The sequence below is a fragment of the Cyrtonyx montezumae genome, unplaced genomic scaffold (genome assembly GCF_038088225.1).
Source record: "Cyrtonyx montezumae isolate F1298 unplaced genomic scaffold, pur_monq_1.0 scaffold_2, whole genome shotgun sequence".
In the NCBI taxonomy this organism is placed as follows: domain Eukaryota; kingdom Metazoa; phylum Chordata; class Aves; order Galliformes; family Odontophoridae; genus Cyrtonyx; species Cyrtonyx montezumae.
The window spans coordinates 9,656,534-9,944,891 of NW_027071936.1; the positions used below are offsets into that span (position 1 = coordinate 9,656,534).

Here is a 288,358-nt window from a genome sequence, read left to right on the forward strand (position 1 = left end):
TATTTTGTGTGCTGAACTAGAATTTAAGTTGCCTTAGTTGCTGTTCATCTTCATTATGTGTTTCAACATGCATTATGTTAATAGTAGATACATTTCCTTGTCACACACAGTCTTGTATTGAGCAGTACAGTAGGATAAAATGATTGAAGAAACTGCTGAAGTGGGAAATGAAAAGGTATTCATTAGCATGTTAGAGGGCTGAGGTTGCTATTACAGATACGTAATTGTAATGCTAATATAGTTTCTAAGTTCTGATCAAAAATGATGATATCCAGGATTCTTCACAAGTGTTGTGGTTTTGTGGTCTTTTCTTTGTCAGACAAAGAGCACGTCAGGTATAAAATCTCCACTGATTTATCTCCTCATGAAAAAATTGGAAATAAGGAACATACCAAAATAAATAAAAAAAGAAAACCACAAGAACAGATCTTCAAAATGAAACCTAGAGCAAAACCAGAATAACAAAGAGTAACACTCCGACTGTTCCAGATCCATCAATTATTTCCTTAACTAATTTTATAACTTCCATGAAGACCTTACCAATGCCCTTGTGTATTTATCTAAGAATGTTATTTACAGAGCACATTTTGACTTTTCTTGTTGCCAAACGTATGTGGTATTTTCCCTTTTGTGTTCCACACACACTTTACTATTGCAGTGTGTATTACTCCAAAATTTTACCTGGGGGGCTGGGGGATTTCCTTATAAAATCCATGAACATGAAGCTTCAGCCTGCCTAAGATGTAAGAAATAAAGCTGAGTTAAAGAAATAGAACAGAACGATGAGAACAAAACGTGCTCTATAACTGATGAATAAAACAAATGTGCATTTTGAAGGAAAGTGGCAATTACACCTGACATTTCCTGAACTGTATTTGATCATTCTGCAGAAAATTAGGCGGAAAGATTCTGATCTTTTTGGCTCGTATTTAGAATAATTTTGTTATAAGTTCCATGCTTCACTTCTCTTGCTGGAATTCACATCATAACCTTCTCTTCACAAAGTTTCATGAAAAACTATTTCAAAACAATTTTTTCAAGCCTCAGAAAAGCAGTCATTCTCCTTAATACAGCCTACCTGCGAAAAGGTTAATCAACATATTATCCCTGCTGTGTAATAAAAGCAGATATAGTTCATTATAGGCATGGCTTAAGAGTCTGATTCGGCACCTACATTTTACAGAAGTGCTTTACATCTGCAATTGGCAAAGCTACAACGCAGAATTTTCACAGGGTGAATCTGATCCCTGTGCTTTTGGAGGTGCCATTAGGTAGCACGACTTGAGCACTGTACTCACCGAGCCCACATTTACTTAATTTTTAGAGTGCGCTATTTGAACAGTTCAAGTGTTCAAAGAAGAAGCTTGTACAACAGTTTTCCTAATCCTGTGCTCCACTCAGATTTCCAAATTAAGATACACACAAGAAATAAAAGCAGGAGGCTATGTTATCAAAACTGCTGATGGGGAGAACGAGGTACAAAAAGATTTCTGTAGCACTGCATCTATATACTGCTCACAGTGTTAGGATTCATTGAAAGACCGGATGATTTTAATTCAGACTAACTGAAGCACATATATTTAATAGAAAGCACTTTTCATACATCTGCTTATATTTTGTAATGCCATCCTTTCCAAGAACATCAACTTAAATCTGCTTGAATAGATCACTGACAGCAATAACCGTTTTTTTGCTAATGAAAAATCAGCCATAAATACTGGATTTTTTCTTTCCAAACAGACATCTAAACCCTATTGAAACTAGCCGGGTCCTTCACTTTGGCCACAACAACCTCAGGCAATGCTACAGGCTTGGGGCAGAGTGGCTGGAAGACTGCATAGAGGAAACAGACCTGTGTTCAGTTTTGGGCCCTTTACTGCAAGAAAGACATTGAGGACCTGGAGCATGTCCAGAGAGGGGCAAGGAAGCTGGTGAGAGGTCTGGAGCACAGGGCTTATGAGGAACAGCTGAGGGAGCTGGGATTGTTCAGTCTGAAGAAGAGGAGGCTCAGTGGAGACCTTACTGCTCTCTGTAACTACCTGAAGGGAGGTTGTAGTGAGCTGGGGGTCGGCCTCATCTCTCATGGAACTAGTGATAGGACTAAAGGGAATGGCTTCAAGTTGTGCCAGGGAAGATTCAGATTGGATGTTAGGAAATACTTCTCCAAAAGAGTGGTCAAGCCACACCAGCTAAGTGGTGGAGTCACTGACCCAGGAGGCATTCAAGGAACGTTTAGACGCTGTGTTGAGGAACGTGTTTTAATGAGAACTATTGGTGATAGGTGAACAGTTGGATTGGATGATCTTGTAGGTCTTTTCCAACCTTGGTGACTCTATGATAAGGCCCATTACATAGCTTTGTGAATTTTATTTTATTTTTCCCACATTTGCCCCAAATACTCAATACACATATTGTTGCAGGTGTCCCTAAATCACTGATTACCAGAATCTAGGAGAGCTACGTGAGCAGTCTTGTCTAGCAGAAGCCCTGCTCTTACACTGTTCCCTAAGAATGGGCTCCATGTCACTGTTGGACAAGGTGAAAGCAGAACATTCGGCCCAATTCTTACATCAAATTTCTACCTATGACTCTCACAGCAGGTTCAAAGGTACAAAGATCACAAGCTAAGAAGGAGATAGAACAAGATAAGAGATCATCTCACTTAAAAGACTGAAGGCTTATGACAGCTTCCATAATTCACAGACTTGCAACCACAAACCATGAACATTTCTACCTACGATTATTAGGTCCACACAGCTCCAGGCACAGAAATGCAGCTACACTTCTCCTTGGCTGACCCACATAGAGCAATTAGTCAATTTACTGTGATTGCTAAGGCTCTATAACATCAGTAGCTCAAAGGCCTTGTCCATTTGTCTGTGGTGGTACTTAAACCCTTAGTCCACAGCCAGCCTGAAACAAGGATCCAAATGTGAATCTGTCTGCTCCAAGTTAGCAAATCCATCCTAAATACCATTACTAGTTTCCCAGCAAAAACAAAACAAGCTAACAACACTTAAAAAACTAAATGCAATCACAGCATGATCAGTAATTGAAATATTTTAAATGTTTTCTCATTGTGTAACAATTTAAACAGCATGACAACCCTAGTGCTGGAGATGTGCACCACTTATATATATCACTCTGTACCACCTCTAAGTAGCGGCCAGGCGGGAAAAGGATCCACGAGCAGGATATGAGCCCTTCTGGACACAAGTCATAGTACAACATATTTTTGTATTAGCATCACTCTAATGATGAAACAAATCCATTGACTGAGTCAAAATAGCCTCTCTTCAAAAACCGATCGCTTCATAGTAGACTCTTTCCATAGGATCTTTAACAGCCACAGTAACAGGAAGGTGCACTCAGCACCAAAACTGGTGAAAGTTACCTGCAAGCTGACTTCGCATTAGTCACTATCAGGCATGTAGTTTGCTTCATGTTTTTGAACAGAATAATTGGGAATTTTTTTTGCTTTTCTTTCTTTTTTTTTTTAAACTGTAATTTCCCTTTATGCTCTTGGTTCTTTTTTTTAATGTATGTTTATGCAGTCAGTTAATAACTTGACAGGGAGCGTAGTGCCTTATTGCTGCTAGAAGTTGTAGTATTTTCTTTTTAATGATGTCCAAACAAATTATGTCTTAAAAATAGACTGCATGGTAGCACGGTGGGACATGGAATTTAGCAAGCGCAAGATCAAAAGGAATTAAGTGCCAGAGCTCTGCCCTATGTGCTTGTAAAAATTCATTTGACTTAATAAGTTTAATGCAAAAGGGAATTGCATTCTGTGCACTGCTTTCCTGTTGACTTCTAGAAAGTGTGGGAGCACATCTTCCCTGCTGATGTCCATTAACTATGTCCATGAATACATAAATATAAATTGAGTGAAATTGGGTGCTTCACACCATTTTTTTATTTACAACAACAACAAAAAGCACCCTAATTCTTATCAGCATTTTATGGCTACCCACCCTAACTGGGTTCACACAAAAACTGCTAACGGCTCCTATTTTCCACTCCTCAGAAATGCTCACTTCTTTTTTTCCCTACTGGTATTAAAAGAAGTAAAACTCCTGAATTTCACATATGTATTTTTCTGATAACTGTTTCAACTGTTTCAAGTGTGGAGGTGATGAATCATAAGAAGCTAAAAGCAGCTATTAAAGGTCCTGTCTAATATTACTTACTGATACTTTGTAAGGTTATTTTCTTTTAATTCTTGTCTTTCCAGAGTGATAATTAGTCTGCTTTGCATCAAAAGCTCCTGGGGAACAGTAAAGAACATTTACATTACCTAATTAACCTCTAGAAGAACTTCTAATCTTTGTGAAATCCAGAGACACAATGCTCACAAAACATAGAAAAAAAACCAAAACAACATTGTCTTGATTCATTCTTGTACTCACTTCTTATCTTGTCAGTTAAGTGCTGCCTTGGTCCCTTGCTTTTGTGAGCAATGCCATTGTTTTTCTGCAACATCATTTTGCCTGTATGAGAATGTATATGCGTGGCACCTATCTGGCCAGACAGCCACCTCTTTTCAACAATCTTTGTATCCATTCAAGGACATTTTTTATATTTATGTTGACAGTTTGTCTATTTCCACTGTAGCAGCTACCTAGCTCATAAAACAAAGTATCAGAACTTCAGTAATATCTGAGGTGAGGATGAATTTAATGCAGTTTAAAATGCATAGCTTAAGTTAAGAAATGACTCTCCTTATCCAGCTAGAAATATCTTTGCTCCTTGATTTTCTTACATCTGTTTATCTGGTGTATGATTGCCACACATCCCATAACCTTAACTCAGAAATCAATCACATAAGCAGTTAGCCATAGAGCTGCCATACTTACGAGAGTCCAGGTGCCACAGCACAATATCCAGGGCTGGGCAGGAGGGTGGTCACGCTTGCTGGCTGCTCCACAATGCTGGAAAGTCACACAAGGAACAAAGTGGTAGGAAGAATGAATTTACTGAGAAGTTCCCTTTGGAATTACTGAGGCTGGGCCTGGTTGAGAGTATTGTAATATTACAAATCAGGCAGCAGAACACAGCTGCAGGAGTCCAGTCACAAGTGTGTCATACCTGAACATGAGTTTGATCTTCATCACAAAGACTGGAAACAGAAGCAGGTCAGATAACCAAATTAATGAACATCTTTCTTACACATCCTTTGTCATCGTTCCCTGATATTTTGGTCTTGCGTGAAAATTGCTAAAAGCCAAACTATGACATTTCATTAACTTGGGATTCTATAGACTTTCACTTAATACCCACTATCTCAGAGTAATTAAGTTCAAATAGTAAGTGCTCAGAATCTACGCTGACATATCCTACCCTGATTTAAGTAGCACCAGAGAAAACAAAATGTGGTAGTTAGATGATGTCCTTTCATTTGATAAGTGCCAAAACAGGATAGAAACCTATGTCTCACTATCAAACAGCTCTCAAGCCATTCATATGTATTTTAATATTTTGCTGCATACACGCCCTTATAACAGTGTCTTTCTTTTGTGCACAAGTAAATTAGCTAACTATTAATTGTAATCATTTACAGGAAACCATCAACTTTATGTGTACTGAAATGGTATTCACAGAACACAAACAACTCCTTATGAACCAATATGCAAGCATGAGAATGCTTCCTCACCCTGTCTGAAAACCTGGTCTTTGGTTTTAATTTCTCAAGTGTAGTGCTTCATTTCTGTTCCTTCTCTTGTGAATGATGACTTAAGGATCAGATCTTAAACTTTTCTCCATTTCAAAATATGTTAGGCTTTACACTGACAGAAAATCTCTAAGGAATGATATACCACCCAAAGGGTGGATTCTGCTCTGACAATCAGTGAATATGTATGACAATTCTAATTTTGTTCAAGTCAGCAGTTTAAGCACTCTTTGTCCCATAAATCACAGCAATCACAAATTATTCTTGCATGAAAAAAGGATACCCGTGGAGATTTTCTTTCTATGCTGGAGAAAGGTGAAACAGAAAGGCAGTATATCTCCCTTGATCCTCTGTGGTTACGCTCCCAGCATTGCACATGCAGCCAAGTATTACGGCACGTTTTTCCAGGCACTGATTTCCACTGACAAAATTCACTCCTTCCTTCCCCTTCTTCATCACCTTTGAGTGTACCCTTTTTTTTCTCATTAGAGGCCTCAACAACACACTTGTGGCAAAGCCTCATCACAGCCCATCAGCAGATTCCTGATCACGGCACATTACGGAGCAACAGCCAGTCGAGGCTTGAGCTCTTCCAAGCTGCTGCTGACGGGAACATCAGAGTCAGTCTGAGAAACACACCATGGGGAGGACCACTGGGGGCACCTTCCCCTCCATTTTCATCCTTCATGAAAAGTAGCTTTTACAGCTGGAATCAACACATGCATTAGGCACACTTACAGGCCCCGCTATGGCTCAAGACATAAACGTATGTGGGTAAAGCCTGCAGAACACAGTCCAGTTATTTTGTAGGACCTCAGTGTCCTTAATCACATTAACAGCAGCTGTCACGGAACGACTAAAGAGCCACAGAATACTCATCTGGAGGTGCACAACAGAGCTCTCACCAACTTGGTTAGTAAAAGCAATTGCTCAGATCATACTACTACTCAAACGTGACCCCAGATATCTTTGGAAAGGGAAACGGCGAGAATGCATTTTTACTATCATACTTATTCCACTCTCATTAGAGTTGTAGGGCTTTTTTTTCCAGCTATACTGGCACGAGAAAACAGTGCTTCTTATTTGACATAGAAGATAAAATCTGAAAGCATACAAAATAATATCAAGTTCTTTTAAAAATACTGTCGCTTTTATTAGTAGGAGACAACTTTTTTTAGGCTGAATGCTAACATCTGTTTTATAACTTACAACCATAATAACCATAGCTCCTGGTGTTTTCTAAAGGTTATCTTGCAGGTAATTAGCATCCCAAGGAATTTATCACTGTAAAACAACTGAATATACAAGCATAAATGCAGAAAGTCAATAATATAATAAGCTTCTAAACACAAAATAGACGAGGTGTACATACTTTACCATATCCCCAACAAAAAAGCTCTGCTGCATTTCAGCTAGCCATGGAGAACTTACCTATTATAGAGTAGGCTGATCACATAACAAGTCTGGATCTCAACAAAAGATCCACCTTTCCCAAGGTCTGGAACTGTCTTCACCATACCAAAAGTGCAGCCACATCAACTTTGTAATGGTCTTCATTATGAAAGATGCTGGTTCCACCTGTTCTACATTGAATAATTGTCTACACATTAGCAGTTACGTGAAAGGGATTGCTTCAGGAGTGAGTGAATGTTTCGTTTGGTTTTAATCCACCTGGTTCTGAGATGAAAATTGTAGTAACACATTAGGAATAATAGTAATAATCAATGTATGGCCATTACAAGCTTCTCAGTGCTGCACTGGAGGCTTTCAGTCACTGTGCAGTCATAGCAGTGACAAGACTACTCCAACTATTTTAGGAGGAAACACTCTTCTTTTGCCATCGTGCATAGCGTGCCCTCTGGGCAAGACCACTGTCATGAAAATGAAAAATGAGTAACAAAAAAGTCAGAAACATAAAAAATAAATATCACATTTATTTAAATAAAAATATACACACAGTGTACAATGAGCATGGCTTACAGACAGCAGTGAAACAAAAAGCTAAATTCCTGACGTATAAAAAGATCTGAATTGCTTAGTTGTGCTTTATTTCTCTGGACACACGCACACACACACACTGGACTGAAGTCCTGTTAATATTATACTGAGCCCCATGTACACGAGAGTGTGAGACATGAACGTTACAAGGAACAGTTACACCAAATGAAAACAAGTACCAAAGTAACTTGGGATTTTAGAAATTCTGAAGTCAGACACTTCACGAACAAAAAAGAATTGCTAAGAGCTTTTAAAGCACTTTGCTAGACAGATGGAAAGAGTACAGAACACTGTAGTGAGAGATCCCAATTAAAGCAGCACTGCCCCAAAATCTCACCACTCCAAACCCCAGATTCTGAGCACTCAACCTATTACACTCAGATTTCTATCATAAATCTTGTTCCCTGTTAGCGCACAAACCACATGCTTTATGCTTCTGCTCTCTGGAATATGAATACATTGGCTCACAAATTTCTTCTACTTAAATCTCTACATAATCTTCTTATTGAGCAAATCAAAAATTTTCACCTTGAATTACTGAAATTTATTGTTGTGGCATGCTACTTATTCATGTGATGCTGAGAGAAAGAAGCACTTGAATGCTGCAGAACATTCTGAACACTCTAACAACACAACAGTTCATGGGTTGGATGACTAAGGAAAAATCTCAATGTTCTAGAGACCGAAGTCTCATTTTTTGAGCTTGTTTTCAAATGCTGTTCTGAGAGTTTCTGCTTTTACAACCCCAATTTACAAGGTAAGATTGTGTTTTAAAAAACAGTAAGTCATGTTAAAGCATTCTGAATGTGAACATATCCTTTTAAGCTGTGAATAAGTGAAAAGTAAGAAGCAAATTCATATCTCATGGCATTGCCTGTACATAACATTTACTTTTTTACAGTAAAAAAGAGATGTTGTTGTTTTGATTTTATAACACGACCAACTCGCACAGTATGCATTTTAGTCTGTTAACTGATTACATACCATAAGTAATTTCACCACATAGTTTTTAATGCAGTTAAAATATTACACCTGTTATTGTTCAGTGCATTTCCTACTTTTTATAAATTGTCCATAGCATTTCCTGGAATTTGTGATAAAAACAGAGGTAAGAATAAGCTTATTTTCTGGAAGTCAAAATAGGCATAAAATACAGTGGGCTTCAAATTAATACATTCCACCTTGTACCTAAATTCTTATTGATTATTTAAAATATCATTACATTTTAATTCACCTAAAATCAGTGAATTTTAATCCAGATTGACTGTTTCAGACAAAGTGTTAATTTCCCTATTTTACCTTAAAAAATGCCAAAATTTGGACAGTAGAAAAACTAATGGAGGCAAAAGCCTCCATTAAGGCTCTTTTCCCATTAATATTTTGTTTCTTTCAGTCATCCTCTTATACAATTTGTTCCTCTTAACACATATCAGCATTTCACCAAAATGTACAGGTACACATTGATAAAATCAGATAACCAATCTTGTTTCCTAATTGCTCTATGAAAGTCAAAGTATAAGCAGTAATAAGAACATATTTAGACTTCTACAAAAGAAGACTTCAGAAGCAAAAACACCTGCCTAATAATGTCAAGCCTGTAATTTTCTGTATTAATTATAGCAATATTGTAATCGTCTACGAGGAAAAAATATTTTAAGTCAAGCTGCTACAGAACACGTCCCACACATACACTGCTAAATGAGTATGTTTCCTTAACTTCATGCAAACGAATTGTGTAGCTTTCTAATGAAGATTTACTCGCTGAATTCTACTCCTGCGTAACTCAGTGCTATACAAGGACTCATTCAAGACAGACCTCGGGATGATTCAACTCCTCTGCTGGGCATTCAAACAACAGACACGACTTTGTGTCTTCTGTACAGAGTGAACATACAATTAAACTACCAACCTGCAGCAAAGAGATCTTTGTTTCTTTACAAAAGACAAACTAGAAAATTACGAGTTGTGAATCCATGATTCATTGACAACTCCAATTTTGGTGAGACAGCCTCTGACTGAATAAAATGCTGGAGACCTGTGGCAGACAACATCGAAACAAAGAAATAGTTGAGCCTCCTTCAGTACAGAAGCAATAAAGCTCTCCTAGGACACTTGGAATTGCATAAGGTTTTAGAAGAGTCCTAGTGACCTACAAAAAGACATTCCAGTGGAAAAAACTGGCATGAAAAAGTTCAGGCATATTCAAAACAGAACCCAACCTGCTCTTCTGTAACAGCCCAAGCCCAGTGAAATTTGTTGGGTGTACCTGTTATAATAAAAAGAACAGTACTGTGTTGGGTGGTTGGTTTTTTTTTCTCCCCCCCCTCAAAAGCATGGCTTCATTGATGAAAGCATTTTAAATATAAAAGCAACATTACTGTCAAAATAACGCAGAACCCTAGTGAGAATAAATGCTGAGACAAGATCTTGAGAGAATATTTCATTAATAAAAAATAAATTTATAGAATTTCATATTTTGAACTTGACAGAAATCACCTGAGGCTGAGTTAAAGAACTGTAAAAAACGAAAGTACCCACAACTGAATATTGTCTTTGCCCAGAATTTCACAGACTGTTTCAGAAATACTGTAGGAAGACCAGCATTTCTACTCTATGTGTATCATTGGGATTATTTCCGAGGTGCCTAAGGAAGTTACCACTATTTCTCAGCTGTATATCTCATATTCCTTTAAGTTAGTAATAAAACACAGCAGAAACAAAGTGAGGTCGAGAGCGGCAGTCAGACTGACAGAACACTAATTTCCCAGGAAGACTTGGGCTCCGTAACTCTGCAAATAAAATTTTGTGTAGAAAAGCTGTAATATTTAAGTGCACACAACTTTATCTGCACATCCCCCATCCATCGAGTAGTGCCTACTGGTACATGACAGGAAAAGTCAAGGCAATGTATTATCTTCCTGTGATGCATGGCTAGCTCTTCTGGCATCTACTGCTGTTGAAATACGTTCTAGAAGAGCAAAGAAGCCATTCATGAAATAGTATTTTAATGGAGACAAAATACAAATAAGCAACAAATGCACAAAACCCCTTTTCAAACATATTAATTTACTTTGCAAAAATGTTCCAATTATGTAAATGTATTGTATAGGTGAATTCTCGGCTTCATTGAAGTCAAAGCATTGGAATGAAGATCCCTTCCTGATGTACTTCTACATGTTCCAAAGCCTCATCTTGCAAACATACAAGAGAGTTTAATTTTATTCACAACAGTTAATCTCTACGTAACCAAATAGAGCTTGCACAATCTGGTGCTTAAGCAATTATTTTTACCAGTGCAGTTACAGGTTTATACTCAGTAACAGGTCTTAATAGATGAAAAAACAAATTGTAATTCACTATGCATCAAGATTTCTTGGACTTCTGTAGAAGCAAGAAAACATTAACCACTTTATCCACAGCAACTACAACTTCCTACAGATACTCAAATTCCCAATGCAGTTTCATTTGGCATTCTTACACTCCTGCTCTAGATGTTTTTTTCTTAAAATAAATGCATCACATAAAGGTCAGTAACCAGTGGACACCTGTTTTCTGTTAACTGTATTTCTCTCAGGAGGGGCTGAAGAAAGCAATAAATAGAGACAATTAGAAAACACAAACGTTCTTCGTAAGACACATTTCAGGACTAACACAAACTGGCAAAAGCATCAACATTCATTTTTAAAGCTCATCGCTGTTCTTTATCCTGGAACATCTACATGCAGCATTACAAATTTCTTACAAATCAGCAAGCTGCAGAAGCTAACTAATCCTAATACAAGAGGTTACTGTAATTAAAACATTTCCCTCAGGCTCCGTAAAAACACGTTTTTATAGCCTAACAATATGTTAACTCCTGTGCATACAAGTCATTTTACCTCTCACTAAGGAAAGCTTGGTTTTAAGGGTTTACCATGAACAGGAACACAACAGGTTAGATACAAGTCACACTGAAGAACTCTGATTTCAATGTGATTTATGCGCAAGATTAAGCGAAATAAGTGGTACTTGACTTAGGTACAGAAAGCCATACATCCAAATGAACTGCAACAAACCAGAATGGAATTACTGAAATTACAGGCAGTAATTACTAAAAATAAATCGTCAAATTAACACGTTCACGTAAAGAAAACAAACGTTAATGACCAAAATTGTATTTACCCTAGGTATTAAGACTTGCAACTTTCATGAAAAATTCCGTGGAGGATTAAATTATTACTGATCACGACCTCAGAGCTTTGCTAGTACCAGAAAACACCATTTCTGGCAGGAAGAGATCCTTCAATTCAAATCTCAGGCTTTGGATCAGAGTCAGAATGCTCCCTTCCAGACTGATAACATCAGTTCCTATTGCAAATGACATTTCCCTTTTTAATCACCCATCAAGCTGCCCCAAGACCCAATATCCAATTTGGTTGATGAATCATGCTAAGCTTCAACTTCACAAAGATTAGTTGAACGTACTTGGTTTTGAGAATATTTATATCACCAATATTTTATTTAATGATGACTAACTGCTGTTACTTTTAAAATGTTAAACCTCATGAAATAACACCTCAACTGGATACACATTCCAAATGATTAAGTCATAAACAGCATTTTTTATATTCACTAATTAGCATGGTATATGTTCCTGATTACATTTTTTTTTGTGAAACTTAGGTGTCAGCTTTTCCATATGTCCCTTCTGGAGGTCTGTAGTACTTTGGGAAAGCCATCAGCTGTATCATGTTGAATGCATACTTTCTGCATTTGACATTCTTCAGTACATTCTCTATGCGGCATCCTTCTCTAGTGAAAGGGGGGAAAAAGTACAACTTCATGAAACACAAAATAAATAAATATGCTTTATTTGTTCATTGCAGAGTTTCAGCAGCAGTTGAAGTAAAAATAACAAAGATTCAACTCTACATTTTTGTTTTCCACAAGTGATGATACATCTTACAAAATTAAATCTAAGGCCAGGCCCAGTACAGTTATTGCCCTCAGAAATAGGTGATAACATTTTTTTCCCCCTAATATATTTACCCTTGAGGTTTAAAGTTTAGTTAAAAAAAATAAAAAATTAAATAATGATACATTTCATTCTAATTCCAGAAATATATTTGCCTTTTAAACATTATACTTTTTTTTTCAGATTGTTTACTATATATGTGAGATTACAAGTTGCCATAAAAATGCGTATTCTAGGAATAAGGCATTTTATTAAGTCTGGCCCTATAGATTTCTGATGGAAAGTTTCATCTCTGCATCATTTCCCCTATGTTCAGCTTTGCAATGAAAAAAAGAGAGAATGGCTTTTCAAAGAGCCCAATCCAACTCTCTGCTTTATAAAGGAAGGATGTTTGTTCACATACAGTACAAAAGTCACAAGTGCCAAAGTGGTGCATCAAGACATAAACCAGACTTTTTAAAAAAGAATATAAAAGAGTTTCCAAAGCAAATGCAACTAAAGCAACAATAACAAACAGGTTAATCTAATTACAAAACAGAACTAACTATATTCCACTTAGTTACTTGACAGAAAAAGGTTAGTTGTAGCAAAGAAAAAATCATTTCTTGAACAAATAAGATCCGATCAGCTAATATCAATGAAAATAACACAATGAAAGCAAGTCTTACAAACCACCACCCTGTAAAATTTGTCTGGGAGGGGGTCAGTCTGTATTGTGCAAATCCATTTTTAATTCTGACAGACTAGTTACTCTGGAAAAAGGGGATTCAAGCATTCAGGATTCCACATCTTTTGTATACACAGTGACAGCATCGTAAGTGGGCTTTCTTTGAGCTAATTACAGTGGGAAAGCTTTACCATGAACAGAAAGAGCAAATCAATTCACTCAATGCATAGTATACTTCTTAAGAGTTCAGAAAAATTAATGAAAACATTGTACATTTCAGACATTTGTATCTTGAAGATGATTCCTTAAGGTCTGAAACTGTAGAAATAATACAGCATAATTTACTTTGTCTAAAGTAGTTGCTGTTTGTAGAAAAAGAAAGGAACACAGGTGAAGTTTATTGATATTTGGCTAATAGCAAAGCAAGACTTAAAATAAGCCACACAACCAGCAAGTGTGAGCTGACAAGCAGCAAGGCGACAGGATAGAAGTGTCGAGAAGTTGGCTTGTTATCAGTTAGACAGCCTGTTTCGGGATCATCCGATTCATTCAGTGCTCCCTGGGTTTGTCTGCTGTTAAATAGGGGAAGTTAGGAACAAATAGAACAGCATTTAAACAGCAAAGAAAGCCAACAAGTAGGCATTTATTTTGACAACAAAGCGAAACTACATAGCCATTCTGATGACACTGATTTATGCCAAGCACTTGCATATACTTAGTAGTTCTGCAGCTGACAAGGGAAGCACAATGACTAGCATCCATTTTGGCCTCCTAAGTGCCTACTACCTCAGGGCACTATTCACCAGTTAACACCACGTAACTTACAAGATGAACTATACTACCATTACAACCAACACACACACTGAAACAGAAATGAAATAACGAAGTAAAAAAACAGCTAAGGAAACAAAGAAAAAAGATCACAAATGTCACAGCGTGGCATTGACAAAATAATGTCTCCATGGTTTTCACAGGTTTTTCAGTCCTGCTTTACTAGTGAGTAAGAAATATACAGGCAAAAACATGCTCCTTTTTGAAACAACTGCAACTACTCAAAAATAATTAGAGTTGATGGCAAATTGACTTCTTTAAAAAATTCATCAGTGAAGTCAACAGCATTTATTTTTATTTAAAGGCTCACACCTGCATTCCCCTAAGAAATTTACCTCGTACCTCGTTCAGTCGGCCCAGCTAGGAACTGGTCTGCTTACAGTGAAGCTCTACTCTGCCAGTTGCACAGCTTCTTTCCTACTAGAGCAGCAGGGATACTTTCAAGTCACTCCCACTCTTTTCTACTGTAGCCTGACAAAGTTCTGCACAAGTAGAATTATAGCATCACCTCTTCAGCCCCTCTGAACTTATCTCTGTTTGCAAGTGCTCAGGATTCCTGCTCGTGGACTTCCTTTGGGCAGTAAAAATAATGAGATTTCTATTTACTATGAATATTCCAGGATGAAATGATAGCTTTTTTTTCCTCCTTATGTGGACTTCAAAATACATCAGACTGTAACACAGTCCTTTTTCAGAAGTGTAAGTCCCAGGTATGCCGCCAAGAAAGAAGAAACTAGCAGACAATCAAGAGACAACAGGCCAGTAAAGGTAGTATTGCACAACCCCATGAAAATGAGAAGCAAAACAGAAGTGGTTACCCTCACCTTAGACAGCCAGCCTGACTCGCATGTTTAAAAGCCACACTGAGCATGTAGAGCTAGGATAGTAAAAGAGGTATAGGAACTGCACCTGGAGATGGGTTCCTGGGGAATGGGCTGATCAAAACCATTCCTTACATGTTTTTCTGTTTTGAAAAGTCTCTGAATATAAGCTATTCATTTATTTCTTAGCTTTGAATTTTCAATCTGTATATTACTCTAAACCTCCTACTGTTTGAATAGTGTCTAGGCAATGACTGGTGTCAGCACATCTGCTGCTTTTACTCTATGTTCTCAAGAATTCATCAGTCCAACTTGGATAGAATTCACACAATATTTTAGAGCAAATCCTCCCTGAAACTGTTGAGGAGCAAAGCTATACTTCTGCTGATTCCTCAGTATCATGGCTTACATTGAAAGAAATAATTGTTCTGTATCAGACCACTCCAGTTAACGCTTTTCTCTTAGAGTCCACCCCTCAGCACTTCCTTCCCCTTCTGCTCACAACGATAACGTTATCGCTTATGATTAGCCATGAGGACTCGGTGTATTTCTCCTCACTATCTTTCTGAGTCACCATGTATTTTTATGCACTTCTAAAAACACGCTCTTGGCTATTTTTCCTTTTCCTTTCTTAACCTCTACAGGATTCCTCCAAGTTTGTTTCTTGAACCGTTAACTGCTCTTTCTCCTCCTTTCTCCAACTGTGAGGTGAGCCTCCTGGTTTAAGCTTTAGCTCAGCACACAGACTCGCTGATTCCTTCCCAGTCTCATATTCTTGGTGCTTCTGGACTGTTCTCTTGGATGTCTCCCATCACAAATATCAGGTGTGCTTATGGCAGAGCTGACACAGAGACTCAACTCCCTTTTCTCTGAGTCCATCTGGGCAGCAGCACAGCTCAGTGTTCAGCAAGTTTGCACATCCATGGCATTTGCAACTGCTTAGGCACTACCTTCTGGAGAGTACTAGTTTTGCATGCTGACAGTTTATTCTAAGCAGGCTGAGCTAGATGCTTGCAGGGTGCCCCTTTGGGGACGCAATCCTCCTGCTTCGGTAGAGCGTCCTGCTCAGTTTTACTCCATATCTCACTGACAGCATGACTGTCTTTTATCTATGCTTCTAAAACTCCCATTAGCATCAGTGCAATTTATGCAGTTATAATGACGGAAATTCAGACAAAAGCCATTTGTTCTATTTTTTTTTCTTTTAGTAGAAAAACCCTACAGTACATTTGCTCTTTGATATGCTAAAAAGAATAATCAGTGTCTTTCAACGCAGTAAGTCCTTACCCCCAGGAAAACCACTGTGAACAGCTGACGCACAGGGACTTCCGTGCTACAAATCAGTCACATCATTCTATGCATGATTTGACAAGACATCCTCAAAATAGAGCAAGGGGATTCAACTCCATTATTAGCTACCTAAGAACAAGGCTGAAAGGAATACCTAAACATGTTATTAATTTAAGAAGAATACTTCAACACAAACAGGTGACTTGCTAAGCACTGCGAGTACTTACTTCTCAAGGCACTGCAGCAACATCTAGCAAACCCTGAAGTGTTCTCTACAGTGACTGAAATATCTCAAGTGCAGGAGTCAAGTCAATGACGGTAGACTCTTTTTGGTGATGAGCAACAGTAGAACAAAGAGCAATGCGCAGAAACCAAACACAGGAAATTCTGTACTAACAGAAGGAAGAATTTCACTGTCGCAGGAGCAACTGTGATGGAGCCCTGCAACAACCTGTCCAGACAGGTTGTGCAATCTCCTTCTCTGGAGATATTCAAGACCTGCCTGGATGCCTACCTCTGTGACCTTCTGGAGGGAACCTGCTTTAGCAGGAGTGGTGATCTCAACAGATCCCTTCCAGCTCCTGCAATTCAGTGATTCTGTAAAGAAAAACAAAGACAGACCTACACTAGACTGTAGGGGGTCCACGCTACTACCCCTGGCCAACCAAAATCTGGCCTAAGTTTTACTGCACCAAAAAGCACGCATCCACTTGGTGCTACGTCAGCTGGATTTCTTCAGCTTCTGATTGACATAACACAACCAGAGCAGAGCTGTATCCGACTACTGTGTTGTGAAGGTACAGCCAATAGCTTTAGATGGCCTCTCCATCACAAAACATACTTTAAGAGCTCTGAAGTTACACCAAAGCACCAGAAGAAGGCTTCAAAAATATTGTTTGTATTGCACACCCCCACGCCCCCCTTCATTTTAAGAGAAATAGTGAAAACTTCTAAATCCACAATATTTGGGGTCAATGAACACCTCTCTAACCTAAAGTACAATTTATATTCATTACTTTCAAAATTGTTTGAGTCTTACAGCAAAGCACAAATAACATCAATGACAGCCGAGGGTGCTCTAAGTTTAATGATGATATAACCATTTCAATCTGCCTTCTTTCTCAGCTGTTGTTTTATCATCTTTGACTCCTACTGGGATAACACTGCATGCCTGTCAAATGAGATAGAGCAAAATAGCAGTATTTCGTACTGTCTTTAAATTCAGATGATAAATCGAAGCTGCAAGCAGTTTGAGTCAATGAAAATTGTGCAAGTTAAAAAAGAAGCCTCTGAACATACGAGGGCACACTCCAGTTCTTCATTACCAATCGCAGTGCTTGGCCATCCCTGCGCAGTGTTTTTGGACGAGACATATGAATACTTTTCAGCTTTGCTTCTCCTGGTAGGACTTCTCCACCTCCAGCTGTTAATGATACTAATGATGCTAAATTTTCCTAAAGCTGTCCTTCAGTTAAAATGCCTATGTAGCTTTCTATCAATGCAAGGATTCCCACATGTACTAGAAGTGACTTCAGTATGAATTCATGCCATATAGCACTAATACTTTTGGGAATTTGCCTTTTCTTTTTTTTTGAACAGACTGAAGCAAGCAGTTTCTTGGCCTTCTGGGTTTTTCTTGTCAAACGTCAGTGCTGACTTAGAAAAATGGCAAAAGTGAGATGCTTCTTTTCAATCCCTTCCAACAATAGCAGCAAAGACATTTCTTCAAATAGAACTGACTGCTAGCAGTTCTCAATCTTACACAATTCCGCTAACTTACCTCCTCCTCTTAAGACTATCACAATTCAGAACTTTAAAGGAGCTTCAATTACGAGTTTTTCAAACCCCTCTCAAGATTTTTAAACAGAACACTATCCACTTTATTTTTCCTTTAATTTTCTACATAAGAAGTTGGAGTAAAAGCTCCTTAATTTCTGCATTATTTGTGTTACTGTGGTTCACTGAAATCCTCCAGTTGTATTAAGAAAAAGATCAGCCCTTTCCACATACAGCACAGCACTACAGTTCTTTCTCAAAGGGGAAGATGAGACCCTTGCTAACATCTCTTGGTTACAATCAAGATACTGCACCACAACATCTGAAATAATAAAATGCGATTGAGAAGGAAATAAATTGATCTGAGCCCTGTTCAAGAGGATTGCTGAATCAGCAAAACTCACGTACAACAGGTAAAGGAATACTGGGCAAAAACCTCTCCATGTTGAGAGATATAATCGATATATACAACCTCCAACATTCTGTCAAGGAATAAAGGATGTTTCTGAATCATTTTAAATGGAAAATGTAGGAAGGAAAGTAGCAGAAACATTTTCTGCATCAACAATCTTTTCAATAACTATTTTCCTTGTCAATAACTTAAATATTCCACAAACTAAAATGTCATTAAATAAAGTGAAAAATGCGAGATTTTTGACACTTAGGTGATACTACAGTCACGACTCAGATTTAAAACAACTGGCAATACTGAAACTGAATGGTATTCCCATATATAAGAACACTGACAAATTCCATCAGTGATTCAGAGACAGATGTTTTACTAATTATACAGCAGCAGTATCTCCTACTATGTGCATCAACTCGTCACACTAAACCTCCCTCATCTTGCACTACCTTCCCTAAAAAAAAAAAACCAGAACAGAATAAGTAAGCTGGAAGGGACATATGAAGACCATCTAGTCCAACTGGGTGACAACTGCAGGGCCAAAGAAAAGTGAAAGCATACTGCCCGGGGCACTGTCCAACTGCTTCCTGACTGCTGACAGGCGTGGGGCACGAGCCACTGCTTTACAAAGTCAACTCCAGTACTTGACCTCCTTCACAGTAATTTTTCTTAACGCGCAGTTTGAATCTTCCCTGGCACAGCTTTGTGTCATTCTGTACTGCGACTTCTTTACAAAGTCTAATAATCTCTTTTGCCAAGGTCCTCTATTTCCTTAATACGTTCATCCTTCCCTTGTTTAATATATTTTATTATATTACAGTAATTATACTGTTTACATATCAAAATATTTATTTTACAATTTTATTACATTCATGACAATTATATTACGCTCTCCTTCCCCTTCTTATTTCCTAAATAACATGAGGCTTGTCCACTGAATTTGATGAGGTAGCAGAATCATTTTGTTGTCATAACAACATGATACTTAGATCTTTAAAAATACAGTTAATGCATGGCAGTTTGTTGGTTTTGCACTCAGACCTCTAGACTTATGGTTACTTAGTCATTCCAGAGAGAAAGATTCAATTCTGAGGTGCTTGTCAGAACCACTAGACTACTGAAAGTTCAGCTGTGGTCACAGACCTTAAACAGCACTGCAGACAGGCCATGATGATTCAATAAGAAGCAACAGGTTGATCAGCACACTGTCTTGTGTTAATAAGAGGTCAGAAAATGCTTGGTTTCCATGCAAACAACCACATCCCATCACAACCACATCACATTATTACCTGACATCATCTCTAAATTAAGACAAGTTAATTTTGATATAAATCTCGGAAAAATACATATACTTTAAAAAAAAAAGTCTACTCTCATTTATTCTTTGCTAGTGTGCATCAAAGTACCATTTGTTGGTTCACATGACTACACTTTAATATCAAAACCAATTCCTGAGGAAGTAATTTCGTCACTCGTAGAGATACAACACTTTAAACCTGCCCTTGGCAGTTCCATGCCACTAAAGCTGAATGGCAAAACCAAGTTCACTTGAAATTGCCTATGTTCCCTTCCCTGACAAATGAGATCACAGACCACTACCCGTTACGTGGGAACCATCGGTTTCCTGGTTGTGCCAACCCCAAAACTGCCTATGAGAAGGCTGGTCTCAGTTGTCCAGAATTGTGCCAAGAGATATTTAATAACTTTACTGCATAAAGTAAGAAAGATCAGGTCCTGCAGATATACACCAGTGGTTTGTAATTTGTAGGTATGAACAAAGGCTTCAAGTACTGCACAGCCATGCTGGTACCTTGTGAGAGGTTACTTTCAGAAACAAAACAGTTTACAGGAGAGGTTCTTTACCTGCCAAGACAGCTGATTGATTTTTGAAACATGATTTTCACCTATTATTAGACTTAAAGTAGAGGATTTGCTATTTGATCCTACTATTTACCAATATTGATGTGCAGTAATACACATAAATTCTACAGAAGTTTATCTTTTTATCCCCTCCCAAAATATGATACTAATAATCTTCCCAGACACTCTTCTATCCAGCATTAGGATTACTTACAAGCAAAATCCTCAGGATAAAATTTCTAAGTCTTTTCTGAGGAATTTCTCTCACAAAGTTTGAAATTCAATCCAATGTTCAAATAATATTAAAGCAAACACTATCTATATATCCTAGTGCAGGAACAAAGCAAACAAAGATGAACAAAAAGCCAACCAAAACCATCACAACCAACCCACAAATCAAATCCCAGGTTTCATAGTGACCTGAGAATGTGGGAAGCGATGATGATGATGACATCCTTCAAGTAAGTTTTGAATACACAGATGTTTCCCCTCCCAAAAAGTTATGGCACTGGTATAATTGGCTACTGAGTCACAGTTATTTCCAGTATGTTTATGTCATAGTTAAAAGAACTCTACTAAGGATGTAATTATACATCTAGCTCAAAGAACACTGTGATACATAAACCTGTGATCAATCTTCTCTCACAAACGACTAAATTGGGTCTTAAATACCTCTCGTTGATAACGAAAAATCTTCATGAATCACCCCTAATCTTTCGGCAAAGATTTTTGGGTCTTTTTTTTCCCCTGCGGTGAAGGAAGTGGCAAAGCTAGTTTAAGAGACAGAAGAGGCATGCTGGACAACTGAACAGCCATTCAACGAACAATGGAGCTAAAATCAGACACTAATTTAGATTCAGACCTACAGGTAGGGTAACGAAATTCAGGTCAGAGAGAATCATTGGTGTAAGATAAATCATAGGAAAGATCTGACAACTGCTTTTCCAACTCAAGCTAACAGCAGAAGGTACCAACAGCACCACATGCAGCAAAAAAAAATCCCACCATAAACTGGCTACGCCACAATGCAAAGGCTAGGATGCAGACTCTAGTGATTTGGAGATGCCACCCCAACCACCCTACCAAATAAGTCACCTTCTCTTTTCTTTAACAGGCTGATTTTAAGAGTTTTGTAAAACACAAGCAACACACTATCTGAATGCTAAGTGCAAAAGTTCTTTGGTCTGCTTGCTTCAGAAGAAACAACAGGGCTGGACTGAAAGTAAGAACTGATAAGTGTTTGTTATTCTTTCCAGTAATATGCAAGGTATAAAGAGTTTTAAAAGAAAACTTTTCTGCTGGAAATTTGGAAAGTTGATAAGACTTTTCTGCTTTTGATTTTTGCTTTTTTAACTTCGCTTAGAGGACTGCGAAGATCTTCTGGAGCCCTCTTCTGAGAAGGAACTACATTTCTTTCCAGCTAGCAAGGAAGAGATTGAATTTGAAATCTTTTAAATAATCTATTCACATATATTTCAGAAGCCATTTCTTTGTTTGTTGCCACTACTCACATCCTTGTGAGAAAAATTTCATGAAGAGTACTGCTGCAGCTTTCCCAGTGCATTTCAAAGCTCTTTTAGCTAAATTCATCCTCATATCAGCAAGTTAGCATTAGCACAGACCACCATTTTCAAAGCAAAAATAACACTGTACTGATGGGGAGAGTGAAGAAATGAAAACCCACACAGTTTTGCTTCTATAATTTCCAGGAAAAAATGACCTTTTAAAAATTTCTTATAACAATAGTGAAAAGTGAAAAGAAGCAGTGTATTTCATGCTTGTTCTCTTAAGCCTTTGCTAGCAGCAGGCAGTAAATAAATCAATTATAAGACAAGGGCAAATGTCCTCCTCTTTACAATAATGCTGCCTTTCCTTACTGTTACAATGGTCAATCCAGGACATGGTTGGGCTCACTGCAGCCACAGTAATTCACAGTTGCCAAAGATCAAAGATGCAGCCCTCAGCGTATGCTCTACAAACTACATTCAGGACTTCCTGAAGGAAAAAGAACAGTTAAGTTACCCTGGAAGCATCACTTAATTTTGAGGTAAGTCACTGACAGACTGAAATAAAATCAAGTAGTCAGTTTTCATCTTGACCTGGATTAAACTATCAAATATTTGTTTTTTAGTTCATACTGCAGGTTGTATTCTCCCAACCACACAACCAGATTTAAGGTTAAACTCCCACCCAGTTGTCACTACAATGCCTTGGGAACCACAGCTTGTGAAACACTGCAGAAATCTGGCAGTTCCTGCAACTGTGGGGTCTCTGATAGAGATATGCAGAGAATGCGTGTTCCCCAGTATGTCTGCAGCAAGCTGCATGTGGAAGAGTGCAAAGCAGTACAGCAGCGAAATATTCCTGCTAATTTTGATGATTGCCATCACTTACAAACAAGCAGGATACGTGCTATTTTAAAAATACATATAATGAGGGAAAAAAAAAAAAACTATTTTAGTAAGAAAATTCTAAAGCACATAAAAGCATGATCATCCAAAATTTTCTAGCAAACTTATCCATCTATCACGTAAGACTACTTTATTATGAAGAAGCAGCTCGAACAGTATTTCTGTCTTGCATTTCCTCCTTTCCTCCCCAGGAAGGAAAAAGTAAGCTAGTGGAAGATATAAAACTTCCCTCCCTGAGATGGTGCATAGTTCTCTCTAGTTTCCAGTGCATTTTTCCACTGTTGCATAAGCTGGTTATTTTGTAAGCTGGAAGGAAAACAGTTTAAGAAACATTTCAGTGAGACATCATCTCATGATGCTCACTGTTTAGATAAACACTACACCAATTTTCCAGATAAACTCTGTCATTTGAAATATCTTGTGCTCCTAAAGCCCAGCACTGTGTGAGATTGTGCTGGAGGCAATTCCAGCATCCCCTGGGTTACACTCAGGTTATGTGAATGCAGTTCCCATCTTACTCAGGTCTGAGAGACATTAACTCAAGTACTGCCTGTGTTTCTGACAGCGGTATTCAAGTATCTGCCCTGAATAATTGTGAGCCACAAGTGAGGCTCGCAATTTTAAACAAAAACCTGCACTGCAGACAAAAAGTGGGTTACTAATTAGAAGCACTTGATTTCCCTAAATGCACATTACAAAGGCAGGCCTTAAGAAATTCTGCTTCCCTTTTAATGTATAATAAATACTAACGCTCTTCAGACTTCTTAGAGCATGACCAACATGAACCTTCCTGGAAGCACCAGGTCCTTCCTGAGCTCTGAGGGCTGTGCCAGGCCTTGCAGGTGCCTGCTAATGGTCACAGAACCAAGGAAAATTACAGCCCTGCTCTGCTTGAGCAGGATGCTGCTCTCCTTGTCTTTGGGTTGTACCTGTGTCTGCCTCACAGCACTTACAAGCTTCTGGTAACTGACCAAACCCCATCTACAGCATGCATCCATTGCACTGTTGAGAACACAGCAAGAGACCAAGACTTTTACACTGCTTAAATCACCTTCTGCTATGAACACATAAATATCGACACATACACCAGGGTCTTCAAAAACATATATAATAATCCAAACTATTCCACAGTTTTACTCTCAATTAACCTTCACTGAACACTGAATCAGCTTCCTACTATCTTACCAGAATGCAGATGACGTGGAAAGTGTGCTGGAATCGCACTCGTTTTATTAGTATTTCATTCTACATTAATTAAAAATAAATTCTGCAATATGCTATTAGTGCGCTGCTACTGACAGCTTAAATAGAGTCGATAAAGCACAAAAGCTGCAATTAAACAATAAAAGAAATTTTTAGGAATTATTGCTGACTAGCTACAGGCATCTCTTGTTATCACTAATATACACAGGGGCAGGGTCGGCTCTTGCACTGTTTATTTACCGCTAGATTAATGATATCCTTCTTACTCCGTTATAGCATGATTAAAGCAAGCAATTAGCAAAAACGTTCTAACCTGTTTTTGCATGAATATTTAAGGGCAACAGATAGATGATACAAAGAAAGCAAGCGAGTGCAGGCCAGCTATTGTACTTGTCAGACAAGGCCGTATATCAACGCAAAATGTTTTGCTGCATAAAATAGTAAATGACACTTTCCCAAGTTTAGTTATTAGAAATGAAATACGTGCAGAACACTAAAAAATTTTAAACACGATAATCTACGCGAAAATGAAATTATTCTCATCTTATGGAAATCTCAGTGGAAAAAATGACAGTTTTCAATTGGCTCTATAATGTTCTCTTACATTCAGGATAATTAACAATTGAAGAAGTAACAGACAACCCAAGGGCAAGGGATGAGTAAGTCACCAAACATTTGTTTCCCTAATGAAGAGATGCTTTATCCACAAAGCTCTCTCCTTCTCTCTTTCCTTCAAATGATCAGTTGCATATTTTTTCTAATAGTAGCTATAACACTTTTAAAAGTAAACATGCCAAACAACCTTAGCAGGAAAATCAGAATATCACTCACTGAAACTCTGAATAATGTTTTGAAAAATAAGTACTTATGTTAAAATACGTAAGCGTTTGCAAGAATTTATAGTGCTCCAAAGATGATTTAAGCTACAGTAACTTTACGTCTGGGAGAGCTCCCAACATGTACGAGGAACAATTTAGGATAAGAGTATTTTAAGTTCATTGCTGTCTGTATAAACAAGGAAACTTAAAAGAAGAAAAAAAAAACATAAAAGGAAACAAAATGAAAAAAAGGGGGGACCTTTACCCCCAAAATAGCAAAGCATGAAATGTGTTTTATCATAGGAAATAAGTAGAAAAACAGAGGAAGCAGCCTGAATAGTGCAGTTGGTGCAAGTTAAACAGCAATTTAAAAAACAACAAAAAAAAGGGCACCACCAAAGTAACTTTCCTGTGTTCCCTGAGCCCACAACAAAAACGTTGGTATCTCATGCTAGATATGTATTTAAACCACAATGGGTAGAGTGCCAGAACAAATTCTCCTATTTTTTTGCTCCCCTCATTCTGTTTTACTTTCAGTTGGTTTACAGGATGACTACACCACGCACTGAAGCAAATCCTTTAAAAAGCAGCATACCGCATACTCCCTGGTCCGCAATATCAAGTGCTTAGATGCCAGACTTAGCAGCCCAGGCTTCCCATATGTGTACAGAGCATCCCGAGGATGAGACAGACTTCCTAGGTGAGGTGGTTACCTGTTCTCCAAGGTGCGCACCGGAGACCTAGATATTCATATGCTAGTTACCTGTTTTACAGTAGTAACAACTGGATTATGAGTGCTTTCAGAGTTCAAGTTGCTTTGGAAAAGATTTCTCCAATGGCAAATTGCCCACTTAGCCACTCCCCACCTCGACAGAGCTTTTGTATCTCTATGCATAGGGCTACTACTGCAAAACTCACAAAAGGAATGAAAGAAGCCTCAGAATTCCTCTTCAGCACCATAAATTGTGTTGAACATCATACCTAACAGTGTAGCTTTCAAGCTCACTTTAAAGGAGAGTAAACATCTTCTGTAGTGTGAATAGAAGAAAAAAATACTTATGAGCAAGCAACCAACTACTTGGGCTTTGCTTGGGCCATGTTACAATGTGGTGCAGATCATTAAGCTCTGCAACAAAACTATTTCTCTTTTAGCATTTTACAGCTAATGAAGTATGGATAAACAAGTTTAAAGTTCTCATTTTTGCTATAAAAGACCATTTGACTTTTCCACTCCATAGCAATACATATTTCATTTAATAAACTCCATAATAAAAAATTACTAAAACCACTGCTCTATTCAAGGATTACAATTCAGATGGGGTTCATTTACTTCCATTAGTTTTAGCATCTGTGTTTCAAGTTGCTGATTACTTCAAAAGTAGCTATTGAGGTGATACACTGCATCATTTACAAAGGAAATTGGATGCTTAATGCATTTTGTAGTGCAACGAGAACAAAGTGAATGAGGAAGCCCACTGTAATACCAGGTTTTAATCTTGTTTGGGAAAAGATTTCTGACTTCTTATGAACCAGTGTGGACTCTTTATTCCACCTGGCTAGGAAATGCCACATAGTTGAAGGCCAAATTTGGGAAGAGTTCATACCCCTTCTGTGAAAAGCTAAATGCACAGAGAAGGGACGCTTTTTCAGTTTAACTAATTGCACAAACCACTTGTGAAGAACAGACTTGCCCAGGAGGTCCGATCACAGCATTATGAACGCCTGCATTCCCTTCTGCTCCTGTGGTATGGTCAGCACTGTTGCTTGGAGATAGGATAGCCCAGCAGAGACCTTGCCTTGATGATCTACTTGTAGCCAACATTTATTAGCAGTGTTCCTTGGACTTTGCTAGAGCTACGTCAGGTTATTTCAGGTGGAAGTTGTGTGTCAATAAGTACATGATGTGTGTGGCACGAGTGAGTACTTCAGAAAAGGCACTCATGACCAAATGCAAATAATTTGAAGAAAACCCCTCAGGGGTCAGTGTTGGGTCCACTTCTATTTAACAACTTCATCAATGACCTTGATGAGAAGACCGAGTCCATCCTAAGCAAGTCTGATGATGATACAAAGCTGGGAGGAATGGCTGACATACTGGAAGGCTGTGCTGCCATTCAGTGAGACCTAGACAGGCTGGAGAGTTGGGCAGAAGGAAACCAGATGAGACTGAACAAGAGCAAGAGTATAGTTTTGCATCTAGGGAATAATAACTGCATGTACCAGTACAGGTTGGAGGACAATCTGTTGGAGAGGAGCTCCGAGGAGAGGGACCTGGGTGTCCTGGTGGTTGACAGGTTGACCCATGAGTCAGCAGCGTGCCCTGGTGGCCAAGAAGGACAACGGGATCCTGGGGTGCATTAAGAAGAGTGTGGCCAGCAGGTCAAGGGACGTGATCCTCCCCCTCTACTCTGCCCTGGACAGGCCTCACCTGGAGTACTGTGTCCAGTTCTGGGCTCCCCGGTACAAAAAAGACAGGATCTTCTGGAAAGAGTCCAGCAGAGGGGCCACAAAGGTGGATAAAGGGCCTGGAGCACCTCTCTTATAAGAAAACACTGAGAGAGCCGGGTTTATCCAGCCTTGACAAAAGACTCAGAGGGGATCTGATCCACATCTGTAAATATCTAAGGAGTAGGAGGGAGGCAAAGGGATGAGGCTGGACTCTTCTCAGCAGTTTGTGGTGATAGGACGAGGGAAAATGGCCACAAACTGATGCATAGGAAGTTCTGCACAAACGTGCGTGGGAACTTCTTCACAGTGCGGTGACGGAGCAGTGGCACAGCTGCACAGAGAGGTGGTGGAGTCTCCTTCTCTGGAGACGTTCAAGACCTGCCTTGATGCCTACCTGTGCAACTTCAAGTTTTACCTTGGAATTAGACTTAAATCAAGACTAAAATGAATTTTGTTATCCCAGTTGTGCTGCACAGACAGTGATTCCTTCTGACAGCAGAAAGAATGATTGCCTTTGGGACTGAAAACAGTATTTCAGGTATAACTGTCACGGAGTTATTTAAAAAAAAAAATCAGCTAAGTCTACGAATATCATTACAGACTGCTGTTTGCTCAGCACACTTACAACCAAATACCTGTTGTCTGAAAGTGAGAGAAACTTCTGAGTTAAAGATGTATATGCAAATTTCATTATTTTCTTGGTGTTTCAACATCAAGAACAATAGCTACATCTCATCATAGTATGAAGAGACTGAATTTTCCCTGCACTTCTACTTCAGCAAAACCTTCATCTACAGACAAGCATTTGCACCTGAAGATGTTGAAGTTTTGCAGACACACAACACAAAGTCTGTTAGCTAAGTTTTAATTGTCACATAAGGCATGCAAATCAGAAATCACAGTGACAGGAAAAAAAGCTCTCAAAAAATTGTTTCTTGAGCATACTAATATTTGTAAAGTTTGTAAGTTGTGTTTGAAAATAGTCACATAACGATGCAGCAAATTGCGACAAAAAAAATGCACTGCTTCCTACATTTTCTTTGAATAACTGGGTATCTGTTGCATGCTGTACTGTACAGACTGCTGTATTTAGAAAGCAAAACTCTGCTGTATGCAGCATTAACTTAAGCACCATGAAAAGGTGATTTCAATACTCTTCAACCAAAAAAACGTATCCATTTTTAATCTATCTTGCCACACTAACAATAGCTAAATGATTGAAGCAATCTGGTAAGAATAAGGCATTAGGAAGTGTCACTCATCCTTCAGGAAACAAACTTAAATGACACCTTTTAAGTTTTAAACTCTAAAACTAAAGAGAAGAAATTTTAGATATATCTATCAACACTAACAAGTATAAAAAGGAAGTAGTATAAAGCATATTCTAAGTGCATTCTGATCACAAGAAAACGTGGCACAGCAAGCACTGAACACGTCACAGACTTTAAAAACCTCCCAAATAAGTATTTAAAACTGTTATAACCAACTTAATGAAAACAATCTCTCCTAGAATTCCAGAATCAATTCATGGATTGCTGAGACTGAACTGTTATGGTAGTAGTTCATTTTTAAATGCACTGTGATGCTACTTTGACTATTTCAAGCCAACTAGAGATGATACTGACATAGTGTCAGTTTATCTGCTTTTGTCAGTCTTCAATGTAATTGCCATTTTTTTACATGAAGTAAACTTGGAAAACAGATCATGTCATTCTTGATTAAATAAGTGTATAACAACAGCAACGACAAGCAAACAATACAACCCCAAACCAACCCAGGCTAAAAGCACTGGTTTTAATTTCCTGTCTGAAATGCATTAAAACTGCACAGCCTGCAACTGTGGATATTTGGACACTGCCATGTTAATCTTGATGGAACAAGAGAAGGCAGCGAGCTGCAAGTTGCACAGCAAACCTTTCCGTTGCTGATTACTTCATATTCTGTAGACGTTCCACTGTCAACAGTTACAAACGAGATACAAATGGATTTAAATAAAAATCAACAACTTGAAGCAGGGATTTTTTGTAAACCCATATGAAGCACGTGATCTTGACGTGAATTATATATTTCCATTGGACCTGCCAGCTAATCCCAACAAACTGGTCATCAGATGATATTAAGACAAGGTCTTTCTTGTAGATGTGTGACAATACTGCTCCTTAATCCATTTTTTTTAAAGAATCTAAACAAGTTCTTCACATCTGACTGCTGACTGTGGAGGGCTTGCGGCTGATCAGAAGATGTACTTAAAAACAAAACAAGGTGTAGGTTGCTGTTTTGCTGCTGGTAATAATTAACTGCTGCCTTTTTAGACTCTGTTGCTAGAGAAGCAAAGGTCACATTTTGGTGCTTTGTGCGAGGGGAAGGATTGCAGCTGCCTTTGGGCATGCTGACTGAGGTCAGATGAAGTCACAGAAGGGATAAGAAACCTCAAAGCTGATTACGTTCTCACCACTGTTAGAAACAGGCAGTTCTCACCAGTGTCTCACAGCAAAGTTGCAGAGACAGTGTCAAACGGGTAGGCTGTAGCACCAGTTTGAAACTGCTTGTGAATCTCAAAACCCCTCTGATGAATGAGAAGAGCTCCTCACAAATGTGGCAAAGCCACAGTTGGGCCCCAGATGCTTTTTCCCCAAGGAAGTCAGTAAACCATGACAAAAAAAAAATACAGAAAACTAACCCTCCTAGCAAGAAATAGAAATCAGATCCCATATTCATTTGCTGTACCATACCGCAAGCTTGATTGAGTCCTGCCTATAATGAATGCCAATTATAGTAAAATCACAGATGTTGGTAATAATTCCAAAGTTCACACATGTGGAAGTACTTTGATATTTTACTCAAAAGACTCCAAATAACTGATTCAAAAAAGTATAGTAATACTCCTCATACCATAAAAAATGAAATATTTTCTACAAACACAAGTGAAGCTTTGGAGTACCACAGACAGGTGGACCTCCTTCCTGCCTCATCAACAGTATTCTATCTAACCTGTTGGGTCCTGTGCCCTAAATAGTTCCCCCCTCGTTGCAGGGAGCAGTGGCCTCCTTCTTACCCTCTGACCTCCCCCAGTCTTCCTATTCCTACAGATTGTAGCTGACATTTAGGCCATAAAGAATGCAAGTTCACTTATTTGTCTCCCAGATTTATCTCTGAAAGATCCTGAACACAAAATAGCAATATAACACTGCTGGCTCTGTTATTTGACTCTGTTTCAGTCAACTACTGAGAACATCATGGAAATAGGAAATCCCTAGGCAAATATAGTCCAAATGAGAACTAACTGCTTTGGTCATTCCAGTGCCAACAGTTACTGGGACCTCTGCTGCAGTGAAACACTGAGTGACTTGCTGCTGCTAGGTCTTTCAGTGGCTGCTGTGATTACAGCTTGCTCACAAAAAGCCACTCAGTAACTCACAGCTGCTACAGAAAGTAATAAGAAACCACAACTAAAGCTCACTCCTAAACCGAGTATGGCTACAATCAGAGGAGACAGATAAATCCCATTAATGTGAGAGTACTAGAGGAAAAAAAAACCCACAAAAACAATGAAGTACAGCAAAGACCAAAGGAAAAAAAAAAGCAGGAAGCTTACGGAAGAAAACTGAAACAGAGATGCTGGATGAGACAGGCAATTATCTGAGTGGGGAGTATTCCTAGAGAAACTAAGTCGGAAATGGCATTAAGGAGAGTAAAAATAGACCTAAATATGTTTGTTAACTACTTTCTACGTAAGCCAGATAGAGTTGCACTGCATCATCTTTCTCCCAAAGAAAAGCAGTCCTCTCTTACAAAGCATCCTTCCTAGAACAGCAGCTAGTCACTGCTCTTTTCTGCATCTCCTCCAACTCCTCCACAGTCTGAGCTGGCTAGCGCTGCAGGAAGTTACCAGCTCACCCTGCCCATATAATTCTGAGAAGAACACAGTCTCAGAGACTGATAAATTCTTGAAGAGATTGGATTCGTGATAATTTTAACCAACTATTTTATGCTATTACTACCCACTTAGCCTCCTCATTTCCTGCTCCTTTCTTATCTGAATTTTGAGCTTGGCAGTGCTGATTTTCCTGAGAGCTTTTACTGTACATGGTCAAAGCTAGGGTAATTCAGCTGCTGCCCACGGAGATTTAACAGGTAATAAATATGCATGCAGGATTTCTCCAATGCAATCCCTTTGAAAATCTCATCAGAAATTATATATAATAGGAAAAAAAATCTGAAAGACCAAGTCTTTCACAGAACTTCCAAATAAGAAATAGCATAAGCACTAAAGCACAGTACTAAATGAGAAAGCAAGTTTTTGGGATACGGCTTTCTAAACTTTTTTTTTTTTTTTAATTGAAAATTGAGTCATCAGAGTGTGCACTTGGTAATTGTGCACCTTCTCCACCATTTGTGCTGAGTAAGTAAAATATTCTCTCAGAGAGAAGGCATAGCTCAATTCCTCACACGCTCATTTGGGTCAATATATGGTAAGTACTAATACTGGCTAGGTAAGAGAACATTTACTGTGTCAATATCTCAGTGTAAAAAAAAGTACAAATTGGAGCAGGACAACAAAAAGTAGGTTGAGTTTTGATTGAAATTCCATTAAATCTTTAGAGAAAGGCACCATGTGCATGCTTAGTCAGGGGCCAAAGACTTCCACAGTGCAAAAAACCAAACACATTCAAACATTTTCAATAGAAAAATAACTACTTTTTTTTTTTAACCTGTAACATACTGCAATTGAAAAATTCATTTGTTTTGCTACTTGATAGCTAAAATATACTTTCAGGTTCTGAGTCTTCCTGAAGTAACTCACCCTTCCCTCATGTTATCAGTAAAGTATATGCATCTCAGCGACTCACCCAACTACCTCTGATTGTCAAAATGTGTGTTGTTTTGGGTACAATCTTCTCTCCCTGATCCTGACAGGAAAATGAAGCATTTACTTGAGAAATTCTTGTTCACTTCCTACTGGAAATGGTAGCGCATCAGTCAAGCAGCCTGGGTTAAATCTCTAAATAGCTCTTGGAAATTGTGGCAAAGGTTTTCACTGTTGCCCCTTAACCACTTACTCAGCCCCTGTGAATATTTCAAGATATTAACACAAGTTTAGGGTAAGAGCACCTATAATTATTGCTACACAGTGCTCTCCATTAAAGATTACACTTTTATCTGTTAGTTCCTTTTGAATGGTGAAAATTCAAGCTCACAGTGTCATTTAAAGAAGAAAAAAATATGCTTCCTTCTGAGATGATCACTACAGTGGGATTGATATTCTGCACCAAGGTAACAAAGGTGCGAGACACCTAACCATTTTAAGACCCTGCTTGCACAAGAATCTCACCTCCTCTTAACAAGGACTTAAAAGGTACACGCTTAGAGGATTCAATCTATGCTAAATATCTCTCGTGTTAGGGGTAAGACAACTCGTCCTTTCGTTCCTTTCCCAGGCAAACAGTGACCACCACAACAGGAAGCCAAGACAATGAGGCAGGGGCACTGTGTTCGCTGTTCTTCATGTTGTTACCGCAGAGTGTCCACACATTGAAGAGGAGAAAGACAATGACAGCCACATACACCACAGTGAAGAACAAGGAGAAAAAAAATAATGAAGTGACAGTGAAAAGGAGGAAAGGAGCTGAGAAAATCCCTACAAAAGAGTCCTCAGGACTCTGACTGGTGCGTTCATCAGAAATGCTGAAATTAGCATTGGCAAGAAGCTAGAGAAATAAAGTAGAAGAGAAATCAAACTTCTGTGCTCAGTTAGAGAATATTCCCCTGCAAAATGTGGACTTGAACATCTAGCTCTCATCTTCGAAATACATTACAAAACCAAACACCAATTATACTTTCATTTGCCCATTAGAAGATATCAACGAAATTTTTCCTGAACCTGTTATGATGTGAGTAAGCAGTATCAAGAGTTACTTTTTTTTTCTTGCCATTTTTTTCCTCATGTCTTCAAAAATAGGTAGTTGTTTTAAGGATATATTATCAATAGGAATTTTGTGAAATTTAGTACTTATATTAGAAAGCTTCAGAATTAATGCAGCCTGTTCAAGGCACAGTTTGATATCCTGAAAAAGTTGTGTGAAATTCTCTTCCTCCTTCCAGGAAGACCTCGAGAACAGAACTTTATTCTTAAAAAGTCCTAGACTATGCTGAATGCTTTGATTCTTTTTACATCTTATTGCCTTCACACTCATGTTTTCATTCCTCTTACATGCAACACACACTGTTGGCCATTAAATAAATAGTGATTTGGTTTTGGAAAACAATATTGACAGTTGACCCTATGCATCGAATTGGACCGTGCTGTTACTTTACACATTTCAATACATTTGATAGTGTAAATCTTTCCATCTGAAGTTTGTACCTTATAATAAAAATATTACATTTCTCAAGAACCACGGATGAACGAGAAAACTTCTGTTGTAAACCAAGCTCTCCCTCTCAAGTTTTGATCACAAAACTTGAGACGAGACTCTCAAAGAAAAACAACAAACAAATATGGGGAAGATCTGACAGGTACAGAATGAAAAAGTAACCGCTGTGCAACCACTCACATGCTCCATCTACAACTGCAAGCTCACAGGTACAGAGTGAAGGCCAGGAAACAAGAAAAAAGCCAAAAAAGATCTGCATATGGATGCCAGCTTCTCACTCTGTCACGCTGCTCCTGCTTCCTAGGCTGTAGGAATCTTGTTTGGTATAGGCCTATTCATCGGAGAGATCCTTCAGCTTGGACTTCCATCTATATCATCTTAGGGTGATTAAAGTGCTACATCTATAGTGCTAAAACCATCCCTCCTCAACTCGCACATCTTTAAAATGATCTTTAAGAAAAGATGCCCTCAAACATTTGTTTCACCAGAAGCTTTCATGCTTCATAATTAAGCCATCAAAAGTCCTTGCCTTGCTCAGACCATTCATACTTTGTACTACCACTTCAGTTAGATTTTTGATAGGAAATTTATCCACAATCATCTAAAATAGCCTTAACTGGTGTTTCAGTTGAAAACTGCATCTTAAGTTGAGAGAAATTTTGTATTCAGAGTCTGAAGTATCTGACAGGTATTGTGCCCTACTAAGAATGATGACAAGGCTGAAAGCCTAGATGCTTCACTGTACATAGTGGGTTTGCCAAATCATTTGCTTATTTTTGAGGCTTTATTGGAAATGTTCAAAAAGCAGAAGATTCTGAGGTTACATACTGCCTAAGAACTCCAAAAGAGGACCTGCCATTGAAACATTTAAATTTAATAGGTTCAGAAAAGAAAATCAGAAAAGCTTAATAAAACTGCTTTATAGTGTGCTGCCTATCTGTGTCCGAGGTCCCTTTAGCAGTGACCGGCTTTGAGGAATAAAAGTGCTCAGGTAAATCAGTTTTGTCTCCTTGCTCTGTCTTGGAATACAACTGATGATGAAAATGCACTATTGAACACAAGTGTATGAAAACAATACCAACTGCAAAAAATGGTGATTTGAAAGTGGCAGCAATACTGGAAAAATTATTTCAACATTATGAGAATTACAAGCTCTTGATAAAGAAGAGATAATGCATTCTCCTCACTCTTCACTACAACTATCACTAAGATAAATGGAATTCACAACAAACATCTACCAAGTAAACTATAGGATGCAGACCTATTTATGGAATAGCCACTCTTGCTTTTACAGACACTGTAGCTGCAGCATCATAATGGCTAGAATTGCACACAGAAGACAAAGCTACGTATTAAGTTTTGTGACAGAGTCTGAATTCCTAGCGTGATTTCACATTTTTCATAAGCTGAAGGGACAACTAATGGATTTACGCACAGCTTTAAACTTCATGCTGTTATCAGTATAAGACACTAAATATGCTAATTAATTAATTTGCTAAATAATAGCTTAATAGCTATTGGCTGTGTTTTTCAGAACAGCATCGTACAATGTACACAAAAGCAAACAAAGAACATCTGAAATTGCTTCTGATTTACTCAAAATTCAAAGGCCTGCAGGCATATCAGCAAAGCCAAAACACAGCAGCACATGAGCCCAGCATCACAAAAATTCCCCTGAAGGCACGAGTACACAAACCCATGGGCCCACGCTCGCTTTTTTACAACAGCTACCAAAGCTGCATCAGCAATGGCAGGAAAAATAAAAGCTTTAGAGATACACAGAGAGCCGTTCTAGTTTTTGTGGCTCCGACTTACGGCTGCTTTTGAATCTCCACCTGCTTTTACAACTCCCTTTGTTTCACAATACTGTACCTCTCCCACTGTTAATCCTTGAAAGACGCCTTTCAATAATCAATTCGGTCTCTTAAGATTTTGGATGCAAAAACTGAATTTTTCTTGCCTACTTGTTGTTCTGAAAGGCTCACAAGTGATTTGTGGCAATCAAGCGCAAATTTGTTAGGCAAGGTTTAACAAAGTTATCTAGAGGGGATTCATTGGGGAAAACTCCATAAATTATAAATTAAAAGGTGACCACAGCTTTTCCACCCTCTCCTCTAAAAACAAAATGCATTCTTCCGGATGTGAAAAATCTGCCTAAAAGCTCCTAACAAGTAGTCAATAGGAGGCTTAAAAACACAGTTTTTACTAACGTTCTATAACAGCCATCATAAGAAAGGAAAGGTGGAATAGGCAAGCATTGCAACAAGTGATGAACAAGCTGCTGACCTTAATCACACGAACCCTGGAAACATAGCTGCCAAAGTCTTCTCAAATAAAATACTGGAGATTTAGCTGAAATGCCATTATGTATCTTTGTGTGAAAATTATGGCTTTTTTCTCCCTCCCATTTGCCTTGCTGTTCTTTCCTTCCAGTTTGCTCTCACAAATTGTGTTCCCCCACAGTTCACCTTTGTTCACCTTCCTTCAACAAGAGACCGCAGCTGGAGCCTTGCTGAGTCTCTGGTCAGCAGAGAGGTAGAAACGGAAGAAAAAGACAGTGCAACCTCTAGAGCTGCTCCATCAGCATCTCTGGCAACAGAGGAGCAGTGGGAAAGCAGAAGGAGCCCTGCTGAAAGTACAAGTTAGAGCATTCCTTAAATATTTGTCTAAAAAGAATAAAAATGACAAAGAATGCCCCTAGAACTGTTTGACCAATAAACAGTAATGTGAAAAAGTTAAATATTCTGTAACTCCATTTGATGTTCTTATGCTTGTTTTGAATTTTGAGCTTTACTTTACTAGCTCAGAGGGAAAAAGTGGTTGCAGCTCTTCTTTCTTTTAACCAATGGTTGTGTCCATAGTGCAATGCAGACAAGCCAGCATAGACAACAGATTTACTTATTTGCCTTCCTGATGGTATAGGCTAAATTTATGTTACTGTCACTACTTTCAAGGGCCTTGCCTCAAATCTCAGGCACTCCTAGCACCCAAGTCAAAGTTATTGCCTTTGACTATAAGCAACATACTGCAACTACTTCAGTTCAAGGCTGTTTCAAACTCATTTGCCAGATTTTAAACTCATTGCTAAACTCATTTGCCAGGAAAAAGCTTTTATCTGCTTAAAACTATAGGAAAAACATAGAATTCACATTGTTGATGTTGCTTCAGCCCCGTGTATATCCATCTACTCATTTACTTGGTAAGTCTTCTCCAGATTTTCTGGCTTTTTGCCATTCTTTTGTGATACTCATTAACTGTTATGTGCAAATATAGCTAATGTGTTAATTATCTCAGTTTTCAAATCAGTTATAATACAAAAGCATGTGAAGTCCCTTAATTTCAGTCTGCAAAATCCTTCTATACTTCAATTCTACATTAAAAATCTGGTTTATATAAATGTCAGTCTTTTTTTTTTTATTCTTAATCAGGTTTGTATCTGTGAATTTTTTCCAGTGCACCTCACAGTAGTATTCTACCTAACAATTTCATATATCTAGTTTGTTTGTATCTGACAGCGTACTCAGACTTACGCTCTACCATTTTTATCGGAGACATTTAAAAAAACATATCTGAAATGCCAACACAAATGGAACTTAACACAGAAAACTCAAAATTTTCAGTAATGATAAAACATGTAGTTATGAGAGGCTGCACACAGGGGTCATTCATTCACTGAAGTACTGCAGAGACTAAGGGACATATGCAAGCTAATGATACATACAAAATGATACCTCAGTTTAATACATCACACTGCACTAGCAACTTGCAAACCAACTATACATTCATGACGTTTCAGCACTCTGCTCAATTACTTGTTGTAAAATTATATACTTTTCTTTAGAATATTTACCTTTGCTAAAAAACCAAATGACCTTGCATGTGTAAATCAAAACTTAACACAGCTCATCTAATAATACCAAACACTGAGGACAAGAATGTTCAATTACAGACATTAAAACACAACTATTGCTCAGACAATATTTGCAAATCCGACACACAATCGTATTGTATTACGTGTTTCACAGAAGTGCAAGATAAAATTCAGTCACTTCTTTGCAGGCTGAACAGAATAATTTCTATTAAACTTGCAGGGACGTTTGTTGGATGCAACTTGAGTAAACACATACAAAATACACAACGCTGCACTCATTAATGCCAGTAATGAAACAGTTTCGTTAGAGAAGATAGCACATGGATTCATTCTGTGATTGAAACTTGTTTGCTCAGTGGTCTTCTTTTCAATTACAAGATTCAGATAATCAGAAATCTTTACATCTTTTAATTACACATTCCTGACTACATCAGCCTTAACTTCTGCATGGCTGAATTTAGAATGAAAGAAACGTGGGTTTTTTTTTTGTTTGTTTGCTTTCCACAGCTAAGATTTTTATCAAATATCAGTGGTAACCACCATCAGTCAAAAACTGCTTTTTTTCTTTTATTTTTAATAACATGATATAAATAAAAATTACAGATGTTGTACTGAGCATATAAATCTTTAAGAAATATTCTAAAAACAAAAAATAACTTTTTTTTTTTTTAATACAGTCATAGAACATTGTTAAGATTGTAAGCCTAAGGCACTGTTAAATTGATGGCTCTTTACCCTGCTCGAATTCTTCAAGTCAGTGGAGTGGCACTATGCAGTTTCACATATAAATCTCAGAAACTGTTCATTAGTGCTAAAATACAGTCCTTGCATGCAGAAGTGAATCACAGCTGGCACAGTGCTAAATCAGGACAGGGGCCTATCATGCATTTGCAACTGGCTTTGACCAGTTCTGCAGTTCCTGGTTCAGCTCAAAAAGCAGCGAGTATACAATAATCTTCACATACCTTCTCATACAATCCAGGGCCCGAATAAAGAAGTCTTTGTGAAGCTGATGCTCGTCCCTCAAGATGGAGCACTGCTCCAAAGTCACCGACATGGACGTCCGGTCTTTGGCACTTTTGCAACAGGTGAAGCGGACTCCATTCAGCTTACGGCAAATCTGAAACATGGGAAGATGTCAGAGGGTATCTTTTGTCTTTTATTTCAGTAGAAGGTCCTGCCTTCTGTTTTATCATTACGAGTCAACGATGACAGCACTGTGACACACAAACCATGTTTTATATTTGGACTGACGAGGAACAGGCTTTGTACAAAGCAGGGAGACGTGCAAGGTCCGAGTGGTGCAGCTAAGATACAAAATAATTCAAAGTATGTCCCCATTCTCTAATAAAAGGGGATCAATCAAGTCTCTCCACATCCCAGCCGTAGTGAAGTAGGAAACTGATGAGTCGTCTATTCTCAGTCCGTAGCACATTAAACAAGTTACTAAAATCTAGACCTGTTAAAGGTGAGCAAAACATCGCATCCAAATTCCTGAAAAAGGGATTAATATGGGCTATAAAGGGAAAAGTTACTTCATTTAATCTCTCTTTCTGTGACAATGATCCTATTCAATTAAAGTTTAATTATCTGAATCAATGAATTTTCAAGAATGAAAACCTTTGACAAGATACTCTTAAATCAGACTCATGAACAGAGAGGACTTATTTCTCATGAGTGTATCAATTCACACACACCTATATTTTTTTTACAGAATTTAAGCCATTCCACATGTGACCCAGCACAATGAAAGCTTAATGTAAGCAAATGCCATAGATTGCTTACTTTCACCAAATATTTACACAAAATTTGAAGTGAGCTGACGTGCCCAAGGATGGGTCTACTCTTCCCAGTTCCACTTGCCCTGCCAAAGGTTAACACCCTCTCTACCAAACTTCTGTCCGTGGATAGTCATAGTAAGACGATATCAAAAATTTATGTCAAGAGAGTAAGGCAAGGCTAGCAAGGCTATAAATCATTTAGGGCCAAACCCAAACAACATTTCAGCTTAGCTACAGAGTGTTTACTTGGCATCAGGATGAAAGTGGATCTTCAGTTCCAAAATGTCTAGATCTTCAGAACCTCGTTTCAGTAAATAAGCACGCTTTATTCACAGTAACGACATACCAGAAATTCTGTTAGCATCAATGGCTTAGACGGTCTTTAAGGTCTCTGTAGCACTATGGTGAGAGACATCTCAAAAGCTGAGTCCCGGAAATTAAATCATTTAATCCAACTTTGAAACCCAAGAAATACAGGTTAGTTAAATAGAATCTGTGTGAGCGTTTCTTTCTTCGTATACATTTAGATTTTAAAACTTATATCTGTTTAGAGATGTGGGAAGTGCCATTGGGATTTAAATAATGTATTAAAAAACGATTCTTATTTTGAGAAAGTATCAAATATGGTTGATAATTCTGAGAAGCATATAACTGCTTAACTGGAAAGATTAATTCTCTTTACACTTTTTTTATTGAAGTTCATGAGTCATCATGACTATTTGAAGTGAATGAGTCATGAGCAAAAAGCAGGTAATTATTCTGGATGGGTGATGACCTCCGGTGCAGGGAGAGGAGGCTAACTTCCAAATCCAAGCTGACAGCATCTGACTGATGTGCTGGCAACAGTGTCAGTTTTGTAATGAGAATTATTTCAGGGAAAACAAATAAACACGTAACCACAAAGAGGAGGGCTTATTTTGCCCTTAAGTTCAGTAGAAATTGCCTTATTATGTTAAACTGGCTTATATGGAAAACAATCCATTAAATAAACAAAAAATCCTTAGCTAACGATCTGAGAGAAATCTAGGTCAACCTGGCAGGCTGGCACAAATTAATCCTCAGAATAATTCAGTTCACTAAATAGCAGCAGCAAAAGTAAGTAATTAAAATGGGCAAACAACGATCAGATGGTCAAGAAATCTAGTGAGATACAATACCAAATAACATGATATCGGAATCAACAGCTTACAATATGCATCCAGCTTGACTTCTATCCTTACTTTTGCTCACTTCATTCCCAAAATATACTGGGAGATTTAGAACATGTATATATCTTCTAAAGGACCTCTAAGAAGTCTTCCACAGAAATACAGATTTAAATGATTAGAACTGTGCTTAATTTTAAAGAGGATGTAAACCAGTGAAAAAGCATATAAAACAGTGGAGAAAAAGCATATATAAAACAAGGAAAAATCATCATTCCTATTATTTCCTCCTGCAACAAGACAGGAGATTAATGGTACTGCTTAGGAAGTAAAAATACATAACATTTAAATCTCTTCTGCTGTATTCAGAGTACGAAATACCCATTTCAGAACCTTACAGTAAAGTAACTTGAGAGAACTATAATACTCTGAAGGAAAAAAAAATTGAAAGCTTTTTCTTAAATGTCGGAAGAATTTTTTACCCATGACATAATTTTCAGGAAATCCTGCATAGATAGAAGACGACAACTTTCTATATCCAAAGATGAAATAAATTCCATCATACTCTTTGTAGCTCATTTTACATTATCCTGTACTGATATAATTTATCTTTGCAAAGCAGTGTTTCATAGTAATTGCAGAAATGATACTGGAAAAAAGGCTTACATTTTTACTTACAAAAGATTGAAACTTGAACAGCATGTGATAATACTTATTAACCAAAATGACAATTTTATTAGCAATATAAAAAATAATGCTGGTATTGTTAAAATAGAAATAATATCTTTCGTGCTCCTTGTGTTAATGAAAATTTGTACAAAATTTTATCAGTATTTTGTATCAAATATTTATCTACCACAAGGCATATGTATTTGAAAGTTTCCCAAAACACTCTCAATGGATAGCAAAGGCTCAAGACTGTTGGCAAAGGTACTTTTCTACTTCTGAGGCAATTATCTAATTGATTTTCACACTTCTTGTAAGCCTGAGTGATTCGTAAAGATCTATTTACTTGAGTCTGTTTTTAACATACATGCGCAAAACGTACGCTGGAGAAGAGAAGGCTGAGAGGGAATCTCTAGACTGTATAATCATCTTATGTGCGTGAGTCAAGAGAATGGGGCCAGGCTATCCTCGCTGGTGCTCAGCAACAGGATGGGGCAGTGGGCACAAACTGGAACACAAGAACCTCCCTCAACTTGTTGGCCGTGCTTCTTTAGATGCAACTCAGGATAGGGTTGGCTTTCTATGCTGAGGGTACATTGCTGGCTCATGTCCAGCTTGCCATCCACCAGTACTCTTAGGTCTTCTCTGGCAGGGCTGCATTCAATCCTTTCATCCCCAAGCATGTACTGGTAACAGGGGGTGCCTAGACCCACTTGCAAGACCTTGCATTTGGATGTGTTGAACCTGATGAGAATCACCTGGGCCCACTGATCAGCCTGTCTAGGTCTCTCCAGATGGCACCCTATCCCTCTGGTGTGTCAACCACACCCCACAGCTTGGTGTCATCAGCAAACTTGCTGAGAATATGCCTGATCCCAGTGTCAGTGACACTGATGAAGATATTAAACAGCATCCGGTCCCAGCACTGACTCTTGGAGGACCTCAATTGTGACTTATCTCCCTAAAGACACGGAGCCATTGTCCACCACTCTCTGGACTCAATCCCGAAACCAGTTCTTTGTTCACTGAACAGTCTGCACATCTCTGCCTTGGAGAGAAGGATATGCTGTGGGGTACCAAGTCAAAGACCTGCAATGCATCTCACTGAGAAAAATGCAAAATCCTGAATTGGGGCAAAACAGCCCCATCCAGCTGCACTGGCCAGGGACTGCTTGCCTAGGAGAAGCTGCTCAGGAAAGGATCTAGGAGATGCTGGCAATAATGTGACCAAGATCACCTTTGCCATTGAATTCAGGGTAGCTCTTACAGTTTGGAAAAGAGAGAAAAGAATACATCTGCAATGTAAATGTAGGAAGGAGAGAGATATTCATGAGCGGGATGAGAACAGAACAGAACAGTTAAAGAACCATTTCAGCTACCCAGTTTAATCACTGAGTTTTCCAACCAGACTCCTGAAATATCAAAAAGCACGTGAAAATTAATACATCATGAGAATGCATTTGCAACAAAAGATCTCACCGTTGCAGCCAGCCACATGATTTCTACATTCTTTCTCTTTTTGGCCTGGATATTTTGATGAAGATTGTCTAGTAATCCCTTTAAATCATTTTGTTCTTGAAGATGTGGTAGACCTGAAAAAAAAAGAATAAAAACAAAAGCAGCATAGGGTTTATCATCATGGCAAGGAAGCAAGGTTGATGATAGCGTTGTGTTGACTAAATGAAGTTATTATTAAATAAGAGATCTAACATATGCAGCCTTTTCTGAGAAAAGCAGGCTAAACTCTCAGAGAATAAAAATAAATCTTATTTCTGTGTATTAGGTCGTCCTACCTAAGGGCTTCACAGAGGAAAACTAAAAACTCTGCAACTTCCATCTTACAAAAGGAAAGTGAAAAGATTCAAATATTTGCTGTAGGTCTGTTCATCAGCTACAAACATTCATGGGAAATGAGTAGAGAAATAGAGTGCTATTTAGAGCTGCTTTGATGTGATGATTATTTTGAGGTCAAAATATTTAGTTTTGTTTTCCAAAGGATATAATTCAGTTTTGTTTTTAAAATGGCACATTAGTTCCTAATATAGCATAACTTTACAGGCAGGTTAACCAACGTTAAACATCCCCCAAAATCTAACAAAGGGTATTAATCAGTCTATGGTGAAATTGACTTGGATTTTCAAGTACAAAATAATTTCAGGTTTACTTTAGATTTAGTCTTACTGACTTGCCCTGATTAAGATAGAAAGGCTGAAGTTTTATTAACTGTATACAACCAGAGGGAATTCAGAAAGACAATTCAATTTCCTCTTGAGTTTTGTGAACAAAAGGATTTTTAATCTTACTTTTATCTTAATTAGTTTTGAAAACAATGGAACTTTTTTTTCTAAATGATTTCTTCTGACAGGGAAGCAGAAAAAACATCTCCAAAATAAGTCTTAAAAGCAGTTGAAACAATATTTAAACTAAATCTATTAAAACAGTCTTTTTCTGCAGATAGATACACTGACTCTTCATTTTTATCCTCAGTCAAGGAAAGGAAAAAAAGGATGATCCATCCAAGAGAAAAAAGAAAAAAAAACCCTAAAAATTTATATTCTAGTGAGTAAAAATGATGCAACTACTATAACACAGGTCAAAATCCATTCTCCTAAGCTATTCATAGCTGGAAGGATACCTCTTTTCACTTGGCTTTTACAGAGTCACAGAACTGTAGGGGTTGGAAGAGACCTCTAGAGCTCCTCGAGTCCAACCCCCTGCCAAAGCAGCTCCCTAGCCCAGGTTGCACAGGTAGGTGTCCAGGTGAGTCTTGAATGTCTCTAGAGAAGAAGACTTCACCACCTCTCTGTGCAGCCTGTGCCAGTGCTCCGTCACTGCACTGGGAAGAAGACTTGATCTCCAATAAATACCATCCTTCTTTATCCACGATTCACAGTATGAAATAATTTAAAATAAACACAAATTTGTTCTAGACCATATAAAGTTATATATATAGCCTAACACCCCACCTCCCTGCCACACTCCCCCCTCCTCCCCATAAATAAATAAAAAAACCAACGAAACACCACATAGGAAAAATACATTAAAACCTGCTTGCTAATAGTGTTATTGAGGATTGTGTGACCTGAGCATTAGAATTCCTGACCACCAAACTAGGTAATGCAGAGCATATAAACATACATGAAAACCTTCTAGACTATTATACTTATCCTGCATCTGCTCCTTGAAAATAGATAGCACACAGACAGCATTCTAAAAAGATGCTTCCAGATTATGAGAATATATCACTAGGTAAACATCTTATTGTATGAAAATAGTTCTTCTTTGGCTCACAGCAGAAAATCCATCATCTCAGAGAGATGACTTCACAATTGGTAAACCAATATTACCCTAATTTATAATATTGCCAACTGACTTGTATCTTGACTGAATGTGACTGATAGCTTAAATTCCTCGTATCACAAAGCAGTATTAAACTGTCAAATCACTCTTGTAGATTATAAGGGGGAGATGCCTAGAAGTGCTGAACAGACTCATAGACAGCATGTTCACATACACAGTAGTACTACAGACGTTATGATGCTACAGAAGGAAATCTTTATTTACTTCCAGGATTTTAAAACTTTGCTGAGTACCTTTTCACACACGGGATGTATCTCACAACAACGATGTTGCTAGGTAGCAAATAAGCAATACCAAATACCTTTTGCGACCCACCTTTATCTTATTTTACACTCTTAGCTGCTTAATTGACTTCTAAGGCACTCTTTTCAGTTACATATGTACTACTAAACAACAAACATATTTCTGTAGTCTACCGTGAACTTTTCTGCTAAAGCTATTCTGGTGCCAAAAACAATTGGAATTGGTTGGCATTTCTGGCAGGGATCTTTCTTGGGGCGCACTCTAACTTATTGGCTTTGCAATTTCCTGTTGGGAGGGAATTCAAGTGATTAGGGAACAGAAGACTGACAGAACACACTCATCGAAAGTTAGGTAAAAAGTCTATGTTTGGTATATGCAAGCACTAATGATTAAAATTTTTTAATAATTAGGAATAGAGAGAAGGCTTGAACATACAATTTAGAGTTCTGCAGTGAGAGAAATGACAATACCACCATGGGAGTGCAAAGCTTTATTCTTTGACATGAATTATATGAAGTGAGGCTGCTTAAGGATAGGGGATGCAACTGCCTGTCAACAGGACTGTGAGTCCTCAAAATTGGGTCTGGTTTAACGAGTACAATTTGTAACTAACAGCTTTGTGAAATGGGTCAAGCATTAATTTCATAGCACAGGTTTGGCACTATAGGAAACTATTTGGAAAGACGTGACAAAGCCACCAGTGCTGAATGGCTCTCACTTGGCTCCACAGCCAGAGCTGCTGCCAGCTTGCACAGAGATGTATTTTCCTAAGGGTACAGAGGTGGAGGAAAGGGGAAAGAAGTAAAGTACTCCTCCGGCTGAAAATCTTGGAGAGCCCCAGTCCCCCTTTTTTCTCTATCCTAAGAAAAAAAATAAAAATAAACAAACGGAGATATGGGGATAACCTCGAAAAGGGCTGGCTTAAAAGGCACCTTCTTCCTGAAAGAGTGATACTGTTAAGCTGCTAGTAGTGTTCACTGATGGATACCTCTGCCCTGCAATTTATTTCGATAACAAAGAACTGTACAGCTTCAGTACCATCTAACTGTACAGAGCAACCAGTAAGGGCAGCGGAACCAGAAGGTACTTTGTGTTATGTAAAAACTGGGACAACAGGCAGATTCGGCTCTCAGCAGCACAGAAAATGCAGGAAGGCAATAATAACCAGAAAAGACAGGATGAGCTAGACAAGCTCAGTTCTTACAAGTCTGCACAGTCTGGAAGAAGTCCAGGAAGACTGTGCAGCACACTAATAATCCTTCTATAAGAAGGCAGTACAAGGTTAGCTCTTGTCAATGAAAAGGAGCAAATACTATTTGCACGTAAATTTTTGCTTTTACATAATCAGATTCATTTATAAAGTAAGAGATATACTTTAGACCTAATTCCAGATGAGGTTAGATTTTTGGCAGCCTTTCTGGCAAGATTCTCCCAAATAATTTGCTTACTTATTACATCAGACATTTGGTAGAATACTTAGAAATATTAGAGATGTGAGTGGATCAATGGCCATACTGCACATCCCTTAGGAACACAGCTTACATTTCTATCAAAATCATTAAACTAAATTTACTCTGAGATGAAAAAAGCATGTATACATATACAGCACCACATCTGATAGAACTACGAGTACATACACGCATAGAAATAAGCAAAAATAATGAACACCATCTGTAAGAGAGCACAAGCTTTGCATAGTACTCACCACAAGGAACTACAAATGGCCTCTAGGACAACAGAACTTGAGTCATTGCTAGTTACCAAAGAATAAGGGGCAGAGACCTAAATCCAAGCTACTTAAATTTAAAATGTACAATTTTCAACTTAGGGGAATATAATTTAGCCATTAAGACTGCTTTAAGAGGATTATATCGATGCAAATGGTCCTCGCAGTGCTTGCTTTCAGCCATGTAACAGAGGTGTATGTTTATAATACCACACATCCATAATGTTTGAACATAGGGCCTATTCTAACAAAATCATGCTATTAATATCAACGACACTGTGATTTAACTCATTGCTTATTTCTGTAGATTTCTCAATAGTTTGCCATACCTTAATATGAGGGCTGCTCCGGAAGTAAGGCCTCCTATTTTATTATGCTGGCCTACAGCATCAGAGGTGGATGTTGGTGGTAAGGTAGTAGAGCTTGAACCTTCCCACCAATATTCCATTACATGTTGTTGCTGTGCAACAGACAGCAGCAGAGGGGCACTCTGACAAAATGGCATCTGAATGAAAGTGAGCATGAAGCAAAGGTGTGTCAGTGAATTTCCTCCATGTGGAAGAAACGGCACCCACTGACATTCATCAACACATACTCATGAAGACCTAACAGGAGATAAGAGCACAGTGAAGTGGTGGGTGGCACATTTCAGTATTACCCACAGTATCAGTGGGTCATCTTCACCCACATAGGTTTTTACAAGAGCAGCATGCAGGCTCGTGTTCATTGCTGGTGAAAATACATAGTTAATGGTGGCAACTACATTGGAAAACAGTATTTTGTAGCTGAGAATTTGCTCTACCAAGCAACACTATTGTGCTGATATCTCTTGTCATTTACATAGAAATAGGAGGCATTACTTCTGGAGTGACCTATGCACATACTCAGAAAGAGAAGGAGAGGGAATAAATAAAACAGATGAAAATTCCCAGAGAGTACCTCTGAACAAATATAGTAAGTACGGACTGTCCTCCATTTAAATTATTAAAGAGCATATCATATTAATAATTTAAAGGAGCTGTTTGGTTCACCACTACTGCATTTCACTCTCCCTGTCATTTCTGCTATGGCTTTGGGCTCCAACAGGCTCCAAGCACTTAATTTTATGCAACAAATTACAGAACTGAGGCCTAAATCTAAATTCTGCATATTAATGCTGCGTAAAAATTACTACCTTGTAAATTTTCATCTATAAAACCTTTTAAAAGCCATTTGGATACCATATTATGTTATACTCACAATCAGGAGGCATTTTTTCCGTAAACAGGTTGTAATATTCTCTTAGAAGTTCCAAGTTTTCTTGGTTAATGTTTTCTTGCAAAGTGGTATCTCCAAACCTATAAAATCATAGTAAAATGATGAAAAAACTAGAATACATAGTGAAGTCATCCTTCAGAATGTTTAAATTGTAGGAAGAACATTAATTTCGCATCTTTCAAGTGATTTAGAAGTAATATTTGGGAATGAGGTAACCACCCACAGAAAATTCTTCCAAATTACATGCACGGAGTAATTGATTTCCAGACAATGATTTCCCATTTTCCTTCACAAATTCTGAACAAATGCTAGGGCACTCTATAGGAATTTCAAATGGTAGCACGAGCACTAAATCTCTTACCGCTGCTGTTGCTCAGATCTGGATGATATTGAAACAACACACAATGAAGAGAGATGAGTGACAGGATGGCTTAAAGGTAGAAGAGACCTCAAGGATGAACAAGTTCCATCCTCCTTGCCACAGGCAAGGTTGCCAGCCACTACATCAAGCACCAGATTGCCCAGGGTCCCATCCAGTCCAGCCTTAAACATCTCCAGGAATGGGGCATCCACAGCCTCTCTGAGCAACCTGTTTTCAAGTACCTCATCAACTCTCTCTTTTCCCCCAACATCAAATCTAAGTCTTCCCTCCTTTAGTTTAAAACCATTCCCCACAGTTCCATCATTACCTATTTGTGTAAAAAGTTGATTTCTCTCACATTTACAAACTCCCTCTAAATATTGGAAGGCTGTAATGAGGTGCCCCAGCAGCCTTCTTTTCCAGGCTGAGCAAGCCTTCTTCCACCTGTCTTCACAGGAGAGGTGCTCCAGCCCACAGATCATCTTTACGACTCTCCTCTGGACCCTTCTCCAACACTTCCACATCTTTCCTATGTTGGGGGCCCCAGACTTGGATGCAGTACTCCAGCTGGGACTTCACAAGGGCAGAGTAGAGGGGGACAGTCACCTCCTTCTCTCTGCTGGCCACCCCCTTTCCTGACGGAACCCAGACCCTCAGTGGGTTCACAAAGGTCCACCTTCTGAGTTTATCAAACATTTCTTTTAAAACAGATGCATCCTCAGTTGTGCTTTGTTGAAAGTAAACATGTTTACATCTAATCAAGCACTGCTTTGTAACAGTTCATCACAAGAAGTTATTTCTGTTCTTCTGGTCATCCTCCCACTAAGAACACCTTTTAACAGAAAGCATGTGCAGCAAAGATGAATGTGCAGCTTCAAGAGTTGAGCAGTTATTTTGAACTAAGTCTTATGTCGGCACACGTAACTGCATGCAGAAAGCACGTTTCTGCATGGAATAATCCAATTTAATTTGTCTTAACAGATACTTAAGTTTTTCATTTATGGCTTTCTTTTCTTTTGGGTAAAATATAAAATCACCACTGAGAACAATATTACCACACATCCTGTTAATCCACATGCAAGCCAGATGACATCTTTTCTGACTTACTCCTTGACAACTCTACAGATTCAGGCTGTTTCTTAATCTTGTCAACTTTTTCTTCATGACATTGGCAAGAAAGACCCTCCCGCCTGTCCCACCCTCAAACTGTCACAAACCTGCCTCTCGGTTACCTCATGCTCCTTTTCTCTCATTTGGAAAAATGTGAAGCATCCTACACACAATTATCACAGCTGATTTTGATGTTTGTACGTCATCACTCTAGCTGTGTTACTCATCCCATGAAATCACTTTTCCCTTCTTTTACGGCATAAAAATCTCTTTCTATTTTCAAGGATGTTTCAAGCTCTCTAACGAATTTCACACTTTTTTTCTCTAGTAAACATAAACTTATACCTCCATTTTCTGATTCATCCTTGATCTCCCATTCCAAATTTATACCTATGCTTTCCAGCACATTACTACTCAAAATTCAGAAGGCCCCTATAAATATCCACAACACTATATGATGGCATTCCTTAGAAGACTTCCATAAATCCCCTCCCTCATATTCTGCTGCCTAAACAGAACATGATGTCAAACTCTTGCAGTGCTCGGTTTCTTGCCTATTGTCCACAGGCTAACAGTTTTTCACTCTCTCCATGTATTTGCTCAACTACACTTAGATTGCTTTAGGTTTTGAGTTTGTACTGAATGCAACCTGAAGGAACATATTTCATCCCCCTCAAATTCTGTAAATGAATCTAGTATAAGAAAAAAAGTACTTGCCTTCTTATATACAGTATAAAATTGCAAGGTGAACATATACACTTAGTAATTTAACGTGACCAATAAATAACCTTCTCAAGAGAAAAATCTTAAGATGAGAAAACCTTGACCAAGATTGTACTGATAAATTACTTTCCAGCAATCCCTTCAAAGGACTAATATTAACACATTATAATTTTATCATCGGCCTTCATGTTTCTACTATAAGTATACTCTATATTAACAATTAACACTTCTTAATACTGTTAAAAATAATCTAACCTAAGAAATTGAGAAAAAGGTTCTCTTCATGGTTTGATTTTTCTAGTACTTTTAACTCCACTTTAAGATACTAAGAATTTAGAATTTTTAAACTTCAGTTGACTTAAATGCCAAAGCACTACACACCAAGTTCTACAAGTATAAACTATAAATACATTATATATATATATCTCCAAGGAAAACCTGGTGCTGGCTTTGTGAAATAAAAGCACAATGAAGTCCTGCATACGATAACCTCTTCACTTTGCATTTCATATTAATTTGCAGTTTCTCTTTTCATTGCTTGTACTTACATCCTTTAATACTGAGATGGTCCAAGAGCAAATAACAAAAAATGATTTGCAATCCTGTGACAGATGTCTCACACAGAATACTCAAAGTAAGAAAAATATTTCTGTCAGTGTCTTCTTACCTCTCTGCAAGTGTTTGCTGTTCATTGATTCCAACATTGAAGAGCACTGGATACATGCGAAGTAGCTTTCCTTCTTTAATCTCTTGTGGTAGCAACTCGAACATCTTTGCTGGAAGCTGGACCTCTATGACATAATGTTCACTATAAAAATAAAAGGAAGAATAGGAACATTGCTTAGTTTGTTTGAAATTATAGTTTTCCTAAAGTCATAGAGAACATTTAAACATACAGGCTAGTTTGCTTTTTTCCTCTTAACTGTGTTAAAACAAAATGTTAACGATCAGTTTGCCTCTTTTAGGAGTACTACAAGCTTATTTGGAAATAGGCAAGTATGTACAGTTACATGCACTCGATCATCACTTCATTACTGAAGTGAAAATAAGACTAAAAGTGAAACTAGGAGAAAAGTCTTCTAGTACCAAAGCATCAATGAGAACACCCACACCCCAACTTTTAAAACGCATCTTGTTGAATTACAAAAATAACTTCCTTCTGGAAGCTACAACCTGAGTTCCTTCTGCCACTCAAAATGTCATAATGGTCTGTAAACAGCAAAACCCTTCATAAACACCCCATGCAAAATTACCATTTTCTTCAGTGTCTGGATTTTCACTCTGAGGTTAGAAAGCATCATGAACAACAAAACAGATTCCATGCAAATAATAAAAGAATATTGATTTCTGAAACATGGATCATATTTCAGGAGAAGGATGTGATACAGTATTTTTGGTTTTATACTTGGTTTGGTTGGACTTTATTAAAAATAGGTTACTTTGAATGCCAGTTCAGTTTCTTATGTCCTTCACTATGAAGCCCTCACACTGAATTTCACCTGTCTTTGAGGACTGATGTCTGACTTGACATGGCACAAACAATAGTATGCAGTTAGCTTGCTTCTTATTAGCTTACTTTCTATAATTAGAGCAAATAGGTTAATAAAAAAGAATATACTAGAAGCAGATTCATTTGTCTTCAGCACTTGGCAATTTTAATCATTCAAAGATGGCCAACTGATACCAAAGAGTTTTCCCTACAGAGCTCACTTCGGTATGGCATCAAGAAAGAAAAATATTACAGCAGTAGTGAAGCAGGATCTGCATTCCAGCTAAAAAAAAAGAAAAACAGGCCTAGGATCTCACATGATGCATGCATGCAAACTTAAGATGGATTCTATTCTTTTGACTTAATTTAGAAAAAAAGAACTAAATACCATTTGCTTCTGCTGAAACAATTAATCTTTATGTCTCTCAATCAATCAATCCTATTTGCTAAAAAAGGTCAAATCCAATATTTCATGTTCCTATACGTAGAACTTGGAGGGAGCCAGGCAAGGCAGAAAACTTTCAAGAAAAATGGCAAGCGGGATAAATGAGTGCAGCAATCTCAGAGCAGGTGCCCTGCCCACATACCTGAGAACAAATAAACTGGGCTTACTACAGATTTATGATTGAAAGAGTTACACATGGAAATGGCAACAGCACATGCTTCAGTACGGTCTACACATACTGTGGAATCTTAGAGCAAAAGAGAGATGCTCCATACTGAGGAGACTGTCAGAATGGAAGATACATCATTCAGAGGTTTTATATTTTATTTAGGTAATTCATCCATATGAAGAAAATACAGAGTTAGCAAGCATGACAGTAAACACAATGCTAACCTTTATACAGCAGCATTCATTCTCAGCCTGCATACTAGCACTCCTAGCTGCTATGAAGTTACAACAACCTCTTCCTGTGATGTAGTGGCTTCACGAGGTTGAAAAGAAATACTGGTTTAGTCTAATTTAAAGAATGTATGTTACTGAACCAAAAACATCATCAAACTTCTGTATTACTACATTTCAAATCCTCAAAATTGCTTTACACCTTTCAGTGTGTGAAATAGCATTGACCTTTAGGCATGGTAAATTAACACTGGTGTCATTTAAGAGCCTCCTCTTACCTTCAATTAAATAAATGACACAGTATTTTCAAGTCTTAGAGACAATCCCTGGTAAATTTAAAAGCTCTTTAACCACTTGCAAAATTAGAACAATCCTTTTTTCATCATTTTAGAAAAAGCCTATTTAACTACAAGTTAACTCATCGTTAACTCCAGAAATGGTTCTGAAGTCAGGTAGAAAAGAGAAATAAAACAAAACCAAACTACTGAAAACTGGAGGCCTTAACATTCATTTACCAACATTTTTCAAGTACTACAATTCTACTTATATCAGAAAAAGCTCTAAAGCAACATGTTTTATTGTTGCTTAGTTTCTCTCTTTATGGCTAGTTTCAGTGCAAAAGTATTAAGCAGTTTTGACATGAGAAGGATAATAAGGACACCTCGTCTTCCAATATGAAGGTGAAATCCGTCCCCCCAAAAATCAGTAAATGGTTTTAACATTTAATGGTCTCACACGGAGAAAAAGAAACAAAACAATACAAACAACAGAGAAACCCTGCACATTTAAAAGGGTAAATAGCACATTATCATTTAATTGTAGAAATTTAGATATCCTATATTTTCCTCACTTAAACATGATTGCCTAAGAGCACCCTCTCTGACTTAATTCATCTTATTCTCTTACATTTGCCATTATAACACAGAATAAATATATACTTGCAGACTTGGTAAGAAGCTTCTAACAATTAACCCCATGCAGGTGAGGGCCACGGACTGCAGCTATTTGCAGTCAGCTGCACACACAGCTCAATGCCATAAGCACTGAACAAGTCATTTATATGCATCTCTGCTTTGCAACAGAAAAAAAATAAAGGCAAACAGCCTCTGTAACTCAGCAGGGAGGTGCTTTATCCAGCCAAGAGACATCTTTTTAGATCAATTCAATGTGTCTGCAAGTGCCAGTCTTATCACGTGCTTAGCTGAAAGCTTTTTTTTTTTTTTTATCAAAACCTGCAATGCCTCAATGTGCTCAAATACATTCTATCAGAGCATTTTGTAAATATGTTAACTAGTTTTGACCATAAAAAAAGCACATGAGTACCTGAACCTTGCTGCACCTGAAAGGCTGGAGTCAGCCACCCATGCTGGCCTGCAAACACTACTCAATGCCATACTCTCTGGATCATTTTGGTTTTACATGTAGAATCTCAGTCTTCAGAAGTTCCCTCGAAAACCAAATATAAGTGAATACTCTGACTCTGCAAATTAAGAACTGGTACCTTCACGCTCCGCCTTGCATTTCTAACACTTAATGCAGTATTAACTGTAGAAATGCAAAATATAGCTTTGTTTTATTAAGCTACACCATATAAAATTCATCTTCAAAAAACAAGCACCGAAGCAATTTAAAAATTGTTGATTCTTTTCAACAGTCATTAACACAGTCAGTTTTTCCACTGTCTTCTCGTTTTATGATCAGCTTCCAAATACTGTTTGATAGGAGCTGTCTCATTACAGCTCTAAGAAAAACAGGGCTCCATACAAGTCTTATATGCTGGTTTCTTTTTCAGTCTGATATCAATTCCATTGTGTTAACTCTTGAGTGTATGTACAATATGACAACCATAGGCAGTAACTTGAGGCAGCTTGAGTCGTGCAAAACAATCTCCTGGTATGACACTTCAAGTGCACTGCAGCAAGGCAGTAAATGTAGCAGCTATTCTTTCCACGATGTGTGCCTGGTGTGATTTACATAGGATGAATTTCTTTCATTTATCTGTACACCACAATTACTCTCCACTATTCCCAATGTGTTGCCCATCATACCGTGGCCTTCCTGCTATTTATTCTGATCTCTTCCGGGTAGGTCCATACGATAAGAATTAATCATCCAGAATAATTAAGTTAATCAGTTGTGACAACCTAGAAAAAATATTTCCTCTGAAGGAGAAGTTGCTGCTTTTAGCGGAGTTCAATTTACTGTCAACTTAAAAATGACAATACTATTAAGGAAGTGATATCTGCAGACGTAAAAACATCTGTAGCTTCTGCCTAGAATAATAACGAAGATTAAAATCCCATTCCTCGTGTGTGAACATCTTTTTAACCCTTTTCAATCCAAAATTTATCAAGCGTTTCAGTTTGTGGCCCAATATTCAGCACAGCTTATGTGAGATGCACGATGCATGATGGGTTAATGGCAAGGACTTCTGATGTTGCCTGTGTTCAGAATGATCTTCAGCAAATACGATGGGCTTCATTTTTCAAAACTGACCATTTTTGTGATAGTTTTTGGCACGTGAGTTTTTCAGTTTCCATCTTAAGCCAATCAAGATCTAGCTCCTCAAAATATGATTTCATTTGTCACACTGGAAAATAAGTTCTGATCACCTTCAAATATTCAAATCAAGAGGCACTTCTGTCAACACTGACCTTTCACTTTTTTTTTTGTGTCTGGGTATGAAAAATACAACGCAGATTTGACACACAGTTCAGACAATTACAGTTACAATTAATTTGCACTTATATTTGGAACTTTTAGGTCCTCATCAAGAAAGCAACCCAACACCCATATTAGTGATAGCTTTATGAATCCCTACTACCTTATCACATCTCCATTTGACTCATGAAAAATGAAACTATTGTACTTTCCATTTAATAGAACCCTGCAACAAACCATAGCCTGTGTTTTCACGTGCTACCAGTTAAAACTACCTGCCATGTGCATCTTACCGCCTTCCAGTTATAATAGGCAAAAAGTCTTCTGATTTGGCTTCAATGACTTTAAACATCACTTTCTGCAAATCTGAAATTCCCACAGCCATGTCTTCAAGCATCCCTGCTTCTTCACCTATATGGTAAGATTACACAACTTATTTAACAGAGTAGACAGATCAGTCACTGAATAGGTTATAGTAAGGCAAAGCAGGGATTATATTTTCCAGTCTGTACATCTAAAAGTCACAGACCCAAATCCACATTAAAGTAACCCACATAAAAGCAGGCTGATTTTAAGAACTGCTGACAATTCTCTGTGGCCTAGATGATAACGAGCGTTAAGCATCTCTGAAAATCAACCTGTTCCACATGTGCATAGAATAACCTCAGAAAAGCCATTTTTTGACCGTTCTAAAAATGTTTTTGAAGACCACCCTGCTGATGGAGGACAAAGGTTTTAAGAATAACAGTGAATATCATGTAAAAGGATAGCAATCCCCAATTATGGAGATGCAATTGCCTACACAGCAAAAAAAAAAAACCTGTATAATCTCTAAATCTAAATCCCTCTACTTACTTCCCCCAAAATAAGAGATTTAAGATTCTTCCAATACATCTAGTTCAAACCATTTTGAAACAAGCTACAATTTCTCTCTCTAAATATCTTTTAAATAGATACCAAATGACAACCTATAACAAGCTAGGCATTAAACAATTATCAAGGTATCTTCACATCACCAATACTGACACAGCCAGGGCACAGGAGACAGTCAGTCATCATACATATTTTGTTTGAGTTAGCTTTATAAACCTATTTTGGGCCAAGTCAAATGCCTTTGCAGAGTATTTATCAAAGTCAAGAGATCCCCTAGCTGTACTAATGAAGTTAACCTCCTGTATGTAAGGGAACTGCAGCTCAGCACTCTGCAGCTGTTGTTCTCTGAGTGAGTGAAAATAAATTAAGAGATCTGTGATATATTGAATTGATGTTTCAATGGCTTCAACTGAGCTATGATACGGAAGCCTATGTTCTCTTCAAGGTAATATTTCTTGATACAGTGAGCCACAATTCTGAAAACAGAATCAAGGTTAAAATCAGAAACTCTTGGGTAAACATCTGGTCTGCATGCATAAGGAATTTTGTCCAAGAACTACACTTACTATATGTGCTTAGGAGTCCTTCATATTGCACAAGTAATCCAACAGTATGAAGCTGTTGTAAAAATCCTTGATCGTGTAAACCTGTGTGCAGCTTAATTATAAACCCACAGACCAATCCAGCAAGCTATAAAGAGAAAAAATGTGAAATCACATTAGCAATATTTAGCTATTTGAGAAAATAATTTCGGTATTTCTACTTAGTGACTATGCACATTATTTCATATTAGTGTACTGTTGATTTATACTTTGTGGTATAAAACTAAGTAAAATACTCTCTTTATTAATATTGCAGAAACTTTTTTTTTTTGAGGTTGTATTATTTACAGTGGCATAAATGAGACTAGAACCTTCCTTAACAGAATATAAACAGAAAAGGATGTGAATTATGATACATTTCAATGCAGTTTGGCACCTAATGTAAACACTTCCTTGCTCATCACACCCTAACTCCTTAATTACATTAGGAGAAATACACAACTTGAGGGAGAAATTAGGCAATTCATTTAGAGGCAAGCTATCTGGAAGACACCATCTACAGGAGAGGATGAAAAGAAATTCAGCTATTTACCAAGAGAAGGCTAGTTTGAGAGGAGATGTGTTGACAGTCTTCAGACACACAAAATACTGATTCATACTGAAAACAAATGATGTATTATTCATTTCCAATGTAACCAGGAGAAAAATTTCTAGCTTGAATAGCAGCAAGGAATATTCAGGACAGAGTTGAGATCCTTACAGGTAAAGATTCCAGCATACATAATGTGGGAAGACTGTGTAAATAGCCTTATGGATTCTTCTTCGTGCAAAGGGGAGAGATTATGTAAGATACACTAGTTTACTGCAGATATATTTCTGTGACTTGGTAATTCAGTTACTATGGATTTCTATTTACTATTGATTTCTCTAACATTATAAAATATTCAGGTAGATGTAGTGGAAAATACATGAAAAAGTTGGTTTAAACATGAAAAAGTGAGGAAAAATAAAACAACAAACCAACATACACAGACATAGTATGTTCAATTACAGCGAAACTATCAACATCACCACAAACAGTCACCACAGTAGCACATAAGTGACACAAAATAACCTACTGCTTGGCTAAAGACAATGTCTCTCCTTAGGGTCAGCATCAAACACTGCGGCAAACCACAGGCAAGTTCCTGGAGCAGAACAAATGCCATGGACTGCTTCGCCCTAGTGACCACCTCTCCCATGCAATCCTTCAGCGTAATCACCAGAGGATAAAGCTGCTCATACCAGTCACCTAGAAAAAGACAGATCATTAGTTCCAAAACAGAAAAGCTGTAGAAAAAAAAAATCAGCTTCCAGATTGGAGTCTTCTAGTGTTGCACAAAGCATTTTGGGGTAAGAGCGAAAACTCTCAACATGACATAAATATGATGGAGAATCTCATGTACTATCTAGCACTGACAACTCAGATCTAAGCAAATGAAATGCAGTCAAAAAATAATCAGGAAGAACATACATTCAAGAAAGAGTGGGGGCTGGAAGGCAAAACAGAAGAAGAAATAGTTATCTGGGAAGGATACTACCTATTTAATGTATAGGCTGGAATGACACTAACCTTCAGATCACATTCATTTTTCTTTTTAGTTTGTCTGTATTCTCTTTAAATAGAGATACTGAACTCATTTTAGTCACTCTGAGCAGAGAGATTTCAAACAAGTCTATAAAACGGTTCTATACAGTTAAAATGTATGTTAGGAACATCTGAAAAAAAAAGGCTAGTGAAACATGAAAAAAATGGGACCATCATTAGAAATGATAGAAAGTGAAAACGAGGAATGGAGAAAACTAGAATAGCTTACCCAAACTTGCACAATTACTTGAACCGTTCCTAAAATGGTCTAGATTTAATAAAAGCAGACCAGCACTGTAGTTATCTAGGGTTTTGCCTACCCTTCTACAATGAGCAAATAATAAAAAGTCCTCTTCCAGAATCTGCCTCTTGCTTTCATTGTTGTAGTTTCAAAAGAAAGAAACCTACACTCTAAAAAAAATCTATATAAAAATAGGAAGCGTAACTGACTTAATACTGTTCATCAAGACATTTTTTCCTGTAGATTGGTGTAATTAAGAATCAATGATAATGAAAAATCTGTTCTATTTAAACTTAAATTAGGTGGAAGATAACGACGCATTTTTTCAGGTAACAAAATCTGAATCAGGTCATCGAGAGACTCATTAGAGCTAAAGAAGTTCCTTAAACAAAAACACGTAGCTGCCCGCTGCAAGTTAATTTAGCTATGCTGCAGAATAATATGGAAATGGATAAAACTGTAGCCAAGACAACGGAGAGAACTTGGAAGGCTAGGAGGAACTGCAAAAAATTAAGCAGCAGGAAAGAAGAAACAGGAACTAAGACAGAGTGGTCAGACAGAATAACTTGGATTGCTTTGCAAACAGCACCTACGTGCTGAGACACTGTGTTTTAACAGTGGCATACATATTTCAGTGGAATAAAAAGACTGAAAAGCCATTCCCTGGAAAAGAGCAGTTATCACATTACAGCCATCATGAACCAAACTTAAGCACCTCGAGTTGCATGCTGCAGCAAGGAGTTGATTTTATACGAAAATATTGATAACAATGCATGCCAAGATCTGGTTTACACAGAATGAACGAGAGCTTGCAGAAGAGAGCTACCATGATTTAGGGTTTAATCTTAAGCCTATAAAAAAGATGAAGCGGTAACTTGATTTTTCTTCTTTATGAAGAAAAAATGAAAAGAACTAAAGGGGATTCATATTCCAGGGAATAAAAGCAAAAGAATCAAAGGCTGAAAACCGCTGTGACACATTCAAATCTATTAATATGGCAAACTAGAAGTCAGACTAGGTTGACCAGGCCATCTGAATTCTTTTTCCTAGTCTTAAATTATACTGATTTATTAAATTAATCAATAAATAACTGCCATGGAAAGCAGAATGACATTAAAACATAACATACACTAAATCAGAGAGCAGGGCCATAACTGATAAAAATGGAATTTCTAGTCTGCTTCTCTCTTGAGCAAATAATTAGATGCAATCCCTGGGTATTCCCTGGTTTTCTCACAAACAGCAGCAGATCCTTAGTTGTAAAAGCATGTCCACTTAAGGGTGGAAAAGTAGACCGAAAGGCAGAGCCATGTGACGTCTACTCCAAAGCAGAGTTGGACAGACAGCCAAGTACACTGATACTGCGAGCAAGAGAGGAAAAAAAGATGCATTTGTAAACCTAGACACATTTTGTTTGCACGCTTTTACAGCTTAGGTTATGTGGAGGACACTAAGCAGATTCACCAACTCTCCATCACAGAAGAGAAGGTCACATACCAACCACATAAGTCAAGTAACGCTGAGATCTTATTCTATCAAGTTGCCCCTTAATCAGACAATCCACAGAGTATTTGTGCTTCTTCAGGAACATAACTTAGTACTTGTCCTCAGTGAACTGCATTCTAGTACCTCAGTGCTCCATTTCATCAACATCCTTTCTAGTGCTACTCCATGGTGCTTAAAACGTCTCCCAGCTATAATCATCTGCACATTTTATGAGAATCGTCTATACCTCATAAGCCAAGTCAGTAATGAAAATATTGAATACTGGACTGAGAACTAATCTAAGTGGATTCTACTTAATACAGCTTTCCAAGATGCCAGTGAATAACTGATAACGAATTGTCTGAATTGTGTCATGTTCCTCATGCTACGTAGCTTCACAAACATTTTCTCAGAAGAATTTTTAAGACTGTTTGGAAAGTAATTCTTATGAAGATAAAAATCAGAAATATTTTGTCATATTACTAGCACAAGTAATGTCAGAATTTGTCAGTTTGTCTTGCGCTAAGAAGAAATTCAATGATTTTGACTACTCAAGGCCATTTTTCCATTGAAGGACGGTCAAGCTAACTATATTAAAAATAGAACCTACCAAATACTAATGTCCTAAAGAAAACAATGCCATAATGTTACTCTTCAGAAAGCTTCACTTCCATACGGACCTAGCTTCGTAGAAAACAATGAACACCCTAAATTTGTAGGATTACCTGATATGAATGGCTAAATGAGAGATTACTGTACTGTAGAGCATAAAATAGATTTATACTTGACAACTGCAGAAAAGAAAATACAATACCCCATGTCATAAAGCGATCTAAAACAATCACTCCTATAGTGAAGATTCCTGTTTACCTTTAATGAGGTGTCCAATCCCCAGAAGGTGGAGCTAGCTTGCAAATCAAAAAAGGGATTACACTGGTACTTGAGAATAGAATATTTATGAGTAGACAGGTATCCTTCAGGTTTGTCCTTTTATTTTAAAGCAAAGTTAGTGTCTTAAGATAAAAAAAAAGTACACCGCAAACTAATCCTTTGATGGGATAGCTATAGAAAAACATATTCATAGATGCTCCATCTTTCATCTGTGTTGAAATCTCCACATGTCCATTCTTACACTGGATATCCAGTGGCAAATACCCCAATGAGGATATAAAACAAGGTTGTTCATTAACAATGCCCAGGTCTCTGAGTATCACAAACACAACAAATTGTGCAGCTTCGAATTGCTCCTTAAAACTGAGAAGCACATTTATTAAAAAACAACGAAAAAAGCACTGTATTCTGAGGCCTGTTAAATGTAATAGACTTTGGAAAAGTCTCTTAGTACTTATATGCAAAGGTTAGCATGAAGCACTAATACAATTTGTGAAAATACATGTAAAAAGAGCATTAAAATCCTGATCTAAATTCATGTTTAGATGATCCTGATTTACCTCAGCACAACGTGACTCACGTCTGATGGTACTGCTTGAAGTCATTGCTTCCGTGTGCAAAAGAGTTTGGATGCCCACAACTCTTTCTTCATGAGAAAACCTGCACTCAGCTCAGGATCAGCTGTTGCTGAAAGAAGATGCTGACAGGATAACCACAGCTCAGGACCTCTGATCCTGCACAGACTGAAAACAGCCTTGTAGAATCATGTAAGGAAAGCATTGCTTTTTAACACATCCAAGCACTTACACAAACACTGACATCTCAGATATCAAATTACCCTAAAACTGAATTTGCAAGATATACATCCTCAAGAAAGTGTAAAAGAAGTCTTCCAAAAGACCAAAGAATTAACTGAATGAATAAACATATCAGAAAGGACATTAAGATCAAGAACATAAACTACAGGATGACTATCACGGTGCTAACGTGACAAGGGCAGTCTGTCTGGTTTGAAATACTTAGCATCAAAACAAAGGTGCCGAAGTCTAGTGATAAGGCAAGGAAACTCAATTCAGAAATCATGTTAGCCTTTGGATGTAAAACTAAAACAAGGTGTGTAAAAGCCAGACACATTAAAATGGAAAATGGAAGGATGAAACTCAAAGAATTTATATCTATGACCACTACACAGTTAGCAAGAGATTAAAACAAGAGGAAAGCAGTACAAGTGCAGTACTCTACTTTCATTGCTAACAGAGTGTTGTAGAAGTTCAGTTTGGGATGGAATTCTTTAGACTCTTTCTCTAAACTTGCCTGCACAGGCAAACAGCCTGCTCAGCTCCCAAGTAGTCATTCTACACGCTGATACTCAACTTGCAATATGTTAAATTACATGTGAAATTTGATAAAGTTTGGCAGAAAAGTGAGCTCCTGCTCTTTTCATAATTAAGCCCACTGAACTGCTCATTAAAATGTTCTGATGATCAAATAGGAAGAGCCTAAGGCTGTGTAATAGCACTCCCTATGTCATTTTACCCTGGCAACAGAGGAAAAAAGCCAATCCTATCATTTCTGCTGCATGACCTAAAAAACAGTGGATATCATTGATGGCTTTAATTCACCACAGAATTTAAATGGTATGAAGCTAAAAAACTAAAAACATAATTAAAGCAGAATGCACAACATCTGCCTTTTAAAGGAACAGATAACCCTAGAAACTTCTGGTTACAAACTTAACAACAGTTACTGAAGACTTGAATTTTTACTACTGCTAAACATTCCCATAATAAATATATACAAACAAATATATACAAAGCCCACGATTTCAACCACGGGGTTGAAATAACAAGACAGATAATGCAAATGCACTGACATCACCAATTGAACATGTTAGACAAAACCTAGCAGATTAAGGAAAAAGGGCAGCAAAACAAATAAACCCAAAACTGAAACTATCTCCTCACAAACAGCTAGTGCCAACACAGTAATTAAGCCCAATGGTCCGAATTTACTCTTCCAGAACAGGACCATGCTCCCTATTTTCTTTGCTTTTCTGCTCAGTTCTTGGAGCTATTTAATTCAAGGATGAGGGCTCAGCTCTTTGAGAAGGGATGAGGTTTTGTCCTTGTAATTCTGCAGTATTTCTCACTTCTCACTAAAACATCACAAAACTAAGTCTTCCAGGTATTTCTGCAGTTAATGTAACAATAGCCTACTTTGATTGCATAGTTCTGGTGCCAAAGGGAACAACTTTAATATCTTGGAGATTATCACTCCATTCTAATCATCTGAGATTTTCTGTACTGTCAGAAGGATTAAGAAAAAAAGTTGAAACCAACTAATCATATATATATTAGTGTCTCAGAAACTTTGATCTCGCTGAAAACAGGAAAAGAAGGTGATGACAATGACAAAGTCAAAACTAATGTAAAATACTGAAGATATAGAAGTAATGTAGAAACCTCTCTCCAGGAGTGTTACACAACAAATATTCTGATGCCTTGTTGAAGAAAACAGTTTGTTCCTTTCCCTTATTTATTTCTGAGCTTCTGGCAACAGCTGAATTATTGACAGCAAGTACTGCTGTAGTGGTTGTCTTATATTCTGGGCTACGCACGGACCAGCTAAAGAACTTCCCAAAAAGAGAAGGAAGACTGCAAAATTAGAGGGAAAAGAAAGTGGAGAAATATGTTACCTTTTGGAAAAAGGAGCTGATGCACAAGAAGGAAAGATTTGAGGAGAAGTAGTGGAAGAATAAGTTTTTCAGAATTGCCTGTTTACTCAAATAGCACTTGCTAATTGAGGAACAGACAAAAGGGAGAATTTTTCATCTTCCCAACTAAATGATCATTTTAAGTAAAAGCCATTCTTCTGAAGATGCAAACAAAACCACACTACTTTATTTCACATTTCTATTGGCAATTGCATTTGGATGGATGCAGTTCCCTAGGGCACTGAAGGACAGAATTATTTAATATAGATTTAGAGTCCTCATCAGGTATCAGATTATTCAAAAAAAATTAACATACGTAGTCTGAAGCAATGTGGCCATGAACAGATGTTTTCTTTCATTTGAGCTATGAAATATAGCACCATTCTCCAAGCATTCTTCATAACTTACACTGAAAGCTACCCTTGACCAATTCATCTGCCCAGCAGCTTGGCTTCTCAGTATTTCACTCCAGGCAAAATCCAGGTGCAATCACAATGTCAGTTCAAATTCTTTGAGATAGCGTGGTTGATTCCGTAGGTAGCAGATTAGGAAGTACTTGCACAGAGCCAATGGGAGAGAACTTGATAGTTCTGAGGAAGGGGTACTAGGAGCAGCTGGGAATTACAGGCTCTCATACCACCATAGATAAACACAGACACCTGAATAAATCAAAGAACTAACCATTGCATTTAACTGGCATCTCTAATTCTCCAGAATATTCTTTCAAACTCTGAGTCCGATGAAAAATAAGACAAAAATAAAGAGAATTCAACACTGTCAAGTAATTCTCCAAAGCAAACCAGTCTTGACTTAAAAAAAAAAAGGTAAAAAGCTCTATTTTAAAATCTATTTACTCTTCTTGAGTTATCCTGCAGAGAAATCATATTCCTGCAAGTAATGAAACCACAGCATGTTACCTTGGTAAGTGATAACTCAAATTCAGTCTTAGGAATACACTCAAAAGTCAGACTGCATGAAAAGTTAGGCTAAGGAAGGTATAACTTGTGTTGAAAGCCAAGTACAAAAAATAGTGACCACAAACATTTCTGATTAAAAAGATACCATACTACAAATACAGCCATGTTGGGAAACAAGACAGAGATCCTTCAATGTCAATATTGAGACTGCAAATAAAAGCCTGTATTCACAAACCACAAACGTGTAACAATAACATGTGCAGTTAGAGGAATATGCTATTGCTCAAGAAAAAAAATCAAATTACCTTCACCACTTTTTCTACCATCTAAAATGAACGTGTGATGTATTCCCAGCACTCTTCTTCACTGACATAGAGAGTAGTAACAGAGTCATGCTTCCATGCAGAAGTCAAGCATGAAAAATTCCCCCACAAACCTCCTACAGTATGCCCACATTCTAGTGTTGCAGAGCACTCAGCACAACTCAATATATGCACCAACACCACTTTCACAGAAGAGCACTTGTACTAAGTCAAGTGACAATAGAGAAGACCCTGAAACGTGGGATACATTTATTAGAGAAATGTACCCCAGTACAATAGGCTTCTCATCTCCAGAAAACAACTTTTCAGTTGAACAAAACAATATAATTTTCTAACCATTACAATCATTATTGCTTACCAAGAGGCATTCCTCATTCTTTTTGATAAATTATTATAATACTTAAAAGGAAATGTAAGATTTTGGATTTCATAAGCTAAAAATTCTAATGAATTTTTAATTCACCTGAGTAGGGTTTGAGCCTGAATCAAAGCTGAGAATATATATATTTTTTAAACTACTATAGCAAAACTCTGGTTCAATACATTTTGTGGCTTATACTGAAAAACAGATGAGATTTTAAGGGAGTTGAATAAAGTGAAGGAAAACACACAAACTTCTATGCTGTTTTTGCTTGTATGAACAGAAGGCATAAAAAAATGAAGAATAATCCTAAATTATAATTTTTCAGGACTGGATTAAGATAATAACACCAATCTCAAATTTTGTTCCTTAACGAAAAGTACTTTTAACAACTGGAGTACAGATAATAAAACAGCACACGTGACTCTCAGTACAAATGTACTGCAGTAATGAAAAGTTTCTGTAAAAGCATACTACTGCTTTATCTGGAAAACGACATTAGTAGGCATCCTGAATTCCAGCTAATAGTAGAAAAACTAGTTAGCACCAAGAAGAGAACGGAGTTGGGCACAAGAATAATGAATTTTGTTCTTTTGAACAAACTCAACATGGTTGAGTTCATTTTCTAAGGATTGTTTCAAGCTGACAATCGCATCTACCTCACTGTTAAGATTTCAATATATTCTTATCTAAAGGTCTGAAGAAAGTTCTTCTAAAAAGTTGATAAATAAATAGTTATGTTGATAAAGGGTTGCACCTGCAATTTGATAAACCAGACTACCATCACAGAAAGCTATGACTATGCAAAACTTTTTTTATCAGCACTCTCAAAGACACTATTGACTTTGTTATCTCAATTTTCTTTTTTTTTCCATTCATATTTACATTTGTCAACGGTTATAAAATAAGGGAAAAAAAGACCAACAAAAAAAGCCACATCAAAAGGTTACTTACTGTCTGCACGCTCGCAATCTACTGCTGAAGAGTCAATTTCACCTTCTTTAATGTTGCCACTATTTTCTTTTTCAAGCAGTTTGTCCACCATGGCAATGACACAGTTTAAGCTCTTTCCCACATTGGCCCACACCCTGTCCTGAAAAGAGCATAATATTATCACGGCACATTACTGAAGAAGGATAAAGAGACAAAACCAACTTCTTATCAACACATTAAAATGTTTTAACAAATTACACAAATAGTAGGCATCAGCACATTACATTATTCTCGTTCTACAGGCAGTTTAATCCTTTTTCATGGACTAAATGACAACTGTAATCACGTTCCTTTTTTTTTTGTAACGTTAAAAGAAACAATTTCAATTCTACATGAAAATGCACACAAAGTTATCTGTTTTAGGTTCAATCATAGGGAACTGAGCTTGATTGTTTTACACCATACACAAAGGGTGTAGTCACATACAATCTTGACAAATCAAATCCTGTGTGCAACCAGACATTCTGCCATGGTACTTGACCTCTTTTTAATAATTTAAAATATCATCTATTTTATCACGACATAGTCTGTTAGTACAGATGTAAAATTAAAAGATAAAACTTAACAATTTGCTGTCATGACACATTTCAACTAACATCCGAGGTAATTTCAGTTTTGTCCTGCACCTCTCACAAAGGCTGCAACCATGAGTTTATAATAAACTGAGTTTATAATAAACGTAAGAACTACAGAAATGAGTGTTGCATAAGAAAATCTGTACAAGCAGAAAAAAATTAAAAGAAAATGGAGGAGAGAAATAGTATAGAATAGATACAGGTACGGTCCATCATGTGCTGGATGGTGCAGAAATCAAAGCTCTTGCACATATTCTTGAGGGGCAGAACAAATAAAAAGGACACAACCAAGTCATATAAGAAATGAAGTTGCATGCAAGACTAGGATTCAAAGAGTAGAAAAAATACCAAAACAACACACGTACATGCTTTAATACCAAGTCATTCTGACGTTAATACAGAGCAATCAGAGTTTGCTTAAAGGTTAAAAATGGAAAGATGTGATCATCGATGATCTTTTCTTCTTTACAATAACCAAAAGTTTAAGGTAAACATCAAGCTTCAAGGCATAATAACAGAGCTGCAAAAAGATAGCATGAGAGAAGGGCAAGGAAATCTACTGAAAACTCAAAAATATATCACCATTCCATTTAAGTGGTATCACTTGGAAGTTGGGTGAGAGCAAAGGAAGAACTACTACTAAGGCAAACTTACTCAAAACATGATCTGCTTTCAATTACAGGTCACAGTTCTTAGGCCAGTCTCCTGACACAAGCAGAGGGATCTCAACTTTCTACATTCCCTCCACTTGAGGGCACACCCTGCGGCAAATGGGCATTCTGTCTTGAGAGACATGACACAGATCTATAGACAGAAGCATCTACTTGCAGGAAACACAGGGCAACACAGATCCTCCCGCTTCAGCTCAGAACAGTTAAGAAAACTCGGAAGAAATTTGTAGGGCTGCTGTGAGGGCGAGTGAGCTGATGTACAAATGTCAATAAACTGCTTATTCTTGCACAGAACTGTATTTAATCCACAAATACATTTTTGAAAAGCACTTCATGTACAACGCAACAAGCAGAAATATCTTCACTTGTACACATGAAATAAGCTCTTAAATAGATGACTATCTGAAATTCAAATGCATAAACAAAATTAAAAGCCAAAAACAGAGGACAGGTGCAGGTTTCTTCATAAATTTAATCCTCATGCATGTACCTCAAATATTCCTGAAAAAAGTTCAGACAATGAAATGATTGCCTTCCAGCCCACACCAGCATAAGTTTTGGGAAAACAATTAGGTGAAGAGTAAGAAAGTGTTGCAAACAGTCCAAGCTCAAAAGAGCTGCAAGTTTTACTGGAGAGTGGCAGAGAACATCAGTCTAATTACTGAAGTTGCTAAGGTTTGTGAACTCAAGTTATTCAGAACGGCTGCAGGAATATAATTTCCTTTTCCTCCCTTTGCTGGGGCAGTTCAATCCCAACACAAACAGTGTTAAGATCTTAACGAGCATCTGGAGTTATTCCACAAGCAACACATATAAGAGCTGTAATTCATTTAGGAACGAACACTTCTCCTTGTAAAACAAACTTTTAACCTAGCATTAAGATGATGTCTATAGGATATGCACACAAACATTCCCTGAGGGTTTAGAAGCAAGATTCATAAACATCTGTTGACATAAAACTCGCTTTGATATCATACATCTGTCCGTTTTACATAAGAGCAAGTGAGACAAAGGGAACAAAAGCTTACTGTCCCAGAGCTCTTTTTCTCTAGATACATGGTTCTTAGGATTCTAAGTTAGCACTACATGCAGACACAAGAAGTAGATAAGTCTACCATTTGTGGTCATGTTATGCTGTCTACATCAAAGACGACCTCACTGTAAAAAAAAACATAGTAAAGAGTAAAATTGCTCTTTGCTATCAATGAAAATAAGTGACTCCCTGTTCTTTTACATGAAAGAGAATACATAAATGTCACTTTCCTTCTTCTCCCTTGCCTTTCACGTGCCTTCTTGTAGCCTGCCTAGCATGCCTTCCACTCACCTTGCATGTTCTAAAGCAATTCATTTTCCATTTGTCTACAAAACATCACAAATGATCATTTTGCAGCACATGTCAGATTAAAGTACAAAATACAAAAAAATTTTTAAGTCTTCTGTCTGAAGTGAAGGTGGAGAAGAAAATAAGTGTTATTTCTTCATACATCTAAGTGCTGAGACCCTAGGTTCTTCAACAGGATGCATCTTCCCTGATAGCAGTTTTCTCACCAGTACTCACTGGGCTAACTGAGCGTTAAATTTACTCCTGTGGTATGAAAGAACCAAGATAAAGAAGGTTTCCGGCTCATTCATTACTGCTTCTTTAAACTCAAAAGTCAAACTAACGCCAAGGAAAAATGCGTAACAAGACTCGACTGGTAATGCAGAATGGGATAAGTCAATGGCACACTGACCACTCCTACACTGATGCGTGCCCTTTCACATACACCGTTAGCATAGCATACTTGGCACAGTCTGACAGAGCAACTACATCACTCAGCTACAGAGACACCGTGTCTCCTTTGAGATGCAATGTGTGGGTCCGTTTCCATATATTAAAGTCCTTTAGATGTATGCTCGTAGATAAAGAGTTTTTCATGATTAAAATCCTGTTGTGACGTGACAGGGTTTTTGGAATGGGAAGTATCATACATGGGTCAGTCCTTCAGAATGATGACTGAACGCCATGCCAATACACTTGTAAATAATTTATTGGATATGACATTCTATGGCCTTTGTAACTCCAATCACGTTAAGTAGTCAGTCAGAAACGTAGAGCAGAAACAGCTCCAAAGGGCAATGTGCCTGCCTTTTCTTGTCTAATGCATAACATGCTCTGTTCTCTCCTAGGTTCTAGGACAGTAGAAGCAGCTGGCAAGAGAAGAGGGGAACAACTGTCCAGAGGCAACCCAATACTCTCAAGTTAAATATTTTCCCTTCAACAGCACTGTTGTACTACTCCCTACATACAGCACACCAATATAAACACAGCTCAATCCATACTGCTGTCAGCTCCACTGGGATCAATATCTGTACTTGATATCAAAGCAGAGGTACAGTACAGCATTGCTATAGAGAAGAGGAAGGCTTCCTGGGAAACACTGCTCACACAATGAAAGGGCACTGTGCATAATTAAACTGGGAGCTATTCCCTACGATAAACTTGGATGCCAAGGAAGGAGGGCATCTTGACAAGTTGTTTTAACATTGTGCCTTGAATTCACTTCTGAGATGTTTGTAGGGTAACACAGTCTTTAAAAGTAGATGGAACAGGGTCAGCTCAAAGAGCTGTTGGACACGATCGATTTAGATTTTGGATAACAGTAGAATAGAACACTGAGTTACAGAAACAGCTCTTGATAATAACGGGGAGAAAAAGCAACAAAGGAGAACATAGTGCCCCACATACATATAATTTTTTTCTCCTTTCATAGTTGGCTTTCAGGGTAGATAAAGTATTTTTTCACATCTCATACATGATTATTCTTACTATTTCCTAAACAATAATGTCAGCTTGATCATTTAAACATTATTCATTACCCAAGTTTTAATAAAGAAATGAAAATCTATGAAAGCCTAATGCCTAATCTTCCAATTTAAGAGAAATTGTCTTTTTTCTTAGGTTTATAGAGCCTGAAGTTTGATATTGACTCGGACTCAGTTTATTGACTTGGAAAATATCTAGGGATGTACTTAAATTTAACCAAGCAGGTAATTTTACTAATTCAGCAAGAAAAAAAAATCCCAACACTGTAAACTAAAGCATTTCCGTGACTTAGTAATTAGATGCAACTTTCTGGCAGAAATATATCAATAAAATAAAACAATAATAAAATACAGTACAGCTGGCTTCTCTGCAACAGCAGAATTAGTACATTAAAACACAATTTGCACAAAAATTTCCATTCTCCCTTCTGTCAGATCTATTGTGATACTTATTCTACTGAATGCCTCAGCAGCTGCAATCAAACAGTCTGGTTTCAATTTCAAGTAAAGAGAGACCGTTCTAGCAGCCAGACTGTGGAAAAAAAAAAACACGGAAAATGAATTTTTCATGACAGACAAATAAAAGAATGAGTTATTTACTGTTTTAACTCTCATGACTTGTAATGTATGGGCATGGAGATAATTGTCTTTTCTCCTCAAGTCATATTCTTCTTCTCTTATTTATGGTATGGATAAAAGTTACCGTACTGGTGTAGGTACTACAGCTCACAGATATTAATTATTTACAACACAGATTAATATGTCTGAATCCTTCATATTTATGAGAACACATTGATGAACCGAATACAGGATGAACCTGAACTGAATAAAAATAACTTGAGTTCAAGGTATGTATAACAAAAGCAGATCTTTTGTGAACACATCTACCAAACGTTTCGTTTACGAAGTCTCAGCCACAACTAATATACATCTTTGCAAGACATACCAATAACATTAAAATCTAAAACCCGTGTTCCATTTGTTTTAAGCAATCTCAGATATCTTCTAGGAACACAATCTATGGGAAAACAGCTCTGTTTTGTTAAGACTTAGTTTACGTATGTTTAAACTATATATGCTGTGTCTTGGATAAAAAAAATCCCGACATCAGTGTAGGCCTTTTCAACCTCCTTAAATCTGCCTAATCAAGAAAAAGAACTCAAGAGTAAATAATACTTACACTCCTGTTTAGACAAGAAGATATTCATCATCCTCACTATTATATGCTCCTCTAAGCTGTTGCACGGAAGCACACTATAGTTAGGAAAGTCTTTTACATTCGTTTTAGGAAAGTTTATTATTTCTAAGTAGTAGTAAGTCAAGATATACCTTAAAATATTATTTATTGATTATGAATTACCTCCTTCCCCTAAAAACAGTGATAATGATACTAGGGCTTCCACTTGTTTATGCTCATTTTTAGTTTTTGGGACTCAGTTTCAACGAAAAGTATTCCAGCTACTTACCCACTCCTCCTCATCATACTCAGAATGATGGGGTATAGAGTCCTGTCTTTTAACCTGAGATGGATGATCACGACGCTTTAGGTCATCCCCCTCTTCCGCACTGTTTCTAGGCACAGCTGGTTTCTTGAGGACACAGCCAGGTCGGGCCGTATACAGTGCTAGAAGGGCACTTCTGACCAGCTGATCCTTAAATGCATGCACAAACAACTCTGTCTGGAGATAAACAAAACAAGAATGAATACAAGGTAAAAATAAAGAATTTAATAGCATATTAAAGCTATTACAACAGTGAATTATGCTTAGATAGGGATGTTTGTTTTTTTGGTCAGCCCAAGGAGCAGAAAGCAATGTAAAACAGCAAAGCCTAGGAAACAACTCCAGAATTTTTATGACATGGCATTCGACAATCTTATCACTCTAAGAATTAATAACACAAAACTAAACTGAGTCAGAGATTATCAACTTCTCATACAATCCTCTTTGAGTTTCAAATTTTGCCTGCAGCAACAAGCCTCAACAAAGATTAGTTCTAAGAGTATCCAACCACTTCTCCATCATTTACAGATGTCAGGTAAAACCTGATTAACAAATACTGAGATTGCCTTAAATAAAAACACTCCACTCTATACTTCTGAAATTCAAGTATCTGCAAAAGCAGTGCTTCCAAGTACAAGCTGAAACCTAAAGTACCTAAAGTATCAGTCCAGATATCTGAAGGAAGGAATCCTTGAAGCAATTTTTCCAGACTCTCTAGAGATAATTATTGGCATTCACTATCATTTTTAAGTCCTCCTTTCTGACTCTGACACCTTGAAGTTTATTTTTTTTAAATACTTATAGTCTCCCTGCATTATTTCCTTCTACCACAATAATAAAAATAAAAATGACCCTCCTTTCTGCATATAGCCTTCAGCATCTCCAGCCTCAGACTCTACCTAACAGCATAAACCACTCAACTGTTATTTTCATTCTCAATTTACAAACAAGTTGCAGTACAAAGTGTGATATCTCAGACAGATTAATTCAGCGATATGAATATGTTAGCATTTCACATTTCACTAGTTCTTCTAAAATGCAAAAGACTTGGAGACCCCATAATAATAAAAATATTAAGAGAGGGTTGCAGATCATGAAGGGGGGTCTACAGGAAAGCTGGGGAGGGATTTTTTAGAAAGGCAACAGGACAAGGGGATATGGTTTTAAACTGGAAGAGGGTGGACTTAGACTAGATATTAGGAAGAAATCATAAACCATGACAACCCCACAACCTTTCTGAGCAGCTTGAGTGCTCCATCACTCAGAGTTGAGAAGTTCTTCCTTGTGTTAGTAAGGAACTTCCTGTGTTTCCGTTTCTCCCCATTTCCCTCATTTTATTGTTACATGCCACTGAAGAGTCCATCCCCATCAACTGACTTCTGCATTTTTAGACAGTTTTGAGATCCCCTCTGCGCCTTCTCTAGAATAAAATGTCACAGTTCCCTGAGCCTTTGGTCATTAATGTCTGAACAGAGAAAGCCTGAAAATTTGCTGCAACTAAAACTCAAAAGGTTTTAAAAGAACAACCTCAGAAATGTGACGTTAAGCCATGACTTTTTAAGTTACATCAGGACTTCTTCTGGACTTAATTTGAGATTCCTCCATGATTAGGCATGATCAATACTATTTAACTCGCAGGCAATTTTATCAGACACATTTTGCCTCTTCACTAATTTAGTACCTGAGGGAAAGGCTACTTAAATAGACAATTTTCTTATTTGCTGTCCTTCAGGACTGCCTCACGGTAGTGTGAATTGAACTGTAATACAACTTTGTTTTTCTATACTTCCAGCCTCCAAACAGTGCACACTTAGAGAACACTGTTTGGGTACTAGCGCTACAAAACCGTATCAACCTCTTCGAAAAAGGAGGCAAAGTTAGGATTACAGAAATGTCTTTTCTCAACGCAGTAACAGTAGAGCTACTTCTCATGGCTATTCTACAGCTGCTGTCAAAATAGCCCAAGCTACTTGCCCGTCATTAGAAATGACAATACCATAGTTTTGCTGAGGTCTTGTGTCAAGCAGATTGTGAGGGGGAAGAGAGATGCATCATATCAGGTTTCCACATCAGGAATGGTAAATTCAAAGAAAAGCTTTGAGTTTCAGAAAGTTATAAGCATTGGACAAATTTTATGTCAGGAATGCCTTCCTATAACTGTGATATACATTAGGTAACTCTGAAAAGTTCAAGTAACTTAATTTCACTGTAAATACTTTGTAGGGAAGAACACGTTTCAGGAAAGTAAGTTGGTGTGGAAGTGTTTTTCATATAGAACATAAAATTCTACCATTATTAAATTCTATTCAAAGATTCCATTGGTTTAACAACTATCAACATTTAACTGTATTTTCTTACAGTTAAACACAGCTAAATTTGCAGAACATCACTATTTATAGAATTTTACTGAAGCCACAAAACTAGTATATACAAAGAAATGCAAACTTTGCAAGTTCTTTTAGATACTTGACTAAAGAGTATTTCTGTAAATAAAGATAGGCATAGCTGGAAAATGAATTTATCAAGCCTTCTGCAAGCTGCAAATGCTGATACACTTGTCAGCAGCTAATGGCTTTTTAAATCAATTAACAGAAAGTGTTGATAAAAGATTAGTCTCAGAAAACTGTATAGTAAATTCCAAATCATATACATAGAGGTAAAACCACGCCAGAAATATTAGAAATTAAGTTTAATTAAAAAAACACGCAGCACTGGAATTTTTATCCACTTCCAATGCATGCAGCAAGTCCTTCTACTTCTAACAAAATTACTTGGCTGTAACTCACATTTTACTGCTACCTAAACATTTTGGAAGTAGTCATTCTGTATAAATAGTTTGATACAGCCTTTGGTTGAAAATGCCACTTTTTAATAAATTTGAGAAGCATTCATTACCAGGCATATATTTGTTCCCAACTTCTTCAAACAGCTGCTTAACTTCTAAATTGGTATCAATGTAAGTAATAGAAAATTTCTTTCTTACGTGTCAAAGGCACATAAAAAAGCGTGACAAAATGAAATCTCTCCCTTTTATTTTCAGGCAAATTCTACCTTCCTATATACCCCTGACATTTGCTCCACTGCTCTAAAGTTACCGTGGATTTATACATCTATAACCAAGAGCAACATTTGTCACCCCTGTGGCTCCGGTGCAATGCCATCACAGTATGTGCCTGAACTCAATATTGAGATTTGAAACTCTCACAGTGAACAACACACTGCTGGGATAATGGCACAACAGACCACAGGGGTTGCCACTTCCCAATAGTGGAAGATACACTGAAATGATTATTCATCATGCTATTAAGTCATACTGAGATCACTTTACAGAAGGTAGGGCCCATGAAGCAATAGGAAACTTTTTAAAACCCCTTTGGTTATAGCTATAGCACTTAATATTTTTTGTAGAGTAACATACGCTTAAAAGTACTTTTCAGACTTGAGCTAATCTCCAAAATCCCCCTGTGAGACAGGTAGAAAAATATTATCCTCCCTAATTTAGAGCTAAAGTACCTAAAATGAGGAAGTGCCCACAGCTAAGGAATTAAGTAATATGAGGAACAGGATTAAAATCTGGGACCACCTACTTCCAACTCATCCTTCCAAACTGCACTGTCATTTCTGGTCACGCTATTATTCTCACCTTTGAGCACTAGCTTGAGTTACCTCCCATAGGCAGTTGAAGTATCATAAAGAGAGAAATAAAATCACAGTTAATCATCCCACAGAATTATTTACAGTAATCTATTCTTGTTAAACCCTATTATGTGGCCCACTAGAGGATAAGAAAGAAATTAAATCAATTATATTTTCAAATAATGCCAACTCTTATAAATTTAATTAACTTTCTACACGGAATAACTCCAGAAATGCACAATATTTTTCTCCTTTCTTTTGACAACTGCATTTTGAAGCTTATGTAATGTTTCTTGATGCAATGGAAAACAATTCATGCTGGAAAAAAAGCCCCAGCAGCTACAGACTTGATTATTTCATTTTCCATTGCAGCAAAGATTTGAATCTTACTTTTTCTGAAAGCATCTTTAAAGAGTTCTTCAAGCTGTCTGGAGAATGCTGGCTTGCAGAATTAAGCAGGAGGTCTGCATGGCTTGATATGAGAGGCTGTAGATGATTGATGTTGCTGAGAACTTCTTTTGCCTTTGCTGTGTTTTCAGGTGAATAATAAATACACTGGTATCCAGTACTGTAACAACACAAAGATGCACATCAAAATGAGTTATGCTATTATCAGCATTAACATACAAAGAAATTTTAACAGATATTGTAAGAATGGCTGATACCAAAAATTTACTGTTATCATTGAAACTCTCCTCCCCTTAAAGGTAAAGACAAGTCTGCATTTGAACATCAGAGGACAATGCAGACCACCGAACACCTAAGCAGTACTGTACAACAGCATACAAGACCTGGGTGCACACTGTATTTTATTCCTAATTTATTCATGCTTTCGAAAGATTTTATTTGATTATTTGCTCAGTGGAGAGCTCAAGGAAGAGGTGTAACAGGACCTAATGACTTCTTGGATATAAAAAGAAGCATATGTCAGGCCATTCCAACAGCCCATATGCAAAACGCCTAGTTGGCTACATGTTACAATCATTAATATATATTTAATTACATCACCAAGCAACTCCTGGAACATAATTAAGGACAGAGCATCCCCAGCTGCCTCAGTACACAGCTCCCTTTTTTTATTCTTGTGTCTTTTCTTTACTCATCCTTACTTTTCTTCCACACCCCTATGTCCCACCCAGTTTCAGTTCCTTTCTTCACCAATCAAGACCTGAATTATTGACACTCATATAGTTTTTCAAATTGTTGCTTTTCTTTCAGTCCTCTTTCAGAGCATTTCACTGTCATTTTCCCTTCAGTATCCCCTCTAGTTCTCCCTTGTTAGCTTTCTATAAATAAAATTTAATTAAATAATGGAAATGCACACAAATTCAAATGAAGCAACTTCCACAAAATCTAGAGCACAAGCCATTTTGCAAATAAGAATAGATTAAAATAGTCTCAAAAATAAGCATCTTGCTTAGATACGTTACTGAGTTACTGTCCTAAAATACACAATGCTAAATTCACAGTCCATTGAACCAGTTACTGACTACCAAGTGCAGAGAGCAGAATTTTCCACAGCTCGACAAAATGCACTGTAGAAACCATCTTAGTTTTGCAAGAAAAAAAAAATCCTTTGTGAGTACTAAAGAAATGGTCACAGCTCTGCCTTAAAGGAGACAACGCTGTCAGTCACATCAGGGCCACTGATGCATCCACTGCAACACTCAAGAACAACTGTCCACATTAATTGTCTTCAAAGTCTTGATAATTCACAGCACTGAATCACCTCAGAACTCCCCTTCTGACTCCCTCTCTTTATCAAACTGCCTTTTTGCAGGCTGAATTTGGCTAACATTTACCAAGTTTACTATATACATATTCCATACTGGGATTCCCCTCAGCCCTTAATTACCGTATCTTTCCCACTGACCTCCCAGCCCTAAGCCTCCAGTGGATACTGCAGCAGAAAAGCTACAAGCCCAGAGAAACAGAGCCATTATTTTATATATACAACACATTTAGCAATGTCTGAAGTTTCTAACTGAACAAAATGTGTTTCCTTTTAAATAAATATTACTAAAACTTATGTGCCAGGCTGTCTGTACAATATTTGGTTCTTAGAACAGCTGTAAAAGTAGACAAAAGAAATAACAAGAAGAAACTTCCGCATTAGGGCAAAGATCACATAGGTAGGTTGAGTGCAAGAAATCAGCAGCAATACAAAAATCTGTCCTTGAAATATTAAGTAACATATTGGACAATTACCTTTTGAAAGCCTGTAATAATGTATTGCGGCTTAAGATTCAAAGCCTTCACTTAGCATATAAAGTATATTACATATGGCACACATCACTATGTACACACAACTTTCAGTGGTCATTTCAGTTCTCAAAACTGTTTTAATGACAACGTCATGTAATTTGAATTAAGAATATGTCAACTAAATCCACAATTTTAACTTGAAGCTAACAAAGTTCTTACCTGAAAATAAATACGACAATATGCTAAATGTCTAATTCATTTTTTTTTTAAACAGTCAGGGTAACTTCATATTCCTACTGTTAACTGAGTTGTCTGTGCGACTACGTTAAACTGCCACCATCTGTGACTGGGTTAAAATCTTCTAGCAACGAACATTTGATTTCACATTCTTCAAAACATAAGTCGCAGAAAATGACTTCCAGAATACAGTTAAAAAATACACAACAAAAACAACTCCTACTATTTAAACTCAAGCTTACCTGCACATATGTTACAGAAGCTACCAGTGCAGAGGTTTGTTTTAAAGCATCACATGTATGCTATCTAAAGCTATGGTCATAGAATGGCTTGGGTTGGATCCATTTTTATTTATCAAGTCTGAATTTCTATGAATCCTTTCCTTGAAGCAATGAACGAGGCTGTATGCAAAGGGCTTCTCTTGCTGCTCCTACCATTACCTCTTAAATCCTCTTTAAGTAACAATGAATAACCGCCTTCAATCAATAATGGGACACACATTTCAGTGAAAACAGAAGCCAAAATGCCCTTCATCAGCCCTCCAACTGACCTAAGCAGAACTCATGCTCAGATAAAGTGAATCTTTCTAGGAAGATACTCAGGGAAGCATGACTATCTAGGAATGGCCTTCAGTAGTTCTTAAATTGTTTTTTGGGTATCTTTGTGCTAACAAAGATATAATCATTTCTAACACAGGGGAGAACCTCATCCAGGGTAAATGAGCTACAATTTTAGCAGAAGACAGAAACTATAATACTTCTTCACAAAACTGAGAGCAAATGACACCTTTCAGCACAGTCTTTTCCTGGCAGCCTACTGAGGTACATATTACACCCAGAAGACAGCACTTGAGATCTGTTGCCCTCCTTTTCCATTCTACAGAGAAAGAATGACGAAGTCATGAGAGTCTGCTCTCTTCCCATCACTCCTGCAGCCCAAATATAGCTCCTTGCTCTCCAAGGACAACCCATTCTAATCTTCATACGTGAAGAATCTCTAAACCCCTCCTCTTCTTCATTTTCCTGTCCGCATTACCTTTCTTTCAGGCCTCCTTAGGGAAATGCATCAGGTAATTCTGTTCAGAGAGACTAGTGGCTGAATGATGTTCTGATGAAATGTTTATACCAATGAATAGCAATATGAACTGTGGCACTTACTCTGTAACGCTTCCATCAAACTTAATACATATGTTTGGTGACGTTCATCTCCTTGATGAAAGGAGATGTATACATAAGAAAAGAGAAAATAAGCAAAGAATATCACTGTGAAAAGTACTGTACATTACAAGTTGTGATTTCCCTTGAGGATCAAGGTTAAAATTGGACCAAATACAAATCATCATTATTTCAACATCTCTGGGCTTTCCTATGAAACGATATTATTTCAGATTTCTCAGAGAATAGAAATAGACGAAGGTTATGAAACCCACATGTAGGAACCCTGAAGATCTCAGCTTTAATAAAATCTGTTGGCAAGTAAGTTAGTAAAAAGTTAGCAAAGTCACTTACCAAAGATCTAGATCTTGACAAACAAGAAAGAATCTTATCAGACAGTCAAACTCAAAATAATTATGGTAAAAAAAACAACAACAACCCAAAGCAAAAAATTTTCATTACTCCCTTAAGTTTGTGCTAATAGAATGAGGGATCATTTATGAAGATTTTGCAAGAAACTATATAAAAAAAATCAGTGAGTTTCAACATCCAGTGCAGCTGGGACACTTCTGATTATCTTGATCCTTAGTACTTGGGCCTTAAAATACTTAATTTCTTAGACTTCTGATCACAAGAAAAAAAGCCCTTCACGTACCTTGGAAGTGATTTATGAACCCTTAAAACAGAGAGGCATAATATGGGTATAACTTACAGAACACCTGCCTTCACTGCTCCTGCACAACTGAGCTCTCTAAGTAATAATTTGCTGTGCCATCTAAACCAATTATAAAACAAGTCCTTCCATTTGTTGGAAGGAGAAGTATTTATCAGGTTGACAGAAGACTGAATCCGAACAACCATTTTACTTTCTCTTTTTGCTAGAAAGAAAGAGAAAAATGTCAAAAGAACCAGTCATGAAAAAACCCTAAGATAAATGTGTATCATACACAGATAATAAATCACTGCAAAGCAGTCAATTAAGCATACCTTAATCAGCACATTTCAGTTATTTGAATTTAAATGGTCTCATACCTTAATATGATTAAAAACTATCTCTTGTTCTTAGTTACAAAGTTCTTACGAAGTCCACTGATACAACCAAAAGGACAGACAACCTACAGACTTGCATTGAAGGCATGCTAAATTTTTACATTGCTGAAGCCATTTATCTGCAACTTTGCTGCAGATACAGAATTGTACAGATCATGGATGGGTTATAAAGCAACACGTCTGACTTCAGATCACTTATGATTAATGTAATTTCATCTTGTAAAGGGTGATATGACCTTGCTTGCAGTTAACGCTTCCTGTGGTTAATTCCACAAGCCCAGTTTTGAGTAAGGAATATTTTGTGATATGCTGACGATGTTGAATATTTCAACACACTGTTCTACTAATCAGCCTGAAGGTCAAAGACATGCAAGACACTCCATCACATGCACTGACAATGATGTCTTGAAAGCTACCAGGAGCGGATTGAGGAATCATCTCTTCCCTCATCTTTCCTCGGGTCTTCTGCTCACTTAGCCTAAAGGAAAAGGCAGCAGTTTTTTTTCCTGCTCATTTTATATTCTGACTGACATCTCAAGGTGTCACTTCTTTCTTCTCTCATAGATTTCAGGAAAGCTGCTTCAAATGTAAAACAGGAGATATTTAAATTGTAAAGTCTGCCCCCCCCCCCCCCCCCCCCCCCCGGAAACACTAAGCACCCTCAAAGCATCCCAGTGTAGCTAAAAAAACAGGCACATACAAAAGCTACTACTGCCACAGCCAAAGAATTTTCTCCATGTTAAGAATGACAACAGCCCTTACAGTAACTACTTAAAGCACTCCCAATTTTAAATTTTCAGATAAGCAAAATCACATTCAGAATTTGCTTCCACTCAGGACACATATTAGAGAATGTCTAAGCACTTTGAAATAGGTACAAAATGCCTTGATAAAACCTACTCAAAGCTTGACCCATGGCTCCTGAACACAATCCTCTACAAACTAAGAGGCCTACACATCCAAGTCAGTGAGATAAGGATAAATGAAATCGAGAAGAGGTTGTGCTGTGTTGAGTACTCTTCTCCATCTTAGCTTTCTGACACTTAACACTGGATAGGTGCAAAGGTCCAGCCCATCTTCTCTCTTGTTACAGGTGATCATGAGTCTAGCACACTGGCAATTCATTCCTATGAGATAACTGCTATGTGTGATTTCCCAGGGAGACCTCAAAAAAAAAAAAAAAAAAAAGACTGTGTCTCTCTCTCCCCTGGGAGAGATTTTCTGTTTTCTCTCCAATTAGTAGAAATCACAGATAATCATTTCAAGTTTACTCGCAGCTATCCCACAGTTCAGGAAATCATATTCTGTCAATGTGAATACACTGCTGGACTGTGGAAGTGAGAAACAGAATAAACTGCAAATCTCATCAAATCACTGAGAGGGGTTCTGATCAATATCTATAAATATTTAAAGGGAGGTGGAAAGCAAATGGATGAGTCCAGGCTCTTAGTGGTATGTAGCAACAGAATAATGAGTAATAGCCTAAAATTTGAACATAGGGAGTTCCATACTAAGACGTAGAAGAAATTCTTTACAGGGTGATTGATCACTGGAACAGGGTGCCCAGAGGTTGTGGAGTCTTCTTCTATGGAGATATTCAAGACTCAACTGGATGACCACTAGTGTGAACTACTGTAGGGCACCCTACTTCAGCAGGGGGTTGGACTTGACCTCGTGAGGTCCCTTCCGATGCTGTAATTCTGTAATATTTCACTGACAAATTTTGTCAACAGAGCTGAACACAAAGATAAAAGATCTAGTGAGCCTTTTGTGCCTGTCCAGCATAAAACAAACAAAAAAACTTTAAATTGACAGCTTTCACAGCAAATGCATCTCCTAGTCTTTGTTTCATTTTCTTTTTTACGTTAATGCCAGCTTCTAGTTGGCTTAGAAGTCAACAGCAGATTTTTATAATTTCTCTTTTTATTCCTTAGGATGTTGGATCTAAGAAACATCTGGGAGTATTGAAAACAAACCAAATTCATTTTCTGTGTAGAAGCGCCATGATTTAGATGAGCATACACACAAAACTTCCTGCATTCTCTTTCAATGCTGTGCCACTGACTACACAGGATTCGTACAATTAGTTTTGAGTGTTGAGCAGCCTCAACTGGGTGCTGCCACTGAGAGCTGTGCCTGCTCAAAACATAACAGCTGCAGCAACAAACATACACGGCTAATACTTCGTTAGGAAGACATTTAACTAACACTTCTGCACGTGCTTAGGGTTTAACTTAAAGCAAATGGATATCCTAGTTCAGGTCTTTACGTTTGCATAGTGGCTTAGTGATTTTATGAAGAAAAACAATACGTTCTGATTTACTTCAGAGGGGTGCTGGAAAGTTTTTTGGTTCGCATACCCAAGACTGTCAGAAATGAAGACAGTACCACAAGCTACTGTTTCCTTATTGAAAAGTTGTCTAAAGCTGTTTTCTACTTGGGCTTGAGTACTACAGAAGAGATGCCTCACTCCGAACAGCGTGTTTTTTGGCACAAGTATTCCTCAGGTTACCTGACACATGAGAAGAAGCCTTCAAAGCTTAGCATTTGTATCCAAAATAAATCTTGGCACTGCAGGTAAATTGTGCTTCAGTTTGGCAGTCTAATAAGCAGGGAATAAAAATAAGAACTGTTTTATGAATGAATGTTTGCCCAGTTGTACTAGATTTTAATTTTTCATGCATCCAGCAGGGGGAAACTGTTTTGTATCTCAGTGAGTGCCTAACATTAGGATACAGATTTAACAATACTCGCTTAGTCATTACAGAAATACTTACTTTCGTCTTTCTGCCTCAAATTTACTCAACAGTTTTCGGAGACCACCATTCTTAAACCCCTGGAAATGTGCTGCTGGGGCTCCCACAGTGATTACATCATACAAAGCATCTGGAACACAAAGAGACAAGCAGAGATTTGCGTGATCCTATGTCCAAAGTACAGCAACATAACCTCCCTTACAATACAGCAGGAGAGTAAGTCTATTGTTTTCGAGGAATAATCAAGAATCTGTGTCTCAAGAAGGCCCAGGAGATAATCAGTCTTTCTACACACTCACCTGCACACGCTAGAAAGTTTACCTGATTTATTACTATATCTAAATTATATGCCACAATATAGAAAAATACTCTAGTCCTGCAGTTTACAGAGCTACAAAGTAAATTGGTCCTCTCTGTATTTCACTTCATTACATCTTCCATTATATAAATTGCAATCATGTTGAAATGCACAGATTCATGCATTTTAGAGTCAGGAGAGTACTGTGATGGAATAATCTGACTTCCTAATACAGGTTAGAGAATTAAAGCTTATGATTAGTGCATCAAAGTAACACCATGATGGTCAAATAAAAACTTTTTATTACTATTTTTCATATAATTTTGATTTCAAGACTTCAAGTGACAATGTATTTTTATTTCTAGTAAGTTCCTCCAATGATTACTCAACCTGACCAGTAAAAATTTCCACTCTGCTTCTAGTTTGAACTTGTTTAGCTTCTACTTTTAGATGTAACTACCTTCTTGATGCTACATTTAAGACTCATTTTCAATCGATTTTATTAACTTTTTATATATACCTATAAACACAATAATTTTTTCAGCTGAGAAGTTACCAAGATGCAAAGTAAATATGCTACTGGAGTTCCCACTAATGTGACAAACTGTTGTTACTGTGTGTAATGATATGCACAATGTTTGTTGGTTTTTTTTCCTATGGATGTACGCTTACAGAACTGGAGATGCTACGCCTTTTTAAAAATAGCCTCTCATTTGGAGCTCGTGATGGCAAGGATGGAGATGAGGACTGTTCTATCCACAGTCACTCTCAGAAAGTTTGAATTTCCATTTGCACCGAGCAAATGCCACACTCGTTGGAGGTATAAAAATACAGGCCAGATTAATGTGTTTTTATAGCATTCTTCTAAAGGAAAAATTTATTTTATTTTTGTTTTAATTTTATTTTGTGAACTGTTTTATTCATCAAGGAAGCTTTCAATGTAAATTAAAATCTCATCCTCTCCCAAAATAGAACTTCTCTTGCATTCTGATGATAAATATTGCTAGAAGGAAGAACACTGTACAAATGACTCAGAGTTAATGAACTATGTTTTACTTTCAGAGCTGACTCTCAAAACATTCACTCAAATTGATTCCAACTCTAATGAATTGGTGGCTCATCAACTCTTTCTTAAAAGGAGAAGTAACATAATATCATTAGCCTCAGGTGAGCTTCAAGATTATTTAATAGCCGTTCTTTCAGATCTTCAGGGGCATTTATCAGTAACACAACCTTGGGCTATTAGAGTTCCACAGTTGACAATAGATCTATTGCTTAAACAACACGGGCTTGAAAACAAAGTGAGAGATGAACTCACTGGGTTAACTGCATAACAACTTCTGAATACGTTTTCAGAAAACTCAAAACAATAGAAAAATATATTGAAGTCTGCGCCCTAGTGCGTTTGCTGAGTGCTTTTAATAACAGTGATTACACCTACCTGAGGGGATTTGCCCTGGGGGCAGCTTTCATTTAGACTGTGGCCTCTTAGCACATGTCAAGAAGCAACTCATTCAGATGCAAACACATGAGCTGAGCCACCTCCCACATGCAAAAAAACATCCGAGACTAAGGTCAGAAAAGAAAACATCTATGACACCTGATGATGGGCGTGGGGTGTTCTACCTCTCACCTCCCAGAGCATACTAAATTGGAAAGTGGGGCATACTTGGGAAAAAATCCTGGTGATGTGCTCCATTTCCACATCAGTGCAGCCTGTCATGAAAGGTATGCACTTTCAGCAAAACTGTGCCAGTACAGGAATGTTCCAGTGACACTAAACCATCACCCATGTCAAGAACAGGCAAACGTTGATAACATTCCACAGTGGAGACAAAGCTTAAAATGTCACTGAGAGTGATAGGAACTGTCACATTGTCAACATGCTCCAGAAAAATTAACAATTAACAGCTATTGGGAAGCAAGAGACAGAAAGGGAAAAGAGCTTTCCCTCAAATAATTAGTTCAGAATTTGAAGGGGGGAAAAACACACCAAAACAAAAGTAAATTTGGCATAAAATATTTCACTCTAATTATTGTGACTGAAAGTTACATTCATCTGCTCCGTCTTAAGCCTTTTGCTTGTGTACACTTGCCAAAGCACAACTCCCCCGCCACGCAAATGTGTAAGCTACCTCCTCATCACTACTTCCTGAATAAAACAGGTGCACAACCACAGCAATACAGTTCCACAAACCTCAGCTTTAGCAGGCCAATTTAAAGAGCTGAGAGATTGCTATGACAAGCACAGCTCGATGTAGAACTAGGAACAACGCTCTTGGCTTTACAGGAGGCAGCCACGGTCTTGAACTGGACACAGAAGCAATGTTCTACCAAATTCATTAAAAACAAGCACACTTTCTGAATAAACAGAGACTAAAGTAAAGCTAAATGTAAGCTTAAGTTCCATGGTGTGATGAACAGAGCAAAAAGTTGTGCTTAACAGATAGACAGGGGTACAAATACGATTGTTACATAGTAAAACAGTATTTTTTCTCAAAGATGCAAAGTTAAACGTACAAGTGTATTTTATTCCACATCAGTACTGTATAATAACCTAAATCAAAGGCCAGTAAAAGCAACACTGTTATTGGATGTATTGAACAAAACATTATGTATCCCTATGCATACATATGACATATGTTTAAGACCTACCTTGCACTCCCTGACTGTTGATATCTGAAAGCCTAGCAGTTAATGATTGCTTTGTGGCTCATTTGCTTGTGTGAATGGTTACACACTCCCTGTGGTACTCTGGCTGCCCTTTGACACATGACAAGCAAAGCACACGAGCAGAAGGATCAACTTGATGTCTAAGTGCTGCTTATCCCACAAGGAGCAGCAATTGTTACACACTGTTCAAAAATATCACCATATATCTAAAAGGAGACACTGCTCTTCAGTGCTCATAAAATGAAACTTATTTCAGTAAACCAAACAGATGGGATGTTGAGTAATAGATACAAAAATCATTTATCCAATGAAAGGCAAGTATAATCACCTTCAATTATCTTCTGTCATAGTTATAATATAGTGCTACCAAAACATCCTGAACATATTGATGAATTCATTTAGCATAAAGAGAAATAAAAAGATCCTCATAAATGAGGCATCAGCCTTACAGAGATAAGCACATACATGCATCTCCTGATTTTAACACAAGTTCTCATCTTTATCAATGTTTCTTTCATCACTACAAACAGGTGGAAGTAAGAAGGAGTCAAACCCAGACTATATGTTGGGTGTGGTAGGACAACACAGCCAAGATGGGCAACGTGCTCCATGGTCTTCAAACAGCTATGGGACCCAGCATTCTTGTACTGCAAGAGAAAGGTTGTCTTCTTCTCTGGCTTGGCTCTGGAAGTTCCAGCTTTCAGCTTATTCGGCATGGCAACATGCAGGTCAGAGTTGAGGTTTTCTCTGTATTTCAGGAAAGCCAGAACAATCATCCCTTTCCTATCCCAAGAAACAGTGCCCATCATTCTACTTGCTGAGGGCTGCACCTTGAAATTTTCTTCCCTGGGAATTCACATCTCGCCACTCCATGGACTTCTGTTTTGACTCTGGTTCACAGCGGTATCACCACATCTCATCTCTGGAAACGATACAATCCAGGGAAGAGTGACCTTCAGCCTCACACTGATTCAGTGTTATTTCTGTTCCCAAGTGAGCATTTGTGTGACCCATCTGGTGCGAACTGTGATATTCCAATGCTGCCACCATCACTGCCAATGCAATGAAGCCAATATCCAGCTGCATACAGAGTTCCCTGGTCACAATCTGCCATTCTGTACGGATGTGTCAGTCAAGATCCTCTTAGTTTTGTGGTGTGACAGCTGCGTGTGGCCATCAGGAAACACAGACCATCTTTCATGTCACTGTCACCAGTGCTGAAACACACTGCCCACAGCCTCACTGAGCTCACATCCACTCTTCAGTCTCCATAAACATTCAGCTATCATCAAAGAATGTCAGTGGATGCCATGTTTTCAACACAGAGCTGAGTTCAGTGACGTGCTGAACTCATATGCTTCATATGCACTTCCATGTCAAAGAGCATTTTATCAGTGTTTCTCTGCTACCATATGTCACGTTGCAACTAAATGTAACGGAATAGTGTGAGAAAGGTTCAGCCTCTGCTGCTATACCACCAAAATCTACCTCTGCCATTGGGGGCCAAAATAGTAACACAGAAGGCAATACTTTCAGAGCAGCCCTAATATTTTATTATCTACTTAGAGGATGAGTGTAAGGCAAAACCCTCACAGAGTGTCATCTAGACATTTGTAGAGACCCACTTTCCAGAAGGTATAAATACTTCCTTTTCAAGCACAATCTATGAGACAACTACATTGAAGACTAAGCAAACGCTTACATAGCACAGAAGAACACAGAAAGAGCTCATTCAAATATGAGCAGATCTGGGTTCAGTAAGGTTTCCTAGGAAGTAGGAGAGGTTAAGTTCAAAAATAGCATTTTTCCTCGTGGCTACTTACATAACCTACACCAGTGAGACTGCCCTACAATCGGTGGGAAGAAATTTAGCATACTCTACCACTATCTCCAGTGCCTCAGTAAAAAAAAACATCCCAGAAACAAGACAAGTAAGACTGGCGTTTACACCACCACTGGCATTACAGATCGTAAGGAAAAATTCAGTCAATGCCCTAGAAACACGTGAATCCTACTGAATACTGTGCAGCATTGTCAGTATGAAACAACACAGTATCAGTTCTGTCCTAGTACAATTGAATATTTTTAAACACCAAGTCACAGGCACAAAAAAAGCATGAAACTCATGAAATTCTTTTACAAAATACTTGGAAAGAAATTTCATTAAGAACTCCATGGTTTTCTCCAAGATCTCTGGTCAGTACCAAATGCTTGTGGCTTCAGATGACAAGGCAGATAAATCTCTTGCTCAGCTTTAACACTGGATGTGATTTCTGAGTTTCAGAACAGACTCATAGCTTTCATTAGTCTCAGCAGTAGCTGGCCATTTCTATGTTCTCATGATCTACATAAGAGTTGTTCTCTAGGGACTATATATTTTCAGTTGCTCTTGAAATATCCCTATCAACTTTTACATATTTGCAAGTACACGAACAATCCTGAGAGAATGAAATACAACCACGCAGGAAAGCAGGCAGGTTTCATATTTGACATAAAACAAAGACTGGAAATGTCCACACAGTATCTAGGGACCATTAAACAGAGTGAAAAATTAAATCACTCTACAGCAATACAAGTTTTTAAATAATGAATTCATAAAAATAATCTTATTAGAAAGGCTGAAAGATCTGAGGCTGTTCAGCCTGGAGAAGAGAAGGTTTTGGGAAGACCAGATAGCAACCTTTGAGTACCTAATGGGGAGCTGTAAGAAAGAAGGGGACAGAATCTTTTGCAGGGTCTGTACTGATAGGACAAGGGGAAATATTTTCAAAAATAAAGAGGGGAGATTTAGATTGAAGATTTTTATGTCAATGGTGATGAGGCACTGGTACATGTTTGTCCAAAGAGGTGCCAGAAGCCCCATCCCTGGAGACATGCAAGGTCAGGCTGGATGGGACTCTGAGCACCCTGATGTAGCTGTAGCTGCCCGTGTTCATTGCAGGGCAGCTGGACTAGATGAACTTTAAAGGTCCCTTCAAAATCTATGATTCAATGAAAACAAAAAACAGAAGGGCAATAGAGAATAGTCACACAATGGATCTGGACTGTGCCAGACTGCTTACACCTTACACAAACTGGTACAGTACAAACTTCAGCAGACTGCAAAATAAAAACCGCATGAAATTAATCTCAAAATTTCCTTGAAAAGTCACTGTATATCCTGTGCAATTACTTCTTCCACATATTATTCCAAATCGCAGATGAATTTACTGAAGAATCAATTTACTAATAAAACTTCCTGTGCCTTTTTTTCTGAAGCATCTTTACATTACATTTAAGCAGTTTAACACCATTGCTGGTATACTCAGTTAAGTGAAAAACTACCAAGATTCATCTCACTAAACAGACTACCTTTTTGACCTACTGTGGTGGTAAAGTTTCATCAGAAAGTTTTATGTTCACCTGATGTTGACTCTTGAAACTGGATATACAAATTAACATTTTCACATCTTAAAAAAGGCTAAAATGAAAGCCATCTCAGCTATAAGTTTAACTGTAATTCTAAGTATACTTTGTCATACTTAAGAGACTTCTCTGCAAGCTATGCTTTACCTTTCAATCGAGGACTATGTACATGCATTCTCTGCAGATGGAGATTTATTGGGATGAACTCTAATGTTTTTTCTCCTTTGCTACAGCTTGATTTGAAGGAAGAACCTGAAAAAAAAAAAGAAAACTTAAGAATCGTTATCTTAAGCACCCCACAGATGTTTTGTCTTCTTTTTAATGTGAGGACAATACTTGTACCCTTCCTTAATTTACTTTTAATGTGTAACTGTGCATTAGGAGAAGAATGGTTCAGTAACTGAGTCTCAGCATGTATCCATATTGCAAGCAATAAAACAGCTTTTAATTCACAGAACAATCAAATTTTTTTTTCTAGGTGGTAGGCATTTTTTTCCTGCTGCTTGGAACAGGTCTGCAGTCTGCTGGAAATAACACCATAGTTAATAGGCATTATGTTTTTTCTGTTTGAAAAACAGTGGCACAGAACTATGATGGCACTACATTTTCACCGGAGTTTTTTTTTTAATTAAAAGAAAAATATTACATTGAGCTATGTATTCTTCCTTGAAAGTTCCAATTAAAGAAGCTATGGCTTGAGAAAAGCTATAAATTTTTTATTAAAAAAATAATCCAGTATCAAGAAAAAGCACACTGCTCTCTCTCAAAAAAAAAACAAAAAAAAAACAACCTGGCTATACGCTTCAGAAGTATGAGATTATGAGCAACTCTATTGTGGTATAAAGGAATATAATTAAAGCTTAATGGTAATAAATGTGATTTACCTGGAGATATTTAATAGGGCATACGTACAAAGCCAAAGGTCAAGGGTTAGTAAAAGAGGTGATCCTACATTCTCACTCGGGGTGCACTACTTAGATGTTTTTGTCAGCATCCTGCTGTCTTGCCTGTTGGTAGTTTCAACTAACATTTCTCTGATATTAGCTCTGATTTCTCATCCCTCCCCCACAAAAGTATCTGAGAAGGCTCAATCCTTTCTCGTGTGGGGGGAGAATGAAACATCTATGAAATTCTTTACTTGCTCAGTCAAAATTTCCTAGAGGTTATCTGTTTGAAGAGGCATACATTCCAAGGCAGCTTAGCATGCTTTAGCCTCCCCAAGCAAATCGTAGTGCCAAATGGCATACATGACACCACAAAGTCAGGCTGCAGAGGCACTAGCAAATGAGCACACCAAGCCAGGAAAAAGTATTTCATATGTATCAGTTGTGAACCTGCAGAGGCTGCTACCAAAGCTCAACAACTAAAAAAATAATAACGATTTGAGCAAAGATTCAGAGCAAATGTAGTGAAAAGCAATTGTTAGCTACTGTCTGAATCAGGAGTAACTTATTCAGATTTGATATAAGGTATATAGTATACATAAAAACATTACAACTTTGTAGTACTCTGAAGGAACAGTTACTGCCCGGAGGATTTATCATCTCACTTAATTTGTGATTTAATAAGAATAAATATGCTGCAGGATTTAAAGTAAATATTGTGTTCTTTAGAATTACCATACTATTAATTAGTTTTACAACGTTCACATGTATTACTGAGCTTCCTAACGTTAACACAAATTTACACTCACCAAAAAAATAACATTTTTCACTAATATAAATTATTTTACCAACAGCTCATTACTGGGGAAAAAAGAAGAGCTGATCAAGACAAGAGATTTAGTTAAGTCCCTCGGGGTTGACCTCCAAATTAAGTACTCCTCATTTATCTTAAATCTTCAGTACAATTATTAGGTTGTTTAGTATTGAAAATAACGTTCCTACTTCATGTGTTGGTTCTATCCTCTTCCATATTGGGTTCCTCAGTGCAGTTAGAATCACAGATCATCAAGATCATCTCTTGGCTCCATACATAACCACCCAAAAATCAAATGATATTTTTGAGTGCTTCGGTCAAACCCTAGCAGCCTGGTACTGTGACCATTTCCCAGAGGAACAAACCCATGCCAACCCCAGTATCCTGTTACTGTTGCCAGGGAAGACACGAATACCTCCTGCCCCTCCACTCTCTACCTGAAGAAGCCACTATGAGACCTCTCTTCTCAGCCTCCTCTTCTCTGGGCTGATTTTGGCCTCTTGCCATACACTTTGTCCTTTAAATCCCTACACCACCTTTGTAGCTCTCCTTTGGATGCTCTCTAATAGATCCTCTTTACACTGTGGTGCCCAAAACTGTACAGTACTCGTGGTGAGGCTATCCTACCTGATCCATCAGCCAATTGCTCACCCATCACATTATGATCTCATCTAGCTATTTGCTGGACATTTTGACCATAAGAATACTCTGAAAAACAATATTGAAGGCTTTGCTGAAATTCAAAAAGATTACATTAACTGGTTTCCCTTGGTCAACCAGGTACATAATCTTGTCATAACAGAAGATTAAGTTTAATAAGATTTCCCCTTTGTGAACCAATGTTGGCTATGATCAATGACTGCATTGTCTTTCAGGTATTTTTCATTCAGGCAAGTCACTTAATATCATCAGCCCTTTTCAAATGCACTTGTCACAATGAAGGCCTTGCACCATTTATATTTAGTAAGTTACACACTCTTGTTTTATTTTTTAAATCCCAAGAGGTCATTTTAATATTTTCTTCAAAGAGTTAATTAATATTCCGATTCCTTTCACCATCTGTGTCTATTTCCTTGCATATGATATTTTTGGAACGCTTTCAGAATCTAACAAAGCATAAAAAAAAGTGTATTAGTTAAAATACTGAAACGTCGTTCCAAAAATCAGAAAAATCCAAAATCAGTCTGTCAAAATCAGAATTTGAATATTCTGATGATGATAAACAATCATAAATACAAGAAATTACAGTTGTGCAACCAAAATGCAATTGATTATACAACATTCAGTAAAACAGATGAGCTTCCTCCCCCGCTACTGCCAAAACACTTCAGTTTCAGTTAAGGGCTTTTTTTTGTTCATGAACTAAAACAGGATTTCTCTTTTCCCATGACCAAAAAAGATATCTCTGAACAATCTGAGGTGACAAATACCATGCTCAGTTTTCTGTTAAAAGGTGATGGTTAACAGATAACCTTACAGTTTTAATGATTATTTTGGAAAAGAAAGATTTGTGTCTCACCTACTAAATGCAGTAGATTAATTATAAAAAACAATCTCAATTCTGTGAGAGAAAAAAAAATAGTCTCTGAAGCCACTTAGTTGTATATTGAACTAAATGAAGTTCTCAGTATATTTAAAATAAGAGTTGGCTGGTTTGGTTTATACAACTATGGAAAGCTAGAAATGGTAAAGAAAATAATGCAAGTTAACCCTTGTAATCATCTGATATTTCAAAAGATTCTGTATACGTAAACACAACGCACAAAGACCTGTTAAACTCTGGTAAGCTTATGCCTACACAAAGTCATGTAGCTAATAAGAAGAAAATAAAGTGAAGCATCATATCCAATAACGCCAGCACACAAAGAGAAAACGCATAATGAGAAGGTGATCATGAGGATCACTAGCAAGAAAGCAGCAACAAGGCCTCTGTAGTCACTCAGAACACACGTATCCGTTTCCTTCCAGAAAAATCTCAAAAGCAATAGTGGTTGGAGATGAAAGGCATGTTTATTAACAGAAAGGAATTACTGTAAGTTCTTTAGATGATTTCTGATCAAAAGAAAAATCATTCAAAAGCATAAATATTTTGTTGTTCTGTCTTTTCTTGAAATTCCACAGGAGAAAAAGACCAGCTGCCTCTATACATTTGTCACTGATGCAGCCTATATTCAACTTGTGTGGACGCTGCAATATATTACAAGTCCACAAGATCCTGACAAATATTAACTGAACAAACACCTCACATGCATCAGGCCACTATATGTGAAAAAAAGCAGAAGTACTACACACTGCTACTTCCAGGCTGAGGACAGACTGTGCATCCTACAAAAACAATGTGCTTTTCTGACACAGTCTGGTCAGTGACAGATGAACTGAGGATATGTGAAACATGCTACAATTATTCTCTACACTGTTAAATACAACTCATATTTCAAGGAAAACCTGACAGAACTACCTGTCCACGACTCTTCTCAGCTGTCAGATGGTACTCAATATTACTAGAGCAGTACATTCAAGGGAATTTTCAGTTAAAACAGGAACACCCACTTTTTCAATTTTCTGGTTGCTGTATAACCATGTGCTACGTTAATTGTGAAAACATGCTGGAATGCATGGGAAAAAAAAGAAAACAAGAAACAGGGAACCTCTTGGTATCGCAAATAAAGTGATTATAAATATTTTGGTTTTGTGTGTTCCATATCTGCTGAATAATTTAGTATATTTTAAGTGTTGACTAGGTTGACAGTTAAGTTGCCCAGCCAAGGGGAGGCAACTTCCATACCTGTATGCTTTCCAAGCTCTGCAAGAGTATCCTGATACATGCTCAACATCTGATCACAGTGAGCAATAACACTTTTACGCATATTGTCCCAGTGAGGTGCAAGTTCTCCCAAGTCTTTAAGTTCCTGATTCCTATATCAAAAGGCAAAAAAAAGATAGCTTTAATTCATTAATCCGTTAACACTCATCCAAATGAATCCAATTAATCCAAGACAGCTTACTAGGAAACATCAAAAGTCCTTCCTAATTGAAATAATTTTATCATCTCAGGTCTGTTTTCATGCCACTTATAAAGTTTGTTGATTTCAGCTCTACTTTTCAACCATGCAATAAAGAATGTGTAATACAATAATTCAACAATCAAAACTCATCTGGTACAAATTCAACAGCCTGCAAAGAGAAATACTGTTTCTTCCCTGCAGGCAAGAAAGCTTTCAGGCTCCAAAGAACTGTGTTCACAGTAAGAAACATTTTGTGAAGAAACTCTTTGGATACTCTCATACACACCACTGTTGCAGTATTCCTACAAATGTTCATTTACCCAACACAATAGCCTTCTCATGTACCCCCATGCCAGCTTTGTTCCCTCCCCCACAGTTCTTTATTCTAAAAAAGAAGAACAGAACAAAACAAAAAGTGACAATTTCCCTAAAATGTAATCTTCAGCCTTACAGCTGTATTCATCAGGTCAAAACAGCAATATTATGGTAACCACACACGTCACTAAAATGCAAAAGGAAATCCTTTAGCAAGTTATCAGTCTTCCTGTACACTCCATTGAGAGCCGACAGGAGCAAAATAGAGATCACTAGCTTCCTGGACTAATAAGCACAGTTACTTAACTGCTCATTGTGCAGTTTGCCTTCTCCACCTACAAAGTAAACTCAGTTCCAGAGCTACCTACATACACATCACCTTTTTTTTTCTAAATGCAGTAATCAAACCAAGATACTTTGAATTTGGACACGATTTGTGTATTGCAAGCTCTTACAATTTGTAATAATGCTGTTGCTGACTCAGTGCAACTCTTATCTCAGTCGTGTCTAAAAACAGAATGATCTTTACTGCAATTAAGTTCCATTAACACTACTTCACAGTGCCAAGCTTTATTAGTACTGCTAGGAACCTCTCCCCCTAGGTAAATGAATAGATCACAGAAACAAAGTACTTTAGAAATTATGAAATTCATAGACCATAGTAATACCTCAAGATATTCTATCTCAAAAGAAAATATATATCTTTGTTGTGCTTTAATAATGTGACAGTTCCTTATGTCAGAACTTATTTCTCTGAATAACTTAAAAAAAATTTCAAACAGTAAACGTAAAATAAAAATTGTGAAATTGATGTAAATCCGTAATTTTAGCATATTTTAGTCCTCCCAAAGGACAAATTGGTAACTAACACTTACAATTCAAGCACAGAATTTTAAATAATTTATTAACACAGAAGTAAGCTCAGAGCAACGTCAGTATTGTATGAGGGCTTCTCCAAAAGTAATGCCTCCTATTTTATTAGGATGGCCCATAATGTCAGAAGTAGATTTGGATGGGATAGCAACAGAGGCTGAAAATTCCTGCCAATACTGAAGAACAGTGCTTTGTGAATTTACTCTGTCAAATAGCGTTACTGTGCTTTCAGTATCTTTTGTAGTTTCCAAGGAAATAAATAGAAAGCCATTACTTCTACAGTAACCTACACAGAATACAGCTATTTATCATTTTCTTCATCCATTCCAAATCCTCTCTACAAATCTTTTTCAGGTAATTTCATTCATCATGACGCATCTTGTGCTCAGCATCATCTTCCACTCTTCTTACAGATTCAAACTCAAGCTTCCCAAATTCTGCTGCCACACTCCACAAACTGCTTACGAAAGTCTTTTCTGGCCCTACTGTCTTAGTTTCAGCAGAGATAATAGTTTTTCTTCTCTGTGACTAGCATAACACTATGTTTGGGTTCTGAAAGAAAAAACAAAGTTAATAAAATACTGGTGTTTACAGAAACTAAGTACAGAGGCAAGGCCATTCCAGTTTCTCATTTCATATTAAAGAATGACTGTGAGGGGATAGAATTAGGACAGCCGCCTTAAACTGGCCAAAGGGATATTCCATACCATATCACAGCCACAGGACAAGGGGAAATGGTTTTATGCAGGAAGACGGCATATTTAGACTAGATACTAAGAAAAATTTCTTCACTGTGAGGCTGCTTAGTCACAGGAACAGGATACCCAGAGAGATTGCAAATACCCCCACACTGGAAGCATTTAAGGCCAGGCTGGTTGAGACTGAGCAATCTGCTTTAGTGGGAGATGCTCTTACCTATAGCAAGGGGGTTGAGGGGGTTGGAACTAGATGAGCTTAGAAGTCTCTTCCAACCAAAACCTTTCTATAATTCTATGACATCATGCAGAAGAAGAGTTTTGAAGTGGGTGGGAGTTCACATCTCTTTTCTGCTGTCCGAGGGTCTAGCCGATGCCAGCAAGTGGTGAGCAATTAATTGCTTGTGCATCATGTTATATGCATTCACATATATATACACAAGTCAAATTTTATCTTTTTCCTTTTCTCTTTTTAAATAGTTTTATCTCAACACTTGAATTCTACTTGGCTTTTTCTCCCCTTTCGATTCTCCCCTCCATCCCACTGGGAAAAAGGGCAAAGAGCAAATGACTGTACGGTGCTTAGCCACCTGCCTGGTCAAACCACAATAAATGCACATAATGTTTTGTTGAAATTAGCTGGTTGATCATTAGTACAAAGATTAACAGATCACTGACGTAAACAATTTTAAAGAGATGAAGATTTTCAAGAATTAACTATGAAACTCCTTGGGATCCCCTCAGCACTGTTAGAAACTCCTGAAGCCTTCATTTAAGTCTCCTATCTAAAGCCCAGAACTGCTTTTAGTCTCAATATGATGATGATTTACAATCCATAGACTCCTCACTCTTTCGGAGTCTTGAGCTTTACTTATCTTTCGCTTGATGATGGAAAGAACAGTCATGCAGCACATTATTCTGATAAGTAAGGAGGATTGGTGTGTGGATAGAAACATCCATGCTTCTCTTTACGAACTACATCAGGGCAAAAAGAAATCTTTAAAGACTGCAAGACTGAATACTGTTGCCATTGGACTCCTTACTTAAAACCAGATGCAATTTATTACTTCCAAGAAAATATTATCTAATTCGATTATCAAATGATGGCCTATCAACCAGGGCTCAGATTAATATTGTACCATTTGATTTACTAACTCATGCTTCTGTTCAGTTAATGACACCTTAGATATATAATTGTAGTAAACTATTCAAAGTACCTGAAAAGTATAACAAGACTTCATTGTATTATTTACAATGATAGTTTCAACTTAACCAGGCATTGTTTTACATCAGGTGGTTCAATGATCAAAGAAACAGAAAAAATCACTTTCTTATCATACTGGATATAAGGGTATAGGAACAGGATAAAGGTAATGAATATTCTGAACTTAGTCAAACGAGCTCTGGAGTAAACATGAGCCATAAACTTTAAGGTATGAGTCAAGCACTTGTAGAGAGCATAGCTGAAATTTGGCTTGCAGAGAAAGGCCACAGGGACCAGCTGCAGTTGATCAAGCAGTAAATGGATGTTACAATTATTGCAACTCAAGCAGAAACATGATGAGGTACCCTCCAATCACAAATTAGGGCAGGATAACCTTGCTGCAACATGAAGGGTGTAGGGGTAAGGATTAAGGAAGCAGGGACCAATGAAACTTCTGCATAACCGTAAGAATAAACAATGAAACTTTTGCTCAATTATATCACTAACCTATTAGGAGCTCAGATTTTGCAATATATATGAACTTCATTACCACTAACATAAATGTATGCAGCCTTCTGATTAAAGTTGAGACCTACTGATCTAACTGGTCGTGTGTTTGTCTCCTGCCGACTTCGTTGAAGCTCCGACAATTCTCTGTCGAACTCCGACAATAACTCATACATAACAGGAGCTTAAAAGTTTACTCCTAAAGAAAGGAGCACAGGGCTTATTTTTCCTAAATAATTTTACTTTGAGGAGCACACGTTCATGAGAAGCCATTACGTCTTACAGTAGAATAGAAGCACATAAAATTACTTGTGTATTTCATTATAACAAGTAGTGGACCCTGTGACACGTAGGCAATCATCCATCAAAACAATAGAACATCATTTTTAGAAATAAAAAAATCATAGCCTCTTTACTATATTGTTAATAAAGCACATAATTACTAAGAAAGATTTAATCCCTACTGGGGAAACCACAATAATTGTGTTTTTCTGTAATTCCTCATGTTTTTAATTTAGAATCTCTTGAAAACAGAAGTTATTTTTCTCCTACAAAATTTCTAAGAACTGTTTCAGTTTCTGATAATACCAACCTGAGAGGCAACAAAAAACTTAAAGGCGGACTATGTTTATCTGAAATATATGTCCTCAAAATAAACATAGGCAAATAAAATACAGTTAAGAAAATTATTTAAAACACATCCTGCTCATATATAGAAAATCGACCAGGATTTGCTGTCTTGAACATATTTTGTATTGTTCCTGAAGTTGGAATTTTAAAGGTTATTTTGCATTTCTGTCCACCATCACCTCTTTCCTATTATCCAAAACTGTAAGCAACAACCAAGTTAAACTAACGCTTTTTCTTTCCCCTTGTCTTAAAACTGCTGTCCTTCCTGGCGTATTTATCTACGTTTATCCCTAAAATACTAAAATCTACAACATGAGTATTTGAGGTTAAGTTTACAACTCACTCTTGATATCAAAAGAATAATTTTCCTGGATCATGTGATTTACATAACTCTTAAATTCATTAGTACTCAGAATGGCAACTGTGGAATTCACACCATTTTGTCCTAAATTCTATTTTCAGTAATTAGCAATAGCTTCTAGGACTGTTTGCTCTTCTTGTTTGTTTTTACATTTTCCTGTTTCATCAGGGTACAGCGGAAACAGCTTGAGTCAAGCTTTTAAGACAATGCTTTTACAATTGAAGCAACATTTACCTCTGAGAGTTTCTTTTCATAACAGAATTTCTTTCAGACTGGAGTCGTACATGATGAAAGATTATTAATTGTATGATTACTAAAGCATCTAAATTCTTTTGTGGGTGTTCTCTTTTCTCCAATTTATTGATCAGAACTCCATAGAGTGCTAATCTTTATGACAGGAGTAACAGTAACACGCACAACGTTTAAAATCACGTTTACACTAATGCCTCTAACTTATATTCTCTGCACCAAGTGGCATGAAATGGCAAAATTACTCCCAGCGTAGCACTATCAGAACACAACCACACGTATTATTTACATACTACCTATATCCACGCAATAATTTTGCCATACCATTGTTAAAAACAAAGTAATCTAAAAAGTAGTGTGCAAAGGTCCAGAAGATCAATGAACTCCAATAATTTTTGTATTAAAAACAACAGCAAGGCACACATCTTCCAAAAAACTCATTTTTTTTCCTCGTTCTGGAGCACTGCGTGAAAGAATTCACAGACTGTGAAATCTGCATTGTACTGACCACAGCAGTGACAGCACAGGCAGAGCCTACTGAGTTGAGACAGGTCAGCCATCCCTGATGCAGCACGGAAGTATGAATATGCCAGTTCAAGTTCGAAAGACACGTATGGGAGTTTCTACTTCAATTCCATAATTCTCTCGCTATGCTGATTTAGTGCAACACAAGCTTCTTCTACAAGGTTAGATTATACAAACTGACAAACTTTTCCTGAACTAGTTATTGTAAACTACTAGCCTTTTTCATAATCATCATGTTTGAAGAACTACTTGGCTAATCTTCCATGATGGATCTAAAATATCTAGAGAAATCTGTGTAAAGAAATACTAAGAACAAGGAAAAGTACTCACTGGAGAGCCTTGAGAAGAAAAGTTTTTTAATTAAAAAAAGCAAAGAGAACTAAAAAACCCTTTTGAGAACAAGAATGACCACACACCTTCTTCCAAGTAGCTTCCAAGTAGCTCTGAACAGTAGTAACTCAAAAGCAAGAATATCTTTAAAAGCATTACACTAAAATCCTCAGAGGTTACGTATTTCAGAATATCAGGTTAAAAAATGAACATGTTTGGTTAACAATGAACACTAGTTTAACCAAGTGATAAACAACCTTAAGACCTATGAAAAAAAAAAGAACTACAATTCTGAATAGGTTTATCATCACAATTGGATATTTGTTAAAAGCAACTGCTTCAGACCTGATAATATTGAAGCAATGAAATGAAATACGCTGAGCATAGTAACAAGTGGGCTGAGATAAAAATATTTATTCTTTTATATTAACCAGGGGAAAGAAAAAAAAACAAAACAGAAGAATAATTCAGAAAGAACAGCCTTAAGAACAATAGTCTAAGTTTGGTAAGAGTTCAAGAACTAGCATAACAGTTTACTCCTTACATTAACTTACTGCTTTCCAAATGCAAGGAGTGTGTAAGAGCATATCTTCACAATTATTTCAGACAGCAAAGCATGTACAAAGCTGGAGTTCCACCCTAAGTGCTTACATAGGGGTCAGCGACACAGATGTCCCTAACTCCACCCCATCTGCTAATATCCTAACAGAAGTTCTTGCTTCTCTTGATTTTACCTCCTCCTTCAGACTGAGGCAACCCATTTGTCTCTCTCACTGTCACACCCACACTTCTACCAGGCTTCACAGCTACCCACACTGGCAGCCAGGAAGATCAGAAGCATGTGCTTCAATCTTTAAGCCACATTTACATATGTTTCTTCCCCAGAGTATTTCTTTGTTACAGGGGGGTATTGGATGATAACAAAATGGAGCAATAAAACTATGAGTTGCTCTGAAAAGATGAATGCTATAACACGAAATAACAGCAAGTACTGATATCTGCACTATGGCTTTGGAGATGATGCATAAGGTTAAAGTAATTCTCTTTAGTAACACTTAAATGGCATCTACGTACTGGGCAAATAAAAATTTGGGAAGTAGATGAGTTGTAAGCAGTAAGAATTGATCATGCTGAGTGTACTAAAAAACCCTTACACATTAGTATTCTCAAACAAGATCTGACCATAAACACCTAAACATGGTGCTAATGAAAACAAAGTAACATAGCGATTCATATATGGATTTTATAACCCATCATCACTATATTTAAGCACGTACCAGTCCGTTATTTACTAAATGCAAGACTGTGGACTGTCACATACACATTGACACACACACAAAACAATCACACAGATGCAGTTGAAGCCTTTTGCCCAGCTGTACCAGCAGAACTTACAGCTGTAAGTAAGGGCAAGTTGCAGTTTTAGCATATGCAGTGTGAATTTGAGTATACGAAGGGCTTAAGGCCAGTGATGCTCCCTCTTTTTCCCAGGCCATTCACACTGCATCGATCTTAAGATGTGTTTCCTGACTTAAAAGGACCAACAAGAGCTAAGGCTACAAAATTACATTGTTATTTTTTCCTCATATCAATTAAATTAAATTAGCTATACTTACAGCTAATCACGAACTAGAAAGATTTACCTTCTCATTGCTTCTTCACTAACTACAAACACATTACTTGCCTTGGCTTGCATAACATTTATCTGTGACATAAGCACTGCTAACAAAACACTACAATACAGTTCACACCCTCACCATGTTTCTTCTTCATATAATGTTAGCTTTTCAGAAAATGTATGCTAACCAAGTGTTGATTGTTACACATTTAAGTCATGACTGTGCTCTAGAACAGTTCATTGCTCAGAACTTAAGAAGTCATGCAGTCTTAAGAAGATTCTAAGCAACCAATTTGGTTGTTTACCTACAGCTGTGAAGTCTTAAGAGCCCAAAGAATGCTACACTTAGATAATTTTATAGTTCAAATTTATATATATATATATATATATTTACTTTATCATATAGTTTGTTTTTACAAAGGAAAAAATGTACCACTTACTACTGCTAATCCCTCATCCTTACCTTCTCATATCCTCCTTTATGTGCAGATTGATCAGTTCTTTAGGAACGTGGAAAGAGAGGATGGTCTCAGCCATCTGTTCCCGGATCCGCATCCACTTGTTGTCAGAGGTGGGAAATCTGTACAACTTACAGATGGGATTTTTTAGCACTGCAGAGAAGAAAAATGGTATTGTTACTTCCCTGCAGTTACATGACTGAAAATTTATGAGAACAAAAAATCTAAAAATAATTCATTCTTGCCTCCCATTGCTTGTAGAATTACCTTTAAAGCCATTAAAAATCTATTAAGTACATTAGTATTTTATTACAGCAGCATGCAGAGGACCAAGAAGTGTTGCTAATAGAGTAGATAAATCACAGCAGGTATTCTGTGAATTTAGTAATTCAGCGTAGTAGAAAAGTTATGTTCTCTATTCTTACACTTAAGATACACTTAGGGAAAATGAAATGCACAAGAAAACAATGAACTTGACACAGCCAATGCTATCACCTGCTATCTGCTAGAATTACTCACAAGCATAATAAATTTCAGTGGACAACCAAAGCGTGACTTGCAGTTTAGCAGTATGTGATGCTTCTTCTCCGTGGTATGTACACAGAGGAGTCGTTAACATAAACTGATGATGCATTTCTAACATTAATGTAAACTTTACCACTGATACAATCAAGAAATTGGTACTTCATAGAAATTAAGATAACAGTTCTGTAAACCCATTACACACACTGTTCCCATGTCACTATTGTTACTTGTAGCTAGGCACAGAAAAAATCAAGATATTTAGGAAAACCAAGATACCTCATGTCTTGGAAGTTTATCCTTAAAACCCACAATGTTGGGTTTTTTATTTTGTTTGTTTTGTTTTTACCTTAAAGCTCTTGCATGTTGGCAATATTCTGCTCTGAACTAACAATGGTGCTCCGTAATATAGACGGGCAATTTGTGCTCTCCTTTCTTCCCTACACTGACCTCACTCTTAAATGTTGGGGAAAAAGCTGAGAACGGAAAGTAACATTTGACTACGCAGATAAGCTCTGTGGGACACGAATAACTGTCATTAAACATATGCATCTGGAGCTTCCAAATGCAAAATGACTTTCTGGATAGCCATCCAAAACCTCCAAAACTACTTTTCTACTACCAGCCTTCTGGAAAAAAGTTGTCCCAGACCAGATTCCCATTGGTCTGCCACTAAACAATCTGTAATTCAACCAAACATCTCCCATGTGTGCTGAGAGGTAACTTCTTGTCAATATGACTTATACTAGTGTCATGGTTTCATGGTTTTTCATTGGTATTCCACATCATAATATCAAGCAGTACACTGGGAGTTAAAGAGTTCATTCATCTCCTCTGAGGAACTGCAGTCCTTTAATTCCCAGGGTCAACTGTGTGGCAACTGTGACAACTAGTAAAAATTTCAGCTTTTTACAACTCATTGCCACCAGTATTGCCTATGTAAGCTGATTTATAGAGAATGAAAAACAGACAAAGTTATTAAATTTACACAAGTAATCTTGTAGATCTAATAACAAAAAACCTCCAAGAAAAGCCTGAAACAAGACCAGAAAATCTAAGGTATCTATAATAAAAGAAACTGTTGACAACTTGTAAAAAAGGAATGTTGCAAATATTCAGGCTCATTTTCTGTTTCCATCATTTCATTGAAATCTCTTTAACTAGTCTGATGATAAATCTAATCTTTTTGCCTTTATGATTGATCTTATTAAAAAAAAAAACAAACTAGGGTTATTTAAAAAAAAACATTTTACAGCTTAAGAATCCTCAAGAAAGAAAAGTCTTCAAGCCCTGAACTTACGACCAACTTGCAGCCTGTGTCTGGGCTTTACTCTATTATTTCACTAAACTGTGCTGTCACGTTTTCCTATTTTCCTTCTCTTCCACTGAGATTCTTTCAAGTTAATAAAATTATATTTCTGATAATGTTGACAGCCTATAAATCCATAAAGCAGATAAAAGGCACCAATCATCATCCATTAACAAGATGCAGCATGACCATCTTTAGAAGTCAAAGGGAGTTCAATAAATTTGGTTAAGTCAGGCCTGTCATGAAATAAAAATCAGCCACAACAGGTCACTTTTAATTTTTCATTTATTCACTTAATTTGTAGCACCACCTGTTCATTAGGAAGCAGGCCAGTAACATTTACCATGAGATTTCAAACCATGATGACCTAGATGCAAAAGACTTTTTGTTACTTCTTTTATTTCTTTCCAATAAGCTTTCAAAGCAAGTTTTTCCAAGAACAGTGCTTGAATCTGCACTCAGAATAAATTACATCGACAAAATTCTTATTTGCCTGTGAGAACCTAATGCACAGACACAAAATGGTTAGCTGAGTAGTGTATGCTTCACAGTCTCTTCCCTCTGCATCTCTCATCATCACCACCAGCAAAACAAAACAACATCCGAGAACCAACTGAAAAAAGCCACAGAAGACCGTACTGCAGCATAACAGCAGGAAGTCTAAGGATCCGTGTTTACAAGTGATGCAAGTTGTTTCTTTCATCATTTTCAGATCTATCAAGTCATTCTTTAGATACTACTTAAAGGTAGTATCTCTGCTACCGAAATTTCAGACTGAAGGCTATTTTCAGTTCTTTGTTAAAAAAAAGGAAAAGAAAAAGTAAGAAAAAAGACTGGGAGGAAACCAAATAGTGAGTTCAAAAGTAAGAACTGCACAATATTTTGTTTTCCCGTGAAGAGAAACACTGAAATGTTAATATAAATCCACAAAATTTAGATGCGTTTTTCTTCCTAATTTCACCAAATGGCCGAAAAAAAGAAATCGAGAAGGTTTTTAGCACCCAAACAGTAAGAACGGTAAAAATTTAATTAGATTTTATAAGCAGTAGTTATTAGAATGAGAGAAAGTTCCATAAATTTAATCCTTCCTGTATTTAGACAGTGATCATGAAGGGAACTGGAAAAAGCAATTTCAGATGAACTTTGATGGTTTTAAAATAGGAACAATTTATTTTAAAGTCACACCTTTATAGCACAAAGCTTTGAAGCCAATCCCATATATTTGACTATCCGCACTTTTGCGCATACTCATTTTTAAAGACCTCTGTGCTTTTTACTCCATGCAATGTACTTCTTACTGCTTCCCCTATAAATATAATTAAAAATTAATAAAAGATCCAATGCTCAGTTTTCATTCTTGTTCTTGATCCAACACACATCAAAGCACACTGCTGCTATACACTAATTTACTTTTAGCGTTGCTATTTTTATCTTTCATTATAGGATAGATGTATTATGATAGGGTAATTTTCAGCTTCCTTAATTTTTCCTTAATTTCAATTACTTTAATTCATTTTGTAATTGCAAAGGGCAATAGACTTGCTGGCAAGCAACTGGCAAGCATTCCTGTAGTAGAAACAAATAACTGAATTTTGAGACACAGATTCAACCCTTGGGGATACAATGGAACGATAATAGGTATCTGTGAAATATACTCATTCCACTGACTCATTAACTGCCTCACGGCTCAAGGACTCTGAGTTCTACATATGAAGTTTTAAGTTTCAGAAGACTGCCAGTAGGCTTCATGATAAATATAGGTGTTGTTTTTTTTCAGTTTCATAGTACTGAAGGACTGATAAACAACATGAGAAAAATGTCTAGAATAGCATACACATGTTATAAACATCTATGTTTGTGAAATGTATGATTATTGCAGTTCTGTATGTACACAGCAGAGAGTAGGGCAGGCAATGCACACTGCAAGCAGGCTGATATCCTCACCTTCTTTCACATTTTCTCTTCCTTTCTTTTCATTCCTTGCATCTGATTTTTTCACACTAAATTTTGCCTGACTTAAACAGAATTATTATTTTTTTTAGACGTTTCCAGCTAAAATGGTCTAGCTGTTCAGAGAGTGAGGCTAGAAAATACAGGAAGACCTACAAAGTTAGAATTACGGGACTGGCAGTGTATAGTTTTGTTCTTTATGAACTTGAATTCTGACAGTGAGTCTTCTAATTCCCATATCCATAGCAGCCCACCCAGATCTGACAGTGATTTAAGCCTAAGGAAAGAAATCTTACTGCATAAGAAATCAAAACAGACAGACTTGAGCTGAACACCTTATACATGCATGCAATGGGAGGTAATTTCTGTTGAAAATGCGTTATTTCTCGTTTCTAATACGAACAAAACTGTAGATGTGCCATTCCTAAATTCACCTAAAGGAGGCAACGAACTGAAAGAATCTGTTTGCCATCAGTAACACTTCGTCTGATTAAAAACTGCTTCGAGACTTACTATGTGAATGATACACAGAACTGGAATCACTATTGACCAAATCATTCAACCTCATCTCCAAGAAAAGCCATAAATTGATGCCTACATGCTCTCCTTGCCTCCAGCTATTTCCAGTTCAGCAATTTCTGGAACCAGATGCTGTTCCTGTCCATTTAGTAATTGCCAATGAATTCCTTTTTCACAAACACTTCTAGCCTCACACTGAATCAGTAAAAAGAAATGGCATTTCTAAAAAGGTTTCCCATTTCTGATCTAGTCTCAGGAAATCACAGGAAAAAATATAGCTTTTGTACATGCACAGGAAGACTACTCTGGTACATTACTAGTACTTACATCAGACTGAAAAGTTGGGACTGCTATATCTCCTGCCCTACCAGTGAAGTAATAAGAAAAAGTTTTGGTAAATGTTTTAAAATTTTTTAAAACTTCAGTAACATTTCTCTTCAACTGCCTGCAGCTAAGGCACAGAATACTTGACAGTACTGTGGTTTCATATACCATATATAACTTTGTGACATCGTTACTGTAGAGCAACAGAGATTCATAAATGGCTAGTCAAACTTTTATGGTGCAGCATATCAACATGTAATATTTTCAGTATACTGAAAGAAAACTCCAGTTTGGTAAAGTACAGACAAGGCCAGAGCAGAGCTAGAATAGAGAATGCCTTGCCCACCTTTTCCTCAGTTTGAGGATATACAGCTTTCAGATTGAACTGAAACTGCCATGCCATCGACTATGAGAAAGACCAATTCTCCTCGGTATTCAATTGCAAATAGGATGTAATTTAAATAAATTTAAATAACAGGATGTCATGCAACCACTGACAAAAACTTAGGAGGTTAATTCCTGCCCACTGAAGTTACTGACAGTCTGGAAAAATCACTGAATTCTAAAGACGCTGGAATGGGAAATTTCAGCAGTATTTCAGAAAGCACTAATGTCTGAAAGCTTTCTTCACACTTGTTAGAAAAATGACACTATCAAAAATACAGAAAATATTAATAAATCTCTGCATGCTGTAAGAGTCATTAAAAGAGATCTGCTTCTAATCTTTATGATTTCTTCAAGACCAGATAACTTCAAGACCAGATAATCAACTCTTACAGAAGTTAAGATACTCACCTGCATTTAATGAAGGCAAGTTGTCTTTACTGTTTATGCCTTCAGGTGCTGTACACTCATGAACCAATGCACACTACAAAAGAAGCACAAATTCATATGTAGTACATTGTGGTGTGACAGAGACTTTAGAAGTGCTATAAAAGCAGTTCATAAGTAGAAGACTAAAAAAAACAGTGATAACTTCCCAACCCTACCATTGATTACCCATTTACATTTCTCTCCCTATATGCTCCAATATATGGCAACACAGTCAGAAATACTACAGAGACAGCAACAAAATATGGTCAGCTATTCCATAATAAAACAAAGATTTCCTGCCAATACAATGGCACAGACTAAAATAACTTTTGACAGGTCCTGTGGTTTCAGAGGGATTTCTTTCAGTGAGGCAGTTTTTAAATACACAGTGTCAGAAAGCAACTCAATTTTCAAACAAGGCAGAAGTAGGAGCCACAAGAAATCTTTAATCACAAACCACAACCACGTGTTAAAGTCATCTGTTATACAAGTGAATTGGAAGATGTTTCTTTTGATAAAGATAGCATATAAAGTAATAGTATCAAAAGTTAATGGAAAAATCAACTGGTATAAATACACTTTCAAATGTGCTAGCATTAGTATCTTACATATTCTTCCCTCAGTCAGAAAAAAAGGTTTCTGAAGATGACATGAAACAGTTACCATGGCTTTTTCTAGATTTTCTGCTGCCCAGCTTGAAGCAAAGAGCAAGACGCAATGTACTCCGTACCACTTGACATCTCAGGTAGAGTAGTTCATACCAGCTTACTCCTCCATGAATAATTACTTGAGTATAATCTATCCAGTGAGTTAGCAAATTTAATTCAGAACATATTTCTTCGAAGTAATACAACATCTCTACATTCTCACCATTGTTACTCGGGAATATACACCTAAATTGTGTCCCCATTTTGAATATACAAACTAAGACTCCATGATGCAACACCATGACACAACTAATCATTGAAAATAAGGACTTGTGTCACCGGTTTGCAGGACAGTTTGACCCGGTACTGTGACAATTGAGGCAGTGGACCCACGGGCCAACACCCCGGGGAAGGGGAAAAGGGAAAAAGGAGAAGGGAGATGGGCCTAGGAACAAAACAGCGGCAACGATCTGAGGAGGAAAGCTAATTTACTAAATAGATATCGGAAAGGAAAATAACACAATATAATATAATTGGAATTGAGGCAAATGGATCAAATAAAATGAGCAAGAGAGAGTGTCCGATAAACCGAAGGCCTTACGCTAACGCTGAAGGCGGACGGCTGCAACAAACACCCACTGCCGAGCTCGGTCCCGAAGGGAAGAGAGAGTCCCGTGACCACAGACAGTTTTTATCTTTCCCTCTGGGTGGAAATATGTAAAAATGCAAAGCATTGCAAAGTCCTCTGGGGAATGTAGTTCTACTCTTCTGAGACAGGTACACCCAGAACTATCGACGATCCACAGAGCTGGAGCATTAACTACTTAACTCCTAATACACCACATGATGTTATGATGTGTAATATCAATAATAAAACAAATTATAAAACCGTAACAACTTGTATGAAGATCACAAGTTGTACAGCTGTCACAAGGTTGCTCTTGAAGAATTACAACCCCTTAGAGTCTAATTAAAAGACTTTTTGCTTCCACAAGTCAGACACAAGTCAAACAATTGTGTCAAGACTCATTCAACACTTTGAAACAATAAAAATATAAAAGAGAAGGTTTGGGAAACAGTTCTACGTGTCTTGTAGACATTACACAGAATGAAACAAGAAATATTTCACAGCATTTGTTGGCTGTTTTGTATTTGGTCTCAGTAGTCTCAGTAATTTTAAATGCTACCACTGTAGCATTTTCTCAAATTTGTTGATTTTTTCCCCCTCCATGAAGAGTAAAGGAAGTACATTCATAGTATTAGGGTTGCAATAATTCAGTGAGAATGAGGCTGCATAGACAGAGCTATATGGTGGCAGTGACTGTTTCAGGTATGTCAGTTGTCATCAGACTAGAGACTCAGTGAAATTCTTTTTATTTAACTGAAAACCATTCAAACCCCAATTTCATCACTCAGAGTGGTTGTTTCTGAATCTTGTCCTAGCCCAAGCCTCTTGTCATCCATCCTTTCTACCCCTCCTTTGGTTTTCCTATTCCTTCCAAATCCATTCCTGCAGTATCAGCTCCAGTTTGAATCTCCACCACTTCTGGCTACAAGACTAAGGAGAGCACATCTGCCCATTCCAACCCCCTTCTGCTCTTCCTCTTGCATCTCACCATGTTTTCCTCAATTCAAAATCCTTACATACACCCTTCTGCTCAACACTGCCCTACTCTAGTATTGAAGTACCACCCACTACCCCAGTAGATTTTCCCCACCAATCTATGCTCCCGTGTAATGCAGCTGAATCTGTCCTTTTTCAAGGGGATTCACCTCTTCTTTGGCTTGCCTGTCTGCCATTCTTTCCGTGTTTTCAGTATTGTGGGTACTGGTTGCACTTAAAAATCCACGTGAACAGGACTTCAATGGCAGAAAACAGAGCAACTGTCCAAGGAAAAAAATAATCAGGTTTATGGTGTCCTTACAGACAGGTGCTGATCAGGAGTGATCAAAGAGATCAGATGAAAACGACTCTTTTGTTTCTAAAAAAGGAGAGGAACTAGGAAATCAATAACAGAGCATAATTCTGCACATTTTCATAAAATTTGTTTTTATTTTTGAGCATGTGAACAGTACTTCATAGGTTGTTTTTTTTTAATAACTGGTTAACACAATGTGATATGAGTAATTTAGTTATTTGGTGCAGTTAATAATTCTAATTAATTTTGTACAATCAACTGAGTCATTACCTTTTGATCCTGTGCATCTGTTGTTATGTGGCCTGGTTCCCCATCTTCTAGCTCTCCCATCTTCACAAGATTGACTTCAATTGTACCAACTGTCTTTCCACCATCAGAAGTTCTGGAAATAAGAAAAATCCCATGACATTAGGTCACGTGCAGCATCTTATTCCAACAATAAAGTATTTTCAGTAAACATTCCGTTCCCTCTCCTGCATAGCTCTGCTGATCTGTATTTAATTTATTATTTACACCTATAAAGCAAATGATTAACAGAATAGCTTATTATATTCTCTACATACTGTTTGTAACATGGCATGTTTTCATAAAATTGAGGACTGGAAGCTGCTATAAACGGTGGAAGAATCCACACACGTTGCCAAGTTTTCATTCTAGATGGCATTCTGTCTGTGGACTGCAGTGGAAAAGGGCTGTTACCTGTTGTGCCAATAGCTCACTTATTACCAGCAGTCTCACTGCACAGTATGATGCTTTGTTTCCTAACAACCTGCAAAGAACACACTCAGCAGGTTAATATATTCGTTGCTAAATCACAAGAGTGAAACAAATCTGGATCTCACTTTTCTTTTTTAGTATCTCTGTATAGTAATTACACAGAATCAGCTCAATTTCTTTAAATGGGGGAGGACAATGTAATTCCTGGTGAATACCTATATCACTATTTCTGTAAATAGTTTCAGGATTAAATAAGAAGTAATTCCAATTAAACATGGAAACAGAAGAATACTGCACACTACCTTAAAGCCTTATTTCTGCTCTGAAAACTCTAAAATGATTCAATAATTTTTGCCTTTCACTAGCAGCAACACCTACCAGGCAGAAATTAGCAATGATGATAATAAGTTCAGCAAAACTGGAAAGCACAGAGTAGAAGAACAAAAACAAATGGATTTGGGGCAATGTCATATACAATCTCTGAAATAAAGATGCAAAGTGGTAGAACAGCACAAAGGAAATATACACAAGAAATACTAAACAGATATTTCTAATAAAAACCTCCACGTTCCTGGGGAAACTTATTCCAAAACAAACTTAAGATTCGTGCGGACACTCTAACAGATCTTAAAAAAAACCAACACCATCACATAACATATTAGTAAAGGATGGATAAAAATACCAACCACTGTTCTCAGAATTTTCCCTATCAGGATAGAGCCAATAGCCAAGCATTTGCCCTGTGGTACATCACCAGTATAGTGCAGCATCACAACTCTGAGCAGGCAGGCAAAATCAAGTCCACTACATTTTGGGTCACTAGAGCCCCTGAATGGCACAGTGCCAACGCACGTAGGCCCTGCACCAGGCCCATGTTGGCTCAGCCTTCCTGCCACATGCAATGCTTGGTCTTTTACAGGTTATTTGTTAAAATACAGGCTGTACTACCCTGGCTACCTCGCGTTTACACAATCTTTAGTTTTGCATGCTGCTTCAAGTCTTAATTAGGTCAGAAGAAGTTGAGATTTTGGAGTGATTGAAGTTAAGCACCTACATCAAGCTTTTCACGCATGATTACTTATTTATCATGCTAAACCAAAACTTCTTTACATACATAAATTTTACATATATACATTTATAAATATAGCTACTTTGAGCTTCCAATTTAAATAATTTTTTGTTAGAAGCCATTATACCCTTAAAGTGTGATTGAATAGAATACACTCATCTTGCAGCTACACGAATCAAATGGTTTTATATAAAGCCCTTTCAAAATACACATAATTCTCCATATTTTACATGTCATTACTTCAGTTGCTCTAAGACAAATTCATTACTGGATAATAATAAAAAGGAACAATTAAAAACGAACCAATTCTAGATAGCCATGCAACCAAAGAAGTACACGTTAATTAACGAAGTACAAAGAAGAAAAATTACCAGGTAGAAAGGTCCAATGTCCAAAGGGTATTTAGGAGCAAAACTTTATAATAGTTTGGAAATATATTAAAAACAATGTAAGTTCCTTCTGAAATTAGAACACTCAGTTATTACAGCATAATAGTTCGACTTGTTTTCTTCTTCCTAGATAACAACCAGCGTGTGAACTAGGTTACTCCAACAAAGGGACAACAGCATTTCCAAGGAAAAAGGGAATACACAAGACATTAGCATACCATTTATAACTTTATAAATTGGAGCCAATGTGTCGCTACAAGGCTGACAATTTTTCCAACAGCTTAGTTGTTGCCTTGATCAATGTGTCAAAGAGACAAACCCATTAGCAGACTGACTTCAACATGCAACAGCACTTGGCTGTTATCCTGGTCATTCACTTGACTATCACAAGAAAAATCCCACCCTTCCATTTTTTAGGAAACGTGATTTCTAAGGTCAGAGACCTGCAAGCATGACACTGACAAAATATATCTGATTTAAAATTACATAAAGTCAAAGAAAGAGCATAACTGCAAATTGAATAAAAAGGAGCTCCATTTGCAAATGAACTGATAAAAGCCAATGAAGTAGATTGCACAGATAAAACAAAACTAAAAATTTAGGTTTTTTAAAACAAAACTAAGTGTACTGACTGCACCATTAGCCTGCACAAGTGGCAACAGAAGCATCGAAGCTTTTTAGTGCTCATTAGTGCTACATACATAGCCATTGTTCAGTTTACCAAGTCAAATCCAGATATTTTTGAAATTGTCTTGAAATTAGATCAGGTTTAAAACTACAATTGCTTACATATGCTTCTAATATTACCGGAAAGTTTCTTAAATATATACATTTGCTTACCACCTCAAGTCCTTGAAGACCACCAAGCAAATATCAATTCCATCAAAGAGGAGAAAAAGAGCTGCCTAACCCTGTCCTGAGCAACAGAAACATCTACCTCAACACCTCTTGTGATAAAAAGTTGACACAAACATCCAGAAGGAAGGAGGTAATAAGTTAGCATTGAAAAAGCAAGTGAGCTAGATGGACTGAGAACAGTAGTCACTTGCTTCCAGTGCTCTTCTCATCGAGTCTCATAGCTGCATGGTGAATATGCAAATTCAGGCCTGCTAATTGGTTCCCATGGCTATACCCTTCTTCCACAAAAAATGGCTTAAGAACAGAAAGAAACAGAAAAACAGACTGTGTATTTGCATAACAGTGTTAATTATAAATGACAAAGCTACTGACTGCCTGAGAAACAAATGGCATGATTTCCAGTCAAGCGGGCAGCCCCATTCTCCAGTGCATAATACACAACAAATGCACTTAGTATAGGCTAACATACTAACTACCATAAAATTCATTCTCTCCACAGATGCAATACATCCTGAAACAGGTAAGCCCAAAGCTACTAGTACTTGTATAGGAATCTTGCTGCCTTCTGTTTATTCTGTGGAACAGCAGTGGAGTCTATCTCAATCAATATGGATTTTAAACAAGGTCACTGATAAACAACGTTTTATAAAATTGCAGTATAAATACATGAAGTTCGGTGATGTTCAATCCATTCTGTTTTCATTATTTCACTGTAAAGTCACTTAAGGTTCACATCAAAACAAGTTTTCCCACAACTATCTGGGAGATTCACCTGGCTGTTGTTTATCTACCTCTCATGGTAGATGACAATGACACGAAGCACCAAGAAATCATTCCAGGACGGAGTCCTGGTAAAACTAGCTGTAGGGAGATTCACACTAACTTCTAATGGGAAAAAGTAACTAAATACGTAGCATTTTATAGCAATTATTCAATAAGGAAGTCATAGAAACACAGGTCACATATACTTAAACCACTGCAAAAATGACAGTGCCACTTTGAAATCCTGCTTCATTAATTAAACATGCTGAATGTAACTTCTACTCAAGCATAGCTGCACGTCTTATGGCCCACCGAGCTACGTGATGTTTGGAGAACTGTGTTGTGGCTTTATTTACTTATTTATTTTTAAGGATAAATCAGGGTTTTTGTTTGTTTATTTTTACTTAAAAAAAAAAACCTAATAACTTATTTTCTTTATGGAAAGGTAATAGGTTTGGATCTATTTGGATCTATTTGGATCTGCCCAAGATTAATGAAAATATGGCAGTTAAAAAGCAGACCAACAGACAAATATATATCATCTAAGAAGTCCAAATAACACAGAAAAAAAAATAATCATACCAATGACCTGAGAAGCCACACTATAACCAGAAAAGATTTCTGGATAAACAAGATGATGAGATATTTCTATGCATCTACTGAATCAATTTAATGAATTTTATTAATTCAACCTAAATCTCAGATGCCTGGATATACTTCACCCTAGTTCTTGCTTTTACATGGTTAAGTTCCTGCTTACAGGAGACAAAGGATTACCCCCCAGTTTCACAGTGAAGTAGTCTAGTTCTACTTTCATACTGCCTACTATCAGGAGCATCTCAGACAGATGGACCTTAATTTTATAAAACAAACAAAAAAGCACAAAACTCCTTTGCCAAGCTTGCTCCTTCTTACATGTTAACATATTGGAAATCATACCAAAATCAGCTCAGCTTAAAATGACCTCCCTGGAAATAGTGCGACCTATCACCATGGGGGAAACAGCTAATTGGATGTACTAATTGCTAGCCCTATACAAAAGGCTACAGATCCAAGCCAAGAAAAAAAGCCAAACCACCCAACCTACAAAACCAAAACAAAAAAATCATGATGCAGCGTATCTCTTGTTTACAAAGGGAAAAGGCATTTTTTAATTGGATGTGTTGCAACGTGTAAATATTACAACACAGTCTGATATTTCATGTGGCTTTTCTTTTATTCAATACCCATTTCACCACGCTCATTATCATAATGCCGTGAGGAAGCTGCAGCCAAGAGGTATTTTATTATCACTGCAAAATGAACAGGTCCAATCTATAGAAGGCATTTCTCTTTTTACAGGTTTCATATTGGAAACAGCAAACCCAGACCTCTAGTAAGTGAACTCCTCTGTTGACATCGGTTGTACACGCTGTCAACATTGAAGCAACTCCAGAAACTGACCTGTTCATGTATTGAGGATTAAATAAAGTGTGCAGGTCTACAATAATCACTACATCACTTTAGGGCACCCTGTGGAGAAGAAAGGAAAACCAAAATAGGAGACCTCCAGAAAAGAAGTTTTTCCGTCCTTAATCACTGTTCGTGTACAGTAGTTGGAAGAGGGAAAAAGGAGAGCATCATCTGTCAAGAGCAAGAGATTACAGATCTGTGCCTGCCCCCTAAGAAAAGCCACCATAAAATAGCTGAGACAAGAATATTCATTTAAAAACATTTCTATATTGTTCACATAGTACCTCATGAAAACAAAAAACTCAATCAATGAATAAAATGTAAACAGCTTCTCCAATTAAACAAATATTTACACGAGACGCTACAGACTTATTTCCTGATCTGTAAAGGTCTATTCCAGATCTAGCAAAGGAGCAACCCTAAATCACAAGCACTCCATGGCAAGCACCCATCCAACCCATCTCAATCAGAAACTAAACAAAATTGCATACTCGGGCAAGACCCTTTGTATCCACTGTCCAGCGAGTGGATGGTTATATAACAAGGCAATGGGAGAAAAGCAAGTTGAGGTTAATAGACTGCTCTGGTTTAAGTGCCTTTAAGGAGAGGTAGATAATTCTTTTTTTTTTTTTGTGCTGCTAAACAGTCAAACTCAGGAAATAATCCCACATTTGAAAGGTTAGGAACTTTTCCCTTAAGATAAAGAAATTAATTACTCTGAAGAAAGACTGTCACATAACGTATTTGCAAATCAGCTTGAACTGGTGCAATATTTAACTGTCAGCTTCACAAAGAGGATGCGTAAGACCAAAAAATTTAATTTAAAGCTAACCTTTAAAGTTTTAGAGGTTCAACTGCAACAAATTTGGCAAGCTGTCATTTACTGCTCATTAATTATCTGAAGTTTTGGTTCACACACTAGTTTCTCAAGAATTAAATATGTTTCCCAAAATGTCACAATCATTTGACTTCACAGTCAGTTATTACAACCTCTGCTGAAGGCATTCTTTCAGGTCAAGGTTTCAATATGCCAATTGCAGAAGCAAGCAAAATCAGTTCCAAAAAACCTTGAAAATTTGAAAACCTCTAAGAATTGCCTTGTACAAACATTAACCTGGTATTTATTTAACCAAACGTTTCCATACAAGGTAGTCAGTTCACATTTTACCCAATTCTGTTCTCTTTGTCAGAAAATAAAATTATCCTCTTGGTATAAGTGGCATTTTCTATATTTGGGTGAAAGTGAAATCAAGGTATTTTAACCTCTCCCTGCAATTAAACATGCAATGATTACTGCTACATTAGGTAGGCTGGTACAGTAACAGAAAAAAATATTTCAAGAGGTTTCCTTTCAAAAAAGGCAGACACTTGGACATGATGAATTATGACAATGTCAATGAACACTGGACTTGGAACAATGAACTCAAGCTGGCTTCACGCTCAACTCATATAGGATGAAGTACGTAATGCAGCTTTTCTACAGCACCCAGGTGTAATACCCCAGCAGCATATATATACCAGATTTATAAAATCTTCTACCATGTGTCTCAGCTATTTTAGCTGCAACTTGTTTCCCCTAATCTTAAAAAGGTTTTCATTTACATCTTAATGTATCTTATAACAGCAGGTCAGTATCAAAGGTGAAAACTGTTTTCTTAAGTGCAGAGGTTTAATAATAGCTATTCAGTACAACCCTTGTTTTCAAACACTAGTCATGGCTCTCCCACAGATGTGCATTGTGTCTCTGAATAGTGCTGTACATCAACCCCCACTGACATTTGGCTGCACGCAATGATGAGGTTAGGATACTGCACTAATTTCACACTTGAGATTAGACTTAATTCATTACGTCCATCATCTTTAAACATGGCTAGTAACCAAACAAGCTAACTCCACAATGCTTATTCCTTTAATACATGCATATGAAATCAAACTGAGAACCTCACTCTCCTTTCTAATGGAAACTTGGAAACAAAATCCTCAACTTTAAGACCCCTGAAATTCTTCCATACGTTTACGTCAAAGAATTATAACCTTCTCTAATCAACTTAAATAACTTATTCCATTTTGACTTTGTGTATGGTATAAACAAGCATCTCATGCTGATATCTACCACAAGAAAAGGAATATGGATTTGCAAACAGTGAAGCAGGAATCATCAAATGCCATGGATTAACTTGATCTAGTTTACTACTTTTACCTGAGGGTAAGGGTCAACTGTTGTTCCTTTGACTTCACCAGGTCTCCTACAGTAAAAGTTGTACACCCAAGGAAGCTTCGCTACAAAATGAAGCAAAAAGAAAAGAGAAAAATAAGTTTTGACTGTTACTTTTTTGGGTTTTAAATCTTTATCCGGTACCTAAAAACACTCCAGCACACTAGTTGAACACATCATATGGTAGAAATTCGTTATTCAACCACAACACAATTATCAAAAAGTTGTTAAGTACTGGCTTAATGGGCAAGAACCTCTGTCACAAAAACCAGTCAAATCTGGATGTATTTACTTTGCTATGTATTTGCTAAGAAATGAGTTCAGTAAATATTATTAATATAAATGTTGTATTACCCTAGTTTATAGCAGTATTTGTAAATACTTGTTTCCACTGTAAGGTGAAACTACTCTCATTGCAGCACACATACAGAGAAATGTGTTAATAATAGCACATTATCTTAAGATACATTAATCTACTACACTGTATCTATACCTTGCTTGAAAATCACATTTATACAAAATCTGGAAAAGAAAAGTGTGCAAAAACGAAAACACACATCTTCCTTTGCTTTTCATTACTTTTCACCCCCTGCTCAAACTCGACTACCTACTGCTACAATCTCATTTAGTGAAGTCGACCAGTGTTGGACTCGCCCTAAGAACAAAGGCAGAGAAAACTGTCAGAGAGAAAACCATCTACAATCAGCTTCCATTCATTTATTTAAGATATGTGACTAAATATTACTTGTGGATAATTTATAGCTAGATTTTGCATTGTTGCAGGAATTAAGAGAAACACAATGTTTGCATTCATTACTCTACCCCGATTTCACTCTACTGTTGCAATCAAAATAAAATACCGTGGAAAACGATATAGAGTCTTGGATCTCCAAATCCAAGAATAATCAAGTTGCTCTTACACGAAATCAAGACACAACATGCAGAAAACTGCTAACCTGGGGGAAAAATCAAGACCTGTTCCTGCTGAGAAAACAACTTCCTTTGGTTAAAAAAAATGACTAAAATCAACAAAAACAAACAAACAAACAAACAAAAACCCCTGCAGTCTGCTTTTGTTCCAAGAAGGCCCAGCTGGATATTGAACACTTACATACAGCAGTATATAAATCTATATTTAGATATTATATATAGTAATATCTATACTAAGATCTATATTTATAGTAATTATTTATACATATACACATTACTATACCTATACTAAGATAAGTTTTCATGCACAGTTTAAACCACAATCCTCAATTCAGGTAACCCACAACACCACACTTAACTTGGTAAGCTAGATCAACAGTTACAAATTATTCCTATCAAAAATACAGGCTAAAAATAGGTAATAATTCATTTCCTATGTTTTGGTTGGCACTTAACTAAAAGAGAAAAAAGACAGAAGCTGAGAGTCTAGGGAAGGCTGGAAAAGCAGTGAATCTGGGAAGTGATGGAACGGCAAGAAGCAAAAAGAAAATAGTACATACAAAATAACTAGAGAAAAAGCAGTCACACACAAGACCATGGTTAGTTTTCACTGCTAACTGAAACATATACTTGTTAGAAATATGTCCAGGTGTGATGCCTTGCTAGAGTGGACACAGACATACCCACCTTCCTATGTATCAGTCATGACAACATCTTTCCCATTAAAATCCTATGGTGGCATGATTAGCTCCAATGACTCATCTTAAAAGAGCACGTCCTTCTCTGTCCAATGAGAATACATTCTGCAGCACAACTCCTACACAGCAGCCTTTAATTGGTATTTTATGGCAACTGAATTTTTATAACAGCAACCTTACCACTTAGAAAGAGGAAGAGAGAGATCTAAAGAAAACTAATGCAAGATTGGTCCTTCTTTTTGCAGTACAACAGAACTGTAAACCCATTTCAGAACCCAAAGTAGGAATCCTCATATGATTGAGGTTAAGAGATGATTAGTCCTCTCATTGAATCTAAGAGCTTTGGGCACTATATCCACTAACCATCGCTGAGTGTTTCATCTAGCTCTCCAGGATCGTAACGTTAAAGTTGAATAACTTTATGGGGTTAAAAAGCAATGAATCCGCTTACTTGCTTGACTCATTCTTATGAATATTTATAATAAAGCTTCCTTTACCTGGCAATGCAATTAAGAATTATTAGCAAACTTAACTACAGTTGTAAATAATTCCATGACCTAAAAATGCAGAGAGTTCAAGGGGTCTAATTTCAAACAGTGCCAGAGACTACTTTTTCCAAACTGATTCAGAGATAAATAGTGTACCCTGGGGGCCTAAAACTGGCAGCCTACAAACCAATCAAACTTTGCACTTTAAAATTAGACTTTAAACAGAACAGCTGCTGTAAGTCTAATTACAGAGCAATATTCTGACATAATTTTGCTAGTGGAGTACTTATGGTTATAAATCTGAAAATACAAGTCTTGACTAGTTTGATGAATTATCCCACCTAGCCAAAGAGAAAAGTTAGTGTAATAGTTACATAAAAAGATGAAACACATCGATTATTTCACTAAGCCTGGAAGTGCTGCCAAATTACAGGTTTTCTGAACACTAACTGAAGAGCTGGAAACTAAGCCAAGAAAGACCTGATAAAGCAGGAAACTCAGCACCTTAGAAAGTAAAAATCTCCCAGGTCCTGTTCAGTCTTTTATTCAGCTGTAGCAGAACTAACACTATCCTACCCCCCCAAGACCTGCAGATCATCTGGGAGACTCCAGCCTTCACAATACCAGAAAAGAAATACCAACACCTTTGCCAAAAATAGATGAGACTGCCAGGGGTATTCATATTCTGCGCTGTTTATACTCTGCATGTGAAAATGAGAAAGCAACTGGCAATGCTCATTCAGATAATGCAATTCTATGCTCTCAATCCAGATGGCTTGTATAGCAGTAGCAAGAAGTCTAGGTAGCTGTGCTTGCCTCAGGATAATTTCAGCTGAGAACAATTAGTGAATGGGATGACATCAATCACCAAGCCCGTTGCTCCTCCCTCGATTCTTTATTCACTTAACGCAACTTTTTCTAAAAACACACAACAAAAAAACCAACCAAGCTTGCCAGCTCCTGTTTAGCAGTTTGGCCAAATGCCATTTCTCATTGATGTCTGTCTGCTAATGAAAAAAAAACATTAAACAAAAATTGCTTACTCCAACATCGGCTCTTGGCTCCTTGTGATCAGGTAAGACAGTGGTATGGACCTGAGAAGAGGAAAATAATAAGGCAAGTCAAACATTACATTTTTGTTGTTACTTTCCAAAAATGAGATAAGTACTCATACACTCAAACACTTCATGTTTTCTTTATATATTCTATATGCATAACAGGTAATTTTAAAGAGATATATGCACGTAAACTGCTCTGAAAGTAATGTGTCCTATTTCATTATGCTGGCCCAAAAAAAAATAAGAAGTGGTACAGCAGCAGAGGCTGAACCTTCTGCTGTCACTGTGCTGTGGCAGGGGCAGTCTGACATGGAAGCACATATGAAGCAAAGGTGTCTCAGTGAATACTTACATGTTGAAAAACAGCAATCAGTGACATCCACTGATTCTTGCTGAACACTTATAGACACCAAACAAGACACTAATGCAGTGACAGCTGCACTATGTGGAGAGCGTTTACAACAGTGACACCATCACAGCATTTGGGAAACAGTAGATTCCTTCAGCTGGTGTAGATCTTTATTTATTTAACCAGAGTGGCTTATAGGCTCTTCTACATAACTGGTGAAAATGCGTAGCTATTTGTGCTGACTGTCTTGAAAAATAGTGATTTAAACCTGAGAATTTTCTCTATCCAACAGACTGATTGTGCTTTTTGTAGTCATTGTTTTCACAGAAATAAATAGAAGGTATTACTTTTGGAGTGAGCTATGTAATATCACTTTCCAACCAGCAGTCTGACAGCCAGATTTAGATGAATACTGTATTTCACGACACTGGTATTTGACTAAGCCACTTAAAGTATCAAAAATACCTCCGCTGATGGGAAATTGGATTCTGATCTAAGATCGTGTGGTGGTTATTTTTATTATTTTTTAACTGTTTTTTGTTTGGTTTATTTTGCGAAGTATGTTTTAAAATATTCATTAAAAACAGAAGTCATGTATGGGAATTATAGCTTGGACCCTTTCATGTTACCTATTGGCACAGCTCCCCAGACATATTTAATTGCTCAAAATACTACAACTACCAAAGTACCTTTCGAGGTACCTGCAGCACAGACCTAAGCACACATCACTAGAAACACAAAGGCAGACAAAGTCATCCCTCAGCTCAAACTCAATACACAAAATGCAAGGTAAAACAGAAAAATGAGAAGAATTCCTAAAAGCAAGCATTCTTCCTCATACAGAACCTGATTAAACAAGCTGCTGGTTTTGGTTTGGTTTTTTTTTTAAAGCTTGTCATAAGCCAACTTCCCTTCATGCCCCCAGTAGTGTTCTAAAACTACAAAATAGAAATACAAAGGTAGACTTCAATCTCAGACACTCGTTATTCTAATATAAAATTCTGTTTTCTCATTACGTGCTCTAGATTTTCCTAAGCAAAATGCGAACCCTTGAACAGTGAGATTATTCAGAAGTGGAGGAAGATTCACCTTCCCTGGAATAACATATGCTCCTTGTGAGATGAGAGATGTACGAAGAGGTCAAAAAAGTAAATAAGAAATACAGCTTATAACCTAGGTCAAATACAAAACGATTACAATGAATGTTCATACCAGAACTTGATAAAATAGTATAAATGTTCTTTGTGTGCAGCACAGTTTGTATCACAAAGAAAAACACTGGGGCATGAGAGTAGATATCCGCTGTATGTTTCCATATTTTCAAAAGATATACGGAACAATGGAGCATCTAACCTGTACTTTCTAGTACACAGATCAGATATCTAAGTGTCAAATTTCTGTAGATATAGATGTTAAATTCAGCTCTAATTACCTGTCTTTTTTTATTATGTAAAGCTGCCTTTTCTAAGGAACATTTCTTTTGGTCATTCACAGCAGTAAGCCACATCCAGACATAACATCAAAAGCTTAAAAGACAGAATAATTATTATTTGTATAACTTTTGTGTCTTCCCTTAATTCAAGTCTTTGTGTTTCGGTTTGTGATTGAAGGCCAAGTTCAAGGCACTTAAGCTCTAAAAAACAAATAACATTACAGATGGACTACATTTCTTCATAACTCGTTACAGAAGTTGTAGCTTAACATATATATGCTGGAAGAAATGAAAATGCTAAAAACACTGCTAGCTTCTGAAGTAATGTCAATGGGCTTGTATAATACAGATACCATTCCAACCACTGAAAACTTTTTAAAAAAAGTTAGATGAGACACTACACACATCCACTTCCATCAAATAGATCAGCAGTTTGCTAAATAGTTCAGTCAAAACAGAAGTCGAACACTTCCATCAATATCTTGTCAAATTTTATCGAGTACATTATGTGAATTCCTCAACCTTTGTTACATAACTATTTCTAAAAGTCACTGTAAAGTGAAGAAGAAAATATTTTCCCAATAGGCATGCATCCAGTACTGCAAGGATACAGTCCCAGTAGAATAGATACTACGCAGAGAGTTTAACAAACGTTAAAATTAAACTATAACACACAAAAAAGAAGGAACAGCAATTGTAATAACCTTAATGCAGTTCTTATGCAGTGGCATAAAACACACTTTCCTAAACTATTTGCATGTCTCTACTACCTACTGTATAAGAAATGACAGTTTCAGCTGTTATTTACCTGAAAGGGTCAAGCAGAAAGACTGATGTACTTGCATACATGAGTACTTTCCACAGATAACGTGAGATTACTGTGCAGGGTGCTGTGCAGCAGCGAGACTGGGTAATGCCTCCAGTAGTAGTATCCTCATGTTCTTCCTTAACAAGGAAGAATATAAGGATAGTAGAAAATGCGAATATTCTAATCCTTAAGATTCATCGTAAACTGCTTTTCTACCCAGCTTCTCTGCAACCAAGTGTCCCCCCAACTCCTCTGTGTAGGCTGCTTTCTAGAGAAGTGTAGGTGTACTTCATTTGTCAACACATGGTACAAAACAAGCATCAGCTTATGTAAGTGCAGAACTGAGTGTATTTGTAGCAAGCAGAAATTAGATATTTGATTTACGTTTTTCTAAATCTTCATTTACTTAATGCTTGGGCACACGACCAAATACGTCTCCAAAAAAATTGAAATCCACAGTTCAGAGGTAACATATTACTTAGGAACTCTCCTCTCCTTACAGTGAGTATATGTCAACAGACACGCCAGTTCTGCAGCATACGAGTGCAAGGAGGTAGACTGTGATAAGGGACAGTAAAATGTGTATTTCTGAGTGATTTGAAATGATTCTCTGTATCATGTCCAAGACCCAACAAGACTTATTGACTCAGTGTAATTGTCAGTCACTCTGAAGCTATACAGTCTTGTGCTGTGCCCTGGTAAAAATGATGCAAGCCATATCTAAATAATGGTCCACTGCACTTCAGCTTAGCACTTGGCAGGTTTTGGGTCTAGGGCCAAACTCAGCATGGTTCACAGCTTCAGCTCCTGCCTAGTCTAGAAGTTACCACACAGCCAACTAGAGACATGGCTGCACTGAACATACTCTCTTCTCCCACAGAGTTCATCACACGTGCCCCAAAACTGAAATACAAAAGTGAAAAATCTCACTTTTGAATCACAGTTATAACAACCTTACAATATCTAGGTCTATTCCAGAACAATTCATATGATAAATAGCTAGCCCTTGAAGGCAAAATCCCACATTTGATTTATCTCTTGGAGACAAGGTAAATATGAAAAATCTGTATGAAAAGCTGTAATATCTAGCCATATAAATCTAAATAATCTTAGTGTGTTTTCACTGTATACAATGAAAAATGAAAGGAGGAAACTGTTTATTTACCTTGTTAATATAGTATATAGAATGAACACCAGATTCATTTTCCTAGCCTACTTCAAACAACTTCCTTTTCCTGAAAGATCTGTCAACTGTAAGGACATGCAAGAGATTAGAAGTGACAAAAACAGTCTTTAAAAATTAGAGACAATTAACATTTGAGTCCTGGCATCACTAAAAATAGAATCTCTACCGCTACTAGTAATTAATTTGCTCTTTATTGAGATTTAGAGCACAGACACTCAGGCAGTATCGGTTTCTGTTGTACATTGTTTTCAAGGGAGAAGAAAAAGTCACATACTGCTGCACTTAGTTGACTCTCACCAAAGAGTTAAAGCAGACCAATGCTGCAAGGAATTCCTGTTGGGCATGATGAAATCATCATCAGGTGCTTGTAAACAGCTGCTAACAAATAAAGACCTCTGCACTGTGGTTTCAGCGCACAGTTTGCATGCACAAAGAAACAACTACAAGTAATGGTTCACCTGTTGCAGCAGTCTGCAATAATGCAGAGATTTCAGCTGCAACACATCCAGCTATGATGGGGCAGCAACAAAGCACTGATCCACCACAACTATTAAGAGTATATTAATAACATAATTATGCAGTAAAGAATTCAATATAATGACCACACACTAACCATATGCATTTCTTCCATCTCTCAGCTTTTTTTTAAACATAGCCTAATCATTTGAAAAAAAGCCTCCTTTCGTTTTATGTAAGCACAGGACATTCTAAGGATTTAATAAGTTATTATCTTAATATAAAGGAACATCATCCGTGAAGTAGTTAGTCATCATAATCAGGCAGTAAGACCCTTTATTCTCCATGATGACTTCAGGGAACCACATCACATTCAAGTTTTTAAATTCTACTACATACTGGGACCAATATGCAAAAATCCAAGGAATAATAAACCTCCATTCAGGATGCCTGTGATGCACTTTTTTCCCCCCTCTATGTTTTCACTATGAAAAAAATCACAGCAGGCACATTCTATCTGCAAGCTACTGATGAAGCATCGCTAAGCATTTTCGGCTCCTCATTTATATGGGCCAGCCAACAAGGAGCTGCTACTCGCTCAAGTCTAAATACCTCAGGCAGTTTATTACAGTTGGCACTATCCAAAATCACCAAACAGACTCCACAATAAAAAAAACAGCAGTTAACTGTAACAGCTGGCTTTCCCTGGCTAAAGAAATGCATCTCTAAGAATGCTCACAGCAGCATAATAATAAAAATAGGACATGAAGAGGAAAAAAAAGAAAAAGCATTATAGGTACTTCCTTTTTTTCTTCAGCAAGCTGTACTTGAGCAAGATCTGTCTTGCTCAGTCTGTCTCATTGTTTGAGCATCTTACTTCCTTGAAGCTGCAGACTGTAACTCGAGTGCTCAGGCTGGAATTTCTGGAAAAACACCTTCCTAAAATGAAAGTATTCAGCAGTGCTCACAGAGCCCAAGGCAGTTGGATATTAAACAACAAAACAAAACTGACCTCCAAAAGAGTCAGATAACCTGTGCCAAAAAGCTGTGCTGGAGAGCCAAGGAAAGAATATGTAATCCAAACACTTCTCAGGGGACACTTGAGAGAATACAAGCCAAGGATGGTGAGAAGCATATACTGGGTGCATGATCAACAGCCAACCAAGTACTTTACTTCAGTACACAATTCACTACAAAAATGAAGGCAAATAATGCTGGACTGATCAAGCGATTAGCTTTGTGGCATGATAATATTATAACAACGTGAAGTTCAGCATCAGAACAGGTAAAAAGTGCACTGTGATTCTGGATACCTTGACGAAGTTGAACACTTTCTTTCTCTGCTCAAGAAACAGTCCATTTTTGAGTGAGCTAAAGACTGCATTTCATAATCCATATCTATTTCCTTAAAAAATCACATTTAGTTCTTCAGAAAGTTCTTCAGAAATCAGAGATGAAATTAAACGTCACACTATTTGCAGTAATGAACCAGTTCTAAGGACATAGTACTTAAAGTTTCTGTTGCTGGAGGAGTCATACCTCCAGTACACACCCTACCTATGGTCCCACAAGAAGAGGCTAAACACTCTGTCAGCACCTGGGGGGTATTTGTTTCAGTATTTTATAATTGTACACAACATACAATAGCAACTCCTTCAGCAATTCCTGCATTACAGCTTCAAATTCTTTCCATTTCTGTTCCCACTCCTCTGACTGGAAGGTCAGAAGGTCATTTAAGATGTTGATTGCTATAACAGTTCTGAGTCATTTTCTAATTTGCAGCTAAGCATTACTCATGGAGACCATATATTCATTTGCTCTTCTGCCAGTATGGTCTTAGAGCTAAGTAATTATTTTCTCTTCTTCACACTGGTCTCCTGATCTACTCACAAGAAAGAAATCATACGCTCTCTTATACATCATTTGATTAGGATAATAAGCCAAGCTTCTCCAACATAAGATACAATAGGCTTCCATTCCCCAGATCATCTTATCTCTCCCAGTCCTAACTCATCTTCTTGAACAAAAATGATCACATTACTCAAAGGTTTGACAAAAAGCCTAACTTCTATAACTTGAAGGTAGTTCCCTTGACACATCTGGGAACCTTTCTTGCCTCTCTCTGCTGTATTACATTTGCTGCGCTGTTACACTGTAATAAACTCATTATGTGCACTGTACTTAATTGTTTAAAATGCTCAAAATCAAGTTCTGATAGCAGAAAATGTACGGTCTTGTACTTGGACCCTACTTTAATTCATCCTGTTCCTGTTATCCCTGACTCCAAGCTCCTCAAGGCTGATTTGTGGGTAGTTTCGTTAACTGACACTGACATCTCTTCTTCAGAAGGGGAAGAATCTATTTCACATGCCAAACTTTGATCTAACATGCGGATGACCCTTTACGTGTACTTCCACAAAAGCAGAGAACAAAGTCTTTATCAATTAGGATTGTTATTTTATAATATTTGATGATAATATTTAAGATACAATGGGGAAACTAAGGTCTGGTACCTAGATTACCTAGTGGATGGTAATTCAGTTCTGATTCAGGAAACTCACTAAAATTTCTCATCAGATTTACTGTGCTAGAAAGCATAAACACAAGTTAGACAGGCAGGAGTAAATACCTTAAGTATTTTTTTTTCAAGCTTGTTTGCTTTGCATTTGGGCACAGGTTAGATCTATCGATAAAAGTCAATTTTTGCAAACCTATAGCTATACTTCCCTAGATGATGTCCCTTCAAGTCTGAATTACTCCAGTTCTGATAAGCAACTTAATATTTTGTCCAGGGCTCCCTGATGCTTCCTCTGCATTGCTAATAACCCACACTCGAGGGGAGAAAAGAATTTTCTCACAAGAACTTCTGGGAGCTCATGGGAAAAGACTGCAGATGTTTGTGTTTGTAGACAGCTTCTGATATTTCAGAACAGACATTTCCAGCTACCCAAATAGAAACACTTCCAAAACTGTCTACTAAGAAAAATACACAAATGTAGTTTTTCATGTGAGAAATTATTTTGTTCCTGAATTGAATTCCAGTTATGCAGCTAAACCTGCATAACTGGAATTAAACTTCTAAATATATAAACACTCAGACTACTTACCAGCCATCATTAAACAAACAATCTTTGATGATGCTTTGACTGTGATACAAACCTCTCTCTTTTCTGAAGGAGAAACCAAAATGTTTATTTCTTTATTAAATACAGAAATTCACTGCTGACTTCAGAAGTGATTACAGGATGGAAGTCTCATCCCCCACATAAGCTATGCTTTCTGCTTTGCAGGCAGGAAGCAGGTGTCACTGTGGTCCTATTTGACCTTTCACAGCAAACATAAGCCTATTTTATTTTTTTACCTAAACTCATGGCAAAAGCAGACATCTCATGGTTCCTCTTCTTCTCAGCACTAAGTTGTAAGAGATTTTTTTAATATTCTACTGTTTTCTAATCAATGAAACTATATTCAGTCACTTCCATCCATACAAAAAGTATAACTTTGATCTCAAACATTTTGCAGATAACCATCTCACTCACCTGTATGTGTAAATTATTTAAGAGAACAGACACTCCCTATGTGATGCTTTCTGATGTTTCAAAGTCAAGCCATCTCCATTCTTGCCCAACAGACATTTTCTGGCAGGTATCTAGCTGACAGCCACAACACTACAGCTTATTAAGTCGCCACAACCAGAAGATGGGAAGTTACAGCACAAACTCCCGTGACAGCTTTTCCTCCCCACTCTTTCATATTTCGTGCACTGCTCCTTCACCTCTGATGCACAGAATCATTTTTCACAATTGCTTTCTTCGCTGCTTCCAACTGTGCTCTGCTAAGATGATAGCAGTTGCTGATTCACCCTTTACTTCTTCAGCAAGTAACATGAAATGCCGTAGGATGGAGAATCTCAAGTCAGTATGGTATCTCAAGGTACACAAAACTTGACACTAAAAGAAGAAATCAAATTCTGAAAAGTGCCTAAAAGAAAGTGCTGCCAAAGAAAAATTCCATTTCCTAAAGAAATACTGTCAGTAAGTTTCTGTAGCTAGTCTGCTCCCAACATGAGTCGGCTCATTAAAAAACAAGGAGGTTTGAGCCTCCTTGAACTAATTCCACTGAACTTAGGCCCACATCTAGGTAAACTGGCTCATAGAACCTATTGTAATTCAAGGCAGTAACAGTCCTCAGATCAAAGTAAGTGTAACAAATAGTAAGCTTAGAATAGCAGAGAATTAAAGCACGTTTTAGCAGTAACGTAGATGGAAAAGACAGATTTGTTTTTCCCTAAAACTGCTCTCCTATAGATAATGGTAATTTGCCAAGTTGTTAATGGCTGACAAGAGACACTAAGGTGTCCTGAAAATGACTTTTGAAAGCAACTAAGAGATTCTACTTAATATACTGCACATAGGTTAAACTTGCAAAAACGTGGTAGTAGTCTTGAGAATCAAAATCATTTGTTAACTTCTCAGGAATAGCATTGGTTACACTCAAGAAAAGAAACACAGCATGGTTTAGCAAATACTGGCTTCAGTTCAGTGGTGTTCATCTACACTTCACCCAAGTACGCAGGGGCCTTCAGTTTCTCCACCTTTCTTCTCCCACACAAAGAACACTCTTATCCCTTGGCATAATGAGAAATTATTTGCAGAGGAAAAGGACTTAAATACAAGATGAGTTTTATGTATCATAGTTATGTCAACATATGGAAATCTCTTCAGCCTGAAGACAGGTCGTGATGGAATGCCTTGAACAGCACAGTATCTTGTAGGCTGACAGGATGATAGCAGCTCCAGAAACCTCATATTCAGAGATTTCCCTCTTACAACTCACATATCTCAAAGTGAAAAAGACATATGCAACAAAGAATAACTTATATGTAAAACAAATGGTATTTATATGGAGTTTCTTCCTACACACACGGTAAGTTGTGTATAAATAATTACAAATGCTCTGCCTCTACCATGATTATTACAGTACCTGCCTGAAGCCATCTTGCAGATGGACCTTTTAACTAACACTAGGAGCAACACAAAACCACTCTGGATAAAGTGCATGAATCTTGATCTAATTTTAGTACACATTTCAAGATGCATTCACTTAGCATGAATGTAAAGGCTCATGTGCCCAGTGTTTTAATAAACTACATGAGATTTCCAATGTCAGAAAAGGCCACATTCAACAGCTCAATGGCAGAACGTCATTCAAAAGCAAGCCACAAAAAAATACAAGAGAAAAGAAACCCACACCCAAATGGGGACCCTAATAGGGATTTTTAGTTCTTAAGCTACAGTTAGTCAGGATGGTTATTTAGAGCAGTAACAGCCACACTTACAAATGACAAAAAGATTAGAATGTAATGAATACTAGAAGTATTTGAATGAACTCTACTTAATGCCAGTAATTTATTCCCCCTAAGAATGGAACAAACGAAAAGAGGATAAAATAGCTGACAAGAAAGTAGGTGCACAGAAAATGGATTCAGAATCAGTCGGGTTAGAGCAGTTTTAAGTATCACACATACTCCCCTAGCAGCATCAGCTGGACATGAGCATATGCACCTATAGCACTAGCTTATTTTGCTATTACAAATTGAGCCAGCCACATCAAATGATTCATACTTTTTAGTACTACTTGATCTTGTGTATTGTTCTCATTTCAGGTCATTTTAAGCTACTAATAAAATACATACCTAGGTTACAAGGATTACGTTATACACTGTACCAGTCAGTGGCTTTTACCAGCAACACCCAAAACAATCATTAACTGAAGATCACAAAGAAATCTGGTTATGAGCTAGGTGGAATTATCAGAAAAATGAGCTACAAAAAGCTATTTGTATTCCAAACTCAGGTTCAGGATGATGAGAAATGAGATAAGGAGGAGAGAATGGTCTTGACTCAGGAAAGCAGTCTAGATTTATGCATCATTTAAACTGCTTTCTAAATGTCATTGCTCTCCCACATGATTAGAAACTGCCTAAAACAGATTACTACATCTTTCCAACAAGTGAAAAACCCTCTATTCACATACAGTCACTGAACTTGATGATGGTATTAGTGCTGTGTGGAAATAACAGGTATTCATTTTAAGCAAATATTGAAATCTGCCCCCCCACCAAACTTAAAACTCTGCCCAAAGCATGCCTACATTTATTCTATTGTTTGTATGCAATTATAAATTAAAGGAACAAAACAATCAGAATGCTTTTCGGAGTTTTCATTAACAAAACTATATTAAGGAAAAAATTCATTTAAAATATTGGATTAATAATTTAGCTACCAAGAGATAATTGAACAAATTCCCTGGTGCATTTACTACAATTCCTTCAATTTGCACGTAAATGTCCGGAGCATAAGAAATGGTTTTTACTCAGAGGTATAAGAACAAAAATGGGAAATTAATACAAGTAAATAAATTGCTTATTTATACACTCTCAGCAGAAGCAGTCTAGAAGAGAATGGTTTCCTTCTATTGCATCCTACCATTCAGTGAAGTCATTCTGCTCAGCATCAAGCATGAAAAGACCTTAAAACAATACATATTTTAATACTACTGCAAGAAATTTAAACTCGTCAGCATAAGCATCAATGCAGTCTCAGAATTAGCACGAAGAACACTATAAAATTCAATTTCTCTTGCTTTTGAAACAATGTGATTGCAATAAAACCAATGATCACGTTCCTTGGTACATAACTCCCTACAAAAAGTTAAACAGCTGAATTTATTTTCTAGTCCACATTTGAAAACATCAGCTGAACATTCATTTTAAAACATTCCAATTCAAACTGCATGTGAAACTTCAGCTCAAGATAATATTTGGATTAATAAAATATTCATGCAGGTCTGATTTAAACACTGAGGCTTGAAATTCTCATCCTCCTACACAGAGATCGTGGCACAGAAAGGCAGTGAATTATGTACCACTCTACACAACACAACTGCTTTGCAGACCTGCGAGCAGTTCACAGTCGCATATACTTCAAGAAGGACAGTTTATGAAGGTCCCCCAAAATTCTAAGAGATAGTTTGTTTTACTTTAAACCCTTGTCCTCCTCTCTGTTCATAAGAGAAGAATCATAAAAGAAAGCAAGACCCACTGAACAAATTTCAAGAATCTGTGAACGCAAAAAGGACAACTTTTAGACCTCTGGGTGGAGAGGAGAAGCTTAATCAATGCAAGAAATAAGAAGTACAAAATGTAAAAGCCTTTTATCTGTGATATTACAGAAACCGTTTTATGAGATATCTTAATCTTTGGAATGGTATCACCTAATGTACTGTCTAGAACAGACCATCTAACACCAACTTAAAGCAAAATACCCCTGCCCTCCAGAACTGAGTGCCTCAGCTATCAGGTTCAACACTCTGCTCTGCCTGCCCTTGCATTTCTATCACTATCATTTTTGATCCTATCATCACAGTTGCATTTTGCTGTTAACTTTTTCCCCCGATTTGCATCTTTGTTCTTCACAAATGTCAATTTCTTCCCATTAAAACTGTGTATGGGAAACATCACTGTGGTGAAGCACTGAGTTCCCATATCTCACTTAATAGACCACTATCTCTCTCTAGAAGACACGAGGAATGGTATTTTCAGCCTCTACAATAAATAAGTGATTTAGATTACAAAGCACCCACAAAACCTAAACTATACTTTTCTTCAAAACTCATGCCAACTGCAGCGTACCTACTTCCAAGAGAAGATAATCATTTTGCTTCCCTCACCAAATAGATTAATGAAGAGTGCTGCAAGGCCCTGCCGAGGGAAGTTGATATTTACATCTCATCCTTGGCAGCACTAGGCAGGGTCACACAGCAGAAGCAATTTTCCAGGATTTATCTGCTTCCTCAGAGAGTTTCCTGAGTTGCTACGCCAAACTTCCACTCTTTCCAATTCTTCATTACCAAGAATTTAACACTGAAGTTTGTAGCACTTTTCATTATTTCATTTTTTTAACAACTAACATGCAAATCTGAAGTGCAGCATACACAGAATAAGTAAAGAAACCCTATTATTATAAAAAATGCATATTATTTCCTTTTTTGTGATTTTATTTTTTAACACAGCTGTTAGAAGTCTTTAAGACCCACTGCTGAAGGACATTCATCGGGACTTTTTTTGTACATGAGTTTTGCCACTTTCATGGACCTTCACGCACTTCACTTTTAACTTCAGATAGGTTGTGAAAATGCTTGTATTGCACAATTTACATTTAAATACTTATTCTCAAGACAAAATTTGTGATATTTCCCTGTAAAGATAAGCCAAGGAACCCAGTGGATGGCTTTAAGACAAGCACATGTCCTGAGCAGAGGCTCCGTGCGTTTCCAGCAGAGCTTCCATACAGCAGGGCAACAACAAAAGCCACTTCCAGTTATGCATTTTAATTGTATTAGCAGCAATTTTTCCTCTCACTTTTTTCTCCCCTGAATTTCTCACATCCTCTGCTGCTAACAAACAGTTCCAATACGTTCTTCGTAACTCCTACTCCATTGGCAGCCCATAGGTCATTCAGGAAATTAATTTCTCTTGCATGGAGGGCAGAGCTAAAGGCTGTCCCATGTCACAGGGCCAATACAGCAGATATGCTTGCTCCCAAGACACCAGGAAAAAGCACAGCTTTGCTGAACCTACTCTCAGAAAACAATTACACACCTGTCTATATTTATGCATTTTTGCTTCTTTCCCTGGAAATGTGAAATCAGAGGAGGCTCTGTGCTTGGTTTGCATTAGAGAGCTCTTGATCATGAAGTTCAGGTGACAAAGCAAAGTCCCCTCTTTTTCTGAGTTTACGCATCTGCAGCCTCTCTTTATTATCACCTTTGTAAACCAGACCTTCAGGCTTTCAAATTGAAAATGATAACAGGTCATAATTAGGCCCTTCATCTCCCTTTTAATACCAGGCACAGCACATGGTGAAACATACTGCTGGACATTATGTACCAGCCTCTGCAGTATGATTTCATACCAATTCTTTGCTGTACAAATAACTGATGTACTTATACTCTGTACTCCATTTTCCTGGAAAGTGCACACACCAACCTGAATTCAATGACTGTTCAGTAACTGAAGTCAGTAATCCAGTCCTTACTTTCCTGCTTGTTATACACAGAAAATAAGTTCTCTTCTCTGCGTGTACAAAGAACATAAGCACAAAAATGGCTTCAAATTCCAGCAAATTACAAGAATTCCTGTACACATCAGAAGAGACTGATAGCCACATTTCATGTTTAAAGAACCAATAAAAGCCAACAACCACACCAAAAATCATATCCATGTGTTGGTATGTTTACACACAATAACAACACACACAAACTGTACGAACAGGCTGCAGTAACTGAACAATCAAGGTCCCCCCAAGGGGCAATGGACAACAAAACAGGACAAAATATTGTGTTGGAGGTTATTCACAGGAACATTTAAATTAAAAGGTAGCTATTACATGATGGCAGCTCAAACCACGTTCCTTTTCTCATCATCCATAGTAACAGCCAGTGGAATTTGCACCTTGAAATATTTCTTTGTATAGCAAATGGGTAATAGATCCAGAATCCACAGCAGTGCTTGAGGTGCCAATTCTGTGGCATATCCCAGTTCACTGCAGGATAAGCTCTGGCCACAAGATCACTAGAAGAAACATTCTCCCTCACCTACTTTTATTAATATGTGCTTCTCTTCTATCATATACCCCGAGACCAGCAACAGTAGAACAAATTATTTGCAGGAATTTAGCCACAGTAAACAAAAATACTCCTCTGTGACTGATCTGTTCACAAGAAACACTGACAGTATCATTTCAACATACTGCAATGGTCAATTTAGTGAGAAAGTCTCTCCTGGCTGTACTATTCATTCTGATTCTCTCTAAAAAAGTGAACTAAGTATACCTGGTCAAGCAAAAGTAACTAGGATAAGATCTCCATTTTAACGTCACTGGTAGCCCACTAGCATCATAACTGAGGAAGAAAGAAGCATTTCATTTTCCTACTCTGTTAGAATGCCTAGTCTGAATACCCGAGTAGCTATCATCATTTTCCAAAAGCAGGGATCTTCTTCAACCATGAACAAAGGACTCAAGTTGAAGCTTTCAGAAACATTCTCTGCAGCAACAAAACAAGAGAGAAATCAGTTTGCTGAATACCCTGAATTACTTTCAGCTTCTTGGTGGTTTCGTATAAAGTCATTAGTGTCAATAAAAATAACAGAATTTTGTCAGATAAGAGAACTTCCTTGCAACCAAGTATTGTTAGAAAAGGAATATGAGTGCACAGAAAGAAGAAAATTGATTTTTTTAATATTATCTTCTATTAAAAGGAAATATTAAGTACATAACATCTTAAGTCTCAGTACTGTACACAGATTCTGGCAATGCACACCAGCGTTTTTCTTCTTGTGCACTAGGAGTAATTCCATATAATTCAAAGCCTCTTCAGAAAAGAAAGAAAATGTTTGTGACTTGCCTTTGATATCACAGTAGGTTTGTGGCAGAATTAAGAACACAGGCTCACAACTCCCATTTCACATACCACAGTATTACTCAGCTTCCTTCCTCTGTTTACAGCTAAGGGTATCCCCCTAAGAAACTCATTTATGTATTCCAAACACTGCGCCACTAAAATACCTCTTCAAAGCCCAAGACCAAATTGAAACCATCCCCCAATAACACATCTCAGCCATACAACCCAGCTGGGCCAAGCTACATTAAAAGTCAGGCCATTGAGAGACTTCTGATTTGCAACTCCTCCACTTTATCACTCATTCAACACTGTGATTACAGTGACTGAGCTCTGCAGAGGATTTAGAAAATTGGTTTGTATCACACAATGAGCCTCACAAACCTAGAAAGAATTTGGGTGCTGGTTTAAAAGACAGCAAATAGACATTGTAGGGTGAATAACCCGAAAGAATAGTACCCACAGAAAATAATGGAGGTGGACGGTATATTTTGTATGGCTTAACCAGATGGAATAAAGACAACCAGTAAGTAAGGAAAGGCTCACCTGTTGCTGATAGTCAAGGCTCACCCAGGAATCCACAGAGGAGGGAACTCCAAAAAGAGATCCTTCCCAGCGGTGGTCAGCCTTTAAATGGGGTCTGGGAGAGGTGGAGCCAAGCTCCGTCCCTTCAGGTCACACAGGTGAACTGCCTTCACCTGTGCTCCTGCAGCTGACTCGGGGCTCACCTCAGGTGATCAATCAGTGGTTCAGGCTGTGATTCAACAGTTCCCATACAGATGTATATAAAACACTGTCACAGTGTTATCCGTGACAGTGAACCAAGGGAAACCGAGAAGGGAGAGAGAAAAGAAAAAACTGCAGTGGCCACGCGGCCGCCCGAGCAGAGCTGCGCTCTGGGGGGAGGGGAAACAGCGGGAAGAGATGGGTCTACAAGAAAACAACGGCACGATCTGAGAAGGAACGGTAACTTTACGAAATCTAATAAAATTGAACGATTGAGAAAAATGAAGTTTCCAAACCAAAAGCTGTGAGCTTACGTTAAGGAGGAACGGCAGGGGAAGCACACGTGCTGAAGCTCCACAGCAGCCCAGAGGAGTGCGCCCAGGCAGAGCGCCGCCTGGCATCCAGTGCGGAGCTCTGCCCCTCTGCTGCGTGGTGCTCTGATGTGGAATACCGGCATCAAAACCACAACAAACATGTATTTCTATAATACATATTGCAGTATGGGACACACCAAGCTACACAACGTATACAGGAAATGGTGACGAAAGAGAAAAGAACAAGACACCTCCAGGTACTCCTGTTCTACTTATGGCATGCAGTACGGAATAGACACAAAATTAATACCTGTCCACCATCAGGCATAATCACATTACAATTAATAAAGCACCTCAGAGCCGTAAATACAACCTATAGACAACTACTATATGATTTATATTAGTTCTCTGAACTACATTTCCCCTGCATTGAGTCTATTGCTAGAGGTGAAGCTCTGTTTCACTATACACACCCTCGTGACAGCCTGATTGATGAGATCAGAAACAGAATTGCAGAGTTTGGAAGGGACCTCAAGAGACCGTTCAAGTCCAACCCTCCTGATAAAGCAGGTACCCCTACAGCAGGCCACATAGGTAGGCATCCAGATGGGTCTAGTGCATCTCCTGAGAAGGAGACTCCACTAACCCTCTGGGCAGCCTGTTCCAGTGCTCTGTCACCTGCACTGTGAAGAATAAACAACTGCTGAGTGGTAATTCTGCTTTTTATTACTGAGTCTGAAATATCTGAAAGAAAAAAGTCTTTCAGCTCTTTGCAAAATTAAATAGCCCTAGAAGGATTTTGTGCAATGCACACATTCCAACAGGTCTGATTTCCTATCAGATAATAGATAGAACTACAAATGGTCGAGCTGAACTCAAAACCGAACCTATTAAACAACAAAAGGTACATAAGTTTTCAAATTAGAAAAAGAAACACTGAAATTATAAAAGAAAATTCACGTAGCAGCACTAGGCCACATGAGCAGAACTAAAATTCCAAAACCACAATGAATGCAATGAATGTTCTGCCACGATTCTCACTATGCATTTATTTAAAATAGAAAGGGAATATGGAGCAGAGAATAGAAAGCCAAAAGGATATAGCTCTTCTGAGAGCTGAACACCAGATTTCTTGCTTTCTGTTGTGAGAGCGCAGAAACAGAGACCAACCCTAAACAACACAGACCATCTCTAAACAGCAAATCTGCAAAAAGCCAATCACATTATCACTTTTTCTTTCACAATGGAAATAGAATCCTAGATTCACAGCTTCAGCTTCTATGAATAAAATGAATGAAAGACACTATATTAAATGAATTACAAGAAAATGCTGCTGGGTCCAAAAGCATACCTATTGTTCGTAGCTATCACCTGAATGAACATATGGTATTGGCCCTTCCTAGAAATTTGCCTTGTCAAATATCATTTTGAGGTATTTAATTTCAACATCATAGTTAACTTCAGCTTCCTAGAGAAAAAGTTTAGTAAATAAACATTTAAGAAACACTAACATGAAAGCACTGGAATCTGCTTAATAATTATCAAACTTTTTAGAAAAATACACATTAAATAAATTTTTATTAAGCTGGGCTGACTTCGGTTTTTTCCTACAGGAACAGAACCATCTAGTCAAAAGAAATACATTAGCTCTTAACTTATGGACTTAATTTTTGAAAAGGCACTCTGTCAAATGCTTTATTAGTCAGCTGAAAAGAAATTAGAGAGATTAGCATACTGGCTAATCAGGAGGTGGAAGGCTTCAAACATGAAGGAGAGACCCAGCCACAAGGTTAATTTTACTTAATATTTTCACTGAACACTATGGGAAAAACTGTATTACCACGAATTTACAAAGTCAGAACCTACAAGGAGCAAAGCCTCAGTGTCATACAGACAGAATTACACACGGAGGATCTGAGTAACAGAAACATAACCACATTTAAGCACCGGGCAATGCATTCAATTAGTAACAGCCAGCACTTCCTCTAAGCTAGAAGTTCATGAGCTCAAAAAATGCAGCAGCAAAAAAGACCTAGCTGTATCATTAATAAGCAGGCTGAGCCTGAGACATAACTACTAAAAAGGAAATAAGCTTTAAGAATACATCAGGAATGGTATTTCTATTTTACCAGTAATATAATGTAAGTATTATACAATTGCCGTTCATATTCAAAAAAAAGTTGTACTGAATGGCAAACCTATTTTACGTAATAAAGCTAAAGTAGCTCTATTTATTTAGCATCAGAAAACAAAAGCTAAACCAGAGATAATTATTCCAAATGAATGCATTAACATCAAAGGAAGGCAAAGAATATTCAAACCAAGACAATATTCCCCAGACTGGAAAACCAGGGCTGTTAGAAAATAAGAAAGGCAACAGAGCTTCAAGATACACATTCTCACATTTGACAAGAAACACTGTCAGCGTACGCAGATGAAGTTGCTAAAAGTCATAATCTGGACACAGGATAATAAAAACACTCAACAGATCACCTTGTGACTCAGCATAATCTTTCTCTTTTTCAGAAAAAGAGCCATTTTTAACTACAGTGAATTTCCCTCTGAAAGACTCTATTTGAGCTTAGAGCATTACTCCTTTAGAATTGTTTGCAGTACTGCCTGACTGCAGTAATGCTTGCACTGCCCGAGGGCTACAACCGCCCTTATGTATCAGAGCAGATACCCTGCTACAAAAAGCTTGCATCATTTTTAACCACGTAGCTTATGTAGATCCGGTTTTCTGTGGGACGCAGGCTAACAGTTTTAGCTAAATCCCAATTTCAGCTGGGTCTTGACGTATATGAGTGAGTACCGCCACGCTTTTAATAGTTATAATATTGTTGTGCTAATTACATGCATCCATATGAGCACAGGATCAGTACTTTACACCGCCTCCTCTCCCCAGATTTTCCCCATGCCCTCTTTAAATCCTACTCTCCATCCCTACTTATTTGAAATCAAAATGAATTAAAAAAAAAAAAAAGAAAGACAAAGAAACCACTCAACAAAACAGAAAAACCCTCCACAAACTGGAGTACCTAAAAGTGCATACTTATTTTTATTCACTATGATGCTGTGACATATATTCGTAGTAAAAGATTTCTGCACCAGAAACACGATATATATGTAAGAGTTTTGTCTTTCAATATTTAGCCTGAAGCACATTATTTTGCCCCAGCTTACAAAGCTCCAGGAGAAGGACATTCTCCATATCAGGGACATTCTGACAGACCCAAACTGTATTCAACACAATCTCCTTTCTAGAGGTTACATGTAACGAAGACTTAGAAGCACAGGATCAAGGCCTTCACAGATTTTCTCATGGCTAAGAACAGGAATAATGAGGATATTATTTGTATCTCAGTTCAGAAGTTAAAACTGATAAGTTGCTCACTAAAAACAAAAATGTACTAATTGTCATAATTTTTTTTATTTAATATCTCCCTTTGTCACATATCAACTATCGCTTCACTTCTTTTAAAATACCTTTTTCAAAGAATGAAAACTGCTCAGATCCTCATTCTAAATGGCCAGTTACCTTCTATGATAGTTTTAGCCACTTAAATAACCAATATTAATCTGCATTCCCTCTAGATAATATATGTAAACATAGCATGGATCAACAAGTTTAACAGCATAGTAAAACAAAACAGAGCAGCAACAACAAAGCAGACTTCAGAACTGAACAGACTGTTCAGAAGACACAGAAGACATTACATAATTGTGAAACGAAATCTAATTCAACAAAACACCTCTCAATACATAAAACAAAGACTATGCCATAGCCACACAGCCATCTGTGTGTTGAAATACACAAAGCAAAACAACATCAGAATTACTGAGGCTAGACAGAGAAAGACCTACTCAGCTTTGCAACAGAAAAGTGAATTAAGCTGGATAATTATATTAAGTATAATGTAAGTATTCTATTAGTAATATTATAAAGTATATTAATTATAATAGTAATATTACTTATAAGTAATATTAATTATAGTATATTAATCATAAGTAATAATTTGGAACTTAGTCCAAAAGGATTCAGTGGAAATAGTCTGATGTGCTGAATTACTCCAGTACAATCAGACTAACTTCGTTTTGTTTTTCTGAAGAATTTATCTCGACGACATGTTGCTGATTGCCTGTAAGTCGGCCTGATATCTGGATTATCTTCCACCCTCGCAGTATTTGTCTCAGTCTACCCAGCACAACTACATTACAACCTGGCTTCCTATTCTTCTCTTCAGGACATATAAATCACCCAACAGAACATCCTAAACTCCTTACATTTTAAGAGTCACCAACCTGGCAGTGGTTGGGAAGGCTGCCATACTGTCATGGTTTTATGATTTTTGGTACTGGTATTTCACATCGTAACATCATGTAGTGCATTTAGAGTTAAAGAGTTAATGCTCCAGCTCCGTGGATCATCGATAGTTCCAGGTATACCTGTCTCAGAAGAGAAGAAGAACTCCATTCCCCAGAGGACTTTGCGATGCTTTGCGTTCTTACGTGTTTACGCTCAGAGGGAAAGATAAAAACTGTCAGTGGTCACGGGACACTCTCTTGGAGAGACTCAGCAGTGGGTGCTCACTGCCGTCCGCCTTCAGCATTAGAGTAAGGCCTTCGGTTTATCGGACACTCTCTCTTGCTCATTTTATTTGATTTATTAGCTTCAATTCCGATTATATTGTATTATATTGTGTTATTTTGCTTTCCGATATCTATTTAGTAAATTAGCTTTCCTCCTCAGATCGTTGCCGCTGTTTTGTTCCTAGGCCCATCTCCCTTTTCCCTTTCCCCCTTCCGCCTTCCTGGGGTGTGGGTCCCCCGCACCAATCGTCACGGAACCGGCCCAAACCTGCCCATAAACCTTTGACACACACCTTCCAGCTGGGCCACATCTTATCACTGATGCAGCAGATCAACGCAAAAAACTGTCCCCAAAGTCTCTTGAAACATTCACCAGGGCCCAACTTGGCGTATACCCCCACATCACCTTGTAGAGGAGCCATAATTCATCATCTTCCCATAAATTACAGAAGTCAGAAGCAGCTCTGAGGAGCTACACGATGGCTATGAATGTGCTTTGGACCACATACCTCCCTCTTGAAATTTTGTAAAGCTTAATGCTTTTTGCACTGGGATGCCACAGCGGATGTCAATCTGAAGATAATAGAGCTGCTTTTCTCAGCCATACTTAAGAGTTTGAAAAAGGTGCTGGCAGATTTTTTTTAGGCATCTTTAAAAGTGTCTAAGTAGGTAGAAGATATCTAAAAATACCTGAAATAGCTTAAAATAAATAAATAAATGAAAATGAAATATAAAAAGGAAAACTGGATGTCTAATCCAATTGCAATCCATACAGCAGCCCACTGGCATCTTTAGTTGTCTGAACAGCTCAGATCTAATTGACTTCATAAATTTCAGCCCATATTACTTAACATCATCCTAAGTAAAATGGAAGTTGCAAAACTGAATAGACAAGGAAAAATAAAAAACAAAAGCCAAACAAGTTCATGTTTTATTCTTCCAAAACACCATCATCAATCCATTACTGTTACAGACCTTGACGTTTTTTTCAAGTCCAGTGCATAAACTATCATTTCCTCAATGACTGTTGTAATATGAGTAGCAACAGTCTGAATATATGCTTTAGATTCTCTACCCATTAAGGGAATATCATGGAAAAAAACCATTCTCCTGATATCTCTCGCTCTCTTTTACACTGATGTGGTATATCTATGCTAAGCCATACACAAAGTGTAACAAAGAGACACAAAGCAAAACCTGTCACAGAGCTAACTGAAAAAGTGAACAAAAAAATAGACAAGAACCAACTCCTTTCAACCATTGCACTTGCCAACTGAAAAAAAACCATTCAGGAAAATCCACCCCAAAACTTTCTCTCTTTAATTCAATGTAACAGGTCTCATGTAGCGGGAAAGAAAAAAAAAATGTCATAAACTAGAAAGTCAGAGGCGAAACACAATTACTGTTTTTAAAGCACTTTCTGAATCAAGACATTTGCCAGCAGACAAGATTAAACTCCTTTTGTTAAGTTTTGAGCTTCTCTGTCCAAGTCATTAGAGGTGTTACTTGTGTATTTCCTTCTTCTTGCCCTGCTGGCTGCCCAAAGCAGGGCATTTTCATCATATGGGACCCCGACACCACACACAGGTGGCTAGGCAGGCCATGGCAAATCACACTGACCTATCTCTATAATTACTCAAATTGATAGATTGAAATATAATTGGCAAACAACATGAGTGAATCAAAAGGTCACGGAGTAATTCATAATTCCCGTGAAGACCCTCCTCCTTCCTTTATGCTATACTGCAGTGCACACATATCTTCAGCTGGAGACCTGTCAATGTACCGAAGATGCTATTTCAGTTTCCAAAATGCTTCTTCGAGATTACTTAAAAATAGTAAGCACTGCACATAAACCAAACTTACTAATGCACATCCAGTTGCATCTAGGTCCCTCCAACATAAATTCCAGTGGATGCACCTGCTTCTCACAGAGTCAGCTCACCACTCAAAGACACACTTACCCAAGCTCTCAAGCTGTCCAAAGAGATCAAGTAGAGATTACAGGAAAAAGTACTACAGCCTTTTCTCCAACGGCCCTCACAATGAACAACTGTGAAGCACAGATGTTCTGACACTGAGTTAGAGCTTGATTGAAAAAAAGCATTGTAGGCGAGAGCTAAAGGGACATGAAAATCTGCAGCTGAGTATCTTTAAATTTACTCTGAAGAACTTTCAACTCTGTTACAGACTACACACTACAGATAGGGATTCATACAAAAGTGAGTACAGATGGTTTGCACTAAGATGGCAGATTTAGTAAAACTCTGCAAGTTTCAACAAGACAAAATGTAAGAAGAACAAGTAACCGCAATTACAAGTAACTAAAATTTGGTTATATTTTCCAACATCAAAATAATTACTTGCTGCCATGAGGCTTAATTTTAAAAATAAGTGGCCATAGATTTTGAATTCTGTGCATGCTAACAGGGCAGTCATTGTTCTTCCCAGCACAAATATTTTCCAGTGAATAAATTCCTTTGAGTAAATAGTCAGCATCAAAATACACTGAACACTTCAAGAAAATCTCAGAGGACAAGTGGGAACACTCAGTATGTGCTGCAAAAAACCTTCTGTGGTTGAACTATCATCACCTCAGTCAGATATTCAGACACACATCACCCCCTGCTTTCAGACATAGACACCAGAGAAAAAGAATTACTAACACAACTGCTGAAACTCACTCTGGATTTCTAACTAACCACATAGAGCAATGAAAACTCTGCTTCTTCAATTTCCTTTATAAAAACAGAACTAATGAGAACTAGTCAACAGCAGTTACCAAAAAATAAAAACTAATCATAGATTTGGAGATAGAAAAAAAGCAGTACCAAATAAATAAAGATAGCGTGTGAAAGCCTAAGTTCACATTTTTAAAGATTAACTATACCTTGATGAGTGGCATCTATTCCAAGGCTCTTTATGACTAAGTACATGTATCCAAGTTCTTCCTACATACACAGAAACTATTCTAACATGTAATATATTTTCCCGTCTATTCATAATTTCAGTACAGATCTTTCACTTTCCTTGAGATTTCTTTTTTACCACTTATTCTACTAAAAAAAACCCACAGAGCAAAGTCAGAACACTAAACAACATACGCTGCTCTTCTAAGACCGTGTGGGATAAACTAATTTTTTCACTCAGCCTATAAAGCGAGCCACTGAAATCTTCACAGTGATGTGAAAAGTGGGGGCAGGAGAAGAGATGAAAAGGAAAAAACGTAGTCCTCATCTTCAAGAGGATTAGCAAAACTTGACACAAATACATACACCTTTCAGAACTTCAGCTTTCCTTCGTGAAAGATTTGGTTGGATACTAACCTCTATTTCCAGCTGCAAGCAACAACCTGCCCTCAGATTCTCTGGCAGCTTCCACTCCAGCAATTATGCCACACAATTTTTGACTCAATCAATTAATGCTACAAACTTGCCAGGTCCGGCAGGCCAAGGATCTAACTACAGATAGCCACTTTCCCTCAGGCCAAGGATCTTACCACGGAGAGCCACTTTCCTTCCCACTCCTGCCCCTGAAAGCAATCCACAATGACCAGACCCGCAAACAAACATGAGAGGACCCAGATACTAGGGGAACATTCTTGGGATAGGTTTATCGAATACTTGCAGGCTGCTTTGTCTACTAACACCTTCTGAAATAGGTTTCACTACACAGAAGAAAAATGAACTGGCTAGGGGAGAGTGGGAAAAAAAAAAGCCAACAAAACCAAGACAAGTAGTTGCTTTACCAGACTAGGTGAAGCACTTCTTGTTACTGTCTCTCTCATACAAGAGATAGCTCACGCGTTTGCACAGATGAGATAATTCATGCAGAGTTTAATGCAGCTGGAGCTTATAGGCTTTCTATCTTCATGTTGAATGCACTGCTGATTGTGATATTTTATGAATCCATAAACAGAAATGGAAACATTAAGCCTACTGATCTTTTCCATGGGAGATTTCTCTTGGGCCTGACGCACAACTACCTCAGGAATACTCTAAGGAAGGAACAGGGTAAAGGAATCCACCGTTGCATCCCTACGAAATGGTCTGTACTATGGCCAACTCTGTCAACACAGATTTATCTGTCAGGTGAGGATTGTTACTGAGACTAAGGCTCTCGACAGATATTCAGGCTTTGGATGAAAGACTCATACACTGTGTTACCTACATAGAAAAAGACTTTTAGGATGCTTCTCAGTTGAAACGGTATATGTAATCATCCCCTAATTTATACTGCAAGGACAATCTTTATTCTGACATACCCAAGCCTGAAAACCATTTGGGCACAGTAAATTATTCAGAAACCTCCTTGTCACAGGGGTGATATTATTTCAGAACAGGGTAGTAATAATTGGGCCGTAAATGTCCAGAGCTTCCACATTCAAAGATAATTTCTTGAGTGAGAGCCTTGCAATTACTTCTTTTTGAAAAGCTGCCAAGTTATTCCCCAGGAACAGAGGCAATGGAGGATCTATAGCTGTAACAAATCAAGGACCTCCTCGCTCAATTTCACTAAGGGCATTCTGCATCAAAATCCAACCCTTCCGAGCATCCCAAAGACATAGTGACTACTGCCTTCCAAAGGAAATAAATCATATCTAGTACAGTTGTATCTTTTGTTTTTTGTTTTGGTTTTTCTTTTTTTGTTGGTTGTGGTCTTTTTTTTGTAAGAGAGAAAACAATCATGTCTGAAGTGATCTTAGAGAAAGAGTTTTTTCCCCATCTTCAATTTACATTTTAAGACAAAATGAACTGCTGCTTCAACCAAATGAAATAGCTTTTATCTCTTCATGCTTACAGAGGAGGAGAAGTGCTACTGACTGCTGCTATTCTAGTCAGACTGCGGGCAAGTAAAGCAGAAGACAAAACTGAGGAGCTGAGATCCAGTGACGCTTCTAAGTTCTGCTCCTATATTTTCCTGGAACAAGTGCAGGCATAAACTTGCTAGGAAGTAACACCCAAATAAATTTGTTCTAACAGATACAGAGAAAATCCTGTGCTACATTTTGCCATGCTGCACTGCTCCATAGAAATAGTAGTTTTATTTGCAGTCACCTAAGAACAGTTCAGTGATGGATGTCCACACTCCTACTATGCAACCAAATACAAGAAACGCAGGCAAATATACATGAGATACACAAAGTACACTTCCTCCTCCACCAGAAACAATTGTGTTATACATCTATCCTTACGTATATATATATTTTTTCCCCACACAGGAATGTGTAACACCAGAGCTGGTACAGACATACAGCTCTTTGGTGTGTATGACAACATGCCTGCTAGTAGAAAACACACATCCTCATTTCTCCCTTCTGAGAGACCTCTGAATTTGATCTGCAGAGAATTGCAGGTACAAGTTTTATCATCAGAAGAGACAGGGCACTATTTGGTAATTGATATATTAGGTTTTAGTCTAAACTAAGTTACTGTGATAGCTTTAAGAGCTACTACAGCAGTTATGCTTAAAATGCTGTGCCTAACCTAAGCTACGGCCTGAGGAGAAAGCTGGTATTAAAAAGCAGAACGAGGGTAAAGAACTATATCTTCATATCCTTTAACACGCAGGGCTGTGGGGTGGGAGGGAAGTGGGAGGAAGAGAGGGAAAAGCCAAGAGGGCAGGGGAAGGGGGAAGAAAGGGGCAAAAGGAGTTGGAAAGGGAGGGGGGAAAGGTGAGAGAGAGAGAGAGAGAGAGAGAGAGAGAGAGAGAGAGAGAAAATGTAAGAATAATATGATTGCCAGAATAAACATCAACAGCTGCATAATACTATAGTATTACAGTAACAAGTAATCCAGAAGGGGGGAAAATAAGATAAAACCCTCCAATTCTCAACACCCCAGAATGCTGAAATAGAACACCAAAAGGACAAAATATCATCGCACCTAAAATCCCAACGTCAGGAAAATGTATTGACTCCCACTTATACAAACAGAAAAAGATATGACTGTTTGCTTACATGGGGTTTTTCTTGTACTTACTGTTCCACATGCCGGAACGAAATCTGACATACGCTTTTCCTCAGTCATTTGTTTTTAACGCATGGCATGAAGTCACTATGATTCCTGTACCTTACAAATCGAGGGCCACTTAAATTTTCCTTGATTTGACTTGAGCACCATACAGTGTGGATGAGTCTAATGCATTCCAAAAGGGCTGCACCACCACTTTACTAAAGGCTTGCTCAACTCTGGAGCATGTTCTTCACAGTGTACATATTTGCGTTTTTCCCACCAGGATATACAAAGTAAGTATAACTACATATTAAGAGGAAAGCAAAAGGACTGAAGAAGAAATTACCAGCGTCATATTACTATGCCGTAATTATTTTAAAGCAGTATTTTAGAACTGTTTTATAGATGCCATTCTGTTCTGAACCCCAGTTATAGAAAAAGTAAACTGATTTCAGGGATAATAGAATGGCTTGGGTTGGAAGAAACCTTAGAAAAGGTCCAGTTCCAAATCTGCTGCCATGGGCAGGGAAGCCTCCCACGAGATCAAGCTGCCCAGGGTCCCACCCAACCTGGCCTGGAGCACCTCCAGGGGTGGGGCATACAGTGCTTCTCTGTGCAGTCTATTCCAGTGCTTCGCCACTCACTGAGTAAAGATTTTCCTCCTAATATTTAACCTATATCTCCCCTCTCTTTTTTAAAACCATTCTCCCTTGCCCTAGAACTGTCAAGACCATGTAAAAAAGCTGGTCTTCCTCCTGTTTATAACCTCCCTTTCAAGTACTGGAACGCTGCAATAAGGTCTCCCTGGAATTTTCTGTTCCTGAGGATGAAGAAACCCAACTCCCTCAGTCTATCTTTGTAGAAGAGGTGTTCCCATTCTCTAATCGTCTCCTTGTAGCCCCCTGGAGATTACACCCATCCTCCTGCTTTGTTGCTCTAGGCTATAGGAGTACTCCACAGGGGTTCAAATATAGCTATTGGGCAATAGCTTCTCAGTGACTAGATTTGACATTTTTGGAAGCTTTTTAAACACAGAACTACATCACCCAGAGGAAAGCAATTATCATGAGCCAGTGACTCCTTGGTAACGATCCATGATCTTACCAAGTAAGAAATTCAAAGTGAGGAAATTTAGCTGACTTCTCAGTGAAAAGAAATCAACCCCATAGAAGTCCATTAACACCATGAAACAGCCAATATTCTTTTCAATGCAGGAACTGCTAAACACACTCAAACATCAAGCTCAATTGCTGATGTTCATTCAGATGTATAGTGTCAAGCTTTTCAAATATCCACCATCAAGAATTGGAGTCAGGCAGATGCTATAAGAAGAAGTGAACACACTAAACTTCAACTATGCTACAGGCCGTTTGTCCTTCTCGTAGCTTTCTAGCCATCACTACATCAACTGCACATAGCTTTTTTTTAAAAAACAGCAGATCACAGGTACCAAGTTTGAGGCTTTTTTTTGCTCCTTTTGTGATCACACGGTCCATGGTAAGCAGGATAAAAAATTGAAAAAAAAATCTCATTTCTGGCACAAAGAAAACCAAGCATGGACAATTTCAGCCACAGGAGAACTTGTTTCTGTAATATACTGCATAATGATTATATAATGACACTTTGGATTCCTGTAAAACTCAATGATACATGCATTTCTAAAGACACTGAAATTCTTAAATTATTACAGAAGCCTTTCATGTTTACTCATCAAATATTTAAAATACATCAGAATACGAAACATTCAACTAATTCACTGAGAGCTATTTATGATTCTCTTCTAACAAATTTTCTCAAGAAAGTATCACATTACAACCAATGCATATAATACTTATTTTTTAAATAAAACAGAAGTACTTGCTTGGCTTTGTAAGTACAAAATTGCAAATGCAATCATACAACGTTTCTAGCGTATCCTTAACTAACCCATAAAGCACATCTTTGTTAGGCACACTGTGGAAGGGAAATCTGAGCTAATAGATAGTTCCTAAACTTTGAAATGTAGGATTATTTCCTGATTGTGACTGTTCACCAGCACACACACAAAAAAAATAGAAATTACCACAGAATCACAGAATTGTAGGGGCTGGAAGGGACCTCTAGGGACCATCGAGTCCAGCCACCCTGACAATGCAGCTCAGTTCTACAGGGAAAGGTTATCACATGTCGTATGTTTCCCTACATTTAAAATGAGCAATATCCAAGGCATCTTTTTATCTACTCGGCAAATACAGTTGGTCTCATCACAGTTATACAATTTTTCCAAAGAATCAGCTCTTAAAGTGAGCGTTTGCCTGATGAGAGGTAGAAGTAGCATTTGATTGACAAAAGGAGGTTAAAAAATGAAAATGGAAAATTAGAAAACAGCAGATCACAACTTCCCTTGAAAGCACAGCAATGGGGAAGGAGTTTGCTTCAATTAAATGCATATATGTATGCAATATATACATAAAATAGAATAAAGGAAAAAGTGAAGTGGGATGCTTTCAAAGAGACAGACTTTTGCAAAATCAAAGCCCTCCCACTGGATTTTCAAGGCACAAAGACCAGGTAAGGTTACAAATGGACTAATGTTAAGCATATATGCAACTTTTGTAGTCTTGACAATTACCTTCCATTCCTTTAGAGATCCCTAAGATCTAAGCAACTTTCCTCCTTACACTCTTAGCCACTTAAAAGATTTTATTTCCATCTAAAGCCAAATCTAAGCAAGCAGTTTGAATTTCCCTTTTTGTTTCTAGACTTCTAAGAAATACAGAGAAAGACCGACAATAACTCTTAAGGTGTGCTCCACTAACATATGCCCAGAAGAAAAACAAATTACCCTCCACTATAACTCCAATAATGGCGTTTGGTAAGAATATTAAGTTTGAAGCAGAAGAAAAATTGAAGCATATATTCATGAAAAAATTACCACATTAATTTGAAAAGAAACATGAATAAAGCATTATTACAAGTATTTCTGTGGTTAGTGCAGTGACACTGAGCAGTAATGCTCTATTAAAAAGAATGAGATAAGAGTTTCTAATTTAAGGCAATATTTCTGTACAAATCCTGCAGAGATGACAGTGAACAGAACTGAGAAAAGGAAGAATTTGAAGAGCTTTTTCCTTCAACAAAGAAAAGCACTTTTAAGACTACTTTGGTTTTAAAGAAAAAATACCTTCAGAAGCTTCAGCATTCAAAAGAGTAAAGCATTAAGAGCACTCTGGTACAGACAGCATGCAGGTAGGTGATGTTCAAGCTTTCACATTTATCCCTGCCAATGTATGTCATATACCACTCTGCAGGGTTACTGACATTCATGCCATGGGCCTCCTCAGCACCAAGCAGTGTGGCCATTCTGTCATCCAAATGAATGCCCACAAGGGATCCTGGTAGGCTATCACTTCAGATTTGGCTTCAAATTCATCTTGAAGTGCCTCTTTTGTTAAAGTCTTCATTTCCCACTTAACCCGATGCCACTGAGTTTTAAAAAGGATGCTTGCAATACCAAGAAACAATAAAATTCAACATAAAGCTTTTGTGAATTTTCATTCATAGTGAACAAGTCTAGTAGAAGATTCAAAACGGAACAGTAAGAGACAAGTAGCTTGAAGCCTAAATAATCTAGAACTGTAACTTCATAGCGCATGTTCCCATATCCAAAATAACAGCATTAGATATGCTGCTCATATATGGAATATCCCATTAATTCCAGTAATTCTGACTACCCAAAGGAGACTGCATCTACCTGCTGGTATCGCCTGCTAAGTCTTTATAGCCTTAGCTGTGCACAGAATTGTATATAACACCTTTGATGCTTATTCTCAAGCTATTGGATTCTACCTCCTCCTGAAGAAAAACAACCTGCAAGAAGTGCTGCACAGACTAGATACACAAAGTTGTAACAGGGCTCCTGTCTTCCACTTCCAACAAGAGGAGGCAGCCCGACTCACTGCACATCACACCAGAACACTGCATCAGTACATAACTTGAGACCTCACTGCATTTAAATCAACACAATTCCGACATAAGTCGAGAAATTCTTCAAATCCACTTTGAAGTCTGTATATTAAGACATTAAGCTGTGCCTGCATTCAATTAAATCAGATCAAATAAAATCAGACAGATGTGGAAACATTAGAATCAACCCATAAGAAAAACAAGCAAATGAAAAGCTCATCATGGATTACTGTTACAGCACTTGCCTAGAAGTACCGTGTTCTATACAAGAGAGTTCAGAACACTTGCAAGACCCTTATTAATAGCTTTCCATTGCTCTGACAGGAAATAGTCAGACAATTCAATCTGGATATATATGGGAAAATTTCTTTCCAGAAAGAGTAGTCCAGTGTTGGAATAAGCTGCCCAGGACAGCGGTGGAGTCACCGACCCTGAAGGTGTTCAAACTCGTACACGTGCTGCTTAGGGATGTGGTCAGTGGACACTGCGGTGATGGGTTGATGTTTCAACTAGATTATTTTAGAGGCCTTTTCCAACCTTACCAATTCTGTGGTTCTATAATACACAAATGTACGTATTTTCAGTACAGAACAAAGACTGCCACCTCCCAAATCAGTCACCAGGCTCTCTCTCCTCTTAATAAAAAATAAAATCATCTATGTTTTTATATTCTGCCGTTCCACCACGCAGCAGTGTTACCTGTCTTGTGCTATGCAGCATTTTTAAAGAGAACAAATCCTGCTCAGCATTACAACTTCATTGATTGAACCAACCAAACATGCATGCTTAAAGAAAAGCTAAGAATAGCATGCCTGTGCAACAGTCATACAATAGTGGTATTTCAAACAGCATATGAACCTCTAATTCCAGTTTTCCTGGACAATGGTTTAAACACTTGGGCTGCACCTGTTCTTAAGACAAAGGTCAACTATCAAATTCTTGAAGACAGCACAACTCAAGCCAGTGAGACAATCTTGCTCATGGCAATATGGAGATCAAGTCTTTCTGATGTAAAAACAGATGCCACTGTACATTTTTCAGAACATGACACTGCCCGCTGTTTAGTATGCTTGGCTTTACTGGATGTATTTAAATTATACTTTATGAATACTATCAACTTTTTCATTCCAGCTAAATCAAACTGAAGGATAGCATAATCTCTATTAGAGGTTTCTATTCACATGACAATTTATAGCAACCAATCACCCTTACCTAGGAAGGTTGGCCAAAATAATAATTGAAAAGAACACTAACTTTGGAGAGTTACAACTACAGAAAACCTGATACAGCCAAGATATAATTATGAACAACATCAGACAGACATGCATAAAATGCAAAAACGCAGCTACAACATCCTGTGTGTCAAGCACAGCGAATACGATACCAGCTGCACAGTACTTAAACATAATTAAACCACTCTTATCATAGAAATGAGAGTTGAATGACAGACAAGAAAATAGGTTATTTTAGACTCTTTTTTAGAAGGCCAGCATAAACAGCTTATCAGCACTGCCAAAAAATCCTGGTTGTTTCTCACTGGGGAACATCCCCTTTTACATTATCATTATAACCTGCATGCACAAGTTGAGCAGCATCCAATTATTTCCACTTTGCAGTAAAGATTTAATTGCTTTAAAAGTAAGATCGAGTCCTAACTATCCTGTATTTGGAGCAGTAAAATCCTGCTCAAAGTTTTATTCGTGCTCAAAATTAACTTCTTAGCGATGAGTGATAGCAACTTCTTTGAAATGGTTAACTAAAATACTAGGAGTAAAGAGCCTTCATGTTGTGAGACTCTTTTTACTGTGGCTTTTTGCCCCAACTCCTGCAACATATTCAACAGTCAAAACCAAGGTTTATTATGCCATAAATGGATAGCATTTGATGAGCTGGCAGCAGATCTGTCTAGTCTGGAAGCAAAACCTAGCATAGCACAGAACACTCAAAAGCCATGGTTTCCCCTTCATCCTACACGGATTACTTGTGCTCGTGGCAGGGATACATGTTGAAGTCATAAGCTGTGATGACAGCTTTTACAGGCCACAGAAGCCATCTATATGGTAGCCTGGATAACCACAGCAGTAAAGCCACAGCTCTTGAAACAGCTCACTGATAGTGAAACAAGCATTTACGTATGTCCTGCTGTAGCTGCTGGTAATGGTATCGAGCTACTCAACAACATCGCTTGAACTAACTGAAAAGTATGATAGCTTCAAATTATAGCAAAGGCTATACATGGCTCCACTTTTATCCTGGCTGATATTCTAGGAACTTAATAAAGGAATTCACAAAGTATCAATCTGGATGGCCCACAGTCATTCACATATGCTATATGCAACATGCCTCAAATTCAGTCTTGCATCTAATCTAAATTTTTCTTATCTACAGACAGTTTAAAAAGGGTAGAATATTAAGAGGTAGTGCATAGGCCTTCAACAAGATCTTTCCAGAAGAAAATTAGAGGGATAGGTATACAAATCAAGTTCACTTTTCTCTCCTTACAGACAGGATATTTTTATCTATCATTCTGTCAGTCACGATAGCTTAGAAATTGGAAGGGATTGTATCTGGAACAATTTTATTTAAAAAAAGTGGATATCATTTTAAGCCCAGTATCCTAAATGATAAAAAATTTAAGCATACTTATACTAAAAAAAAGCACACATTCCCCTTCCCAGTTACTTTTTAAGAAACAAAAATCTCTTACTATAAGCTGAAAGAAATCCGTATTCTACAAAGTTACTCCACAAATTCCCATTAGAGAGCACAGTGGGGAGACAATCTACTGATGAATGAGGAACTAGAATTTCAACCTTTAAATAAATAAAAGTCCTCTAAACATAACTTTACTTGTGTAAGTAGTTCTAAGACAGTCAGAAATTGCATGTTATAGCTTTAATTTCCTTATTACGGGTAATGAATGCATGCACAATCATGACATGGGCTTCTATGGTCTTTAATCACATAGGGGTCCAATTATAGATACATAAAGAGCAATAGGGCTAATTAAATATAGATTTCAAGGACTGTTTCCAATGCCTAAGTGAAACGTATCCACCGTATAAAAAAAACACATTTCCCACAGTATACATTTCCCACTTCTCTGCATAACTTACAGCTCTTTATGACTGTCCTAGATCACCTGGAGTACATAAAATGGCATTCAAGGCCTTTATCTGACACAAATCACTCAAATATTCGGAGTGATCTCCATACATCTTCTGAAGTAACTATTTATCAGTGTAAGAATCTGCCTCTGTATCTTAAAACGTACAACACTGGAACCCAAACAATTCACCCTGTGACATAGCTGATCTTGGACTCTTAAAAATGAGCAGAAGCCACAGATGAGGAGCAGGCAGGAATTGAAAAGAAAAATGTGACAATTACTCTCTACATCCCACCTCTTTTCAGCATAAAATATGACTAGAAATGTATTCCTGAGAACTTATTCATGTTGTTATGCCAATTTATTCCCTACGTTCTCTGCTTTCAAAAAGTAGATGAGAGTAACCTTTCATTTTCTAGAAATGCCTGAACTGATTCACATAACCAACTAAACAATAGCAAAGGGTCCATCTTCACTGCGTGGTTCTCTTTCACCACCTTGTAATATGCTAACTGAAATAAAGTATTTTGGGTAAGAGCAACGCCAATTCTACACAATCTCATTTTCCCAAGCTGCAAGCCTGCACCATGGTGGAAATTTAATCCTAAACAAGACTTCTACATAAAAAAATGCTCACCGTGTCTTGAGATTTATCTTTGACATCATAGACTGTGAGTTTTATTTTAGTCTCTTCATAGATGGGGTATTCCGGTGGGAATGTCACACCAGTCAGAAACAGTGGATCTCTTGTTCCCTGTGAAACTCAAGTAAATATTCAGTAAGATAACAGCTGTGCAACACGCAGCACATCAGTACTGATGCATGTACAGAAACCATGGTCTCTTTAACAGAACTTAGCTGTTTACATCTCTCTGCTGTATAAACCTCAGTGCTACATGAAATGAGTATCAAACTGAACAACTTTAAAACTCTGTTACACTGGAAAAGAATGTAAGTGCTTCTGAGACAGCCTTTAAACATACAATCAAACAGTTCAGTCTGCAGGCATCAGTATCCTGGCTACTGGTCTGTCATAAAAAAAATCTCCTGTGATACTTTTGTGAAGTACTTAGTTTCACATTACTTTAGAGTACCTAAGAACATAGCCAAAAACAGTGAGATATCTTAAATAAATGAAAATAAAAAGTCTTCAGAAATGCTATGGAAACCCTTCATATTACGTTAAGGATACTGACTTGTTATATTAATTTTTATTTTTTTGTAAGGATTATAGTTCCTCTCTTTAGACAGTAGTGGAGTAAGTCCTCGTTTCTGTGCTTTGTAATTCATTAACTCATAATTAAAAACACCACCACAATTCCCAAATTTACCAGGATAGTATCCTTAAATTCTGTTGTGATTTATATGATAAATATAATGGCGCTTGCTAAAAATAACTTTCCTTTGCCTTTAACACCTCCTCCACCAAAGCTTGACTATAATGGAAGCTGAGAGCCTTGACAATTTCATAGATCTATTCATGCCCTCAAATGTGTCCTATATCAAGACACTGCCTTAGGAAATGCACACTACCATTAAAAAAGGAAAAATCTATTTCATGTTCTACACAATACTGTTCCAGACAGTCTGCAGTGAAACATTCTGAACAGATACAAGATATCTGAAGAAAGCAGTTTCAGGATGGTTAGTAGTTGAAACCACTATTTAATTTAGTAGTTGGGCAAAACTGTAAGATCACAAAGAGCTCACGAAACATTCTCAGTGCATTTAGCAGTCAAAACAAGCCTTTGGTAAAGTAAATTCAGGTGTGTATTTACATTAAGAGTTTTCTGTTCTTACTGAATCGCTCCAGTAAATAAATAAGCTTTTTATATAACCCACACTGTCTGCTCAAACTTAAATAATTTTGTATTTAATTGATTTTTGTTGTTTCTGACACTAATACTTGCAGTGCAAAATTAAAATGAGCAAAGCAGCCTCAGACAAATTTTGCTCCAATACATGATGCAAGTTACTACTATTGTATACGATCTCACAGATATAACTTTCACACACTTTTTCCTAATCATAAAGTAGGCTAATATTTTTCACACTGCCAAAATACCAACTTTCCACTGGAAAAAATAAACCCAAAAGCAGAAAATGTAACTGACTATATAATGCTCCTCTGTTCTTCTGTAACTCAAAAATACTTTTCAAACTCACTGCTCTCTTAGTTTACCTTTATTTTACACAGCCTCGCTCTTTCATGAGAGCAACTATTCACTGTTTCAGTCTAGGCTGACATCTGAAGAACTGGAGTATTCTGTAAGTCTCTGCTTGGAAAAACAGAGCTTTCATGAAAAGGCAAGTTCATTACTAACTGTTTGTCCTGGTTAAATGCCAAGAGCTCTCTTAGGTATGCTTTTCTAACAGCCTTGTGCTTCCTTACCTAAGACTGCACACGCTTGTTTCATTTCTCACTCACTTTCTAAGGAAAAAAAAGATCAATTAATTAACACGTTAATTGAATAAGAAAGACACTCACCTCCACGATTTCAGTACTTGAATACCTCGTCAAAATGTGCTCTGCTGGATGTACCACTGAGACTTGTATAAATGTATTCAGCTTCCGATCACGGGTAGCAGCCACTAGATCCTTGCATGCTGGAGACAGTACAAAAGAAAAATAAAATACTCAAATGAAAACTCTGGGAAAACTCTGCCACTGGCACAGGACAAAGCAGACTACTCTCCAGCTCCAGCTCAAATCTCCAGAGACAAGCCGATTTAACAGAGGAAGTCTCTTGGAAGTAACTTACAGAAATAGGAAGTCACATGCTGCAGAACTGAACTGAGATTTCGTTTCCACTAAAAATACTTGCAGCTTCTGCAAAGCTCTCTACCAGAGGCTCATCAGCTCCAGAATAAAAACGTGCGCACGCATACCCTCACACTTGCACACACACCAGAACGTGGGTAATTTTACATAAGCATTCATTTAATTTGCCATGAAATCTGTCTTAGCAGCCTAACTTGATCGTTTCTTTTGACAGTTTTCCAGCATACAACCACTTCAAAGACATTCTAAACTAGTTAAGCACTCCAAGCGATCAGATTGGTTCATACCGTCTGAGGCCACATTACAAACTTTTCAGTATATCTCATAATAAAAATCTACATAACTAAAAGCAGACAGCAAAACAATTACTTTGTCACTGGCCGGCATGCACACGAGAAGAATAATTTGATTTCTGGCTACTTCAGATCATTATAAAAACTCATTTTAGTCAAAAAATATCAAGAATTCGGGTCTTGCTTAATACTTCATTTTTAACCTGGACTTATAGCAATTTTGAGACTAAAATACCTCAAGCTTTCTGACATAAAGCAAAAGGCAACAAGATGACAACAACAGAAAAAGGAGCAGGAGTGAAATAAAAATCACGATCGGCTGCACTGCAGAGAGGACATGTGCTGACACGGCAGACAATGGCTCAAAGTTAAAAGCCATCCACCTTACATTCAATAGGGAACAATGAAAACTGAGATAGGATCTGTCCAGTGCTTTCTGCAGTTCAGTGAGCAACACCAGAATCCTAAAACCCCAGGGCAGGAAAAGAAAAGCCTACTGTTTTGGAGAGGCTAATTGTGAAGAAAGAGCTGAGGACATTTTATGGGAGTCGCTGCCAACCAGGGGCTTCCTCAAGTGCAGCTGACCTTTAACTTTTTAAAGGTGAGTCAGATTATCCTCTCAGTAAGCAAACCTGGTCTTATGAGAAAGAAAGAAGAACTCTGATAGGCACAAAAGGCCAAGTCAGACTGGTTTATACCTGCCATTTGAGGATTAAAGAAAAAAAACAAATGAACCAAACAAAAATAAACACCTCTCCAGTCTTTTGTTAGTACTTTTCCATAATGGTTAAGAGAACAAGGAAATAATTAAATGGAATACCTCGAATTTTCCTCTTACGCCCAAATTTCCAATGAAATTGTTTCTGTAAATTCTCAAACTGACCTTACCATCATTTGGTGGTAAAAGTAGGATAACAATAAAGGTTTGTGCATGATGGAGTCTTTATGAACAAGCATCAGGCTTCAACAGCAGGTTTACTCTAAATGTCTGATAGCACTGGAAGAATTGTTTCATTGCATTTACAGAAAAGCACTTAACTAAACACAGCAGGTTGGGCAGACAAGTCTATTTGAACTATATAATCCCTGCAGCTGGTCACAAAACTCTGAAATAAAGTAACGGCAACCACAACTGACATAAGAAAGCAATATCAGGTCATCAGAATTTCCAGATACAGCCATTTTCACCTGAAATCCTAATCTTACACCATCACACAGCCCTTAAAATGCCTCTTCTCTATGATTCCATTTCTAGAATACAGCATGCTTAAAAATGCTGTTTTAAGGGAATTACGAATGTAGGCGTTTCTCTTCCAGAATCTGAAAACTAACCATCAAATTTTTCCACAACCATCACAAAAGAAGGCTGGTGAGCTCACAATTCAATGGATCGCCAAAGATGACAGGAAAAGAGACAAATTCTGGAAAAATAAAAGAAATGTAAAAAAAAAACAACTAAAATTTAATTTAAATATGCAGCTTCTGGCAAGAATCCTACAGCTCAACTCTTGTAAAAAGTATTACCTCATTCCAAATGGAGGTAAATCCCCCAATTAGTAACAGCTTTATGTACATATGGGACAAATCAAATACATTAACCAGATATGACAAATTCTTCAGTCAGCCAATATCACAGATTTTTATCCTATTGATAAATCTCAAGCAACAGTAAGGAGACTGCACTAAGTAGTAAATGTCTTGGTGAGCACAGGAGACCTCTGATATTTTAGTAGTAAGAAAACCCAATCAGTAGATCGTTTTCTTGTAAAAAGGCAGCCTAGCAAGATGAACTTGAATTCTGCAGGGTGAAGTTAACAGAAAATAACTGATCTGCATAAATCCAATTCAGGAGGATCACCACAAAGTATCAGAAGACTCTGGGAGCCCCCGCAGCAGAAGGATGAAAGAAATATCCTGAAAAACGCATCTATTTGATGACAAAGTTAGTTGTGCTTACTGTGACACTGGGTCACTGCCATTCATATCTATCCTTCAGTCAGTGAAGATACTGAATAAGATTGTCACTAGCAGAGAAGAGTTGCAGTGGCCTGGAATTTGCCAGTCCAGGACAGAGCACATCATCATCGTGCCCCTTGTTGAACATGGCCCAACTAACACATTTAAGTAATTTTTCACAAAATAATGGGACAAGATTATTTTTATATATATATATATATATATATCCTAACCACAGCCCAGCACTGAATTACTGCCCTTTCAACTACCAAAATCTCTGACAATGTTAGGACTTCCAGAGAAAGAGGCCACACTCTTTGGACAATGCAAAACATTAAATAGATATGCAATGAGGTACAGGATGCATACTCTATTTAAATAGATCTGTAGAGTATCTCTGACATGTTAATTAAAAACTGACAAAAATGCAAACGTGACACGAATAATAAGGCTGTTATCTTAGGACAGCAAAAGCAGATAACACTACATGAATATATTTCACATCACAACCTACCATCCAAGCAGAACGTGTACGCAGGTCACAATGCTTCTCAATATTTTACTATGTTAGAATTAATTTTGCAAAAGCTCTACATCAAAATTCAGTGAACTGAAGTGACAGCACGTATTTACATGCCTCAATCATATGAATCTACTCATTGTGACTGCTGACTCAGTGTGTAAATGCCTGAATCATCCACTGCTTTGGTGATCCCATCTCTGCTAAGTCTACAAGTGTACAGTGAATGTTTCCGGAAGAACTGCACCAGGAATAATTTACGCTTTTAGATCAACGAAGAAAAACTTAAGATGACAGTAAGAAACCATTCCTCCACGCAGTAAGCAAAGAGAAAGAAGGAAAGAAAGGTAAAGGAGCCACAACCTGGGGAGCAAGATAAAAAGCTGAAAAGAAGAAATGTTGTAGAAAACATTTTCAAGTACATAGTTATGTATTTTGAAAAATGATGTGGCCTACATATAAACTGTCTTACCATTTACAATGCCTTAAATCAAGAAATACCTTAATAGTTATCATTTAACATAATTCTTAAGGAATAAAAGCAAAGAACTGTTTCATTTTCATTGTTGTAGCTGTTCTGCAGTTACACTACAATATTATTCATGAATCACAGTAAATAAATACTTCTCCAGTTGTGCCTATTCATTGCCCCACACATTCCAGTACCACTACTAAGCATATAAGCTCCATGTACAGTAAGCATAAGCTGCATAAGTAGATGCTTGATTCTTGAGTTCTGCTATATGCAGTGTCTCAATGTTCTCTGAACTGCACACACATGTTGCCCGTGGTCTTCATCTTTCTCTGCGTACACACGCACACAAAGACAGCAGAAGAGAATGACTGGCTACTCTTTGCTCTTAACTGAGCTGTAGAACAGTAGCAACTCGACCTGTGTTTTCAGTAAAGAGTCACAGAAGAAAAAACAGTCTGGAAATTCTTCACCCACAGTTCTGACCAGCTGCTCAACACTGCTCCAAGCACTGAAACCAATGGACCCGGAAGAAGTTAATCTGGTAGAGTAACAGGGAAAATGCAGCATCTCTCTGAACTTAAAAAGCTCCAGTATCTGGAATAAACTAGGCAAGAAGAAAGGACAAACGATATTCTCTGCTCTAAGTAGACAGAGTTGTAAAGAAGGAAGCCAAGGACTACCAAAAATAGGAAAATGGCACTGACAGTGCCATGTTTGTTCATTTCCATTAGGAGAGGAAATAACAGAACATTGGTAAACACCTTATCAGCGTAGGGATCCACTGTTTATTTACCTACGTGGTAATTTCAGAATTAGCTTTTTTCCTAACCACTGACAGAAACAATACAAATCCCCATAACTTCTTTCCTTCAAATTTTCTAAACCTAGTCAGATTATAAGGGGCCAGCAAGGGACACGAATTCAATGAAACAATACCCTATTCTCACCAGAGCATGCTATTTTGTAAACATTCCCAATAGAAAAACAGAGGTACGTGAAGAAAAGGGACATGGAAGAAGCTCATCTCTTGCATAAACATACATTTGCATGAACATACTGTTGAGGTTTTTTTTTTTTCCATTGGAATTACAGCAGCATTGTTATCCCAAAGCAACAAAGTTGATCAATAATAACCTACAGCCTCTCTTGACAGAACTGAGGTACAGATATTCCTTAGTGGGCAAAAGGGCATTAAATAAGAGAACACTACATTCAGACCTGTGCTGCCTGCCTACCTGTGCTATATACAAAGCCACTGCTTCTGCCTCCACTGGATACTGCTAACCAAGACTGCTAAGAAGATGATCTTCAGCCAGGAACATGAAGCCCTAGGAATAATCCAACTTCAGAACACACATGAAAACTTAGGGCACGTGCTTGATTTAGGAGCATAAAGGCAACCGACAGACAGAACAGGAGAGAGATGTGTCCCCTGTGTGGCAAAAGATGCCTGAAAGCAACCAAGGAAAGTATTGGAGGACTGGTATTAGCCCAGAATGGTGTTAATGAGCAGCATCCCAGCTAGAGTCTTATAGTATTAACTGGTTCCTATCATAAATACTGCTATCATGTTATGACCCATTAATGGGTCAGCAGCAGCACTTCCATTGCAAGCGAGTAAAGAACATAACTACCTAGCAATTATAAAGGACAGACTCCTACACTGAAGTTTCTTTCACAGCAGTTTCCAGTAGTAAACTCACGGTAAAATTCACAGTACAACACTGAGTACCAAGAATGTGTATAGAATGGAAGACTGTATTTAGATTATGTATGCAGGTAGGTGAAAAACAGTGGAGCTCAACTTAAGAAAAGCTCTAAGATCACAGCTCCCATCTCTGGGGATGAGAGATTTGTATAAAAACGTCTCTCTTCTCTGGAACGTACAGCACGTTGCCAAAGTATCCTAGTTGTATCACAAGGAAATGCACATACATAATACAGTTAAGCATCCCTCAGGGATGTTTGTAATTAACAGTGGGAAGAAATTTATTTATTTAACCAACCATCCAAGAAAAAAAAAGAGTTGAGCAAGTTGTATTAGACAAAGACCTCTACCACATTTCCACAAACACAGGTTTGGAAAAAAAAAAAAATCAATGTTAGTGATAGTCACTACAACTGATATAGCAGCACACTGAACAAAAAAACATTGATCATTATCCACCTAATTTGCAGACAAAATCGTACAGCTATTTAGTAAACACTGAAAGAGGACAGAAGCACTGTCTGCTGGTTAGAAAATGCTGTATGCCAGTGGAGAGAAGGGATAAGTGATCACACCCAGCAGTTGAGAAGCCAGCCATGCTCAAATTCATCTGTACAGGAAATGTTAAATCTGGTTGTAATTACCACCACGAAATATCAGTAGCACTGATGTTCAAAACGAGCTCTGCTGGGTCTAGGTTCTGGAGTGTTAGAGAAGTTTCAGTTTGCTGTGTATTTTGTTTTATCCAAAGCCTGATGCTGGGACTAGAGCATTAAGAATAGGACTTTTAAACAGAATTCTTCCTTCCCCAGTAAAGTAACACAAATGCAAGGTTTAAAGCATAACTTTGCACTGCCATTTCCAGGAGCAATAAAAGGCATTTCCTGAGTGTGGGTTTCATTTTTTTGAATACGTGAGAGCAGATCTTTCTCATACTGCTTCCTTGCCATTCAGCCTCAACAACTCCAGTTATTTATAGAGCTTTAGTATGATAAATGCAGGAGAGTCAGAAAACTGGCTGACTGGATCATGCAGATCACAGGCATTGTATTTTCAGGGCTTAAACGGCAGCAGTACTTGTGTTAACCCTCATTCCGTGCAACTGACATTTGAGCAGTGCAGTTAACCCATGACTAACTTGTTAGACAATTTGCTCCTGCATGCTCATCACACTACAGTTTTACTTACAGTTGTGTAACAGAAGTCTGCCACCACTGTGTTCTCATAACTTTAGCTACACAGTGACATCAAGGTCACGGATATTTCTGGCATAAAGTCATGAAACAGATAAGACGTTATGGAACAGTATTTTAAAAATTCTTTAACTTTTGAAACTCAGTATTTCTATCATATCGTACCACGTTCAGTTATAAGAATGTAATCCTTCCCTAAATTATTAGGTTTCCTTACAGAGCACACTGCGCATAATAGCACAGAAAACCATTCTTTTATAATCCATAGCAGTTGCAGGACAGCAAAAAACAGCTCTTGCTGTTTTAGATTTTCAGTTATTGCCTTTAACTTATATCCAAAATGATCATGGCACAACCTATTAATGGTATTTATGCCTTGCCCTGAAGGCGTCTTCATTCTCTGGAGAGAGGAATGGATAAAGAAAAGAAAAAATGCCAAGTGGCCTAAAAAAAAACCTGCTATGAATATATTTTGGAACGTGTTATATATATCAAAGTATGTTTTGATATGAATCTGCTGTTGTTCTAAGGATGTAATTTATTTTGGCATTGTTGGCATTTAAGAATGCCACAGAAAGGTTCAAATGTCATGGAAACAGAACTAAATATCACTTCTCCCTTCACCTATTCCTAATATTGTCATTGCAAGTTTCTAATAAAGAAAATTCACAGTAATTTCCATTTTCCTGCCATCCTATAAACAGACTGGCTACAGGTTTAAGCTTCAGCTCAAGAATTAGTGGAGTAGCAAACAGTACAGAGACTTCTTTTAACACTGCATTACTTTTTATTACACGCTTCCAACAAGTATATATTTTATTTATAGAATCTGTTATGTTCTATATACTGCTCATTTCCAACTTCTTCCATCTTTGCAGAAATAATTCTACAGAAAACAACAGCAACATCACCTGAGTACAAGAAGAAATAAGTGCCAAGTCTCTCACGCTGAAAGCTTCCAGTCTGACACATCCTGTGTTGTAGCAGCATACAGTGCTTACTTGGACCTAAGTACCAACTCTGTGGCCATAGACCCGCTGCTAGTAAACACCACTACTAATTTCTTCTTCAAAAGATAATTTACAAAGTAACATTAGTGAAAGGCTAAAACAGATCTTCATTTATCTCCGTAGAATAATCTCAGTGGATTTGAGATTTACATGCAGAATGAAGGATGTACTGCTTTTATTAATCTCAACAGGAGCAGATTCAGATCTCAGTTGAGAACACTGCTAGTTTAAAACCAGTTCACTTGCCATCTTCACAGCCAAAAATCTTTATCTTATCAGGTATTAAGAGCCCCGGTCTTTAAAGAAATGCTAAGACCAAATTACTCCAAATTCATCAAAACTAAATTCTGTACTCATCCAATCCCTGCAAAATTTATCTTAAATGCAAAACAAAGGATTTTAGATAATGTTGAGAGTTGCAACAATTGTTTTGAGCAGGTAAACAATATTCCACAAGATATTCAAGCTTTTTGTTGCTGTTCTATTTTACTTCAGCTTTATATTCCACACAGCTGGAAAGAACTACACTAAAAAGATGATTAACCACACAAACTGAAGTGTTCGTAGCAGTATGAAAAACTTCATTATCAACAGAAGGCGTGGGCAAAATAATGAACAAAAAATAACTTAGTTTGTTTTCAAAGTCTCACCGAGAACCTCAGATACGTGAGACTGCTTGTAATGCCCACAGCACCATCCCGCATCCAGTATCACAGAATCGTATAGCGCTTCAAATACAATTCCCTTCATTCAGGGCCTGCACACGAGCTTCATTTAGAAGTCAAACCTCACTGTAGGATTTGTATCCAAAAATAAGAACATCTATAACTAATGCGCACAAAAAGAGAGGATGACTTTAGTCTATTCATTAGATGTTTTTATAGAACTTCTGCTCCCTCGTACAAGGATTGAAAAAGGATAATTGAGAGATGTTTTATGACATGAAAGTATTACTGCAATTATTTCTATAGGCATACTTAGGGATGTATTTAACAACAGTCTTTTTAGAGACAAACATTTGGTAAACACAGTGCATTACTTTTAAATACCTAAAAAGAGAGATTATGCTTTGAACTACTTCACAGCATTTCTGTTAATATACTATTGGCCTAGCAAAACAAAGTCATTTCAAACAGGCATGAATTACATAATTATGGTAAACCAAGTTATTTTCTTGCTTTTTGTCTCTCAAATTATCTAAGCTTTTTTGGAATTAAGGTAACTAACTTCCAGGAGAAAAACAGACAAGGAAAGAGATATCAGAAAATCCCCAGAAAACTTTATTAAATGTTCTGCAGACCAGGCTAGAAGACAACTTCAAGAAATGCCAGCAAGAAGTCAAGCGTCATCTCACAAAAAGGCAGGTTCCCACAACTGGATTTTAAGCAGAATACTCTAAGTTTTCACACAGTATCTAGCTCTGAATTCTTGAAATGTCTCCAGGTATTTACACTTTCAGCTGCAAGAGAACCTCACAAACAAGCAGGTCAACTTCTGACTACACCCCAGTCACCCTTGCTTGGACAATGCCGAGAAGCAATGTCTCTATCTCAGGCCCTGTCAAGATTTGCAAACCACACACCTGTCTCCACAGCTCCAGGGTGGCAGGAGGTGACAGGGCAAAGCTGCTCATCCATGCTGTGCAAAAAAACATCAGTGCTTATTTCCTTCACAATAGACTCAGCGGGAAGGCTGAAGGAGAAATGATGCCAGTACCCCCTTTGAATTCAGTTAAGCACTGGACCAGAAAGGTCAGATGTGGTTGGATCCAGGTTTATCATTCTGCTCACCTCTAACTAAGCAGCTACAAACCACAGCAAGTCACTAAGTGCAGACAAGTAGACTCTTGAAATCATCCCACCTTGATTAAGCACCAAAAAGAAACCTCTTCACCCTAAAAAACGTGAAGAGTTACGAGCAGCAGTGATAGGGGGCCAAATTAAGAATATGAGAAGTAATTTATATATTTCAGACTCAAATTATCACTGAAATTAGATCAAGAATACAGTCACCATCCTTTGAAGAGACTTCAGAACTCAAGCCCACCCACTTGGTAGAGGGGAATAATTATTAAACAGTCATTCTCAGCTTGTCTTTCAATCAAGTTTCAACTTTGGATAGAAAAAGTCCATTTGAATTTTACTCCTGGCCAACATGCTATAAAATACACATTCAGTAGTAATCTGCTGCTCTACGTTTAAATTTCACAAGCACCTGTGCTAATAAAGTCCCCTCTAGGAATATACAGAAATAAATAAACCTTCACATGCAAACATGCAAAAAAAACCAAACACCCAAGCAATAGAGCATGCACTAATCAGGTATTATCCCAGACACTCAAAACTTTAATTTCAGTTTTGCTCAACTCTCTCTGCTTCCAACTTCTGCCTTGTCCAAGAAACAATTCATGCCAATATAGCATGCTTACCTGAAGCATGCTAAACACACCACGAAACACTTAATATGAGAAGTCCCAAATCTGCTCTACTTCAGACAGATAGCAACAATCAAATGTTATTTTTTGCTTCCTAAATGATTTCAATTATTCAAAAACACAATCTTTCTCACACCTGCCCAGCAGACCTCCCAGAACCATACAAGGCACTGGACTACTAAAACAAAAAAGAAAAAAATAATGAGAATGACTCCAGTAATCCTTGCAATTTCAACATAACAGATATGACCTGATGGCCTTGTGCTTATAAGGGCTGTACCTGCAGCTGTGTTGGTCACGTAAAAGGAGAATGGACTGAATGCCAGCCTCACCTAGGAAGATGTTGTCACAAAAGTTCTTTCTCTAGAGAACTTGCTAGGTAAGGTACATCATGATCATCCCCCCTCTTCCAACTCAGTCAACAAATAATACACATTTCCCACCTATGCAATTCCTATACTCCTAACTCTGGCACCCTAAAGATTAATGGTGTAATAGGTCACACACATGCAAACCCCATCCTCCAAAATCAAGGCTCAATCCATGTAGACCTCTTACATCTCATTGAAGTCATTCTTGGAAATCTAAAGAGTCACTTGAGAGAATGGGGTTCAAAAACTAAACTGAAAATAGAACAGAGATAGGCAAGAAAAACAGAAGGAAATATACCAAGTAGGCGATGTATTTTTGAGAAAAAGCAGGAAGATAAAAATGAGCAAAAAAGAGCAACAGCGTGTGCCAAGAATAACTTACTTTTAGTTTAATGATCCTTAATCCTACATTCCAATGAACTACTTTAAAAAGACCCTGAAAACACAAGTTTTCAGCTAAGTCAGAATAACTTAAAAGTTTATGCCATATTCACTGGAACACCTAGTATTTAAGAAAGCAAGCATTAAGCATGTAAAACTACTATGTAATGAATTAAGGTAGCTCCTGAAATGTTAATTTGTTATTTAGCTATTAAAAAGCACCTCACACACACAATTTTGACGTAATCAAATGTCTACATGTGTCAGTAAGTTCTTGATTAACTCTGGAACTCTTTTCCTAAGTAACTCTCAGAAGTCTTGTAAGTTACCATAACAGTTTCTGATTGCTTTGAGTAGTCTAGCTCAGGGTCTGGAAGCAATTCAGACAAAGCAGGGTGAGTACCCACATCAGTAAGAATTAGGATAGATTAAGCCATGCTTACACTGATCTGCTGTGGTTATTCTGCTTCCAGTACTCTGCCTCATCAAGGTCTGAGCTTGTACTCAACCTCCCAGAAAACTTCACATCTTTCAACAGATAACACAAACCCCATCCCTTTGATATTTTAGATAGAAAAGACTCTGAAAACAACAGCAATCAACATTTATGAAGCCTAGAGGAAAAGTGTGAGGTAAACAAAAATTACCTTTTCCAGTATATAGAAGAAATAGTTTACTGAGAAGATTAACAATTTTACTTAAGATTTGAAAAAGGATGGTTAGCTTCCTTTCTCCACTGCCACACAAATGAACTGATTGGATACGTTTCAGAATTGGTACATTTCTAACAAAATTTAATCGTATTATCCACTGCATCAGTTGAGAAATAAGTTGATAAAACCCTGTCTCAGCATTCCATAATACCTTTCAATTGTTAAATAGCTTTTCAAATTCGGTTATCTACAAATTCCTCTCCAACTACAGCTATTCAGAAGATCTCTAGATGCATTTATATCAAAAAATGAGTTACAATCTATATTCTATTAGATTTAATAGAAAATATTTTCCTTAGTCACAAGCCCTGAATGGTGTACATTTGTATTTACATGATCACCATCCCTGGTAGATCGAGGAAAAAAAAAAACAATGCTTAACAGCAGAAGTATACAGAAAGATCTAAGTTGCATATTGCTGAAGAATAGTGCCTGAAACATTCTTGTTCTATACATGACTCATGTTAGGAAGTTGACTGTTTCCATCATACTGGAACATATGCTGCATCATCATGATCTACTCAATATTTCTGGTTCATCACATACTCTGATCCACTTCAAAGCAAGCCAACATCACTGCACTTAAGCTCACCATGTAATTGCTACGTAGCAAGGTACTATACTGAACTAGAATCTTTATAACCTGCACAGAAATTAAATTTACACAAGGCCAGATGCTTACTGAACATCATTAAGAAGGCACGCCAACAAGTTCCAAGCACCTCCATGACCACTTCTATGAAGAATAAACTCTTACAAACACAAAAACTAAGTAGATAACAGCAAAAATGAGTCATGCTATACTCGATATATAATGGTTTGTCAAGCACTGTACATTGTCATATACAGAATAAATTTCTCTATGTATACATCTTTATTTATATACTACATATATCTCTATATATTGCAGATGTTGATAATATGTACAAAAATAAGGCAAAAATTATGAAATATTATGTATATAATAAATGAAAGCAGTTGTTCCCTGTACATACTTGATGTAATACAAATATCATACAAGCAGAAACTTTCGAATTGCATGAAACAGCCAGAACACTACTTGAATAGCTTACCAAGTTTCACTATTGGGCATTTTTAGAGTCTTGAATATTCAGTGATACAACTAGCACAGACTGGTATTTAAAGATGATGAGAGAACACTGCAATGCGAACTCCTACCTCACAAGGATAGAGGTATGAATTGATTTTAAGATGTTTTTTGCTTTGTTTTTTGAAAGAATACACGCTTAAAAGATGAAATAATATAGTGAATACTGTAGGTTTGCAAGCCAAGGTGGCATAATGCGTTACGTGAGGGTGGGAGGGAGGGGTGAAATGATAGAATACAAAAGATGAATAGAGAATGTTGGAACTGACAAGTGGAATGGGACAATGTTATACATATCTTCAGTTATTTCAGTGAATTAAGGATATAGATACAAGGCACTGAAGGCATGCACAGGCAGATCTGTCTATATCAAATACAGTTTCCTTTAATTTTTCAACAGGGAATATGTAATATTATGTAACATTACATACACAAACTCCTCACGCATGCAGTCACTGCAATTCCAAGACAAAACACTATCTTACCAAGACTGAACTCCAGCTTTGGCTCATTTGAAATTCTCTGAATACCTTTTGAAGTGAAGAAAAAGTGAAAAACAGTTAGAAATAATTCGACTTTAACTGGTTGGTGTTGTTTCTCGTGTGTGTATGCACAATTTTTTGTCAGTCTATAAAAGTTTAACATGTCTAACACATACCACACCGAGTATCTACCATGATGGGTGGAGTAACACTTAGTATTAAAAACCCTCTGCAATAAATCTTTGCATGATGCATTCGTCCATAAAATGGAAAGAAAAAAAGATAACATCTTTGTAAAAGTAGCTTCTCAAGGCTGAGAAAGAAAACTAAGAAAAAACGTGGATGGGTAGGCAACATTTCAATCAAGATTTTATATTTTTTCAGTCAAATAGAATGTTGTGTTTTGTTTTTTAAGTGACTTTACCATTACATTACAAATGGAAACGAAAAGTATTTCTCGTCAAAGTATAAAAAAGATGTTAATCTAGAAAATTATACTACTGTTTTATCTACATATACAGAAATAGTAAAACAAAACTCCACTCTTTAATACAAATGCCACTACATTTTTTCATATGCTGAGGATGAGAAAAGTATTTTAGTTCCTCTCATTTTGGAATTCTAGTGCATATTTAACAGGAAACTAGTGCATATTTAACAGGAAAGGGCTAGAGATGATAAAGGAGTGAACCACAGAACCATAACAAAGAAAACACAGGAAGGATGGCTAAATAATATTGGGTTATTCACTCTCTGCAGGAAATAATTGGATTATGACTACAGTATTGATTAAACTTGTAGAAAAGAAACTGCCTACACTAACATTCATTTACTGTCTCCAGTGATCCTCCTCATCAAATACTTGCAAACACTGAACAAACTGGTCAGATTTGGAAGAACCAGGACAGTACATAAAATGGAAGATAAAAATCTTAGTGCAACTTTGAAAGTAATATAGTTGCTTGTGCTCCATGAAAACAATGATGTAGAATAGGCCTAGTGCCACACTTAACACTATTGTAAATAATCATTCACATCTATGCAGGAAAAATTACAGCTGTCAACCTTAGGAAGGCCTTGGTCAGTAAGAAATAACAAATAAGTTCCTTTATTTGTTTTAAAATACAGTTAAAAAATTTCTGATAAATTCCTCAGAGTTCAACTTCATCACTAGCACACCCAGCATATTGGAACATTGTTATGAGTATGTTTGATACAGAATTGATCAATAGATCAAACAACTGAAATCCACTGCATAGCAAATACAGCGCGGTTCAGGCCCATGTGCATCAAACCCCTGTGCATCAAAATACAGCTGGATGCTTTCAAACCCCAAAGTGCTTTCATATCACAAAGTACAATTCTGTGACACTGAGTATCACTGAAGCCTACTTAACAAATTTATCAAAATTAACAGATTATGTCTTAAGTCCACGTGCTCACGTAGGAAAAAAGAAAGAATGGGATATTGAAGTTTCAGGAAGAAAAGAGTACTTGAAGCATCGTTACCAAGTATTTGTTTCCCTGAAGATTATCTGATTAACAGAAAATGTAACAGGCAATAATATTTAAAGATGTCTTCATCAGTTTACTCCATCTACAGCTGCACCTTGTCAAGCAGCAAATTGAACAGCATTATATACACTGTTTGAGACATCTGTACCAATACAAATTCTGATACATTTCTATTGTAATGCTCGATAAAATGAGCATATGCACTTACTTGTAAGCTGTGGCTCTCCTAGGCTGTCTACTTGCGACGAAGGGAGAAACTGTTGCGCTTCATCTGATGCTCTCTCCTCTTTGATCTCCATGATCAACCTCCAGAGCGGATGAATTTTATTCCTCAGACTTTGAGTTTGCCTCTCCCAGTGCCACAGCCCAAGATTCACAGTCTGCTTTTGATGCAGCTTCAGGGTAAAGATCTGGTTCCCCACTCTGAAATTCAACTACCAGAAAACATCAACACTGTTTTAGCAAGTCTTTCTCAGACAAGGAATCACAACAAAATTGGTATTACGCACCACTAAAACCATTACATGTTTCTTCTGTCACAATCGTGCACCACGTTTAACTCTTGAATCAAACTCTTATTCTTACATACCCAGTGCAGTACAAAGCTTATCCAGAGTGCTTCCAAAAGCAATTAGTATATTGCCAAATGAGGTGGCAGAACCCAATTGAAATGGAAGCTCTTTTACAGTACAGATTCTGCAGCTCAGCAGGTACCTATCAGAACTGCTAACTTAAAGCAGAATTTGATTTAGCAGGGGCAGCAGACAGACAGAGGCAGTGGGATTTAACAGAACGCGTTCATCAGCTCTTCTATTAGAGTTGACCTTTACGCTCAGTGTTTTATTCATCCTTGGCAGAGCACAGCTCATCAATACACAGAGATAATTTAGCATGACATAGTTCCTCTGAAAAGACCCAAGAAGTTGTGCATGATGGTTTCTGCCATCATTACCATCTAAGTCTTTTGCCGTTCTACCTCAAGTCTAATTGTTTAATGATCAGGTTTTCCAAGGACAAAAGAAAATTGGAATTCAAGTTGAAGCTTCCTAAGAAATGCAGGTAAGTAGCAAGGGTCAGTCATTTTATTAGAATTAGCACAGAAAGCATAAACACCTCTGAGGCATTTAAAATTCAGTGACGCAGGCAACTTCACAAAGTCACAAATCCCATGTTTTCCCATCACATTTTCTGCAATACACACAATTAAGAATAAACTGGGTAAGAAACAAAAATTAACACTTCTTAAAAAGATGTTACTGTTTGACTCAGAAGCACAAGACTCTATCAAGTACCACTGTTACCATATTAATTAGCATTTAATTCAATCAAAATCATTTCTACCTAAACGAACCACAGGTAATACCGCTGGATGAAACAGAACATTAATGTGCTTTCATAATTAGCTCAATACCAAACAACACAAAGAACTCTTCCATACACAAAGTGAACTTATTTCCCTTTTCCTAACTTGAGCATCTAACCTTGGGCACTTACCCACATATGTTATTCTAAACCTATTTGCACTTCATAAACTGAGCATCTGTCACTTACAATTAACTATGCTTTTATTGTTATGGAGGACAAAAGATGCAAGCCTCCAGTCTGCAAGTCTCTGAAAACGGTGTTGGCACAAATCCCAGCAGAGGTGGAACAAGTTTTATTTTTGTCTGGAACTGGATCTAAGGAAATGTAAAATATGTGGCTGCAGTCGCTGATAAGAACTCTAGACAAGATTTCACAGATCAGTAGGACTAACAATTCGCAAGGCACAAGAGTCAAGAGGAGCAGGAAGGGGTGAAACGTCCTTCTGGCTTCACAGGTAATTTAAGAAGCGCTAATAAGAACTCAAATACTTTCCTCTGGCCCCAGAGAGCCTGTGAAACCATGTATTTGGTTCTTGTGACAAGAATATTCAAAATCTGGGAGAGATGCAGATGTTCATCTGAACCCTGTTTACACCCAATATGTACATGCTTTGAGTGACCAAACCTGAACAAGCTAATGTTCTCTGTGAAAGATGAGCTTAGACACAGAAGTGTCATCTATAGTATCAAACATGATTTGCCAAGATATCTGAGACAAACTAATCAAAATTAACCAGCAGACACTCTAATAATATACATTTACAGGCATTCAAAACACCATTCAGCCTTTAAAATCCCACACACTTGCTAATGGAAGTGGTTTGGATATCCAACACGCCTTAGCTACAACTGTTGAACAAACAAACGAATGCTTTACAGCCAAAATTCAGATACTCCAAGGTGTTCTTTGCTCTCTGCTCTTTATTTTCAAATGTAAACAGGAGCAGTGATTTTGCCTCAAAACATTCTGCCACTAGCTAAATAAAAAAACATCTGCTTCAGGGGGAAATCAATGTTTTGCAATTGAAATGATGCTATTTATATATCTCTCTCACAGCAGTGGAAATCAGACTGCCAACCACAAAAAGCACGCTGATTCATACTTAATATGCATGTAACCAGAAATTGATAGTGAAATGCAGTGGGAACGGACATATTTCAGCATATTCTGACCTAACAGGTGCCAATTTTGAGATCAGGAAATCCATCCTAAGCTAATCACTTCAAAACACGACAGCCTGATATATTTAGGTCTCTGAAATACTCAGAACCAAGTTAAATGCTGAGAAGCACAAGAAACTACCCCCAAAATATTCATTTCTGCAAATGCAGGAAGTTTTATCCTGCAGAACAAATAGCTGCTACGAAACAGTTCATACACACAAATACAGACTCTGTCTTCATAATTTTCAAAACATATACTGGCAAAGAAGTCTGTTGGAATAAGGAGAACAGGTTTACTCATGTAACAAAGCACACAGTTGACTATTATTTCAAATTATATGTAGAGAATTTTTGCTTAGATACCTAACGCCATGTTGCAGCAGGAAAGTAAAAGTTAGCTGCAGTGAGTTTTCCTGAAAAACAAACTGTATGTTAACAAATCTTCACATCTAGTGAAGGACTCAAGGAGGTAGTGGACATATGGGTAGAATTCTGTTTGTACTGAGACATCCAACACCAGAGGATTTCATAGGTGAGCAAAAAAAACAAAACCAAAAAAACCCAAAAGAAACATTATACTTAACTATGGGTTTTCTAAAGAAAATAGAAAATAATCTTGTTTTATGCTCCATCACTGTTGACATCAGTTAGCATGAGTTAGTTCGGGGGGGGGGGGGGGGAAGAAGTTTCTGAAAGTGTTTATCACCGACTTCAATGAGGCCAGTTCTTTATCTGGTATGCATTCCTACTTTTACTGTTAGGACATAAGTTTTAAATGTAAGATTTAGGGAGGCAATACTACTATCCTACTATCAATATTTCCCATCTAGTTGGGAATCTCCAGTAGCGGAATGGTTATCTTCATCTCAGTGCTGGACATCCCTGAGATGTCTTAAGTTCAGTGGCATAAACCCAAGAAAAATCTTCATTGCAAATGAACACAATGGTTTTCTTTCAGAACTCCCTTTTCTTTGGTGAAACAAATGAGTAACCCTTCAGAACAAGCACTTAACAGCACACAGTTTAAATGAAAATTATATACATGACTACCTTCACATTTTTCTTCTTGAACAAAGAAAGGTCTACAGAACTACAGGAACCGACATCAGTCCCTTGGAAAGCTTGCATAAACTCACAACATAAACGAACAGTCGTTCTGTCCCAGACACTGACATAACCTACAGCAATCTGGCAGTAATCATATTATTGGTAGAACCATACAGTAATCATTGAAACCATTGTATAAATTGGCACTATACAAAGCTCCGTCCTCAGCATTTCCCAGGATGTCTCATTTGTTTCACAGAAACTAGCAGAGCACTTGAATGCAAGTTAACTGCTAATATACTATATTAACATAAGTGTAAATCTAGAAGCATGTCAAGTCAGGTATATTGTTCATATTTGCCATTAAACTCTAGACCACAGCTGCAATAAATAACTGAATATCAAACTGATTCTTCTCACATTTATACTCTGTCAAATTGAGGTGGTCAGTTGAAAATCAATTAACCAGCCCCAGGGTAAAAAGGGAGGAAAGGAGGAAGCATCACTAATTCTACTGCATGGCACTGATGCCAGTACCTGGGTGCCACTTGTGGCATCTGCTGCACACACATTATCAAAGTTTTGTAGTCCAGAAACATCCCAGCTTCTACTAAGTATAAGAGCCTTCACACTTCTCTTGACTTCCTGTCCCTCAATACAAAGAATGGTCAGAAAGAGAGATGCTGCATACACTGATGTTATGGAAAGATAATCTGGTCCTGTGGCTATACTGCTTCTCTTCCTTATTTCACCAACAGAGATCCCTGCTAGGGCCAGGAAGCAGACAGGAAAAAAAAACAGCCTGTTAAGACAGCCTTTTCAGATCTAGACTCCATGCACCAATAACTATTCCTGAAGCTTGACCTCAGCAGAGCTTCTCCAGATGAAGCCAGTATATAAAGTTTCAGTCCCTTAAGACTCCTGCAGCACAAATAAAGAATTCAACCTCTCTGCTCAAACAGAACTTCTGTCAAATAACAAAATACACAACACACAGAAAAGCAGAAATATCCCAAAGTACTGAATTCCCTTCTTTTCAACTATCTGAAGTCAGAAGGATAGTTCAGTATTAGTTTCATCATTCTGCAATAACTTTTTGAATGATTATATTCACTTAATTTAAATCAAATTTCCCCAAGTTTTCAGTTTAACAGTAGCAACTGTCTCTTTCCTACACAAATACGTGGAAACATTCATTTATTTTAAAGAAAAATTTTGTCAAGTGTCTTACTGTTTTTTCATTTGTACTTCATGGTTATTTTTATTATTATTTGATAACTATTTTATTATTCTATTATTATTTGTTATTTATTTTATAATCAAAACCCTCAATCAGAAACCTAGGTTTCTCGGAAAACTGAAACAACTGAGTCCCCCTGAAAAAATGATACACATTTACTAGGAATGGATCCCTGTCTTTCAGAAGGCAAGTTTTTTAATAAGTCTTTAGCAGACTTAAAAATAAAGTAGAATACTCTAAGGAGGGGGAAAACACTATTCACTACTCTGATTGAGTTTCAGGTTTTTTTCCTGAAGAAGGCTGTACCGTTTTATTTTACCAAATACATAAAAGTATCACAAAGACTTACATGCTATGGCTTGCTTTATTTCCATTAAGAAGAATTATAAGTATACTTATACGCATAAAATTACACCAGACAGAACAAAAATTACTGTCAGTATTTGAATTACAACATGTACAAAGCAACTGACCAGTGTCTGTGACAACATCCCCTCCTTTTCTAGAGGATAATTTTTTTCCCCCCATCTCTGCCAATATGTGATGTGGAGTACTTGAAGAAGGTGAAAGGTTCCCTCTCCCCATTCCCCCCACAACAAAATGTGTGTTCTCAGCAGTGAGAAATGGTTGGGAATATCAGTGAACCACTGTCACTCTAAAAGACAAAGCACTAATCACAGCTAACCAGCATATGCTGTAATAAAAGCAGAACGAAGCTTTGATACGTAGATTATATCTGCAGGATATTTCTAATACAGACATCAGAGGCTTTTAATTCACAAAGCTGGCTGAATTCTATACGTTGATGCATTTCACGTTCAAATTAATACTGATGAAATCATCCCATGGTTACTCATGACACTATGCTAACCTTCCTTTGAAAGTTAAATTCTCAATCAAAGATAAGGAATTTAATTAAGAATTTTATCTCCCATGGTTGGGCTTTTGTTTTTCTCTTATTTTATTTTGCAGTTCTGAAATAAACTTCTGGGAATTACCATTATCATCTGCAATTAACTCCCCACAGAAGCTCACATAAAGGACTAAAGAATTAGAAATAAATATGGTGTGATACAAAATTTTGTCTCCCTAGGTTGTCTACTGCACTATCATAATTTGTTTCTTTTAACACCAGCAGCTTTAAAACATGCCCTGACCTTTCATTACCTAAGAGCATGCATACATAGACCACGCCAGTATTTAAGTACCACAATGAAAACCACTGAACAGAAGTAATGCAGCATCCACTGCATTCACTGAAGGCTAAATATAGCCTTTGCACAGAAATGGGCTCCTTTTGCAGAAAGAAAGTATATCACCCCCCTCGCCCCCCGAACCATCACTACTTCAGATGAGGCAAAATTCAGCAATCTCAATCCTCTACTCAATTCTGGAAGAGCAACCTTGTTGCACGCCTCAGTTATTTCAAATAAGGGAAATGATACTGACCTGACTTTGCAAACCACTAGCATTTAAGGACACAAAACATTCCACACGGCTTACATGCCACTTGTAAATGGAAAAAAGGAATGCTTGCCATCTTCAGGGTATTCCTACACATAAGGCCTTTTGCCTGACACTCTTCAAGACTTGCCAGCTAACTATAACACTGCATCAGAAACCCTGTAGTCATCCCATCTTCCCTCACCCTTCCCAAGCCCTACCTGGGTGTCAGAGCTCTTTGTTTTTTACTTCCTACTGAGAAACTACATGCAATAATACAAGTAATACAATCCCGAAAACCTGAGAAGATTTGCACATTCTGTTACGTCCAAATTGACTTCCACGTGCCTGTGTCTCTCGAGTTCATTCCCAAATTCTCTGTTGTTCAACACCACAGCGAGGAAAGCAGGCACTGTTTTTGTTCATAATTACTCTATAAACAAAAGCTTCCTTCACATCGCTCTTCAGATAGGTTTCCATGGAACAAGGTGGCAAGAGCTGCGTGGCTAGATGTTATAACCTAAGCAAGACCTACAACTACCAACATTTTCCCTGCAGCAGCCTGGCCCCTCCACAGGCTGGAGGGAAACACCTGTTTCAGTACCTGGTGCAACTCCTCTATCTCTGACCTTGGTGCTTGAAGGCTGTTCCTCTTTGTTCTTTATCTCTCCCCTTGTGAAATGCATTTTCACAGAGGTACCACCACTTGGATGCTGATGCTAGACCTCAGAGAGGTGGCACTGGAGCTGCCCTCCCCTCCAATGCTAGTACCATACCACATAAGCCACACCCCTGATCGGACTTGTAAGCTCCAGAGGAAGAGAGATGTAATGATGTCAAAGAGGAGTCTCTTTTCAAGAGACTACGATGCTTGCCTGTACTGCAAAGTTCAACTACTACGGCTATTCAGGAGGAGAATTGGAGCTCAGGAAGTTGATGCTGCATTGCACAAACATCTTAGTGCACAACAGTGCTTTCCAGGTCTAAGATCTCTCCAGACAAAATAGTTGAAATACTCTCCTCATCACTCCTTTCTGTTCAGGACTGAATCACACACACTTGAACCCTTGTAAGAGCATTCAATCAGATCCATCTCACACCAGCGTCTGACCTGCCCTTTTAACAGCATCTAGTTAATATTACAAGGGCATACAATAAAGCAGCATGACGTTTCACTGAACAAATCTGTTTCCTTTCATGTTCTGCTTTGACATGCTTTGAGCTAGACAGTTTTGAAAGAGCTATGCTTAAAGCACTTACAGATGTACGCACCACAACTTCTGATCTCTTCCTCATTCCTCTTAGATTTCAGCATCCACAACATTGAAGCAATCTGCCCCATAACACAGTCAGTACTGCATGAAAACTTGTCTTTTTCTCTCCATGGTTACTCCACTGTCCTAGATCATCTTCTCCTAAGTATCCCATTAAGTACCCATTTCTCACTGTCTAGAGAAAACTCGGCCCACTATTCAAAGAAAAGTAGAGACAGTCAGCCAGAAACTCATTCTGAAAATCTCCTTAAATTTCCAAGCCTGAACATGAACCACTTGCTGATTCTCTTGACCTTGCTACCTGTCTCTTTCCCACCATACTGTAAGTGAAACTCCATGGATCAGTTGTGTTTTGACAGTGACCCAGGAGACTTGTGAACATGTACATCCTCTACCCTGCCTTCACCTGAACATATTAAAGCTCTCTAAAGCACCTTACAGCCTTTTCTTTTTCCCTTTCTCTTCAGGCTCCCAAAATACAATGGATATCTCACTGACCATCTAGTGACAATGTAACCAGTCCTCCATTAGAAAAGCCCTCACAGGCTAAGTACTCCAATTCATTCTCAAGGTCCTTTTTTCACCTCTTTTGTCATCTGAACTGTATTTATTCCTAGAGTTCGCTGCATATTATTTCACTTCTTTCAGTATTTTATCCTTACTCAGTACAGAGTACACCAGCATTATTCTTCTCCATATTTGTTGTAATGTCTCGTAATAGTCCGGGGTCTGCTTCCTCTATTCCCATCCCATAAATCATATGCCAACCTCTTGCCCTTGTTCTCCAGCACAGGAAGACTGCCAAGTTTGAAATCCATTTCTCCTCCACCTATCTTCTGCTGTATTCCTTTGCTCACTCTCCAGGTATTCATCATCGCTTGACGGCTCTGCATACCTCAAGTTTTCTGCTCTGTTTCCTCTTTTTTCCTGTAACACTTTTTTTTTTTCTTTAAAAAAACCAGTCAGACATCTCACCCGTATTTTTACCTGCACTACTAAACTTCAAACTCTGTCTTTTAGAAGATTTGTCTCTCAAGTAACAACTTCTGCTCCTAACTATGAGTGTACATTTCTTTTTCCATACTAACTGCCAGTCGCTTTTTCTCCACATGCAGCCTGAAGTGCTTACTCAGTGCTCACTGTTGTCTGATTCTCCAGTCTTTGGACTAAAAAACTGCCAACCTCACTGTCCCAGGAGCTGTCCTGTTTGCACACTTCAAAGTCAACTGAAAAACTGTGGCAGCAATTGTAACCAAGTTCTTGCTATGGCAGCATTGTAAAAGAAGTGCCAGAAGGGAACTGGAATGACTGTATTTATATCCAAACTCAACATCTCCACCTCATAAAGCCAATGATTTCAATTAATGGAGTAGAATCAATAAAGGCATGATTAGAAAAGACTCAATTTGAGAGTCAGTGGTGATCATTCAGCTATAATATCACAGTTACACGAAGTAGTGCTTTGAAATCCAGAAAGAAGTCCTTTTTAATGGAACATAATGTGAAACACGAGATGTAAGATTTAATTCTATTAAATGCAAGATTGGACCTATTCCTCAAAATACTGCTCAGAAAAGGAAAAAAAATCCACAATGAGAACATTTTAAGTCTCAGCCTTCTCAAACGCAACCGAACACTGAATCACTTCAAGGAAGTGAGGACAGAAGTTAATGTAATTAATGCAACATTTTTGTTTAAGGGAACTGGAGATTTTGGAGCGTATGGAAACAGGGAAGGCAAGGACTTCAGCTAAAAGCAGGCTAGCAGATCTACAAATGCAGCATAAGCTTTTTTTCCCCTTATGGCCAGTTGCTAACCCACCAGCACTACTCTCAGGCTAGCATGATCCTACCCCGTAGAACAGATGCGTCCAGCTCTTAGCTAGAGCATCTACTTTGAACAATCATACTTGGATATCCCACAAATACATGAAATGCATTTTTCAGTTTCACGCATGCAATTCATATTCTACATTTTGAAGCAAGGCACTCCAAAAATGAAACAAATGTAAGAATTCCTCCCTTATCAGACTCATTTTACTGCAAGTCTGGAAATTAGTAAAAAACTGAGAGCATACTGGACAGAATAAAAATACACAATGAAATCTTCACTTCCTTGTACTGAGATAGGCAGAATTTAACTGTTACCTAAACCTCTCAGACCATTAAAACAATTGGAAAGTTGCATCCTGACCAAAATAATTCAAACCTCTGCGATAGTAACTGAAGGAGTCTACTCCACTAAAAAAAGATTCACAGAATGGTTGAGTTGTCTCTGCAGAGAAAACTCTATGACTGCATTTTCCCAAATGCAAGTTTTCACACTAAAATAGTGGTTCTGATTTCTGTGAAACCCTTCTTTTAATTTTTTTTAAGCATACAAAAAAAAAAAATCCAGTGAATGAAAAATTGATAGAAGGCAGGCAAAAATAAAGCCCTAATTTAAGAGGGATGTTGGCAGTGATTAATTATTTAGGAGTCAAATTAACTAGGTACGCATCAACACATCCTGTACTCTACATAGTACTTAATAAACCAGAGCATCAAACTTCCTGCCAGAAGAAGATACTAGATTTTAGAAAAATGAAACCTATGGCTTTTAGGGTCTGTTTGTCAGCTGCATTCAGAAAGAAGGAACATCTAGACGTGTGCCTCATTAACTGAGGAAATAACACATTTTAGCTAAGTTTATGGCAAAGTTCCAAAGTACTGGTGATTGCATTTTTGTTCTTTGTTGACTGAAATTTAACATTCACACCAAACATACTGAGTCGTGTCTTACTTACCGAGAGTTATTGAAACATCTGTTTTACTCTTGAACTCCACAACCCAGCACCGCTCCAGGATTACCACTTCAGAGGCTTCAGAACTCTGTGAGACATAAAGATGACAAAACATTAGGATCTGAATCCTGACAAGGAAGTCCTTCTGTTTGGAGGTTCACAGCCAGCACAGCGTGCAGCCAGAAAGACACAAAGCATAATAGTCAGTAGGCAGATGGATAAAGGCATTCTTTAATTACCATAATGTGCTACCCTACTTCAGCTCAATGGAAATGAACTCTTTGAAAATGCCACAAATGAAAATAAGAAGGAAAACAACTCAATAGCTTTTTCATAGCATAAGTTTGGGTACCATTTCATTTTTAAGCAAATCAGGTAAGCCCATCTCATTCCAACTTCCACATTTACTACTAACGCTGAATGAAAATGCAGAGAGCATTTCCAGCTGAACAAAACGTGCAATCTTGCAATACACACTTCTACTTAATTTTCATTTTAAAAGGATTTCTTTATCATAAATTGAAACTTCAAATGTTGTCTCCGGTCATGCAATTCAAATAGCATTAAGTGATATGGACTTATGGCAAAGCGTAATATGATACAAGTTACCAGTATCATTTCCTTGAGAGCGCTACACAGAGATGAAGCTGCCTCTTTTAGATCAGTAAGTCTGACTCATTTTTCAAACAGCGAGGCAATCAATCACACCCACGGAATCAATCTTTTTCTCTTTAAAACTCTTTTTACCCATTTTTTATCCTTAACATCTAATAAGTACTGGTATATGCATCCATACACTTCCTCACTGCAGGATCCCAACTTATCAGAGAGCTCATTCTCATACTTCAGTGAAATTCTAATTTAAACTATTCCTTTAACATTACTTTTGCAAATACTTCTTCAATCCAAGTACTCCTAACAATTAAATTCTGCCAGAAGACGGAATTTAGGTTCTACACATTTGATGTTGTGTATGACTTTGTAAAACAGGCGAACATTCATCTCTCATAAAAGCTTCCTTTTCTACTTATTTGCTACATCTATACCATGTTAGTTGGCCCGCTAGAAACAGACGAAAGTTTTTTTGACAGTTTCCTGCTCATTTTTTTAAATAGATGGCTCGATTCTGCACTTTCTATAAACAATTCCCCTCGCTTACCTACCACTACCATGGCCTTTCATGGCACTGATGATCTTTCATTAACAAAAGAAGTAAGAGAAAATTTAATTCAGTTCTTACATTCAGAGTAAACAGTTCTGAATCACAAGTAACAAACAAGAGACACTTCAGAAAGTCTGCCAAGGGTTTCATACAGTCACAGAATAGCTTGGCTTGGAAGGGACCTTGAAGCCCACGATGCTTAAGTAGTCCTGTGTGCAGGATTGCCAGCCACTAAAATCCCATCCAACCTGGCCTTCAGTGCTGCCAGAGATAGAGAACCCACAGCTTCACTGGGAAGCCTGCTGCAGTGCCTCAACAGCCTCAGAGTGAACCATCTTCTCCTGATATTTAACCTCAATCTCCCCTCTTTTAGTTTAAAGAAATCGTCCCTTGTTCTGTCACCATCAGACCATATACAAAGCGAGTTCCCCTCCTGATAAGCTCCCATTAGGTACTGGAAGGCTACACATTGAGGTCTCCCTGGAGCCTTCTCTTCTCCAGGATGAACCAGCCAAGGACCCTCAACTTTTCTTAGTATGAGATGTGCTTCAGCCCTCTGATCACGTTTGTAACCTACTCAGTTTCAAGTCCAACAGCTCCACACCTTTCTTGTGTTGGATGCCCCAGGCTTGGACTAAGTACTCCAGATGGGACCTTGTGAGAGCAGAGAAATAATCACCTCCCTGTCCCCACTGACCACCTCTCTATTGATGCAGCCCAGCATACAGGATTTGCTACAGAAAATCTGCATATATCCCCTTCCCTCCTTACTCTAGAACTGGTTGTCAAAGCACAGATCAATATCCACAGCTGACAAAAGATTAGAAAACAACAGGAGAGAAGAAAAAAATAGCACACTTAGCTTGAAATATGCTGTAACACAGAAGATCTAATGGACTATGATAAAGCAGACTTACTTAGAAACCACCTGTATATTGATTTAATCAAAACAGTATTTGGGCTAGTCTAAAAAAAAGTATACTATGGGCTGAAGAACAGATAATGTATCATCTAACAGAAAAAGAAAAAACAATTAAACTGTGCAGTAAGTCTAGAAGATATACAAGAAGTGCAATAGGGGACTGTAACCCAGATAGGATTTTTAAATGCTATTAACATGAGGTATTTTTTGAGACTCGGGGAAAGCAAAACTTCAGAACTACACCTTGAAGTCAAAAAAAAACCTAGCTAAAAGTCAGCTTAGGAAAACAGACAATAGTACTTCAAAAACTCAAGGGTTTAACTAGCATTATCTCTCCACAGTAACAATGTTAATGTCAATGTTAATGTCAATGTTAACGTCTTCCTCCACACCACAGATGGTCAGAAAACAGAAGCCTGCCACTATATAAAGAGAAGTGACTTCCTGGGGCATGGCTTTCAGAGAAGTCGGGTACACAAAAAGGCCAGAAATGAGTAAGCAGAGTCTCCTAGTTTGCTCTAGTTGCTACAACTTAAAGGCTACACGTTCACGTTTATAAAAGAAAACATACATGTAATACAAACAGCATACGGCTAGACAGAACAGCTATCATTAAGAATGAGAACTGGATTACCAATGCTTGTCTCAAATCCAGTGTGGATGGCTCAGTTGACATGCAGCAAGAGCTACAAACACGAGAGAGGAAGGTTCAAGAGTACTTGGAGTTTCCCGTATTGTGGACTGGTGGATACCAGAGCACAAAAGCCTCCTCAGGGAATAACTATTCCACGCTCTACACCAATGCAAGCTGCAAGGAGGTAGCACTTCAAATGAATCTGTATGCTCCTCCAAGATGCACAACCAAGTACCACGATGAAAAGATGTGCAAGTTACTTTTTCCACATACATGAGGGAACAAGGTAGGAAACAAGAAGATGAAAGCGTAAGACTGCCACAAGAAAAAATACGTATTGCTGTGAAATAGTTCCAGATCCTGACACACAACTGAAAAAAGATCTTCAGAATTAACACTAGAACAGACTTCTAGTCACGTAGATGAGCTGCACTTTATCTGGCACACAAATATCTAATAAGAAATTTATGAATGAAATAAAATCGTATTGAAGGGATACATTACTCATCTCTGATGGAGATCAGCTTTGTTCAGTATCTAAAGGAAATCTACATTTATCTCGAGTTACATATGTAAGTACACAATATGACGTTATTTGGACTAGCTGTTGATTCTTTTCTCTAAAAATCCATGCAAAGTCTATAGTCAGTAGAAAAAAATTACGCAACTGTTTTAAAACACTGATCTGAAGATGAAATAAACTGATTCATAAACGTAACTGAAATATTCTAGTAATACTGATATATTAGAGCAGCTGAATTAGCTGAAACCTCATCATCTTACTCACTTTGCCGAAACATTGGACAAGATTTGTTACCATGCTGCTGCAAATTCTGAGTAACAGCACTACCATCAACTGTAACTGCTGTGATATCTCAGACAAGTGAAGATACTCCAGTTTCTGTGGAGTCTGTGGTCTGGAGCTGAAATAAAAAGCCATTCTAGAACATGTGAGCAAGTGTCTGCTAACTGCATATCATACCTATAGTACCGTTATAGTTAGAAAGCACAAACATGAAAACTTACTCTTGAAGCAGCAAGGACAGAGTAGCCCAAACTACAATAGTACAGATCCAGCTGCTTCTATCTGCACTGAAGTTGCAGCTTACATCACAGTGTCATTTATCTGCAGAGTAAGGTGGTAAGAAAAAAAAGCTGTCCAAGAAATGAAAGCACTGAGAGAAATACAGCTGTCAAATAATGGCTAGGCTAGGCTATTTCTAGATTCCTGCAGATTTGTCTTAATATACCATTGAGAAGGAAGGTGGGAAGTGTACTGATATTAAAGGTTTATACAAGAGCAGATTGGACAATGTGGAGAAAGAAAACTTATAATAATGAACAGAAAACCACACCGACATATTCATTAGAAATATTACAAGCATTTATCTGTGTTAAAACATCAAGTAGAAAAGTTAACACTACAACAAAACAAGAAAAAACAAGTACTACAGGAAGGAAAATCCCCTTTCAGTAAAACATACTAAACAACTTCTGCCAATCAGCTTTGTTTACATCCGAATTTGGGGTTTTTTTTAAAAAGCTTAATTTTGTACAATTAAAAACTAAGAACTTGAAGGGTAGAAATTATATATACACACACCCGCGGACGCGCACGCGGACCAGCGAGCGCACCCGCACACACACACCCATATATGTACACACACACACCAACAACAGACAACATTAGGGACAAAAACCCCTTACACCTAAAAAGGATTACATCAAGAATTGTTAACAGATCTTACTTGCTACTTAAGAAAATGTTTGCAGAAGACACCCACTGAACGCTGGCTTTCCAGGAGGGGAGCTAGAAGATAGTTAACCAAGCACGGTGACATAGCCGATGTCTCCAAGCAGCCTGCAGCACACTGAAGGCCCAACTGCAACACGTACCAACATTCATAACCCCACGTTCACCAAAAGAGCCTGACAGCAATAGCAGCAAAGTGGCAGGATAGTTAAAAATAGCATGAGCTGTTTAAGTTTTAAACTTGCCTATGTTTTTAAGGTTTTTCAGTTTCAGTGTTGGTGAGTGAACTAGTCAGATTAATAATTGCTCAGCACTGTACATATGCACTCAGGTCATGCTTGTGGCTAAACACTGCAGCCTACATTTGCTGTTTAAGTGGCAGCGCAGATGAGGTTTATTGTTCTGCAGTAAAAGCACTGCTTACATAATTGAAATAAAAAATAATACTACTAAAGCTACAAGTTTTATCACTGCAACTTCATTCATAAAAGGACAAGCTAATAATCTTAAAATATGGACAATTCTTTTCCACAGCAATATATCCATTACAAGAAAGACCAACAAACAATTCTATCATTAAGATATGTTATGCAGTCACTTTTTAATAAGTATACAATTTATGCATCCAAAAGTGTCACTTTAAATGCTAGCAAGGATTATTCAGTGCAATTTCAACTATCTCCAGCTATTGTCAAGCACATATTCCCAGCTTATTAAGTACTGCAAAGCCTATGAACCAAGCAGTGCGATAAGGAAGGTAAAGCACAGCCACCTTTACAAACTGCCAGCTCACTGAAACACACTAAAGTCATCACCTTCAAAAAACACCTTTCCTACTAAGATTAATCTGTCACATAATGCCACTGGATGCCAACTTCTTGCTGACAATAATACCACTGATTTACATTCACTGTGGAGAACGCTGTTGACTTGCATCGCTGAATAAATCCTGCAGAACAGACAAATGCTTTTAATGAACTATTAGCTTTAACAAATGTGAATATTTAACCAATATTCTCTAAGTTTTAAAACACTTTTAATAATCATGTGAAAACATTTTAATTCACACCCTATATTACATCAGTTTATTATGCATAAATATAATTAGAAAATAGTTCAACAACCTACAGGCACCCTGAAAAGACATCGAATTACCCTTCTTACCTATAGTTCATTGAGCAAAGTTCACATACAAATCAGTTAAGTTACGTTTTGTGCACAACTCGAGTGCCATATCACAACATATACTTCAGATACCATAATTTGAAAAACATTTACATTTTTTGTCTTCTTAGAGAGAGGAAAAAAACCTTGCATTATTAATCACTAGCTCAGTTCCCAATATACTGCCTTCAAAATCACCTAGAAAAAAGAATTGAATGTTAACCATACTTTAAAATAAAGCACTGGCAGCTTGATTACAGTTTTTACTAGTTTTAGCAGCACACCAAAATGTTATCACTACAGGCATTGTGCATTTGTAAAACACATTATCTTTGCATACTTAAAGGCTGACAATGAAGGATGTTTCTCTCCACGTCTGCCAGTTCTCATCATTTTATTGCAACTCTCACAACATCTGGCATAATTTTTAGTAATTCCCAATTGCTGAAGCTACAACATCACAAGCTTTTATCATAAATTTCAGCCTTCCTGCAGAAAGGGGGTTTAAGCAGGGCATCTAAGCACTCAAAGCCACCAGAATCCCAAAGCATATTTCTATCTTTGTTGCTTGGGAAAAAAAAAAAAAAACACAGGGCATGATTTTAAGCTTAACTTCTAATTTTAAAGGGCCATATAGCTACTTAAATCTTGAGATGGTAATACTTCATGTGCAAAGAAGATCCAACAAAAATTTCCTTGCTGAGCTCAATTTGAATCACAACAGCTTACATTCCCTACTATCAAAAAAATAAGGATCAGCTGTGACAGCCAAAGAGAGAAATCACCTCCTTCCTTCAGGAAGCCCAATGAGTGAGAATGGTGGGAAGGACAACACCCATCCTTGGGGACAGATCCTCTGCCAACTTCTATTGTTCTTCATGATGCAGAGAGGTACACACAGCTCTACTCAAGCTTTCCCCTCCATTCTTTATTTCCTCTCTTTTCTGCAGTTAAAGAAACAGCAACCCTCTGGCTCCTTCTCAAGCTCAGAGCAATGTGAGCAGGTTTGCTGGAGTACCAGCCTGCCCCTGGTCTCTGTGCCAACAGCCAGGCATACCTGATCTCTTCCCCGGAGGAGCAAAATCAGGCCCCTGTTATTTCATATACACAAAAGGCAATGTGAGCAACTCTTATGTGAGCACTCAGACAGCAAACCATTTAGGTCATAAGCACTCAATTTGGAAAGCTCTTATATCACACACCATAAAATGAGAGCTTTTATAACCTTATCAACTTCAAAAGGAAGAAAAAAATTGCCTTATACATTGATTAACAAGGTTACTGTAGTTGAAACAATACTGACTTCATGATCTTCAGGGTAATGTCTTAGGAAGCCTCTCACTGTACTGATAGACAAGTCTCACCAAGTAACAATAACTTCTGTTAAATATCAAACGGTGGCTAACTAAGCATTTGAGAATATCTCAATTCAAAAAAAGCTTCTAGCTTTATTTGAACATCACCTATCCACACTTTGGAGTTGAAAGAGTAACTACATCTTTAAAAGGAAGTACATTCATATGAACAATTAACTTGGAGCAAAAGAAGTCTGATATCAGTAGAAAGACACTACTCAGAAAACGGTGGCTTGATCTCTCAGGCTATCCACAATGGAAACCAGCAAACCACTTCCCAAACGCAAGCTTTGGAACGGAGGCTGCAGTTTCACAGGTAAACTGACATTAACAGCTAAAATTCATAACTGTGCTAGGTACCAAATACATCTAACGATGGGCTGTAAAATAAAAATTACGTGCTCGGTATGATTTCCTCCTCCACGGCCAACTCTCCACATTCCACCAGCCACAAACAGCCTCGTTCCCTTCAGAGGTAGCTGCTTTCTCTCATCTCTTCACACTATGAAGAACACCCCTTCTATTCTTTCTCTTCCTGCCCCTCCTCCTAGAGATCACACTTCTGTTCTGAGATGCTAAATTTGATCTAATTGATGCAAGCAACTGCCTTCACCTTCTACTTCGCTTTGAATACTGCTGGTGTGATTTGAGACCTTAAAGTCCCTTGATTTGTAATCAATAGTTTGTCACTTCTCAGCTGCAGATGTCAGCCTAATGGATGACATAGCCTCTGACTATTGATCCTATTCTCACACCACCGCAGATGAAGAGAGAGAAAATGGCAGCAATGACCCCACAGACATAAGATTTCACAAAGGCATTTTTAACAGGTAGCAAAGAAAGGTTAACAGGTAAATATGTGCAAGCAAGAAGCATACTGACTTATCAGAGCAGGTACATCACAGCACATTGAAACACAAACTGAATTCAGTGACTTGATGTGCAATGCCAATGAAGTTTTCAAGATATGCATCTCGAAGGTGTCATTTTCATGCAACAAAAAGTCCATACATCAGTGCAAACTAATCTGTTCTTAGATCTAGCCACTCTCTTATCTGTAAATAAAACTTTTCTGTCTACACTACACAGAAATCCAAGTACAAATAACAAAACAACAAAGTTCAGTCATGGCCCATGGCTGCAGGCTACAGCTCAGCAATCGTTCTTCAAAGCCAAAGGCACAAGAAGAGAAAGGGTCACCCACACAGGCTAGTATCAGTAAGCCTTCCAGAGTCTCAGACATGTTTTTTACGTGCAAAGCAAGTACAAAAGCAGAGGCATTTTAAGATTCGTTAACTGAATTGTAATTATCTAGAAATCACCTACTGATCACAGAATCGTCAGGCACTAAATATTTCTGTATTTACATCTAAATGCTATTTCAATACCTTTTATGTGTCTCAGTATAGTCATCAAATTAGAGTCGAGAATATAACATGCTGCTATAAACAGCAAGCACCAAACGGACCGTTTAAATTAATGGTAAGCAACAAACTCCACTGTGCCTTAAAACAAATATTCTTGGAATCAGAACACAAATATTCAAACCACTGACTCAATGCATAGGTATTCACTCAAATCATGGCTTCTCTCTTTTTAAAGCATTCACTTTTAAGCATGCAAGCTTTATTCAAAGTGATCTACTACTTGAAGTAATTCCTGTTTTGATATTTACTGCAAAAAAACAGCTAAGCAATGAGTAAATTCAGTACATTTACTTCCAACAGATACACTTAAGTTTGTGATGTTATTAACGACTTCATAAGAAGGCTGAGAAAAAGCTCTCACGTAAAGTTATCTGGTAGCTCTTCTTTAGTGACACAAAGTTATGCTTCCAGTTGCAAAGAACTACTGCATTTCCTAAACTAGCATCATAACTCTACGTGTAATATTAAGGAAAAACAGCAGAGCTTACAGAGAGCAAAACAAAAACACAATCCATGCACACAAACATCTCACCACTGTAGAACAACTAAGCTTGGTTGAAAAAAAAAACAGGAAAGGGAAAGAGGAATAGGAGAAAAGGTTAAGTCTTCCAGAAAACCTTGTAGATCAAGTAGTTCAACTCAAGAATTTCTCACATGTTAAGTTACTGAAGTACCAGCTCATTTCCAACTGTATATCAAACTAAAAATGGCATTACAGATGTTCAGGAGGTTCCCTTAAGGATTATAGTACTATTAAAAGGAAGTTTTAAAAGCACTTGAAATGAGAGGGAAAAAGAAGAAAAGACCAACATGGTGTCACTTGTCCAGTGTAAGCTTCAAAAACACGCACAACTGCTCACTGCCCTGGTCATCTCACTTGAAACATAAACGTAACAGTCGAGAACAGGCTGTCCTGCCCATAAAGAAAAAACAGCATCAGTCTTCTCAGCATCTTATTTACTGCCTAAAGTCAACTACCATTGCACATTCTTAAACAGAAGTATCCAATGGAGATGGAAAGTTTTACCCATTGAAGGACACAGGAAACAAACAAAAAATAATGGAAAAGTGTAATGGAGGTAGAAGCTTAGAATCATAGAATCACAAGATCACCAAGGCTGAAAAAGACTTAGATCATCCAGTTCAACCATCCACATAACAATCACCAGTATTTCCCACTAAACCATGTCCCACAGTGCAACATCTGAATGATTCTTGAACACAACAAGTTGAAACCAACCCAAAAGACAGAGACATTTATTTTCAAGAAGTAGAGTGGGACTTCAAGAATTTAGCATTTTAAAAAGTTCAAGCATTTAAAAAGTTTTAAACTCAAAGAACAAAAATCTGGCTATTTTGCCATGTTAGCTTCATCCAGTTACTATTTATGAAATTATCAGAATTGTATCACTGAATTACCTCAAATTTCTCTTGCTATTTGTTCAAATTGTGCATGCAGTGGAATACATACCCTAGTAAAGAAAGAAAACAGAAATAAAACAGGTATTCCAGGCAAATAGTTAAGGCCGCACCCCTAGAGGTGTTCAAGGCCAGGCTGGACAAGACCTTGGGCAGCCTGACCCGACAGGTGGCAGCCCTGCCCTTGACAGGAGGTTGGAAACAGAAGAAAGGAAACTAAAACAACTTTGTCCCCCTGGCATCACCTTTGATTTTATTTAGATGAAAAAAAAAAAAAAACCCTCCTTACAATAGCAATTCTACTTTGCTGGATGCTCGCAACTACCAAAGAAGAATCGAAGTGAAAGACCCCACAAAACGGTTTGAAGACACGTAGAACATATACAAGTTATTTTTGATGTATACAAGACGACAGTGTGAATGATGGAAGGGTTCATACAGCTGAGCTAGACATGCCCTTCATTTTCACTGAAAATTTGAGGTTGGAGATAAATGGTAAAAGTACCCATTGCAATAATTATTTCTAGGGAATGTTTTTACCTAGCAAATATGTCAAAGGTTTATGCAGCACAGCCATAGCCAGAGAGACCTCTTCTAACAGACTTCACAGCAGATCATCCTTACAGAAAATTTAGCTTGGTTTACAACATATCTCAAAGGAATGTGCACATTTTAATAGTTCAAATATGTAGCCTGCTTATAAAATGATAAATGTACATGTGCACACAAACACAAACTGAGTATATTAAATACTATGCAAAGTTAAATTGAATGTACATTAACACAAATGAGTAGCATTTTCCAATTAGAACAAGAATGAATGTTTTTCCTGTGAAAAAGTAACAAAACAAAAACAACTGCATAGCAAAGAGTTGCTAAAGAGGTACAAAGAAATTTGCTTCAGTTGTTGCGGGCTTTTTTGCTGTTGGCTTTTTTCATTGTTTATATTGGACTTGTAAGCCTTCACCTAGAACATTCTAAAAGCTTACTGGCATCCCACAATGATTTTACTGCATGCTTACTGAGTATGCAGAAGATACAACCGCCTTTATCTCGTCCTTTTGCAGTTTCATTCTTGTTTGGTCATAAAATGACAGGTTCAAGATTCTGAAACAATTCTTTCAAATACTCAATTACAGATAACAGTAATTAAGTTTGCCAAAAGTGGTTACGGAACAAAATTAAAATACATTCATGTTTCTTATTAAAAGGAAGGTGCAGCTGAAAGCACTGAATTAATGATGATGAAACTACATAGTGTTCTGGAAATGTCAATGCTTATTGTAACATAACAGCTTTGAAATAATTTTCAGAGGAACGTTCAATCTTCATTCTGTCTTCACATCCTGACTTGAAGCTGTAATTACTAGTCTCAATAAGACGGGAAAAAGAAATCCATAGATGACATAGTTTAGCACCAATCATAAAGAGCAAACCAAAAGCATTCCAATATACATAACAAATGCTTAAGTGCAATTGCAGCCATGGTATCCTCCGGAAATATGAGAGAGCCATGTTCATTTTAGCATTACAGACACTGAAATAAGCAGTAACTCCCTTTCAATAACTATTTCCAATTTGTCTCCACCATGTTTTCAAATGTGCAATAACACAAGTAAACCTGTCTACCGTATACACACACATGCAAAGCACCCACCTGCATATATATGTACGTGCAAAGCTAATACGTACTATAATGCATTCAATTCTTTTCAAAATTAATAAGCTTCCATACTGTTTAATTCTTCGCAACAGAGCATCAGCAGCAACCCACGGGCAGAGCAGAAAGCGAACAAGCAACAGAAAGAAGCAGTTTCAGTGTGCAATAAGTTTATGGTGGCTTTTCATGTTTCCAACTACTTGCTTTATTCTCTACCGAGAGCGAAACAAAAAAACAAAAAGCCTTCCCTAGCACACTTGGACATACATTCCTTTCTCAGCAGGTCTCATCACCACTTTGGCATTTCATCACCAAAGCCATTTATGACTTCATATGTCATCTCACTATAATTGCAGTACCTTAAACACTGAGTGTACAATTCAGTACTCCCCAGGAAACTGATCAAAATGAGAAGGGCAACCAACAGTCCAGGGTATAATAAAGTAAGAGCACATTAAAGAAAGACTATTACACATAGTTGCACAGGAAACTTTGTGAATCCATTTACATCACTGACTTCAGTACCCAGCACACCCATCATCATTACTATTACTGTAAGTGTCAAAGCAGCTAACAGAGACTCAAAAGTATTTCAGAAGGTGCCTGTTCATTATATCAACATACTGTAGTCACATGTACACCATTAATAAAGCCATTCAAGTTAGTTTTCTTCTCATTCACAGCAGTACTTGAGCGCCTCATGAGGTTGCAAACAACCTGGTGAAATATAGTACATGCATAACACTGCTGCATGCACACTTGCATTTATCTCTGTTGAACAATGCTAAAAGCTTATCAAGCAGTACCCAGAGATGAGTGCTTTTGCATTTGTAGTAGCAGAAGAGAGAAATGCAACTCCCAGCTATGGCCTGATTTCCTTCCCCAGAACTAAGCTTGGAACAAGAATGCAAGCTATTTCCCAATTCAGGGATTTTAAGAAAATAAGAAAACTACTTTTCACCCCTTTCTGTAACATCTATAGATGCCTTATTAATTCTTACTGAATGCAAAGCCTACAGTGCTCGCTCGCTCTCACTCTGCTTCCCAGATATCCTCACAGGCATCTTGAGATGAACAAAAAAAAATCCCACGTGCCAAACTAAATTGCAGAAGACAAGATTATTTAAAAGATCTGTAATGTGATTTCCAGAGACAAAATAGTACTTCTGAAAGCCTTGTATTTTTTTTTAAGAAACGAATCAATAAGCCAATTAAAAGATAAATTGAGAGTTCTAAGTATTTTTGACCTCATAGCTGTTTCTGAGGATTCAAAATAAATGCAATAAACTCTAAGAAATTGGAAAAATAAATTGGACTAATTTCACCTAATCTTTCTCCTAACCATTGCCAGGGATACACAAGATACATCTTTGTTAATTCTTTACCACAGAATATCTTGAGAAAAAGGTTCAGACAAGTAAGAAGTCCTCAAGAGAAGCAGCAGCTTTCAATAACACGTTATCCTATGCAATATATTAAAGATGAGAACTAGGGCTAACATTCCAATTATGCTCGTTTTAAATTGACACACACTGAGCACATTATTAAAATGCAACCAAGAATTTAATTCAACAGCTAGAAATATTAAGTAGTAGTATCAACACTAGTATCACATCCACTACTTGAAACATTCTGCTAGCAATTGCTGACCATGCTATTATTACCTCAGATGTGTTGATCCCAAATTATACTATTAGTGCCAATTTAAAGCTTCTTGCATCATGTTTTGAATATAAATTACCTGTGATTACAACACCAGACTATATTTTGATTGTTTAAGTATTTTTTGTTGCTCTGTTTTAAAAAGATAAGCTTCTGAGAACTTTGTTTTTTGCTGTCACAACAGAGTGCCTTACAGAAGCATTACTAAAACGTTTTATTTATCCTGAAGCACTACCAACCATCATGCCTTTAAATATTATCCTGTCAGAGATTACAGCAAAGAGCATCTAGAGTAGAGAATGGCAATGATGTAAAAGCCAGCCTGCAGGAGATCTGCTAGCCACACGCCCTCACATCACCAGACCATCTTACATTTTAACTCAAAGTTGTCACGAAAACCGTAACAGATTTTATAAATGAGGCTCTACACAAGTATAGTGATAGAACATGGGGGAATGGTTTTGAACTAAGACAGGAGATTTAGGTTACGTGTTAGGAGGAAGTTTTTAACTCAGAGGGTGGTGACGCACTGGAACAGGTTGCCCAAGGAGGTTGTAGAAGCCCCATCCCTGGAGGGACTCAAGGCAAGGCTGGATGTGGCTCTGGGCAGCCTGCTCTAGTGGACGGTGACTGCCCACAGCAGAGGGGTTAAAACTTCATCTTTGAGGTCCTCTTCAACCCAGGCCATTCTATAATTCTATGATTCACTAACATTATGTAATCTAGTATGGTATTGCATTAACATTATGAAGAAAGCTGGATTCAGTCCTTAGCTGTCTTGCTCTATTTAATTTATTCCATGCATTTTCATCACCTGAAAACCATACTACATAATGAAGAAATATATGGAAATTACACAATAATTATAACTGAATGAGTTCTCCCAGCAAGAACACTGTAGTAGACAGAAATTTTGCAGGTTAGATTTCTTTTGCGGGTGTTTATTTCCCCACAGTGATCTAGACTTTTACAATTCATAATGCAATTTCAGTACCTGTGGTCCCCTGAAGGAAACACTTGTAAAGGCCACAGTGAAAGGGAACATAACAGAATGAGCTTGCGAGATGATACTGCTTCTTAACACTTCCCATATGCAGACACATTGCAGCATCCCCCTCTCCATGGGCTGCTTTCAATACTGGAGCAGCAGAAAGCCTGATGGTTGACATTCCCAGCAGCTGCTAAGATTGGGAATAGTACCACTCAGTGTTAACGCTACTTTCATTTCTGCCAGAAAATCCTGCCATGCATCAAGCTGAAGAAAAAAATCTAGTTAATTAACACACAATACACAGAAAGTAGTTCATTTGGGCTCTCTTTATCAACCACAAGTAACAGTTGTTTTACTTGCCCTATTTGGCCCTAACATAAAATGTTTAATGTAGAATATAATACCATCTTGCCATTTGTGAAGGCATCAGGATTGCTCGAGAAGCTTACTTAACTAAAAATACAGTGGATCACATGAAATGACATTTCTCTAAGAAGGTCATCAAGAAAACACAGCCATCCATGTTTTCCATTTGAAATTAAAGCATTTTTTACACAAATACATGAGGGTGAAGGCTAGAGGCAAGCATTTTTCCTCTCTAAGCTGCTTTAGGAGATACTTGTTTTCATGCTGCACAACAAAGGCAACACATTACTCTTGGCCACAGATGAAGAAAATCTCAAGACAGGCAACCACAGGAGAGCAGCTACTCAAGTCAAAGAAACTTTGCAGTACAACACGTTAGCATCACAACCACAAAACACCAGGACGGGGACATCCCTGCCTGCACCTCTGCAGAAGTACAGCAGTATGAGCAGAGCTGTTCTGGGCAGATGGGGAAAGGCATGCTACCTGTGCCCAGCAGGCAGCAAGTGCAGCAGCAGAGTCAGTATGGGAAGTAGAGGACAGATTTAGAGGAGTTGATAACAGGGCATGGGGCATGGCCCTAGGGAGATGTTTTCACTTGAAGACGCACATTACAGACGCAGCCTGAAAACAAGAACTCACGCTGCAGATTACCAGCTGAAGTTACCTGACTTAAGCACATTCTCTCTAGCTTACCATGGCAATTTTATGGCCTATCAAGGTTAGAGCATGTACAGAGCATTCATAAAACCAGTATAATTAAGGGGGCAATTAACACTCAGAGGGCAGGAATTAGTACCAGCAGCATCCCTAAGGTGTAAGAAGTACACGGAACTGCACCCCTTAATGCAAAGGAAGGCAGAAAATACAGTATTAAGATAAAATCCTTCAGTTCTCCTCTGAATTAGGGTCATCCTTCAGATAAAGCTCAGGAGCAGCACAGAAGCATCACTGACTTGGATGAAGGCACAGAGTGAACCTTCAGCAACTTTGCTGATAATAAACTGGGTGGAACAGCAGCTACACCAGAAGACTGTCAGAGCGGAGAGACAGGCAGAGAAAAATGTCATGAAACTCAGATGTGTAAGTGCAGAGTACTATACCTTGGAGAAGTAACTGCATGCATCAGTACAGGCTGGGAGCTGACCTGCTGTAAAGAATGCCTGCTGAGAAGGACGTGGAAGTCCTGGCACACAGCAGGCTGACCTTAAGCAAGGGGTGCTTATTTATGGCCAAGAAGGCCAACTGCACCCTGGGGTGCATCAGGATGAACATCGCTAGCAGGTTGAGGGAGGTACAAATACCTTAAGGGATCGTATTAACAGGTTAGGGTGGCTGTTTTTAGTGGTGCCTGGCAATAAAACAAGAGGCAACAGGCTCAAACTGGCAGTTCTGCCTGTGCACAAAAAAAAGCTTACTCACTGCAAGAGTGACTGAGCATGGAAACAAGTTGCCCAGAGACAAAGTCTCCTCTGGATATAATCTTACGCTATGTGGTCTACATGACCCCTAATGAAGCAGCAGGGTTGGACGAGATGATCCTAAGGCGCTCCTCTAAATCTCAACCATTCTGCAGTTCTGGGATTACTGACAGTTAAATGTAACAAGAAGTACATGTGCTACTGTTTTCCGTTGTAATTACATGCCAGCATGTCAACACAGAATGCCTGCAATTCTCCCCTGATTTAGATCACCTACATATCTCAAGTTTCCCAAATTGTCCCTGGACAGAACTTTGCACCACAGCTGCAAGCCAGCTGTCACCCCAGACCCAAGCAACTGCAGGCAGCTGTGCCAGCCTCCTCCAGCTGCTTCCCTGTCTCCACAGAAAATGCCTTCACTGATCCACTGCACCCAAATTTCAAGAGGTCATTCCTTGCTCATTCTTACAGTGTACCAGAATTTCAGCCTTAAGTCATGCTGACCTTCATAAATCCCACACTTCGGCATCATGGATGTAAATTACTTGATATGCAGATGAAACTCAATACTTTTTGTTATGCCAGGAAAAACTGTCATGTTATACAGAGTAAGTACACTGGAGAACCATATTTCTCCATTACGTAACAGTCCAAAACACGACTGCTATTATACAAAACAGTAGTATAAGGTACTAGTACAAGAAAGGGGTAAGAAGATAGACTACAGCAATCATGTGTTATACACCTTCTGTAACTTTAACATACCAGTAAGAAGTTGTTAGGAAAAAAAAAAATCTAAAAATGCTTGATAGAATTTGCTACTGCTAATAGCAGTAGCAATTAGTGAAAGCAATTATTGAAGGCAGACTAGGTGAAAAGTTTAGAAAGGTAAATGAAAGGTCCAATATGGTCTCTTATTTCCAATATTGAAACCTGATGTGACTTGGCAAACAAAAATGTTCTGCTGCATTGAGGTCACTCTGCTTCAGCATCACTAGCTACAAACTGTTAAGCCTTCAGGCTTCTTCTGTTCTAGGTATTAATTATGACACAGATCTATCCACATTAAATATCAACTTCCAAGCACCTTTTCCAGTGAAGAAAAATACGTATGAGATAAAAAAAATAAGCTCACTATTTTCAGATTAGTAAGAAAACAGCCACGCTGCCTTTCAATCCAGCATTGTGACATGAACATTTCTAGGATGAACCTCTGCTTCCACACGTGCTTTGAAGAAGTTTGGTTATTCTGTGATCTACTCTTCATTGGATGTTCTGTCTTCATATTTCCTCAAAGCTTTCATTGTTAAACCAGCACAACCCACACACCATCAAACTAGGGAAGCCAGGCATTTATCTGCCATGAAGAATTCCTGTGGCACAAATCCCACAAAATATAGAGTGAAGGAAGCAACATAGTAGGTGCAATTCATCTGTGTTGCACAGCTTTACCCACAGATTCAAACCATCAGTTAAAAGGACCTGGTGACATTGCTAATCACTGTAATTTCAACATTATTGTAGGGTTAGAAAAAAGTTACTGACGTTCTCTGCTCATACACCAAAGACCCTTAGGTCTCTTTGTTTTTAAACACAATTTTAATTTGTTTTTAAACACAAGCCCCGGAACACAGTCTTTCAGCAGGGTAAAAAGGTGACGACAACTCCTTAATCCTCATAGAGGATTTTAAATTTAATTTATATCGGAACTTAACTCTGAATTTATCCCATTAAAATTTCAATTTTGTATTCCAGTAAACTGCCTTTTCAACTTAGATACGATAGGCTTTAAAGCTATGCATTTCAAGTCCAGTAAAGATTAAAAGAAGACCACCATCAATTAACTGATGCCCTTGAAGTAACTTGAACAAATTTTTATCGGCCAACAAATTAAAAAATAAATAGATATGAGAAACATCAAGCAGAACAGAAGCCTAGTAACAAACACTCAACCAACTTGTGCTCCCGTGGCTGGAATAGCCACTGCCCCTGCTCCCCTACAGCTGCCAGCATTTCCTGAATACACAAAACAGTCAGCTGCTTCAGTGACATTAGAGGCCCTGCAAAAAAAACAAACACACTTAATCCTGATCACTGGGAGATGACACAGTAAACCCAAAGAACATCTGCCTCACCACTAGCTGAACAGATATATGGTTTCATCTTGTAAGGTAATGTGAGCTGCAATCTGCTTTTGACTTCACCTTTTTCTCTTCTGGAAATAATTACTGTATTAATACCGTAGGTTGCCAAAATATTTGCATAAAACCACAGTTAGCTTTATGAGAACATGCATGCTAGAGCTAAACTTGACAATTACATGGTTCTACAGTGTTGCAGTGATAAGACTTCTGTTAAGACATCAAAAAGACACGTATGATTAAAGATGAAGATCACAAGGTTGAAATGCTAACAAGTGAAGCTCTTAATTGATTTTTATAATGATTAAATATGATTATTAAAGCAATATTTGCAATGACAACTCTCCACATCCCTCCCAGCACTAACTCGCTTTACTCTCACTTAGGGTTTGATTTTGTGGGGAATTTCTAAGTTCATCTGTTTTGTAGCCCAAAACAGATTTTATTTCACTTCATCTGTAGATGGCAGAAGAAAGCCACTATGGTCACACAGGAAAAACACAATGTTTTAAATTGTATAATCAATAGAGAGCATCCAAGTCTAAGCTCAGCCAAAGAATACACTGCTAATTGTAAGCTCATTTCAGTTGACAGATTACTCTCTGGAACTGTGCCCGTGCAACTGGCAATGTCCAAGAATAAAGAAGCAGCCTAACCTCCTGGAATTGTACCATGTTCCCTTATCCAAACCAGTACAGAAAGAACAGAGGCTAACTTGCCATTTCATGAAGACTTCTACTCAGATTATGAAGAGCTAGGGGTCTTCATAATCTCTAGGGTCTTAAATGGGGTTAATTCAGTGCTCTAAGAGAACGGGTTCAGCAGCAAGACTATATTTTTACTACATAACCAGTTATAGAAACTGACTAATTGCCAAAATATCTTCAAGTTGTCATTTTTTAATACCTGCCAACTTGAACCAGACCACAATCATTACAGGAAATTCAACCATCACAGTTCAGGGTAGGTGACTAACTAGTAACAGTAACGTTTCAGCACAGCAGATGCTATAAAGATGCTTCAGACCCCACCTACACATTTCACTGAACATGCACAAGCAGGTTCAGGCCACAGCTGCACATGGAGGTTGTCAGCAGAACAGAACTCAGCTCTGCCTAAAAACGGAGGCACCTTTCCTAATGTTTTCCACAAAGCTCATCACAAATGATGTCCTCCATCTAAAAGGGGCACTGCCATAATTTTACAACTACATACTAACAACCAGATACAGCTTCATTAAGAATCTTGTGTTTTGCACTTAAATTGCAGACTTGTAGGTTGCAGTCACACAGATTTCCCTTACTACTTATCTCTCTGTTAGTTCAGAGATATTGCAAGTCTGCATTTACTTCCCCTAAAAACCTCATTCCTTCTTCAATGCAAGACTAAGAAAGCTTTATCTGCATTATAAACTTCCACTGTTATGTAATGAGGCGAGAGGCAAATAAACATTTGTTTTCTGTCACTGAACTGAACCTGCCACTAGCTGGGAAGAGATCAAATACTTAACACAATCACAAAGTGACAGGAGTGGGAGGGAACCTCCAAAAATCATCTAGTTCCAACACCATTGCAGCAGGCAGGGTTGCTGGTTGCTCTCAAGCAGGTTGAGATCAGGTTGCCCAGGGTCCCATCTATCTTGGACTTAATGGGCCTTCCACAACTTCTCTGGGCAGCTTGTTGGGGTACATCATTACTCTGTGAGAAACTCCATTAAGCAAGATTCATAATTCAAACCCAACTAAGGAAACAACTTTCCTAGAACTACTAATCAGTATTAGGCCTTGTTCTTGCTAAACTGGTAGATTCTCCTTAGCAAAATCCCCATTCTATGATAACTCAAGCAGTACTTGTCTAAAAGATGTCATACAGCTATTCTAAGCCCACTTCTTACTATCATCTTAAATAAGGCCCTACATTTTCTAAGACAAAGATGACTTGAGTAAAAACCCCAAGATCAGTACTCATGCGGTTTTTTGAATTGTAACATCTAAACAAAACAGAAACCACAATACCATATTTGACATTTTCCATGAATTGAGGTTAACTGCTGTATCCTCTAATCCTATTTACTGCATTCTGTCAGATTAGTCCTTTACGTAAATAATTTTGCCCCTGCCACCTGTACATTAATAGCTACTTCCCTCTACTCCGCCACCACTCCAGCATACACTTCTTCTCAAAACGCTACTGTTGCTTTGCTACGTGATCATCCTGAACTTTAAGGTAAACGTAATAGCTTTTTCACTTGATGATGTGTGGTGTGTAAAGGTACTGAATTATGGAGCAGGGGTAAAAGCCAAAAATAACTACAAGTCTTTTTTTCTAAAATATCATCTTGAAAAAGAACTAAGCTGTATACATACAAATTAAACACAACTAGAACAATTAAGTATAGAAACATCTGTTATTTATAAAATCACATGTGGGAAAAATTTTCCATATACAACTCAAGTTCAAAGCAGAATGCAGCATTTTGAAAAACAGCACTGCATTTTAGAATTCAGAAAGCAGAACTTATTTGAAAAATCCATCAAGTGCTTCCAACTGAAAAATAGTTTTCATTTTCCAGATACACACTCTTCAGTCCCAAGCAACCACATCTAATTTTCCCACAAACTAGTCCATCTTTTCTGCAAAAGAGGATACAAGTCTGCAAAACTTGCACGCTTATCAAAATTCATGAAGCACCTTTACAAAGGGAGCACTCAAATACAGAATATTTGAATGAAAGTAGCCAACAGTAGCCCACAAAAAACACAAGAAATCAGAACTGAATAACTGCAGGCACCTTACTAGCTGCTATCTCCTCAGGGCAGGCTGCTGCGCAAAACTAAGGGCATTTTTGTTTCTGAATGAAAAGCACACAAAAGACAACTCATCTGTGATAAACAAATGAAGTAGAAAAAAAACAAAACACACTCCTGCTCTACTTTATTCTCAGCTTTTCAAATATCTGCAACTGATACCTGTGTGAATTCTAGCAAAAATCTCCGCATGAACTTACTGAAGAGAGAAAATCCTTTCCCAGTTTCATTTTCCGCCAACAGGAAGCATACGGAAGCTCACAGTAATGCTACTAGCCAGATGCCACTGTTGAAACAGAAATTATGACCTACTTCTGTAAATAAATATTAAATGCTTTCCTATGTTCCAGTTTAACAACTCGGTACATTGTTTTCGCGTTCAGCATAGTATCAATTGAAAGGCTTCTCCAGAATTTTTATAGTCCCTTACGAAACGCACAAAGCCCACCAACCTGAGTTTTCTATTTACTAGGAAACAGAACATTTCCCAGATTAATAAGGAACTTTGAAAAAGGAAGTACACGGTCACATGCTGCAATTCAAAATTTAAGTTGAACCTGAGCAAAACTGACTGTGAAAACATGTCCAGACTGAGCTATCTGGCTAAGATATCTGCTCTGTCACAGAGATTTAGCCAACTTGATTGACTGCTTTGTTCAGCTTTGCAATTCCTAGTCAAGAATTCTGCTTTTATTCATAGGTTTGTAAAATTGGAAAGGACCTACAAGATCATCTAGTCCAACCATCCTCCTATCATCATCCTTACCCACTGGACTACTAAATCCTTAGCACCTCATCTAAACGCTTCTTGGACAGCGCTAGGGACGGTGCCTCACCCACCTCCCTAGGCAGGCCATTCCAGTGCCTGACCACTCTTTCAGAGAAAAAATGTTTCCTCAGGTCTAATCTAAATCTTCCCCGGCGCAACTTGTGGCCATTCCCTCTCGTCCTGTCGTTATTTATCAGGGAGAAGAGGCCCACCCCCTCCTCACCACAACCCCCCTTCAGGAAGTGGTAGAGTGCAATAAGGTCTCCTCTGAGCCTCCTCTTCTCCAGACTAAACAATCCCAGCTCCCTCAGCCGCTCCTCATAAGACTTGTGCTCCAGGCCCCTCACCAGTTTTGTTGCCCTTCTCTGAACACGCTCCAGGGCCTCAATGTCCTTCTTGTAGCGAGGGGCCCAAAACTGAACACAGTACTCGAGGTGCGGCCGCACCAGAGCTGAGTACAGGGGGATGATCACCTCCATGCTCCTGCTGGCTACAATATTTCTAATACGGGCCAGGATGCCGTTGGCCTTCTTGGCCACCTGGGCACACTGCCGGCTCATGTTGAGCCGAGCATCAACCGACACCCCCAGGTCCTTTTCCTCTCCACATTCTTCAAGCCATTCTGCCCCAAGCCTATAGCATTGCATGGGGTTATTGTGGCCAAAGTGCAGGACCCGGCACTTGGCCTTATTGAACCTCATCCCATTGAGCTCAGCTCAGCTGTTCAGCCTATCCAAATCCCTCTGAAGGGCCTCCCTACCCTCAGGCAGTTTGACACATCCTCCCAACTTGGTGTCATCTGCAAACTTACTGAAATTTACTCAGTCCCCTCGTCTAGGTCATCAATAAAGATATTAAACAAGATGGGTCCCAAAACTGACCCTTGGGGGACACCACTCGTAACAGGACGCCAGCTGGACTTAACTCCATTAACCACTACCCTCTGGGCACGGCCCTCCAGCCAGTTCTCCACCCGGAGAAAAGTGAACCTGTCCACGCCACGGGCTGCCAGTTTCCTCACGAGAATACTGTGGGAGACCGTGTCGAAGGCCTTGCTGAAGTCCAGGTAGACTACATCAACAGCCTTTCTCTCATCTACCTGTCTGGTCACCCAGTCATAGAAGGAGATGAGGTTGGACAAGCACGACCTGCCCTTGGTGAACCCGTGCTGGCTGGGTCTGATCCCCTGGTTGCCATGCACGTGTCGTGTGATCTCCCTCGAGATCATCTGCTCCATAACTTTCCCTGATACCGAGGTCAGGCTGACAGGCCTGTAGCTCCCCGGGTCTTCCTTACGGCCTTTCTTGTAGATGGGAGTCACATCGGCAAGCCTCCAATCCTGTGGGACCTCTCCAGATAACCAGGAATTCTGATAGATGGCAGAAAGCGGCTCGGCAATCACCTCTGCCAGCTCCCTCAGCACCCTTGGGTGGATCCCATCTGGTCCCATGGACTTGTGGCAGTTCAGATGGAGGAGATCTCTGACCGTCTCTGCTTGGATCACAGGGGGTACATTATGCGCCCCGTCCCGGACTTCCAGGTCAGGGCAAGTACCCTGCGGACAACTGCTCTGTCTATTAAAGACAGATGCGAAGAAGGCATTGAGAACCTCAGCCTTTTCCTTATCCTCTGTGGTTACATTCCCTGCCTCATCAAATAAAGGAGAGAAATTCTCCTTAGTTTTCTCTTGCTGTTAATATATTTGTAAAAGGATTTCCTGTTCTCCTTTACAGCAGTAGCCAGTCTAAGTTCAAGCTGGGCTTTTGCATTTTTAACTTTCTGCCTGCAAACCTAGGCCAGTGCTCTGTAGTCTCCCCAAGTAGCCTGTCCCATCTTCCAGAGGACACAGACTCTCTTTTTCTCTCGGAGTCTCAACAAAAGTTCCCGGTTCATCCACACTGGTCTTTTTCCCCTCTGGCTCGACTTACAGGACTCCGGGACTGCCTGCTCCTGTGCCTTTAAGATTTCCATCCTGAGGAGCATCCAGGCTTCCTGGACCCCTTACCCCTCAGGAGCGAGTCCCAAGGGACCCTTGCAACAAGCGTCCTGAACAGGTCAAAGTCTGCCCTCCGGAAGTCCAAGGTAGCAGTTGTGCTAGTCACCCTCTTGACATCACCTAGAATAGCAAACTCCACCATTTCATGGTCACTCTGGCCAAGACAATCCCCACCTTCACATCTCCTACTAGTCCTCCCCTGTTAGTGAAGAGCAGGTCTAGCAAGGCACCTCCCCTGGTAGGCTCTTGCACCAGCTGTGTCAGGAAGCAATCATCCACACATTCTAGAAATCTCATGGACTGCTTCCTCTGTGCAGTATTATATTTCCAGCATATGTCAGGGAAGTTGAAGTCCCCCATGAGAACAAGAGTTCTTCACAGAGCAACTGACAAAAAGTAGTCAAGACTCAAACAATTAACAGTTTTAACTATTAAAAATATGAATGGATAAGTGTACCAATTTATCTAAAATACAAACAAGCTAGCTTCACATCTTACTACTAATACACTCACCTCATTCTTAAGACCATCTGAACTCTTGCCTTTGTTTTGTCGTCGCAACTTTGGTTAGTTTTTTTTTACTCTTTCTTCCACTGCCTGTTTCATTAGAAAAAAATACAACTTATACCAGTTAGACATCTTAACCCAAAATCCATTATAATTCTCCAATGTGCAAAAAGTACATGAGAACATCCTTCCATTGTTGTCAACTTCCTCCAGATTCATTTTCAGTAAGCTTTTTTTAGGCTAGTGGGAGGCTTGCTGAAGAATTTAAGTAGTTACATTTAACATAATTCATACTTTTCTGTGATAACTAGCCAAATTTATTCGTCTCACAAAAGAATCTGACCAAGAATAAAACCAGCATGAACTTACTCATAGTTTTGAGAAAAGTATGAACTCAAGGTAGACCTATGATTTAAAGAAACTCATCAGTGACTCAGTTGAGTATGTATAACATATAAGAATTAATCCAATAGCTAGCAAATCCATTCCAACAGCATATGAAAATCACTTATTACTTATGCAAGCAAATATTAACACATCCTGCCAGTTTCTTCTTCTTCAACTTGATCATGATAACTGACATACACAAACACACTAAAATCACTGTTCTAGCATTTTCCTGGATCAAACTGTGGGTACACAGATGAAACAGGTGAAATGCAGAACTACTACTCTATCTTAAATGAAACATTCAAATATCAAATGCACTGTGATGGGGTTTTGTTATTAATATTTATTTTCTACACCAGAGGCCAAATGTATTCCATCCCACATGTATGTGATGCCTCAAACAATCAAGCTCTGGAAACTTGACCTAATTTCACCACTAGCCCGTCGTGACACTGAGGCCGCTCATATCCTACGTACCTTGCCAAGATGAAGATTATTATTGCACTCCACTAAATTGAGGCTTGTGCCCTTTCACAAACACAATGCAGGGAGTTTACACCTTCTGTACTTCTGCAACTAAAAATATTTCAGATCTGCATTACGATCACTGTTGCAATTGGGCATGTGCCACGTTTTATCTATTTATTTCTAAGATAATATATTTAAACTTGAAATTTAAATTATAGCAGAGGCCCTGCTATGCTCTGCTCCTCAGTGGAACGCTCCCTCATATTGCTCCTGTCGGACTGAAGAAGCAATATTATTCCCTTGTGTGGAAATTATCTATTACCCATACAGTACTGGGTCACACAGATTTGCTAAGTAGATGATTACTATCTTCATACATGGATACAGGCTTAGAAGCTGTTAATATTCTATTAGCTCCTTCAGTGAAAAGAACAGTGAAAAGACTACACACTAAACACTCCAAGAACGATGCAGCCCTTGCTCAAGAGTTAGAAGATGCTGAGTGTGTAACAGCTTTTCCTTGTATTCCAGTCCTCTAGAACAGCACTACACTTAACAAAGGAAAACAACATAATACTTGTTCACTGTACCTACAGTGGCATCACGCTTCATATATATTTAAAACTGTGTTCCACTTGTTCTTTCCTTTACTTTTCTCCATTGTTAACATTTAGCCTCTAAACATTTTTAACATTTCAGGTTAATTTCTTCTTAAAATTGAGATGCTTATCTTCAAATACAAAGATAATAATGGGACTTGCAAAGATTTCAGCTCTGAATTGAAAAAGCTGTGACACACCTCACAGAAATAATTTTTCCATTCATGCCTATAAGAAAGCTAATACTGAATGCTAGTGGGAGTACTATTACCAATGTAAGAGTCTGAGAACAAGATCAGTTTAATTTAAAAGGATAAAATGCATGGACCTCAAAATAAAATCCAGTTCAAACAAAATGCAAGAAAACTTGCCTGTGAGAAAAGAGCACAAACTATTAATGTACCTCATAAGAATTGTTGTTGAAATATTATGAAGAATGACAGAAATTCAAATAAAACTATTAAGTGCCCTGTGTGATTTTGGAAGCTGAATGGTTTCCACAATAGATAAATGGGCTATTTGAGTGACTTCGAGGCTGTAAGAACAGTAAAACTCTACTTACATGTCCCTTAAAACAGCTCTCTACCCTGAAGAAATTATTTTCAACCCTTCATAAAATGTTTGGTTTTATTCCTTTTACTACTCTTCTACTATTCAACAGAATCTTTTCACTTCATCTCCCTCTTCTCTGGGCCAAAATATATATTTCTTTCCCTCAAGAGATACATGCTTTCCCTTAAAATATTGTCAGCCCGACAGTAGTGAGACAGGAATTAATTCCAACAAACTATCATGACCTTTGGTAATAAGACAGCAAGGGAGTGCAGAACTTCCATGAATAAATCGTAGGCAATAATGCAGTGACTCACATGAGTATGATCAGGCAAAAAAAAATTAAAACAACATGGAAGTCACCCTCCTTCTGAAGTGTTTGAAGTTTAAGAACAGCTACTTAACCTAAGGAAAAAAATATTACGATTATACTCAAACATCTCATACAGAATTATTTGATAAATTAGAGAGAAATGATCTGAAGAATACACGTAACACACCTTTGAGCTATTCTTTACTTTTTCCCAGCCATCTTCACAGATTCACCACTTTACGTGATGAATTAAGTCCTTTATGCCTTTTATGCCTTAATTTTTTTTCCAATACTAAAAGGAAGTGAGGATCTAAACATAAAAAGCATTCAAAACGAAGTGATATTGGACACTATGAGATCCTTGGTATCACAGAGGTATCATATAATATTTATTGCAATACCAAGCACGTTTTCTTTTCTGAAGATAAAATTGGAAAAGCAGCCCTAAGTTCCAGGTAAGCTAGCTTCACCCTCCCACAAAGAGAAAAATGAAGCACATGGAGATGAGATATACTGCATAAAACTTTAAGAAAATCAAATGCAAGATAAAATTCTGGTGCTAAAAATCACTCGGCACTCATACTGAAGAATCTAAAGCTTAAGAACATGAAAGATGGAAAAAATGTATCTGACTTGAGGTTTGTAATTCGCTCTCTCTTCAAAAAGGTTTCTGCATGCAGAAGTACTATACGGCAAAGAAAATGGCTCTAGCAGCACAGTTCACACAGCACAATGCCAAATACCTTCAGCTTTCAGGAGCCGTACCACTATTCTCACATTGTTGCAGAACTGGTTCTTATACAGCAGTTATTTAAAAGAGCAGAAAACCTTTGAAAACTAGCAAGATCATTTCTAAAAGTAACACTGCCTGTTTTTCTATGGAAATTACAGAAGATACAAAGAACATGAATAGAGCAAATTTTCAGATACAGAATGCTATTTCTTAACAGAGCCACCACCATTAGCTATGTGCATTTTTACCAACGATGAACAAGGGTCTGCATGCCGCTCTCAGAAACACACGCACAGCTGTCTGGTACACCTCCTTGTCTTGCACATTGCCATCATAGCTGCTGAAACATCACCTGCCACCTCAGTGTGTTCACATCCAACGTTTGGCAAGCACCAGCAAACACAATGTCAATGGATGCCATTTTCTCCACACAGGGGAACTCAATGCCATACCTTTGCTTCATGTGCACTAATGTGTCAGACACCATTTTGAAACCCTGCCCCTCTGCTGCATCATGTTACACAGCAACAAACTGGAACTGGGGTATTGGTGGAAAGGTTCAGCCTTTACTGCAATACCAGCAACATCTGCCTCTGACATAGTGGGCCAACATAATAAAATAGGCAGTATTACTTTAAGAGCAGTCCTTGTATTAATGCTAAAGAGAACCAGCTACAGCTGAATGTCATCTTGAAATGTTCCTCACTTTTCTTAGGATGGTATTATCCTGCCATTAACCACAGCTTTTTGATTTCTCTAGGTTGAAATGATACCCATTAAAAAACAATTATTTTGAAGAACAAGCCAAAAATGAGAAGTTTCAAGATGGTTATTTCACATCTTTTCCAGATACCTGTAATTCTGGCAAGCCTGCACACCTGTTTCTCTAGGAAAATGCAATGGTTGCACTCCTATACAAGTGTGTCTAATCAGCAAAACAAGAAAACTAGTTGTTTTTTAAAGCTTATCTTTGTCACTACAAATAACATCTGCAGTCCTACTGCTTATAAAACCAACAATTAAGCGATAACAGAGCTAGACCTAATTTTACATTGAAACAATGCACTGAAGCTGCTAAGAGTTCCAAAAGGGATGCATTAAAAAAATACACTCATTACCATACGCTAAAAAACGCAATTATTTTCTTCAAGCTGGCCAGGTATTTTAACGATGATTCCATACTCAGTTTTGTCACAAGATACCATTATATAGGATTAAAACAGCTGTGGGTCAAATACATCCCCTGCATTTTTCCAATGACTTGAGAACTGCACCAAGGATGAAACTGATTTCAAGATTTCAGTCTGAAACATTTTTCAGCCCATGCATTCAGTAGAATCACTGTCAAAGCACAGGCTGTTGTTTTATTATAGAAATTGTTCTACAATGAAGATAGACAAGACTAACTTATAATGCTGTTTGTTTTCAGTGTTGTAAGGTGTAAAATAACTATCTTCATTTTACAGTTTGTGACAGACATAGAACAATAACTATCAGCAGAGCCCTCTCCAGCCTACAAATATCTCATTTTGTGAAAACAGGAAGGCTACGACATCTAGTTTTACCCATCAAAATTGATTTAACCTCTTAAACTTGCACGTGAAGCTATTAAATACTGAAAATATTAATTGTGCTCTGGTGCTCAAATAAAGCATTCACCTCCAACTCTAAGGTTTTGACTTAGTAGTACCAAAAACCATGGCAAAAATAAATGACTGAGGATAAAAAATGTTGAACTGTGATTTGGCCAATCAAAAACTCTGGCTCTATGTGAGCTGACTACAAAATAAAATAGAACAATTGCTTAAAAAGGTAACATCCCTGTTCTTTCAAAATACCATTTAAAATGCAACAAGCATAATGGATAAGAACCAAGCCATAATTCCTTCAAAGGTTAAAAAGAGCAGTTCAGGTAAGATGTGCAGTTTAAGTTCTATTTAGGTTTGAAGTTGTAGCCAAAGCAAAGAAATCTGACTGCACAATATGGGCTGGCACCACAATAAAGTCCACTTCTATGGGCTGAACCAACAACCTTCAAGTCAAGTTCTTTGTTTAGGACAGAAGGGGGCTAATAAGAGAAATTTTAGCCAAATTACTATATCAGAAACAGATCGCTACTAGCACATGATTTTCCAGTGGGTAGTTTAGAAGAAGTCTTATAAATCTATCTGAACCCCTGCAGCCTAATTAAAAACAGCAGTCAAATCAAAAAGGCTATCTGACACATCCTGGCTTGCTTTAAGTCTCCCAGTTCCAAAATTTAAGCTTAAATACTAGTAAGGTGAGGAGAATGGGAGTAACCCCACATGAACCTGCAGGTTTTAATCTCCATACTGCCATGCTTACTGTGCTCAGTCCTGAAGGGAATACAAGGCTCCATTGCTTTAATTCCCAATGGAAGTAACAAAATATATCAGAACCAAAGCAACAAGCAGTAGGACCATAAAACACAGCCTTCGTGATGTTTCCATTTCTCCAAGCTGGCCATAGATTTGTGTGTTTTGCATACTTCTTACTCAATACCAGCCCAATCCAGTTTTCAGAATTACAAAACCATACACAACCATCTGAAAAAAAAACCAAACGTCAAAGATATCATGGGGCTCAAGCATATGCCACACCTTGCAGAAAAGGAGAAAAACTCCATAGCAAACAATATTTTCATTTTAAATGAACTCTTATTTTCCAGGCCTTCAGACAGCTGAAGATCTATACTGTAATCTATCCCATAAACCTGATCTGGTGACTCAATCATCACACAAATGTAGCTCTACAAACTACCAAAGAAATAACTTACACCAATTTCAGTCATTTTGTTTGTATTTTTTTGTAAGTTGAAGTTTGTTTTCTGTTGTTGATTTTTTTTTTTACCAACTCTAAATTACAAGGAAACTGATATTACCAAGTACTTCATGTTCTGATATTTTCTATGTAGAAATTCTAATTTCCACTTGCGTTATTTTGTTCCCATCACAGTCTAAGCTTTGAAGAGTCAAAACAGCAAATATCAGTGTGTGGTATCAGGGGTTTACTGTTGAGTTCACAGATAGTCACATCTAAAAACCCAAAAATAATAATTAAAAGGTATTAGGCAGCAACATATTTACTTAACCACCAGAGGTTGAAAACCAAGACTTACTTTCAGTAAAGCAACTCCAAATACTGACTTTGGAAATCACAAAATCCTACTCTAATTTTAATCAAAATTAAAAACAACCGCAAACTAAAAGTCTACTATCTATTACTTGTCTTAAAATCCCAACACACACAAACTGAATACAATCAGAAGAGTTTCAGCAGTTCCTGCTCTCATCAGCCAGCTGTATACCATTCCAAACTGTCTGCAATCTTTAGCTTAGATGTACTACACACCACTCTAACATCAAATTAACATGGAGAAAGTACTTAAACATTCGCAGAAATAATTCAAAATGAACCTGAAATCATCTACTTTGCTTGGACTCCCCTTAAGGCCTGACTCAGTGATGCTGAGCAATGAATGTACCTTCCCAATTTTCCTTCCTTACATAAGGGGTGATTTAGGGAAAAATCTCATCTGAAAGAGGTTGTCTTCATGCCATGCCCACCTGTCCCTCTTCTTAAGACTATTTTACTCATAAGGCACCAACTCTGCTTGTGCTCAAAGACGAGTACTACCATCTTATTCAAACTTCTTCTCAGAAAGAGAAACACAAAACGAATCTCTGATCAAAGACACAGATTAATATTTCGATTCCTTAGTTCTCAGACATATCTCAGCCCACAAAACAAGTACCGCACAAATTTTGATTGTTATTTCACTACAATGAAAATTATAAACCATTAATACACCATACGAACAGTCTCCAGAAATTGCATTCCTCAGCAAGCTACTCACACAAATCAGGAAAAATTCCATACTCCTCATGCAACAAGTCAGAACTGCAGTTGTACAAACATAAACTACCCATGGTGACACCAGTAGGTAAGGAATCTTAGAACAGGCCTGCACATTGTATCATCTCGGAGCAAAAAATGAATAATGTCTTACAGCTACACATTCCTAGACAGCTAGGAGTCAGAGAGATTAAACGTTTCCTCTCACCTGCTCTGCTAAATTTGAGCTTCGGGTCTACTCAATCAACTCTTTCTGTACTCTTTCAGCTTGGAAAAAGTCATACTCTAATCTCACAGCTACATACATCATGTTTCCATGGGAAACTGAAAAGTAAAAAAAAAATCAGTTTATTTCACATTTAGGAAATCCTCATTTAACCAATGTGACCATGTCAAATGCAAGCCAGATCACCACTTTTCCCTTCCAAGTAAGATTTGTGATAGATTTGTGATAGAAGTTAAAAAATCAACAAAAACCATTACTGAAACTTCCGTGGCTCAAAACTTCAGCTCAAGCATAATTCACACCACCCTCAGACAAGTCATTTTCTATCACATTTTTTTTCCTACCACTGGTTTTTGTTCTACTCAAATAAGGTCAAGTACATAATAGACGGTCAAGAGCATTCCTAAATTACTGCGCATGGTGGTCACTTGGTGGGAGCTTCTCAGAAAGGTTTGTGCCATTGCACATTTTCATTACATTTGAAATTACAAGTCTGGCTCAGCCAAAAAAAAAAAAGGAAAAAAGGGGCAAAGCAGTGCCAGGTTGTGCAGCTCAGCCGCACTGAGGAGTGCAAAGAAAGGAAGAAGGGCTGCTGCGGGGCACACACTTGGGCAGAAATCTTTTCTCCATGCCAGGACTTGTTGGTTTATTATTAAATGTGAAATAATTGGCCCTGAGATCAGTATTGTATTTCTGAATTCCAGTGTATTATTTGATTTGCAAATGTAGATTCCCAGAGTGATTGCTCAACTGTACTCAAGGACGATGGTAGCCATTTTTCCTCACTATGTCTGTAGCGCAGAAATTCAAATTCAGACATCTAAATGAGACAGCTGACTCCTAGCAATAGCTATATTCTGTTATCTTTTTGCAAAGAAGAAAGATCTTATTACATACTAGATAAATACCTTACTGCTGGAATTTTCTCTTTTTTTTAACTTTTTAAAAACATTATCATCTCTTTGTCACACAAAAAAAAACACATCAACACTTGTAATTATTCAATATTCATTTAGAATATGCTAGGAAAACAAAGCTTGCTTGCACATTCCGAGCTTGACTAAAACAAATTGAAGTAGGTCGGTCCTCCTTCAATATTCTGGCATTTTCTTGAAATCTGAAGAATTGCAATCCCTCTGGAAACGTATCACAATAACTAACACATGCCTGGGATACTGTCTGGGTGATTTTTTTCATTATCTGATCAGCTTTAGAACCTCCCTTTAAGTCTGAAACCATTCTTCCCCCTAAAAAATTACAAGGATGAAACAAAACCTAAGAAATCCCATTTGAAAATAAAAGTCAGGTAAAGTTTACCAGGCTAACCTGAAAGCCTAGTAACTTTGAACGTGTTTGCTATTACTTGCCTATTTTACAGACCAGCGAACACTATAGACAACATAGATGCACATGGACATATTCGCAGGATCCTTAACTACCTCCTCTCAATCATTTCCACAGCCCTCACCAACAGGCTGATTTTTCACTCCATTATTTTTTCTCTTCTGTTCACCCACTGTACTGTAGGAAAGAGGATAACATTCTGGAAAAACGTGGGATTCCATCACCTCACATAGGAATTTTATGGCGAAATCCATTAGATTCACCTAACTCACAGAAAATAATAGTGATTCTGTGTGAGTACAGCACCAAAAATAGTGCAAGAACACCTGGCATTTCCACTGATCAGTCGGTAGAGCAGAGAACTGGTAGCACCTTCGTAATCCGAGCTCCACAGAAAGCTAAACGCTGATATATGATGTGGTACAGAGGAAGGCTGGTGGGAGCAGAGCCCCTACCCTTGACACCAATCACCCCTTTACTCCCCCGTACACTGCCAGTTACCTGAAGGAGGAATGGCTGGCACAGGTTTGGTGGCCATTTTCTTTGGGATGAATCAATTTGATAACCAGAAGGATTTTCCTCAGCCCAATTCCAACACCACTGCTGTCATTGAGCCATAACTCTCATGTCCTCTCTCAATGAGATAAAGCACAACAAGGAAAACGAATTATTTCAGTACACAATTACTGCAACAGTACGCTCCTCTGTTATTCAGCATGACTCAAAGCATTCAGATGTTTTGTTTAAACAAGTACTTCAGATAGCTTTGTAGAGGAAAACATTCAAGTGAAAATGAGCCCTTGGCAGCATACGTTTAATTTCAAAATCTCAGGCAACTTCCAGAGAAGCAACAGGATAACTATTAAGGTTAAAGCAATTAACTTTGCCAGTAGATTACGAGGAGGTACCAAGAAATAGGGCAAACTAAAAATGCTAAAGAACGTATCTTGAAAAATATTCAGTTATTTGACCTCAGTCACTTATAAAAAATAGATTTAAGAACACTCTCTAAGCAGCTCTGAGCATCACCATTAGAAGCCACAGCAGAAGAACAGAATCCCATATTTCAAGATGCCCTGAGAACATGATCAACTGCACAGCACTTTCAAGAATGCACAGAATTCATTTTTTAGATACCATACCGGAGCACAGAAAAGTTTGCAGCTTGTAGCATATGTTAACATCCTTGACCTTAATCGGATTATTTTTTTAGGCTATTTATGATCTTGTAATGAAGAAAAGCAGTACAATACTTCTTAGAACACGTTTTGAAAAAGGTTAGAATGTTGTCTGGTATCAGATAATGCTGGGTTTGCATGCTTTGCAGCTTTCCCCTTGAGATCACATGCTAGATGCCCATTCTGTTGCTCAGAGACGAAACAGTAACTGAGGAACCCTGAGGCACTTCTTGCATAGGCCTACAGAGAAGAATAGAAACACCACTATGCTACAGGCAGTGAGCTACGTATGTTACCCTACAGCAGTATCACTTACAGTCATTCCAGAAACACGTGTGTTCAGTTCGTGATGTCCTAAGTGACCAGCCCTACATCCTTGCTATCACTTACTTTCTTACACAGACACATACAAAGAATTCAAATATCTGACTTGAAAAAAGCAAGACATTGGAGTGCCACATCTATTTTTGCAGGCAATCACATATAAATGTAAAGCAGCCTGTTTCATGCTTGCAGAACCTCCTGCACTAGTTGATCTAGGCAAAATGACCTCAAATCACTTGGAGCCAACATAATGATTGTCTTGCTAATGTAATCAGCATGTTCCCTAGAGCACAAATTTTATGTGTTACTTGAAGTAAAACAGGAAAATCTGATCCAGAGTAGTACATACCCAAGTCATCTTCTCAATTTAAAAGAAAGATTTTCTAAAGAAAATGACCAATCTCCATGAAAATAAATCCAAATAAGGGATTCTTTTTTAGGTTACTGGGATGGTTGAGACTGATTTTCCCATTTAGAAAATCCAGTTACTGCACATAGTAAACCTACGTTCATTTGATTATACCAGAAGTACAAGATATTAAGTTGGTTTAAGTAGATATTTTAAGTAGATATGTAGTGATTTTCCATGCTTTCAATTTCTAGATCTTCCTTATTTGCAAATGATGGCATGCAAAACCTGTGCAGAACAACAGTCTATTATTCTATCTAACTATTAGTCTATCTAATTATTTAAGGTTATAAATCAGCAGGTACGACACGGACCAGAATGAAGGCTGTGCTAAACTGTAAGCATAGTCTGACATGCTCACAAGTCTAAGGATATTGCAAGTGATTTTATGAAAATTACTTTCATCGCCTTATCTTACACAAAACATTTGCCTACCAATTGCAGAGAGAATGAGTTCAAGAAGTCCTCGAACAAGACAGACACCAGATTTTTGTCTTTTCTCTTGTACAACTTCTGCATTCAAAATGTGTCAGTAAGTTTCAAGTCAGAGAGATGGGAAAGTCATCCACAGATTAGAAAATAAAAGGAGCAAGAGCTGACACAGTTTCTCATCAGTTTACCGGGACTTGACATCTTACAGTTATAGCATCAATGACCTTTGCCTACTATGCCAGAGCCTTAAGTGGCATTAACAGATGTAGATCTGCCTGCTGAAGTCAGACTGACCTAATTTAAAACCAGACAAGGTTCAGTTGTCTTTTTGTCTCCGTGACCTTTTTTGAGCTTTTAAGCTTCTCACACAATGGTGCTTAAAACAACATGGAGCATCATTCAACTACTGATAAGTCCAGAAAACGGCCAAATGAAAAACAATGGAATCCATGAAAAATTACATAAAACTATTTGTTTAAAACAGTATAATTAGTGACCATTTCATCTGATTGAGCAAGTAATTTTCACCTGGAATAGCAGTTGACCTTCAAGAACAAACTAACCTGTCATAACCTGTATTTGTGTAAACCTGAGACTTAACGTCAACTACTACTGGCAACATCATCCTTCTTGCTTGAAACTTCCACCATTATTTTCCCATAGAGAGCATACTAAATCAGAAAACAGCATCTTAATGATCAAAGATGGCTCATTTGCTTTTATTTATCAGTCACACAACACACATCTACATGGACGGATTAGCGTATGAATTCTGCTTCCCACAGCGATTTCCCAAATCACTTGATACGTCAAATTCAGCAACAAAAACCTAAAATCAGCACAAACAGATTGAAGATAGACTTGCAATAATTGCTGAACTTTGTTGCCAGTTGTTCCATATTATGAACAACAAATACTTTTGCCTTAGATGGATTGAAGTCAAGAAGGTATTTTATAAATTCGCCACGACAAACAAAAGGGGAAATTTTGTTACTAACACGTGCAAGAACATTTTTCCATTCATTGAGTTTCTACAGTTTCTCTGAGCAGAATTTCAGAGGGGAAGTGAGTGTGCTGCGTTTGTTTGTGGTTTTTTTTTTTTTTTGGCCCTGGAGTTACTTTCCCAACAAATAGCTCAGCAGTGGAAGCTTTGGTTGTTACCCTTCTAGCTATGGGAAGCTACTTACGTGCTGTCTGCCACAGCCCAACATAAACAATATGTGGTCCTGGAACCCCATGACTGCTTTCATTCCACTTATTCACATCTTTTACATTCATGCTCCTCTGAGCACAGTAATTCTTGAAACCGAAATAATTCTGATTGTTATTTTTGTGAATAGTTCTCACTGGTTTGGAGGTTTTTCTATTATTATTGATTTCTTTTTTTTTTATTATTTCAGTGACCCTGACATGAATACACATTGTAGGTGATTCACATCATACTATTTCTAACATTTAGCTGAAGACTGATTTATTTCAACTCCTTCAAGGAGTACTGAAAAGGAACTGATGAAGAAACTACATTTTCAGCAGACAAATAAGCCCTGGAGAGGACAGGTTACTCTCAGCATCATCTCTGAAAAAGGGATAGCACAGTGCTTTCACAGAACTATGAGACGGGTGCCCCATGTGCTTCCCAGTACAGGAAGAACATCTCCAGAGGGAGGCTGAGGAGGGCTATTGAGGCCAAGATCTCCTCCCCTCTGCACTGGGCACATTCAGCCTCACTGTGGACTCAAGGGAAGGTCTCAAAGTAAACACTTAACATCCCTCCAAAGAGCAGAAGTGGAACAGTTCCTGCCCAGCACTGCCTGTAAATACCTTTCAGATCACATTTCTCAAACTCTTAATTATGGAACTAAATGAAAAAAAAAATGCATAGTATCAGATTTGTTCACTTGGTGAGCTATGAAAAAGCAACAACACACTTGTGCTCTATAACCTCTTCTGCAATTTTAATCAGGCCTCTAAAGAACTGAAACAAATGAGCACAACACAATAGCACAGTGAAGAAAGCTTTGGCATCCTTAGTTTTGTGAGTAGCATGAATGGAAATACCATGTGCTGAATTTCGTATTGAAACGGCAACAGCTTTACCTTTTTGAATAACAAATTTCCTTCATTAAAAATGGAATTTCGACACTCACTACATTTTAAGTCTGTCAGCATTTCAATTATTAAGTACAAATACACACCTGTGTTCCAAGGTTCCCAGCCCGGCACGGCCTTGTCCCGCTCAGCCCAGCCCCCACCACCCGCTGATGCCCCTGCTCTTCCCATAGTTTTTTTACTCCCAATACACCACATGATGTTATGATGTGGAATATCAGTAATACAACAAAAATCATAAAACCATAACACAACTACAGCCCAAGATATTTTCAATTACGGGTATTAAGAAATGCTCTACTTCAGAGGTGAAAAATTGATTAGCATTATAAGTCAGGCTACTGATTTAGCCAGTTTACTGAAAAATAATTAGGCTCAATAGGTTGAATAGATGTTAAATCAGTAAACTGAAAAGCAATGGCAGTTTATTGACTGAACCATTTAAACATTTTGTATTCTTACAGCATCATTTGCAACCTACTTAAAATATTGCTCAAAGTAGATTATCCTGTGGCAAAGAATGAGTTCATTAAATTAGTTATTCTTTGTCTTGATTAACAGTACTTTATAATAATTAAACTTAACAATAGTAAGATTCACAAATGATATCAAGTTCAGTGGCTGCTTAAAAAGAATTGCTAAGTCCAGTAACACTGCAATATATAGGCTATGAAACATAGATTACATGAAATGAAAAAAGTTAGTGTGAGAAGGGAATACTGCTAATCCAGAAAAGGATGCTGGCATGGAAGGAAAAAAATAAGATGCACAAAATAAGAAGATGAAAGAGCTAAAGGGGAAATCAAAACTAATAGTCAGATGGAGAAACGTGGATTTCACACATAGTTGGAAGAAATAATAGCCTTATAGGGAATGAGAGGAAGATTATGTAAGTGGAAGACAAAAAAAGCACCTAAAAAACCATATCAAGACCAAGGTAAGAATAAGATAAAAGAAACAGCTGAATCAGATAATACCTACACTAGTATTTGACAAACAGGAAGACAAAGGAAGTCTAAGGAAGTCCCTAAGTAATTTCATTACCAGGGTAGAAAAACACAGTTTGAAGCACTCAGGAAACAAATGACACTGCATCTGAAGAAAGGGCCATCAGTCCTACACTGCATACATTGCCAAGCGATAGCCCTGTAAAATGCATCTACTGTTAGAAGTTCCTTTAGGCTTACTAAGGGGCCACCTGAATGCTACAACAACTGCAATGAAGCATTAATTGCAGCAGTCATTTTACTGAAGGCCTGATGGCACTGCATTTTAGACAGCAGGATTTAAGTAGTACAGAAAGTACAACCCATTGATCAAACCAGACATAACTCATTGCAGTATTTCCTTCAGAAAGATCAACTTACTCCTGGGAAAAAGTCAGTACACAAGAGACAGCAGTACGCTCCTTCAATCAGTTATCACTGGTAGACAAAGTACAGAAAACTAAAACAATGTACTGCTGACAAAGTCACGAAACAAAACCAGTACATTTTCTTCCATATAGAAATTCAACTAATGACGTAAAATGGCATGTACTGTACTACAGAGCTTTCATCTTAAATCAGAACGTAGGCAATCACGTGCACAATAACAGAGTGGTGGATGAATCTTTAGACCCCCCAAACTATTCCTCTATGTCATTCATTTTGGCTTTGCTGAGAGATATTAAGACACATCTTAACCAAAAGATAATGTTAAAAAAATAACCAAAAGCCAAAAGCACACGATGCAGTCATCTGTATCAACGTGAAGGAAAGCTGTTTCATGGTGCCAAAAACATTACAAATAAAGTTCATGGGCTATGTTTGCTTAACTTAATACCCATTCGGTTCCACATTTTAAAGGTACATAAACACTTATTAATAAATTGCGAAGAAAAAGCCTTAATTGACATTGATTGCAAGATCAAGACAACTATACTATGCTTTTGGAAAGCTCTGCTTAGATATAAGTGGTTGTTTGATGGAAACTCAACAACTTGTAAAATTAAGAGAGTTGGTTTTAACTAATTATAAAATGCTTTTTTATTGTTGTTTCTGTTTGTTGCTTTTTGTTTTACTTGGAAAAGATTAAGTCCTTTCTGAAATGTACCAAAAGGTACTTCTTGAAAGAAAATTCACCAACGGAGATCTGCTAGAGACAAACCCTTTCATTCAAGGCTTCACAGTAAGGGAGAAGCAGATGGGTAAGGAGACCTGCCTCCAGATCCTAGTATCCAGTGGCATCAGCAAGACTAAGAATCTGGGGGCTTTGCATTGCAAAAATTTAAGATGTCTGCACATTACAATTATAAATATGATCTAATTCTAATAAAGAAAGAGGATTTGAGAAAAGGTAGAGAAGGAACACTTGCTTATTAATAAGTTTTAACTAATTTGAAATAAAGCAAATAGTTAAAAATCCAGATTTACTTCAGAGCAATCTCAGGCAATTCAGTGCCATTGTCTCAAGCAGAGAATTACAGAATAATCCGACCTGGTAAAAAATTTAAATGCCATTAGATTATCTAATATTCTGTATCTGAAAATTCTCATCAAGGAAATGTGAACTGTCTGATGTTCAATTGATGCAATCAGCACTCAGGGCTTGGCCACAGCTAGCAAAATAAAGCAATTTAATACCACTTCTTTTTCAGCACTATTAGCTAAAGTCCCATCTGATACTGCTTTGCAAGCACAAGAAAAATGTCACTTGAGAATTCATCTCAGCCATCCAATTTCTATCACACATTTGCGTAGTTGCAGGCAACTATGCACTAAGATGGCCACCAGACTGCTCAGTTCCTACACTGCTATGCTCAACACATTGAAATCTGTTAGAAAACTGTTTACTTTCATCCTGTTCCAGAAGCATCAGATCATAGTTCTGGTTAGTTCTGGTTAGCTCTGCTGAACTAAGGCTTTGTTATGATCTGCCAACCTGAAGGAAAACAACACCAACTCATGAACACAGTTCAGCAAGTTCTAGCTGCTACCCACAACTTCCCACAAATGACCCCCAGCAGGTACAGCAAGCCATACCTACAGCCTTAAGGTCTCACAGGCTAGCTGTCACATGAAATGAAGCGCCCAAGGAGTCAGAGAACCAAACAATATATTACGCCCTTCTGTTACTGGTTACATGCACACTCCACAAAGAAACAGAGAATTGTAGAAGAGAAATGTGCTAGAAGGGACCTCTAGAGCTCATCGAGTCCAACCCTCCTGACAAAGCAGCTCCCTAGCCCAGGGTAGACATGAGGCAGGTCTTGAAAGTCTCCAGAGAAGGAGACTCCAGTTCCATGAAGGACTTCAGCCTCTAAAAAAATACTATGCCCTTATCTGTAAATGTTTGCTTGCTGCTTACTTATTGGACTAAGAAATATTACTTATTTCTGGTGTGAGACGAGTAAAAGAAGCAGCTTTGCTTCTCTAATTTGCATTTATTTTATTTAAATTTGAAATGGAAAAGGTCATTCACAACACAGAATGCCAGGGATACATTAAGGGAAGGAAACGAATCAAAGTGGGAACACCTGACTCTGAACATTTTTCAAGTTTATTTACTCTAAACCACTGACAAAAGTAACATTTTTTTTTTTTACCTTGACATTATCTTCTGATTCACACTTAAGAGTGTCTTTTATAATTCTGAAAGGCGTAACAGCCAACAATACATCATAAAATGAAAGCTGCAGTTTCAAATACTCCATTTCCCTATTTCACGTGCTACGACTACGTTACTTTATAGGCATGAACACGCTTCCTTCAGCAGTCTCCAGCTCGCTTAGGATAGGAAAATATATAACCCTTTAAAAGTAGAACATCAGAGTACTCACTGTTTCAGAACTCCTTCATGACTGGAAAGCAAGGAAAAGGAGCCAGCAAAGTCAGCAACGATTGGAACAATGCTTGGAGGAGACACTACACACCATTCCATATTTCACTACTTGTTCTCAAGAGAAAAAAATCTCACTTAAAGTTATAAACAATAAGAGACACTTAATGGGTTTGTAGTTCTTTTTCTTTCAACTACACAGCTTTAAAAATTACAACCAAGTTTAACAAGACATTTTTTTTAAATGGGCACTTTGAAAGGAGAAGGCAATAGTTTGAGTTTTCCTACAGAAATAAAAAGTTACACAGAAAGGCACACTTAGGGAAATCTAACATCACGAGATATCAATCAAAGAGTAATTTGATGTTTCCGGCAGGTTTTAGCACGTGTCTACAGGACACAGCACGTTCTCCAAGAAAGCAACACATGATTTAGGTAGCTCCGCACATTAACACCAGTAAAAACCTCTTTAGGGTATGGGAACTTTCTACCAACAAGCAAAAAGTAGGTAAGTAGAAAAAAGACCTTAAAGGGGAGAAATACAGAATTAAGTACATAACCAACTTCTCTTTAGTGACTCTTTCCACGAAGCAGGGAGACAACAGAGGTGCATGAAGCCATAAGCCTTTTATAGCAGGGTCACCTAGACAATCCTGACTCACAATGAGCACAGAGAGATGAAGTAATGACGAGAGAAAATCTACCAAAAGATCATGGAAGCATGCCTCATTTACCCTCAATCAAAATTTCTAGAACACAGAAGATCATCTCTGATACTAAAAGATTCTACCCCGCAACGTTTACACATTAATCACATTACTTTACCTGTAAAAAAGCAAGACCTCATTTTCAGGTTCCATTTTTCTACTTAGCAGGAGGGACTGTTTTGAACATACCATCACAAATGTCTGTTTGAGGAATACAGCTCAAGAGATTCTCTCAACTTTGAGCTTCCTTTTACAAGGTCTATCAGTTTGAATGTGGAGAATAAAGCATGTAATTAAAAAAAAGCAATGCAATTATGAAATCAACTAAATTAATTACAGTTCAATCTCATCCTCAGTTTATCTAATTTGTAGATTATGCACTCAAAACCTCATTCGCATGAGAATTAAAATAAAGCTCCATTCAACAAAAGAAAGCATTTATCTGTAGGATACTGTGGAATGGGACTGACAACATTCAAGTTAGCTTGTATGTCTGCAAAGATGACTTAAATCACCTGTTATTTAAAAGCAACAGATGGAAAAACAAAACCAACAGCTAACTGAGTTTCAGAGAAGATAAAATTGTTAGCACTACCAGTTCAGACATTTCCAACTGACTCACAGCAAACAAAAACAATCAGAAGGCATTTCTCTCCCAGTAACTAACTAAACAAGGTTTTCAAGTAAAAAAAAAAGTGAAAACTGAGGCTAAAAGCCAAGTCTGCAGATTTACACAAAATATAATTGCATCTACACTAGCTATTGGGGTAGGCAGGGGAGGGAAGACATAAAACACGATCATCAGGATCTCTGTGACTGAAAGTTTGCTTTTACTCCAAGCTGTTCTACAGACAGAACAAGGACATATTACTGAAAACAAAGAAGCCTTAATGGCGCCAACCAAGTAGTTCAGAATGTCTCAGGTGTGAGCTTACTTAAAAAGCCAATATATGAAAAAGCAGAAGAAGCCTGAGTAAAACTATCAGTAAGGAAAGAAATGACGAGCCAGTGGACCAGTATCAGAACAGCTGAAATTACAGTGCACCTCCAGAGAATAAACACAGTCTGGCTGTTGCCGTACCCTGAAAGCTTGTCTGAATTCAAAATGCAGCCAAGCTGTATAAACTATGAGCTGTGGAACACCAGTCCTCATCTTTTTGAGTTACTTTATACAATCTTTCTAAAGTTTACCAGCAAATAAACATATAAAATAGCCTGAAATAAATCAACAGGTTGGCATATACCCATATGAGGTCAAGGGATATTTGCTTGGGTGAGAAATACAGCCATCAGTCTTAGAGAAACACTGAAAACTTTTCTCAAAGAAAAGATGACAGACAACTGCACTTTTCCACTAACGTAGAAGGATTAGAAATTTCTAACCAGAATTATATTTTTGCACCTGTGACATTATTAAAATATATTTGGTGACATTTTAAAGGCACTGGCCTCAGTTCAATAATTTTGATGCACTACTTGTGGTTTAGAGAACTGAGAATACCTCAAAAGCTTCACCTGTCATTAGCAAGAGAAGGTGAGAAGTCGCATTTCCTTCCTGGCTTAAGAAATGCTAGATAAAATTTACTGTATTTATTTGTATTACCTTCCCTAAGAATAATCCTTCCTTCTCTATAGAGATTAGTTTACCACAAATTTTATTTCAGATCTAAGCAACATGTCAAACAAAAGCAAAGAAAAAAATATATTCCTTCTCCCCAGGCCACAGACTGAATAAATTTTGTAGCCGAGGCTATCAAGCTTTCTTGGAAAGGTCAGACTTCAGTGATATTTAAACACTCTGATTATTATTAATAGCCTATGACTTATCCCATGGTGCCCTCTCCATGATGTACTAGCCTGTCACAGCAAGAGCACAGAGCACCACGCACCCAAACTGCGCTCGAGTGTGCACTTGGGAGCTGAAGGCCTAAGCTGCCAGCGTGCCACCTCACTGCATTTACATTCACACATCTCAGAAATGCGTCCCCAACGTAGATTAAAGCTAAACAAGTCTATTTCGCTCACAGGAGAGGTGTTCCAGCTCTTAGACCATTTTAGTGGCCTTCCTCTGGACCTGTTCCAAGGAGACTTCAATTCAGACTTGTCTCCTAACTCCTTAAAGCCTGTTTAGGCTTTCTCAAAAGTAAATAGTAAGACAAGGCCAATGAAGAGGATGCATACACAGAAGAACGTATGCCACTGTAATGCTTCCTCCTCTGCTTTTTAATCCCTTCAGTCATTTTCACTTAAAACGAAAAAAAAGATTCCAGTACTACAAGTTACAAAATTCATCCACTTGTTAATTATCTTCGGGGTTGGTTGGAAAAGCCATACGTGGCTACTAAATCAAGGTTGAGCAGAGTAGAATCTATCAAAGCATTAAAATGCAGCCCAAGTACCAAGCAACTGATAAACTAGTCTTGCTCCTCACAGGAAGTCCTATTCCTACAAGCCAATTGTATACTGCATTTATTTCTCTAAAACACCGCACACATTGGTCTCTTACTGTAGCCCACAGTGTCCTTAGATTGCATTAAAATTAATCCTCAAGATGCCCCATTAGAGTTTAAAGTTGTTTACTTAACCTTGCCACCTATCTGGGGGATAACCATAAAAAGTTAAGAGTGGGTCAGCTAAAAACAGTTCCACATACTGATTTTGAAACGACACTAGTGTCACCAGCTATTTTCAGAGAAGGTTTTCAATTGTTTGCTTTATCTTTTTAAAGGAACAATCTAACTGGGCTTCTTTCAACTCAGCTCCGCAGAACAACAAGCCACTATCATCAAAATAACTCCTGCAAAAAAAAAAAAAGACAGTGAACAGCTGCTACTGGTAATCTTCATGATAACCAGTAAATCCACTGAACAGAACAGCATCCCATAACCCCCATTCCAAAGAAATCAAGCCACCTGATACTGGTAGAAGATGGGATTGTCACTTAGGTACCACGCTGTGGTAGTATCTGCAGTGCACTTAGCAGAAATAGAATTAATTGTCTTCCTCTGAAGAAACGATCCATTAGCATTAGAGTGTAATGCTGTGATAAAAAGCAGGCAGTGCCAGCAACACTAAGGCTTATCATCTCTCATAGAAATAATTCAGAATGTTCTTATATTTAGGAGAGCTTCTCTACCCTTCTGAAACAGTGCAGAGATATCCATTTTCTGCTTCACAAGCTTGCATGTTCCACATCTGTTTTATTCTCCACAAATATTGCTCTAAAGGAAAAGGTCATTGGCAAAAGTCTACAAATACATTCAACATCAAGCAGACATTTCGAACAGTAAAGATGACAAAACCTGAGAACTTGAGAAAGCCAAGAACAAACAAGGCCAGATACACGTGATTAAGCAATACATATCCAAGGTGTTTGGTGTATACTCTACATTAATAGATGTTCAGGAATAAAGATGCGCATGGTAGGATGGTAACACTTGCTACTGCAACAGAAGAGACCCAAACCTAAAAATGAAGACAGGCTCACAGGATCTCACTAGCTTCAGAAACCAAGTGAAAAAATACAAAAAGTTCAGTGCAGGTAAGACTGCGCACATATGGAGAATCCCAAACCACTTGCATAATGTCAGACTTACTATTAACTACCATTACCCAGGAAATAAAAAAAAGAAGGAAGCGGTTGTGGTTAGTAAAGATAGTGAAGGAAATCCTCTCAAAGCATGGCTACGTTTTGCTGTTTAGCTGACCTTCTCTTTCACTCCCCTCTGAGCCAAATCCCCTTAAAAACTTTTAGCCCTGGACCTTGACCTCTCTGCATTCGTCCCAATGCTCATACCAAGACAAATATCCTTTCACCCCCACTGAAGCAAAGCTGTGGCAGCTGGGTTACAAAAGACAAAGATGGTCCCTCATCTGAATGGTTTCTCAGCAGCCACAGCACACCTTAACTCAGCCCAGCTCAGTAGCATAGGTCAGGCTGCTCTCAAACTTCAGAGCTGATGAAGTTACTAAATTCAATAAAAGCTTAAAATCATTTGCGATGCTATTTAAAGACCAGCACCTTGGTGGATGGATATTCACACAGCTCTCTTCTCCCTTCTGCTAAATACAGCCTTCACTAATGATTACATGATGCAGCAAGTACTGACTAACTTGAAGACCACTACTGACAGTAGAAGTAAAGGGCACCTACCGACTAGTTCCTTGGACTGGCTGGTATCAATCACAAGAGCATCACAAGCATCCCTGGCTTTACTACTCTCATAATCTTGATTAAAATCTAAACGAAGGTTACTCAGCAACCTCTGGCTTCAAATCTCTTGTTTTAAAGCAAAAAGTAAAAGCAATTTCTGGCCTCGGTGAATTAGTTTAGTAGAGTGCATTTACTTGGTTATCTTTAGTGTAAGACTTAGCTGGTAAGCTAAAACTTGTTTCAAGAGATTGCTGCTGCCATCTATTGACAGCTTATAAACAAAAGTACACAGTAACATAAGCAGTGGTTACATTCCAGAAAGGAGACGAAGTGATACAATGGAAAAGAGCAGCACACACAAAGTGGCAGCCAGGCTATGGTACTCGTTTTTGCAAGGCAATGAATCATGAACAACATTCCCCGTCAGGAAGAGGCTCTTTTCAGTGAAGGAGTGGTTTAGCAACAGTATCCTCATCTGGATCTTGGTTTACAGGCTTGAAGATCAGAACTCATTCAATCCATTGTTTTGGGGTATGTTTTCATTGTGGTTTTTTTTTTAATTAAACAAAAAAAAGGGGGATGGGTTGCTGCTCTTTTCACTACCACACATCCAACACTAAAAAAAGTTAAGTAACTTCAAAGATCACTAACTTCTACTTTTAGAAGTAATATCTCAGTTTTGACGAACATTTAAGTGCAATAATCAAGTACTAACATTTAGTTTTACCTTCCTACCACCACTTTAACTGCAACTGCTAAGCGAAACGGAGCCAAGCAGCTCTTCCATTTATATTCAATACTAAGAAAAAGAGAACATGTAATTCAAAACAAAAGAAAATCATTTTCCTAATTTTCTTCAGTGTGGATTAATGCACTGTAGCACTTTCCACATAGTGTAGTAAGCCAATCCACCAATGTTTAGTCTTTTTTCCTTCCCTAAGTTACTTTCATGTGTTTAGAACTAATTCAGTCGGATAACAGCAAACTATTTCAGCTGCAACAAACACGTACTGAGATCGAGGCTGCAACACATACACACTCACCACTTGCACGCCTTCAAAGCCTTTCTTTCTTCTTTCCAATAATGTACTGATCAGGTTTCTCTAACCAAAACCAGACAGCTGTTCAGAGTTTTTAAAGAACTGCAGCTTGCATTATGAAGATTGTCATCCAAGATGCACAGAACAGCTAAGAAAAGCTGACCCTGCAAGCTTATCACAGAGGTGAAGCCCCAGGCAGCTGAACACAAAGCTGCCCAACACTTGCAAGTTCCATGCTTCAATCACTATGACATGGTTCACCACAGCATCAGATACAGTACATCAATGAACCAAGACAGAACCGCAGAGGGATACACTGTAGTCTGTTACTAAACATATTTATTTATATCATTACCTGTTCTAAACAAGGTTGGTGTTCCATTACTGCCAAATATGTATTTCTAACACATTGAATTCCATGTAATATTTTATTTTAACACACCAGTTGCTACAGAAATAATGAATAACTACTGAAAAAAATTCTATTAGATAACACTCACAAACCCAGCAATTTCCTCAGATTAAATGATTATATAGCACTAGAGCATTTACAGATGCAGATGAAGGACCACTGTGCTCTTAATAACATCCACTGTATGGACACAGATGCAGTTCAAAAGTATGAAAGGAAGCTAAGGACAACTTAAGAAACCAGCACAGCCACACAAGTCAACATCAAATCACACAATAAACAACGATTATCAGAACACAGGAGTGACGTGGATCTGTTGAAGCACATCCAGAGGAAGACCATTTAAACAGCTCAGGGGATGGCGCACCTTCCCTATGAGGACAAGCTGAAAGAGTTGGGACTGTTCAGCCTGGAGAAGACAAGGCTCCAGGGAGTCCTGATGGCAGCCTTTCACAGTACCTAAAAGGGGGCTATAAGAAAGAAGGGGACAGACTACTCAGCACCATCTCACGATAGGACAAAACAAAACACTTTCAAACTAACATAGGGGAGACAGACTGGTTATCAGAAAAAAACCTTTACTATGTTAAGTGAAGCACAGGAACAGGTTGCTCACAGAGGTGGTAGATGTCCCATCCTTGGAGACATCCGAGGCTGGGCTCGATGGAGCTCTGAGCAACCTGATCTAGTGATATCCCTGTTCATTGCAGGGGAGTTGGACTAGATGACCTTTAATGATCCCTTCCAACTGAAAGGAAGTTATGATTCTAAAAAAGATGGCACTACCATTGTCAATTCCTGTAAACATCACAGCAAAGACTTCTGAAGACAGCTTTAAGATAATTCATTACTCTCTTTACTATGTGTCTTGTTTTAGCACTTCCTTGATTTCAGAGGCTTATGAAAGACTGCACAGTACGCTGGACAACTGAGATTAAGACCTAAAAAATAAGAACAGGTATAGAAGAAAACAGAAAATAATAAGAGGCTAAGCAAAACCTTGAAGTTTAATAGAAAAAAGCATAATGTAAGAGTAATAAAAAAAAGCCTAGGTAAGTTATTTTCACAAGAGTTCTAACTAGTATGACCAAATGTTATCCACCCTAAGATTAGGAGAAGGAACTTCCTGTAACTGAAAAAAGCAGCAAAATGAATGCACGTGAGAGTTTTAGGTAACAGAAAGATAGAAAATGTTCCATCTTAAGTATCTGCAAAATACAGACAGACAAAGCACAAATACAGTATTCATACATTACATTCCACTGAAAGCGATGCTAAAGTCAATGGTAAAAATAGCAGGAAGGGAAGTAATATTTGCTTCAGCCATCAAAAGCAATAGGAGGAAGAACTTGACAGGAAAGATAAAGCAGCTGTTTGATTCACAATGAAATAGAATCCACGGCTAAATGCACCAGAAGAACTCACTGAAAGGCAAGATGCAAGCACAGTTTGGGCAAACTGGCACTGAAGCAGATCCATATGCAATTCAGCACTTAAGAATATGCAATTTTAAGTACGCATACTTCAACTCTGGATGTAGCAACCCCCAAATTCCCAAAGGAAACATAGTTGAAGACAGTAGTTGACAGCAACCAAGAAAAAGTAGGGTAATAGAAATCAGATATTAAGCTGGTATTGGAAGTTGCAAACAGGCAGGACGGATAGACAGCAAGATAAACAACAGAATCAAGGCTAAAAGGCAGTAAGTCTTGCCAGCATCTTATTAATCTGGGAGGGCAGGGAAGGGAAGGCCTTATAACTAATAGGAAAAATAGGAGTAAATAATTACTCTCATAACTCAGTAGTTATAAGCTGCATTTCTGATTATTATTGGAAAGAAGAGCTCAACAATAGCCAGCACATACACACAAGTAGCGCTGCACAGCCTCTCAGTAATACAGCTTAGTGAGCCCTGGCTACACCAAGAAGATCTGGAGTTCAGGTGCTACGGGGATGCAGAGGTCTCCAGGAGTGTTACCATACGTGGGTCTGAACGAGCACTGCAACAGCTTCAGAGCAACAACTGAAAAAACCAAGGTTTATGCTCATCCCCTTGCTGTTCTGGCCTAGTTGTTCCAGACAACTTCATGACCCCTACATGATTTATCTCTTCACGAGCAGCATGAATACAGCAGCTTCCTCCCTCCAAGCACTATAGCAGCATTACCTCCATTGTGCTCCACAATACTTTACATAGCAACAAGGGCATCACAACTGTCACCATTATACTTAAAAGCTACTATTCTAATTAAGGCATGAAAACTTTCTCAAGTGACTTCACAGTATGATATCAGGGGCCACACAAATGTAAGTAAACACGTAAATAATAGGCCCTACTTAACTAAGGAAATTAAAACATAAAAAGGTAACACTTACTTGCACAATTCCTTCAACATCTTACTAAGATGCTTAGTTTAAGCACCACGCTATATGTATGCAGTACCTTACTAAGGCAGAACATCAAAGATTACATGGAAACATCCCTTCTCTCAATATAATCACGAGTTCTTAACTGAACACTGACTGATATTTAACTTCAGTATACACAAATGTTTTTTATATACATATAAAAGCCTTATTCCAGTAGGATGGTGACAAACCACGTCTCAAAGTTCAGGCAGAAATGCACAGAAAGATGGGTCTGAGAACAAAAACACACAAAAGCTTTTAAGCCATGTAAGGGGTGAAGCAGCTTCTAGATCTATGACACAGTTCTGCTATCTTCTTTTTCTTACTATAAATCAAAGCCTTGCCAGCATAATCACATTTAGCTAAAACTTACTGAAGGATTATATTAGACAAATTCATTTACCTGCTTCTAATCTTACAGATGTCTTACAGATGTCTCAAAACATGGCCATTACCAGTATCATACATGCAGTATTCACCCAAAAAAAACCCACAAAAACATTCAAAGCAAAGCTACACAGTGCAGCAATGATGACTCTGGCTGCTCAGACCATAACACTTCAACTGATACAGAGCATGCTCTTAAAAATTGAAGCTGCTGCTGAAAAATGGTTTGTAAGAATTACATCCTTGGCCAGAAGAGACACTTCTATTTCAATATGCCCTGGAGAGATCACTGACTTACAGAATCCTAAACCGCATGGAAACGCTTGCACATACCACTCCACAGTTCAATAAAACAGAAAAGACTGCACAGCTTCAATACAAATACAACCTCACTCCGTAAGAGTATTTAGATATTAAATGGGAAAAGACAATACTGAAGCTGTATGCCTTACTGAAATGCTGGGAACATTGTTAATACCTGTCCGAACTCAGAAAATTTTCACTGATACAGTCTCACAAGTCCACGATCTCCGAATTATGTCATTGTTCTATTATTTCCATTCCATGGTTCCCCGGTCATTGATTCCTGAGCCAACAGGCAAACTTACTTTGAAGCTTTTCTGCCATTTGTTAATAATACATCAGAGTTACGATAAAAGCTGTAACAATATAATTTATGTTAAGCTTTCACAAACATCACAAGCGAGCTTGTGATTATCAATAGTATAGTCATTTAGATTTACTCATTCTTCTCATCTGCAAAATCTTAAGCCTAACAATGCATCCAGTTCAAGGAAAGGCAATTTGTTAGAACACCAGTCTCAACATATTCACTACTGTTTATTTAATGCTTTCAGACATCATATAGCATTCTAGTTTACACCTGTGAAGTTAAATCTGCCTTTTCTTCAGTATAAATCCTGGGTTAGGAAATAAGCAATAGATTCACTACAACGTGAATATGTTGCAGTAGCCAACTTATGACATCTTTCGGATTAGAAAGACACATCTGTAATTACATAAAGAAAGTCCAATTAAAAGGTGTTAGAGTGCTACTTCCAACACTCTAACACCTTTTATTTTAAGCATGGTACTCCATATAATTAAGCTTCTTCCCTTCTAAGTGTTATTTTTTCCCCTTACATTTATATATCCCAAGTCTTAAAATGAAAACTCCCACACAAAATATGTCTGAAGTACTCAAAAAAAGTAGCATGACTTAATTGAGCCAGCACACGTCCTAACAGACTGGAATGGTCACCTCTACACAATCTTAACTTGCAACTAAGATTTACACAATAGACATAAATGAATTTCCTAGAGAATCCACTAGAGTGCTGATACTATAACACTTCCACATTCCGAAATATATATTTAAAAATAAGCAGCAGTGTCAAAATGTTTATGCATTAGAACAAAACGGACCCTCTAGAGAATTACTGAGAAGCAAAAACAATTGTACTTTTCAGTATATCTTTTTATGCATAGATTGCAAAGTAATTTACAAACCCACCTAAGTATTAGCACTCCATTTGGGAATATCAATATATGGGAAAATGAAACATAGCATGATTTGGGTAGGCTTTTTTCCTTCATCTCAGTAGCAATCACTCCAAATTCATGCATGTTTAGCAAGTAGTTTGTTGTTGTGGGTTTTTTTTTTTGGGGGGGGGGGGATAAGATATCTCAGGTGTGAGAGGAAAAAAAGAGCACTGAACTGAAAAAACTGAGAAAGGCTTTAAGAATCTACTTGCTTCCTTAGAAAAACAATGTTATTCTGAAGGTCCTATTGACAGAAAAGAGCAAGGAAACGACAAGAGCACGAAATTAAGAAACAAATTGCAGTCTTCTTGAGAATGTACGTATACAAAAATTCTTACAAATTCTAATCTCCAATTAAAAACAAACAATACATAACACTGCAATGCTCAGAAACACTCGAAACTTCAAGTTAGACGTCCTCGGTGTAATTGTTTAATAAATATTGTAGCTTTTTCATTAACAACTAGCACCCTTCCTGTTTCCTGCTCATAAGGCATCTGGAAGAAAGTGTCTCTCAGGTACAACCACAGCACAGCCTTTCAGTGAGGCACATAAGGCACATTGCTTTCTAGTTCTAACTCCCAGCTAACAACCCTGAATCCCACCGCTAATCTCAAGAATTTGGACTGGGATCTGTATGAACTGCGTCAAGGTTAGCAAGATGCCCAGCTTCCAGTGATGATTACTGCCTTTAAAGTAGCATGACTGACTGAGCTAGACATTACAATGGCAAACACCCGCCCCTTTCCGGGAAGTACACAAAGCCCCCACACATAAACTCAGTTTTAGGACTTCACACATATTCAGAACATACAAATCTCACATGGTTTTCTGAAGTAGAGAGACGCTGGCAGGCTATCTGGTGCCCACTCAGTTACTCTCTCACTCCCTCTCCTCAGAAGAACTAGGAGGAGAAAATGCAATTGAAATCCTTGTGGGTCAAGATGAAAACAAGAAAATGACTCTCCAATTACTATCACAGGTAAAACAGACTCGACTCAGGAAACATTAATTCAGCTTATTTCTATTTAAAATACATATAGGAGGTGAGAAACAATACTAAAACCTTTCACCTCACTCCCTTTTTCCCCACGCTCAGCATTACTCCTTCATTCTCCACTCCTCTACCTTCTAAATAGCACAAAGAATTAGGAAGAGGATCGTGGACAGTACATAATAGTTCTTCTGCTATGGTCTCATCCTCACACTGCTCTAGAATCAAGTAATTTCTTCTTGCACTCCATGAGCACGTGTCCTCTCCACAATGGGTCCATTGCAGAGCCCTAGGATTTCTCCTACACATCACTCCTGAAGCCCCATCATTATCATAACCTTGCCACCTGCACTCCAGTCAGTATTGTAGGGATAAATAAAACAATGCCAACAACCACAATTCTAAGTCCACAGAAAAGTCCAAAGGAAAATGTTACGCTAACACTAGCGGATGCTGGATCCTGGCTCACATGTACAAGCAGGTCTACTTCCCAGCCCACTCACAGTCAAAATAACCCAGTGCTTTGCTAGACAGTGGAAAATAAATTTCCTTAACATGCCTAATAGGTTACTCTCTACAGCATTGAAATATGTTAAAGTGAAAGAATAAACAACGTTTTCTTCCCCCTGGATTGAAAACGTACTACCACACTACTAAAGATTTACAACACCCAGAAGTCAGGAGGCATCCTTGGCAATTTTATAGTGAATATTCTTTTTCTGCAAGTAGTATAATTTATGTACATTTGAACTAGAATGAAAGACTGTCATTAAACTATGAGTATTTGTCTATGCAGACACACACGTGCCTCTGACAGCAATTGATGAACAGCAGCAAATCAGTCTTCATTTCACAACAGTGACTTCTGAAATTAGCTGTTCAGTATTCTGATGAGCTTCCAAAACAGTTACTTTTCTTCCAAGTCAAGCCTTAAGAAACCAAGTCAGGTTCTAGTAACAAAAATACGAGCACAGTTTCAACAGCACTCTTCTGGACACTTTTTTTTTTATACACCACATTCCCTGAATTCACAGAGGTTTCCATCAAATATTAAAAAGCACAAAGCTATCAGCTATGCCTATTATTTAAAACATTTACATTTTATGACAGTACTATTTTCAATTGCTTATTATACTGGCAGCTGAACTTCCAAAAATCAAATTATGATTTCTTATGTCAAACACCTTCATCAGATGGGATCCCTCTTTCCTAGATTCAGATAAGCAAGATGGAAATACAGGAGATGCTTCAATCTGTTCCTACAACACATATTTATTTTGTATGGCTACAAATTACATCCTATTGAGCAGGAATTTGAAATTTAACAGAAATGTGTCTTTGTAGAAGCAGCTATCCTTTATAGGACTCAACCTTAGCTTCTAAAAATGGTTATTCCATAAACTCTTAGAAGTTAAGTCTCCTAGCACATGCTACGTCATCCTCTTTGATCTATTTTAAGTCACTGGCCTTTAATCACTGAGTTACCTGTGTACTAAATCCAGTAAATAGCAACATTTTTAAACTGAACATCCACTCTCTCTCTTCATATTTAGTTTAAACATTCAATCATCCTGAAACCATTTTACAAAATGCCAGAGGCTCCATAAAATACAAACACTTGAAGGAAAATGCGTAAGCAAGTAGGCAAACTCAAAATCCCCTGCTGATATTAGTTTCTTCAAGATACACGGCACAATAATAACACACTGAAGAGTGTGACATAGGGGGTAAATGCTTTCACCTACAAAAGAATATGTCCTTCCACCACCCAAGGGAATGCAGCCATAAGATGATCAAGGCAGAGAAACCAGTATCACGCTGCTTGCATATGGCACAGAATTTCATCCAACACACACTCCTAAATCGTCCTTTGTAAGCAAATAGTCCTTTGAAATTCTGTCATACATACACATTTATCTATATATTAATAAAAGCTACCACATCACATTCAAAGTCTTTCAGATAAGGAACAACCTGTTAAACAGTACTAACATTTCTACTCAACTACTGGTCCACGCGGTACAGAAATACCTTAAGAGCCAACTATTAAGTACTTCATTAACAACAATGAAACATCCCAAGCTTCACACTATTCCTGAAATCTATTGCCATCCACCCAAGTGCAGAAAGAGTATTTGTAATGCCAGATAAAGATTTTAAAAAAGCAAACCCACTCTCAGAGCTTGTTCCTTCCAGAGGATGGGTGGCCTCAACTCCTGTTCAGTCCAAAGTCAAATGAGAGCACTTAGCATCTCCTGCAAGACTTAGATTATGCATCAGGGTCAGACCCTATTTTAGAGGCCTTTCATTCTAGGCATAAGCGCTCTTTACATCAGAGAAAAGTACTTGTGCATAAAGGAGAAAGGAACAAGAAAACACAAAACAATCTACTACATAGTAGATTTAATTAGAAATGAACACTAAAAGATTTACTGGGGTTTCAAATTCCATCCTGAACATTAGAACAATACCTCAGTCAAGCAGTAAAATATTGGCTGTAGTTATCCCAGTACACGCAAAAGAAAAAAACAAACTAGATTTGAATCTGTGAACAAAATCTGACCAAAGACTACTCACAATTCAGCTGCAGAATGTTGATATCATGAAGAATATTAGCATTATATTAGACAGACAGTGGATTTTTCTTTTCTACCATTCTAAAAATACTTTTCCCCCCTAAAAGTACAATGCCACTAGCCATCACTGAAAAGGAATACTCAAGTTCATACAGATTAGAGTAACAGACGAAGAAAAGCAGTAGGAAGATGAGTTACCTTATTTTTCATTAAGAAAGAGCAGATCTCCTTTCCGTCAGCACCATCCCTCTCTTGTATCTGCATGCAAAGAAATAAGAGATTAATAAAAACAACCTTTTGTCTTCGCACATTAAACACTTCTTAAAGAAAATGCATTAGTAATAAAGGTCAGGAAAAAAATATTAACAAGCAAAAAAAAGGAAGCCAGCTTCACTCAGCATCTGCCTATGTACAACATGCTGTTAAATGTCAAATAACTTCCCAGAAGGTTTCTTCTACTCTGCAGCTGAGAGAATTGGTGACTGCAGCAGACGCTCCACTGTTCTCTGTTTCCCTGCTTCTTCCTCACACGGGAGCAGGAACAACCACTTTAGCATGCTACAGCTTTCACTCCCATTATTTCAAAAGGAAATAGAACCCTTTTGAAGACAAAGACATCAACTATTTTACTTAGATTTTCACATGCTCATCTGGATTTGCCGTTTTCAGGAGATAGGGAGGAAATGAGACATCTATTCAGTGTTATTATTTTACTACACTTAAAAAAGCAACTAACAAATGAAAACAGCATTGTGTTTGTGTTTATATTAAACAGATAAACGCAAGCTTTTAAGACAAGAAAATGTTTTAGAAATCTAGGGTGGATGAGTGGATGGAAATGCTTTTCTTCCTGAACTAGCTTTTTTTTTTATTGCATCATTTTTGCTTAAAAAGAAAGCACTTCTGTATCTGTGGGCATAGACAGCAAGGTATTTTACATACCAATGTAACCTTGTCTTTTTTTTTTTTGAGATAACAAGAAACACCACATATCTAAACAGCAGCCCAACTTTAATTGCTAGGGAGCCAAAAAAGCTCTGTCATGGTTATCCCACAGCTGCCTCTAAGGAATTTTTGTACTTCCCTCAATGCTGGACCACCAGCAGAGTCATAGCATAAACTGAAGGAAGTCTTGTTAGAGTAAATAAATACAGTTGCTTTTCTTCTTGATAACTTCAATTCAGATGTTTCAACAGAAAACATTTGCAAATCAGAAAAGATCTCTCCCACAGGTGAAAGTTTCAACTGTTGTCATTATGACATAGAATAGCTGATATCAGTTATACATGAGGTTTGGGGATTATTTCTCTTAGTTCTGAGTTGCTGTTGCAGGGAGAAGCTGAATTATTTTTTTCCCCCTTGGTTTGACTTTTTGGGTTTTTTTGTCATGATTTCATTGATTTGTTTTTGATTGTTTCTGGATACTTCCAAACCTTCTAAAGGAATAGAACAGCATCAAAATAGTGTAAATTGATGTACATCCAACAACTAAAACCTAAGCAAAGTTTCCAAAGCTAAGATGATATTTAAAAGCAAAAACTCACAACTCTGCTTAGCCTACATTTCACCCTCAGAGCCCTACATCAGCAGAAGGAATCCTACCAAAAGGTAGATTTTAACAAATAAGTAAAACACTACCTCAAGCAGCATAAAAAGTAAATCCGAAGATTAGGCATTTAATGATGACAAGCCTCTCAACGGATAGAAAGGTTGCATTTATATTATTGTATATACTATCACGAGGTCATAGTCTGATTGCTGTGGGCCAGAAGGATTTACTAAGCAAAAGGAACATTCCATGTATGCGTAGTTTTTGGAGTATTTTCCTAAAAATCAGCCAACACTGACCACACTAGAGATAGGATAGCAGGCTGCATGGATGTTTGATCTCTGGTCAATAAAAGGATTTTTGAAGGAATGCTAGCACTAAATGCATCACTGGAAGCAGAAAAACATTCCACATCCTCCAAACATCATTACTTAATTGGACAGGGCCTGATGTGCTGCTTATGATTATTAGAACTTAATATCCTACTTAATGTCTTTATTGATGACATAAACAACAGGATTGAGCTCACCTTCAGTGAGTTTGCAGATGACACCAAGCCTTGAAGAATTGTCGGTCTGCCTGGGGATAGGAAGGCCCTTCAGAGGGATATGGACAGGCTGCATCACTGAGCTGAGGCTATTGGGATGAAGGTTAACAAGAACAAGTGCCAGGTCCCATAGTTTGGCCCCAACAACCACATGCTATGCTACAAGCTTGAGGAAGAGTGAGAATAACGTGTACAAGACACGTGCCTAGAGGTGTTGGTCAAAGCTCAGCTAAGCAGTGAGGCAGCAGCATGCACAGGTAGCCAAGAAGGCCAACAGTATCTTGGTTTCTATCGGAAACAGTGCTGCCAGAAAAACAGAGAGAGATTATCCATCTTTACTAAGCCCTGGTGTGGCCACACCTGGAATACCTCAATACACAGAAGACATTAAGCACCTGGAGCGTGTTCAGACAAGAGCAACAAAGCTATGAGGTGTCTGGAGCACAAGTCTCACAGGGAGCACCTGGGAGAACTAGGATTACCAAGTCTGGAGAAAAGGAGATTCAGGGGAAACCTCATAACTCTCAACAATGACCTGAAAAGAGGTTGTGCTGAAGTCAGAGTCAGCCTCCTCTCTCAGCTAACTACAATAGGATGAGAGGCAATGGCCTCAAGTTGCAACTAAGGTTGGTTAAGGTTGGGCATTAAGAAAAATTTCTTCTCCATAGGAGTCAGATGTTCAAACAGGCTGCCCAGGGAGTTGGTTGAGTCACCATCTCCGTAGGCGCTTAAGGTACATTGGTTTAGTGGGGAAATAATGGTGACTGGTGGACAGTTGGACTAGATAATCTCACATCTTTTCCAATCTCAGTGATTCTATAAAGACTGGGACAGAACCCAATCGAGAAACCCTAAAGCAGCCAGAAGTGTATGTTCACTAATACTCTGCCCAGAAGGTTTGCTGCATCCTCCACAAGAAGCTACAGCTACTCAACTCACTGTTAAACAGCACAGAATATTCTGAAAGTGTAGCACATTTTTTCAGCCTCTTAACATAATCAAGTCTGAGCCATATTTTTATCCTAATAAAATCAAAATAAATGCATCTTAATGAAGATCAGTTGGGACAAGTGAAAATAAAACAACCACTGCTGCTGAAATGACTGTATTCAAAATGATTCTACAGCTAAATAGTTCCTATTTCCTAACAGCTACCTAGGGAACAGACATTTGTTCAAGCTTATTTTAAATGTCTTTCAATTTCCAGTAAGATCATAAAAGCCAGAGGAAACCTGCAGAGAAGGTGGCAAAGTGAGCCGTAAAAAACTTATGACAAAAGAGATAACAATTTTGGGGGAGTTAGGCTTGAGAAACAAGATAACAACACTTCAGACATGGAAACTAACAGGTGACTTGCGGCTAACAAGTCAAAAAAGGGGAGAAGAAAAAAAATCTTTTAAAGTCTTGGCTACTGTTTCCTCGAGGATATAACAAAGGACACTTGAAAAACTCAAGAGCTTGTTTTAAACTTCCTGGGTTAGGAAAGTATTTTGCACCACTCAAGCATCAGTAATTAAGATAACTGAAGACAATGAGATGCAGGTCATCAGTGAAACCGTAAGCTGACATCTGCAGCAAACACACACATCAACCATGAGTAATTTTCAAAGCAAATAATAGTAATTTATTGAATTTTCATCTCCTGAGCACTCGACAAATCTTCAGCTTTCCTTCCTTGCCAAAACGACCTGATGGTCACTTGACTAGATTTTTGGCGTTTATTCTCACCAAGTTGCCAGGAAGATGAAGGTAAATAAGTGATTGAGGACAACTATGACACTAGTTAGTTAGTTGAAGCAGAGCATAATTTAAGCAACAGATACGAAGGTCAACTAAAATACCGAAAACAAATAGAATAGTTTCTGTTGCTGTTATCTCCTTTGAGTTATATACTCCAAACACATTATTTCTAAGTATGGAAGCAGCACAAAAAAAGAAAGAAAAATCCAAGGTTGTAAATGCAAGCAATCTTTTCCCCCATACAATGATTAAAAAAAAAAAAAAGTTGAGCTTTCCAAGAGTCTCTAGAATCTCATGCTGAAGTTGTAGACTGATGCACTATTTCCACAGTTTAATAATACTGCTAATGTTTTGGCTATAGGCATATAAATAAATAAAAACCTCAAATATGTGTTCACGTGGCAGCTTAAGGGGGAAAAAAATCGCCTTGTTCTTCGATCTCCTCCACAAGAACAATAACTCTAAGAGCATACGATGTGCAAACACTTAGTTTCATAATTTACTCAAGTACTGATATTTTGTTATGCCATGACTTTTGATTAACTCTTATTTCCTCTTTATTCATGATATATTTCAACAGTTTTAAATTAGTTGGGAAAATTTCTACTCAGGAAAATAATTAGTCTAAGTACCTTCATTAGAAATGTAACCTAAAGGAAAAAAATTACACTGGATACTTACACAAGATCTTTAATTCCCTCAGACCACTTCTGTTTATGTGAAATAACTCAAGGGTTAGGTTCAGTAGCTACAATTTTAGAAGCTAGAAGTTAGATGAAGAACATATCTGTTCAAACTGCAGTTACTACAGCATCATTTCACGTTGCATCAAGAGGGATAAAATAAGGATATCAATAGTTTTAAGCAGATGTTTTTACACCCCAGAATACTACATGCTCTTAATAACCAAACAGAAGTTCTTGATGGCGTAAGGATGATTCCGACCAATTGAAGTTTCTCAGGTGACTTTTAATACACCTGTAACACTTCTTAAAACAGAACCCTTCCCATGAGCAGACTTCAGAGGCCACTGTCCATCACTAAGTCAGAAGCCTTTTTTCTTCCAATGACATCTTTCACAGCAAGAGAACTACAGCTCTCACCAACTCCTGAGCAAGTTCTTCCTCAGCTGTTGAGATGAAGAACAAGTTACACAATTCACAGCGTACTTTTATGTGGGCCCTTTTACTCCTGATTTTCCAACTTGATGCTGTTTTTATTTTTTAACCCTCACAATTGATGACTTTTACTATCTCCTATTCCCAATCAAACCACAGCCAACTCCAATAGCACTATAAGACCCGAAGCAGGCCATACTCAAGTACTACTCTGTACATTATGAGATATGACAAATCATAAATGATGGCCAGAAGACAAATCCAATAGTAAAATTTTTACTAAGCATTAGAAAGCTGCAGCTTCCCTTTTCTCCAACCTTTATTCCCCCTCTTTTGTTTTCTCTTTAGCATCCACAACTATTCTTATTTCTCTTTAAGTCGATCTTCATGACTTAGACTCCATTTCATAGTACTTTTGAAATCATCACTTCCTAACCTCACAGTCATCATAAAGCTGACCTGCTGTTTACAACATACAAGCATGCTACAGTGATCAAAATGAGCTGCTGACTCCAAATGAGGCTCCATGAAGGTGTGGCTGCTGGTATGTGTTCTATAAATTAATGACCTAAAAATGTGGAAAGATGAGTCAGAACTTACAAAAAGGATATTTACCAAAACCGTAGTCTAATACTATAAACATACTCAGTGTTGAAGATCCAAGCTATTAGAGATGAAGGGGATGGGAAAAGAGTATGAAAAAAGAAGATGCTGAGCTGGCCAACATGACAAAAGCAAGCTATAATGCTCCTTGCGTATAATCTACAGGGACCTCAGGACTGACTGTCTGCATATTCCCAGGAGGCCCTGCATACAAAGTTGAGTTACGTGACAGTTTATGGACACAAAATGTACTTTCACAACAGTACTGCACACAGTGCTTGCAATAGAAGAGATTTGCTTTAAATTGAAAACACAACAAAAAGGTCTGTATACAGGCCTTGTAAATCCACCCTAAGCAGTACCTTCAGCTATACAGTTCCTTGACATTGCTTCAACATCATCAAATAGCATGGAAGAAACCAGATCCTAGTAGTCTAGTCCCAGATGGAAGGAGACGTTGAAAACCATCAATAACTGAGTAAAATTATGCTATGAAAGCAATGAAGGTTACTGGCTAAACTCTAATTATGCTTAAATGTAGTAATTACTGTAAAGCACCGACATCTGCACTCCACAGAGAACTGCAAAGTCCAAGGGGAGAAACAACTTGAAAACTGCTATTCAAAAAAGCTTTTGCTTCCCAGCAATAGAGAAAACAGAGCCAGATACCCAAAAAATTATTCTGTTTATCTGGAAAGGCTATTAGAAAGGGGGAGACATGTATATTGATTTTCTTATTCTTCCCCCCAAGGGAAATGGTACACCTCTTGCACTGATCTATCAGTAAAGCATTAACTGCCTAGAAAATTCTCAGTACATCTGTGGATCACTTGCCCCAAATAGAAACCATAACACATAAATCACGTAGGACAGGAAGACTAGTACACAGCAGTTAAAACCCTCAAGACAGCATGCTTGGATATATACAAGTCAGCACCAGCCTTGAAACGCAAGGCAGCTGGGCCTGCAGTTCTACAGGGCAGTAACAACCAAGGTGCCCATTCCCCAGAAGTTTGACAGAGAAGCTAAACCCATCTGACAAGACCTGTAAGATTTTCAGACTTAAGGCATATGAGATCATGGAACTTGAACTTGATTTTCATGTATTAACTCGATCACCCTTGATTATCTTGGCTAATATTGCGACAGGTAAAAACCACGACAGAAGCGTCTGCCTTCAGCTGCAACATTGGTTTTCCTTGGAGGAGCAGAAACACTCATTAACTCTAAACAACTTCCCTTCTGGCTCCATTTCAGAATACAGCTGTCAGTCAGGGAGACTGCTTACTCATACAGTGCCTTTAAGTGTTCTTCTGGCTAATCTCTTTCCTCAGAACTCAGCTAGATAAGATACCATCTTCAGTTACTTAATGCTGATGGTTTGAGAGACGGGCATTATTTAATACTAGTTTAGAGAGACAGCCACACTGAATCCAGAGTTTCAGTCCACATTTTCTCCCCCAGACGATTATCCAAACCTGAATTTATTGCGAAACCAGAACAGTCAAGCACTTAGGCATATCTTGCTTCCATTTTCTTCTGGCCACTAACAGCTACTAAAGCATTTCCTCACCTCAGGATAACCACCGAGCTGCAGACGATCAAAGCAGTAACAGCAGTAGGTCATCAGTGTCAACAAGACACAGAGAAACCATCTTCACAATGCACATGCTATCCTGAAAAACTTCCAAGACTGCCTTTCAGGTTCCAAGTTGCCTTGGAAAAAGAACAACCACAAGATCAAGTCAGTCTTCCAAAACTAATCCCAAAAGTGACTTCAATGAATGTTTAAGACACAAGCTTCACTCCAATGACCTGCCCAGTAGGAGTCCAGCCATGCCTACTACAACATGGTTTCAGAGTATGCCCCAGTTGAATGTTTGACTTCGATTCCCTATTTTTTTCAAATTTACACAGTAGAATCCTTTCTGCAGTCTCCAGGAATCTAAGCACAGAACCTACCACTTCAAATAAAACAAAAAAATGCAGCAAAAAAAAACGACCAGTGAGTATAGGACTGCAGCTGATGTAGAGCTCCTCTTACCTTTCAAGCCACCAACTTGACCCAAAGGAGGCAGGATGCAAGGACCAGTGACCTACCAGCTCTCTACGGCCTGGAGAGGGACATACAGCAACCAGCTCCAAAGAGCGCAATACGTTAAAAATGGCAGCGTGCTCCACCTTATATGATGTGGTATTCCAACAGGACAGTGAAATACCTTTATGAACTATGTTCCCTATTCAAGTACATCTCTCCTGGCAGATCACAAATAACTAGGTACCTACACTCCTGATTCAGAAAAACACAGTTTCAGCTCAGAACACTGAACAAATAAATGTAGGAAACCGAGTTAATGTTATTATGTTAAGGAAGAGCAATATAGCATTTTAACCGTGTCGCAGTAGTAACAATTCAGTGTTAATATCCCATGAAATCCTCAACTCAGCAGAAATTGTGTCATCTGGGAAAAGGAATATTCAGGTAGACATACAGAACAGACATTTAGCAGGGGATGGGGGCGAAAGAAATGAACACAAAAACGACCGAGGACATTGCTGCTGTATGCCCATCTGACAACCACAATAACAGCATATCCCAACCTTAAGTAAACTTGGATCTCCTATTTTCAAATAGGAGTCACTGCTCTACACATCTTCATTAAGACACCAATTTTTACTAGCTGAAAACACAAAGAAATTTTAAAAGTCCTGGAAAATAAATTATTTTATCAAGTAAAGTGTTAACTGACTAATACAGACATGTTTAATTGGATTTTTGCATAATTCTCTTTAGCATATGCCATTCTAATCTCTTCAGCTACCAGGAATCACAAGAAAACATCTTGCAAAACTTAAACAACTTTAGTCTACAAATTTAGAACTGAGAAGTAGCCCAGCTAGATTAAAAAAAAAAAAATGCACTTTCTTCAGATACAGAGCCTCACACAAAGATGAAATACTACACAGCAGTAACAAAGAAAAAAATGTTTTCACAGCTCCATCCAAACAGGATTGTGCTGCTTAGGTACAGAATTACTTAGAGTAAGGCTCCCATGTCTTCAGTGGCACAATGCAAGTTAGAGAAACAAGGTATGACAATTAAATGAATTATTTCGTACGAAAAATGAAACTATTTTAACTAGAGGCAGTCCATTTTGCTTGGGATGAGCACGTCTGTGATGAAAATCAAAGCTACCTCAATCCAAATCTCATGGCACAGAGATTATACTGCTGCAGGATGTGAACCGATGCTAGCAGCCTTCCTTCCATCCCTACTGAAACTGCACCTCATTGAGCAGCTTTTCTAGGCTGTGCAGCACCAAACTAGAAGTTTCTCTTAGATATAATTGCACCTACATACTTTGAAGGATTCTCAGCCTCTCAAACTCCTCCTGAGCACAAGTAAATGGGGAAACCAGCCTAAAGCACAGAAACAGAACTTCAGGGACCAACAAATCTGAAACACGCAAAACAAAACTCCAAGAAGTACTAAAAGAAAAGCTATACCCCTAAAAACATCAGTTTTCAAAGCTCAGCAGTGTAGGAAACATTATAGGCAAGTTCCTGGCATTATGAACAGGCTGTTCCTTGTCATACCAGCATTCTTTACTGTCTTGTCATCCTATCACAGGAGCAAAGCACAACCCCAGCCCTTCTCACCAACCTAAGTTAGCCTTCAACTCCCACTCGCAGCGCATACCAATGCAGCAGTATCTCAAAACCCAATGAAAGGGGCTTCAAACAACAGCCTCAGGAAGATATCTTCCAAGTTAAAAGTGCGGCAGGACCACACTCAGTCCCAGTCAGCACAGAAGTAGTCGCCAATGATTACTGCTGACAGAGTCAGATTATGGGAAAGGATATTAACAACATACCATAGAGTTCACGTGACTAGGAAATAATTACTTAAATACCAAATTAAATATGAATAATATCATCACAAATGATGCATTGTTCTAACACTGCAGATGCTGCTTGCATTTATTTTGATCTTAATTGAATTCCCCATGCTTTAAAGGGCATGAATCTCTGAAGATGTAAATATGTCAGAATTAGCGCTTGATTTTGTATTAAATAATAACAGTAGGCAACCTGTGAAATTGAAGTGTTTCTTCAGAAAGCAGAGTAATGGCATTTTCTAAAGACAAGCCATTCAAGGATATACTTTTCAAAGTATCAAGTGATACTGACTTCATAGAAAGTTCCCCACAGCACATGAGGCTACCGGAGAGCACCAGCTCAGCTGGGGATACAACAAAGAGACTGGATGTGCGGGAACAAAAAGAGGAGCAAAAGTCTTCAGCGGTGACAAGAGGAAACTATCAAGGCTGATTTTTAGAGCTCACTGACTGGGTCCAGCCTGTGAGCAGGGAAGTAATCAGAGTTGGTGGGAGAACAGAGAGAACATGGAGAGGAACGCAGAAGAGCAGCCCGACATGGGAGCTGCTGGCAGATCAAGAAGGATAACAGGTAGGTAAGGAGGCAGCACACCCACACCTCAGGATCCAGGACAGAAGAGTGAGTTTTGTGATGATCCCACCGCTCCTTCCAGTGATCTGAACAAACCTAGGTTCCTCTGTAGGCCAGCAGCTCTGCAGCAACTGCTGCCGAGTTGGGGTACTTTCCACAGTCAACATGAAATAGCCAGAAAAGTCATTATTTGAAGTAGAACATCAGTTAAAGTTTTTTTCCTCTCCTTGTTGATGAATCTTCAGACATTAGACTTAACTATTTGGGAACTGAGGTTATTTCACCCACATTCTTCAAGGCAGAAACGTAACTCGTACAGGAAATTAGACAAAGAAAGTTAAGAAATTTAAATTCTGTTAGTTAACACACACAATATAAACATTTAGAAAAAAATCCTATTCCATTTACCCAGTAGAGGTTGTTGCTCTACCTCTATCAACTCATTATGATATATCAGCACCTCACAAGAGTGGCAAAAAAAAAATCCATAAATGGCTCTAAATCTGACTTCTTGATTTCTTCAAGTCAGTCAGGCAATTAGGATGTTAGCTGGAAGGTATAAACAGTGGCAAGTTGCTCTCACTGTCTGACACAAACTTAACTCTCAACTGCCCTTCCTAGCATAGAGATCTTAGAATAGAAGGGGAAAGAAAGACATCTCGCATATGCCAGACCTGCAATTGGATCGGATGCAATCCAATTTGCATTGCTTGTAAACCCATGAAGTTCTTTTTACCTTCATGGTAAACATTACCAAGGCTTTATCTTCTGGCTAATAGCTCCCTTTGGTTTGGAAATTGTCTCTTTTCTTTTTCACTTCCGTTAAGCAGTAGCACAGACCCACAAGACTTCTTTACTAAGTAACTTATTGTTAATTTACTCCCTCCACAGCAACACTTGACTAAATTTGTTTTGTCTATGAACGGTTCAACAGATTACTACTGCTGTATCAAAACAGCAAAATATTAATTTAAAATCACTGTGAAGACTCTAATCTGGATGGTAACTCCCCTGCCATTAGCACAGGCACCAGCAGCAGACAGATTTCTACAGCTGTAATGACTGCTGGGGCAGGTTGGAGGAGATTAGCATTGCCTTTTTTGTGCTGGTCTTAAAATGTTCAAGAATAAAGCATTACTTCCTTATATCAGCTGCCAAGAACAAATAATTATCAAGGGTCAGAGTCATGTCAGCTATAGGAACATCCATTTAAAACGCCTAAAGTCCTATAAGACATTTCTCTTGACAACAAAACGAAAGATTCAGAGCAACTCTCACTAAGTGTTTCAGTGGCATTTCAACTTGATTGGGTTTAATCCTCAAAAGAAAAATCTAAGAAGTTACTCCTCCTAAAGCTTGTGGATGTAATTCAAAGAAAAGCTGCTGCAACCGCTGCCTTATAGTTTGTACCAATCAATGGAACTTGAAGAGCTGAACAAACAGGGTCCAACCACACAAAAAAACAGAACAGAATTGACTCTGACTTATCAAAAACAACTATCAAAGGCAATAACTGAATCCAATCCCTTTCACAACATAAATTATTGAGCTCATAACTAAAAGCAGCTAGACAGCTTTATCTCCAAAGGAATGCTGTTCTAACACTTGTATGCTTTTGCAGCAAGAGCTTCCTTTATGATTTCCAAGTGAAATCACTTAATCTCCCAATTATCCACATTATTATGCCGCCACTGACCCTCAACCTACATTTACATTTTCTCTCTTGCCATACTGGAAGACTCAAAGCTAGCCAAGTGGTTTATTTATTTTAAAAGATTTGAACATCGGTTGGTCCTGCATGGAGCCAGGGGTTAGACCTGATGAACCTTGTGGGTGTCTTCCAACTTGGAATACTCAATGTTTCCATGATTCCTTATATACTGAATGCTTTCCAGTCCTGGATCAAGTCATTTTCACCTTGGTACCAAGTTTCCACTCCCCATACTACAGAAATCAAGCAATACCCAATACCACTTCTCACTAAGTTACCATCTCCCTAGCAGCTTCTGTTCCGCTTTGATTGTCTCTTAATTATGAGAGTAACGCATAATGCATTGCAGTGCTATGCAATGCTATGCAATAACCTGTATTTCTAGCTTTCTTAAAAAGATCACATCCTTCAAAAGGCATACTCTGTTGTGATTGTTAAGCTGCAATCTTATGGCCACAATAACCACTTTATATTCCATAATTCAAATTACCATTTTATGCCATGAGCTTCTGGCACTCACAGAAGTCCTTCTGCTCAGCACTTCAGTCAACAAATACCTAACTGCACTCAACGCTGACATAGGTAATACAATTAGCCGTTACAGCTAAGCATTGTTTTCAGAAATACTTACTGCACTTAGCTTTAATTCAAATAATTATCAGTTGTTCTACACTGCTACCCCAATTTATTCACGTGTTCTATTGGATTGTCTACTTGTTTTTAATACAGGCTTGCAAGAGAAAAAAAACATAAGAATTACACAAATCTGTCCCATTTCACATTATGAGGTTCTTCAGTAATGGCACGAAGTCTCAGTGTCAGCAAGCCGCTTCTCCAGGAATGACACTTTGAGCTCAACTTTCAAAAGACCTCTATTTCAGCAGATGTGCTGAAATGGTCAACACAAAAGTCAACGCTTCCAAATAATTCCTGTAGGATTCACTCTTAAGACTCTGTTCAGTGCCAAGGGAGTCTTCACAGGTCAGCAGGCTTGGAAAGAAGGCTCACTGGAACTCATTGCTGCTTTCACCTTCTCTGCACAGAAATAAAGTAGGCCATTATCCTCACCACCATGCATGAGGTGGAATTCTCAGTGAATGGTTTTCTAACCATAAGCAACAAGAAAAATCTCACTAGAGAATGGAGAGCAGATTTAATATCCAATAAGAAACCTAGGTTAAGCATTCAAACTAGAAACGGAGTTTAGTCACTGAGAAGTGTTATCTTTTAGTGGCGTATTCACAGCAAAACAACACAACTTCCAGAACTGCAAGGGTACTACCTAAGTAAGAAAGCTCTGAATTTCAAATGGTAACTTGCCACTTTTCTTAAGCAACAATGAAGAAAATGAAGACAAAGTGTGAAAGCAGCAGCCACAGCTCTATACTTCCACACTCACACGCAAAATGGCGTCAGAAGCAATTTAGAATGAGAAACAATAGCTAACTACCTCTGTCACTAGGAGATGTTGATACTGAGAGAAAACCAAGCCCTACTTAAAGAGAACGTGAAATGGGCAAACGTGAAGAGAATAAGCAAAGATAGAAGGTTACTGTTACATACAGCACGGAACAAAAGTTAATGCAAGTAGACATTGTTCAGTATATTTGGCATAGACTCCTAAGCATTTCATACAATGCTTTAAATTGAGATTAAGCTACCTGAAAGATGCCTTGATTAAGGTGCAGAACATTTTGATAGAACACTAATCTTAGTTTTACTTTTATCTTTTTTTTTCTTATGAGAAAAAATGAGAAATGCATTTTCTGAAGATATTTATGCTTCATATTTTCCTTAGGAGTAATAAATGTTGGTCGCACATTTGCATAAATATGAATATTCTCCCTTATTTTACACGTGTTTCCCACAACCTCACAAGTACTTTTCTTTATATCGACAGGATACACTAAAGAGGCATCTCTCCTTAGAGTCTTATCCTTCTAACTCCTGCCTGTGTTATCAGCAGGGGAAAAGAGACAAAGAGTGGTTGGAATAGTTTTCTTCTTTACACTACTATATGACTTACTAAAACCAAGGGGGAGGGTAGGTAAAGAAATGGTAGCACAGAATCACAGCTGTACATAGTCTGTTTTATCAGCAGTTGACATTATACAAAGAGCAGATGTGAATGGGTATCAAAACACTATGTTGATTCAGTATCAAAATACATTCGGTAATGTACAGACTAGACTCCACTGATATTCAATTACTTGATGGTTTTCTCAGTTCAGGCCTCATTTTTACTGCAAAGTTAAATATATGTAGACAGTTTTACCACAAAGCTCCCGAACAGGCTATTTAAAACAGTGAGCCTGGTCTCTGGATCCAGACTATCACAAGAAGATAAGACAGTAAAACCAAAGGTACAGATTTCTTCTTTCTTAAGTGAAAAGAAAAACAAAGAAACAACCATGACGTTATAAATTTCAAGTGAAATACTGTCACCTCTCCATTTGGCACTGAAGAGATGCTATATTGGCCGCAAATGCAAGGAGGGATAAGAGCTTCTGCCACACCTGCTGAAAAGATACAACCTGAATTCTCCTAGGACCCTTCACTGCCATCAACTGAACACCTTCAATGAAGCCCTACTGTAAGTAGTAACCTAAACCCCTCTTCTTGCCTATTCAACCTCACTTCTGCACAGTTTTAATTAAAGTCTATTACAAACTCAAGACATAGCTATTTCTCCTTGACACAGTCTGAACACCTCACCTATAACACAGATGTGTTGTACTATACTTATTAAACTAAAACAATAAGTCTAAAGTAAGTTATCTACATTTGTTTTCAGAGTTACTTTAGAGGAAATGACAGCCTGGTTAGCTTCACAACATCTCTTTGAATGCATATGTATGCCCACTTCCCATGCAACTTAATACAACCTTAACTCTTGTCATTTTTAAGCAGCTTGTTTGACACATACCAGCTATAATTTTAATACACAAGCCAAAAAACTACTGGCCAGGATGATCTTCATTATTATTGATGCATTTTTATTAATTTATTAGTTAAATTAATCTCAGTTTTACAACTACGTTGTCTACAAGGCTGGTACCCTGTATTTTACAAAAACGAAACAGCAATGGAAGTTGCTTTAAAGAGTTCTACCCAGACATTCACTTCAAACTGCTAGTAACTCTAACCTGTTAAGTTCTCAAATTTAATTCACTGATACAGATACAGGACAGTCAGCACAGAAGTTGCATGTGTGAATTCATAGGGTTAAAAGATCTACCAAAAACCTGAAGTAGGTTTGATCATATAAAGGATTAGCAGTATATATAAACAATATAAATTAATCCACCTGGGATTAAAGACCAATTCCCTGGTAGGACTTCTAGGTATTAGATAAATGACTAAAAAAAATCATTCTGGATTTAGCCCAGGATTAGAAAGCAGGTAATTTCACATATATGCCTGATAACATCTGAATTTATTTAGACATAAGAACCTAAGAACCTACTGATACCAACCCACAAATTTGCTTTGTATTAATTTCACACATGTTTAAAAGCACAGACAGAAAAAAAACCTAATCAAATGGCACTTGTGCCAAAGAAATGAGTCTGGAGAGTAGCCACGTACTTAAATGGAAGCTAAAAAGGATTATTCATAAAAGCTTCTTTTTTCCTAGTGGCTTTACCAGGATTTTTTTTTTGTTTGATTATATATTAAAAAAATGATGTTAAGTATAGACGATGTTTATACATAAACATGTATTCTATATTCATACACAAAATATCTATATACATATGCACTTTCTACCACAGCCTACAGAGAAAGAAAGGCGCGTTTACAATAAAGGAGAGGAAATAGTAAGGCATCAAGTTCAGCTCCTGAAGAAGAGAAGGAAAAAAAAGCTTGTCCTAGAATAAAATCAGTAAGAGAAATACCAGTTCAGTGCCCTTATAATGACATATGACCAGACAGCTACCAGGAAAAACAAAGAAACAGATAAGGAAGCAATAACTGGCAAATACCTGAATTTCTACTGCTTTTTCATATTTCTCTCTACTGAGCAAAGCAACAAGGATCTCAGGATGTTCAGTAATAGAAGTTGGCTTTTCATACCTAAATTGCTCACTTAAACACAAATGAATAATAATCCCTGAAAGTTATGGCTCTCCACACTTGAAACACCACTCATAGGATTAATTTTTGCAATAGCATAGCTGATCACCACAAGTAAGCAAGTAAACACAATCAAGGAGATAAATGTACACCAATAAGCCTTTTTCTAAAATCTGAAAGGAATCACTCGATATATGGAAGAACACAGTTTGCTCTTAGGCTAAATTTGAAGTAAAGCCCTCAGAAACAAAACCAATTTCTCTGGCCATTTGCAGTACTGATTAACAAAAATACCAAACCAGCTGGATTTAGATATCTTCTGCCAATCTTCCACAGCCACTTTCCCCTTTATGAGAGCACCTATAGGCCCTAACAAGCCTGATTATAGACTACACATAGCTAACCAAAGACTGTTGTCATCCCGTTGTGTTTTAAAGGCAATGACAAAGTAAGATTTAATCAGCCAACAAATAGTGTATTTGTGAACCAAATGTTTTGGGTATAACAGAAAAATCAATGATAACTTAATGAATTGTAAAATAGACCACTCATTTCAAAGAGACAGTTCTAGCCCTGCACATTTGGCTTTGGAAGAACCACAAAATTAGGAACTACAGAGTTTGATGTATTTATTTTCTTAAGAGTTGCAAAGACTTTAGAAATGAGTCCGAATGCTAATGCCTTCCTGAGAAATAAAAAAATTCTTCATTTCCAGGATGAAAACAGCACTATAAATGGTATGTTCTCTCATTTTGAAGAGATGTATTTCAGTACAGGATGCCCTGACTGGAAGACAAAGAATGGACTAACTAACAAACACTTCTGGTCAGCGGACATGCAAAACCAGATATTTATCTCCCCACTCCTTGCATTCTACTGCTGCTACTAATACAAATCAAGCAGAGCTGAACAGATAATGGAGCAGAAAGCAAAAAGGGAATAATTCACTGAAATCTGCTTCCAAAAACCCCCTACACCGAAATATTTTTGATAGAGAAACCACTGTGGAGAATCAGTCAAATATTAAATTATTCCACAGACAGAAGCTTCATTAATTTTGAGAAAATTTCCCAATTATGTTTACATTATCAGTAAACTACTTCCTCCTGAGGTGAGCTACAATTTCATGGCCATTTCCAGAGACAGTTAAAAACAAAAGCACAAGTTAAAAAATCTTCTATAGATGAAGCAAACCTAGGGGGTATATTGAAATCAAGTATTCCATATTCCCATCAGTAAGGACACCAAAAATACACAGCTTGCCGTGAAAGTAATGCCTTCTACTTATTTCCATAGAAACCACAGAAGACACAATGAGCACAGTAACACTATTTCACAAAAGGAATTCTCAGATATAAAACGTTTTTCAACATTTTACTGCCATACCACCACCATCTGCCTTTGACACTATGAGCAAATGTAATAAAATAGGATGCATTACTTACCAAGTAGCCCTTGTACATGCACACAAAAACATTCTGTGAGTTTTCACAGAATCATCACCACACCAAGATAGAAAGGGCTTCTGGGAGACTTACATCTCAAAATAAAAGGACAAACTAAAAGGACTAATCTTCCAAAAAAAAGCCATGATGTTGCTAGCAGTAAACCAAACACTCCTCTTAGTGAGAAAATGGACTTACATCCCCCTTTATTCCATGGAAAAGGAGGCTGCAAGCCAATCTAAACACAAGAAAAGCCATTTAACCAAAGCACCTTATGGCTCGACTAATCTGAGCAGAACAGAGACCATGAGGATTCAGCACTAAACCAATTGAAGCATGAGCAATCCCAAACACAGTGAGAGAAATAACAGCCTCGTCTTCCACACTCCCCAAATACTGTACTTCAAATCCTGTGCTATGGACAGGATGATCAGATCTATTTAGTTAAGAGAAAGAAAGCCCAACTTCCCTCACATTTCTCAATATACCTGCTCGAACTACAGCCACGTCAGACTGACCTGTCACACAAGACAGCTATGTCATCAGCTGCCATACAGCAGGGATAGGACAAAACTGTTCTAGGATAGCACACACATTTGAAGACATATCAGCAATACTCATTACTGCCTTTAGCCTAAACCAGAACACTTAAAATACAAAAAAAAACCAAAAAGATAACATACCATCATCCAGGATGCGTTTTACAGTATCCATGTTTAACAACTCTGCCCTAATGGCCACAGCTGAAGTTGGCTCCTCTAGGTCTCATACTGAGAACAGTCAGAACGGTTAGTTTTCCGCTCTTCCCACATGACAGGCATCACTCACAATGATTTTGCTGAATGCTTTGTTCATTTATTTTGTTTGCATTCGTAAGTCTCCGGGTTAAGTGAAAGGCTAAGTACAGATTCAAGCACCCAGTCCACATCTGTTTAAATCTATGTCAAAATTCTGAAGCGTTAACATAGCAAAATGCTTCCATCAAACCTCTAATCCATACAAAAGAAAATAGAGTCCTAGCTTGAGGTTAGACTTCACAGTCATTAACTGAACACAGCTCCCGCTGACAGCTGCATTCTCCCCCATTTAATTTCATTTCCACAGATACTGAGGAAAAAAATTAATAGATTTGATCTGTAATTTACATATTGAAGCCTAGCAATGAAAATTACAGTAAAAACATGTTAAAATACCACAGAAGATTTTTTCCTTCTGCCTACCACTGCAGAGAAATATATACCCCTTTTTCTATCATCAGGACTCAGTTCCACAGTACCAATTTTACTCCCTTGCTTTGCTGGGAACTACAGCTCAGGAAGCAGAGACCATCAGTTCACCTCTGGCTGCTGGCATAAGTGTGCCAGCTCAGTATTGTATACCATGCTGCCTTACATCAACTCACTGTCAAATACTCATCCCTCTTATTTCACAAGGGGATTCATTACTAACTGCAAAGCCTTTGCATGCTCCTTTGTCTAGCTTTTTATGACCCCAGCTGGAAAAAAAAAAATCAACTACACCAAAAAGAATTTATCACCTTTTCATAGCATGGAATTACTAGAACCAGACTGAGTACACACACAGACTAGTGTGGGGGAAAATCTGGGCAACCAACCTTAAATATAAATAACTTAAGTTGGAACTGATCACTACTGTTGGATTTGTTGCTCTATAACCCTATGAGACCAAAACCAAGAAAACATTATACTTATATTAGATACTCTTTTATGTCATGCCTAACTACAGCATATGTTTCCAAATCTTCTCATAGCCTACTATGATCCAGTTCCCATCTTGAAAGATGAAAGTGCTCTGTCCATCTAACAGATAATACACCAATAAACACTACTACTGTCCAAGTGCCTGATAACTAATCACCCTGCTCCACTAGGATGGCATAAGGGATCAGCCTAAATTTTATAGGTTAAGGTTGTGTAATAAAGATTCCTTATTCCTGTGGTGGATCAAAAAAATTACAAACACTTCCCATTCTCTTCAAATAGGAACTAACAAGTGGATTTTTTTAAACTAGTCTTTCGATTACAGCTTGCCCAAAGTTTTTGATAGTCACGAGACTCCTTCTCTGGACTCCTAATCAACTGCATTCCACTGCAATACTTTCATAACATATTAATTTACATTTATTTGAATACCACATCTACACAGGCACAGGAAAGTAATTCAAAAGAGCCAAAGAACTAGTGCTGAGATGTAGTTGAGGGTTATTCTTTTCATTGGTGCTTGTGGTGGTCATGCATGGGCCTTATGTGTTTTTATGTTGCTGTTTTTAGTAAGAAAAATGATGGCGGCTACCTGCCATGCCCTGAAGTAAGCTGCACTTAGATTTTATAAAGAAAAGCAAATAAAGTAGGAGAAACACAGAAATGTCATCTTCTCAGTTGCTCTCCCAGCATTCTTGTCATTTCTAATTTTTCTGGTCTTAGACTTTCTCAAACTGCCCAAAGCTCTGTGTAATCAATTTTCTTGCAGCTGTGTTGCTATCATCACCAAAATCAGGACACAAAGACATGAGACAGTTTAGATAAACTTTGTTACTTCTTATTGTATTTCCTCCATCTAAAACAGCATGCATAACTGGTTTTCAAATTTCCTGCTTTTTTCTCATCGCTGTCAGGAAAGCGGCCTCAGAAGCCAAGAATGAAAACAATGAAAACAGAAGGAATAAAGGGATTATCACTTGACCTCCAGCTTTCCAAGCTACTAGTGCTCATTCATCTCATAACTACTAAGAAAAATGCTCATCCCGAACCTTCACACTTAACTATTCATTCAATAATCCCTGGTTTGCATTAAGGTACTACCTAATTTTTCTTTCCACATAGCTAGCTGAAGCCAGGAATGATGGAAATCTTCCTCTAGAAAGATCCCTCTATTCCCCAACCTCCCTCTCCCACACAAATTATTTCATTTTCCCCTAAGAAGACAGAACTTCTCTATAGTGTTGTATATAAAACATGCCTGAACAACACACAAACCTTTGCCAGCCAAAAGCTCTACTCTTTGTAGTGACATGAAAAAGTTATTAAGCTCCCCACAAGAATACCATTTCATTTTAGATTAAGACAGAAAATTACCACTTGTACAAAGAGAACGACGAAACACACATGAACATAGCTGAATGTATGATTTCACTATACATACTGAGGCAATACGTACTTCTAACCAGATTACTAAATAGTTATTTATGCTGCTTAGTTAACAACCACACTAAAGAACAGCAAACTAAACTGCTGAGAAGCTAACAGCACAAACAAACCTTGCCAAAATAAAACCTTCAAGTCAGACGTTATAACTCACAGCAAATATTCATATGAAGACAACTACTAATCTGTTTTAACAAGGACACAGTTTTAAAACTAAAGACCTTTATCAGGGTCAATTCTTTGGTCTCATCTGAACCTTATGTTTCAGTTAAGTCACCAGGAAACTGTCCCGCAGATAAAAATTCTGAGCATACATCTGAGGAAATGATTATCACTATATCCTATTGCTAATTATGCACTTCTCTGAACAAATAACAGAGTTGTAAAACCTCAAGCACCAAGAACAGATCAGAACAGAATTAAGATCTGTGCCAACCCAGACTTTACTGACACAGATGAGAACTTGCAGTTTCATTTTTCAGTATTAGGTTAACTTAATCTAAAAACACAAATCCTAACCTGAATTAACTAGCATTTAGTATTTTAGTTCCAATGTAATCTAACTTGTGGCAGACACAAAGGAAGATCTGATTCTTTATCATGAAGCAATAAGCAATCGCCACGAAATTCAAAAAGAATTGGGAGGTTTCCTACCTACTACATCTGCAGAAATTACCATATGCTCTTTAAAACCTGAACAACAAGCTCCCCAATTCATTCTGCCACTCATTCCCTACCTTTTTACTCCATGGTCTTAACTATTTTGAATAGTAATAGTCACAGGAGTAGGATGCCTGGCTTGATACTATTAACCCACCCTGAGAGCGTTATGCCACCCACATGCAGTAGCATCTTCTTTGGTTCCGACACACAGGCTGAAGGGAAAGCAGATACTTGAAGAGCCATAATAAAATCACAAGCCAAAGCCCAGATATGCTGTGAATTAAAGACTGTACTAACACTGTCCAAGCTAACTGGCTCGCTAGTGTGGAATTATTTTTATTTTGCAACACTTTGACCTTTGCAAGAAAAAGTCTGCTATAAAACAGCTGACAGAAGACATGGCAAAATATATATATATATATCCTTAGACTTATCTGCTGTAGATTAAAAAAAATAACCTGTTTCCTACATTCAAAAAGTAATTGGTAGCACAATATTGAAGAGTCATTCCCTCCAAATCACATGGAATATAAAGTATGACATCTTTAGACTTCAAAATTGTTGGTTTCAGAGATGTCTAGATTTATTCCTTGCACCAGCAAAGCACACAGAACGCCCTGCTTCTTCAACAAGAAGTGCTTCCCATGTCATTTAGGATTTAATCTCTGGGCACGCTAATGTGAGTTAAATTGGTGGGTCTCAAACGTCTACCTGCCTTGAACCTTGCTACCTTGCTATGAACCTCAGCTTTCTCTTGACTAAGAAAAGGAGAATTAAATATTTTATGATGGAAGAAAGAGGGACTGACCATCACCAAGTTACGATCAAAAATAGCTTTGGAGTGAATCAATACATTCTTAAAGCAGTCAAAGAAGGTTAAGAAAGCTCCCTTTCTAAACTATGTTGCAATTATAGGCAAAGCATTAATGTGCGTAGGAGGACTAATGGTTTTTCAACGTGTTTTATTGACAAATGGGTTAACTACATTTAGACTTCTCTTTTTAAATTAAGTTGGTTCCTTGCCTGGAGCAGCCCAAGTTGTTTACCCACAATGGTCATGCAATTCCCTGTGTCTAATGGTTTCATTATCTCCTCCTTGCCTGGTATTTTTTTTTTTTAAAGCATTTCTTTTCTAAATGTAACAGCCCAAAAATAATGTTATTTGTCTTTCTCTACTATAAGCTTACACTTTCTATCCCCTTCTTCACGTATGATTGTATTTAGGTCAAAAGAGCATGCCTATTTGGTATACGCAGCATAAATAAAATAACTCACACTGTATTTATTGGAGCCACTACAGTTCATGATCTACACTCACATACAGACACATGCTACCTACAGATACTGCAAGATCTGAATTATCTTCACTGGTTTTGTTGTATCAACTGTCAGATGCGGAGTAACCTACTGAGAAGAGTAGGGCAAGTTACACACAACTCCCATCTCCGCTCTAGGTCCTAGCTTACACTGTCCAGGTCTGCAAATGGTCTGGGGATGACAAAAATGATGTCTGAAAGTTAGGCACATCCTCCACTGGGCTAGAATGAGGACAACATTATTTAGAGAACTAGTACAACATGAAAGACAGCCATGTGTGAAGAAATAGTTAAAAGCGTCACTGACCATAACAAGAGAACAAGTTCACCGCTCTATGTCAAAGACAGAGTCTTCTTCACTAACAAATGCAGACACACTGAATACTATTAAATAAAAAAAATGCACACCTTTCATTAAGCAACAAAGCAATTGGAAGCTTGTATAGTTAACAGGTGTACAGTTAACAGAATAAACAGATCAAAGTAGTACTGTAGTCAGGATGTATAACTATAAAGATTATTGCAGTAGAAAGGAATAACCAACAAATAAATGAAATGCTCACCCACATCCCAGGCTCACAGCACAAAAACTCCAAAGGGAGTGATCTCGAGAAAGAGATCCTTCCCCAGTAATGGTCAGCCCTAAAATGGGGGGTCTAGGAGAAATGGAGCCAAGCTCCACCCTTCCCAGTCACATGGGTGAATTGCCTTCACCTGTGCTCCCACAGCTGACTCAGTGCTCACCTCAGGTGATCAATCAGTGGTTCAGGCCATGATTCAACAGTTCCCATACAGAGCTTAATAGTACATGGGAGTAAAATTCACATTAGTTTAAGGCCTACTTGACAATAGTTCAATATAAAAAATTATTTTGCATCTTCCTACTGCACCGAAAAAAACAAAAGCAGAGTTACTATGAACAAGTTCAAACCAACTCCACTTTTTTCCATCCCCCAGATAGCCATCAGTTTTAACACTATAAGACAGTTTCAAGGAAAGTTCTTATCTGAAAGCTTACCACTGCATGTCCAGGAAGGAGATAGTTCCTTCGTAAACCCAAGGCATCATTACACACCAGTGAAAGAAGAAGAACAGGAAATAATAAGTCTGATTTCTGTGCTTGACACAAAACAAAGAACATGGCTCACTAGCATGACTAATAGTAAAAGAGAACCAAAAAAAGTTTTTAACCAGACAATCCAAATTAAAGACCCCAAAGACCTTGATGCTCTCCGTGACTCTCTTTGAGAGAAGACAGACAGTCAGCAAGCACACCAAAACTTAACTCCATTGATGAAGTTGCAACACTAAGAACATCTCTTTTCATTTCCCACTGGGTAGGAAACCTCTTACCAGCCCTAATATTTTTATGGCTCCCTAGACATTCCCTGCTGTGGGGACACGGGTTCTCCTCTCATTCTTAACCACTATTCTAGTGGAGATTTATCCCACCATGCCTGTTTAAGGCATTAGAACATCTAATCTGCACATAAGTCCAAGTCTCAGGCCAAAGCAGGTTCTCAATATGGTATCCACACTTGCTTCCAAGGTATCAAGGTATGTCACTCAATCAATCCCTCTGTGCATTTCCAGAAACAACACAAGAAGAGTGATGTAATTAATAATATCTGAAACAATTTTAAACTAAGCAAGGAAAACCAAAAACTGCTTTAGGGATAGGGAAAAAAAGAAAAAGCATCTTATGAAGTGCTTCCATGAGCTTCAGAAAAAACTTAGAGCAGTACAAACGGGGTCAGAACCTGCTCCCATCACTTAGGGGAGGTGAGAGATGTGTGACACTGCTGACTGTACAACAAGGCTCTTTTGAATTATTTACCACAGCAGAGCCAACAAATCATCTGGCTGAAACACTACTTCAAATACAGAAATGAAAAATTAGGGTCATAACCAACTGGCCAGTAGTGTCTTTTAAAATTGCTTAAACATATATCTTCTGCTGTATTTTCAGTATTCCTGCACTCTGTAATTGGATTTTAGTAAAATATTTCTACCTTAACCTTCAAATTGCATCAGGACACATTGCTCTTTCACAACACAAAAATAAACTCGCAAGGCTGATGTTTTTCAGAAATTAGAAGGTATCTGACAAGAACACTAATTCCCACAGGCATGGGCTAGATCTTCATCAGTATCTAAAGTAAAATAGTAATTAAAATAAAATAGTCAAATGGCACTTAGATTCAGTAGATTTCATTACCTTTTGTTTGTTTTTCAAACCAAAACAGTTAACGAGGACAAATACTCCAATTTAATACAAGAAGGTAGTCATGAACCTCAGAAAGAAGATTCTACCTTACCTGTATTAGATCAAGAAAACAAAATAAAGGAATACAGCATTTCTTCAGCCAAAACACTGAAAAGTCATTCCACTATACCAAAATTAAGTAATTTGAGCCAAAGAAAAATAACTATCATTTTTATTTTGAAAACAAGAGTACTCGTGTAAATAAATCTACTAGATAGTCATAGATAACTCTAGGACACTTAATTAGCAAACTGTTCAACAAGTTGAGACAGCATTGAATCAGATAACCTAATTAACTAGTATAAACATATCCTCTCAGAATAACATGAAAACTGTACTATGTTCCTTAAGGGAACATCAGATTACTTGAATGCAAAAGAACAGCCCAAGTTCATCAATCTGAGACCCCCGAGTGCACAACGTGACACGGGTTAGCTTCCCTTTTCCTATGGTTCCAACCTCCCTTCTAACACCACTTTAGCAAGAAGGATCAACTTTGAGGGGGTACTTCAGCCTCATGGCACAAAACACCAATGGACATGCTGCAATCAGTAGCATTCAAAATACTTAGCTATAATTTTTCTATGAATTTTAAGGGCAAAACTACAGAGAAAAATTGTAGTCCTGTTGGAGGCCTGTACTTAGCAGTGCTCCTCACGGGTTGGTGCTGGGTCCACTCCTGTTTGACATCTTTATCAATGACCTCGGTGAGGGGACGGAGTCCACCCTCAGCAAGTCTGCTGATGATACAAAGCTAGATGGATTACATGTCAGAAGGCTGTGCTGCCATTCAGCGAGACCTGGACAAGCTGGACAGTTGTGCAGAGAGGAACCAGATGAGGTTTAACAGGAGCAGGTGTAGGGTCTTGCAGCTAGGGAAGAATGAATTGGTACAGGTTGAGGATAACGACCTGCCGGAGAAGAGCTCTGAGGAGAAGGACCTGGTGGTCTTGGTGGACAACAGGCTATCCATGAGCCAGCAGTGTGTCCTGGTGGCCAAGAATACAATGGGATCATGAGATGCATCAAGAAGAACGAGGTCAGCAGGTTGAAGGAGATGATCCTTCCCCTCTACTCTGCCCTGGACAGGCCTTGCCTCAAGTACTGTGTCCAGTTCTGGGTTCCCCAGTACAAAATAGACCGGGATCTCCTGGAATGAGTCCAGCAGAGGGCTACAAAGATGACACAGGGCATGGAGCACCTCCCTTATGAGGAAAGGCTGAGAGACCTGGGGCTGTTCAGCCTTGGCAAAAGAAGACTCAGGGAATCTGATCTCTGTCTATAAATACCTAAGAAGTGGGATGCAAAGCAACAAGGCCAGACTCCTCTCTGCAGTGTGTGGAGATAGGACGAGGGGAAATGGCCACAAACAGAAGCATGGGAAGTTACGCACAAAGGTACGTGGGAATTTCTTCACAGTGCAGTGACGGAGCACTGGCACAGCTGCACAGAGAGGTGGTGGAGTCTCCTCTGGAGGATGTTCAAGACCCACCTGGACGCCTACCTGTGCAACCCGGGCTAGGGAGCTGCTTTGGCAGGGGGGTTGGACTTGATGAGCTCTAAGAGGTCCCTTCCAACCCCTACAATTCTGTGAATAAGCTGGTGGGCCTCAAACTATAGCCACATGCTAACCCAGAACAAACACATCAGGAACATAGGGGAAATATTCCCAAGGTGAAATACATTTAATAGTATCACACAGGAGAAAAAAAACATCAGGACTGCAACCAGCACACCTACACAGAGCAAGCCACCTTGGTCTTTACATCCAACTGGACAAAGGGATTTCAGCTTCTCATGATCACAGTTGGTGAGGAGAGCATTGGACATGGTATCAGAGGGTTTATTTCTAGAACATATTTTGCGTAGGCTTAAAATACATTTCAAAGACAGCCATTTAAAATTGCTTCAGTGCCTTTTTCTTTCACCCTGGGAGTCAGGAACTTTTCACAGCATGCTTTTGTCTGAACTGGTCAGTCAGGGTGCCCTGTACCATTAGGCACATCTTCAGCTACAAATTGCAGGAAAACCTCCTATTCACATTAATACAAACCTCTGCAGACTGACATTTAGCATGCACTTTCAGTTGTGCAAGGTCACCACAGTCTGCCACTCCATTAGCAATGCTGATCAAAACAAGCCAAACAAAAAACACAAACAAGTGCTGAACTCAGAGTGGCAAAAAAAAGATTCTGCCAACTCTTGCAGATTCTGCCAAGGAATTTATGGAAAGCTTCCTTCACCACAATCAATAAACTACAGAAGCAAGAGCTGAATTTTTAACAGACTTCATAAAAGTAACAGGCGATACAGGAGGGCACCCAAAGACACATACATATGCAGTATAGTCTCCAAGCACAGGGTTTTTGACACATCTGCAATTCCTACCAGTGAATCTTGCACATCATCTCCAAAATGCTCATCATCATCAATAGTACCTACAGTTACCTCCTGTGAAAAGCATCACAGGAGCAACAGAAAGAGGAAGGGTTATTTCCTCACTAAACACTTCCACTGCTTTCCAGTACCCTTCTACATCCTACTTAAAAGAGTCACCATTGGAATTTGGGATTTTGAGAAATAATCTGTCTCGAGACATAATCAGCAACTCATGACTTGTACTTAGCATTTTCCTAATTTACTGCCAGGCTTATTAATGTAGTGCTTTTCATTAAAATTAATCATATATTTACACATATATTTTGACAGCCTAAGTGTATTAAAGAAACTCAGCATGTGGACAGCTGTGCCTTTTCCAAAATGCAGTTCAAAAGATACTATTGTGACTAGGCTTTTTTTTTTGGTCAGAGAAAGAAAATGCAATTTACAAAAACGTAAAGCTTTCATCGTGTTACATCAAACTGCTTTCTAATTTTACTTGCAAATAGATAACAAAACAGTTCAGCAACTGCTCACAACCTTTACAGGCTGGGCCCTGCAGTTCCTTGCTTTTTATGCTTTAGTAGGGAAACATAACTCCAGGCTATCATATCTTGATGGTTCAGAAACTGATTTAAAGGTTTCTTGTAAATGTTACTTTTTCCACCGTGATCTGAATAAAGCAAATGTATAGCTAATAGATGTATAGTTAACAGTTCAAACAGTATGGCAGTCAAGATGTATAACAAGGAAGATTATCACAGTAGAAGGGAATAATTGAAAAGAGATGCAATGCTCACCCATGGCCCAAGCTCACAGTAGAAAAACCCCAAAGGGAGTGATACCCAGGAAAAGATCCTTCCAAGTGGCAGTCAGCCCTTAAATGAGGTCTAGGAAAAAATGGAGCCAGACTCCGTCCCTTCCAGTCACACAGGTGAACTGCCTTCACCTGTGTTCCCGTGGCTGACTCAGTGCTCACTTCAGGTGACCAATCAGGCAGTGATTCAACAGTTACCATACAGCAAACTAGCAAGGCATACTGAGGTATACTAACAAAGGACTTATTTTACTCACTAGCAACAGTCAGTTCCTATTCTCACTGAAACCTCCCTATAACATTTAAATAACACTGAGATGCATATGCACTTTTGGAGGCAAACCTATCTTTTAAAGGCAACTGATGTGACAGCAACTGGTTTAATGAATATTACTTCACAAACATGCACTAACACTTCCTACTAGGGAAAGACCAACTGCAATAGCACCTCTGCTTTACCATTAGTCATTTGCCCAGGGCATTACATGCAATTCAATTTCTGTTATTAAAAAAAAAACACCATGATACATTTATCAGAACTTCCCATGCAAATGATCAATGGCCCTAATAGAGGTACCTAATATTAAAAATCAAGTCTCACCTGCTGACTGGTTTTCTCCCTTGGTGCTCACATCCTACTGTTTTAAAATACACATCTCAAACAAAGATGGCAAATATACATATGGTTTTCCTAAGCAATAAATAAAAAACAACAAGCAAGACTGCAAAGATTAAACTATGGACTGAATTTAACAGTATGGAAGCTATCCTAAAGTAGTTGCCCAAACACATTCTCTTAAAGTAAAACTAAGACAGACGATAAATAAACCCAAGATAAATTATTCTATTTGTCACAAGATCATGCACAGCAAGAATAAGCTCATCTATGAACTGAACGGAGTGGTAGCTGCTGGTGGGTTTAAGAAGCCAAACGACTTGAGGATTCTTTGTATTTTACACTGCCACCTAGTGAAGCCTATGCTCATATGCTTCAAGCGTCCAATGCTCAGTCGGTATCCGAGGTACCTAAAACTGAATTGTAGACACTACTGCTTGTATCTATTTACTGGAAGCTATCAACACTTCAAGGAAAAAACTACACTGACTGCCTTAAACAATATGTTTCTAGTACCAAGATTTCTAAAGCTATCTGACACCTAGAGTAGGAAAAGAGGAAAAAAACCCAGAGGCTCAACAGATTAAAAGTACACGCTTCTATTTCCATCACCTATGATTCATTTGGGAAAAATATTTAAGATAGACTCACTAAGTGATAACTAAATTACTCCAGCTTTAGCATCTGTGCTTGCATAGAAGCTGTAGATGAAATTAAAGAGTTTTCTCCAGTGCAGGCAATTACTTCAAAGCCTTCTTTAAAAGAAAGAAAACAATGTTAGTTCACTCTGTACATCCTGTATCTTAACTGCAAGGTTTAATCACAAGATCACTGCCTCGTGAAGCTGCTCACAGAGCTCCTGCAGAAAGAGCTGTGGTGCAGAACTGCAGGCAAGTTTGCTGCACGAACTATTTCCCTCACAAAGGCAACACTGCCATTTTTATCACCTCCAGCTAACAGAAAGGCTCCATCACATGGTTGTTCTGCAGTGGCCACACTGCTCATATCGTGACAGACAGCAATAAGCAAGTCCCAGATGAAGCACAGCTCTATTTTAGGGGGAATACACACCTCAACTTTCTGATAACTAATTCAAAAGTTCACGATAATCCTCAATCAGAAAGTGCATCAGCAAACAGCAGGCTGACCTGATCTGAACATCCAATACCGTAGCTCCCAATCCTATGTGGGAAACTGTACACGTGAACTGGAATAGCTCATTCAAGAGATATACTCTGACTACATCACTATATCAGAGAAAATAATTATCAGAGAAAATAATTTCATCCTATACAACTCAGTTCCTACCTGTTTCTTCAGCTGTCTACACATGCTCAAAGCAAACAAAGCCTAGGCAAAGCAACAAGGCTCCTGCTGTAATAGAAACTGTACAAAACCACAATGTTGACACGCTCTGCATAATGCTCCATTTGAACAGCAGTAAATACAGCAAGATACCAAGTCACATTTAGCACCCAGCCACTTAAACCCGTTGTCATGTTTTTGAGCCACTTCCTTGACAGAAACGCACACCTTAGGTCTACTGCAACCTATTAGTATTGCTGGAATACACCAGGATCAATTTACTATTTACTAAAAAAATAATAATACAAAAACCTCATGATACAGTAAAAACTTTCAAAACACAGTAAAAACCCATTTCTCACAGGAGTTTTCCCTTCTTTTTCCTTTACACATCCACCTCTTACAAATACAAAAAAAAAATTAAGACTGCTCAGCATCTCTTAATAGGAGTGTATTCTATTTGCCAAATGAGCATTTTTGCAGCAAGTAAACTCCTGCTGGCAAGTGTACAGCTGACAGAGTTAAGCAAATTGATCAAAATGAAACTGTTTTGATTATGAATACGTGAAAAGTTTAGGAGAAAATAAGCTGTTAAATCAGCGCTCCCAGCCAGACAAAGCACAGTCTGACTTCACTACTGTAACCAGGCTGTTTACACTGAGATCATAAGGTAAAATTTCATACAAACTACACTACAACAAGAAGAACATTCACTAAGAAAAAACAGATTGATTTAATTTTTAACACCATGGCACAAACTAACAGAAGAGTCATTTAATCTGCCAAAGAAATGAACTTGACAAACAGCATCCCATTTACCACATTTGACACACATACTATGTTGAGTAAGCATCTTTAGCTGCATCCTCTGAATTTTCATGAAACAGAGCCTTCTCCGACACTAAAAGCAACCTAAAGGAACATACAGGGCAAACTCACTGACAAACAGGAAGAATAGGCTTAGTTTGTTAGGTGAGGCAAAAAGCCTATTAGCATCCTAATCTATGGAAATCAATACTAACCTCCCCTGCAGCTACAGACTTGAAACTACAGTAAATGAAAGAACTGTCTTGCTCGGCCTCTCCTGGATTCAGAAAGATGATTAAGTTCTGTAGAACTTAAAGCTAGAACACTTCAGAAGCAGTGCTACATATTTAAGTAGCAACTCTACAGGTACTGACACCTAACATTTTAAAACCTGTGGCTGAAACATATAAGCATGATCAAGCAGGAATTTTGTCACTATAAATCTGACCAAACTGAAGAGCAAGAGAATACAATTTGCTACCTCTTGAGACAAATTAATAAGCATACTAAATACAACCGTTAAGGCTGATAACTTTTCTTTTACCCCTAGGAAGACACAATGCTTTGATGTGAGAACTAGGCAACCTTAAAGATATACATCTGCAGAGAAACCAGGCCAAGAGAGAGATCAGCACTTGTAAGGCCGGAGGAACCCAAGGAAAACTGCAACTTGAGGACTTGCAAGTAGAAAAAATGCTTTATTTTTCAAGGGAGACAAGCTTCAGCACTGTAGAGATACTATATGAAAATGGAGGGGGAAAAAAAAAAAAAGAAAAAAAGGACTCAGAAGCAGTGAGACTGCCCAGTGCTCCCATCCACATCATGGGGGCAGCAAATATCTCACAGGACTGATTTCTCCTCATATTTATCTTATGACTAGTACCTTCACGTAAACAGTAAATTTAACAGTAATCAGTGCTGTGCAGACAGTCACAGCAACAAGGACTCACACGCACAAAGACGATTGAATACACGGGTTCACAGGACTACAGCTCGAGATAGCCATCAGGTTTTAAACCTACCTCAAATTAAATAAATAAAGCATTTAAAAATGAAATACTTGAAACACCACCCTCTCACAGATGATCTCACTTGTAAAATACATTACTGACAAAACCCTGCTTCACATTATCAAATCTTTACATGAACTCTTGCCTTGATGCAGTCTGAGAAACACAGACGTTACCTCCCCCCCCCATCGCTTTTGCTGTGTTAAACACTGAAGTACAAATAGAGGGGGGCCTGTAAACCAGCAAAGATGGAAAATTAGTCTTGCTTTGAGACTCAAAGCCAGATTTAAAAGGCACACGGATGGCCTGATTTTGGTATAGATATCTGAGCAGATCATTAAGGGGCAAGTAAACAAACCAACTGATTCCGTTCAAGAGAAACAGAAGCATCAGATGAAAAATATAGATCTACGAAGACTTGGTGTGGTTATTTTTATAGCAAACAGCGCGGCGGGTTAGCTTTAGGGAGCAAAGAGATAAGCACTAGCTCTGCCATTCCTGCTTCAGAAATTGTGTGTCATTTGTTCAAGAGCTCTGCTGCCTCGCAGACCGAGCACCATCCCTCCTCACCCCGCAGGCCCGTCCCTCCGCCTTCCTTCGGCCGGCAGCATCGCAAGCAGCAACTCCGCTCAACTTATCCCTACCGAACACCTCCCCCGCCGCTTCCGCCGCCTTTCCCCGCTCGGGCACTCCCAGCCGCCGCTCAGGGCTGTAGCCTTAAGAAACTTGATAAGGGAATCAAAGGGAGGGACTTGGGCAGCACCGCTCCCGGCTTTTCATCTCTCCCGACGCGCCAGTGCCAGCGGGGAAACGAGGAACCGGAGCGCCCCTCCCTCCATCCCTCCCGCAGTGCCCCCGACGGCTCTTACCTGCCCGGCGGCGGCGCGACCCGCGCGGCACTTTCCCCCGCTGCGTGCGCGTGCCGCTCGGCGAGCTGCTATTTATAGTCCGCAGCCTCCGGCGCGGCGGCAGCGGGAGGAAACCGAGGGCTGAGCCAATGTCACCGCGGCCGCCGGCGGCTCGCTGCCCGCGTGGCTCGCGGCGCGGCGCGGCCGCGCAGAGGTGACCCGCCGCTGCTGCTGCTGCTGCTGCTGGAAGAGGCGAGACCGACGCTGGGCTGTGGGAGGGAGAAGCCGCCGCTTGCCATTCACCTCCCGCCGCCCAGAGAGAGCCCGGCCTCCGCGGCCGCCTCCGCCGCGCACCAGCGGCGGGAGCCCGCCCGGCCCCGGGGGCGGCCCGGCAGGCGGCAGTCCGTCGGCGGGGCCGGGCGGAGCGGAGCGACTCCGCCTCCCACAGCCGGGCGGCCCGGGGACGCGTTTGTCACTTCCCTCGCCCGGAGCGGGAAGCGGAGCGAGCCGCCGCGCTGCCGCTCTGAGCTGCGCAAGTTTTTTGCTCGATGAAACGAACCTCCTCCTTGCAGCGAGGGGACCGCAGGGCTTCACCTCGAGGAACGCCGCTCCGCCGCTTGTAAGCGGGCTTGCTGTCCCTCCTCACATCAGCCCTTGGGCCGTGCTGATAAATCCCTCGCTTCCCCTGTAGACCGATTCCAACTTGAGTGAGGGCTACCCGGAGTGCTTCCGCGGCGCTGCTGGACCCCGTTTGCGGAGTAGAGCTGTATAAGCAATTCCCATGCCACCGAACACAAAGCAGATGAAGCCAATATACATTAGATTACTTCAGCGCCGTCAGTAACGTTTTCACAGGGTTGGGTTTGAGTTTCCCCACGTTAAAACATTTGTTATTGCCCATCGCAGTTGCCTACAAATATCTGGACAAACCAAGGATTTACTTCGAAAGATTCAAGTCCAAACCAAATGACACAAAGTTGGAAGCAGGAGAGGGAGCTAACCAAATATTTGCGTTTCAAGTTAAATAAAAAGGAAAACTCTGAGAAGACACGTGAGTAAGTTGGCCAAGTCTAAACGCTTAAGCATTAAAAAGTAATGGACAAAGGCCTGCGTGATGCAACCACGCATTTATGTAAAGCAATCCATTCATAAACATCTGCAGAATCATGCTCACATTGAACAAGCCAATGTAATAAAGTGAGGCTGTCCTTTCAATCCGGAGATGAGTCTGAGCATCTCATGAGCAATATTTTGCTTCTCACAATGGTAATTTCTTCATAACCCTCCTTCTCAGTCAGTTTTTAATATTCCACAGCAAAGTACATAACACAAAAGATCATACTGGTGTATGAGCTGCTATTAGAGTGCAACCAAAGACAAGTAGGCAGGGAACTAGGAGACCTTAGCCAGATGGAGTTTTGCAGCCTGCCTCTTTCTGTGCACTCCCTGAAGAACTGAATACAGTTCAGGTTTACTCTGCAGTTACTTTCCAAATGCAACTGTCTCAACTGCACTACAGAAGCACCTGCTTAGTTATTTCTGTAATGAAACCTTAATAGCACACAGGGAGCAGTTATCAAAGGAAGGATCTTGACCATGCACTTTATCTCGCAGGCAAGACTTTGTTGTACAGCAGGTCATACTGCAGAGCACAGGAAGGAAGGAAGAGTCTAATCTAAAAACCTGACTACATTAAGACACAGTATATATCTCTAGAAGATGCCTGTTCACAAAACTCACTTATCTTACCCCCCACCGAAAATCCTGAGTGTCTTATTCCTCCTTTAAATGTTTTAAAAAATCATGGTAGAGTTGAAAACTTACATCATATGATCAAGGTTTTCAGAGTTCAAAATTACACTTAAGCATAAAAACATCATCTGATGTTCAAAAGTACGGAGCCCAAAATGATTTCAGATCCATTTCAGTGCTCACTACCTCTGAAAAACCACATTTCTTTAAGGGCCTAGATACAGAGTTAGGGTGTCTAACTGCATCCACCCAGGCTTGAAAATTTTAACCTGTGCTTCCTAATAAATGAATCAGAAAGGCTCAGATGAGCTATAGCAGCATTCTCAAAAACTGCTGAGCAAATTTGCACCATTAGAGCACAAGACATTACCTTGATGAAGCCACTTGGCTGTGAAGTTCTGGTATATGGAAAGCAGTGCTTGAAGCCCAGCCTTTAATAGACAACTGGAGTAACAGGAGAAGAACCAAAAGCAAACGCCTACTGAGGCAAGTTTGCTATTACTTCTTTACTGGCATTCCCCAAACAACACTTTCCAAAACAAAAATGCTTCTTTAAAAGTCTCTCCTTCTCTGCAGACCTAACAGCTATCACCCAAACTCCAACACGTGACCTTTTATATTACAGCTTATAAACGTTAAGTACATCTAAGCTTCCTGGTCTGGTATTATTCTATTTGACTGTACAATCAAATCAAGTGTCTCTCGCTCAGTAAAAGAGATGAGGATAAGGAGGTGAGAGAGGGAGGGAGGAAACGAGAAATTCAGCTATGACAGGCCGAGGGCTTCTCAGGGGAACAGCACATGGAGCAACAGGAGAATATCCCTGCTCCGCTCCAATCCAGCTAGCGAGGCTTACTATTTCCAGGCCAAGGCCTAGGATCAAAGAGAACACTAAATCACTAACCCCATGATGAAAAAAGAAGGAAGATTTAAAGGTCTGTCAGCAGCACGAGCAGTCTCTCTCTGCTGGAGAAGCTGCAGCATGCAATCTGAGTCTCAGTTCATGGGAATTCACCAACTTGAAAGAAGAGGCTAGGGTCTAAGCAAGAGAACACAAAACTTCATTGTTATAGGCCTTTGCTCAGAGTACATCTACATGGACAGAACAGCTTGTTTTCGAGAAGTTTCTAGCAGTAAATGTCATCAGTGTGCCCTGGTGGCCAAGAAGGCCAATGGGATCCTGAGATGCATCAAGAAGAACAAAGTCAGCAGGTAAAAGGAGACGATCCTCCCCCTCTACTCTGCCCTGGTCAGGCCTCACCTGGAATATTGTGTCCAGTCCTGGGCTCTCCCGTAAAAAATAATAAATAAAAAGACAGAGATCTCCTCAGAAAAGTCCAGTGAAGGGCTACAAAGGGAAGTGCTCCAGGCCCTTTATGAGGAAGGATCGAGAGATCTGGGACTGTTCAGCCTTGGCAAAAGAAGACTCAGAGGGAATCTGATCTCCGTCTATAAATATCTAAGGAGCGGGAGGCAAAGCAACAAGGCCAGACTCTTCTCTGCAGTGTGTGGTGATAGGACAAAGGGAAATAGCGACAAATTGATGCATAAGAAGTTTTGAACAAATGTGCCTGGGAACTTCTTGACAGTGAGGGTGACGGAGCACTGGCACAGCTGCACAGAGAGGTGGTGGAGTCTCCTTCTCTGGAGACGTTCAAGACCCACCTGGACGCCTACCTGTGCAACCTGGGCTAGGGAGCTGCTTTGGCAGGGGGGTTGAACTACACGATCTCTAGAGGTCCCTTCCAACCCCTACAATTCTGTGATCAGCATTCTGCACAACTGTTTACCAAGGGAAAGGACTTCACATGCACACAACACAAGTGGGTCTGTCATGCTAACCTTTTTAAGATGCAAAGTAGTTAGATACAGGCTCAGCAGCAAAGGAAGGCTGAAAATTATCTCAATCTGCATTTCTGAGTCTGAAACACCTTTTAAGGTATGACTAGTGTAAGAAATCCAAGCCCACTTGCTCTTAGGATAGTCAGTATTAGTGACTGTGTGGCATAATCACATTGCTTCTCTGTAACATCCAAAATACAGAAAAAACCTTCTCGACTACAAAGTACTAACAAATCTTAAAAGCATAAACTGTCATCAGTGGCTTATAACAGCCACCCTTTAAAATCACCATCTTCCTCGCAGTGCAGGCAGCAGCCCCGCCTGAAACCACAAGAAGCTCCTGGCACTGAGCAAAACCTAAAGCACCAAATGAAAATTACCAAAAACACATCCTAAGCAAGACTGAACTTGGCTGGTACAGCTTCCTGCCTAAGTGTCACTACAGATTACTGCACAGAATTGAAGTCTGTGAACTCTGTCAGGCTCTTAACAAACAGAGAATCAGTGACCATGAACTACAGTTTGGCCATCAGTGCCTCACACCTTGCTACTTACACTGATGATGAACGCTTGCAAAAGGCTACCCCACTGATCTAATGGTGATTTATACCCAAAATACCCATTGCAATGCAGCTATCAAAGAACTGCAACAGAAGCAAGATGACTGAACTAGGTTCTGTGATGGAACTGGAAAACAAAGCACTGAGTGAACCAGTATCTTGACTAAACAGCTTGCTCCATGAGGGTAATCCATTGTGCCAGGACTCCAGAGCAGGGAGCTGTGTCATTAACAGATGTATAGTTGACAGAATAAGCAGTTCAAATAGTACGGTAGTCAGGATGTACAAGAAGATTAACGTGGCAGAAGGGAATAATCAGAAAGAGATGGAACACCCACCTGTGACCCAGGCTTGCAGTGGAAAAGCTCTAAAGGGAGAGATAACCAGAAAAAGATCCTTCCTCAGTGGCAGTCAGCCCTTTAAATGGGGTCTGGGAGAGATGGAGCCAGACTCCACCCCTCTGGTCACACAGTTGACTCAGTGCTCACCACAGGTGATCAGTGGTTCAGGCCATCACTGCCAAAATGAAACACCCAAAAGAGGAGCAGCTGTATAGCAAATAAAGCAGAGGTGAAACTAAAACATATCTTACGACAAAAGACCAAAGACACTTCCTCAGTTATCCAGAATGTCTGCAGACTTTACATCAAAAGGCAATGATGAGAAACAATACAGAAGCACAGGTGAAAAGATCACAGAGATAGCACTGTACTAGATACCACATAAGAAATGAGTGTTAACGCAAATAGTAAGAAACTTCCCACCAAAACAAAGTCCTGTGCTGCACAGATTGCACCTTCTGCTGAAAGATAGATAGATTTGCTTCCTTTACACTTGTGCAATATTTATTGTGTTTGTGGAACCAGTAGGGAATGACTGTAACAAAGTTACATAACTCAAATGTTGTTCTATGCTCCAGATGTAAGATACGTATCATCAGCATCCATCTGGATAGTAATTTTACTTTTCTTCCCCCAAGTTAGGAAGAAGTCCTAAATATCCCAGATAGAGAACTTCTGTACTGCTGTTTTCTCAATGGCAGTTTCTCTGAAGTTCCCCATTTAGTATCATGCCAAGTTAATTAATTACGTCCTTGTTTTCTGTTGTTGGTTTTTAATCCTACGTTTCACAAATAAATAAAGAACACGCACCAGATCTCCACAGCACAGCAAACGTGATTCCATCACCAGCATGACCTTGGAAGCATCGCACTCATGAGTTCACACGTTGGACAGAATAAACTACCTCAACCGATGGAGACATGATAATGGAGTAGTTTCATTTTAACTTACTTTATGTCACATGAGCTATTTCAAAGCTTGCTGAACCACTGCATCAGGTCATCTTCCTAATTTGACCACAACACACAGGCCTACGTTGAATCATATTTTCCAAGCAAGACAGACATATTCACATACTGTATTAAAGACTATGGAGGCTGCAGCCTTAAAAAAAGTTTTTATCTCATTTTCTACTCATACTGCACCCACATAAATGACTACACCACATAAGAAGCAGCAATTATTATTTTAGTTCCATTAGTACAAACTCAACGGGCTTTCAGTCTTCTTACTGGCCTTCACATGAAACAGAAGCCGTAGTTTTAATAGGACTGCTGCTGTCTGCCATCTTTCAGGCCAAAAGCCTTATTACTAGAGGCTGGATGCTTAACCTCTGCCAAGTAAATAAATAAATAGCACTGCTCTGTTTTATCTCAGAAGGCCAAAATACTTGGATAACTTTTGGCAATACTTGTTTGGGACAGAAGCTGCAAGGTCAAGACAGCAGTTGGTTTACTGTCTGAAATAATAACGTCATCAAGCAAGCTGAAATGCAGGCAATACAACGCTCCCTGTTTCCTAACAAAGCTTTGCTATTGCTTTCTTTCCATGCTCCCTTCACGTGTGGAAGTTCAAGGACCAGGCCTAGACTAAATCTTATTACTGATGTCCAGGAAAAAGAAGCAAGTATTAGAAAGTTCCTCAAACTAACAAACCCTACAGCCTGAACTGGAGCTTCATAGTTTATTCCCCCACAAACACTCTCCGAAATTAGAACTCAGACTACCAGTCAAAAGCCAAAGCTGAAATAATTCCCTATTTACAAACAAAATATCAACAGTTATCTTGAAGACACTCCCAAAAACTCCAGCAAACCCTCTCCTCTTCCTTCCTTCACTTCCCAGAAGCAAAACCCACGCATCTCCTCAAACAGCAATGCCTTAAAAAATAAAAATAATAATAATAATAAAAAAAACTCCCCACCAATGGCCAGCTGTTCCCAATTTTCTCATCTTCCAAAGGAAAGAATTGGCAGAAAACAGCTGAGTTCACATTTACATTACCCTCCCTTGGTGTAATTAATTTACATCCCTTTATTGTTGAAGACAACTTTCTCTCAAGCCACGAAACCATTTTATTTACTTTGCAGGATGTACATTAAAAGGCTTGATGCAATAGAAAATGAAGTCCTTAGAGCTCTGCGGTGGTGTAGTTCACACAGCGGTTCGCATCCTCCTTTGAAATAGCTTTTGGCTCCGTTTGCAGCAACTGAAAAACTAAAAATTCATAAATGCCTGCCAGCATGAAGCAGCGAGATATGATACCCTATCATTGGTAGCTCGATAAAATGATTATGTGAAATTCTCTCATTTAATATGCATTTTCTTGTACAGCTGCATACATATAATCCTTTAATGTATGCCCTGCAAATTCACAGCAAGAGGAGCCCAACGAGGTACCATGCTTGTCTAAAGAAAACTGAAGGAAATAATTTAAACTGGAACTTGAACAGATCCTCTCTTCCATAGCAAAGCAGGTACTTAAAGCTTGAAAAGAACATTCATAAATAAGGTGTGAGCGCCAGCAGAAAGGCTTTTTAGAAATTGCATTTTCCTCTATTTGCTGGCCAATCCTTCTTGCACTGGGAGAGGCTCCAGGCCTGTATGACAGGAGGGGCTGATAACTGAGGGCATGATTTGTGTAAGTCTGTCATTGTGTTCAGCAGCATTTTTTTTTTCTATTTTTGCTTTAACTTAAACCTCCAGTGGGCTAAAACATGCAGCACAGAACAGTGCATGAGCATAAAAATCATAGTATGGGAAATTACGCAGCTCCCCTGTGGGTTTCTGACATGCATGCTAACAAAACATTAGAGCATTGGAAGCTGGTGTCCTGTGCCATGATGCTTCAACCTTCTCCCTGCAGGGTAACCACCAGACACCTGAGATAAACTCACTAAAGGCTTCCAGAACACGTCTTTGACTATACTTCATCCATGCATCAAGAGGAACGTTATTTGCTAGCAACTGTAGATAAACCACATCAAACATTTTCTGGAAAAATCTAGGTCTAAAGAAATACAGTCACTGCTCAGGACATCAAACAAGCAGCTCTGAATACTGTGTGTATGTGCTATTTAGGAAAGTACAGCCACCTGCAAGTAGGGCTGGTGTACGGCTCTGCACCAGAAGCAAAGAGCTCTTGCCCACCATGGAGGTAAGATGCCAGCAGCCAGCTAATTGGTAGCAATCCTCCCTTTGAGAGGTAGACCTGATATCAGGGGGAGTTGAGTTCTTCCTGTCGCACTTTTCCTCTAATTTAAGAAAGAAAAATACAATTCTGACATCCCTTGTTCGAAAATGCGCTGACCCCTGCTCTAATCAGCTCACACAAGTCTCAGACACCTTGATCTCAGACAAGTTTAACTTGGAGGATAACTTTCTATCGCCATTTCCTGTTGCCTTATTCATGTACCTGTAACGTATCCAGGCCTACATTGGACAATGATTTTGCTTCTGTTGCCAACACATTGGCAGACCACATGCAGACACTCACCCCTGATCTTTTTATCCTGGTCACAGCAGGACTTCAAAAAGGATGTATTTTACTACAAAGATGAGCAGTCGCTTGCAAAACCCTTTGCAGCATTTTCCTACCCACTGTGCTTCAATTCACAATTTGATGCCATTCAAAAATAGCAGTCTCTTGTCTACAGACGATATTGCAGCCTGGCTTAAGTTAATGATTAATCTAAAATCATCACTGCTTAATGGTATATTCTTCTCCCCACACTGCAATTTAAAGCAGTCGTACAAAGAATATTTTTGAGAGTTTGATATGTGCCTAGCTGATTGTGTCTCTTACTTCTCATTTCCTGATCTTTGATATATTTTGGATTCTGACCCTGCTTGTCCTGTAGAAACTTGCATGTAACAGCAATAGACTATAACAGGAATAGAGTAGCTAAGAGCTAATGATGTTCACTGCTTAGAGGGGGCTGTACACTCTTCCAACAGCTGTTTCTTCTACCTTGCACTGTAAAGTAAATTAAAGGAAAACAACTAGTACATGGTGACTGGTGGTATGGGCAGTGGGTTTTAGTTCCAGATTATCCACTGACCTGTAACCTAATTATGAGATCATCTCTTTGGATGGATCCAACTCACTCATAGAATACGGAAACCTTTTCCTTTATCTCTGTATGGGAACTGCTGAATCACAGCCTAAACCACTGACCAGTCACCTGAGATGAGTACTGAATCAGCCATGGGACCAGAGGGGGAGGTGATATACCTGTGTGATTAGAAGGGGTGGAGCCTGGCTCCACCTCTCCCAAACCCCATTTAAGGGCTGACTACCACCAGGGAAGGATTTCTTTTGGAGAACTCTCCTATATGGAGTCTACTATGAGCTTTTGTTATCTTAAAGGTGAGCCATCTTCCTTTTTGTATTATTTATGTACCATCTATATAGGCCTATTTAAATAGGATATAATTTTTTTTTTAGTATCATTTTTGAGATTATTCATGTTACAACCTCATAAGCTGGAGTTAGACCGAGGCTATAGTGGCCTTTTCAGCACTTATTTGCCATTCAAGCCATAAAACAGACTTTTATTTTACTTAACCAAGACTAGTTGATGTGGGGGAAGCACTAGGGAAACTCTTTTCTTTGTGTGCCTTAGGATTGTCTTGGAAGAAACTGGAATCATTAAAATTGTTGGCCTAAAAATGGTTGGAAGTCTTAGGAGGGAACCATATTTTCTTCAAGTTTTCCTCAGACTATTGTCTTGTTTGCTCTCTGTGTCTAGGGCAGACTGGCTTTTAATTAATTGAGGTAGCACAAACTAAAATTGTCAACAGAAGACTCTGCTCAAGAGCAAAGTAATATTCATTCAAAGAGGAACTTATTTAAAATTTAAGTCATTCATCAAGTCCTACGATATGTCAAGCCATAAGAAGTCAAACTTATTCTTGACAAGAAGAAAATCTCTATCATTTCATTTGAGTAGCAGTGAATGTGTTTCAGAATTATAATCTATTCCTTCCTTAGTTATTTTTAGGTCACACAGATAGATGCAAATATTCCACTGAATTTAATGAGGGCTACTCTCACGAAGAGCCAGGATTTCTTCCTGAAGCTCTACACTCAGAGTACTTAGCATGTTTTATGTATGTTTGCAAGTGTTCTAATGTTTCACTGCTATCACGCCACCTCCATATCCTATATTGAAACCACATATTGATAACAATTTTATAGAAAAAGCATATATAGGTAGAAAAGGGGAAAATGCAGTCTATTCCAAAAAAGACACTTAGTAGTCGTGCAAAAGTAATTCCAGAGTGTGTGGGTTTTCTTGATTGACCACACATAGACATATTCTTAGTGAATATAATACTCTTCAGAACATATATTACTTCAGCATTAACTAGCCTTTGCAACTACCACTATTCTTGAAAGAAGGTAACTTTTTTGTAAAGAAGACAAAAGAAAAAAAATAGAGTAAAATGTCTCACAGGAGTGAAAGTTATCTCTATTTCATGTGCTCAGTCAGATTCTGTTTTTGTTCCCCTGTGACTAATCCAAAGAAATTCTTTTGGATTCAGCTGAGGTGTTCTGAAACCACAGTATTATGTCTAGGAACAGAAATTAACTCGACTATCATATATGAAATGTAAATGGAGCTTACTGCCAGTCAGTCCCAAGTAGAATTCACCTTGGGTGAACTTATTATTAACAAACAAAACCTCAAAAATGTGAGCCAAATATCCTAAGTCTACAGTGTGTGCTGGAAAGGATGTGAGAAATAAGCAGGAAAAAAAACAGAGGTGAAGAGCAAGCCCTAGGCAAAGGCTGGGCAGCTCCTTAGAGCTCCTGGACAACACCACTCTTGAAAAGCTTCATAAAGATGTTAGGGGATAAGAAAAGAGATACTGCACTCAACCTCACATGGGCCATTCTATAGAAGGACAGTAGTCCTTCAAATCCTGAAAATATTATCTGAGGAATGATAGTTAAGAGTAGAAGTAATAAGAACACTGGTTACCACAATATTCTTAATCAGTGATGTTTGACAAAGGAATCTGGGGGGCATCTCTTTCTTCAGTAAGAAGCAATCCAAGTGCTCATAATATAACAAAATGGAAAACATAACAGTAATAGCAAGATGGCAAAATTCTAGGCTATGGTAAATAAAGGTTAACTCAAATACAACAGACAAAAACAAAGGGGAAAAAAACCTGCTTACCCTTAGATAGCCTCAATTATACAGGCCTCTCCAGCAAGACAGCCTTGTATCCACTACCAACCCTTAAATGAGGCCTGGGAAGGGGTGGATCCTGTCTCCATCCCTTCCAGTCACTCAGGTGCATTGCATTTTTCTTCAGTTTTGCTGAAAAACTCATTGTAGTATATTTTTATTTTATGTTGACCTATCCTGCCTGTCCAAATAATGGTCTGCCTGACAAAGTTGCTTTCACATTTCTTCTAAACAAAGAGAAAAAATGGAGAAGAAATGGCAAACAAAACAAAGCTATACATGGGAAGTATGACATCCTGGGTGAGTACATTAAATTTTTGGAGACAGATTCCCCTTTTGGTGGAAATAGGAAATATAGGAAATAGTCCTCCAGAGGAATGGGTTGGTTTTTTTTTTCAAATGTTTATTGGATGGCAGAAATAACGAGTGTAGATTAAACAGATTCCTTCAGTCAGGACTGCTTCACCTCAGCCATGCTCAGAGGACATCAGAATGAGCTCCAACTTGCCTGCAAAAGGTTGGGTGAAAATATGTCCCTTGTTGCTTGAGGGGTGTAATTAACTTGCCCGTGACCCTAGTTTGAGAGGAAACACTTACACTAGACAATATTTACATCAGAACGTTACTTCTAGGTCAACCATTCATTTTCTTCTTTTTCCTTAGGGCTGGGGTTAAAATACTTAACAGTTATTGGTGAGGATAGGGCAGTGGTGCGTAAGAAAAAAGCTGTGGAATTGCAACTAGCAATGAGTCTCCAAGGACTTGAGTCAATTGTGTGCTTTCACTGGTGCTCTATTTTAGAATACACTGCTGAATGCCATTTCTCTTGATTAAACCTGTAAAAATATTTCTTGTCATATTCTTTTTCTTATCAAATCTTAGAAAGCAAGGAGGCCGGATAGCACATTTCATGCAGGAATGTCGAAGTATTTCAAGGCTTCTTGCCACTCACTGATCAGATGCTCCTTTTTCTTGTATGATTTTTGTATGGTTGGGACTAAAGAATCAAATGAAAATTTCTTGGTATAAAGTGGTGTGATTGCAGAGAAACGGCCAAAATGTGAGTGAGAACAAAGAAGCACGATGAGATCTGATGTTCTTCAGGGTGTTTTTCAGTGAGCACTGATGTTTAGCACTCAACAGCTACAACCAAAACCAACTTCCATTTCTTGCCAGATGTATTCTGGTGCATTGTATTTTCCCTCTGGAAAATGTGGCTGTAAAAGGAGATTGAAAAATAAAAGCAATAAAAGCAATTATAGTAGCCTTATCAAGGAGTTTCTCCATCTGACTGTAGGTTGATTGTTACAGTGCTGTTACACCTAGTATAAAATGGATTAGGGTGCTTTAAATCTCTAAGTACAATTTATTTAAATAGGTTGAAAAAAGTAATGCCAAAAAAGTACCATAATGTGAAAGGGTATCTGTATAGGAGCTACTGAGCTACAGTCTGAACCACTGATTGAGCACCTGAAGGAAAGATCTGATCAGCCCTGGGAGCACAGGTGAAGGCAATTCACTTGCGTGACCAGAAGGGGTGGAGCCAGGCTCCACTCCTCTTAGAACTCATTTAGGGGCTCTCATTTAGGAAGGATCTTCTTTGTGGAGTTCTTTCCCTGTGAGCTTATGTCTTCTGAGGTGGGTAATTACTCATTTTCCTTCATTTGTCTTACTTTTTTGTTTGCATTACTTTCTTTGTTTTTACAAACTTTATAGTATCTAAGCCAGGATAGTATTGATTTAGGTTCTGTTTATACTTTTTTGTATAGATGTTGTATTCTCTGTTTAACATTGGAGCATTTATTCTTTTTATTTGAGGTTTTTTGGGAGGAATGGTGTTTAGAAGACTAAGCAGATCTGCTGCTTGGGAGTATTAGTGGAATAAAATCCATGTACTGTTGTAGTATGTTAACAATGCAAATACAAGGAGTATAACAATAAAAAGGTTAAAGTATCAGGAAAATTGGCCAAGTATTTCTTCCCACTGAAGTCTATAGTTTCTGTTCAGAGACAACATTTAGTTTTTTTCCCTTCTGATGTTTTGTTTATGCTGTTTTCTGAGCTAGAAGATTAGGTAGTATGCGTAGGCAAAGTATTTTTTGTGTTCTGTGGTACTACAAAAGCAAGCAAATCTGTTTACACACCAGTAAAATGAGAAACATACTCCAGAAGTTCCTGTATTTACTGATCGAGATGTCTAAGACAAAGAGAAGCAGAACTTCAACAGACAACAGAGTTGTCTGGAATCTCTGATAAACAGGTATGAAGCAAAGCATGTTTATTTTTCACTTTTAGTGAGAAGGTTGGATTTAGACAAGTAAAATGTGCTGCACCTGGTGGCTGGAATGAAATGCACATATTTTTCAGTTGTTCAGAAATATTGGTAAGGTTTTCAAATGCCCACTGAGGGGTACATGCTACCTTTGACTTAGTCTGGGGTCACAAAGTGATAGCATAGGGACTGAAGGAAGTATTTGGAGTGTGTTTTAGAAGTTGGAAGTGAAGCGTGCCGCAGTTCCCTTGCATCATTTTGTAACTCAAGTCCATCAACATGTTCATCTTATGTGTATTTATCACTTTGTGGCTTTTAACATGAAATGTAATGGCTATATGCGCTACTTCAACTGTTCCCAATGTGTCCTCATTGGATTTTCAAGCAAGATCCAAAAAGAAGGCAAAAGAGAAGTTGAGCAAAAAAGCAACTGATCATCTGTTCCCTGTGAGTGAGGAGCACAGCAGCATGCCCAGATTTAGTTGCAGCCTTAATGTTATGGTGTGTCCCTCCTTTCTGTGCCTTCTCCCAAACATTAGTTGCCATTAACAAAACTGCAGTATTACCAGGTTGCAAGCATGCTAATCAAGTCACACATTTGGGTGATAGCATAAACAGCATAAATGCCTATTATTGCCATAATAACAGTTTTAGCATAGGAGCCAAGAGAAGGAAGAATAGGGATAGAAGAAAAATAAAGCTGTTATGCAGAGATCATTTCTAGGAAGCTGCTTTTCCTTTTGTGACAACCTAATCAAACCCTCACTGCCTCTTATTGATGATGGCTTTCACAGTACTATTTTCAGGTCTGCTCGAAATCAACAATTGCATGGATTTGTATTTGGTTTTTTTTAGAAAATGTCTGTCTTTTATTCCAATAGCAAAGAGATATGGAAGCAGGTAGAACTAACAAGAAAATACAGATGAGAGGAGCAGTGTATAAAGTAAAACATTTTATGAAGAAAAATCCACTGATCTTTTCAGAATTTTTCTGGGGCATCGTTTTTATATGTGCTGTATCGTTTAATAGTGAATTCTCATGCAAAATTTGTTGCAAGTCAAAAATCTCATAGAAATATCCTGACTCTTTAGTGGGGAAGAGAGTTACATGAAAGCAGCTTATGGGGCAGCCAGCCATCTTAAAATATGTACTTATTAAGGTGCAAAGCAGACCAGTGCTAGGCAGATGATTTTTGAGGTGATGATATAATTGAATGTGAAACGTAGTGGTTTTTTAAATTTGGAGCAACATTTACAGGTTACCAGTATGAAACAGACACAACTGTGCTTTTGAGGAAAAATGCAGCCAACAGTGAACCTCCCTCTAATTCTCCAAAATGGAGACTACCCATTTCTTCCTGCCTTACCTCAACGCTCAGTTTTACTGCTACCTCCCTCAATGTACCTTGAAGATATAGCTGTATGTAACCATATTTCTATCTCTTTAGCATAAAAACTAACTTAATAACGTTCCTTCCTGGCTCCATCCAAATAAACAAGGCAAATTTACTATGAAGTATTCCTTCTGTTTTCTCTTCAGCTAAATGTCTACAAACACATTTTCCTTTGACCGTGCCTAAGGAAAACCACGTAAATTACTGCAAGAACAGTTTGCTCAGCCTTCTCATTGGTGATGAGACTGAAGTACTAGGAGCAGATGTTGCCATGCTGTAAGTAAATTATCTTGCTCATCCTTCCCTGGACATTGAGGGAATCAGCGGCACTGAGGGTATAAAATGCACTTTCAGGCAAATCAGCATTTTCATACAGAGCAAAATTTGCACACCAAAAGTCGAAGTCTTCCTGCTCACCTGCAGGACAAGGGTGGTTCCACAGAGCCAGTTCTCTCAATACACTTCCAGCTCATTCCAGAATCTTCCTCTTGATAATCCTTGCAAGATTTCCCATGATGCTGGTATATGTATTGCCCCTGATTGATGGCTCTGCAACCCGGCTCTAGCTGGGTGGACGTAAATGGGTATGGATTTGTAGTATAGCATTAATAACAAAAATAGATTCAGATCACAATACCTTCCACAAGGCTAGCATAAAGAAGTGATGTGGTGAGTTAAATTTTGCTAAGAAATAAGTGGTGAACACCTGTTTATATCTGTAAGTGAGGCTTCCATGAATAATCCAGCATGCTTGTTAATGATAATGAAAGTGCCCATCTCTTTTATATTAGAATTCTCCCTTAGTCTCTGCAGGCTAAAAGCTTTGCCTGTTGTTGCGCACCATGCTAGGATAAAGAGCTGCAGAGGCAAGGCTTGATTTTTTTATGTTAGTCTACTGCAGTTAGAGGTGAGTTTATTTGCTTTTCTACAAGCCTACGAGAATGGTGCTGCAAACTTGTGCCATGATTAAAAGAAAAAGGAAAAATGTTTTATATATTTTTAGTTAATGATTCTCTTTTGAAAATATATTTCCAGAAATTAAAACCAACTATAAATCTGTGAAAGCAAGTCGACTCGTTACCTCTTATGCTGCTTTGGCAAGTTGAATAAAATGGGGAGGCAGAAGGATCGATGTGGCCCATCTTGGCTTTAAGTGCAGAATGGGGGGGATAGATGCAGTACCACAGTTATTTACAAATTTATAGCAGGAGGTGTGAGGTCAGATCAGAGCTGATGGGGAATAGCCAACTCTTTTTATACAAAAATTGTACTGAAGGGGGGTAACCCCCCAGGATTGCAACAGTGAAAGCTGCATGGCAGTGGGAATAAATTACTGGCTAGTCAGTTTATTAGGGCATCTAGGATTTGTATCTTACTTGAGAGGCATTTTAGTTACAGGCTAATCAACTGGAAAAGATATTTGGTGAAAAAGGATATCCTAGTTGATAACAGTTCACAAAGCATTAGTTAAGCCTCATGAGTCTGATGGACAACAAATTATTGTTGAAACAGCTCAAATCTAGAGAACATTTTTCTATGTCATTTGTTCCAACTTGTTCTTCTGTGTCACCTGAAATCAAGGACTTAGCTTTGCAGCGTGCATTTACAGTCCACATCAGCTACAAGTTGGTTTTCCTGCCATTTCCCTTCTACTTTTTCCTGTCAGAAATAAAAAGGGCAGGCAGTACCTCTCTGTAACAACAGCAAATTTAAACTGGAACAGTCTGCTCTTCACTGCTCTAAGACCAATTTATGTTGCTTTGGCAGCATAAGAGAGGCTAAATGGATGTAAAAAGGAACTTTCACTCACTTTAATTCCCCTGTTACATTGTCAGTGATGTATAAAGCAGCTTCAGAGTGCCCAATAATCAGCCCATAAACGCTAACTGCTATGATTTTACTACATGTGTAGTATTGCCAGATCTTTAACTTGTATTATTTGGTTCTGTTACCACGATGTAGGATGTATAAATTATAGCATGGTTTCACCAGTATTATCTGTATCTATTCTGCTCACGTGGGGTCAAAGTACATGGCAACCTTGCACGTTCAGCAGATTGTAATTAAGCATTTCATTTCAATATCAGCCTGTCAGACAACTTTCCAGGGCACGGGAGGAGTTGCCAGAGTTTATTTGCTTTGTTTGCTAGATAGTGATCTCTCTGCAAACTGGTCTCGGTATGTATTTCAGCCAGAGGATCTTGACAAAACTGTAATACTGATAATGTTCCCAGTGAAGGTTCATCTTGGACCTTGGGTCACAGAAGGGCCTGAAGTTATAAACTGCTTTGACCTGTTACTGATACAATGTTATACAATAACCACAGCAAACCAGAGTGGATTGGACAACAGATTCAGTTACTCATTATTCTCTTTCCACCAACATATTAAAACAAGTGCCTGAGGAGCAAGAGATGTCAATGTTGGGGTTATCATACAGCCTTCAGCCCTTTGCAGCTCAGGGATTCCTGAGCCAGGCTAGGCCTCTGGACGCTGAGCATCCCTCAGCAGACCTCTGTGATTTAAGTTCATGACATCCCGCAACAAGGAGTTCCACAGGTCTGTTACCCATACAATGGCTTGAGTTGCAAGGGACCTCAAAGCCCACCAGTTCCATCCCTGTGCCACAGGCAGCTCATGCTGCCCGAGGCCCCATCCAGCCTGCCTCATCATCCCCAGGAATGGGCCCTCCATAGCTTCTCTGGGCGACCTGTGCCACTGAATTTGGCTTATACTACCTTTGTTTGTTGTCCTTTTGTTCTTGTAGTGGAAGTAATTGTCACGTCACTAACTGCTTTACACAGCACAGGCATTGCTTTTTCCATGTGAAGGATTCCAGGCTTTTTAACTATTCTTGTAAATTTGCTGAGCCTGTTGCCATTTTCTAAACCTTGCCAGTCCTTCTACATCCTTTGAAATGCATAGACCAGAAAAGCATTTGGCATTCGAACATAGGAAATGGTTCTCTTGCTGTTTTTTCTTTTCCTCTAGATTTGTAATGCTCAATCAATTTTTGACTTAACCACAGGAAAAAAAAATTGATAAGAAGTTTTTGTATAACTATCTTTTATAATCTCAAGGTACCTGAGTATCACTAGTGAAATCAGTTTGTGTAAACCCAGGATGTTTTGTCCCTCTTTATATTTGAGTTACAGCTCAAACAAAAATTTCAGCTGTCACTGTGTTAAGTTAACAAATTCTTTCTTTTGAATTTCTTAACTGCTGTGGTGTTTTTTTTTTTGTTGTTGTTGTTTTGTTTTACTCTCCTTAATCAATTTGATTTATGTGAAGGTCTTTCCCATTATGTCATTGCTGCTAAGTTGTCTTAGGAGACTTTACACCTATCCACTAATCTTACAGAATTCCAGATGAACTACATAAACTCAGTGACCACAATCTCAATGCTGTTGGACTTGTAGCAGTCTCCAGAAGACTCCTGAGACACAGATTGTCCTTACAAGAGGGATATCAGTTACTCATCCATGTGCTGTAGCTGTCAGCTATTTCTCACACAGCTCCTCACTTGTCACTAGCTCCTCAAATCAAAGCCAGGAAATTTTAATTTTTCCCATTGTGAATACAGAGGAATGAGTATATTTGAATTACTTGTCTTTTTTAGCCTATTTTGGAAGTCTCTTCTGCTGTAATGGATAGGTTATCCAGAAGTTCGTACAGGTGTGGGGTAAATAACTCCCAAGGATGGTACTTCACAAGGAAATAGCATAGATGATGGTATATTTTAAGTAGTTCTATATAGACAGTATACAAATAATACAAAAGAGAGGATGGCTCATCTTCAGGATGACAAGGCTCGCAGGGGACTCCACGCGGGAGGGATCTCCGAGAAGAGATGCTTCCCCGGTGGTGGTCAGCCCTTAAATGGGGTTTGGGAGAGGTGGAGCCAGGCTCCACCCCTTCCAATCACACAGGTATATCACCTCCACCTCTGGCCCCAGCGCTGACTCGGTGCTCACCTCAGGTGACCAATCAGTGGTTCAGGCCGTGATTCAGCAGTTCCCATACAACAGGATTAGGACCTTTTGAAAATGCTGCTTTAGCATTTGTCAGTTGTTTACATGGGGCTGAACATGAGCTTAGCCACCTGATTGAGTATAACGAAGGCCAAATTAATTCCTGTCCTCTGTTAGTGCAAAGGTTGAGTGCAATATAGCTTTCCTTGATCATAGTTTTTATCAGTTTGTGCAGCTAATAGTGGACTTATTCATACTGAATGGGAAACAGCCTTAATTGAAGATATCTTTTATCTACGGCAGTCCTGGTGAGTACTCTCATTCAATTGAAGTCCGGTCCTACTACACCAATTCCTACTCTGTTGTTCTCTGTTCCACTGCTTAAATCAGCACTAGCTGCAAGCCTGTCCTTGATATGTCTACAGTCTCCTCCTAGGTGTCTGTGTCTCTATTACAGTACGTACTGCTGTTGTTTCTGTACAGACCCAATGTTTGTAAATACCCTAGCCAAACAGAGACCACAAAGGAATATTCTCATTTTAAGCAGTTTTTTCTTTTTTTGATGTTTCTTAGTTATTTTACTTTTACAGAAATAGGTAAATGGTATTCACTTGGATACATATGACAGAAATCCAAGGGTTTACACAGAATCTTTTTATGCCTCTCAAATGAATATGGTTAACTGCACAGATATGGAGTGCAGAATAGTGCTCTACACATCACCCCAAGGCACGCTGTTCCCACAACTACCTTGCTATTTACTTATTAATCAGTGGTAAGCTTTCTGAAAGTCCAGGAATGCTTTGAAAGAAATAAGCTTCCCAGGAGCAAGAGGAACAGGAAAAACTAGTGAGATCAAGTACCAAGCACCCTTTATCTTCTCTGCAGTACTCCTTGGAGGCCAGCAAGCTCCTGGCTGCAAGGCTAGCTGTGGTGCCAGCTGCTTGGACAAGGAGCCCCAGGTTGGTGCAGGGCTTTCAGCTCCTCCTGTCTGCACACTCATCCCACTCCCCAGCATCCAACAGTGCTTTCAAGTCAAGATACAGTTCTGTTTTTGTCACTTGCTTCTCAGGTTAATGATAGGAGGAAGAAAAAAAACAGGATAGACAGCAAGCCCCATCTCTCTAATTGTACTGATGGACAGCACTCAGCTCCTTCTTATCATATCCTGATTACAACTCAGTGTAAAGACCTGCAATTGCAGGACTAGTTCTGGTTGGGTGTTTTAAGGCCTCAAACATAATATTATATAATCAGCTGATCTAATCTTTGCATTTCTTTATCATAAGAAGATGCAGTGTGTGTTTGGTACAAGATGTAATACTTCAATAATAGAAATAGGGTTGTTTATTTAGAGTCAAGGGTTTTATGACTCCTGAGCCAGTGATGCCCAGTTAGTAGATCTGTAGCTTTTGGTTCCTCATTATTCAATGCTGTTGTATTAGAAGGATTACATTTAAATATTGGTGAGTACGAGATTTTTCTTTTGCAAATGTTGAACTTCTGAGAGGCTCTTTGAGTTAATAACTGTGGAATTAAAGCTTTAAAGGAGTTTTAATAAAATGGTGATCTCAGTGGACGCTGTGAAGTAATGTTGGTTAAAATGTAGCATGTTTTAATCACATGTCAAAGCAAAATGTCAAAAATCCACCTGTCATAAAGCAATCTATTTTAAAATATTTTGATCTGCTAAGGCTCACATTCTTTTTTGCAAGGGTGCAAAAGAGACTGGTAAAAATGAAGGAAATCATTTTGTCCCATCCACAGCGAAGTGTTTTCTCAACACACCCTAGAATAGGAGGAGGTTGATACATTTTCATGGGATGTTTTAACTCGCTTCACTTACAACTTTCCAATGGAAAAATCTTCAACTTAACTTCTCAGATGTTGTACTGTGAAGTAAAACTGACACATCATTGTAAAAACATGTCAAAATCAGAAATATTTTGGCTGAGAAATGTTTCTGCCAATGAATTAAGCATTACCATGAACCGTGATACTACCATGACTGAGCCCTCACTGAACTATTTACTTCTGGGCA

At 38.2% G+C, this 288,358-nt stretch overlaps 1 protein-coding gene across 2 annotated transcripts; it reads right to left on the minus strand.

Moving 5' to 3' along the window:
• Positions 1–10,738: 10,738 nt before the first annotated feature.
• On the minus strand, positions 10,739–170,484 carry INPP4B (inositol polyphosphate-4-phosphatase type II B). Of its 2 annotated transcripts, XM_065736333.1 has the most exons (23): positions 170,285–170,484; positions 168,565–168,609; positions 155,624–155,742; positions 153,773–153,889; positions 119,791–119,841; positions 116,617–116,696; positions 109,440–109,551; positions 106,586–106,658; positions 101,172–101,319; positions 93,182–93,312; positions 88,846–88,950; positions 82,344–82,452; positions 75,311–75,488; positions 71,249–71,461; positions 65,693–65,831; positions 57,299–57,471; positions 56,205–56,328; positions 55,059–55,176; positions 50,439–50,579; positions 47,560–47,657; positions 42,471–42,583; positions 38,365–38,519; positions 10,739–12,460 (listed from the first exon to the last, which is right to left on the minus strand). In XM_065736333.1, exons 1-23 carry the CDS (start codon positions 170,373–170,375, stop codon positions 12,328–12,330), a joined length of 2,766 nt encoding a protein of 921 aa, XP_065592405.1. In that variant the 5' UTR covers positions 170,376–170,484; the 3' UTR covers positions 10,739–12,327. The 2 variants fall into 2 exon arrangements, with proteins under 2 accessions (XP_065592405.1, XP_065592406.1); XM_065736334.1 differs by lacking the exons at positions 10,739–12,460; positions 38,365–38,519; positions 42,471–42,583 and having other exon boundaries at positions 47,650–47,687.
• Positions 170,485–288,358: the final 117,874 nt, after the last annotated feature.

What these genes read in the sequence shown, in the direction of transcription:
- INPP4B (XM_065736333.1), bottom strand. Translation starts at nt 170,375, where the DNA reads ATGGAGATCAAAGAGGAGAGAGCATCAGATGAAGCGCAACAGTTTCTC. An exon ending in AGTATGATGAGGAGGAGTGG is followed by an intron (nt 65,832 to 71,248) that starts GTAAGTAGCTGG and finishes TGCTCTTTTCAG; the next exon opens with GACAGGGTGTGGGCCAATGT. An exon ending in TCATGTGGCTGGCTGCAACG is followed by an intron (nt 38,520 to 42,470) that starts GTGAGATCTTTT and finishes CCCATGTTTCAG; the next exon opens with ATTTGCCGTAAGCTGAATGG.